Source organism: Vanessa atalanta, chromosome 5 (assembly GCF_905147765.1).
Source record: "Vanessa atalanta chromosome 5, ilVanAtal1.2, whole genome shotgun sequence".
Classification (NCBI taxonomy): Eukaryota; Metazoa; Arthropoda; class Insecta; order Lepidoptera; family Nymphalidae; genus Vanessa; species Vanessa atalanta.
In genome coordinates this window covers 6,558,175-6,802,827 of record NC_061875.1, presented here as the reverse complement: position 1 = coordinate 6,802,827, position 244,653 = coordinate 6,558,175, and the positions used below count along the sequence as shown (strand labels likewise).

Genomic DNA, 244,653 nt, shown 5'->3' with positions numbered 1-244,653 from the left:
CGGGTACACATGTGGCAGAGTTCAATATAAATTAGACACATGCAGGTTTCCTCACGATGTTTTCCTTCACCGACGACTACGAGATAAATTATAAACACAAATTAAGCACATGACAATTCAACGATGCTTGTGTGGCTAATCTTATCATCAGTTAAGATGCACGCGTGCTAAACTCTGGGCCACATCAGCCTAAATAAGTCTATAGTAATACAGCTATTAAAATATTTAAATAACTAAAATAGAATAATATATCAAATTAATATAACAATAAATTATTTTTTCGTGTAATAGGTAGTCGAACGGGTACAGGACATTGGCGCTGTAGAAAAGATTAACCATTCCGTGCATCGCCAGTGCGCCACTAACCCTGGGAATTAAGATGTTATGTCCCTAGTATCTATAGTTAGCCGGAATAAAACAATACTTTTAAAATATTGATGTTTGGCGGTAAAACATCTTATAATCATGTTCATCTGGATAGGTACGAGTGTACCGTGGACTTGCACAGAGCCCTGCCTTCAAGTACACATATAAAAATGTAAAGTTTATATATATTTGAGCTTTATCTATACTAATATTATAATTAATGTTAAAGTAACTCTGTCTGTCTGCCTGTCGCACGTAAAACACGACAACCAACCAAACGCGAGCGAAGCGGGCGCGAGCGACAACAACTTAGTTTTAAATATACACGTTTTAACGTCAACGTCGGCTTCTGAATGTTCAAACTACAATGGACAAACTGTGCGGTATGCACAATAGTAGGAGATAAAATCTTACTCATGGATTACAATAATGCGATTACAAACAAGTAATATCGATTAAATAAACACTAAAATTAAATTTCAAACAAACACATGGAGCTTATAATTTTCAATAATCAGCAACAATTTTCAATAAATATAAGCCAAAAAAAACTTCAATTAGTGTGTTTTTAGTGTAATTAACACGTAATTCATATTAAGAAGTTAAATAATACGTTTAAAAAAAATCCCATTTAAATTAACCGAGCTAACCCTTATCTTATTATGAAAAAGTTGCTTCTGACAGCAGAGTTTCATTTGGCACCGCGGTCACGAGCCCTCGACGACGATATCGACGGCGCGAGAAGTTCCAAGAGGTTGAATGTAGCTTGGCTATGTAGTAATCGCTTTTAAAGTTTTTAATATTATTAAAAGGTAAGTTTTTAATATTATTATGTACACATGCATTTTGATACTGCCTGGTTTTCTGTAGAATCCAAATACCAAACCAAACTTTGTATTCAACCAAGCCTCGCTAGTTAAATGAAGTACCCTACAATTTCTTCTTTCTTTATCATCTTTTCCTTTATTATCCACCAACTCGCATTTTGTTAATTTTATAATAATTCTAAATTATAGAAAATTATAATTTCATAAGATTTTTTATTAATGTTATCTCACCCAATAAAATAGTATTTATTACATATTATAATGGAATAGCCGGTTACTAAATAAAAGTGAATTATTGGTATACATTTTTATTCTTATCAAGCAATCTATTAGTTTGTTTTACAATTAGTAATTAATAAAGCCCGGATATGGAACATTTTGTAATGGAAATCGGTGTGGTTTATAAACGTAAGGAGAAGGAGCAGGAATTCCAGGCGGCATATTGGCAATCAAGCTATCTAAAAGGAAGGATTTTGGAATCTTCCATTTTATGATAACACTTTTCTCAAATTTTGAATATTTATCGTCATTCTCATCACCACTATCATCTTCGTCATATTCCTCTTGAATCTCTATCTCTTCGCTCTCTACCTCTTCATCGTCTACCTCTTCATCCTCTACTTCTTTAATCTCGACCTCTTCATCCTCTAGTTCTTTAGAAACATGGTTATGGACATTACTATACTCGTCAGTTTCTTGTTCGTCTATCCAATCCGAAGATTTACCTTTATCAACTCCTACATGGTTCACATACTCTTCTCTCTTTTCGTTAATATCATTTGAACTCGTAGAAGAATGATCGGTAATAGTTGGAAGCGCAAGAGTTGACGCAACCAAACAAAGTAAACCAAAGTACATTAAAGACATCTGAAAAAGAAAATTATATTAATTTTAAGCTAAAAGAAATATTTCTTGCATAAATTTCGTGACTTTTAAAATTCATAAAAATCATGTTTAGACATAAAATAATGTTAATAGTTCTACGTACCTTTCCTCGCATTTTGTGTAATTAATCTATTGAACAATATTCTGACTTATATATATTACCTTAATTATAAAACTAATTTTGTGATTGATTATTAATGGCTTAGGAGAAATTAACTTATGCAATTCAATTAAATTACAATTAAAATATCCATTATTTTCTGCATGTTATAAATATATTCCCTCAATAGATAAAAGAATCGTCAGTAGATATTATTATTATTATTATTTAATAATATGACAATATTTACTCACTTATGGAGATTTATAACAAGTAAAAATAAATAAAATGCATCTGCAAATCAAAAAGAGAAACTATTGTATCAGTAGCATACTGGTAATTGCTCAGCAATTCTATTGGTCTTGGTCATAAAAAAAAGCTCTCTTCCCAGCATTAAGCAAAAAGGGGGTATTTGTTATTTAGGGGTGTATGTTTTTTTACCATACTACGAAGTGTTTTACGTGATGTTATCATTTCAAACGACAAAAATTTTAGGAATACCTTACAAAAACTAGTAATTTTGTCTAAATCTCATTGTCATATTGGTATCTCATATAGTATTTTACAGTATGCCATACAGGAGATTTTAGAGTAGGGTTAGAGCAGGCAATGACCTCAATGCATTCAACACGTTGCCCTGGGACGCTATTAGGGACCGCTTATACACCATCGTGTGCCTCTCTACCTACAGGCGATTGTGGTGGCTACTTGCGCAACAACTACGTTTGGTACATGGAGCGAGACTGTAAGGAGATCCTTAGAGAGGTGAGCTATGGGGTCCCACAGGGATCTGTTTTGCGGCCTCTACCATAAAAAACTTGCCTACGACGCAGTCCAGTGCGTCACTCTCCCTAAAGGTGTCTGTGTTGTTTTTATGCAGACAACACATTAGTGGCATTTAACCTGCGCGGAAAGACAGTTCCTAGTCCGCTAGATTGGGAGACCTTGGGAGAGGATTGGATGATTGTGGACTTCTTCTGTTAAACCATCATGTTCCAGATGAAAATGGCGGACCGGGAACGGGAAAAGGCCGATCCCGATGGGTGGAGCCGCCGTAGGCAAATCTCAAAAAATCAAAAAATCAACCATTAAAGCAAACTAGACTTCTATGTGTATTGACAATGTATTTTGTCACTGTGAAATATAATATAGTCAATTATCAACAATCTAACCTCTGACTACTGTGGTCAAATTATTTCTGTGGAAGACAATAACTTATTTGGGTAAAATTATATGTAGGCCTAGAACATTTATAAAAGTGATTTGTATTAAGGATATTGTGAGGTCTAAAATATCAACATAGAATTAACAACACAGGATCCAGATAAATTGAATATCTCTTTCTTCAACTCAATATTAAATATAAAATTAAAGTTAGGCGATCGGGCTATTTCTTGCATTTGTAAGAATAGAAAATAGAAATTTATATATATTTATATATAAGCGAAATACCATTCACTGATTAATCGAGAAAAATCACAAATTATAACATCTACTAACTTGAAATTTGGCAGGTGGGTTCTTTATAGGGTGAAGACATCCGCTAAGAACAGATTACGAAACTCCACCCCTAATGTATCTTTAGAAATCAACCCCTTTTTGGAGTTAAATTTAATGCTCATGATCATCATCTCATCAATTTAAACAAGTCATGGGATAAAGCCTACCAAGACGCATTCTAAAGTTCTAAAGCATCTAAGTTATATCCGAATATAGAACTATGTAACTTTAGAGCTATCATCATTAAATATATATATATATATATAAAATTATTCGTGTACGTGCTGTTGAGTGATTTGGAACTCTTGTCGGGAGCCAATCCGGGTGCATCACTTAGGTATTTGTGCAATGCGAAATAGGCAATAAAATTTAATGTACATGTATAATTTCGTACCCATGCCGTTTAGAAATAATTTATTTATAAACTTATATGAAATGTATGTGTATTAGTTATTATAGTAGGTAGTCTTACTTTCTTATTTACAGTTACGATGTAACAAAACCCCGGTTTGAATCGATCCGTTCATCGGCATCCGTAGCCAATATTATAGATATTATTCGTAGATAGCATAAGACTACATTTATTTTAATATTTAAAAAAAGAAGAAGGAAAAAAAACATAAATAATTTATTTATTACACATACACATTTATTTTATTATGCAATAATTCATATTTTGCACTTTAGTCATGGAACCGAGTTATTGCTGTATTTCTTGTCAATGTTTTGCAGTAGACCCTATATACAAGATCACTTTTTCTATATACAAATATGAATTAAAAATAATTACTGTATAAATCTTGTGTAACATTTGTGATTTTGACTGATTTTCATTTCAAAATTTGTGAACAAAGGCCTGATACGCTATGTACAGAAGAATGAAAGGCCGGAAGGGCAACTGTTGTATGAATAATAATAATAATATCTAGTGATGAAACTTTTAGCCATTGAGGCAACATATTAATAGCGTATTGAAATAATTGATATTTTAATTATAATTTAATTGAATTGCATAAGTTAAATTCTTTTTATCCATTAATAATCAATCACAAAATTAGTTTTATAATTAAGGTAATATATATAAGTCAGAATATTGTTCAGTAGATTAATTACACAAAATGCGAGGAAAGGTACGTAGAACTATTAACATTATCAAATCTGTGTTCGACCATACATGATATCAATCATGATCTTGTTGAAATTAAGAACTGGGCTACATCCTTTGGGCTTCTTGTTAATCCCTTGAAGTCGAAGGCAATGGTAATAGGTACCAGACAGTTATGTAGCAAAATTAATTGGGACATTGTACCATCAATTGTCTATGATGGAACTCAAATTGCATATAGCGACCAAGCTACTAATCTGGGGTTAGTCATAGATTGCAATTTATCATGGAGAGCTCAGGTTAACGAAGTCAGTAAACGTGTCCATTTCTCTCTGCATTCTCTAAAACGTTTGCAGAATTTCCTTCCTTTTAAAACAAAAATATTACTTGCACAATCCCTTCTTCTTCCCATCCTGGACTACGCTGATATCTGCTATCTTGATGCGAATGAAGAGCTACTTGACAAACTAGATAGACTTCAAAATTTGTGCATTCGTTTCATTTACGGTCTGCGCAAATTTGATCACATTTCTCAATTTCGACGTCAGTTAAAGTGGCTTCCTATCCGACTTCGCCGGAGCTTGCACATATTATCGCTTCTTTTTAATATATTAAACCATGGTAGCCCTGATTACCTACATGAGCGTTTTCTGTTTTGTCCTGCTCGTGAAAGACCAGTACGCGCATGTGTGGCGTCGAAAACTCTTGAGGTACCATTTTTTAATACTACTTCCTATGGTAACTCGTTTTCCGTTGTTGCCGCTCGCCTATGGAACTCTCTTCCAGATAATATTTTCCATAATAATGTTACGATAAAATCTTTTAAAATCAGAGTTAAGCAACACTTTCTTGCCACTTAAGTTTAATTTATTTTATATGTATGTATATATATTTTTTTGTATCTATGTAAGTTGAATGTATATATATATTATAGATAATGGTATATATTAATGTATATATTTGTATTTAGTGTGTAATATATTCATTTATCGCTAAGTCTACTTGAATTCTATAATATAAAACTAATTGATATTGTACCTACACCATAAATATGTATTACAAATAATCTCCACTAAATTCAGGGTTTCTGGAAGAGATCTCTTGTTAGAGATAAGTTATCCCTTTGTACACAATTTTCATTTATATAATTTTCTGTATACTCTGTTGGTACATAAATAAATAAATAAATAAATTATTTTATGTCTAAACATGATTTTGATTAATTTTAATAGTCACGAAATTGATGCCAGACATATTTCTTTTAGCTTAAAATTAACATAATTTTCTTTTTCAGATGTCTTTAATGTACTTTGGTTTACTTTGTTTGGTTGCGTCAACTCTTGCGCTTCCAACTATTACCGATCCTTCTTCTACGAGTTCAAATGATATTAAGGAAAAGAGAGAAGAGTATGTGAACCATGTAGGAGTTGATAAAGGTATATCTTCGATCCCCGGCTCTGTTCATGTACAAACGCAAGACCAATCTTATGCAAAAAATACAGATACAGAGGATTCGAAGGACGAACAAGAAATTGACGAGTATAGTAACGACCATAACCATGTTTCTAAAGAACTAGAGGATGAAGAGGTCGAGATTGAAGAAGTAGAGGATGCGGATGAAGAGGTATACGATGAAGGGGTAGAGAGCGAAGAGGTAGAGATTCAAGAGGAATATGATGAAGAGGATAGTGGTGAAGAGAATGATGATAAATATTCAAAATTTGAGAAAAGTGTTATCATAAAATGGAAGATTCCAACATCATTCCTCTTAAATAGCTTGATTGCCAATATGCCGCCTGGAATTCGTGCTCCTTATCCTTACGTTTATCAACCATCCCGATTTCCATTACAAAATATGGTTCCATTTCATCCGGCCTATGTTAATTATCATTAATAAAACGAACTGACAATTATTTGACAGAAATAATTTTTTTTGACATATATTTTTGTCGTTTGTGCTTTGCACCCATTTCGCCCTTACGTTTCCGATCATTCCAATTGACATTTATATTCAATAATAACTTAAAAGTTGCATATCTGGACTTTATAAATTATTAAAGAAAACTAAAGAACCAAAATATACTTTATTCGAGTCTAAATAGACAAAAAAGTAATTTTGTATAAAGGGTCTACTGTAAAAACGACGAGAAATTCTGCAATAACTCATTTCCATGATTAAAGTGCAAGATATGTTTTATTACATATTAAAATGTGCTTTCAAATATTATTATCAACCATCCCAATTTCCAGAACAAAATGTACCATATCCGGCCTATGTTAATTATCATTTGTAAAACGAGCTGACAATTGCTTGGCAGTAATAAATTTTTTGTTTTAATTTCTTTCATATACTTTTGTCGTTTGTGCCTTGCACCTATTAATAAATATAATTTTTGAGCATAAGAGTTTTTGTGATAGACGTTAAGTTCGGCGTCAAGTTCTTTGTCAAAGTTTATTTATTATCTTTATATCAGATAGTCAAACTGTGCACATTCTTTATTTTTATTCAATTTACCACTACTACCAGACTGGCCAAATCTCTCTCCTCGCAGTTTGTATAAGGGTCATATATTGTTCAGGTATAGATCGGTGAGCTCTTCAAGAATTGTTAAACTTATTTTATGACCGACTTGTCATTATAGTTTTAATTTTGAGGATGCCCATTTATTAAAAACTAACGAGTTATACTCTTAATATTAATGTTACTGACAGCATGCAAATACTCGTACATGAAAAACATGTATTGGTTTTTCTGCTGACCGAAACAGTTGTCAGAATAAATTACTATTTCTAGGTTTTGTATATCATGTATAGATTCCGATTTATTTTCCAAATACAATTTAATATATAAGCCTATATCATTCGCTCCTCGAAATCCGTCAATTTCACTACAAACGAAACATATTTTTTTAATTTAATATATAACATCCACGGGCTCACAGTTGCCCGTGCCTTTTTTTACATTTTATTTTTATAAATTGTAGCGTTATTTTATATTTTTACTAAACATCAGCAGATCTTCGCTGGACTTCGAGCTTGCCGTCTTCTTGGAAGACGTGGCCCACACTGTCATTTTTCTTTTTTTTCAGTTTAAAATAATATATAAATAATATATGGTAATATATAATATATAAAAATACTGTATATAGTAGTTTTTTTTATCCTAATTACTGTAATCCAGCGGGCCCTGCTCCGTGCTCGATCAGAGAGAGCACAGCCTCGGCGACTCTGATGTCGCGTTTATGTATAGGTGTCTTAAGGCTGTGCTCTAGGATGGTCTTTTCTGAATCACCCGCCGCTGAGCCGATGAATCTGCCGATAGCGTCGCTACCATCGTCCGTGTAATAGACACAGGTGTTAGTGTGTCTAGTGATTGCCACAACTGCGTGAGGAACACTTTCGTGTATACAGAGCCTCACATTCTTCGACTGGACTATGATAACGTCGCCGTAGGTCCGTCCCTGAGATTCGTGGGTGGGTGAATCTCTCCATTTTGAGGGAGTGGACGATGGGGCTTGCAGAGTAGATGTTACGGTAGACCTAACGAATGGCGTATGCGACGTCCAGGGGGTTTCGGTGCGTACAGGATAACTCACGGGTGATGTTTGTTGTCAGGCTTGGTCGGCAGTACCTCATTTCGGACAGATTTTCTCTGTCGATATAAGGCAATTGGTTGATATATCTGATGAGGACCACCTCGCTAGCTCCGGACAGCTGTGCCGCCATTGCTATGGCTACGAAGTGGTTCATGCGGGCTTCGTCGATCGTAAGACGGTTACATTTCATGCTCTCGTTGAACCCGTTCACTAGCACGGATGCCATAGTTCGTAAACTTGATTTAGCTTTTTCGCCAAATCGGTGTGTAAGTTGTTCTTTCAGGTCTTTGCCGGCTTCGATTGTGGAGGTGACTACCACCTCTTTGTCCTCATCGAAATTCCTGACAATGTGAGTCGTCTTTCCGCATCCTGGTACCCCGTTTATCCACGATATCTGTGGCAGTTCCCAACCCACGAGAGGTGCGTCGACCCCCGGACTTTCTGAGATGGACTTTGCCATCGCGAGTATCCTGTCGTCTAGCATTACTCTCGTGCATCTGGCCACTATTACCACTTTGTCTCCTGTTGGTGTGAAGAACCTAGGGAATGCGTCTTTTCGCCCCTCATCTTCAACCAGGCCTTCAACTTCAGTGCGACGTCTTGTTCTTCGGAGATACCAGATCGCGGATTAAACACGTCACCGCCGTCACTGCAGGTCCAGGGCTCGGCCGTCTGTCTCGACGGCACTTCGGGGTCTGGGCCGTTCTCTGCGCCGCTATTTTCTACTGCAAGCGCTCAGATCCACTTAATTGGGACTCGATGGTGGCCGGCTTTGCAGTGGGGAATATCGTTGGGACCTCGGGTTTCAGGAAACCCCCCTGTCCTCATATGCGATAACCTCATGTTTTTTCGAAGCTAACAGGCAGCCAAAGTGGACAGCAATGTCACCTGTTTTAAAAGCCGACTCTCACGGCGTCCACGCTTATCGTACTTGGGTTCCCTCCGTGGTCCTACTCGCCCATCTTCGAGAGCATTCTGCACGCCATTACAAAGGAACTTCCTCTTCCCATTCGAAAAGTGCGACCACTTTGTTTCGTAGTCGCATCAGTCGACAGGTCAAAGCAACCGGCATTTGCGTTGTTAGCGCGTCGATGGTGGTCCGCTTGATGCTAACATTGGAAGTGCTCCCTTTAATGAGTAAGGCTATTCCAGGAGACACTGTCAAGCGATCTGAGCCCTCCGGGTAACAGAATCCAATGCCCACCCTCTCATTATCTCCACTGTACAGTATGCCCGGTGTACCACGTTCACCCATGTTTTGCAACAGCTCCGTGAACGCGGTGTATTGAGTGGGCTGGGTGGACGTGATGGGCTGGTCTCTCTTTACGAGCAATCCCCGTAGAGTATGTGGGTGAGCCTGTAGTTTTTGCCTAAGGGTGTTACCGGTGGTCCGGGTTTGGCTTTACTGGGAAATCGACATCAGGTTTGTATTTTGAGTTTTGTGTTGTGTGCTTTGTGGTGGAGTCTGTGCTGTTGAGGGTATTGTGTTTTGAATTTGTGGTTGTGGGAGGGTTAAGGATGGTGCAGCGGACGAATTATTTCTTTTTGCAGCTACTTGGGCGGCTTTTCTGGCGAATGCGAGAAACGGTGTTCTTGTATCCTCCTTCTCCATGATGGTTTGGAGAGAAGACTGGTCCAGTCTGTTTTGAATCTTGCTTTCCAGTTCCTGTCTTCCTAGGCCGAATCTTGGGCATTCTAGGATTATGTGGACGATTATTTCCTCGCATTCGGGGTCACAGACGCAAGAAAGGCTATCTTTGATTTTAAATCGGTGGAGGTAAGCCGCGAACCCCCCATGGCCGGTCAAAATTTGAGTGTCGGTTGGTGTTAGTACCGATGTTCTTACCAATTTTTTGGCCTTCTTTATGTCTGGTAAGAATAATTTAGTGACTGATCCGGTTTGTGAGGAGTTGTAGCGTAACTGCCACCGTTTGACAGTTTCCTCTCGTATCTGCCTCCTGACATGCGATATTGGGACTTTATCGTAGTCAGGAGCCGTCTTTTTTGTGAGAGCTGCTTTTTTGGCTAGCTCGTCCGCTCTCTTATTGACCGGCGTTCCTACTTGGGCTCGTAACCAGAAAAACCGCACAGTTCTTCCCTCCTCTTGGATTTCTCGTATGCACTCCTTCATCTCAAGGGCCAAAGGATGAGTTACCAATGAACACCTTAGTAGGTCAAGCGAGGATCTTGAGTCGCTCAAGATGTTAGTAGAGCGTTGCTTCGATTTCTTGACCATTTTGATTGCTCTGAAGAGTAAGAATACATTTCCGATTGGAAGACTGAATTGTGCGGTTCCAAACGAAACGTGGAGTATCTGGATTCTCTTCCTTGTACCCACCATGTGAGGTCAGCACCGACTTTCCCTTCTATCTTGCTGCCATCGGTGAAAATAAGGGGGCCGACTATATGGTGTTCTTCAAGGGTTTGTGAATCCAGGCTCTCTAGGCGAACATACTCAGTTGTTTCGAGTAACGATAGGTGGGGATTTTGCAGAGGAACCACCCTGCACTCTAGTTCACGTCCAGGTGGTAGGACATCCACGATGTAGCCTTTTTTTATCTTGATAGGGTGGCAGCCTCTCGAACGCGGAGGTCAAGGGGGAGTAGTCCTGCTAGTGCCGATGTGAGAGATACTGTCCTGTACGCCTTGCAAATCTTTAGAGCGAAGCCTCTTTGCAGCGAGTTTAACTTATTCCTTAGCGGCAACTTCTCTGCTGCGGCAGACCATACGCTAGCCGCGTTCAGGACGATAGGCTCTATAACCGCCACGTAGATGATTCTGATTATTTCTCCATTGAGACCCCATGTGACCTTTGCTGCACGTGCTAATTGTTTGTTAATTTCTGCCGCTTTTTTACAGGTAGCGGCCACATGTGCGTTAAAGGAGAGTTTGGAGTCTATTATGAGACCCAGCAGCTTGATCTCGGTTACTAGACTCAGCTGGGTGCCGGCCATATGGATCACTGGAGAGTCGAATTTGAGCTTCTTGGTGATAAGCATCGGACCAATACCAATCCTTGGTAAGGTAGTAAAAAATCTTATGGTGGGCAGGCTTCAATGGCGCCTACTCCCCACTTTGCACCCGAACCAGTACGGATTCATGCCCCAGCGAGGAACGGAAGACGCTCTCTACGACCTAATCGACTATATCCAAGAGGAAGTAAGATCAAAGAAATTAGTACTTCTGGTATCACTCGATATAGAGGGCGCTTTCGATAATGCATGGTGGCCAGCCCTTAAGAAACAGATGGTACGCAAACATTGCCCACGCAACTTGTATGCCTTGGTAGCATCCGATTTACAGGATCGGAGGATAAAAGTCAACTATGCCAGAGCGACCAGTGAGAAGGGAACCACTAAGGGATGTGTCCAAGGATCCATTGGTGGACTGACCTTCTGGAACCTCATCCTGGATTCGCTATTACAAAAAATGGCAACAATGGGGGTTCACTGCCAAGCCTACGCAGACGATGTAATCCTTGTTTTCTCCAACCACCGTACCAGCGGGTTGCAGACTACAGTTGAATCCACCTTAGCGGCCGTAGGAGTAGGGCGTCGAAAACAAGCTGAGCTTCGCAGCGCACAAGACCAACGCAAACGAAACATTTACAATGATCTCTTCCGCGATAACCAGCTGTGAAGTAGTTCACATTCAACTTGGACTTGTAACAGAATATAACATCAGTTTTGCACATAGGAAGAGACAAAACCAAAGTTAAAGAAATCAAAGTTAATTAAATATTTCATAATTCGGGAAAAGTCATAAAGTCATTAAACATAATGAAACATTTATTACAGACAATTTTATAACACATAATGTTTGTAATAATTTGAAAAGCGTCATAAAACAAACAGTGACACTTTTGGAATCGCATTATACAAACAATATTTAATTAATGGTAACAGACAACTGGCCTTAAACAAAAAATGTCGTTTTATTGTCTTATGTCAATCCTAAGATTCTCGAAGCATGAGAGTCGAAAGCTGACAGTAAACTTAAAATAACGGTTTAACACTCAAAATATATGTATTTTATAAACCACGACACGTTCTTATCCGTTTACTGTCGTTGTAGTAATAGACGGAGGAGAGGAGTTCGTTTAGTGTCGAACCGCAACTACTGCTTTTTTGATCAACGGCTGCGAATTAAGACACAAGAATCGAAGCAAAATGTAAATTCCGCTCTCAGCAACTAGATGGTGTTAAAATATAAATTTTCTTAAATTTAGTTTAGTGGCGGTATTGGAATAAGCGTGCGTTATACAAACTTTTAATTTAATACTATTTTATTTATTTTAGTGATACCATTGATGCTCACAGCATACCAGCATGGCAGAAAAAATGTGAAAATACAGGAACAAATATTAAATGCACAATGTATTTAAGGTATGTTACTTGGATAATGATTCATGCTGTGTTGCTTAAATAGCTTCGAAAATAAGCCATCATTTCTCGTAAAAAGTAAAGGATAAAAAATGGGTAATATGGGTTATGCTTAAGAGATATTATATACAATCGCGGACTTTTTTGATGACTTTTATAAGGTAAACAATACTGTAGTGCATTATTTTGATCCATCGTAAGGTTCAGCCAGCGTTTGCAATATAAGCGCAAAAAATGTATTTATTTACGACATCACTTTAGAGACCTCTAAAATTATTATCAGTGTTCGTCTACCTATATGCCTTGTTGTGCCTGTATTATAAATCACTCTCCCTAAAGGTGTCTGGGTTGTTTTTATACAGACAGCACGTTGGTGCCGGCAAATAATTCACTCTTGTACTAATAATAATATTTTAAAGGCACATTTTAATATGTAATAAAACATATCTTGCTCTTTAATCATGGAAATGAGTTATTGCAGAATTTCTCGTCGTTTTTACAGTACACCCTATATACAAAATTACTTTTTTGTCTATTTAGACTCGAATAAAGTATATTTTGGTTCTTTAGTTTTCTTTAATAATTTATAAAGTCCAGATATGCAACTTTTAAGTTATTATTGAATATTAATGTCAATTGGAATGATCGGAAACGTAAGGGCGAAATGGGTGCAAAGCACAAACGACAAAAATATATGTCAAAAAAATTTATTACTGTCAAATAATCGTCAGTTCGTTTTACTAATGATAATTAACATAGGCCGGATGAAATGGAACCATATTTTGTAATGGAAATCGGGATGGTTGATAAACGTAAGGAGAAGGAGCACCAATTTCAGGCGGCATATTGGCAATCAAGCTATTTAAGAGGAATGATGTTGGAATCTTCCATTTTATGATAACATTTTTCTCAAATTTTGAATATTTATCATCATTCTCTTCACCACTATCCTCTTCGTCATATTCCTCTTGAATCTCTACCTCTTCGCTCTCTACCCCTTCATCATATACCTCTTCATCCGCATCCTCTACTTCTTCAATCTCGACCTCTTCATCCTCTAGTTCTTTAGAAACATGGTTATGGTCGTTACTATACTCGTCAATTTCTTGTTCGTCCTTCGAATCCTCTGTATTTTTTGCATAAGATTGGTCTTGCGTTTGTACATGAACAGAGCCGGGGATCGAAGATATACCTTTATCAACTCCTACATGGTTCACATACTCTTCTCTCTTTTCCTTAATATCATTTGAACTCGTAGAAGAAGGATCGGTAATAGTTGGAAGCGCAAGAGTTGACGCAACCAAACAAAGTAAACCAAAGTACATTAAAGACATCTGAAAAAGAAAATTATATTAATTTTAAGCTAAAAGAAATATTTCTTGCATCAATTTCGTGACTTTTAAAATTCATCAAAATCATGTTTAGACATAAAATAATGTTAATAGTTCTACGTACCTTTCCTCGCATTTTGTGTAATTAATCTACTGAACAATATTCTGACTTATATATATTACCTTAATTATAAAACTAATTTTGTGATTGATTATTAATGGATAAAAAGAATTTAACTTATGCAATTCAATTAAATTATAATTAAAAGATTCATTATCTCAACATGCAATTAATATGTTGCCTCAATAGCTAATAGTATGATCATAAGATATTATTATTATTATTATTCAATTATATGACAATATTTACTCACTAATGGAGATTTACAACAACCCCAATTGCACCCTTGCATTATAATATTCTCATTACTTATTAGCTTCCATACACTGCACGCGGGCAGAGACGTAAAATATAAAATCGGCACTTACAAACAAAAACTACTGTTTTTGTAAGTACTTACAAACAAAAACCTTTGTTTTTGTTTGTAAGTACGTAAGTACGTAAGTAGTTTATATTAATAATATAAAATCAAATATCTCACAATACAAATTTATAATAAATTCGATTTCGTATTAAAAAATAACTCTTTTAGATTTCTTCTTTCTATATGCTCACATAACAGCTAGGAGCAGCTCTTGAAATGCATTTTAAAATCTTATCTAATTATAATGTATATGAGAACTGACAGCAAAACTATGTTATAATATATTTTTAAAATTTAAATATTTTATAGTTTTTAATTTAAATATTCGGACCTGCAATTATTTGTAGTCTGTTTATTTTGGAATTAAAGAGACGATAAACTATTAATAAAGCTATTAGAAAGGCCAATATAATTTACAAATAATGTGTTTAAAATTGAAAATTTTCGATATGTATATAAAAAGAAAATAATAAAATACGTAACAGAAGCTAAAGAGATAGCTATATCCTATTCGAATAGAAGATGGCCTCAAAACAAATAAACATCTTTGACATTGAATTGAGATATAATTGGTCGAGATCTTAAATAACATTTAGGTACATATCTTATGTTAAGATTTGTGAAAACAAAATTGCATTTTGAATGCCGCCAAAGTTGTTATGGGAACATTGTAAGCAAACTGAAAGTGGGTATAAGGTGAAATAGTTTTATATTAAAAATGTTAATCAAGAACTGATCGTAGCTTCTCATATAGCAGTAGCGATCACTAAATCGCACGTAACTTGTAAATTTAAGGTTTACTTGTATAATAGGCTATACATATAATTTGTTAACTACCTACCCTATTTACCACCGGTAAAACTTAACTTTAATATGTAGCACGTGGAACAATTTACCCTAACAATTCTTAAAGAAATAAAAAACGTAAAATGTTTGAACACTATTTATATTTTTGAACACAATATTTTGTAATGTCATCTTCAGACATATTATTACATATTTCTAGAAGTAAATGATAACGATATCGGTTTATCAGGCTTGTTAATCAATAGAGTCTGAACACCGAGGTCACCTCCCATCCACTCTATTTTAAATTCCCGGATCAACTGAAACAAACGAAACTAAGTTTAATTGAAATCTAAGCTAGTTAATACATTTATCACAAAAAATCTTCATAATCTAAAAATATATTTGAAAGAAAATAATATATATAAGTCTATTTTCTATTACCCGTATCAAACTAATGCTGACATTTTGTTCCGCAAGTCTCCGTGCTATGCACGACCGCGGTCCAAACCCAAAAGGGAGGCTAAGGAATGGGTGGATATTTTCAAAGTGGTCAGAGTTTCTAATCCAGCGCTCCGGCTTGAAACGCAAGGGATCACGAACGTATTGAGGTAAACGGGATGCCACCATGTTCTGCATCACAACTACCGTCTGGAAAATTAAAATCTTTTAAGTGCTTCATTTACGAAAAGTTACACATGTTAGAATCACAATAAATATATTATAAGTTTTAATTCTTTAAAAAAATGCCTTTACCTAAGTACTACCATTCCCACTAATAGCCAAAGACTTGATTTCAATTATATTGCAATCTCTGCTGCCTTTATTGTAGGTAAATATGTGATAAAGATTTCATCGCTATTTTACTTAAATAAAACCGATGATAATGTGGTTACCATTTCTTATTCATTAGTTATAACAAATAAAAATTATTGTTGTTAGCAACAAACTACACTCAACAGATTACCTACACAAAATAACGACAAAATGTTTTGATTAAGATCAATGTAGCTTCCTTACTTAACATTAAAAATTATGTAAGTATGTTTATTGATTTATCCTTCTTTTTGCTTATTTTTTCAACAACCCCCTTTTATACTGGATAATTTTACGGATGATAACCACTTTAGAAGCAAACTAATATCGAATATTTATTTTATCTTTGAATGAGTGAAAAAATAACTTATAATAAAGTATAAAAATAGACAACAGTTTTTATTCCTAAGACTTACATCCTTAGGGATTAAATATCCTTTTAAAATAATATCATCTTGTAACACTCGACCAACTCCAATTGCAACGGGGTTCAAACGTAGACTTTCTTTGACACAACTCCTAAGATACACAGCTTTCGATAGAATATCAGATGTAACTTCTGCATCCTTTTCAGGCATTAGAGAGAACAATTCCTCGAATAATTTATTTTGACTGTCTGGATTTCGTGCTAAATGATACAAAGCAAAACTAGTTGTATACGAAGTCTATAACAAAAAAAAAAAACATTTTTATTGGAAACTAAACATACCTAGTTTATTAGAAGAAAAATAATACCTCTACAAAAAATAGGAGGTTTTTGCGTTTTACTTGGGAAGTAATTTTATTTAAAGATCGTTAATAAGAACGATATGAAATGCGACCGTTTTAAAAATATAAATAAAGTCAAATGATTTGAAGAGAATAATTGCCTAATCAGTCTTCCAAAAGAGAATATAAATCAAACTTTTTTTTTATCGTAAACAACGAACGGACAAATTTAGGCATATATCTTTACAACATTTTATAACATTGTAGAAGTAATAACACATTATTATTGTTCTGTGTTTGAATATTAATATGCTTTTTATCATGACATGTATTATGTGTGTGCAGTGATGCAGCGAAAAATCTATAAGCCCAACGTGGGGCCACTAATAATTAAATTACTGCCTAGTAATCTTAATTGTTTAAATTGAATTATTAAAACGCTATTTGACGTGTCTAAATATATAAATGTCCAATTACCCATACAATCATATAAATTAATCAACAGACTTACAACGGTTTTTAAGTGTATCACATCAATACTAGTTAAACACTTTGACCTGTCTCTATTAATTATTATATCAATAAGTAATTTTAATTCCAGTGTTAAATTCATTGACTGGGATACATATTATTACTGCAGTGATAGATGTATTAATTTTTATATTTAAGGAAAAAGTTACCGTATCTATGGCTGCCATTAAAATATCCACCATAACTCCTGTTATATCCTTAAAATCAACGGTAGGTAGTTGAAGAAAAGAAGCCAACAGCGATTTGTCATCGTCATCCTTTTCTTTATCGTAAAAATGTGTTTTTTTTAACAATATGTCCATAGATATTCTGTTTGGACCAAAGATTTACATATTACATAAGTTTAAAATTTTATCATGTCAAGCTAAATAAACAAAAACATACTTTTCTAAGTACCCTTGAGACTCGGCGAGTTTTCTATACAATGGGGTTTTAAAATATCTCCACAATAATCCCTTATCGAGTTTCATGATACCGCTGTTAGAACCAAAGGCTGATTTAATAATTTTACTGCTTCGAGACTCTTGATCTTGTTCATTGGGGGAGAAACTGTCAAAACGCTCATTAAAAGCAATAACACCGATCACTGCAAAAAGATTTAGTCGTTTTTTTTTTAGCTAAGCCTTTCTAGGTTTAGGGATTATTTATATTATAATTTAAGAGAATATGTAACTGAACTGTAAGCCTACAATAATTATCACTTCCTCTTAAGCTTTAACGAAATAAGATTTCCTTTACTTTCCTTAAAAATAGTTAATTTTATACCTTCCAAGTTAAGGCGATTTAAATACGGCAAAAAATCTTCATTACAAGAAGTTCTACATTCCTTAACCCACTTCACGAATTTCCTCGCAATATTATCAACATCATAAACATACTGTTTAGCGTTTTGAGGACTAGAAAAATTCTTTTGAAATGAACTTCGGATTCGACCCCATTCTGAACCATTTCTGAAATATTATACGAAAGAAAATATTAATAATAAATGTATAAGTTTATTATTTGAGCAGAAATAGAAAAAAAATGTATAAAGTCATATAATGTTGTCTTAGATTTTCGCGATTATTACACATTGAAATAAAACTAGTTTTTAACGGATTTAATCGCGTATGTTAATTATTTTAACATCCCGACGTTTCGAGCACTTTGCAGTGTTCGTGGTCAGTCTGCCCGTGACCAGACTAGTTTTATTTCATATAATGTAGTATTATCTGTTAAACGTTTTAATAATGAGATATATATACGTGGAAAGAAGACCGCCCGTATTGTATATTTCTGGTTTGCTGAGCCGATAATGTAGCATAGCAACATGACTCCTGCGGGCTGGATATCGTTCCTTTTGGCGGAATACTGCTTCTATTACTTCAGGTTCGTAAACATGTAGCAATCTCACACCAGGAACTTCCTTGACCAAGCCTCCGTATCTACGCCAATTGAGTAATGCAACATTGTCTAATGCCTCCGCATCGTAGTCGCCTATAAAATTAACTGGAGTTTTAATAAATATATCTAATGAAAAAGAGCTGTCTTTGATTTTTGAATCAAATTTAGAATACCCAAAATCGTTTTAATTTCTAAACTTAACAAAAATAAACTACAAACAAAATAAAATAACAAATTCACATCGTTCAAAAACACCTACGTTTTATATTCATCGGCACAAAAGCACAATTTTATTCTTAACAATGTAAAGCATTTCCAATTCCACCAAAACAAAAAAATCAATTTCATTGTATAATCGCATGGAATAAGCTAGGAACATATTATATATATATATTTATTATTACTGTTTTCTATAGAGTAAACAATAAAATATATAAGTGTATGTTTGTATATTAATGTCTATTACTTCTAATTGTTTATAATATTATTATTGTAGAAGAAAAGAAAATGCTATATAATATAGTGTTGTTTAGCTTTTTGTTTTTAATTTTTTTCAGTAACCGTAACGGTACCGAAAAAATACGAGACGAGAAGAAAGAATTGTAATGTCGCTTTTACCTTATTGCACTTATTTGTAACTTGTTCTCCATAAATTTTATTATTTGGGTATACAGCTATAACTAAATTTAGTATTTAAATAAATGTGTTACCGTTTATATTACTTACCTAAGTAAGGCAAATACTTGTATAATGTGCCAATAACAGGGTAGCTTTTAGGACCTGGAATATCTTCAAAACACCATAAATGATTTTGATCTTTCTTGTAACTACTTTCCTCTCGGACAAAACTTAAGTAACGTTGAAATAAATTTACTCTTATAATTTTTTTTTCGTTTGTTAATGATTTTAACATTTTAATTTTAAGATTAATAAAAGACAAAATATTACGAAAAGCACACTCTTATCCTTCGAGTAGTTACACGTCACTGACGGGCTTCAAGTTACAAAATACCTTCGTAAACAAATCAGATGCACATATTAAAAAGTATTCACAAAAACGTGTATCGAACACTTGGGAAGTTCCAGGTATGAATTACGTATTAATATAGGCATTTTTTTTTCAGCGGATTACATTATGTATTCTACTTCTTACTTCGTCGAGTTGCGTAGTTTTTTTCTTCAAGTCGAGGTTTTTCTTGAATGCAGTGTAATAAAGTAAATTTGTGATGTATTTACCTATTTTAAATTGATTTCAGAGTATTTAAGTTTCAGCGCCCAGAAAAATCTAAAAGGCTAATAATTCATGCTTGAAACTAGAAAATTGTTTATAAAAAATAGTATTTAAAAAGTATAGGTATCTCTACAAAGAGAACAAATTTTTATGACCTTTACTTTGAAATTTGAATCAAAAATTACAATTGCTTTTAATAACTCAAGTTCATAGGTGCCCCTAAAAAAGTAAGATGTTCTAGTATTTTGAAATTGACTTTAAACATTTTTATGGGTTTGAGGAATTATATAAATGTTACATCTGTTGTATCTAATTTATTTATCATTATATAAATTTTATTATAAATTGACTTTAATTTTTAACAATTTAGTTGGTATCCTTGCTTCAATAACCTTATCAACAAGACTTTCACCCAATGGACTTTGAGCTTTTATATCTAAAGTCTTAAGATCAGTGACTATATCAATATTTCTCCACCACTTTTCCAAACCATTCCAAGCTATCATAACTCCATTATCAGTGCATAACTTTGGTGTGGGTCTAAAAATGGCATAATCTAACTCATGACATAACATTGTAAGAGATTTAAAGATATAATTATTGCATGCCACACCACCAGATACCACAAGTTGTTTCTTCTTATCTGGTATTAAATCATTTTTACTGCAAAATTCTATAGCTCTCTGAGTCCTATGAATTAAATGCCTAGAAATAGCCATTAATGTTGCCGCACATAAGTCATTTACTTCTGGAATTAATTTATCAGCATCAACATTGTGAACTTTTTCCTTTTTAAAAAGTTGATACAACACAGATGTTTTTAGTCCATTAAAGCTAAAATTACAATCTTTATATTCTGCTAATGGAAGTGGTAATTTAAATATGTGGGGATTTGTTGCTTTTGAAGCGGCCATTTCAATTGCTTGTCCACCACACATTTGTGAATATTCAGGTACATTACGTAATTTCATTCTTCTTGCAATTTTATCAAAGACCTCACCAGGAGCACTATCCATACTCTCTCCCAATAACAAGAATTTGTTCACATCTTGAGCAACAGCAAGTAAACAATGCCCACCTGATATAAGCAATGTTAAAAATGGAAATGAGACATCATATTCCTTTCGCACAACCAATGCATGTGCCTCCATGTGGTGAATTGGTATGATGGGCTTATTAAATTTTCTAGCCAAATGCTTTGCATATTTCATACCTATAGCAAGACTTAATGGAAGACCAGGTTGTAATGTCACGGCAATAGCGCTAATATCTGACATACTTATGTTAGCTGCCTGTAAAGTTTTATCCACGGTTGGTTCAATGTATTTCCTGTGTAGGTCTTGAGCAACATCAGGAATAATTCCACCATTGCGAAGATGCATTAAATTTTGAGATTGCAGAGTTTCCCCTAATACTTCACCACTATCACTTATAATAGCACAACCTGTATCATCACAGGATGTTTCTATTCCAAGGAGACATGAAAAATTTCGATTAGTTATTATTGAGTAATTGTTGATGTTAGATTTTGTTCTTCTAAATACTAAAGAAGTAAAACACTTATTCCTTAAAGTAATCATTTTTATTTAATAAAGGAGATACTAATATAGAAGAAAAAGTTATATTTCACTATAAATCATATTTTATTTTAATTATCGTGAAATAAATACAATAATTATGTAAAACACAAAACTGTCTACATAAGTAGAGGTTATTATAATATTAAAATATTGACAATGACAAGACAACTGACTGCCGGTTTCTATAAAATGAGATCATGAGATGCCGGCAACAAAAAAAGCACTATCTAAGTCAGTAATAATACTGTTTTTTTTTTAATTTATGTAATCTACTTTCAATACAGGTCTTACAATTTTAGAAGGTTTTCTCATAAATGACAAAAACCGCCCAATCGTTTGAGCCTACACAATGTTTATTCAGAAAAAAGTTTTAAATTGGGTAGAAATACACAATACTAGAAAATGACTATGGGATATAAAAGTAAGGAGAAATATCTTTGGTAACGAGAAAAACCTGAAAAATAGAAAACTCTCTTCTGAAGATAATTTTCAATTTTTCAGGTTTCAGGTGTGAAATTTAAGAAAAGCATAAGTTCACCCAATTATCTATTCATAGGTAGGTAGGTCTATTTGTCAATATAATTTTAATAGTGAGTTTTATCATAATTCATATTGGTTCTGGTTCTCCATACTTAAATTTATATTTCTTCTATGTGTCTTTTTCTATACCCATTCTACAAATTTTATCTGAAGTACAATATAAGCGTTGTTTGATTTCTGAATTTGATTCTCAAGTCAAAACTTTTGACATAATCGATTAAATCGACTACATAATTGTCAATGTCAGATATCAAAACTGATCTTGCGAAATTAAAATTATTCTTGAATGAATCTATGTATAATGGTGATAGTTAATTCGTACCTTAAATAACGTCACAAACATACACTTGCCAAATAATGCTTAGCAACGTAACGTCGCTACGGTCGGCTCAAGTTTAATTATATTGAGCTACATAACCATTAGAAGAAGATGGAAATTATAGAAAGAATTTACCACAACCTAAAACGACAAGTTACTGCCTTACCGGTAACATTTTCGAAGACGGTGGAGACAGTGAATAAATCAATAAACCAAGCGAGAGTACCGCCACTGACAAAAGAAAATGTATTATTTTATTATTTACCTATACAAGGTCTTGTTAGTTACACAACTTTATCAATAGGTGTAATGAACCCTCATCTCATGGTAAGGTATGTATGTATTAGACTAGTAGCAGATGCTAAACATAATGATCTTTTACACATGATAAACAATAAAGATTTAGTATGATGAAATAAACCATCGAATTACTTTTATTAGTTCTTTCCAAATTGTAACTGTTAACTTAAAATAATTATTCAAATATGATTTAAATGTTAAATTACTGAGCATATTAAAACTGTATACAATATTTCAGGTTATTTCCTCGGCGAGATATAACTGATGTTTTATTTCTCTCTGCTGGTGGTGGTGCAGGACTTTGGTTGTGGGCACGTCCGCACATTGCTGCAGCTGCCCCTGCAAGAAGGTTTTCATGGGCTTTCTTGGGAGGTTGTCTTTGGCCACTTGGTTCCATTTTCCTATGGGCTATTTTAAGAAGCTCAATTGGTCAAAAACCAGTTCTTGGTACAATTCTTGGTGTATCAACTGGGGCAATGCTTACAAATATTGCCTTAGACTACTTTAATTATGTTGAGCTTATGTTCTGTGGGGAAGTACGTCTGCCTGAAGACACTTACAGTCCTAACAGTGATGATGAAAAATATGACATTGATATCTAAATATAAAAACAAATTATGGCTCATGAAAAATGCAAGATTTAGTTGACTTACAGCAAAATTGGAGTTTCTACTAAATTATTCTTGATATAAGTATTACTTCGGATCTAAATTAAGTAAATGTACTGCTATTGTGAATGGTGTTTAAATATTTTTATGCTATATCAGCCCATAGAAACCTTATTGTTATCTAAAACAAATATAATAATGGAGAATGTTTGTGGGATGTATTGTTTTAGAATATTGTGATTTTGTGTATTTAACTGCTTTATTAAATTATTCCCTTTAATATTTTATTTTTCTTAAATTCCTCTATAACATTAGTTATCAAATATTTTTTTATCTTAGTAAAACTTTCAATCTATCTTAAATTATGTAAAGTTTAAAACCAGGATTTCTGAAAAATTTAAAATTTAGATATTATTTTTACTTACCTTAGTATTTGATTTGAGTATATGGAAAATACCTACCTAAAAATATTCTTTTTCTTATGACAACTTACACAACTAATTACTTACGTGTTTTAAATAGTGGAATAACATTTATTCTGTCCCTGCTTTTTCAAGATATATGAATATATATGTAATAGCAGAAAAGTAAATTTTTCGAGATATTCTATGTGTTTAGAAAAACGTTATTTGTTCCTACATTAATAACTCTTTTAAAGAACTTTGATGAAGAACAAAATATTAAAACAGAAATCTAAACAAAATCTCAAACATTCACACCGGGCACTTTGTAACCCCCATACTACTCAAACTCGGTTGTCCTATGCAAAACTTGAATCAATCTTAGTCATTATTTAATCTTTATTCATGGCGCATGTTTTTTGGTGGTTCACGTTCTTCTATTAAGGTTCATCCAATTTTTAAGTGGAAAACAAAAAATGAAGTAATTATCCTCATAAATGAATTGTATTTGAGATTTATCAGTAACATATGTAAATGGATAGAAACAAATATTAATGATATAAGTATCACAATATGCGTCCGACATCTTCGCCCATTCCCATACCATACATATTTGTCCACACCTCAAGAACAAGGGCATTAAGCAGCTCATCTTACTGCACATTTTTATGGTATAAGTAAACATGTTCTATATAAATCTAGCTAAAAAATAAATAACTACCCATTTGTAATACACATAAACAAACTATTTTTAAATATTCAAACAAAATTATGCTAAAAGATTCAAGAATTAAAATGTTACCAGAACTTAATCTATTAAAATTAAATAATTTCAATTGATTGGGTATGTCTATTTTACCAAATGAAAAAATGTACATTGATAAATTCAATTTATTTAAAAATCTGTAATGTGTGACAAAGTTGATTAAGTATACAAATCTTTAGTTATTTTGAGGTGGCTTCGACCACTCAACATTCAAAATTAAGTGATCATAACCATATCCATTCAAAGTTTGAATAGCTTTAGCAGCATCCGCTCGAAACTTGAAATGCACATAAGCAAATCCTTTACATTGGCCAGTACTCTGAAACAACAAATAATATGAAAAAAACATCTATTCAGATTGCCACTTTCTGTAAATAATTATGAATCAAGATAAAAAGTTAAAATTATTTTATATGTTTATTTTTCCAACCAATAGGAGGCAAAAGATGTTTTGAAATTATCTATTTATAAATATTTTCACTTCAAAAGGGACACTGGTTTTGGATACCATACAACATAATATGTTTCCATGTGCCCTTTATTTTCATTTAAAACAATAAAATGTTTACTTAAAAAAAAAGGAATTATATATAAGTGTAATTGAAGTATCTTTAAATTTACATTAAATTCCTAAGCCAGTAGTGACAAGAATTAATTATCGAAACTACTTTCTTGTCTAATAAAAATGAAAATACCTTCTCCTTAGCAAGGTACAACTTGTGTACTGGTCCAAATCCTTTAACCAGATCATCAAGATCGGCTTCAATTGCGAAGTTACTAAGGTTCGAGATACGGATGGCTGTCAAGTCATCACGCCTAGCACTCGGAGGCTCCCGACCGGTAACACGGACGGTACCATCTCGAGAGTTTGGTGCAACATATTTATTAGAGGAAGATGCCGCTTTCGCTTCTGTAAAATATAATAAAAGTTTTGAAGAATCTACAAATAGTAATTTAAAAAATGTCCCAATAAATACAATGTCTGTCAGAGCAGAGGGTTCTCCCACATGTTAATTCAGTAATTTGAATTAAGCTTATCAACAAGCACTCAAAAATTGAAATTGATGATATTTTATAAGACATATAATTCCAACAACTGTAGACATGGGCACCAAGAGTAGGGCTATCTCTTGCACTTCCTTGCCATAAAAGAAAGTAGACCAAATAGACCAAGAAATTAAGAAAAACTTTTTTTATTGAATATGTAACTCTTAACAAAAAAAAAACCAGAGGTTAAGTCTAGATTGTTCAATAACTGTTTCCTCCTTTAACCTTTACCTGGAATAAAATTGATGTACAGGCTGTTTGGCAATGTGTCTTCAAGTTGGAATGTCACATCATGTTTTATTTTTTATACCTACTTAAATAAAAATATGAATATACTGCTATTTAAGATTGTATTTAATTTGTTTAGAATATTACAAATATGAAATTGAAAATAATTTGTAGGCACTCATAACTGACAATAAATGAATCATAATCACAACAAATTATAACAAAGGTAAGTTAATTGGAGTCCATCTGTGTCAAATAAATATATGTACAGAGTCATAAAATTAAAAATAAGTGTATTCTTTTAAAACAAATTAAAAACACTTATTTTTAATACTGAATAAAAGCCAAGTTAACCAAGTAGGATTTTTTATAGTGATTATTCCTCTATACCAATAAATCTGGTTTGATCCAATTGTGACTACTATGGTCGCGATCTTCTTACTTATCATTTTAAATATAAAATTGTCATGATATATAACTCATTGTATTGAAAAAAATGAAAGTGATCAAATTTTACCTGCAGCTTTAGCAGCTTCGTTAGCTTTAGCTTGAGCAAGCTCTGTATGCTGGAATGGACAGCTTGTTGTCCAATGTTCACCATGACAAGTACGACATTTAACAAGTACTTTACTTGGTCTTGCCTAAAATGATGAAGATGTGAATAAATTCAATAACTAGACTATAAATATTTACAGGAAACATAACAAACAAAAAATATGGCCACTTTTTAGATTGTGTACTTTGAGGTCTGAGGTTCAAATGAAGTAAATGGCTTTTTCTGTCAAGAAATTCTTGGTCAACCAGATGAAGTTTGGAAATTGACAATGCTTTTCTTACACATTAGAAAACACATAAAGCTTTAATCCTGGACTTAAACTTATTCTTTGGAATAAAAAATGAATGTTTATTTGCACATTACAATATTTACTTGTACATTAAAATATTGGCTACTCTCTGTTAAGAATGACACATCAACCAAAATTGGCCAAGCAGATATTTTCTTCTAAAAATTAAACATTTTTAATAAAAAAATTATACCTTAAGAGCCTCCAGACCTCCTTCGTCTGGACGCTGTGCTTCTTCTTTGCTTGTAATAAATTGCATAAAAACATCTTCAGAAACATTTGTCGTAGCTGGATTGGGTCCTGGTTTGTCATTTGCTGAATCACCAAATTTATTCCAGGTTTTACGTTTGGCAATACTCTATTAAAAAATTCAAACATAAGAAATTTAAATAATTATATGATGTTTTGGAAAGAATAGATTGATGTTCTTTGATATCTCTTGAAATCTTTTTCTTCTTGATGCTTTTGAAAAATAAATACTCTTAATCACTAATCAATTCTTAAGCTACAAAAATTTTTAGCTCTTATCTGTTATACCTTTGTAATAATGATATTCTTTGACTTTAAATTTTACCTTAGAAACAACTCGCTTTTCAATCTTGTATGTGCGGACAATTTTTACTTTTTTATTGTCATTGTCATATTTATATTCAGTAACAATTTTTAAACCATTCTCAACTACTTCTGACGGTGGTGGCAGTGCTCCCTGATCAATCTCCACTTCATCAGCCCATGAGGACTGGATTTCATCAGCAACTGGCATCTTAAATAATTTGTAAAAAAGTTATTTTTACAGTTTAAAATATTAGCTGCAAGTAAGACTTGTACATTAGTAGCTGTATGGTACTTTTCAGTTAAAGGTATCATAAAAAATATTATTAAAGCATTTTTATCATGCCTAAGTGACCGGTTTTATGCCACAAGAAATCTTAGTAAATATGTGTGTGTGTGTATTGGATGTCCTGGTAAGCATTTTCAACTGTTTGTTTTGCACCTAAACTTTACTAAGAGGCCTTTTCAGAAAATTACTCAAGTACCAATATATTGTTAACCATTGATGGTAGTTAAAAAAAATCTCACAAATCTTTCTCAATAAAATGACAATTGCTATTTCGATCTGCCGTGACAGTCACTGACAACTTTTTAAAACCTCAGTGTGTAAAAATAATCATTTTATTGAAATACATAATTTAGTATTGTTTAAAAATATTTGCTTTAGTGCTATATTTTTAAATAAAAGGAATTCAGATGTATGAGCACGTATTTAGACAAAATAAATCGAGACACGTAAAGTAATTTCATATGTTTAATTTTACTTTAGTTTTCTGGCCATGGGATCATTACCAACGTCGACTTGTCAGAAAATAACCCTACTTTTATGTTTTATGGATAATATTGTAATATTTTAATGTGTAGTATGATTTAGAAATCAGTACTTACAGTTATTCAATTTTAAAAACTTGATGTAGGTTTATTACTTCTTATTATTTTAGTATAAGCGTGTTTTAGCTTATAAAGTACAGCTGTGCAAAAACACCTTACATTACAAATTACAAAGATTTTTTTAATGAAATACGTACGATAATAAAATGTCAAACATATACAGATAAAATATGAACACAGAATACATAAATAGCTTAAGGATAATATAGCCCGTAGGGTTCATATAATTTATAAAGACGTAGTAGTACTTTATTTAGCTATATTCTTATTGATTTTATCAAAAGAGACCTTATAAGGTAATATTTGAAATAGAAATCCTAGCACATGTAGTCATCATTGTTATTTTTTTTTAAAGTTAATAAGTACAATTAATACGTTACGCAAATGTACAAATTATTTCAATCGTTTAACAAAATAATATACGTATATTATATTATATTAAATAGATATATTATGTATATTTTTTGCCAATATATATAAGTTTTTAGTAGTATCATAGATAAATTATTTTTGCAATTGGCAGCACTCATGATCACTTTTTTTACTAATGACACTGTCAATTAACTCTTAAAATTTACCTAATCTGTGATTAAGTTTAGTTGTTAAATTGTATCTAGAATAACACGTTATAAACTTTTATCAATATCAGATTATATTATTTCCGCAGAGTTTTACATTCATAATCATATAACGTTTTAAACCAATTACCAGTAATCTTAATGTAACAGTTAAATAGTGCAACCATGATTGAAGTTTAATACTTCTGCTGATTGATTGTTGCTTAAAGCTGAGATTTGCAGTCATTCGTAGTCATTACCGTTTTGGTACGTATAATAATTCTATTAAAAATGAAACGTATTATTTCTTTTTTAAAGTTTTTATTATAATTGAATACATACAGTTACTTGTCTATATGCAAATCTATACCCATAAGACATCCCTCACAACGTAATGTTAAGTCAAGGTAAAGTAAAGTGTATAAGTTTGCGCAAAGTAGTCTAACCCATTTAAGTTAAACTTAATTGAATATTAGTATCATATCCCCGATTAATTTATTATTCTCATGATTAAAATGGTGTAATGATAACCAGTTAATGGTTATGTACTATTTGTGATAATAAATTACTTTGGGAGTACTTTTTTGTACCTACATATTTTCAATAATGTCATTTGATATTTGCAGCAGTGCTTATTATGTATGATAAAACAACAATCTAATGAGTTTTGATATATTGAAATATGATATTTATTAATGATAATGTATGTTATAGGAACTTTTCTAACATAATTTGTGTTTTGGTATTATTGTATTTAGCCATTTATTTGAACTATATTATTAGACTAATATAATTAATCTTTTACTGAAAAATCTAACCATCTGTAATAATCATTTATTAGTTATGATTTTTAAAACAAATTTTTATTTTCTGTAGGTTTAATAAAAGTTAACAATGCTACGATTTCTGAGCAGAAGAGGGAGATCTTCCAGTCAGACACGCAACAAACAAAATCAGAAAACTTCAAACAACAAAAACTTGATACAATGCAAGGTAATGTTACTTGACGAGACGGACTTATCTATTAATTTATCAAAAAAAGCTAGTGCAGGGGATCTGTATGAGCAGGTGTTTTATTCCCTAGATTTAATTGAAAAGGACTATTTTGGTTTACAATTTACTGATACGAATAATGTAAAGCATTGGTTGGATCCAACAAAAACTATAAAAAAGCAAGTAAAGATAGGTCCACCCTACACTTTGAGACTTAAAGTGAAATTTTATTCATCTGAACCTAATAACTTAAGAGAAGAGTTAACTAGGTATCAATTCTTTTTACAATTAAAAAGAGATATATTAGAGAGCAAACTTGAATGTCCACATTCAACAGCCGTAGAATTAGCAGCACTAGCTCTACAATCAGAATTAGGTGATTTTGATGAGCTAGTCCACACACCAGCAACTGTGTCTGAGTTTCGTTTTGTACCTAATCAAACTGAAGAAATGGAAATAGAAATTCTGGAGGAGTACAAAAAATACAAGGGTCTTACACCAGCTCAAGCAGAAGTAAACTATTTAAATAAGGCTAAGTGGCTTGAAATGTATGGTGTTGATATGCACATTGTGCTAGGCAAAGATGGGTGTGAGTATCACTTAGGATTAACACCTACAGGAATTCTTGTTTTCGAGGGACCACAAAAGATTGGGCTATTTTTCTGGCCCAAAATAAGTAAATTAGATTTTAAGAAAAAAAAGTTGACTTTAGTTGTAGTTGAAGACGACGATCAAGGACGAGAACAAGAACATACATTTGTATTTCGACTTCACAATGAAAAAGCTTGTAAACATCTTTGGAAATGTGCTGTGGAACATCACACATTCTTCCGCTTACGTGCTCCAGTGAAAGGTCCCTCTGCAAGGCAAAACTTCTTTAGAATGGGATCGAGATTCCAATACTCCGGAAAAACGGAGTATCAAACGACACAACAAAATCGCGCTCGTCGTACAGTTCAGTTTGAACGGCGGCCCAGCCAACGGTTTGCTCGAAGACAAAGTCACGTGTTGAGGGAACGTGAAAAGCAAAATACAACTGTTAAATCTGAAACTTCTGCGCAACCTGAACCCAGTACTTCAGGAGAAACTGCTGCAATTGAAAGCGGACAAGATACACTATCGAGGAAAAGTAGTGCAAAATCGCACAAATCCGTTTTGGTTGAAACTGATCTTAAGGCAAGTGAAATAGGAGAACCTTCGACTAAAAATCTTCTAAATGATGAAGAACCCGAAGAAATGACTATTTCGAAAGAGGATGCAATCAGCAACAAAGTTCTTTTTAAGATGGATAGTATTGAAGAAAAGAAAAGTAACTTAACCCAACTTGTTATTAATAAACCATCTTGCAATTGCTCACCCGTGGCCGAGTTTAATCCGCTCAATGATCTTTTAATGAGTTTAGTAAAAGAAAAACTAAACAACGACGATTCGAAGAATGAAGTGAAAAAGGACCAATTAGATTCAGCTGACAACGAAGTGCCAAACAATCAAAGTAAATGTTATTTACCTTCAACAAAGAATCTTCCTCCAGGACAGCTTAAATGCAATAATATTCTAAAGGCTCGCGAAAATGAAGTTAAGATCATTAACGAATCATCTAATATAAACCTATCGATACCCTCAACGCCATCACCGAAAATACTAAATGAAACGAATCCAAATAATTCACAATATGTTTCAATTGTTGTTGTTGAACCACCGCGTTCCCAAACTAAGCTGGCATCACCAAAACCAGTTGAACGAATGGAAGATGTAATTCCTAAATGTCAACCGATATCATCACTTTCGCCGTGGCTCGTCACATCGGAGCCAAGTTCTCCTTCTGGTATCGGAGAAAAGGAAATAACAATAATTCACCGTAAATCGGTTATAACGACTCAACTTTAAGAAACTTTCTAATTCAACCTATATCTATTACAGAGGTATTGTTTTAAAATTATGCTAATTATATTGTAGTTATAGCATTACTCATTCGTATCAAACGAACCATGACTATACAAAATTTAACATTATACTCCTGAATTTTCTTATAATTATATAACAGAACTGTTCAGCAGTTGATCAGCCTTAAATGCTTAGTCGTAAGTTTCAATATGTACCGTTAGAAAAGCGTGAGGTGCTCCGAAATTACTAAGTAATTTCAGGTGTCATTGATCGGATTGTGACAATATGTGCCTTATAAAATTTAATGCTTGAAAACTTTACAATTTAATTTCACTTTTAAGTTTCGAAAGAAACCAAAAGCGAGATGCTTCATTTTCCATGAACCAGTTATATGTTATACATTCAAATATATTTGTAACACGTTAGATAAATAAACTTAACTCATTCCGCTTGACAAACACATTGCCAATACATTCCATTCTACCTGATGAGTAATTCGTGTAAAAACGAATAAGACATATTTATTAGAGTAAGTATTGGTTAGGTATTATTTTAAACATTCAGATGCGTCATACACTATTATATATATTTTATTAATTTGACTAGTTGTCGCATGCGGCTTTTTTCGCATTTCGCGTAAGGGTTGATCGTCCGGTGTTAGGTATGAAAGTAACCTATGTCGTTCCTTCATACCAAATTTCATCAATTTCGGTCCAGTGGTTTGGCCGTGAAAGAGCAACAGACAGACAGAGTTATTTTCGCATTTATAATATAAGCGTAAATGAAAAAAAATAAGATTGTGAAATTGGTAATAACAGATACATTTAAAACGATGTTATACATTCTTTCGTTTTTCATAATATTAAAATTATTTAAATAAGTTGTTATGTTATATATTGTGGGTTTTTGAAATTTGTCATCTGCTTACTGCGGTACTTCACTTGCTTTGTCAATTTGTGTTGCTATATCACTTCGACTAAGACTTTGTAATATTTGTTACTTTAATAAATATTATTAAGACGTCATAGGAATGGACTAAGCACGCAAATATCTTAAATATATTCAAACATCAGTGCAATGCTACGAAGCATATAAACTGAGGATTGTTTACAGTCTACTTTAAAATATTAAGTGGTCGGAAAGGATTAACCAACTTATCGTTTATCCCGTGTGACTATCAATAGTATCAAAGCCCGGTCAAACCTTCGAAGTTTAGAAAGATGAAAATTTTAAAAGTTGGCTTATTTTGTAACGTAAGCGTAATTTCAGCTATCGTATTGAAATGAAATTTTGTGCGAAAATCTTTGTTGTAAAAAAAATATTTAATCCTTATTTTACCCGGAAGAAGTAGACTGGCAGATAGTAATCCAATTTGTATTCTAAAGATTGTCGTGTTTGGCCAACTAACGCAATGAGACCACGAGAAGTAGTTAAGGGTAAGAACACCCCAAGTGAAGTGTCGCCATTACACTGCTATGGCAATTCTCAGAGAGCAATTTAAATAGAATTTCATTAATACCAAATGTGAAAAAATATACAGTTCGGTATCGTAAAGTTCCGCTTAGAATAGTCACACGAATTATAAAAATGTTTTTTCTGCTTTTGATTGAGTAGAGGTTGATCGTTGATACAGCATTGTAACTGCTAAGGTGCTTTTTATTTTTACTTAATTTTAATCAAGCGGAGCACGACTTACATATATAATTTATAATATGTCTTATAACCTATGTTAATGTGCACCAAGTTTTGAATTTGAAAAGTTAAAAAAAAAATGTGAACAAATATTAACATTTTATTTTTTTTTCTTTTCAAATGCATTTTTAGTCGTTAATAAAAAGCAACCATAAAAACAGATAATTTAATGTACTTAATAGTACTTAATTAAATATCTTAGTAGACACTTCCAGAATGCTAAAATGCTTGAAACTGAAATATTATTGTCCAATTTTTTTTTGTTTGGTAGCTTTATTTTCCACTATTTTTTGCAGTAATCGTTGTACTTATTAAATATTATAATTATATTATAAGCTACTCTTAATGTCGAATATATTTCAATTACAATTTTACACAAAATAAATTACTCATAGTACAATATATTATTATAATTAAACAGTATTAAACAGATTCAAAATATGCCAAAAGGTGCCATAGATAAAATTATCAACAATTCGATTTATCATATAATACGTAATTATAAAGGTTTTGGTGACAATTAATTTTATTAATTGAATGTATTCTGAAGTCATGTTAGTACTTTAACTATTTTTAGGACGTTGAAGTTATATACCCTTAACGTACCTTTGACGATGAAGATGGAATTGAGACTGAAAACAAAAAGAAAATAAATAAATTAAGCGTTTCGTAACCTATTAGCAAAATATACTTTGTCAAGCAATTTTTAAAAAAATACGATTAAGACTTTAAACGCTTAAGCTTATTGAAGAATATTTATGTGTGGTGCTCATAAATTATAAATACATATCGCATTCCAACCGTCCAATATTTCATATTAGATTGTATAAGATTATTTTAAAGTATTTATCGTGATATTGTACTTAGTCTTAGGATTTCAATTGAAATTGGTTTACAAGAACGCCAATATTATATGTTGATAGACGTTTTTATTGATAATAATTAACGAAATTACATGTGCTCACTATACAATGGAAAATGCAAATAATTGAATTGATTCACAAGTCGGAATTGTTTATTATTGATATCTATTCTATTGAAATTTAATCTCGATTCTCGATTATATCTATGTTTAACAATTCGGTTTATTGTAAGTTCTATTTTAACGTGACAATAGCGAATACATTTAGAAATATTTTAAGGAATAATATATTATAATAGTCTTAATAAATATTAAGGCAACGATGTGTTGTCGTTGATTGTGCTCGACGTCTATGTACTTTATTTCTGTTTACGTTCTAATAGATGTTAAACATGTTAAGATATATTTATCTTCATATTATTTTTACTGTGACACTATTATCTTTTTAAGTTAAGTTACGCCTTTTTTCTTAAATTACTTTTTATTACAGCTAGAGAAATATATATATGACAAAACACGAAAAAATGTTTTATTCAATATAAACAAAGTCTTTAGCTTAAGTATGTAATTTAAGAAATTCGATTACCAGGGAAGAACAATTACTTATTATTATATAATGAATTATGTTATGTTATATGCATATTAGATATTAGAATTCTATGTATGGAATTGAAGAAAAAACAATATTTTTTTGTTTTTAATAACAAAAATCTATAATAAATAATAATATTTAGTAATTAAGATAAGTATTCGAAAATCGTACAGATTATAATAACGTTTGTTAAAAATATACTTACTCTTTTATGTGTGACGTCTATTTCAACAATTATAAAAAATAAACGTTACAATTATTGTCAATACATAATATCCTTTTATTGATGTGTTAAAAGTAATAAGTAGTGAACTGTCCACGGAAGAAATGTCCTCCGAGAAATCGTTATCTAATATACTACAACTATTCTCATATAAACGATATTTTATTAATAACTTGGATTCATATCATGGAGAATATGTTTTAAAAGAAATTTCTAAAGTATTGGAACAAAATGCGAACGCTTCGAATAAACATTCTTCTCAAGTTATGCTTGGTGAGGATGTCGAGTCCATAAGCCAAGCTCCTCCAGAAGAACCATACGAAATCATAGGTTATTAGGATAAACTAAACTATACACCTTATATACATATATAAACCTTAACTCAAGTTAAGCATAACGTTTCTGTAAACTATGGCTAATGCAATTTCATCTACCATTTTATCCTTTCAGAATATCATATAAACTAACTATGGTGTCAATACTTATATATTTTAATTTTTTCAATCTATTTAATGTCTTAAAAAGCAGTTTGAAACAACAACTAGAATTTTAATAGCCGTTGAACTTATCAAAATTTGATCCCAATTTATGGTAATGTTGCATATAACCGGCTTTTTCTTAGGAACCGTTACAGACCCCAAGGTCAAGTCTTTGGATAATGTCGCCCGTATAGTTTCTAAGGCAGAATGTCTGTCCCAAATGCTCGCTTGTGGAACGGTTATCTTTGATATAAGCTATGATAGAGACGAATTGAAGTTAGCTATGGATTATGTTAAATGTTAGTATAATAAACAATATTTACAATTTTTAGTAAATGGACCCCGGAAAGCCATGAGACTACCAGCCATTAAAATTTTATACGTCTTTCTTTCTTACCTATTTACGTTTTCGTGTAAAAAGTAATGATTATAGGTACTCTTCGATTTACCATTACTTAATAAAGTCATAAGAAATGATATACCTATTTTTTAATCATCTTTTTTTTTTTAAGTACAGTAAGTTCTGATGTAAAGAAAATTTAATACGTTTACAATGAACTCATTGGCTTTATAGTAGTTTTTATGAAAAACGAAAAAAAAAACTATAATGTTACAGTATTAAAAGATCTGTTAGATAAGCAAGCCCCACTTCGTTCGCCTGATTTAGACGATGACGAACCTCAAAGCGCATACAAAAAGCGTTACCTGATTCTGGTATCAACAGTAATGACATGGGCCGTTACTAAACCATTAGACCCGGTAAGTATTTTTTACTGGCGATTACAATTTTACATTGCATATTTTGTTTTGTGTAAAATGTTTTGTTAGAAAAATAGTAAAGGTAAAGTTATCATATGCATCATGCCATCTTACTTAAAGTAGATTAAAGAACTATTCTGAAAAAAATAAAGCACTAATTATTATTATTTATTTGAATATTTGTTTTAATTTAAATAAATTGTATAAAAAAGATATAAACCGGTATACATTAAAGAATGTTCGCGAAGCGCACCGGTTAATAAGATGAAATATTTCTTTGTCATAAACTCATAAGAATGCTTAAAATCCATCGGTGGATTAAATATTTTGTTTTTCTTTGCGACTAGCGAGCCAGTACAATTTTACACTAAGTATTTACTACGACTAGTCTTGAAATAATTAGTAGTAGGTATATAGCCAGAGGTTTCATAATCTAATATTTTTGATGAATGTCCATATAAAAGTAGATGATCAATTTTTTCCACCTGATGGTAAGTGGTGACCATCGCCCACAGACAATTGCGCTGTCAGAAATATTAACCATTCATTACAACGCCAGTCCGCCAACCTTGGGAACTAAGATGTTATGTCCCTTGTGCCTGTAGTTAAACTGGCTCACTCACCCTTCAAACCCGAACACAACAATTCTGAGTACTACTTTTTGGCGGTAAAGTATCTGTTGAGTGGGTGGTACCTACCCAATCCGGCTCACACAAAGCGCTACCACCGAGTGATCTTACTTTAAGAGTTTAAAAAAATAAATTAAAAGGTGATCGTTTTTACACGCAATGAGCTATAGAATATTATAAATGGGCTACTATTAAAATAAAGCAAGTAGGTATTTACTACATCCCTTGTTACGCATGCGATAAACGATAACTAAATTGCATTTAATTTAATTTGTTTCTGAAATAACTAGAGATGATAATATTTTATCGACTCGTCAGTTTTTATCTCGATATTACTAAAATATAGCAAGACCAATGAAATCCGCCCCTTTTTGTGCATTTTTATGGGATTTAAATTTACACTTAAATTATATAAGTTCCATTGTCCATCTTTTTTAATAGGTACCTACGATTATTACATTTGGGATAAATTAAAAATAAAAATACTTAAATCAGTACGTGACAATTAGTCCACTAAAGTCGCAAATATAATTAAGTATTTCTTTGTACTTAAAATATTATTCTTAAAAATTTTGAAATATCATTTTTGAAAGTATGAATATCGCGAGCAACATAGATGTGTATATATTTTAATTTTTATTAAATAATAGATATGTTTTAAAGGACACGCCAGACATGCCATTTATAGAGTCTGATTTTCGTAAAAGAAAACCACATCCAAATTATAAAATGCATTATGATTTGGAGAATGAGGTTATTGGCATTGCAAGAAAATACAAATCACATATCGGGTTAGTGATATTAATTTCATAGCTTACTTAAAAATGACTTATTGTTGTACTTGTGTCATAGTCTTTATGAAGGCATATTTTTGTTATTCATATATAATATATTGTAATAGTTTTTATTTTCTATCTACCTACCATAAAGAAAAAAAATATATGTAGGTACATATATTCGAAACATTTCCTATACTTGCCAATATATTTTTTGCATTTGTCTTTATTACATTCAAATTTAGGATATAAGTTAGTTTATCTGGTTAATAGACGTAGAAAAAAATGTTTGTATATTTAATATAAAAAACATATAAGCATTAATTGTGTGTAGTTGAGCAAGTAGCCAAAGCCGTGTAAGTTGTAACGCTTAACGAGTAATATTTTAAAGCGATTAAATTTTGTTAGAGCTATGGTCATCGCAACAGGAGTGACTTACGGTGGTCGAGAGGATGTATTGTTTTATTGGTTTCAAAAAGCTTGGGAATGCGAGCGTCTGCTGCCGATACTGGGCCGCGGTGGGAATGTTATTCCTCTTATAAATGTGAAGGATTTAGCGCAGTTAGTATAAATTAAATAAACCTCGTAATAAATTGCATACAAAATATTTACCAAACAATACTTTTAAAATCCAATATAATGTATCAAACAAATGAGTATAACATATTTTCAGGATTATTTACAATATAATATCGGATTTTCCGAAGAAACTTTATATTCTTGCTGTTGAACAAAACGTTACTAAACAAAGAGAGGTTGTTATGCGAATCTTTTTTAAAAATTTCATATATCTACCTAATTAAACATTATATAATTGAAAAAAAAAATATTTACAGATAATAAAGCCTTTGGGTAAAATTGTAGGCTCGGGAATGTTTAAGTGTATTCCTCCAGAAGATAGTTTCCTTATACCTGAAATTGACGTTAGTTATGATTTCTATAAATACTTACATTTATTATAAATACAAATATATCTCACATTCATTTTTTATTTTATTAAGATTGTTTACATCCTCAAAGACTTGTGTGCGTGCTTTGATTTGTCAAAGCTCTGAATTATTTGTATTCTAAATTAATATTTACATTATTACTTTCTTACAGCAAAGAATTTTCGATTCTATGACTTTAAATCTCAATATGGAGCCTACATTTATAGTTGAAACAATGGGATTGCAATGGACGTCAGAATTGTCTTTTGAAGAGAACGTTCCCATTCTTATGAAACAATTTAAAAGAGAAAGGGGCTTGAAAAGTTTTAAGGTGATAATTGAAATAAATGAATATTTTCAATTTCAAATTTGGTCGGTAACATCGGCTTACGCTAGCTTAAAATCGGGGAACAAAAAGGCACTTTATCCTCTACAAAATAAATGTAGCTGATATTTCCTATTATGTATTAAAATAGTATTTGATATTTCCAAAAGATGTAAATGGTCCAATCTTTTAATTTGTGTATATAATAATCTTGCAGGTGATAGTTCATGGACCGCCCATTGTTGGTAAAACTACCTTATCTAAGCTAATTTGTGAGGCTTATGGGCTTCTTTACGTGTCACCAGAAACTATTGCTGAAGATATATTAGATGATTTGGTTAGTTGTGTAACTTAACTATGGATAGTAATTTTGAACAAATTTGAAAGTAGAAGTAATTTTATAAAAAATATTAGACATGGCGCATTAAGCATTGGGAAGTCGGTGAGATGGCTGCTCTTGCTCAACTTAATGCAGAAGAAGTTGAGATTGGAGTTGGCGATGATGCCGACGAAGAGGGTGATGATACAGTTCAAGAAGTAGCTAAGCAAACACATGCCATATTGAGTTCAGGGCGAACTTTGAGCGATGATGAGATACTGACGTTAGTCGGATTCTTTTGTATCTTGTTTAAAAATAATTTGAGGCATTTGTTAAGTTATTGTTTTTAACATATAATACCTATTAACAAATACGCGAATTATTTATTAACAGCTAACTTATAGAAAAATGTCATAGATAATATATAAGACAATTTTTATTTTTCGTATAAATATGTAACATTACATTGGTGCGGTGCTTATATTGTAAGTTATCGTATGAGGCGGAAACTGTTCTAGCGCGTTAACCACATAGACAAACGTACTTTGTTTCAACGGTAGAATCGTGCCAACCCAGAGTGCTTTCAAGGCGGTAGCACTAAATTACTGAAAATATCTCTGAAAAGGACGGCATTTCCATTTAATTCATAACCAGTCGGAGAAGGCTAGTGGATAGGTTGCAATTTAAATAGCACAAGCACCATTGAGTTTCGATGGGCTTATCTTTGTTCAAAATAATCTCATCGGTGAAGGAAAACATCATGAACTATTTGATGTATTTCCAACAACCGTGAGGCAACGTGATGTAATAGATTTTAAATATTTATTTTATAAAGAAAACAGGCTATTCATCCTTGGTCTTGGTAATTTACGAGCAGTTGTTACTGGATTACCTAATGTTATATTTTTTATGTATAGATATCTACGTCAAAGGCTTATAAGTCACGAGGGCTTGAACAGAGGATGGGTGCTCGATGGTTTTCCAACTAATCTAACACAATGTTCCTTATGTAAGACAAAGTAATATTTTTGTAGGTATAATGTTGGATCGCTATTATTTCTAAAAATTAAACTAAATCAGGTTATAAAAGGTATCTAAGGTAATATAAGACAATTAAGCATTACCATTTTTTCTGTATTGTTAGTAAGGTACATGTGAAATATAATACAAAGGTTAGATTAATAATTTAGAATAACTTACGTAGGTATGGTAAAAAATATATTTTTAAAATAAACAACGATTTAAATTATAACATATGTGTTTAGTATTTGAAAAGGGGGATGAGCAAGATTCTGATGGAGATGAAGAAAATGTTGAGGATCCGTTTGATGAAGACGTTGATCTGTATAGCAATGTACTAAAAAAAATGTTACCAGGTTTGTTTTGTTCAATATAAATTGGCCAAAAGTAAAGTATCGTAGTTTATACAGTAAAATTAAATAAAAAAATCCAAGATTATAAGTTTACATCATTTCAGATGTTGTTGTATCCTTAGAAGCAACTGATGATTTTATATGTGAAAAAGCAATGCGTCAACCAGAAGATGATTCTCGTTTAGATGAAGAAGCTGTTCTAAAACATCTCAGTGAATTTAGAGCTGGGGACGCTCGCGATATAACTGTACTCAACTTTTTTGATGAGCTTGATATTCATCCTTTAGTAATACAGGTGAAAGAGCATGCCGATTATGGAATGAAGACTTCTTATACTGCAGTTGCGCTACGTATGGGCCGTCCGTGTCGTTACGGAAAACTTATGGGTAAAGCTATAAGTTATTATATATCGAAAAAAAACTATTATCAATGTAATGTAATAATTTTACAAACGTTTTATAGCACAAATCGAAGCGGCCGAGAAAAAAGAAAAGCGGGAAATGGAAAACCTTCGCGCTAAAGAAGAAAAAGCAATGAAAGATTTAGAAAAGAAAATGAAGGAAGAACTCGAGGAAAAAATGGAATATTGGGTTAAATACTTCATTTACTTTCTTAGACTGCAAAAACTTAAAATAATACTGACTGCTTAATTTTGTACTGATAATGAATGAATAAGGATTTTGATATGTATTTTTGTCCTAAGTCGGAATTGTACTCAATAATGCGCGAAGAAGAGGAGGCAGCTTTGGCGGCAGCGGGTGAACCGATGAGAAACTATCTCGTGAATAATATATTTCCGACACTTACAAGTGCGCTACTAGAAGTTGCCAAGCTGCGTCCAGATAATCCTATAGATTTTCTTGTATGTTTACTTTTTTATTACTTAAAATTTACAATAAATTAACGGTAAAGTTAAAGAAAACGGTATTTCTCGCACAGGCCGAATATCTGTTCAAGATGAATCCAACGGGTAAAATGCTAGAGCCAGGTTTCAATCTTCAAGCTGAAAAAATACTGGGGAAAATAAAAATACTTGATGATGCATTGAAAGACTTGGACATAAAAATAGAACCGTTACTACCACCCGAAGTAGATTTTGAATTTAACTCAAAGAAAAGTATTAATATTATGAGTGCTTTGTAATTGTTTACTAATGTAGTTAATTCGCTTTGATTTTATTTAGATGTATTATAATATTTTCTTAAACCTTTTTTATTTTTCTTCCAATACAAAATTTTATATTTTAGTATTATAAATGTTGTATGTAATAAACCTTAAATTTTAAACATGGATTCAGAGCTTTTTTATTAATTAAGTCCCATGTATGATACGACTATACATAGGTACACACTGAAATGGTTTCAGTGTGTACCTATGTATAGTCGTAACATATTTAAGGAATCAATAATTTCGATGCTATCTCAGCTTGCGTGATTTAGTATGGAAGGTCATCAATCGATCACTTATATTCAAACGTTACACATACCGTGTTGACTAAAAACAAAGACATGAAGATTTATCCTCAAAATATAGCTAAAAACGACCCGACGGACCTGAGAAATCGCAACAATTGGTTTTCAAAACCAATTCCTAAGACTAAATCATCAGACGATGGACCGTTGGCTTTACTGGCAGACAGTTTGCGTCATCAAACTACTGAATTCTTTAACAATTCAACTTTACATGGTGTAAGATATATCGCGGAAAAAGAACGTCCATTTTGTGAAAAGTTGGTGATGTTTAATAAGTTTTAATTAAATTCAATGTTAGCATTTGTTATTTTGTTTTATATAATTTATTTTTAATGACAGGTTCATGTGGTTTAGCTTTACTTCTATAGGAGCAGTCGCTACTTGTATCATTATCGTAAGTTTGTGGGAGAAGTTCCAAACCAATCCAACAATTACAGGTCAGTACATTTAAGTCCTACTGACATATTTTTCTAACACAACGCGTGCAACTAAAACAAGACGTTTCATCAGGATTAGATACAGATTTTCACAACTGGGATGTACCTTTCCCAGCTGTCACCATTTGCGATCTAAATCCAGTGGATGAACAATTAATGCAAGATTATATAGAGAGGTAAGTAATTATGTAGTAAAGTTTGAACAAATGCACGATTTGAACATAAGCAATAATGCTATTTTATTTAATCATATATCAAGCATTTGGGGTTCTGATCCTCCGGCTGGTGCTGAAAATATGTTGCGATGGTTGGCGACTTTAAATTATCGATCCATAGCTGAAAGAACCTCTGAATTTGTGACTTATCCAGAACTCGTTGGAAGGGGACCGAACGATGGTCCCGAGCCAGCTTTAAAACCCAAAGATGCGGTTTTCAATGTAGGTACTAATTTTAAACGCTATATTATATATATTTTAAGTAGTTGTTTAATGCTTTAATGAATCAATTTGCATATTATCTAATTGAGTGTGATTATGTAGTTAATTATATATTTTTTCAAGATTGTCAGACGCTGTGAAACTTTATTTTATGATTGCGAATGGAAAGGAGATTCTGAGGAATGTTGTGACTTGCTAGTGCCCGTGTTTACAGAGATGGGCTTTTGTTATGCGTATAATTCAAAACATGCAGAGAAGTCGTGGCCCTGGTAAAGATAAAAATTACATCATACTTATAAACAAATAATTTTAAGGGAATACAATTTAATTTATATTTTATTTCAGGCAAAGTCAAACGGAGCAATTTGCAGAGGCTTTCATTCACGAAACCGACGCAAAATGGTCATTTATGTTCAATTCATTTCGTAACGACACGACAATCGATGTACGTTTTAATTTGCTTTTACTAATCCAAATTATATAATTATAAAATTATTTATTACTGGAAAACTTCTCAAGTTCGTTTCGTATCAGTTTCTTTTTTTGGTTGAACTAGAGTAAATTTAGTACGTATTCTCTATTTTTGTGCAAGAAAAATTCAAAACACATTTCAACATTATAGATTTACATACACTCAACTGAAGAAATGGCTGGTTTGGAACAAATTGCTCAACATTCTTGGGATCGCCGTGTTGAGAAAGTCTCTTTTTCTGTTAAACATACATACACTACAGAGGACGCGAGGCAACTATCGATCCGCCAAAGACGCTGTATATTCGTTGATGAACAAATTTTAGAAACATCTAATATATATACATACTCGGCATGCATGCGACAATGCCGTATGCAGCAATGTCGGTCCTTATGCAAATGCGTCCCACATTTTTATCCTCGCATTAGTAAGTAAACAACTCCACATCCCATCCGGGTTTAATCATTACCCAATTGTACAAAACGCTAGATTAATTAATCACCGTCATCAACCAAGCGCCCTGGAGCAAGCAGTGTTGATCTCGAAAAATATTTTTTCAGAGAACTTATAGGAATATGTCAATTAAAAGTATTAGGATAGTTATTTTGCGGATAAGAAACTAATATACACTTCATAAAATTCACAGAGGGCTACAGACATTGCACAGTTAAGGAACTGGAATGTATTGCCAAATATGTTGCTCTTATCACTGACCTGACTCGTTGCTCTTGTGAACTAGGATGTTCTCATACAGTCTACGAAGTTGAAAAACTTACAGAAATTGAGTAAGATTCTTCTTTTATAAAGCCTCATAAAGGCAAGTGGCTTAATTTTAGAGTTTTGGTCTAATATCATTAAAATTATATATTTTTTTTTTAGTACGAGCAAAGGTCCAGTTGCTACTAATTCTTTAGAAACTGAATTCGTGTCTTGGCCAATGGTGAGGTACAAGCGTGAAGTACTTTTTGGATGGGTGGATCTTTTAGGTACCTATATAATAAATTAGCTACCAAGGTCCATGTGAAGAACTTATTAAACAATATTTCCTACCTATTACTATTTCTTATAAAAAGATAAAAACAATCTTATCACTGTCGTCTTAAAGTCAGATGATCTCTTCGTATACTTATACTAAAATATCTTACAGTATACCTGACGTTTTGATTTTTTTATGCAAAATTCCGTCAAACTAGTATGTATCTAATATCTCGATCAGTACTGATTTCAGGACAGCTTGTCTGAAAAGCACCCAGAACGACGTCTGTTTTCTCCGGCTACGTGGATACAAAACCTATACAAAGGCAAAAGTGAATCTGTCTGTCTGTCTGTTGCTCTTTCACAGCCAAACCACTGAATCAAATTTGTTGAAATTTGGTATGAAGCAAGCTTGAACTCTTAGGACATGCTAGCGAAAACTATAGGCTGACATTTATTTATAACTATTTTGAACAACGAAGGATTTTTCCAACTTGAATAAGTATTTTATTGAGTTGATATATTGGAGTGCATCCAATACGCTATTTAATATTTGGATTCCTTATAAAATTGACTTAGATTCCAAATAGGCTAAGAGTAAATATCTTGAATATTGTCTCAAACCAATACATATAATAGCTTCAAGACATCATATGAAATTATTTTACAGTGTCTTTCGGCGGTATAGCTGGCTTGTTCCTTGGCTTTTCTCTCCTGTCAGGGGTAGAGCTAATCTATTACTTCACATTGCGCGCATGTTGCGCTCTCGTTAGGGACAAGGACATGTTGAGACGCGAACGCGCCGAACGTCTCGCTAGACCCAAACCACCACATGATTTGAGTTTGGTGCCGTGGTAATTATATACATATATTTTTTTGGAGATATCAATCATTTATTTGATCACTAACAAAATACTAATACAGTTGTAATACTAAAACACGTGTATAGTTACTAAGTGGTACCTTAATATTAGATGATATCAAAATTAAATATTTTTTATTAATACTCATTTTACTTGGCGCTCTAAATTTTTCAAAATCACTAAGTAATAAGACACACATATTTTAATGCCATACAAGTCTTATTTAAATATAAATAATACTAATTAATGAAAAAACAATATATCAAATCCTACAATATGAAATGTAATTTTCAGGTGGAAACAAGCGCCAATCCCTGCCGGGAAGAAACCTATCAAACTGCGGGTTAAAGAAATCCAGCCACCGCAATATTCCCCACCGCCCATCTATACTGAATATTTACCGTAATTTAATAACTTTGGTAAATTACATATAATAGAAATGATTATTGCTAACGACATTTTCTTTTTCCATCGTAAATATTAAATAAAGTATACTTACGCTATAAATTTACCACCGCTTGTTGTATTAATAAAAGATTTTATTCGAATCATTACTTTTATTTAATATTTTGGTCACATCCATCTAAGTTGTCTTATTTATAGTAAACATCGAATCGAACTACATTACCATGACAAAGTCAACAAGTTCAAATATTCGAGAAGTATAAACGTACACAATAACAAAAGTCGAATATGATCACAATAATGCAGTTCAATAAATTATAATTAACAAGTTGTAAAAGAACTATTCTTTGCATCTTCAACGAATTGAGTTAGGTATCGTTTGCTTATGCCATAAAGGAAAATAAATGCTATTAAAAATCTAAGTACTATTTTAAGGAATAATGCATAGCCTTTAAATAATACTATAACTAGTTAATTTCAAAAGTAAATTAGGTTTTAAATATAACGAAATAAAATTAAAAAAAATAGTTGTTTTGCCTAACAAACAAATTAATTACGTTGTAGAACTGCAAGATTTTGGACGTTTTACAGGATGATTGTCATGGTTGAGATTTTGCTTACTTTTTATTTATTTGGCACAACTAAGATTTGTTGCGAAAAAAAAAAGTTTAAATTAAGTACGTATTCTATTGAATTGGGATATTGTAACACAGCCCTAAAACTTTTGTTACATGAAATATTTATAAAATATTTTTCTTAATGAATCCATAAAATTATGAAAGATTAAGTACAATAAATTATTTTTGAATCGCAAAATATCAATGAAACATAATATAATTTAAGTCACAAGTTATGTCTTACAGATTAAAATGTAGACTTAAGTATCACTAATCACTTACGGCCTACGTTAAAAATCTTGTTTGTTTGGTTAAATATGGATATATCTCTATGTCAGACATTTGAAAGAAGACACAGCATACTTTATCTAATTAACCCATAAATAACATTTATTGATAGAGCCGTTAGATTGTTACCAAATACATACAAAATAAGGCGTGTATAAAAAAATCCGAATTGATTTGCTATTAAAGTAATAATTATATTTATTGTTTACATAGCTTCAGAATGTATTTGCTGAAATTAGGTAACTTTTGAGGCCTGTTTGAAATAAGCAGTGTAATTAATTAAAAATAACTATAGTCGTGTAGAATAGTTCAAATACAAGAAAAAAAAATTTACTACATTATGTATATACACATTAATAACTGTGATTGAAGGTATGTTAAAAATAACATTGGTAGTAAAAAAGCCCAAAAATCATACAAAAAAAATTCATTAATCGAATATTAAAAAGCAATAATGCGAAAAAATATCCACATAACAAATAAATATTCAACAAAATTTAAAAAGGACTTCATTCATAAATGTAACAAATTAAATTTGCTAATAAAATAATAAACATAAGTAGTTATAAAAAACAATACTAGATAGGGTAACATGGCATATATATATACATATATTGATTTATAATGTAAGAACTTTGCAACTGATTTTAAATTTTTCAAATATATTTTGTTGACATATTAGAGGATGCTATCTGCACAATTTTTAAAATTAAACTTGCTATCTGTTTAAAAATGATGTCTTCTTGACCAGTTTTGGTTATAGCGGCCACTCCAGCGAATACTAGCTCGTAAAAACAGATAGCAATCTCAATTTTTACTAGTAGCACAAACAGCTCTTCTTGCTTTGCATGTATGAAAAACATTGACAAAGTCCAAACTGTTAATGAAAATTTATTAACAGAAAAACCCAATCGTCATGTGTTGAACCAACTCGGGATTTCATCCCAGGATCTGCAGCCTTATAAGCTAGCCACTAGACCAATGAGCCCGTTAAACCGCTCACATGAGAAAGAGATAGCAATGTTCTCTATTTTTAATTTGATGATTTATTTTAGTGTAGCAATATCTTTTCGTGCAATAGATTTTACACTATTATTATTAAGATTTATTTTGTGTAGTTTTAACCTCTATGTACATAAAGGTATGCTTCATTGAATACAATCGTTTTTGCAACTGTTTTTTTTTTTTATTTAATTCATGTTTTGTACTTAAATAGATAGAAATATAAGATGATGAGTGAGAAGAGAAACAACACAGCCTTAGATCATCTCACTCCAATTAAATTTAATTTCTATAAGATCACATAAATAAAATTATACTGATTACTTGTATTCAAAGGACAGAATTGTTTATCAGACAAATTTGTCTTTTAATATTTTTGGTATAATTTGAATAATTTATTTGAATAAAATACGCCTAAGTTGTTATGCTACAACTACTGTAATTACTATTTTATCTAATTTTACACTTTATTTCTAAAGATTAACCTTAAAAACATTATATTATCCAATGTAAATACCTCAAAAACTTTTATGCTATTGACATTAAAAAAAGCTTCAATGTTGTTCACAAGAACAAGTTTTCAAAAAAATAATCTTTAAAATTTCTAGACATTTCAATAGAAAGAGTGAAGATAAATAAACAACTTTGATCATAAATTTACAAGATATCATTGGTCGAAATCTGCAACGATCTTCATTATAAATAAATGGGACCTTTGAATGTCAGTGAAGTTGGTATCTGAACTTAAAAAATTAAAGTGGAGTAAGTAGTAAAGTGAAATAGTGTTGTATTATAATTTAAGATATATTAATTAATAACTGTTTATAGGGTACAATATAGCTGTTCTATTAGCAAATCACATTGAATATGTTAAGCTAAGGTTTGTTTCCTTCTGCCCATGGAATTTAGTGTCGTTTTCTTAATGTACTGCAGTTTTAACAAATAACATTGCTTTTTCATGCATGTAAAACTAACATAGATGTTACAAGGAACTGTGTTTGCCATATTTGTATATAATAGAAACATTAGACAAATTAAAACTAGGTTAGAATGTGGTTTGCCAATCATAATATGTAATATTATATTCACTCAAAATCAACTCAAAATCAACTAAAGATCAAAACAATTAAATAAACAAAGTTATAAATCTCAATCTTAAGTAGGAGTTTATTTTACTTCCAACATCATGTTTCATGGAAATTGGAAAGTGTTATTTTTTGTACAACTCACAAGTACAAAAGTAGACGAAACTACATTACACAAATAATTTTACATTATCATATAATTAATTTTAGTACCTATAGTTTCATAAATATTCATATTTGGGTAAGATATGATCAGTGGTAAGTATGAAAATGATACACTCGCTAAAACACCTCAAATACTATTCGCAGATACGCAGCGTAACCTATCTGTATATTATTCATTAAACATATGGAATTTTGAATCTATGCTATTATTATAAAGCTGCACAGTTTTTTTTGCTTGAATATTAAGTCTGTGAATTTGAATTAAAACATAATAATAGAAAGCTGTAATATAACATGGGAACAGAGCAGTAACCGTAAACGTCAACCGATCCGACAAACTGTGCTAGTATTTAGTTAATGAGATGCACTTAGTTACTTAGACATCGAGTGCACGAATGAGACACGTATAATCTAAATTGAACGCGGGTACGATCGCGGTCACATGTAAGTCTATATAAAATCCGTCGGCACTATTGCGTGTCCGCCGCCGCGTCACGGGCGCGCCGGGCCGTCAGCACGCGAGCGCGGGCGACGCGGGGGACGCGGGCGCCCACAGCGGGCACGCCGCCTCGCCCGCCGCCTCCTCCTTGTCGGAGCACCGACGGCGCAGCACGCGCAGCAGGGCGGAGAATCGATCTTGATCCGACAGAGTCGCCTGTGAATGTCAGAATTGATATATAATGACACATTTTATTTATTATGACTTACACTAACAGCAAATGAGCATGACAATATATAGAAAAATATTTTGAGCATAACTATTTTAACCCAATTTTTAGTAGCAAATGTAACAAATAAGTACACAATGGGAGCAGAATAATAAATTAAGAGAAAGATCCAATCCATAACCAACATATATCATCTCAGCACAAATATGGTCCACTATAAAGTCTTATAATATTTGATTTGTTTTCATTCTATTTATCTATCTAACTCTAAAGAAACATGTATTTTTTTATTGTGTAAGATGCTTTTGATAAATTCTCAGAAAACAAACCTCAGTGGCTATTGCTAGCAGAAGATGCAGAACTGGTACAATCAGCAAATAAACTCTAAATCTATAAGTTTCAGGATCTGACATGTTCACAGCCTCAACTTCCATGTAATCTGTCAGTGCTTTCCATGGACACAACAATAGCACTGTCACAAACACAGCCTGAGTCACTAATGTTATCACCAAGTAATCTGGAACAGGTGTTCATAAATTATAAATGTATTAATTTAATTGTTATTATTCAATTATTTTTTTTCTTATAATTAATATGAAGAGGAACTAATATGGTTTTTCATTTGTCATTGTTTAAAAATTAAAAAAAAATTTACTCACAATTGGTACAAAATGGTTGACGGAAAGGCCAACCTTTAGCATAAACACAGGCCATAATTAAGTACTGGAATGATGTAATAATGAATATAACTGTATTTTCCCAACACACCACTTGCTCTACATTTGCTCCACCTTCCACTGGTTTAAACCTTAAAACAAAATATAACAACATTGTAGTTATTTACTAATATAGAAGTTACTATATTGTTAAACAGATTATAGGATGCTTTATTAGTTATTCATAAAAATATTTTAATTGAAATTTAAGTAACGCCGAGCAAGGCGGGAGAGCATCAGTTAGCTATTTATCAATAACAATCTAAATGTTGGCATTATATAAATATTCCAACGGCCATTGGTTGTTCAACATGTGACCTAACCCCTGTCGCAAGCCATATCGGCAATCCCTATTTTTCGCCGGATAATCTGATTAGTGATATTATGACCTTGAATTTGTGGACTAGTCTCGCCCTACTGTCTACGTCAGGCAGTATTCCGTTTCATTACGATATAAGCGACATAGGGTCTTGACTAAGGTTTTAATTCAGCTTTAATTTTCTAATTTTGTCAATTAAAATAGGTACAAGAAAAAGTCCTTGTAGTACAAAAAATTAAAGCATAAAAGAAATCAAAATCATCGAAAACTTACCATTCCTGAGACTCCAGAAGATAAATAGCAGATAGTTGCATGATCAAAACAAGTAAAACTTGCATTATCAAGGGCAATATGCTTGTGATGGCTACAAGGGAAACTGGTGGTGACTGTTTGGTAAGTACAGGGCCAGGTCTCGCTCGTCCCAACGAGAGTGCCAGTAGAGTCGTAAGAACAAGATCAATGTACAGGAACTGATTGTTACCAAGAATAGAGTAGAACTAAAACGAAAATGTTTTACAATTAATTAACTGCTTTTGAAAAAAAATCTTTTATACATTTATATTAAATCATACATAACCAAAAGAATTAATTTCAATGGTAACATTGTTGTGCTTACAGGATATTAACTATTATAATAAAAAACTAATTATTGGTAATAAATATTAAACTCACATTATAGAGGATGAGTATGGAGAAGAACTGAATAAGCGAATAGAGAGCCATGTACTTGAAGATGGCAAAGGACGTACTGAGCGCACATCTTCCCTCCAAAGCTAGCAATTTTACGCATCGTATATTTTGTTCTTGAGATGTAAATGGTGCAGCCACTAAAAAGAAGTAAAAGTTTTTTAACATATTTTTTTTGTGGAAAAATTTAAGTATATAAAAAGTTTTGACTACTGACTGATCTAACAATATATCAATCATTATTTTTCACTTGCCCTGGTCCCATTTATTCAGTTCGAATGAATGAATAGAATTCGGCCCCACCGGAGTTTGAACCCAGGACCTCGAAATCGGCCTTAGGTATTGTATAAGAAGTAATTTGTAATGCTCTCCGTACTGTAAGACAAAGCTTATCGATAGTATTACCTGAGGCGTCGGCCTCCGACAGCGAGATGCCGACGTGCGCGGCTTTGAGCGCGCCGCAGTCGTTGGCGCCGTCGCCGCACATGCCCACCACCAGCCCCGCGCCCTGCAGCGCCGTCACCAGTTGCGTCTTCTGGTCCGGCCCAAAGCGACCGAAAATCATGCCTGGAATCAAAAGTATAATTCAATCATGTCTGTCGGTACGCAGCATGGCATAGAAGCTTATAATTTCGTCATACATTCATCCAAGCCGCGCAGATGCAATTAGACTTTAACAAATAAGTACAAACCCAGATCTTGTACGTTAAATTATCGGAATGTATTAGTGACAGCTCGAGCTTACAAATTGTGTTAGTGCGCGTAAGACGATTTGCATAAGAGACGAATAAAGAAGACGAAAAATAGCGATATGTGATAATTCAAAAGTCATCAGAATATGTAATTCTAGCTTATGCCCACGGTTTGTATATTGATACGTCTATCCCTCGCGAACCGATTTTCTGGGTGAAAGGTACCTTGCATGATATAATAATATTTCATATAATCAGGTAAGAAACTTTAGGGTAAGTAAATAAAAAAATATATCTAATAGAAGAAGATATTTAAAACTATAATATTACTATTGCTAATTATGTATCTTACATACTACTTTAAACTATTTGGTGCTATCAAAAAAGATTGTCCCGAATAAGATAAGAAGGTAATAAGACGTGAACACCACAGAAATCACTTCAAAACTGCACCGACACGAGTAGATATCGACACCCTCCGCAAAAGTCGTATCATGCTTTTTATGTCAAAATGCGATTTTGGTACTATAATATTTGGTATTATATAAATACTACACATCCGTGAAAACCATATTTTCATATTTTCTCTAAATACCGAGATTTTAAATCGCCAAGTCTTATCATATTTAAACTTCCTCGCATACAATCTATCTATTAGTTGATTCTATTAGAACGCGCGCAAGAGAACCATAGCTCAGTTCCAACATCGTACAATATAAACAGAACAAAATATTACTACGGTGTTTAAAAATCTAAAAATACAAGAAATTATCTTTTGACTTTTGTATTTTAATGTTTTGTGGAAAAATGAATATGTCCGAGTTGCTTTTTGCGTGATCGGTGTTTGTGGATTATACGTCATAAGTGGGAATGTACGATTATATGCGTGGTCTCATATTGTAAAGTAAAAGTAAAGACCTTATGTCATATTACTTAGTACGCGCTATGGCACGCAAACTTGCTCAATGCGCAGTCAGCTCACTCACACACTGATAGCTCGGGCACAGCGCGAGGGCAATAGTTTGTTAAAATACCGAATCTCAAATTTCTTGCAGCCCGCGTTTCGTCTTTAACTCCAGAAAAGTTGTTTATCAAAGTGCCAGATGATATTGAAATGACGGTTTTTGCCTATCTGACGCAACACCATGGTTTTAGGTCACGTGATATACAGACTAAAAATTACGACTTTAAATTTTAATATAATAAATTAATAATGCGCTTTTATGACTCGATATCAAAATATTTAAGTATATTTCTACATATATTTTAAATTTTATCTAATTTCATAATTTATTTTTCACTAGTGAAAATACCCTATTATACTACATAATAATAAGTGCCAATAATTAATAAAAAAAAATTGACAATCAAAATATTACTCTCAAAAATATAATAATTTGATAACAACCATCTAAAGTAAAACATATTTACGTCCACACTACTGTGAAATATTACTGCAGATAAAAACAGAACTTTAAACATAGCTTAAGATAATTCGCAATAAAATTAATTAGATTTTTTATGCATTAGTATAGTTTATATAAGGAAAAAGTAATGAAAATCTACCTACCTTTATTAACAATGGTGGGAATCATCTCCGGGTAATATGTACGCATGACAGCCCAAGTTTTGCCCTCCATTGCTATGACATATGCGTCCATTGCTAATTTAGGTGGACCACCTTCGCCTACCACCTGCAATCATAGAATATTCTTAATATTTTATTTTAAACTTCAAATACTATTATAATAAAAATTACCATTGTTATATCTATCAATAAATATGTATGAAATTTAATGTCCAAATACTAACTTCCATAATAAGTGCTGGTCTCTCATCATTATTTAGTTGTTGGGATGCAGTTATGAGCACCACTTTTTGATGAGGCTGAACCATTGAACAACCTCGAGCTACCGACATGGCAGTCATTATATTATCCCCTAAAATATAAGAATTTTTAACAACTGCTCTTCATACACCCATATTTTACATGCTCCATTGTGAATGCATTCCTTTTTAAATTAAAAGAAAGAGTTAACATAAATAGTGGATTCACAAAAAATAATGCAGTTAACTTAGAGAAGTTTTCTTTTTTTAAATTAATAATTTTTTTTAAATTTAATTCAGTATATTGTTCAGTTACTTACCGGTGACCATAACCTGTCTCATATTAGCATCATGTAATTCTTTTATAACTTGCGTTGTCTCCGGTTTCAGGCTATTTTGCATGACTAGAAAGCCTAAAAACATCATATCGCATTCTATTGTCTCTCGCTTTAGTCTTTGCGCGTCAACCCACTTCATCTTACGATCTAATTTCTTATAGGCGAGACCAATCACTCGGAAACCATTTGATGTATACTCGTTGAGAACGGTGCTAAAGTTATCTGGTAGTGAATCTGGATCACACATGCCTGCAACCTTGGAGTTTTATTTAAAGTTTTTTTTTAAATACCTAACACTAATTTTCAAATAAATTCATGTAGTATTTTTTTTATTTTTATAGTAGTAAGTTAATATTAATATATTATCATTCAAAAATGTTGGCCAACTTTATAGTGAAGATTTTTAATTACCTTTTCAGGAGCTCCTTTTACATAGTAAACCATTTGGGGCTGACCAAGAACTCGAGCAATAACTCCCATAGATTGCTGAGATGACGAAAAATGAAATCTTCGGAGTAATCCAATCTGAAATATTGCAAAATGTAATAGTTTAGTTTATTTAAAAAAAAAATTGTATAGTATCCCAAATTTAGTAGATTCTTCAAGCTATGTATTACAAATATTTAAAGAAGCATTATATAACATATGTAATATTATATTATAGCTATGAAGCCTTAAATAAACATACCTCATAAGGCATCTCCATTGTAAATGGGTCATAGTTGTCCAAGTTCTGAAGATCCTCATTATGAACAGTGGCAGGCTTTACTATAGCTGGGGTCAAGTTGTCATATCTGGTATTTTCAGGACCTGGCTCTTCCAAAACCTAAATTTTAAAAATAACAAATTAGTTATGGCTAAAAGAAAACAATATTTGTTATATTACACTCACTTGTCTAAACTTCTTAAATATATCCTAAATTGACAAATAACTAGGAAACTATAAATACCCATTGAGTGAATTCAAACATCTTCAAGTCCAGTGGATCTCCTTTCAATTGTCCTTGAATGCTTGTGAGAGAATGGCAAGATGCTAGGGCTTGAACAAGAGGACTTTTATTAGGTAGGTCAACAATTTCATTGCAACGGCGTCCAAATTTCTCAGTAGGGTTAAATGGTATGACTGCATAAAAGTCCAGCCCATCCTCTGTTAGAGTTCCCGTCTGAAATGTTAAATTAAAATTATTACTAAAATTTTATTATTAATTAATTTCATATTACAAGGGAAAAAAAAACAAAGGTAATTTACCTTGTCGAAGCACATGACTTGCAGTTTTCCGCACATGATTATACGCGGAGGTGACACGCAAAAGATTTTATTGCGCTTGAGGCGCTGCTGGCTGTAGACGATGCCTGCCGTCATAGCGGCGGGTAGCGCTGGAGGCACCACGATGGTGATTATATCCAGTGTTCGAAGCACAATCGTACCCAAGAGGCTCTGAAAAGTATGGGAACAAGAATACAATGAATTTATGTGTATACATTTTTTGAAGTGTAGAGAAGCAAGTAATGTTTAATTCTCTTCTTCTCGAAGTGTCAAATGTATAACAAAATAAATAACAGTACATTTTTCTATCAAAGGTAAAATCAATAATTTTAAAATGAGAACAATTCATTATTTGTAGTTTTTAACATAAATTCATACTAAAAATCCTATGTATATGAATAAATATATATGGCAAGAAATCGTAATAGTAACTTACGCCTCTTCGTACGTAAAGCCAAATCGAGTATCCCATTCCGATAGCGGCAATGCAGAACATAAATATGACGAACTTAACGGCGTCTTTATAAAATTGGAAATCAAACTTTTTTGGAAATAAAATACTTTTTATCAACTCTCCTTTGGCGGTGTAAAAGCCAGTGCGAACGACTTTCGCCAACACCTGAAACGAAGTTCACTTATAATTAACTAAATAAACTAACAAAACTCACATAAAATTAAAAGGTATAAATGTTTTAATAAATACCTGATTGTTTCCATAGAATCTTGTTTGAATAACGTGTGTGCCAGCAAACAGCGTATGCCTCTTGTGCGTATCAGTTGAATAAACTTCTTGTGAAATGCACGGGGGACCCTTCATGACAGGTACACTTTCACCTGTAAATATTATATAATTCACTAGCTGACTACATTTTTTTATTATATACTACTAATTTTATTTTATACTAGTGTCTCGAAGGTGAATAATTACAAAATGTGTTTGTTTATAAAAAAATGCCTTCCTAAATAGAACTTAACAGAGGCAAGTATTTTTAAGAAAAGTGCTTTCAAGAAAAAGCTCAGTAATATTACTATACTATAGAAGATCGTATGACAAAATAGTAGTACATATTGTATATAAAGAACATTCGAAGCTAAATTTTACTCGAAAAGTTCGTATAGTAAGCGACTATATAAAAATGCACTTGAAACGCTGAGACAGAACGCTAAATCTTCTGGATATAGCTTCGTTAATTTTTAAAGCGAAGTTTTTTCCAAGCAAAGTAATTTCTTCAGTTAAATTATATTTTCATGTAATCAGCGAATTGTTGGTCGAATATTTACGATTACCGCGCACGCGGCTATAAACATAAGAAGTAATAGTTGTATTAATAGTATAAATAGTATTTTTTAAGAATTTTGGTAAAAAAATTGTCTTTTATATTTTGTAATATGAACATAACATAAATGTAAAATTTAGCCGAACTTAAATTTAAAAACTTAGTAGAGCACGTGCGAAGACTGGTTCGAAAGTGTATGATGCATAACTCAACAATTAATTCTCCCAATAAAGGATACAAACGATTCATTGATGTAGTTTATGAAAGATTTACACAGCACAAGCCCTTAATTAACCTCAAAATTGTCCGCTATACAATCAATTGTCAGAGGCGATGTCCCACATCTACCATAAGACATGGAAGCTTTATTATATGATACACAGCTATCTTATAATTTGTTTTTATATTGATTTGAATCATACGGCAGTACAATAAATTCGAAAGTGAGTTTTTTTTGTTTGTTATTTTTTTTACGTTACTGCTACTCAACATATCAATACTTAAATTCTTTCTTAAGACACTAACACTAGTATCCGAATGAAAGTTATAGGATAATTCTAATATACTTTAAAAGCCATAATAAATGCAATTTTAAAACTTAAAATTTAATAAGATTATTCTGTCGACTCTTAACGTCCTAAATTCATCATGTTGAATAATTGTACTAGATGCCCTCATATAATATCTACTCTATTTGTTCATGGTAAATTTCCGCTGCAGAGTGAGTCACGCACACTGACTCACCGGTGAGCATGGACTCGTTGACGATGCAGGTGCCGGTGAGCAGCATGGCGTCGCACGGCATGACGCAGCCGTCGGGCGGCAGCACCAGCACGTCCCCGGGGACCAGCCGGCTCGCGTTCACCACGCACTCCTCGCGCCCCGTGCGCGTCGGCCGCAGCACCGTCACCGTGAACGTGCTGGTCGAGCCCGCCATTTTGTGCAGGTTTATACTCATCTGGAAACATTATTTCTATGATTCACCTCCACATATTTACATATCTATCTCGCAATGCTTAAGCTGAAAAATACTAATTAAAAATTATTGATGATTTGTCCAAGTTAGGATCACATAATTTAAGTAGAGATGACCTCATTATCAGCACTTAAACTTATTTTTCTTAAGAAAACTCTCAAAATGTCATATAAAATACAATAAAATAAAAGTTAATTTGCAGTTGAAAATAAAAAAGCTCCTAATTAAATTAATATTAAACAAATACTACACTTAAATACGTATTATTAAAATTTCTAAATTGAAATTTTGTATTAGAAATTGTAAGTTCATCACTAAATGATAAATTAATTTTCCTTTGTTTTGAATAATTTGAAACAATATATCTCTTAAGACATTTTCGTGTTATTGCGATAAATTAGGATCACTTTTTCCTTTTATTGTTGTCTTGTTGGTAAAACCTATGTAAATTCTTCATTTTATTTACCTGTTTAGTTTGATAAAGAGCCATCATACACGACGCTGCAGAAAGAAGGAAAACGCAAGTTGCATACTGGTAATATTCATCCAGTGACCATAGGATTATAGAGAAAACTTGAAATAAATAAAATGGATTGAATACTTCATTCACAAATATCGTCCAGTAACATTTTACTTCGACTTCCACTGAATTGCCTCCATATAATTTAATCCTATAAACAAAAAAAACATATTTGTAAAAAAAACTATTGGGAATATAAATAAAAAAAAGACATAGGAGCTACTAATGATTTAAATAAAAACATAAAACTTAACAAGTATCAATGAAATTGTGATCAAATTAACTTGGAGTTATAATAATATTAATCTTTTTGTATTGGCTGAAGCCAATCATAATTGGTTCAATTGAATTCATGTTATATTCGAGCATACGTAAATAACATAGTTGCTTACAATTAAATAATAAAATCAAGTATAAAATTACTTACAGTTCATTTTGTTGCCTTTTATTGATGCCACACATATTTTCCATTAACAGACTTATTGTTAGTTTTTCATTGAGTGCCAATACATTGATGAAGGTTCCATTATCATTAAGCCATATATAGCGGCTATGTTGGTAAATGAAGTAGCGTAGTCTATTTCCTCTATGACTGGAGAGGCTCAAATCTACTTCATTTACCTTTTCGATTTGGAAAGAATCTTCGCCATCCGTTACTAAAATATAAAAAAAAATATTGAATGTCTGCCCTATTAAAAGCACTATTAATTATTTTAGCTAAAATTGAAACACCACGTCATAAATTCTTACCACATAATTCATCAGCCGTTTTCAAACTGCATTTTATATATTTGAATCGATTTAATGTTGGATAATATGAAAATGCAAAATATGGTAGACCGCATAGTGACATGCAAACTGTATGAAATATAACTGCACGTATTTTTGAGTACTTGTAGCCGTAGATTTTAATAACTTGCTCATCGGCATTTGTTTCCAAGATTTGCCATTGGGCCTCCCCAATAACTTCATATTCATCTGTAATATAAAAGAACACGGTCTGTATACCTCACTGGGGATAACTGTTGGGTGTGGCAATAGCATATGTTTTTATGTTTGCCTTTTTTATATTTACCTCTCAAATATACTACAAATCTTAAACAAATTTGTTTAAGACAAATATTGGTTTTTTCAAATATTTCTACATAAAAACTTAGGTAAAGTTACTATAATTCGCATGTTGCTTAGTTATTTAAAGTTTAAATACAATCGACATAAAGAAATATTTATATTAGGACCTTGCTTACATTAAGTAATTTCATAGCTCATAACACTAATTCGACCTAAGTAATTTTGTTTTTTTTTTTTTATTTGTGGATACCCAATAAAAAAGAGATTTTCCTAATTAGAAAGAGAAATACTATATAAATTTACTTCTATTCTACTATAAATATGCAATTTTAGTTTCTATATAACTTATTTATGTATAAGATCATATTTTTAAAAGACTGGTGGTAAATATGGTATTTTTATAAAGGTTGTTGATACTCTATATGGATGGAATCCTTTTGATTCACATAATCTTTGAGTAATAAGAACTAAGAAAATAGATTGTCTGGTCTATTTTGACATAGAAATTAACATTCTAATGATATATCTAGAAAAGTTTTTTTAACAAATGTAAATAACAAATTTACAAACCTACCTGTGTTTTAAGTTATTATGAGTTTATATTATACTTCTAATTAATTACTCTAATAAGAGTTATAGTCAAAAACATATAATAAACATTTATGCAGAATGATTACCTTTTATGGGATTACGGGTATGGGAGAATGATCATTCGGATAAAACCAAAGTAATTATGAATATAAATTTTATGAAAATCAATACATATATTCTACATAGTGTTCACCAACATACCTTTTCCTTAAAATATTCAATTTATCCTTGAATCGAGAGGACCATTTTTTGAGTGACTAATAAGACAAAGGTGTAAATAAAATAATAACACATTTTCAATATTGGTATTAAAAAAGTCTTTTAAATTGGCAGATAATTTTACATGTGTTTCATTTGTTCATAAAAATCTCCTGCTTGGCGGTGAAGAAAAACATTTTGAGGAAAACTGAATGTGTCAGATGGAAATGTGCCATATGTATATCTACCAACCCACATTACAGCAATGTAAGCTATAATGCAATATAAGCTCCAAACCAGCTCTTCAAAAGGAGAGGAGGTATTGGACTAAAAGCTCAGCAGAAGAATATTTATGGGCTGTGACTTTCTCTATCCGTAAATTGTTATTGACAATTTTTTTTATTTTTATTTAACATATCATTCTATTTTAAAAGTGTATGTATTGTTTTTATAAGAATGAAACTGTTGAAAAGATTTCATCTGACCTCTCAAGTATAATGTTACGAAATAGATATCTAAAGCAATAATTCAAATCTGATAACAATTTAATCTTATCAGTAGACCATCATATTTCCTGAATGAATCAATATTACTGTGTATTCTATGATAATCATGTGTAATGGTTCAAATGCATGTAAAATAGTTAAAATTAAATATTATTAAATTTAATAAAAATTTTGGACTCTCAATATTTATTTGACCAAGCTAATCTTTACAACAATGTGACTAATTTTTATGGGTTTTTAAATGGATATAGAAGATTGTTATGTTATATTAGATTATTTTGATCGTTTTACAAATAGAAAATTATTAACCATATTTTTTTAGTCGATAAGCTTAATTTGCAACAGATTTAACTTAATATGTTAACATATGCATAATAGAATTATTATATGAAACCAATACTACAAAACAGTTAAAAACACAAACAAAAGCAGTACAAACTAGAAGGCATGGTGATCATTTTGATTGTTAATGGTTTAAAGGTGCAAACACAATATTATGCTATCATCACACACAATAAAGACATATACATGTTACAATGTTATTAGTAAATAATAATTGTAATGTATTTGTCTTTATCCCAACAGTATCCCCAGCAAAGTAAATGGTGAACTTATTTCTATTTATCTATTATAAATTAACACAAAATACATAAAAACAATATTTATAAAATTAATAATAATACACACATTTAAGAGCATGATAATGTAAATAAATATTTAAGTGCATTAATATTATATAAATATATAAGAAAAAAGTAAAACACATAAAACTAGCATTAACATAAATGATTTTAATATTATATATAACAGCAGATGATACAAGCTAATATATGTAAATGAAACAAATAAAGTTTTCTTCTGACTGTATAAGTATTAATATTTATGATGATAATATGAATATTAAAAATATGTAATATTCACAGAAGTTTATTTTCTAAAGACAAGACAAATATAATTGTATATATATTCCTTAGAGTAATATACCTCAATTTCAAACATTACATATAAAAATTTACAATAAATAAATCAATCAAAAAAATACTCATATTTTATCACAGATCTATATTGAATTTTTATTATAAATATTAGTTGGTAATAAAATATGATGTGTAAAACTAATAATATTTTACTAATCTATATATAATTTTCCTAGTTTTCAATTCATAATATTCTTTGTTTAGTTTTTATATTCCTGTATTTTTCATTAAGAATAGCATATTTCATAGAAAATATATTATTGGTAATGTTTAAAAATCTAAAAAACGAAGTTCAAATTAATTTTGCCTGAGCCTTGACTAAATCATTTTAACCCTTATGAACCGTAAAATTAAAAATAATCGACTTGAATTTAAGGCACTTACGTGGAAAGGTTGGTGAATGTACAAATTATATTATGATTTAAATACGATATCTATTAGTTTCTGATAGAAATTAGAAGGAAAGATTAAAAAATAAAGTAAATCATTGCAGTAAATAGTATTTTAAGAGAATTTGATCTATACTTACCATTTGCAACTAAAGTATTATTCATGTTCAGCATTCCCAATTATTCTATTACAACACGAAAAATTAAGGCATAATATTGAGATGTTATTAACTTTATTATTCTCGGATGCTACCTCATTTCAAGTAACATTTTATTTTATGGGATTCCATAAAATAAAATCGCGCCCTCACATCACACCATTTATGATTGAGAAGAAGCAAGTGCTGCCTTGTGCCTTGCTTGCTATTAAACAGTATTGCAAGCTAGAAAAATAGGCAAACCATGTAAATTCGGACTTATTTAAAGTTGATATTATTTAGGCATTTAAATTAAAAATAAATATTATCCAGTAAAATTGTAGCTCTAATTAATAAAAGATAATTATTTTACTTGATACTTGTTTGATATATAAATTTCAAGTGATATTTCAATTTGATTCAACATGCATATTAATTTTTTATACAGTTTTTAAGATTCTGCAACCAAGTAATGAAAATCAGTAGAGTCAAGGATGGTTATTGATATCAAAATGATAGCTTTAATGTGTTGGTTAATTTTTAGTATTGTAATAAAATGTTTCCGAACGTATCAAGAACAAAACTTACCAACCAAACAGGAGAAAAATCGGAAAAGCGGAAATTGCGCAAAGTGTTGGCTACACAGCAACCTTTTTAGACATTCTATGACGGCATTAATTTTCATGTAAAATATCGATTTTGGCGCCAATCTTATAAACCAAATAAGTATTAAAAAATATTGGATTAAAGTGTGCATTTAGTGAAAAAATTATTAATTATTGGAGATTAAAATCATATATACTTGTTTGAAATGCCTCAAGGCAGCTTATCGGCGGCAAAAAGTGAATATTTGGAAATAGGCGAATACAATTTTTCGTGGCCAGGAGAAAATGGAACATTTCACGACTTTGGTTCTATAAATTATACAATGCCGTCAGGTATAAAGAATATTGATATATCAACTATAAATACGTCAAGTATTTTTTAGATATAAAATTTCTATATTATTTATAAGATTTTGTTACGATCAAATTGTAATTCTCTTTAGGACCGTGGTATTGGCCTTGGTGTCCTTTATGGAGAGTGCCTCAGCATCCACTGTTTCAGGTGATTTGAGTTGAAGTAGATTTTAATTAAAAAAAAAACATTTTCGATAAGTAAACCAGGTTAAATTTCAATGCAGTTATCGAATATGCTGTTTGTTGCTGCTTATTGCGCCCCGAGCACCAAAAAAGGCCAACTTTGGATGCATACTATCTTGATTTTTGGTAAGCTTTAGGATTTTATCATTATTATAACGACTGATTGATAGCTCTTATCTTGTAAACATTGTTTTTTTTTTTATCACAAAAAATAAAATGTTTACTATAATTTATTTCTCATAATCTTAAAGTACAGTTTTATATTGAATAATTATTTTTTTACATTTTAATAAGATTTGTATTTGGATCTGAGTACTTCCGTCATTAACATCAATCTCCACTAGATTTTAGACTCAAACTAGGAGTTCTATTATTAACGATTGACAAGTTTTGTCATGTCTTAGATCCGTTAACCCAAGTAAAATAGTATATTAGTGTAATTAAATTAGTTAAAAATACCTAATTACTGTAATCTTGGCCGGCTCCTTTCGGTAGAATTTACCTTCTCAACAGTAGAACCTTTAGGTTAAAAATAGGACTATATTTGAATAAAATAGTATTTGGGTTTAATTTCAAAAATAAGACTATTTTGAATAATAATAAAAAAATAATTAAAAACCACTGACGGGCAATACAATGAAACTGATATAAAATTTGCCAATACAATATGGCTCATATTGTGCAATAAAGATGTGAAATTGAAAGTAAAATCATGTCATAATTGAATTTTTTAATGGTTGAATTATATTTTATTGTCAACTAGCCGAATTTCCGGTAGAACATCCCATCGGAAATATTATTTAGAACCCGTTATTTTAGATCGTTTATGTCGCACAATCTTTGTAACCCTGTTAATAAAAAAGTCATTGTCTGTTTGCATAAACTATAAGATTCCACGGATTACTGGATTTGGGGGTCAAAACGTTATTGATTTTCGGAAATTTACGACCAAAATGATCAAATGAGTTTATTAGTTTTCGTTCAAACATCACTAATTGGTGTATATTGTATGTGCTGTACTAAAGATAGTGACTGCGTGGTTAAGGAACATATATTAGTTAATTGGAGCAATTTTTAAGGCTTTAAGAAATGCAATCAACAATAACGAAACAACTAGAACTAAGAGGTTTTTAAAATTAAATGACCAATATTAGAACACTGATCTTAAAAAATGGTCTCTGAAGTTTGGAACAACGTTATATTTATTTAAGATTAGGTAATGCCGGTTTCAAAATATTAAATTCTCCTTTTTTTATTTGTTAAATGACAAACATCCATACCAATGTTCATCCTTTATTTAACCCTCATAGGTAACATTTTTTAAAAAACAATGTAATAATTAAATTTTACTTTAAATAGAAGCATAAACATCAGTTTGCGTCGATCTCCTAAAATGACGGACTTCCGTACATTTCTACACAAACTTTCATCCCTATAAAAAAAAAAAAAACAATACACTTATCTTTTCGATAAACATTTAAAATGTTTATCGAACAGTTTTTTAATGTTCATTTTAGTTATATAAATGTGGCGGAGTGGATATGGGTGGTCGTGATCACTTACCACCATGCCTAATTGACTTTTGTTCTATTATAAGGCAGAAATATATCTAAAAATGAATACAAGTATAAATATCAATTGCCTAGACACAGACTTGTCTATTAAAGCAATAATTATTTCTAAGCTTTTCAAAGGTGTGGTTCTAGTTAAACATGACCTAGGTCGCCCGTAACGCCAACAGCTAGTACATCCAGATATTTATAGCACACAATGAAGTGATGTATTGTGTTGGCGGCAGGCTTCATGCTATACTCTATATGGGCCTGGCATGTCATATGTTCACCGGACGCCTTCTCCTGGAACTTCGGCTTCGTATTCTTAAACCTAGCTCAAGTCGTTTACTTAGTATACGAAATGAGACCTGTCAAGTTTGATCCAGAACTCGAAGAAGTCTATCACACTCTTTTCGAACCTTTTAAGGTAAGATTTTTTTAATCCTTATTACAGTAATTAATCGTTAAAAGAAACCGTGTTAAATACTTTTATAAAATAAAGCGTTATAAATTTATATAGGCTTATATATCATTTAATATAATTAAATACGTTTATTTCTTTTCATAAATTACTACTTATTTTGAATCTAAAAAAAAAAAAATAAGTTTCTTATTATTAGTAAGTAAATTAATGACATATAAATTATTTTTTAATTATTTGTTCGTACAGAATACGTAGAATCACAAAGTTTAGGTAAATCATTAATGCCAATACTATTACGAAGCTAGCTCTAATCTTCTCTTCGCAAATCAGCTTTACTCTATATATTGTAGCTCAGTTATATTGAAAGTGCACTTTCACGGCTTTAATGAACATAAAGCAACGAGTCACTTAAGTGTTAAGGGCTTAAATGTTTTGTAAGGAAGCGGCTCTGTGTTTAACTAGTTCTTAATTTGAAGAAAATTTTAACAAAACTTTTGCATAAATATAAACTCAAAATTTAAAAACAATATTACCTTTCTGATAAATGTATTTAAAGTAATTACTAAGTATTATTTGATGTATTGTATTGTCTGCTATTCAGTTAAAATCTATTAAGAGAGATGGAATAAAAAGTTCGCGACCAAGTCTAAAGTAAAAAGATAATTACGTTAAAATTATTTCTCTCCTGATTACCTGCTTTCGAAATATTATAATCCAGTTTAAAAAAAAATAATCTTCAAGCATTACTTTGATTCACACCTGATCTTTCCTTTCGATTTAAAGAAAAAATGTTTTCGATGACAAGTTTATTTAGATTTCGATCATGAGAGTCATACGTTGCCAAAATTAGGGGGAAAATTGGATAACCAGAATACTCACTGCAATTCTCAACACCCGTTATGAATTTGAATCCACAGCAGTGTGAATGCAATTGATTGCTCTGGTGAAATAACATTTTCCTCTTCTGGAATAGAACATAATTAGTAATAGTTTCGCCTTCACTAAGGTTATGCCTTAAGATTCCCAAAACTGTAACTAGTAACTGTAATGAGAATTGCGTTATTAAATCATGATTTTCAAAGATTTGTATTTTTGTGGTATACACGCACTTAGGATATACGTCGTCGGCTAGTCGAGGTAGAAGTCATAAGAGTAGTTGACGTTGTACGTTTGTGCACTGCAAGCAATCTGGACTCTGCGTCGTCAAATACCATCGTATTTGACGTAGTTTGATCTCCTTCAGTGTCTGTGTTAATAACTTTCAACGAGTACTTAAAACCTCAAGAGCTTCGCCTATAAAAACCACAAAAAATAGAAATTTTACTTTTAACTTTAACAAAAAAAAATAGAGAAAATATTTTTACTAGAGACTGCGAACTTTTTAGCCACTCTCGTTATAAAACGTATTCCCAAGAGCTTAATACAGTCAATGTTTTTTTCAAACTTATATCGGCAGCATATATATAGTGATATTATGTAGGTATCGAGACTGCAGTTCAAGCGCATGGTATCTCCCGACTTCGCACACGTGATGTCTTTGCACGCCGGCGAGGCCTACGCGATGCAAAACCTTACCAAAACGGATCGACTCGGGCTCCTACTGTCTGGCAAGGTAAAATTTTTAAATTTATTTTTTAATGTATAAGAGATTTAAAAGTACGTGACGAGAATTACATTGCAATTTACTCTGGAGAGACGTACTGACAATATTAATGTACTTAATTATTCTTTATGTATATATATAAAAATATAATTATTTTTTAGTAGTGTTTGTTTACTTGGTGTGGGTTTTGTGCAAGCCCCTATGGTAGGCCTATAGGTTCATGGCATATATCTTAAATGAGAAAGTCTCTGGGCAGTGGTGACCACTAACCATGTCAAGGCCCATTTACCAGTCCGCCTACCTATATGAAGTAAAATAGATAATGTCCTTCAACGTTGCTGGATCAAATGTTTGGTTTTGAGCTGGGCCGCGAATGTTTGGACCCGTCAGGTGATGCAACGAGCAGGTTCCAGGTTTTATCTATTTATAAAAGTAAATATTTTACCCGAACTAAGTCTAGACGGGCAGCTATACAATTAAATATATACAATTTTAAAGTTCTGGCAAACTTAAATATCACTTCATATCTTAATAATATTATAAATACGAATGTTTGTGTGTTTGGTAGTTTGTTTAACATTTAAGCTCGACGGCAATATGGATTTAAAGGAAGTCATTTATGTAGAGGTGTCTAGACATGTAATTTATTCAATTATTTAATTAAAAACGTTATTCATTGCAAAAAAATAGTGAACCGAGGCGAGCCGAATATCGACCGAAGCAGACGTCTAACAGGGTAGACATGACATAAATTGAAAAACATGACCATTTTAAAACCTTTTAAAACTGTACTCTGTTTATGTGTAGAAACTAAAATTTATGCGAAACTTTGAGTTTCTTTTTGTGTTAAGTTAGTTTTGCAGTACCACATTTTTTATAGATAATTTCGTCCTCATTATTATTCGCAATGAATTAGTCTTTTAGCGCTCTCTTATTATATATATATATATTGAATATACATATAACAAATTTTAGAATATAGAATAATTATTAAACTTTACTTATTCGTATTATTACGTATTGGTAGGGCTTCGTGCAAGCCCGTCTGGGTAGGTACCACCCACTCACCCAATGTTCTACGGCCAATCAGCAATACTAAGTAATGTTATGGCTTGAAGGGTGAGTGAGCCAGTGCCATTGACAAAACATCTAAGTTACCAAGGTTGGCGGAGCATTGGCGATGTCAAGAATGATTAATATCTCTTACACGTCGTTGGGTAATTGTACCTATATTTATAAAAATGTCTTATCAGTGGTAGCTACTTTTTTAATAATGAGTGTATTATGATTGTTAGTAATATGTCAAACTATTAAAAAAATGTCAATTGTGTATGGGAACATATTAATTTGTGTGATTGGTTAGTATCTATAATATTCGACAGTACGCCAGAATGAACGAATAGGCTCCGTGCAAGAATTAATAGTTAAATAAACTAGCTTTTGGTGGTAGACTTTGGTAGATACCAACCACCTATCATATATTCTACTGTAAGCAGCAATACTTTGTATTGTTGTGTTCCGGTTTGACAGTGTAACTTCAAGCACACACATAATAACTTAGTTCCCAAGGTGGATGGCCTATTGTTGATGTAGGGAATGATTAAAATTGCTTACGGTGCCAATGTCTATATGTATTGGTGACCACTTACCATCAGGCCTACTTATTCCATAACAAAAGAAGATTAAAGACAAACGGTAATGCAGGTTTTAGACAGTATATTAAAGTATCTATCATACATTTGGTCTGGGGGCTACGTGACTATATTAAAGTCTATACTGTATGCGAATACTTATCAAAATACAGAAGATTATTTATACAGAGTGAACGTGGCAACTTTTCACTTTTACAATTTCCTTAAAAGGATACAAGTTGATCGTATTTATTTCGAGCTTCTAAGAAAAATTTGATGTAATATTAACGAGTCGGTCTGGCGTACTTGTTGATTAAGTATTTACGAGTGGACTTACCTCCATTACCGTATTTCATAGCTTATCTTGGAAGAATCACTTAAGTGGAACCACTATCCTCGTTTACAAATTATGCAAATTGCAAGTCTGTTTCATGGATCGTTACACAGCGGGGAAATTTAAAACAATTTTTGTGGGTGCACGTGCCAATGTTTGCTTTGAATACCTATTGCTATACGAGTGAGCCTAACGGCGGGAACGTGCTTCTGACTACACAGCTAAAACTATATACATGGACTGTATTTTATGAACTTTCAGTTGAATTCATTATGAGCACATGAAGTATTGCTATAGAATCTTGCTAATTAAGCATTAATGTAGATACCGACTTTTACATATATTCATGTAGTTTTCGGTTTTACGTTTGAAATATGTTTTTAAAGGGGTAAAAATATTACAGTCATACACAGTTGCTACACTCAACCCAATGAAGTTCTTACAAATGATAAATTTCAAAAGTTAATAAAAGGAAATTCTATTAAAATATTATTAATTTTGCAACACTTCAAATTTGGATACTTAGTACTAATTGACTTGTGATAGTGATTCAATTTATCTATACAGGGATATATTGTCTTCCTTGGAAAAGGACATCCATATAATGACTCCGTTCAATAAATAAATACTTATTTATTTTTAATTATTAATCACATAATTAATCAATTAATTGGTTTCTTATAATAAAATATTGTTTTATGGAAATAAAATGATGTCACTATTACAGTAAAAAAAGAATTGAAATTAAAAAAATATGTTTACATTATTTAGTACTTTTACTAACACAAATACTCAGATAAACAGAAACAAAAGTTTGTATAAAATTTCAATTTAAACAGTTGTCTGGTACTGTTTATTTTATTAAAACTGTTTAACTTGTTCAGTTCTAAGATTTGATCGACAAAATATGTAAAATTAAGTTACTACTGATAAAAAGAAAATCAATTTAAAAAAAAATAAATAACGATAACGTAAATATGTATATTGTGATAATGATAGGATTAATATTGAGAAAAGCGGTGAAGGAAAACATCGTGAGGAAACCTGCATGTGTCTAATCTCAACGAAATTCTGCCTCATGTGTAACCGCATCCCGCATTGGAGCAGCATGGTGGAATTTGCTCCAAACCTTCTCCTCAAAGGGAGTCCTTAGCCCAGCAGTGGGAAATTTACAGGCTGTTACTGTTGTAATAATTTTTTGTCTAGCCTCTCGATTTCACCCGCGTTAAACATTTCTGCTCCGCTCTGTGGCCCATACTTTGTTAATAAATATCCTATAAGCATCCTCAAAATTTGGGGTATAAATGTAATAAGGATTTTTACAATACATTTTACTAGAATTTCGAATGAGAGACGACTATCTTTACTGCATGCTCTTTTGGCTACTTCGATGATAATAATAATAAAACAATATTTAATATGAGTGTTATTTATTGTAAAGGTTAACGTTATGAGCGGACATCAATTTCTTCATCCCATACTGCCGTGTGAATTTCTCGATTCACCGGAATTCGAATCAAGTAGAGCTACGATTGATGAAAAATTTAAGGTGAGTTATTTTTTATTTGATTATTTTGTAAAAAAGCGGCCAAGTACAAGTCGGACTCGCCCATGAAGGGTTCCGTAGCAGCAAGTAACAAGGTTTATGTTTATGAAATTAAATGTTTTTTTTTTTTATATTTGAGTTGATTAAATGAAAGGTAAATTGCGGTTTTCGATTTATGACGTAATAAAAAAAATCTACTTACTAGATCTCGTTAAAATCAGTTTTTGGTCGAAGATTGTATGGTAATGTATATCACATATTTTTTTTTAGTTTTATCATTATCTTACTTTATAGGCTACAGGGGGGGACACATTTTACCACTTTGAAAGTGTCTCAAGCGCAAATTATTCAGCTTAGAAAAAAAATATATTAGAAACCTCATTATCATTTTTGAAGACCTATCCATAGATACCCCACACGTATTTCTATTTTAGTGTGAAAATCTTAATGCGGTTCACAGAATACATCTACTTACTAAGTTTCAAGAGTATAGTTTCGGAAAAAAAGTGGCTTTAGACATACGGACGGACAGACAGACAGACATGAGGAACCTATAAAGGTTCCGTTATTTGCCATTGGGCTACGGAACCGTAAAAATGTTTGCGTCAGACGACTTTAAAAAGTATATTTGGTAATTTAATACCAATTAGCCAGGTGGGGGCAATTATACTCAGTTATACTGATTTCGATGCGTTCCTGATTCTATTTCGGTCCCACTTCGATTGAACCGCAACTGAATCGTAGTGTAATTAGAATAGGTAAACAGCTTAAGGCAACGATTGCGCTTCGATTCAAATGCGATAAAATCGAAAATAGGGATGTTACACTTCACCTAAAAACTTTGGTACAATATATTTTTATTACTTGGAATAAAAGTTCGTGGCGTCATATCGAAATTATCGTTATTGAAATATTTATATTTAAAGTTACATAAAAAAATACTCGTCAATAATAAAAGTACTCGTACGTCGAAAAGGTAAAGGCAAATATTAAGTTCGCAAAATATCGATGACATCATTACACTGTTTATCCGTCAACACACTTTCAGTGTAGGCGTAACCTGTGGGGTAAAATCATAATCAATACCAATAATTTTACTGACGGAGAGTTTATCGTTTTCGTCTTTAATCTACGGAAATGTAATATGACGTCATCAACAAGTCGTTAAATAATGGAGCAATGAACATAGAATGCTATGAATTAAGTATTCGTAAAAGCCTCTTTTATATCTTTCAAGCCCTTTCAGTGAAATGTTACGCGAGTCGCTGTATAAAGGTCGTGGTATCTATATAGATCAATAGCTAGTTATTTATATCAAGCTAGTACTTAATTAGAGAATTAATATTTTTAAGCTTGACATTAATGATTTATTTGAATAGGTAGATGAAAAAACGAATACTGTTCAATGCTGTAGCGTAAACTAATTTAATTAACATCATTTGTACACACATTTTAAAAATTCAAATATAATCAATGATATTTCTATTATAATTGTTATGAGTCACAACACAATGATATGTGAATTCGTATATAACATAGTACGTACAGTAGAATATTATAGTGGGGTAGATATATGTAGTAGATAAAAGTAGATATACAACTACAAGTTCGCCAAAGTCGAGTTTTATCTCTAGAGACCTAAAATTTATTATTTTACTCCACGTAGACGAAGTTTGTCTTCAATGTACAAAGTGATGGTTTGACACATAAAGCTTAGTATTTATAACTCACTTAGGATGATGTGAACATAAAACGAAACGAGATTGTATTTTACTATCCATATAAGGTACTAATAGTACATATAAATGATTCAGATAATGAAATAGCTTTCGAATAATAAAAACCTATTTTAATAGAACGTTACGTCGAGCTATAAACATTTAAATAAAAGACGTCATAATAGTAAATCTCATTTCTATTTTCGTCGATAAAACGTGACTTTATAAATTTAAATTATAAAATTAATTGAGAATTTTATATTACTGTCATTCATTTTCTATGTAATAATTTGTGCAATATGCGTTTTACGAACATAGTAACAAGTACTTGATAGTAAATTTCGCGTACTGTAGGTACTTTACTCCGGTGACCTAATTGTCGTTTGATACGACTATATAAAGGATAAAGTGGCTACATAAAGAAACTAGGTTAAATATCGATGAACTCTAAACACTTTCGACTATAGCGAACACCCGTGACATTGTTTGTTTATCGCGAAATGCAAGTCCGAGCAATTTACTGGAAGCATTTATATAGCGATTATCGAATGCACAAAACATAACGTGAAAGAAACATCACCTTTCGTGTTACAAGTAATTTTACAGCCGAGCGGAAAATAATTTCATGTTTTCTAATTTAATAACGATAAAAAAAATAGTTTTAGTAAATCTGGAAGGTGCAATGAGAGTTCATCAGTTCATTTTTTGTGAAAAGTTTTGACACTGAAAATGAGTTTCGTTTCTGTTACGTATGGGTATATAGCATGCTTTACAGTTTATTAATTTGATTTGAATTCGTATCAATGCACGCTTCATTTCACAGGTTTCAATAGTGGCGGCGTCATCGTGCCGCTACGTATATTGGCAACGGAGCTCCTTAGAATATTTATTCGTGAAGGAGCCGTATCTCGCGTGCATAGTCACGACATTGATCGCTAGAGATATAACTACTAAACTCTACGCCATGAACAATAAGATAGTAACGGAAAGGGGATCGCATTTAGACATACGTCTGCCGAGTATATCGCATGCGTTGGCACGGAGTCCGAGGAAACTGCGGTCAGCCAACAAACCGCCGCCGCCCACGACGGTGCAGCCGGTCCCGCCGGAGAAGAGATCGAGTGAGTCACTTATTACCTTATTTCTATTAGGAGTGTGTTTAAGGTTTCAGGATTGAATCTGAAAGGCATAGTTGACATCAATACGGGTCAGATACCGTTGAGCTATTGGCGCTTCTTTGGGTTAGGAAATTACTGCGGTGCTATAAAGATATTTTACTTCTCGTTTTATTTATTGGTACTTAAAATTCAACGATACTGCACTATTAATACTCTCGAGTCGGGTATAACTTAATACGATGAACCAATATTTGATATGTATCTTTTACGATTTAACATTTTCTTTAATTTTTGTCGTAATTTTAATATGAAAGAAATTCTTAGTTGATGCCAAAACAGAATGATTAAGTGTTAGTGTGATTGTAAAAAGCGTAACTTTGGCTGATGGCCACGACGAAAATTTGCGTAAGTGCGATCTAAATTACGTTCTGTTAGGACAAAGTTTTGTGAAGCAAATCACTTAGCACGGCTACTGCTAATGATTAGGATATTTTTTAAGTTTTATTTAAAAGTTACATCGTATCAGTATTTTTTTATTATAAACGTTTATTGCCGCGCCTTGGACCGAAGATTGACGTGTGCCGTGACTGCAAACGGCGTGATACTCTCTTATACCGTCACGTCCCCTCTACGCCACCGCTTTGTGCCTCTGCCCTCATTACAATTATTACTCATTAGAACTTTTGCCTGGATAATTTTGAAATGTATTTTATTTTTATTTTAATGTAATATTGTATCTACTGTTGGTTGTCCTAATGAAAATAAAATTACGTTTTAATTTATTTTACTCCATACGTATTTATTGGTATTCTTAAATTATTATCGTTTTTTTAAATAGCCTCCAATTTAGATGTTTCATCTGTCAGACATCCTGTGAATTTTTTCATATCATATTAATAAAAGTTTTACTCGCTTAATAATTTCGTCTATGACAATAAAAATTCTTGTCCACTCCCTTATTCTTCTTTATCTGTATTTCTTATTATACACTTCATAAGAACTCCATAATGATCGTCGTAAGTACAACTATTGCGGATTCGTTTTGTTTTCAAACTCTGTACGTATATTTGATCATGTTTCCAAATTTCGAGGTCAGCTTAAGTTGTTTCTTATACGACTTTGATTGGATACACACATCCAAAATCTTCTCAGGGATGAGAAAGCAAATGAAATGATTTGACATAATATATTTTAGCTTGCAGCTCTCAATTTTTATAAATACGGATAATCGCCCGTGGCTTTGTTCGCTTTAGGGGTTGGTCGCGTCAGGTGTTGAGCACAAAAAAATAGCCTATGTCCTTATCCTATAATTATTGTTTTTTAATTCGGTTGAGTGGTTTGGCCGTGAAAGAGCAACAGATAGATAGACAGAGTGACGCATCGCAATAATGATATTAGTACAGAAATATAGATAACAATGTAAAAAAATATTATAACATTAAAAGTTACTTTCTTAGGAGGCTTGTATTAGGAAAAAACTTTTAGCAATAGTTTTATGATCAGAAACCGTTTGTTTACAGATTACTGGTCTAGAGACACGGAGAATACGGTGGCAAATCTCGCGAAACGCAACGGCGTGACTGCAACTTATCCTGAAGCAGACGAGGAATTAATCCCACTCGCAGCTCACGAAGCTCCCGCGGGCTCCTCAGACGACCTCTCGATCGCCGACAGTTGTCCGGATACCTCCTCCAAGTACCACAGCTGCGAGGCTGTTGAGACTGATGATGATCTCAGACACTGACATACGGAAAATAACGATGTATTAACGTCTCTTAAAGATTCTAGCACAAGAACCTCGTCCTGCGACAGCCTTTTTACGGTGGAAGATCGTTAGACCTTAGCAAAATTATTCTGTGATAAATTTTGACACGAAATCCTCGACCTAAAATGTTCATACAATGTTAAAAACCGATTATCGCACATCGCATACCTTTGATATTTAACTTTCGAGTTCTACGTCGAGATTAGAGTCTGTGCTTACAGAATGACTATATAGATAGTGGCTTATAATACAAAAGACTGAAATAAGTTACCTAAATAAATGTTGTGTTTATTTTATTAAATTATTTAAATCATATAATAATGGTGATGTATTTATTTTAGCTTTAAGTTTGTTAAAGATGATGTAGCAAATAAAGCATACGCGATTTCGTTGTTGTTTCATTACTATTAGATTCCTAAAATCTGATAGTCGTATAAAGCCATATTGAAGTTTGAAAATATCAGATTGTGTCCACTGGCGTAACCAGGATTTTGTTATCGGGCGGGTCTCGGTTTGAATAATATTACACTATACTAGCCTTTTATTATAATAGCTTTATTTTGGCGTATCCACCTATATCTCTACCTGGCTACGGCAATGATTAAGCCTTTTTTGGTTTGTCTGTTGCAAGAACTATCAATTCATAGACATCGTGTGGGCATATTTTCGTAGCGCTAGTTTCTATTACAATCATTTACGAAATAAGAAATAAAAGCAAAATAAAATAACAAAGCTAAAGGAATTAATATATAATTAAAGTAACTTGAATTTGATTTCTAAGTTGTATACATTATACGTGTAGTGAATCGGATCTAACTGACATGTTATCGTAGCGGCGAAGATTTATCGTGAACGTGAAGTCAGTAAGTTTAAAAAAAAGTAAAGTTTGTTTCACGAAATAAATTGCAAAAATAGTCAAGAGTAAAACTGTTACTGTTTTATTGTTATATTTGCATCTCCACAGACATGTGCCGCTTTTGCACATCTACTAAATTTTGAATTTGTATTTTAATTTTATATGCCTACATGTTTTGTACCAATTTCATTACAGTCATTGATAGCCCATTACTACTACATGTAGCCTCAAATCTCAATTGATTAATGGCTTTTAAAGATTCTGGTGACGTGAATATTAAAGTTACAATCATGATTGGGATATTGTCATTCTTACTACCATACTATCGAGTTAGCTGAAAGTTGAAATTTAATATTTGTTACCGAATTCAAAAATGTAAAACATATATTTCATGTTTATGTATAAGTAAGTAGCTCACAAAGTTATATGAATGGTTTATTTGCCGTCTATTGTAAAGAAAAATTACATAATGACCGGGCAGAAAGCCTATTCACTCAATTTCTATGCAAATTCCATGGCTATCCGTAAAGCCATTGTGAACGTGATTGAGAAACAAACAAACTTATAAAGTAGCTACATCTATATAACGCTAGTGTACCAACACTAGCGTTATATAGATGTGGAACTGTGGCCTCGGGCGCTACGGCTAAGTTATTACGAGTACACTTGTTTAATATTTGCCTTATGTTTATAACAAACAATTTATTGAATATAAATCTTCATATATTAGATTAAAAGAAAAGATATATATTGGTTCTGCGTTATGTATCAAAAAATGTTTTCGACTATCTAGATATATACTCGACTACATAGATTCAGTAACTTGGAGCAATATATAACAACAAGAGCCCAGAAATCGTTCAAAATGTCTTCGGTCAGCAAAAGGTATTATACAACTATTGAGTTCATGGTTGATAGCACACCTTGGGAATGAAACGATCGCCTCTTGACTATTTCTTAGTGATATTTAATGTATGTTGTTTACATATTACAAAACTCGCTGAGTTTCTTTCGCCGGTTCTTGTCGGATAAAGTTGTTTTCCGAATCGATGGAAGTATTTAATTTAGCAATGAATAAGTAAACCGCATCTTTATACCTTTATAGTGCATTTATTGTAATAAGTACTATTAGACTAAATGCACTATACATATATTCTTGAAATATATTTAAATATTTTTGCTTTGTTTATTACATTAGTGTTTTTTTATGATATTTTTATATCTATTACGTCATATCCACTTACTGCATACGAGACAGCAATATTTAATTAAGCTTGTAACAGCTTGTAAGTGTCCCACAATTAGAAAATGCCTTTTTACTCTAAGTTTTGTGACTTTAATATTAAACGGAAAGTGAACTCCGAAACCACTGAAAAATTCTTTAACCATTTGAAACTAACATTATTACAGATGTTTATAGGTATATATTATATATAATAATAAATAGCAATATAAATAATAGCTAAAATCATTATGACTTTCGTCTACTAAGTCGTGCACTTTAAAAGCTGTTATGGCGTACACTGTGTAAATACTTCTAGTAAATGCATTGCTAAGCTTATTCTCCTTAAAAGTTTAAAAAAAGTCGGCGATAGACTGTATCTTCCAAGGATAGCTTACAATATCCATTTTATTCTTTAAATAGTGAATTATTCTTTTTGTAATTACAACAGAGTTATTATTAATATTAAAAAAAAGATTATTATCTTAAGTATTTAATTTATCACATATTTGTTCTTTAATATATTAGGAGTTATCGTAAAATTAAAACTCACGCGGAACAAAAATAAATAATAATCGTGGGGCGGTAATCAGAGAGATGGCGAGGCATGCAACGCTTGGGCTCAGTTATGCGGAGGGGAGAGTGTCACGTGAGGGATGGCAGGGCAGATGTCGTTGAGGGTCGTGTTGCAAGATCCATTCTTTTCATGCATCAACATACAAAGAATACCATCATTATTTTCTTTATTTTTTAAAGCGAAGATATAATTGGATATAAAATTACATAACTTTATTTCATCTTCCAAAGTGGTATCTTTACATATAATAAAATCGTAACATGGAAGATATTTGAGAAGAAATATTATTGAAGAATAAGATAAGATATATGTATATATCTAAATATTTATTGAAAAAATATCTTCGAAACTTTGTAATCAAGTAGTTTGTACTTAATACTACAGTCTTTAAAATTGTATGACTAAAAGTTAATGCGAACACGTGCGTTTACTTTTAAGCGAGTCCAAAGTCCAGTTTCCAATGCATATTGCCAGCTTTATTATTGTCGCGTGTCGCGTTATTGTCAAAATCCAAAACAGTCTATACTTTAATCCCCGGCACTACGTGTAATATCATGTAATATACATTACGCAGTTAGATAAATACATCATAACTTATAATTTTACAAGATAAAATTATAAATTTAAAACGTTTGGTTGTTTGTGGTTTAATTTTAATCGATGGCGAAGTACTCAAATAAGTCACCTATCAAAACAAATCATAATCTGTCGGTCCATTTGGGAACTACAATGCCACGACAGACGCAAAGATACACAGATATGTCAACCATATAATAACACTATTTTTGAGCCTGAAAGTCCCGCGAACGGAGTCGCGGACACCAGCTAGTTAATAATAAAAGTAAAAAAAAACAGTCCTATTATATAAAGTTATCTACTAAAATATAATTTGTAAATTTCATTGTATTTTTCTAAACTGTATTTGAATGTCACACCAATTGTTGAACAGGTAATAGTTTATTTACTTCCTTACTACATACATACGAGCTACGTCTCAATTTACCTTAATTTTCAGCAAAAGTTAAAATTATTAGATTTGGTGTATATAAATATAATTCTAAGACTGCATTTGGAAATCGCTCCAATAGTTAAATATTTATTGTTGACACATATTACTTACGTAATAAGTTTGTTTTGTTTTTTGCAGTAAGTAAAAAATGCAATTGAAATGCAACTTTTATTTGTATGAATTTAATTTATAGTTTCGGGACTGCCATAGTATATATAGTAGGTTACGTATACATTTAGATTATTAGGCGAATGATTACGTACAAGGATTTAAATATACATATAGAGATGAAATCGTTATGTTACTCGTAAAAATATTCAAAGCTGGATTTTCACCCAAGCAAAGCCGCCAACAAAAATGAATTCACTTATAGATGCGTATACAAGTACAAACCCATGGTGAGTATAATGTTCTAAATAAATTAAATATACCTATATATTTGTCGCTATATCTGAAAAAGAACATGTAGTGCGAAAATAAATTGTTTTGTGAGAGCGAGGTTATTAAGCTACACATAGTCAGTAGAGTACGCTGCGTCAGCTCTCAGTCGGAGTATGAAACAAATCAATCAACCGGAACCGATTCAGTTATCGGCTCTCTATTCTATTAAGTACATAATACACGAATAAGGTTGCATAGTATTTATTTACTAATTTCAAGATCATATTCACAATTATATAAATAGTTATTTAAAAAAATCTTTAATAATAAATCAGGAGACGTTTATTTGGAAAATCTAATTGAAAAAAAACTGCTAATTCAGTATACTTAGACCTGTAATAGAAGATGCAGCGCTTTTCGGAGAAGGGTTTAGTGTATAATATTATTATATGAGTCGCGGTGCTTCGCAATTTCACCAGCTTTTTAATTTAAACTACTGTGGTACACTATGGTGATCACTTTTATATTATCACTTGTATAATAATATTATCAAAATATGAAATCTATGTTGTTGTTGATGTTTAAGATATCGAAGAGGTTTAAGATGAATTATACCGAAACAAGTTAAAGAACACCGTTTTTTAATTGTAGAGCAACCACAAACACCGAGGTGAGTCTTGTTTTTGTTTTTATGTCATAGGTTGGCAGACGAGCATATGGGCCATCCGATGGTAAGTGGTCTCCGCCCATAGACAATAGCGCTGTAAGAAATATGAACCATTTCCCAGATCTTCAACGCGCCACCAACCCTGGCAACCAAGATATTATGTTTCTTGTGCTGTAGTTACACTGGCTCACACGTCCTTCAAACCGGAACACAACAATACTGAGTACTGTTATTTGGCGGTAGAATATCTGATGAGTGGGAGGTACCTACCCAGACAGGCTTTAACAAAGCTCTACCACCAAGTGTCGAGTGAGAGTCAAATGAGCCCCACAGTAAATAGAAAGTGAGGAGTCTCAATGAACATCAGTTTCTTAACCATTTCGTTTAATAATATGTACCATGATGTATTGAAACCAGAGTTGCATAAATGTGCAAAATTTCAAATTAATGAATACTTTGCAAGTGCATCGATAATAATCATATTGGCGTCTTCATACATATATTCATTACATGTACCTATACAAAGACATTAGAACGGTGTTAATAAAACGATTTATGACGAGTGTATTTACAACTGTACTGTATGTGAGTATTATTTATAAGAAAACTTCTATAATTCATCATCTATTTTTTAAGTGTTTTAAAAATATATTAACATAATTTTATTAAGAATCAATCAATTCTAATTCGAAACAAAATCACTCACTTATATATACTAACGTATCTATTTCGATACGTTAGTATATTTATAAGTAAAGAACATCCTTATTTCCAGTCTCTAAATTAATTTAACTCGTAACCCAAAGATTATATCGCTAACATAATTTTACTGTTTTTGAAATAACATAATTTATGTAAACGAAATGCGTAACTGAATATCTGTTTCATTTCACATTCGTGTGTTCGTAATTTAAATTCATATCAAACCTGAATATTGATTTTTATATAATAGGGATGGAGTCTGAAATAAAAGAACTGTATACATTACATATTGTAAATAAGTAGTGACAATGAATATAGGTACTAACTAAATATACTAACATAGATTATTCTGTATATTTATAGCATATAATATAGCAATTTTTAAGTATTCAACTCATCATAAATATTAGTTTAAAAAGTATAAGTAATTCCTTATACAATACATTTCGTAATTACATTACGTTTTTACTAATAGTGTCTAAGATGTAACATTTCCTTTGCCTGTGACTGCAGTGGCTCCCACATGAATCTGAAACTAACCTGAACCTAGGAATGTTCGGACTAAGCTTTATTGCAAATATAACAAATATAGTACAAAAAAGTAAGTTCCATGCGGCTGTCTGGGGATATAAAAAAGTACTACATTTCATTTTTATGAAAAAAAATGGATCCTGTAAGTTATCAAAAAATGTTGTCTGCATAAGTGACGGTTAGTCAATTTACGATTATTTATAAATATTAATTATTGCTATAGATCATTTTAAATATACATTAGATATTAAATAGAAAAAAGCATTTGATTATAATTGCAAATTTGTGAGTTTGAAATCGATTTAATTAAACAAGTTAAGCGTGTGGTTTAAATTCGCCCATTGTATTTGGACAGAATTCTCTTTTTTTCGGTGTAAGAGAATTCCTCTTATAATATTTTAGGTTTCGTTCCACTCTTTGCAAATAACGACGTATTAAGCAATGATTCATGCTTTTTTTTATATTTTCGATTTATGATCAGTCATTTATCTAAGTTTAGTTAAATTTCACTCACAGCCCTGTTTAAAAGGTAATTTAACTTTCTTTTGTTTTCGAAGGTGATTTAAGTAAAGTAAACTTCATTAAAAGCGAGGCAAGAGAGTTTCTTTATAAAGATCGATTTAAGGTTTATAACCGAAGCGGCCTAGATCAAAGTTTGCCAATCATCAAAGTATTTTCGTTTCTGTTATGCAAAATTTCAGCTATTTTGTAATTAATGCTTCAATCAATTGGGATGCAATTTATTGTTATTTTCTTGAATAAATTAATACTAATTGCAATAATTGGATTGGTCGTTGATTGACACGTCTGCATTTTGTGTCAATTGACGTTTGTTAATTTTATTCAATAAGTATTTGCATTGGTCTCAAAAGAGTATTATGTCCAATTACAATAATAGAATAGATATTGTTATCCTCATTCAATACAATAACGCAAGTCCATTGAAATACTTCATATTAATCAGCTGAAAATTTAGAATTCGAATAGTATAACATTAGAAAATTAAGCTTAAATTAAGTCTCAGATTTATCAATAAAATCCAACGAATATAGAATAAACAACATTACCTTTGTGTTGAAAATTTACGTTTTCATTGCAAATTATATAAGTGACTTAAAAATTCAAAGACTGACATTTCAAAGGGTCGTTGCAATAGCCTAAGATAAGGATCGGATCAACCGCAACGAGCCGAGGTGGTCAAGGTTAGTCCAGACCGCACCGACAGCAACGAAGCTTTCTTATCCACACTCGCCATTCTTAAGCATTATGCGATTTAACGTTCTCAGCGTTATCAGATGGCCTGTAGCGTTAGTCACAAAAGCGGCTCTAAATAACGCTCAAGCTAATCGATAGCTCAGTTAGCTAGTAAACTGTAAAATCTTCTTTTGAATGTCGAGAAGTACTACTTGCTGTTATTATTTATTTGGTCGACGGTATAAAAGGAGCCATAAAGTTTTATTATGTCAGGTTAACTAACAGTTTTTTTTTTTAATTCATAATAATCAAGTTTTAACTACCTAGGCTTTTATTTCCATGTTCAAAAACGAATTTAGTATAGTAAAGTTAGACTTAACTATATATATATACTAGATTGTAGAATCATCGGTGTAAAAGGTTGACTGGATCTCGTTTAAAAATTAGTTGCAAGGTTGGTTCAGCGAATACTAACAGGTGAAGTTAACTAAAAACTTTTAAAAATAAATTGACTTACACACGGCTATTTATTTATATATTTTCTTAAATTTCACGTGTTATAAATAATCGTCCAAATAATCACTTCATTGGCTGGCCCTCTTGCAATTAGCATTACATATTCTCGTATATCAGATAATTATAAAATAAATTCATTACTTATAGTTTATAAGAACATTTTAATTTTTTTATTGGATATTTTAATACGTAATGAATTTGGCTTAAAATAATGAAGCAAACTTACAAAAAATCTCTACAGTATAATATACCTACGGTACTTAGTAACTTGAAATGGTCATAAAACACAAACGCTGATAAAGATTTGTATTTCTTAGTAAGGGTCAAATATACTAATGAATGCCAAATGTACAAGGTTCTATAGGCTAGAAGTATAAAGAGTAAACGTAATCAAGATATAAGATTAAAATTATGAAATGATCTCTTTGTAAATGCTACATTGTATATGAAAAAATAAACTTCAGAAATCTTAATAGGAATATGCCTAAATAATATTAGAAATATATGATCTTCCATTTTCGAGTAATTGAAGGTTTTAAGAAAAACTACACTGACACTTAAATAATTAGAGGGTTTTAATTGTCTATAGTGTCTGCTACTTTGTGTGGAGACGGTAAGGCTACGTCAGTACAAGGTTCCATCCAGAGCTGGAGCGCTGCCAGGCACTAATCGTCACGCAGTTATACATTCAATCGTAGAGGCCGGTACTTCAGGGCCTCATAAATGAAATAATACATGACAAAAGCTTAAATTTTGTCCATGCAAACCGCGTGTTCCAGTCGCATAAATATTAGCGACTCGGAAAATATGCTTTTTAGGCAAAAATAAAGACGTCGTTAATTTCATCGTTCAAACAATTTCTAAATAAACTTTTAAATGAAAACTCGAACAAATCACGACCATGTTTCGTGGAATCTAAAGTTGGTAAACTTGGAATTCTTTCCATTTGATCAGGTCAGTCTTCCAATTACCACACGTGTAGTGCTTATGTTTTAAAAGTACTGTATTTTTATTTTAATACTAATTACTGGAAGTTGGGGTATTAATTGATAAAATAAATTAATTTTATATCTCTACATCTACATATAAGTGAAACGTATATGGTTGGTTTTTGTCATCAGATTTTTATCACCACGTTCAATATTAATTTTCTATATGGATTTTTTAAGTAGGCTGTTCTGATTGGGTGGTTCCCACTCGGGTGAACTAGATTTTATCAGAAGTAATAAATAGTTTCATTACACGTAATTTGCACCTACCGGCTTCTACCATATGTTTGCATACTTTAAGCTATATATGTAGCTTATATCAAATAAGGTGTAATAAAGCTACTTATTACTAAAAAAACACTTTTTTTTCTTATATCTATTATATAAAATTATTATAGTTGATAATAAAAAAATGTGTGTGTTTTATGGTTATAAAAAGTACCTGTAGGTTTAATCAAGCAAGTAAAAGTTATGTGACGAAAGTCCGATTTTGGCATTTGTTCAATAAAATCAGGGAACTAGTACAAGTAGCTTAGCCAATAGATTTAAAATAGGCTAATACACTGAAAAGCACACACTTACTTCGAATCAAATGATATTACAAAATATACTAGGAGTCCAATCAATCAATGGCGAATTATCAATATCCTATCTCCGTACTCTCTAGTTCATGGGTCGCGTTCCTTTTTTTACACCTGTAAATTGAATATAAATTATAGCGTTTGACTATTTTAATTTTTATTATAGAAATTAAAAACGATTTGCTAAATTAACTTGGCAAAAAAATAAAAACATTTTACGGTATTATTTTTTAACATGTAACGTACAAAATACGTATGTTATTATTGGGTGAATTTATGTTGTACAATAATTTTATTGATAATATCTAAGTAGTAGCGAGATGTGAGTAAGGGCGCGGGGAAAGCGGAGAGTATGGGCTATACGGGAGGAGAGGGTCGCGCGTGCGTATGGCGGCCGCGCCCGTGTCGGCGAAGCGGCGTGTGGCGAAGCAGTCAGTAGTGCCGCGCGGCGCTGCGCTCCACCGCCTAACGCTACGCGCCGCATGCGTCTTCGCTCCGTGCCTCTCGAATTCTACTATGCGACTCGCGTGTTGCGCTTGCTCGTGTTGTGGTGCTTTATGATGGTACAGCATGAAAGTGCAAGATATGCGGACGTTCCGTGACCGACGCCCTGCTAGATTTGCCACCGCCACAAGTGGGCGGAGAGACGGGACGCTTTCTCGGCTGCTCAGGTGAGCGGCCTCTCGCATCTCACGTCGCTGGTTAAAGACGCTGCCATCTCGGGGTCGATAAAAAATGCCTTACAGATGGACATGACCTTTTACCGCCGATTAGGTATGGGTTGTGAAAGCTGCGTAGATTGCGTAGGTTGTGCTACGCAACATGATTATGGTATATAGCTAGTAGTCGTCGATTTAGCATTTGTTGTTTTACAAGGTAATACTTTCATGATGTAATAACTCATATTATACTAGTTGAATGAATTTGTTAGATACAGTTAAGTAAAATATGTTTTACGAGCAGGCATCCACAGAGTACCTTTTTCATTTTTGGTTTATCTAAATCAGATTTTATGATATTCATGGAATTATTAACAAATCTTTACCTATTTAAACATTATTGATAGATAACATCATTATTATCTCTTTTTTTAATATATTCTGAATAATTAAAATGTTAATGACTATAATCTTGCCGATTTCATGTATTATTAAGACAACTGTGCGATGGTTTTCTCTATTATTGAAAAGCTAGCTTTCATAACATTATTGATAACTAATATTTTTATTGACTGCCTAAAAATTAGGCATCGTAACATATAGAAACGATTGAACGAGCTATTTACGATTGAACAACTATATACGTTTGACAATCCTTTTAAAATAACTATAAATATAAACATTCATCAATAGTCTCAGCCACGAGGCACGCGACGAGGTTTTTTTAGTTTTACCTAATCGAAGTCAGCTAGTAAATAAGGTTCATTCTTAGTAAGGAAATAAGTCATGATATTGCGCGTTTTCACTTTTTCGTCACGCAATATTAAGAACACAATGTTATCTTCCAGTCGATAAGCTCGAGCTGTCGTCATCAATCTCATGTCGTACACTATAATATATTCTATACATGTATTTCTATCTTTCATTCTAGCTTAAAATATCTGTATGCACATAAAAGATATACTTAGTTTGATTTCTTGTTTCGATAAAAAAAATATCTCAAATAATAAATCAATTGAAACATGTAATATGTCTTTTAGTAAAGTGGTTTTGTAGAAACATTTTTATTTATGTAATATATATCGCTATGGAATTTAAATGTCTGACGTCTGAGATTCATGGAAAATTTATTTGCGGCTAGATTTTAAATTTATGCATCTTTCAGTGAGAATTATGTCATTCAACCTCTAACCTCCATTCCTGCTGCTAAATGTGAAGTAGATAGATATAAATGTAACATTTCGCATACGCGAATATAGATACAAAACACGTCGTATATGAAACTATTATGGTAGGTATATTAAATATAAATATGATAAGAATGACTTATATGTTCCATCTTTATTTAATTTCGTTCGTAATACAATATATAAATATGTTATTTTATCATCGCATTATAAATTCCAAAATGAGTATAATTCAAAAGTTAGTAAATAGTTACATTAACAGTATCGCCTTTTATGAATAAAGTACTTATATGTGAGTAATACTGCCTATATTCGAGTAAAAACTATTTTAACTTACACCAAAATAAATCTGGCAAACTACTATATAATTAATAGCTATATTAGAAACATATAATAATTATGTGAAACGTAGACTTCGTTATCTTAAAGGCGAAGAGATTTTTAGCAGCATTTAACTGAAAATACAAAAGATGCGTTATTAACGTGTCAGTAAATGTCATTGGACGAAAGCTAAAACATGCCAAAGTTTCAATGTAATAAGTATGCAACGGCTAGACCTTGGCAGATATTTTTTGAACGTTCTTAAGCGGAAATTCATACGAGGACTGTTTGCATAATACTTTGCTTACTTAATAAGATTCTGGTTGTTACTTGCAGTACAATATTTTTTACCGTTTAGAAATGCCCTGAATTTTTTGAACCGGGCAAATGTCACGGATGTGTTAATTCGTTTTGGATTTTCTTTAAAAATTTCGTCTGATATAAATTTATGAACGAGGAAATAAGAAAAGCTGTCGTAGGTAATAGCAGTGAATGTGATGGAGCGCATTATGATGATATGTAAGAAGATATTGGTGGCTGTCAGAGGCGCGGTCGCGACAATCTGTCGCCTAGTGGCAGTGCCAGCTATCTCATCCCGACTGAGTATGACTAAGCTGAAATAAATATGAATACCACTATTATTTAATGGAATTGTATGTATAGCGAATCGGGCTTAGTAAAATTGTAGTTTAAAGTTTTGTTAATATAACTTATTTATTTACCTTTGAGGAAGATAAATATACTTGCTATATACTTATTACGTGTGTAATAAAATATCTATTTAAACGTACAGTTATTATAAACATTAATATTAAAAGTACTGTGTATGTATAACAATTAATTAAATTAAATTATTTCGGCACAAAAAGTTAATTTAATAAATTTAAAAATAGAATCAATACATATCTTAACGGATACATATACTATGAGTTATTCATATATTATATATTGGTCAATTCTTGAGTTGAAATCGATTATAAAAGCTAAAATAGTCCATAGCGTAAGAAAATAAATTTAGTAGCGCGGGCACTGAAATAAAAATTTGTTTCAATAGGAATTTCCATCTGATAGGAACTCGTAGCTTGCGGGTGTTTTGTAGCGCTTGCTGGCATTGTATCGTGGCTAAAATTTATATGCTTAACTTCACTGTTCTATTTCTAATGAAAGCTCTATTTACGTTTTATTTAAATAATAATAAGATTTTTAAATATGGAGACTGGAACTTTTGATCTCTAAAGTTTTTACTTTGATTATATTATGGTAATTATATTGTTACATATATAAAAGTAAGAAAGTTAAAATCTAATTATATGCATATATAAATTCATTTCAATTTGACCTGTTGACAACATTATAATAATTTACGAAATAAAATGGTCATTTGAAATTTAAATTACACTGATTAAAATTTAAATTTTCTCTTTAAATAAAACATACCTTGCATTTTAATGCGAGAATTACATAACTATATTATTTGTTTATTTTATAGGAAAGTATTTTTTAAACACTCTTTTGTAATTTATTGTGTTTATGTTTTATCGCATTAAATTTATAATATTTTAAATTAATCTTCTAATTGTAAACGAATTACAATTTTCTTGAAACTCTAATGCAATTATATAACACTGGCCGTCGACTTAAACACGACAGCCTTATCGCAGCTCTAGTATCGACATAAATAGCCCGTCACGTCACTATCGTTGTATGTTGCAGTTCAAATATTATACTTACTTTAATTTTTTTGATGATATTTTATACCTATATTTCCATTTGTCCATTTTCCATCCATATAGAGTAACGAGAATAACTGTTTAATTGGACCTCTATTTAAAATACTGGATTACGATATATTATTTCATACTGCAATCTTTTTTTACTTTAAATGTATCGGTGGGTCAGTTGCTTGTTTATTGTTAAATTTGAGGTCTTGGGCTTACGTTACGTACAATTGAGTCAATAAAATACCAATGAAGATAAGATCAAGAAATTATCTGTAATAGTTACGAATTTAATAGTGAGTGTGTGCACTCTTGTGCTTTGGAAAACACTTCGTCCTACTCATGATTTCTCTAAGTCGCGTCAAATAACGGTCCCGTCGGATCTTAATCCGATGGGACCGTTATCTGACGATACACTTAAAAGAGTGAAGAAATATTTAGTTTGATCGTGTTTACGCATACACTCTATGAAAATAATATCTTCAGTGCTAAATTTATTAGGTGTCGTGGACAAATATTCGGTTATAAAATCCTTATGTTTATACTAACTTAATAAATACACGATTATATAGATTAAGCTTATTTAATTTGCTCTAGGAAAACCGACGGTAGACATGTTAGGCAACTTATGGTAAAAGTAAATTATATCTTACCTAACCAAGAAACTGCTACAACAATTTAGATAAAACTTATACCAGAAGATGCAGCAAACCTCGGAGAAACTTTTAGTTAGTAGTACGTACATGGCAGATAAAGTCTAACTACGCTTTTGCTTATATTATATAGTATATGATACATTTTTATTAATATTTTGGAAACATCATTTAAATAAAATTATATCTTATATATTTGGATTGTTTCGGGTCATAATTTATAGTTTAGTAATCTAAACAATACAATACAAAGACTTAGTTCATATAACTTACGATTAAAATAATAATAGAACTCTTAATATCATGAAAAATATTTTTTAAATTGTTCTAGAATATTACGCTCGCCATATAATGCTCATAAGATACAGTCGTGTTTAAGTTTCACACGTAATTATTTTAGCTTAGAAACGAATAATGATCTTAAAATTGTTTCAGCAAATATATTTTTACAGCACATTTATACTGTATCTAAATTTACATGTATGTATTTTTATAAGCATACAATTATTTAGGGTCGGGCTAGTGAAATTTATACAATGTTAATTCTATAATAAAGAGCACATACTATTTATAATGTCGTTAGTATATCCTCCATTTAATATATTTCTAAGAATAACTATTACTATTTCAGTTATTTATTATAATTTACTATTATTATTTTTTATATATTTTTTTAAAATGTACTTGGTACGTATCTTCATATGTATGTGTATGTGTTTTTTTTTAATTTGAATAGAGTTGTATGTTATTCTAATATTATATATTGATTGAATAGAATAAAAACAAATATTGTTATATGGAATATACAAATCAAATCAAAACATTCTTTATTGAAGTACGTTGATGAAAGCACTTTTGAATCGTCATGCTACATATTGAATTAAATGTAAAACAACCACCAGTTCGGAAAGTAGTACCGGGAATCACCAACCCAACAAGAAACTCAGTTCTTACTATATTTCACCATTTGAATAGCAAAGTTTATGGAAATCAAGAACAATTCAATTTATAAGTATATTGTATCCTGCCACGATATCAACAAATAGTCGTAGTCCAAGTTATTTTTTCAAACTTTTATTTCGTATCCCTTGTAATGTTTATTTTTTTTAATGTGGTGTACAATAAAAAGTATTTATATACATTTAGTGTACAATAAAAAGTATTTACAAACTAGTAGTAGTACTAGTAGGAATTATATTCATCAGATTTTCTACCGCCAAACAGTAATATGTAGTATTGTTAAGTTCCGGTTTTAAGGTTAACTGATATAGAGCAACTACAGGCACAAGGGACATAACAACTTAACTACAAAGGTTGGTGGCGCATTGACGATGTAAGGAATGGTTAATGTTTGTTTTTTATGGGCGGTGGTAACTATTTACTGTGGTGGTATTAGTTAATATTATTCCCTCAAAGGTCGATTCGCCGTCTGTGTTATGTTTTATACAACAATAGAAATATAATGTAAATAAATACACAATATTGTTAGAATTAGGTAAAGTAAATATAACACAAACATATATATCATTTGTATTCAAGTAACATAAATTATAAATAATGAATATTTTAGTAGCTTAAAATAATACAGACAGGGCCAAGTAACATAAATTATATAGTTAGTTATTTAATTACTCTACTTTATAAGATTGATAAATAATTTTATATCTATTTATGTGGTACACAGCATATCCGCAAGATTAAAGAAAAAACTGTTAAAATAATTTTCGCTAAAAGCTGTTACTTCATTTTATTTCGTGTCAGTCATTTCAGAGATTGAAACACATGATCAGAATATTAAAAGGAGGGAAATCAGATACTAATATTAATAATTTCAGCTAATAATATTAACATTATGAAACCTTTTCAGCGATTCTTTGCAAAGATAAAAAAAACGTCATTTAGTTTAATGAAACAAATAAACTATAAGGTGACCTAAGAAGCCAGTTGAGGTTGAAATCGATATCGATTCAAATAACACACAAAAAAATAAAAAATAAAATTATTGAGAAAATATTTGAAAGCGTTTTGCAAGAATTAAAATTGTCGGCATTAATTTAGTATGTGAAAAAATAAACAGAAAAATATGTACAGGGCTTACTTTATTCGTACCGTTAAGGTCTGAAAAATTTAATTTAGTGTAAACCGAATGAATCCCATTAGTGATTTTATTAACAAAAATACTACTTTACTATAGTATCTTTATTTACATAACAATTATTAACATTGAGTCCTTCAATATATACAAATAAGAATTAAAAATAGTTACTGATAAATCATGACCGCGTGGAATGGTAGCAACATTTCCCCGCCCAGTCGCAATTCCGATCCTCTGAGCATCCTCTGAACCAGCCCTCCCGTTTAAAATAATTAATATAAATTCTCCCTACTTTACTTGTTTCATACTCAATAAAAGCATTTTTTATAAAGGCGACTGATACTGATACTGACATACATGATAAGAATGATGTGTATTTAAAGTTTGAGTTCACTTGTCGTTTGAAACCATTTTCGTATTGCGCATTCATAAATGGTTCATTCATTCTTTAAAACGTTCTTGCACCGATTTTGTGAAGGTGTTCCGTATTTTTTAAAATTTTAATTGTAAAGTTGAGAACATTTTAAGTTGTCTTTTACAAGCAATTTTTTTTCCATTTAATAGTTATTAATGATTGTGATTGTTGGTTAATCGTACAATTTATTTTGAGTTCATATCTCTATATTCATATCTTTGAGAATATAAAAATAAAAAAGACACAAACATATGTACGTCGTGAAAACAATAAAGCTTAGGTAAGGAGATGGTAACTGCCAACAAATCTAATATTGCTTTCTGATAAAAACTTAAATTTACTTTGTAGTGGATGATTTAAAAGTTGATAAATGGGTAAAGTTTTACTGGAATTGTTATTTATTCACTTACCGTGGACTATTGGTGACTATCTCTATGGTACATTCGATAAGTCACAGTTTGCTACATCACCAAGAATTATTTTGTTTTAATATATATTATTATATAATATAAATTAAAAACTGAAATTGAATGTCAAAAATGGAACATATTTTCCTTTGATATTATAAACATACAGATGCTAAATTTATTTTATTCATAAAATATAAAACGATAAGCAATTTTTTAAGTCTGTTTCCCAACCATATGACTTTTCCATTTATCCAGTGGCTAAATGTCATCGCGACACCTCTATGGGCTATGGTGATATTTTTATTTTAAATATAAATGTTAGTCGTATTACTTTCGTGACTTGTAATCGGGCCACGGAGTAGACTTTCGTAATGCCAACTCTGATATACTGTTCACGGAAACAATGACAGTTGACAATCAAGGTTATTCGGTTGCAGTCAGCTATACAATAAATCGCATTTAATTTTCTTGCAAGGTGTCAAGTATTTAAATGTTAAATTAGATATCTTATGTCAATGCAAGGTTTATGAAATTCAATAGGAATTTTATATTATAGTATACGTAATAAAACGGATTCAAAAAACATACATAAACGCGATTATAAACAGCTAGTTAAAAATATAAAATAAAACTTTAATATGAGCGTATCGGTAACTATCAACCTCCAATATAAAATATATTTTTTTAAAAATTCCGTGGTTGACATTTTTATCGATACAATACGTTAATATTATATTTTAAATATTGTCTGTCTGAAAAACGAAGTAGCTATCATAAAATGATTACTCCCAGCGGATATATAATACTGATGTACCTACTTTTAAATTGGGGAGAAATAAATCTAGATAACTTGAAAGCTCCAGCTAATAATCTTGGTTTATATAATTATATATATTTTAGATGTTTATTTCGAGTAGTAAAAAGGTTTCAGATAATGAGTTATATATTGGGATATTTGTAAGAATGATTGCTTCAGAGTATCCTACATCCCCGTTGATAAAGTATATATATATATATATATCCCCGTAGATATAACAGCTCATAAGGTCATTTCATACAAAAATACACCGCTTTGCTTTATCAACGTGATATACATGTACGTTTTACTTTATCGAAATCGAGTTCAGATAATACATTGACTTGTGTAATGAAGCTAAGTGTAGCAAAAAAAATTGAAACATGAGTACGCGGCAATATCCTTAAAGTTGATTAGATAAAAGAAGTAATATTGTAATGGAAATAACAAATAGGTATGTGAAGTAATAAATTGTTGCAGCTAGGGTGGAGTCGCAAGTGGCACAAGCGAGTGGCAGGGTGTGGTGATGGAGTTGGTAATACTGAAAGCAAGAGCCCAGCTGAATCGTCTCGTGTCGGGTGAGCGGCGCGCGAGCGCGAGCAAGGACCGGGAGGCGCGCGCGGGCGGCGGCGGTGGCGCGCGGGCGGCGGTGCGCGAGCGCAGCATGGCGCCCGCCCCCCCCGCGCCGGCGACCGCCGCGCCCTGGCTCAACGCCACGCTAGCATACAACCTTTCGCGCATCAACTCAACCTTCGATACCGACTACGAGCTTCTTAACGCTAGTTCTACCGATGAACATGACAACCATTGGTTCTGCGCTAAATGGACCAGCGCTCAGCAAGATCTTTTTCAGGTGCCTTAAATATTCTTATGAATAAAAAGCAAAAATTAAGTAGAATTTATAATGTTAAACTTATTAGTCTTCATAAATCTTCTTAGCCGAGAACATCGGATAGATCATTTTATCTACCTATTTAAAAATAAACATGGTTAACAATGCCAATTTACATAAGTCTAATAATTACAATTTTCACTGAACGTAGGCCGCAAACCTCTGCTTCGCGATTGCATTCCTGGCGCCGAAAAGTTTCAAGCAGAGTATTTTAGTCCTGCGGGCGCTGGCCGCGGCAGGCGCGGTACTGATGGGCATGTGGGCGGGCGCCGAGGTGTGTGCACCCGACGTGCTAGCGTGGAGCCTCGCGCTCGTCCTCGTCAATTCTATACACACTGTTTTTTTAATTATAAGGTTGGTTCTTATCTTTGTATATTATAAATCTTGAATGGACTGAGGATTTAGATTTCTATCACACTATTTTTTTTTAATTAAATGATTAGTTTCATTCAACCAAAATATTATTAATCACGTTAGACTAAAACAAATATAGTTTAATGTATACATATATCGAATATAAATCAACTAGATAATAGATTTTTGATATTTTAGCTTATTAACTATAGTCATCTATATAGAAATATTAGATTAAAATTAGTTAATATGACTAGTGGTCTCTGATAGTTCTCTACAATGTGCTATGTTCTATTAGTATTAACACACTTCAAATAGAAACACAAATAGCAAAATATAGACATCAACTAAATAGCAATAATACTTAGTTTCGTGATTTTTTTTAAGCTACATTTCCTCAGGTTTCTTCCACCGGCGTTGTCATTAGAGCTGACTGATTTGTACCTGAAACTATTCAAGCCTCTGAAAGTGAATAAGAAGCACTTTCAGGAGCTAACTCGAGAAGCGAGGGTCGTGAAACTAGAGCCGGGTGAGGCGTACGCGGTCGAAGAAGTCACGCCGGCAGACGAACGATTGTCAATATTATTGAAGGGAAAGTACGTACTAGTTCATGGTTGCGAAAATCTACTCCGTGGTTTGATTTATATTGATGATAACAGATCAGTTGTTCGTTATGTAGGTACGTGTATCGATGAGTCGCAATACATAGAATATTCCGTAAAAACTAGGACTTAAATTGAATTAAAATGTTTAAAAAAAATTACAATAAGAAATAAATTACGATTGATTGAAATAATAATTAATTATCATTTTCTATTTACTATTAGACAAGGAAAAATAAAGTAAGTTGAATGTATCATATTAATTAAACTGAGATTAATATTTACAGCACATTTAGAGTAGATTTTAAATTTAGTAGTGTATAGTTAATATACGACAATATGTAGTAATAACATTTATAGTTTCTTTAATCGTAAACTGGCATCGTATAGTTTTGGGCTTGGTCAATGTCGGTAATGTTACGTAGGTGAGACCCGGCCATTAATTTCTCCTGCCTCACCATTATGAAATAACGTCATTACGTACTAAGTGGTCTGCCATCACTTTAGAAATGTATTCATGTAGGTATTTGAAACTTATCACGATACTGTAAATACTTTTCCACTTTTAAGTGCTATAAGTAAAAAAGAGGTTTGTTAAATCTGTATCGACATATCGGTTGTGATTTAAAAAGCATGTATGTTATAGTATTGATGACGAATAAAAATACTCGCCATTATAAGTGTTGTTCAACGTCGAAAGAGCTGGCGTTAGTGTTACCGTAGTATTATATAATACATAAAATTGAAAAGAATGATACGATCTATTATATACGATACAATTTTATAAAAAATAAAAAAATCTCGTAATAATGTTAAAAATGTTTTGAAGTATAAAGAACAATTATGTAAAGTTTGCGATGAGATGTAGCGCGCTGCATTTTGCTGCACGTTAGTTGTAATAGGCAAAGCAAGCAATTTCCTTCGCCCACGCAACTTGAGCCGCGGTCAGAATCCATTTCGCTGTAAGTTCGTTCTGCGCTGTCTTGAATCTTGATGCCCAATACTCACTCATGCTTGTCTGCTATATACTATTTTAATGTTCTGAGTATATTACATTTCTTACATAGGAATTATTGATTTAATGTATGCTTTCTCTAAATATAATATCATTATATTGATATAAGAACAGCTTAACTCTAGTCTAACCTAACCAAACAGTTAATAAATATACAGTAGAGAAATAAAGTAAAAAATTTATCGAAGTTATTTTTTTATACATACGATTATAGCGTTATAATAAAACTTATTTATATAACATTGATTATAAATCACACTAAAAGTCTTAAAATGTTAATCTATCTGTCCATGTGTAAGCTAATCATAAAAACGATTAAACAAGTTACGACTTGATACTTTCCAGAAATTATTTCATACTCCCAAATAACAGTTAGGAAAACAATATTGTTTAACTTATTAATGTATTCGAAAATAATTAAACAATCTTAATTAATTCATATGTATTATTTTATATTATAATAAAAATGTTTAATTTAAAGTCGTGTAATGACTTTTCCTATGGAAACAAAACTTTGAACGAAAGCTCTTATTCGACCAAATAATGAAATCGAATCTTTTACTGTACGTAGCAAGCGAGTCTACGTAATGTAAGCTAATTGCTACAAAAGCTACAAACATAGAATGATAATATTAACTGCGGTTTTACTATTTGAATGCTCATTAAAATAATTACGAATATAATGTTAGTGTTTTGATATAAATATGTATATTTTTTTATTTTATAAGGATGCGAGTGAGTTGCGATGAAACGCATCTTCATTATATACAGCCTTACCAGTTCGTCGACTCACCCGAGTGGGAAGCGAACCGTGAACAGTCTGACGACGTCTTCCAGGTAAGCAAAGGATTATTACGTTGCTTTTTTTTAATATCAAATAAAATATATGTAGTACTCTTCTAATTAAGGCTAGATAAAACGTTTTTTCTTTGCTTTTTGTATCAATTTAACGAGTATGGGGTTTATTGAAAAGATAACACCTAATTTAAAGGTTTTCCATAAATTATAGTGGAATATGTATTGATAAGATTTTTATTTATTTCACTAATTATCTTCAACAAAAGAGTTTTCGTATGTTGTTGTGCTATGTAAACTTAAAAAATATTCTTATCTTTTAAAAATGTTTACCTAATGTTTTCCCTATTACCTTGTGTGAATGTGATTAATATCATATTATTACCAAATAAACCATAAGTTTACATATCATTACTATAAATAAAGAAGTTTTATATACCTTTTTTATCAAGAGAGATCTTCACAATTACTGAATGGTGTAGATTACGTGAGTTTGAAAAACTATTCCATGATGATGGGAACGAAAACTTTACCGAAATATGATGCGGATTAATTTAAAATGACAAAATGAAACCGGATGATGATGATAATGATAATGAATGTGATCTATATATATATCAATGAGTTATTAAGTGCCAATTAGAGATAGTTGCTAACACGATTTTCATACAAACAGGATTACAACAGGATTAGGTTATCTAGCCTGTACTATAATCATTATTAAATTAGATAATACGTTAATTCTGTTACAAGCTATGTTTTTTTAAACATATTCATAATAAATCTTTAATTTTAACAATGAAATAAAAACACTAGATAAAATATATTAAAGTGTTTATAGTGAAGAGTGCCAGTATAAATATAAAAATTAACAAAGGTTTATGTTTCATATTATGTTCGAAAATAAGGTTGTAAGTTTAGAGTAAGTATGAAAAATTGTAATGCAACATAATAATAAAGGCATTAGCGTTTCACAGGGGAAATAATAACAAGCGTCATTGTGATTCTGCGTACGATTAACTTAAATAATTCAAGTAGAGATATGAATAATGGATGAAGGCTGAGACTGACGATTTGTCAAAATAAATAGTTGGAAATAACAAGTTGAGACGAATATCTATTTTATTACGTATATTTTCTTCTGATTTTATCCATAATCATACTTTTTTATTTTTCCTATTAATAAAGTCTTGATTAAAAACCAAATAAAACAAACCTTCAAATAGACAAAATGGAAATAAATTCAAAAACAGAAAACTGTTACTATTGCGGTATCTATTTAATAAAAAATATAGTCAATAATAAAACGTCTTTTAAAGAACAATGAATACAGTGAAAAGTAAATGTTAAATTACTACATTCGCTTTGCCAGTAAAAAAACTATGAAATTTCATTTCTACTCATACTTACATGTTTTTCTACAAGTATAACGTGTTATGGCGTAACTCAAATCACTGGCAGAAAAGATTGAAATAGTAGAAATTTAAATTTTTTACGTGTTTTAATTTTCATTATAAGTCAATTACCTACCAAATAATTATGAAATACCCCTTTATTGTTAGTTCGCCTTTGGCTATTCTACATTTGACTCATAATTTCAAATTTAGATCAATATCACGTAAAAACTAGTGTAAGTGATACCTATAAATGTTTTTTTTTCTTGGAAATCGCTGTTTATGCCATGGCATATTCAATTAAAAATTGTTTTTCGAGTATAAGTTCCATTACTATTTCGTCGTACAATTACCAGCAATTACTAGTACCTTTCTGTACTTTATTTTTGTTCCTATAAGAGTTTTGATAACTTTTAGGTACTCGTTAGCATATGTGCATTAACAATAACAGTCAATATTTCAAATAATTAAATATTATACGTAAAATTTTACGTATAATCTTTAAATCTATAATTTAATTAAATTGGTTATTAATATTTTCTATAACATATCGAAAAAATACAATATTTTAATTCGGAAGTAAGAGCCTGTTAATTACCCACTGCTAGGTGAACGTCTCTGTTCTTATTGAAAAAGTTTTAGAGGTTATTCTGCCAAACTGTTCCAATAGATGTTGGAGTTTTACTACGATGATTTCCAAATTATAGTCAATCTAATTGTTACAGTGGCGATTGCTCTCATATTGTATAAACAATATTAATCCAAATAACAAAAAAATTTTGGGGTATTTTTCTTAAGGGAGAAAGATTATGTATCGTGCAGGTGACTGTGGTCGCGGAGGAGGTATCCACGTGCGTGTGCTGGTCGCGCATGCGCCTCGAGCGCGTGCTGCGTCATCGCCCAGCCCTTAAGGTCGTACTCGACTGTCTCATAGGTTAGTCCACTTTTCGTCATCCTATATGCTCCTTCTTTCTTCTTAAGGTTTTATAAACCTATGTATATAATATTCTGTTATAACTTATATGACATCTTACATATTAAAAACAATTTAAAGATGCACGATAATAATTCTCAAATATTTTTGACTTTTGCGTAATGATAAATTTATTTTGAAGAAAGACCACGGGTATTAAATTATTCATAAAAAAATATTGACCACTAATGGGTATAAATTTCGCTTTTCATTAAGCCTGTGCTCAGTGGGGACTGAGAGACACGACACACGAGACAGTCTAAGTTTTTTCTTTTTTTTTGTATCTTTTAAGGCAAAGATATCACGCACAAACTGTATTCAGTCAGCGAAGGACTGGGTGCAGGAGTGGGTACTGAGGCCGAGGGTTTACCGCCACACCTTACACGTTCAGCCAGCGTCGATGCTGTCCATGAAGGAGCGCGCGGTCGCTTGCGAAGCCTTGCGTGGAGAGCAAGATCTACTTCTACAAAAGGTAATGGAATAAATAATTGTGTAAATAAGCTTAAATATATCCCCTAGAAGATTATTTACAAATTATGGAGAAAAATACGTTTGATTAAATAAATAAGAGCTCTATGTGTTTTATAAAAAAAACTCTACGAATAAAATATACGTTACAGGGTCTTCGTACTGGCAGCCGGTTGTTGCACGCCAATTTCTTCGACATTCACCATTTAGCCGTAGCGTGATTCCTCCACCTCGACTATTAACACAAGCGTCCTCGGCGAGTCTGCAGCCGCCCGTACGTCGCCGTAGCCCACCACGCCGCACCGCTTCGTTCCGACGTAGCCGCGAGGTTAAGTTCGCGGAGAGCCCTTCGGAGCCGGCCGTGTGACGCGGGCCGCGGCCCCAGCCCGAGCTGGTGCCGCTGGTCGCGCCCGCCTCTATCTCCCCCAGTTCACCCCACTTCCCCTGACCCGACCGTGAGCGAACGATACCACACACGACAGACTTTTAGCATCGATACATTTTACCTCTGTACGAGATCGCAAGACTCTGCGGAGGCTAGGTGCTGTTATATAGAAAAAAATGAGCTTCCCCATAAACTACGTGACAAGATTCGTTCGCTCAAATCGCGCTTTCAATGTGAAACACTTAGTGCTCACTAATCAGGGAGTGACCAGTGCAATGATGTGGATTAGTATCGGACTGTATACAGATTGTGCAAAAACAGTGTTTATAAAACTTAAAATGTAATTATTGTGTGAAAAGTAGACTATCTAGTTAGAAGTAAATGTATTTTATTGTATTCGTTTTACCGCTCATCTCCCTTGACGTTTGATTGCTTCGAGGTTATTCGTGATATATAATGAAAGATAATTTTGACTACGAAGCTGATTTTTCAAATTGATATGAACTCCAATTGTAAAAATGTTGAAATTATCTCGGCTAGAATTGTATGGTAATCACTCGGCTAGATATAACGAATAACATTTTAATATATTTTTATTCATATGTATAAATAATTATATTTTGTTGTTTTATGTTTATTTTTCTATAGGGAACGATAAACCATTACAAGAGATTCTTAAATTATAAATACACATCAATTTATTTTTACATTAGATTACATTTTTACCAGAAATTAGAATTGTTTTTAATCGAAATTATTATTACGTTTATTTAGTGAAGTCAAAATAGAGCTATTGTTATTAAGTCCATAAAAAAATATGTGACTATTTAGAGAGAGATTTTATAGTTATGTTGTACAGAATAAAAAGTACCTAAGTAAGTATTTTTTGTTAATCCAAAGGGCGCTTCCATTATTATGGTCTCAAAAAAATATTGCAAATATACACATAGCGAAGACAATTATATCAGTTGTAGGTTCAACTTTATAATTACTATGAGTCTTCTTAAACTTTTTTACATATTGAAAACTGTTTCAATATGAACAAACATTGTGATTATACTGATGATCACAATGCTTAATCCCATTTTTATAAGAATTGATCCGAATTTAATTGCAGAAAAATACTGTTTTTAAACATTTTAACAATATCCAACGCATATAAAATGTCCTTTGGATTCATTCGTACTATTATTTGTAGTATATGTGTAATAGTTAGTTAAAATATTAAAATAAAGCAGTGAGCGATAAAAGTAAATTTTCATAATCTACTGGGACTGAAATGCTCACTAATGAAGAAAATGAAATTATACATTTTTGTAAACTGTAGGCTTTTTTCAGTTAACTACATAAATCATTTTGAATGACAATGGCCACGTATTGATTATCAAACCATTACAAATCTACTAGAAGATGCTTCAATAAGCTTCTAGCGTGGAAAATAATGAACTTAGTCATGTATTATATTAGATGTTTAGTTACTTAAAAGTGATTTGAGAATAATGTTGCCTTGTAAGTTCATTACATAATTATTTCTTAGTAATTTGCTTTCATTTAGGGCTCAATCTGGCATTGTCGTTCAATAAACACTTAAAAGCTAAAAGTAATAAGTCATTTTTTTAATCTTATTTCATATTTAAAACATTAAAACAAACATCCTTCCATATTATAAACTTCCATTCGACGTTCTATACTTTAATATTTTTGATTTATAGTTTTGACGTACCGTTTACAACGAAAAAATGTATATTTTAATCTTGTAACTCTATGTTAACCTAATACTAATAGTAGGTAAAATAAATTAAAATCAGACTGAGCTGTTTTTAAAAGGGTTTAAATAAACAAAAACAGTCGCTAAATAAGTACTAAGTGTTGATTACGGACTTGTAATAATATTTTTCTGGGTGTTATATAGATAGACTCATTTCATAAAGATTCGTTTCTGTTCGCCCTAAAAAGATAAACGATCCGAGTCTTTATGGAAAAAAATTAAAAGTTTTATAGCTAATAAACGGAAAATTTATGAAACCTGAATATATAAAAGGTAAATCGTGTTAACTACGTGAGAATTCAACTAATAATAATAATGAAAAAAGCACTATTGAAACAATATTCAAGCTATTATCTGAAATGCACATTTCAATACGTATCTATATCACATTCATGGAACAGTCGAGTTCGTTTTAAATTTAAACAGTCGTGCTTTTAATAAATGTTCACTTTAAACATTGTTGTCACACTCGGTGGATTTCACGTTGTTAGTTCTTGTAATTAGATGTCACTTCACATCTAAATAATAATATATCACGTCAGTGTTTAGTTGTTGTTGTTGCTTCGTGACTGTACGGTGTCAGACTAGGTGAAAAAGTAGTGTTCATATTTATTCTGTATAAGCCTTGTCGAATAACGCTTCGACATTCAATATGTAAAACAGACACCGTATGATAAGGACATAACAAAGTTTTCGCTATAAACGTAGTCAACATCTAAGCGTCCTTAAAAGCTCGTTAGGTTCTGTCCTTATTTATCGGTGTCCTTTGCAAATACATATCGTTCTACGTCTTCTCTTATCTCGTTAGTTACTTGTCTAATAATGTATCAGAAACACTATATACGATGTACAATGCAGCCAACTTCATCGTTAGACCAGGATTGACATCGCTGTAATCTACTCGTAGATTATTAACTCTAGTTTAATTGTCAGTTCCACTGATGTTAAAACAAAATGAGAGAAGTGTTGTATTGTGATACAAACAAAGTTATTTATGCGTAAATTGTAAACGATGTTATTGGCTTCTAAATTATATAACGCTGAATTCGCAATGTTTTCAATGTTATATTCATTTATATTATTACAAAAACGTAGGCCTTGCTTTTATGGTGTATTAAATGACATTGGAAAAGGCTAGTGAAATTTTGATAACTTACACATCTAGAAATGAAAATAAAATTGATAAGATTTAAAATGCGAACCATTTACACGTTTTCTTTACAAATCGTAATGATATTTACAAAATCATCTAAAATTATACTTATCGGTTGAGTTTTTAAATTTTTCGTTGCCTAAATGAATGTGTTGCAATTATTAATTTAGGCTTTTGAATGAAAATAAGTATATGTTTAGGAAGATGTCAAAGTATAAATGACTGCTAATATTATTATATTTAATTTTAAATGTAATAAATTATATGATGATCTTATTCCATATAGACCCTCATGACGCGTCGCTGTGTATGCTAACTGTCGAACATTGTCTAATAAAGATCTTTAACTACAATTAGAATCACAAAAATGTTTAATATAATTAAGTTTAAGAAAATATTTATGTAAAGAGAAGATTTATATTTCAAAATCGCAAAATAATAAAATATTATTTAAAAAACGTCTTCCACTATTGTTGTCATATTCAATCTTATATATTACAGATGCGTTGTGATTAAAATTATATAATTGACTACTTCCAATGAAATTAAGATAATATGGCAGATTTTTTAGAGCTAAAATTATTATTTAAAATACAATTTAACATTTATTACACTACGAGTAAGAAAGATCCCGCTACTATGATGTTTAATCAAAAATTGTAACTCCATGAGAACAAACGAGTTTGTATTGTTTTAGAATAATCTAAAATAGCGTTTACGATCTTTCTTTTGAGTTATTTTATTTGTTCCTAGTAATCTTTTATTATTGTTATGTCATTAATGACATATGTATAAATATTTTATATATAATAGTAACACAATGCTTTCTTTAATTATGAAACCTTAGTATTCGTTGAATAAACATTTAGTCTTCCTTCAATCTATAATCTCATCCTAAACATCGAAATAGAATGCGTATTAATGAAAATGTTTTTCTTTATATTATTATCAACATTCGATTAGCATTATTTGTAACAAAATAATATTGAATTAGTTGTTTTTAAAAAAAATGAAAATGTAAAATTGTATATTCTTCATTACATAGTTAGATATGTGTTATAGACAGTTATGATGTGATAAATATCAGCGTATTCATAGACTACAGCGTAGCGGAGCAATGCGGGTGTTTAGGTCCATTGTTTTATTTCATACGTACTAGGTATACTCGTTACGTTTTCATAGTTAGCTAAAATGAAATTTATACGATAATAATTTAGTATCCGTGCTTACTGTTTTTATAATATTCTTTAATGCATGTTGATCTGCATCCGTATCTTGGTGCACCAGTACCGATACTGTCGTACATATTACCAAGAAGACAATGTTTACTATAGCAGATAATGGCAGAGCGCCTCTGTGATACACATTAGCACTAGAATAGAAGACGTCGTTTTAAATTATTGTGTACTAGCAAACTGAGGTTATTCTTACTATTATGGGTTGCCCCGCGTCTCGTGCATAACATTACCGTTATCAATTATATATTATTGTATTTATTCACTTTATTAACATGTTTATTATGTCTTTAATAAAAACAATTGCTTATTATGTATATTATTTCATCTTCCTATAATCCATTAAAATTTCATAGTTTAATTTTACGCAGCGTCATTGGCCTAGTGACTGAGTTGAGTACATTAAAAAAAAGAAAATAAAATTGTTAAAATTTGTGTTTAGAAATTAGTAATATGTACGTTTCCGTGCATAAGATATCAGGTAGGTGAAGTTGGATCTTCGCGACTCATTGGATTATGAGAAAAGAAATAGAGGTGCACAGATAAATATTATCTCCTTAGATGTCTCCATTTTTTAATAGTTTATGTGAGAAACAGGTGCTGGTAGTTGCGGTGCTTAAATCAAAATAAAAATACATTTTGAGTATCCTGCGTATTGTAAAGAATATATGTGTACAAATTATAAATATATTATACATAATAATTTATATTTGTATGCATATTTATATGCATTTGTTTAATATATACATAATGTAAATGAAATGCCTCACAAGTTGTTGTTAATGAATGGTAATCAGATGACAACAATAAACACAACTTGTTACACCATTACTAAAGTAATATAGAAGAAGCAGGTTGTAAATTAAATTATTACATATTACAATTATATTTATTTAAAATAATAAATAAATATAATTAAAACACAAATATTGTTACTAGTATTTTTTATTCGTGCCTATTTAAATTTCATTACGTTTATAATAGGTCCATATATTATGACGTATGTCATCCATAACACACAAGTGATAATATTTAAAACATTTTACATTTGATCCTTAACCTTCGTGACTACAAAGCGACTGACGTAGCAACGAAACACTCGACTTCAGTAAATAACAATTTACTGTTTAAAAATGGTAATCAATGCCCCGGCTTACTGATAATGTAGTCCGATAAAAGCAGTTGTGTTAATAAGACATGAACTGTGTTCGCGACATTTAAAAACAATTATAAAATTAAGGTTATGTTAACTAATTAATAAAATGGCATTCGCAACAAGAAAGTGGTTAGTGAATTGTAGGAATTTAAATAAATATAACAAACTCTTCTCTGTAACTCAAAGTGTAAGTGTATTCTAGTTTTTTTTTATCACTTTTATTTTAAATGTAAATTAATCGGTACTCATTTTATACCTTTATTAAAGTTACAAATATAACTATTATGTCGTTAAATAGTATTAGTTATTTTTATTTTCCTGTCTATATATAATAACACTTCATTTCAATTTCCAATGGGTATTTTGGGTCGATTTTATATATAAATTATTTTCCAGTTTTATAACCTTTTTCATAACATTATCTAAATAAAATTAAAGTAATTACCAAACAGATATTTGTATCTTTTTCATTGGATACATATCACACCTACCTGCAACTGACCATATTAAGTACATTTTTAATCGAATTAGGGAAATTTAATTAAAAAAATGTACATTAAACTAATACCCAAATTTGACGATTACATACATAAAATATAAGATAAGACAAAACTTGGCCAAATCTTATCAAACGCAAATGAAAACTATACCTTATCTGACACTGTGTTAATTACTTTATTTAATTCTTCTACAATGTGTAGTATTGAACATTTAATATTTTTCGTACAGATAAGATAAAATACATATTTACTGAACATATTACATAAAGTAAACTAGTATCTGAACACAGTATGAACTTTTTAGTAAATCGTTACGATTTGCTTTGATGTATGGACTGCAAATTGACTAAAAACGTCTAAAAGTATCCGTAAAATATGAATGTATATATTGATGTATAAAAGATGATTTTTTTTTGACATTTTTATGCATAGCTAATTCGTCAGAAATCAACTGATAACCAAAATAGTTATTATTAATAAAAGCCAGTAATTTAATTACATATTTAAGGCCAAAAATTACAAATAATTACTTAATACATTCCCATTTCTGCAATGGGAATATATTAAGTAATTACAGTTAAGAATATAAGAATGTATTAAGTAGGGTCCTGCCATCCTTCCAGAAATATCTGCCATCTTGCCTGGCTTTGGACCAGTGCTTTTCGTAACTCTTAACACCACTTTGGTCTGAGTCGACTTTCCTTTCAAAATTAATTCTTTGCTAATATTATCAGAGATTTATATTTTACAGCGCAGAATCTCACGATGCCAAAATTCAAGTGAGGTATTTTCGTTCCTGACCAAAGATTACAACCGACAATAAAAATTAATAATTTATTATTGATAAGATATTGTTTAGCTTAGACTCGTTAATAATTATGATTACATTTTCTTGAATAAACATTATTTCATCAGAAACATGTGAGATTTTTAGAATGACGTTTTAGCGATAACTGAAAGTAATTACAGACTGAAATATATATATATATATATATATATTTATATCTATGCAGGAAACTTGGTAAATATGAAAAATGTTATATAATTAAAAAGTAAGAACTTTCATTTTTAGTTACAATGTTATACTATTTAATTCCAGTATTTTCATATATCATCATTATAGTACCTACCGATATGAAAATACTGGAATTAAAAATATCCCAATCTAAATATACCTATGTATGTAAAAATATCTGGAGCAATATGCAAGTAAAAATAATAATTAATTCAGAAACATTAACAACCCAGCCTCTAATTTATTTTAAAGATTGTTAACCAATAGGCCTTTTTGAATTAGTTACATATTATATACATTGGGCAAGCCACTGAAGTCTTGTTTCTGTTAGGTAAATCTGTATTTTGTAACTTAATCAGCTTTTGCGATTAATAACACAAGTATTCATTTCAATTTATTACAGAGGTCATTTTAACTCAATTAGGTAAATTAATAATATTTGTACTTTAAGCACACCAAAAGATACACCATCCGGCTTATTAAAAAATATTGGAGGTTTCTCTCAAAAAATTCTTGGCAGCACCTCGGAGTTCAAGAAGTTATTGTTATACTAGCATACCTCTCTCCACTGCATTAATCTCTCTCTGTTCATGTGGAAGAAATAGGGCACTTCGGATACGCACACTATTTTGTACATCCTGCAGGATGAAAACATCCTGCTCAGGTTTTCCGTTGAGCTTGACAACTGTGACCGAAATTTGGGCAAGACAAATGGATTCTTAGCTAAATTTCTTAACAACGAAAAAAAGGGCACGTATCATCGTGCTACATAATAAACTACGCAACACCACTTAAACTGATTGTGATCAAAAGTATGATATGTTATTTTTAGAGGTCGTTGTCATCATGGAATTACATCAATAAAAAAAATATTACTAAGGAAGAAAAGCGATTGAAACCAAAATGGATACACACGACAAGCATTGTTAATAAAACAGTCTCCTTTAAACTATCTGATATCGGAGAAGGAATACGTGAAGTTGTAATAAAAGAATGGTAAGTTTTTTTTAATTTTAAAATACATTTATTCCACATATTTAAAAAAATGATTGATGAATATTTTTCTATTTAAAAAAGCGAAAAGTTAGAAGTAAGTATTTTATTTTCAACCAGTTCATTTTCAAGAATGTTAACGAATGTGTTTTAAACCTATATCACGAAGCCGTTTACTTTATTTTCTAATTAAGTTTCTCCCTTTCTTTATAATGAATGATAAATTTTAATTGTTAAAACGGTATTAATATCTTAATAAATTTGATTTCAGGTTTGTCAAAGTAGGAGATAAAGTACAGCAATTTGACAACATTTGTGAAGTTCAAAGTGATAAAGCAGCAGTCACTATAACCAGTAGATACGACGGAATCGTCACAAAACTTTACCATGAAGTTGACCAAACTGCATTAGTTGGACAACCTTTAGTCGACATTGAATTAGAAAACTCTGGAGAAGAAGGTAAACATCAAACAATTCAAAATAAAGACAATTTTTTAAAAGAGGCGTTACTTAAATATTTTATCTAATATTTTTTTGACTATATATTAATAACTTATATCGTTATAAAATTATGATAAATTAACTATATATCTGCTTTACCATTTTTTTACAGACGCAACGCCAGAAAGTAGTACGGGCAAACCATCGATAGATACCAAGACAGAAAATATGAATATTCAAAAAGTAAAAATATTAACGACCCCAGCCGTAAGAAGGATAGCGGCACAGTTTAAAGTAAGTATAAACAAAAAAATAAGCTACAATTTTAAAATATAAAGCTTTAATTTTAAAATATTTTCTAACCATAAATGTGTATATTTTTATCAAACTTTATATATACTTATTAGTTTACTATTTTAAGGTCGATCTAAGTACTGTGACTGCTACTGGAAGAAATGGAAGACTACTCAAAGAAGATCTTTTGTCTCATCTAAATATCAGCGCAGATAAATCTAATGACGTACCAAGTAGCGATTCATCAGAACAAGCGATTTCTATACCTGTAGCTGGAGTCAAAGCAAGAACTGAAATTGTAGTAGAAGATAAAATAGTGCCTGTTACTGGATTTACAAAAGCTATGGTGAAATCTATGAAAGAGTCTTTGGTATGTAATTATCATTTTTATATTAGATAATATTCTTAATGCATATTTTGATGTTTACACAATTATTTCAGAATATTCCACATTTAGTATTGAGTGACGAATATGATGTAACAAAATTAGTACAAGCAAGAGAAAGTCTGAAGAAACTCGCTCAAAAACGAGATGTTAAATTGTCCTATATGCCTATAATACTTAAAGGCGTATCTTTGGGTCTCTCGCGTTATCCAATATTAAACAGTAGCCTCGACAGCGCTTGTGAAAATCTCACCTATAAAGCTAGTCATAATATTGGTTTTGCTATGGACACACCTAACGGTTTAGTTGTGCCTGTAATTAAGGTAATTTTTTGGAACTAAATAATATGTCTTTACTTATAAAAATAATTTAATAAACTACTTTTTGATTATTATAATTACAGAATGTACAAAATAAGAGTATCATAGAAATTGCTGTAGAAATGAATTTGTTGCAAGAGAAAGGCTCAAAGGGCCAACTAGGATTAAACGACCTCAAAGGTGGAACTTTCACAATTTCTAATATAGGCACAGTAAGTTGAAATTTTATATTCGTTAATTTATTAAGTTATTCTTTTTATTACAACTCATTTATTATAATTTTTCTAGATCGGAGGAACATACGCAAAACCAATTATATTTTCACCTCAAGTATCAATTGGCGCTTTAGGAAAAATACAGGTAAATGAAAACTACAACATTCTTGACCTTTGGCAGTAATAAATATTTTGTTTGCCAACTTTGAATAACTAACAAGTTAAGAAAATTAAAAAAGGACTTTAAAAAAAATAACAATGATGGAACTCTTTTGTAACATTAAAATAAAAAACCCAGTACCTAAAATATGTAAATAGCTAAATTATTTTCTTTATAATTCAGGTACTACCGAGGTTTGACTCTGAAGGAAATGTGACGAAAGCTCACATTCTAACAGTGAGTTGGTCAGCAGACCATAGAGTCATTGATGGAGCTACTATAGCTAAGTTTTCAAGCCAATTAAAAGAATATCTCGAAGAACCTTACAAACTTATTTTAGATCTGTAGTATACTTATTAGATTATCTGTCACTACACTTTTGTTTAATTTTAAAAATAAAGCAATTTTTATACTGTATATCTTTTTAATTTTAGAAAATATTAATTCTTATAAACTTATAACATTTGAAGCGTAGGTACATAAATATTTTTTATCAGGAAGATTTATGTGAAATTTGATTTCGTACACACGCTTAGATGCATTATTTTATTTTATATAAATAGAATGGCTATCGTCGTAAAATTTCAAATCGGGTCACTTTAAAATAAGCTATTGTCCATTCCGGTATACTGTGTGGTGTGTACTCACGATGAAAACGGGCAAATATTTCAGCAAATAAAAGCGCTTCGATGCTATTAATTGGAGCCCATTTCAATGCTAAAAATGCCATATCTATGTCACAGAACCTTTTATCTGCAAATAGAATTAAATTGTAAATGGCATGAGTTATTTTGTTGGTTTGTGCTTTTTTGCACGGCAATGGAGCATTCGATCAAAATGCTTTTTTTACATAGATATGTCGTGTCATTATTTATTAAATACAAAATAACTGTTAATATTTTAAATTGTAGCATTCCACAGTCGTACAATACAATAACTCTATTTTGATTAGGAATTTTACCGAACAGAGTTTCTATCGACGTACCGATGTAGAGATAGATTTATTGTGTATAAAAACAAAATATGGTTTGTACATTAAAATCTACAAACAGTGATTGAAATTGGAATTGCTTTGCTCAAAGAAACATGCCTCGTTGTTAATAATATAGCAAATATTGATAAGATATCGTATTTTTAAACATTTATGTAATTAAAAAAATGATTAAAATATATCTATATCGACACGTTAATTACATAGCTCACGTTGTTCGAAATTCGAAAGTTGCTGATAAGATTAACAAAACGTAAAGCTTAACCCATTGTCAAGACATGGTTATATTTAAGGATTGAAGCTATACTTAGGATATGAACTTTTTTAAATATAATACAAATTGTGTATAACCAAGTGAGAGAGATCACAGATCTATAATAATCTACATTAATAGCCAGTAGCTAGCTTATATGTTATAGGTTGCCAGTATCTCCATTTCCGTAAATACTCCTTTTCATATCTCTAAGAGCATATAACTCCTACGCCTGACCTGTCTCCGATTGTGTGGAGTGATGTTAGTCCAATGGATTACGTACCTGTTCTCATTATAATAAAAACGCGGAAAATCTCGGGGAATGGAATATATACATCTCAAGTAAGTAACCCTTTATGGCAAAGTGGCATGTGACCACGACTATGCTATTGAACATCTACAACTACAGCTCTGAACATCAATATACCTATGTATTGTTATGAACTTACAAGAAAAAAATAATTTCATAGTTCGTTGATATAAATAAGAATTTCAAAGACCTTTTTTTCTAATTTCGTACTTTTCAAAACGCATTTTTTTTCCTGATTCGTTCAAGTTTTTAAACATTTTTGGTGTTGACCGTAGGTACGTGTTACGGGTAGTGCTAGCAGTGTTAGCAGTATGTAGCTATAATATGTAAAATAATGTATCACAATACTAATAATATAAACATACCGCCAATTTTTATGAAATAGACTTTCCGTGGCGATGATATTTGTATATCATCTCTCTTAAGAGCTATCAAAGATCGCTGTTTTTCACTCCAATTACGATCTAGTTCACGTACTAGACTTGATCGGGCAGCTTTTGTAAGCAATCCATTCAAATCGCCATACTGACCCTGGCTTATAACTTGCGTCACCCGAGATATCGCCTGAAATTATTAAACTATTGTCCTCATGTGTCACCACAAAAATAGCTTTTGAATCGTCATGTTGCAGTGTTGAAATAAATGTAAAGCTACCGCCTGTTCAGAAAGTAGATTGTATAGAGAGGAACCAGTAAGAAAATCTACTCCTAAATAGTTACTCCTTTCCACTATTTTAATTACAGAGTAATAAAGTACAATTCAATTCACATATCACATCACATCCTGCCTAGAAATAAACAAATACTAAGTCAACGTTTTATCAAGTTTTATCATTAATATAATCTTGTATTGAGTAATATTCCTTGTTATCAATGTTATTTTTGACATGAGCTTTAATTTTTTTAATTGACAAAGTTAAAAATAATCGTTTAATCTTATTATATAAACAAATACCGTGCCTCACAAAGGATACATATTGACTTTGCGAAGTCAGAAACTAAGTGTTATTAGTTTACTCGTACATTTCCTCAAGATCGATATTATTGTGAATGTATATAATAATGTTGTAAATATATTGTGAAGCAACTGTAAGCATACCCACATTATTAAAAATATCTCGAAGAGCTCTGAGATTATAAATCTTATAACATGGCACATGTTTTTGTATAAGTAAATCATTGTATGATTTTTTACATCTTATATAAATGTATAAAAATGGGTTTTGGTATAGCTTCTATCAGAAGATTTACGAGTACACTATCCATGTAGAACATCGAGTTCTAGTTGGTAGATACTACGGCAAAACAGCTTCTATACTGTTCTACTGATCGCCTACTCTGCCAGGTTTTACTAGTATTTTATAAAAAAAAACCTACGAAACTATAAAAAATACAGAATATATAAAATGATTTGCATTAGTCGGTTAAATTGTTTTTTTATAGTTAAAATCTGAACTTTGTGCAGGGGCTAACTTTCTCTTTAGCGGAGATTAAATCTATAGAATGATCAGGTTGAACAGAAAAAGGCACCATAACGCATAGTATGGCGATAAAGGAATTGTGAACGTCATCATGGATGAAATTAATCTTACCTGCCGAGTTCCAAATTTGAATTCTTTCTCTTGAAACTCGGGATCCCAAACACGTCTTAATACACAAAAATCTATTTTGATCATAACCCAAGTAAAGGGATTTTGTAATAAAATAAGTTTCGGTATACGTTTTTTTCGTTTCTTAGGTATGTCTTTATCATGGCGAAACAAAAAATTTCTAGAAAGATTTTTTAAAAAATCGCCTTGACGCTGTGAGTTGAGTAAAGACACATTTTTTAAATCTCTTCTCGGATCAAATGCACGAAAATTTCTAGTAAATTCTTCATGAATGGATGTAATGCTTCGTTTGCAAGTAATGTTACATGTCAAGATCTCTGGACTCCTTATGGGATAACGATAGTTTTCTACTCCTGCTAAAGTTGCGAAACGCGTTGCAATAGGCCAGCAGGCTCTAGCAAAGACCTTAGTACTGGCTAACATCTGCAATTTAAGATAAAAAAGAATAATCAAAGGCTCTGAAATTATCGCATTATATACTGCATTGTCGAAAATGTGTTTTCTTTTCAACTACTAGGTTTAACATAATATCGCTACCATAAGTCCATTGCAACGTTTTCGCTTTTTAAAAAAATGTTTTAAATATATTTATCACTTGTACAATTTTTCATCCTATTGTTATTACATGACACAAAAATTTGACAAATGTTATTTTACAAATGACATTTAAGGAAATTTCAGTGCATTAGGAATATGAAAATAAAAACGACAAGGTTTTATAATTTACGCCAGTTTTACGGTAAAAGTTACCAATGAATCATAAATACATAATAATTATAGTTACGTACAGACATTTAAAAATATTTTATGTCGGGTTGTTTAATGTTTTAATACTTAATTTCCTACTACATTCGAGCTTTATCTCTTTATAGAGATAAAGATTAACAAAAGGTGCGATTCAATGTTCTTTAAAATGTATGCCCCTTTTAAACTTAACAATAAGCTATTAACTATCAATATAAAAAGCCGGACAGAATTTTAGCGGTTTCGGACGAAGTTTATTAATCAAGACAGTGAGATTTAGGTATAGACAATACTACTTTTATCTAATTGTTATATTACTAACATAAACTCTTTGATTGGCTTTGGATTCTAACTATCCGTTACCATGCTCAATGACGTAGTTAAGAAATACACTATTCGTACATAGGATACGGATACAAAATTCTTGATTTGAAAAAATGACCTATGATATTGTTTTTGCATAAAGTAGGTAGGTGTAATAGAATAGTCTTCTCCAAAATTTAATGAATCCATAAATCGTAAATATGTATTTTTATATATTTAATAATGTAAATAAACCTGTTTGCTTTCATTTGCCGTTTCTGACATAACCCTCTTAATTAGCGCCGCTTCAGGAGAATACGCCCACAGTAGCATCTGCAAGTGTCGGCTCGTCTTTGTCGTCGAAGAGTTATGTATCGGAATACTGAATGTTAATAAAAAATAAATTTATCAATTCATCACCATTTATGTTTAAAGAATTCCTGACTGATAAAAAAAAATATTGCAACTAGTAGTTCTACTTTAATTTGAACAAAGCGTAAAAATTTCAGGCGCTGTTTGCCTTTCTTTACAAATTGATGATATTGCGGGAATATCGGTTAAGTTGGAAATTATTTAGAAATAATATATACTAATTTAATTTAAATTGTACACAATAAATATACACTATAAGTAAAATAAATGTTAGGCTCAAAGAAAGAAAACGCTCATTGAACGAAAAAAGAGGACACATCGCATTGTGGTTACTGGTAAACAATTACGCATAATTTGACTCTTATAAAAATGCCTATGACGCCTTTAAGCAAACACAGAACCACAGACCATATAGAGAAATTCGCAGTAAAGATAATCCATTTCTCGTTCTATAGGTGCTAAATAAGATTTTTATCAACAATTTCGAATCTCAATAAATGCTTCTTCTTTGCTTTGCGTGTGCTTTATTGAAGCAGGCGGTGGCTGTGCTTTGTCCGCGCCTACGGTTTTAGAAAATAAAAACGCTCTATATAGGGATATGATCAACAAGACTAAATTGTGTCGGGAGTTAACAGAATCGGATAATTGTCTGCATGTCGGGAGCATAAATCCATAATTTTTTGAAAACTGTTCTACACATTTTGTCAATGACAAGTTTCGTTCAAATTAATATATTCTACAATAACGGTAGAGTACCTTAACCTTAAATATATAATTGCTCTACTTTTGATCTGGCAAATAAAATTTGCACCCATTTTGCATCATATTCGCAATAACCTAGACATAATCCACGTCTATGCTAAAACACAGTTCAATAAGCTTTTTAGGCCTAAATTCACCGCGCTGACAAATTACAACTCGTCTGTTTTGATGTGGTTGTATCAACTAGAGCTCAGAGCGCGTCATGGGTTCTCTTCATTGCCACAACGCGTTGTGGTCGAATGACATGATAATGTTTTCGGTACAAATTTCGTTATGTGGGATTTCTGTATTTGATAAACAACTTCATGATTTTTATAAAAAATAAATTGGGATATGAATGTTACAGATACCTCAACGGGTTGTAAGCTGTTTTTGCTCTATGAGAGTATTCACTGTTTGAGTCTAGCATAAATAACTTTACTCAGCATCAGTTCAGATAAGCTATAGATAATAAATGTATACACGGATAGATTATAAATACTACTGTTATGATATGCCCGTCGTCAAGTACCTGGTCTATATATGTTTCAGATAATTCTAAAACTAAAAGATAAATTATGTCAATCACAAGATAATTTTGAAGTCTTTTTAATATAAAAAAACAGTTGAGAATATTAAATTTAATATAGATATTATTACGCTCGGCCGCTTTTCCATTATTGGCTGATGTTTTCCTGTAACAGGTAAAATCCATTTTTATTAACGGACACTCAACATAATATTATGTACTTTGCGTGATGTGTAACACTCTTTGACATATACCTACATACGATCCTAAAATAACAACTCTACTGTACAATAAGTACCAAGCTGTGCGTGAATAAAACAGTACATCGTTTTTGTTAGTCCGACTATACCAGGTATCTTTTAATACATTTTTAGGAGCAAATATTTTTGATATAATATTAAAATCTCATACGTATGTATGATGATTTTAAATACAAACATTTTCCGTATGTTTATGTAAATGCGCTTTTGTCAGAAACTTATTACACGGTTATTATATATTTTTATGGAAAGAGTTTATTGTATAAAATATTAAGATCGAGTAATTCCCCATGTGTAAGTTTAGGAATAGTGCGTGGACGATAATATTATTTTGATATAATCAAAGTGCTTAAGACTTAATTGCTGGATGAAGTTTGGCGTAAACAGTAAACGTTTAAACATTATAATTAGTACGATATATCATTCAACATGATAACACCATATTTAAAATCGATAAATATTTTCATTTTATCTACAACAAGAAGTATAAATATAAATCATCTGTAAAATCAATTTTATTATTCTTGCCATGATGTGTCGGTAAGTTTTGAAATTACAAGCGTTGTGTAATTAATTATCAGTTATATTTAATTTTATAACAGAGATTTACTGAGATCTATCCCTATTCTTATTTGTAGTGGTTTTGTAAAACATTTACTTACCTATACTTATTAATTGTATATTCAACCGCCATAAGTAGTACTTAGTATCGTTGTTTCGATTTAAAGGGTGAATGAGCCAGTGTAACTACAGGCACAATGGACATAACATCTTAGTCCCCGAGGATAGTGGCGCATTGGTTGGATATGAAATGGTTGTTATTTGGCTTGCAACAATGTCTATGGGCAATGGTGAGTACTATTGGTGACCCATTTGCCCGTCCGCTTTACTATGCCACAAATAAAGTATGTCCTATGTCTTGCAAATATATTTGCAACTATAAAAATATAATTATTAGCGCTAATGTAAGTTCAGATGTTATTATAAATATAAATTGCCTCAGTGATTGGTTGAAACCCTAAGATATATAAAAAATAATGCGCATATTATTATAACGATATTGTGACGATAAAAAATCTAAAGTACTAGTTTGAACTATTGGATGTGATATTAAGTCTTTATTAATGTGACCTTCGTCGTATTAAAACCTCTTATAAATTGCTGTTCAACCTTCAAAATAAATTGACGTGAGCGTTATATTTTACAGAATAATGTGGTCGGTGTTTCTGGGAGTGGTGGCGTTGGCCTCAGTGGTCAGCGCATGTACACCCAGTGTGACTACAGTGAGTGGGACACACGCTCCAGTTACTGTTTGCTCAGGAGCGTTAATCTTTGCTGATGACTTTGAAGAATTTGATCTTGAGAAGTGGCAACATGAGAACACGTTAGCCGGTGGTGGGGTAAGTTGATATGTAATATATTTTTAATTTTTATTCCTAGTAGCAAACAAAAGAATATCGTCTTGTTCGCGTAATAATGTAATTTAGTAATTATTGTCACATGTAAGCGAGTTCGTAAACACCAGTAAACACTATTGTCTAGAAGATAAATCTGTCATTATAAATAATGTAGCTGTTATCAACCCACTACGCTAAGTACTTTATAAGTCATAACTTCCATATTGTTCAAGAACCAGAACACATGAAAATACTTTTTATTTTAACTTTAAATCGTTCATTATTGTTAGAACTTCAAAGTCTTCACGACGGGTATCTATTAGGTAATTGAAGGAAACAACCATTCTAAAAACATTTGCAATGCGTTAATTTTCATTAAAAGAGGAAACCGAGTACCATTTTTTAAAATTTCAATATTTTCGGTGTGTGTTGGTTCTTTTTACAATGTGTATTTCGTAAAAACTGTTTTTATTTTAATTTCGAACATAAAGAACACATACTACTTATATGTCAAGATATAAGGCTTTATACTTTAGATAAATAACAACAAGTATATCATAATATCTACCATTTACATAAATACTATTGTTTTTTATTAGAATTGGGAATTCCAATACTACAGCAATAATCGGACTAACTCCTTCACTGACGACGGAAAGTTGTTCATTCGTCCATCGCTGACATCAGATCAGTTTGGTCAAGCGTTTCTAACGAGCGGTCGGCTTAATATTGAAGGGGGAGCGCCTGCTGATAGGTGAGTTTTTTATAACTAATGAAATTCGATTCTAAGTGAACGAATAATGTATTTGCTTGTAAAAACTATTTGCATTTTAATACGAAACCCGTCTCTCATTCTTCAATATATAATTCTATTACTCAAATGTATTTATGTATTACATTAATTTTAATATACTTAGTATATTATAACAACAATATGTGTTACTAATTTTCGAACATTAAGAGAGAAATCGTGAAAGAACAGATCCAATAATAGTCATATCAATATATTTGAAATGATTACAATCAGATCAAGAGCAATTTATTGTTTTCAAATCTTATCGAGAAATAATAGTTTTATCATTGTAATTAGGTACGTGAAATACGAATACATCTTTACTACGTCAAATTACAGAATATTAGTACGATTAAGTGCCTACTTAAAATGCAGATTCCATATTAATTATTGGAAGAAATATTTTCTGCAAGTCACATTGAATGTTTGCTTAAAAAAAACTGGAGTTATAAATATAATTAAAAAATCTTGTAAAGGCATATTTGTTGAAATACTACTTTTTTGTTGAACTTTTTTTTGTCAATATATACCTATATTATCTTGTTCATATGTTTTAAGAACTACTTACAACAAAAAACGATAAATATTAATCATAACAGTTAACGTATCTTTTTTTAACATGCACAATTATAATATCAATATTAAGTGTAAAGTGCAGCTTCGTAAGATTAAAATCTGTTGATTGATTATGTGACAAAAGGGCGTAACGAAAAACATTATATTTTATGCGTGATAAAACATTTTTAGTAATTAATGACATCACAAATTTTATTTTAGACGTACAAATAATAATATGTACGTAATTGTATAAATAAAACAAATTCGAAACAAAATCGAATTAGGGAATACTAATATCATTGTAAATATAATTAACTAAAAAGAGCAACTATGCGAGGTTCTTGCCGTTTCTTCTCGCTGGTGGTCGCTGCTCTCCGAAACGTTGAAATTTCAAATTGACGATTCTAAAGTGCTTTATTGTAAACTTTACTTAAATAAAATACATTTAATTTGATTAAATGACCCCATGGACAAATATTGCTTTTTATTATATTTGACTAATTTAACGTATTTTTTTAAGGTGTACTAATCCTCAGTGGTTCGGGTGTGAGCGTACAGGTTCACCTTTAAACATATTAAATCCCATCAAAAGCGCACGTATCCGTACTGTGAACTCCTTTAGCTTCCGCTATGGAAAGGTTGAAGTCCGTGCCAAAATGCCCGCAGGAGATTGGCTGTGGCCAGGTAACTATATCTCATACTTAAAGATATGTATCAGGTTCATTATTTATCTTTAAATATATATATGTATGAACATATTCTAACCTTAATTATTTATGCTTAATATTAAAGGTTCACTTATTGATTAGAAGAGTTCGTAAGAGGTTTTATATGCTTATACTTAGCTATACGGAAGGGCTTATAACTTGTAAAGAGCAGAAAGTAACTATAGGTAAATTTTTACAGCTATTTGGCTTATGCCTGCTTACAATGTTTATGGTACATGGCCATCCTCTGGCGAGATTGACCTAGTCGAATCTCGCGGGAACCGCAACATGTTACAAAACGGCGTACACATCGGAACACAAGAAGCCGGATCCACATTACACTACGGACCGTACCCAGACTTAAATGGCTGGGAACGCGCACATTGGTTGAGGAGAAATTCGAATGGATACGATCGCAACTTTCATCGTTACCAACTTGAATGGACTCCAGGTTATTATACTATTGTGAATTCATTAAATAAATATAACAATATATAAGTGTTAAGTTACTATTTTCAAATATAATGTAATGTTATTTCTAAAAAAGTTGATTATCCCTATTGGATTAATCTATAAAAATATTTTTATATACTACAGCGAGGATTATTTCAATTTATGGTAATTAAATATGTTCCTGTAACTTTTTTCTGCAGACTTCTTGAAGTTCAGCATTGACGATGTGGAACTCGGTCGAGTAACACCCGGAAGCGGCGGTTTCTGGGAATACGGTGGCTTCAACAGTAATCCCAACATACTCAATCCATGGCGATATGGAACCAAAATGGCGCCCTTTGATCAGAAGGTAAAAAACGCACTTCTTCTGTCATCAGATCACAAGTTTATAGTATATACGCGTATACGAGAAGTAAAAATTATTAACTATCTATTGATTGATTTTAACGATAAGTAATAAAGATTATTAACTTACAACAAAAAAAAACATTTGATAACGATTTTAAAGTACGATCTATCAAAACTCGTTAAGTGATTTCTTAGATAAATGTCCCTCGCAACCTTAATCGAAAAGATCAATTAATAATCGCAAAAATATGTTATATAGCGGTATTTTATATAGTTAGCAGGCTATGTGTTGAGTCTACTTTCAATTGTATTTAGTTAGTTAAGTTAAATAATATTTTCAGTTCTACATGATCATAAACGTGGCCGTGGGCGGTACCAATGGATTTTTCCCTGATGGGGTATCTAATCCAACACCCAAACCTTGGTCAAATAATTCACCAACGGTAAGTTATATTATCACATTTAATCTTATAGTCTCGTATATATCTTAATACTAAATATACGTATTAATAACTGTTAGTCTAACCGGCTACTAGATACTATCCCATGCCATAGACAATCACTACTTTTTAATTAATTCGACATTCCAGACAATCTGTTCATAGACCCTTTGTATATATAAAGTACAAAATACATTACACAAACTTACAAGATTGTGGTTAAAATATGCAATATATTTGGAAATCTGGTCGGCCGAGTTGCCATTCCTTCGGATTACTACGGTGAGGGATTAGGGAGAGTTTTGTATTACTACCCATCCCTGCGCAATTGTCAAGTCTCACATAAACACGGCCGCCGTTATTTAAAATTCCATGCAATTCTGGTAAACTTAGTTTAATAATAGAATAGTTGCTACAAGTAAGAATATTAATTTTATGTTTTATATCTAATAGGCTGCTACTGATTTCTGGAATGCACAAGCAGCATGGTTACCTACCTGGGGACTCAACCAGAACGAAGGCAAAGACGCATCTCTGCAAGTTGATTATGTACGCGTTTGGGCTTTGTAAATAACTAATGTTAGGTATAAATATATTTACGATGAAATTAAATACAACTTTTTTTTTTATTAACAACCTTTACAATACCTTAAGTATGGAATGACTTATTTTAAACAATTACAATGTGACAAGGACTTCGTAGCTTATTTAATAAACAATTTAAGGCTTATAACGAATACAAGATTAGGTGAAAATTGTTTTCAAATTTTGCTTAATAACGCGAATCTTCTTTTAATTATTTTTTGCCCAAGTGCCAACAACTATCAACCAATAAATCAGTTTCCGAGATAAACTAATAATCTAATTCCATTAGATTATATTTAGAACGATTTCGAGATTATTCATAATGTTAAATTTTATCATTTTCTCTACTAATATAATAATTAATAATTAATATATAAATGTTACACGTTTGTGCGTTCGGTTGTTACATAAGTAAGGCAAGGCGAGAATGGTACTGAAAATTTAAATGACGCCGAATGATGAACACTTTTGTAAAGTAAATAAGCGTGACCAGTCTAGCAACGAACCGACATCGATTAAATTAACGAAATTAAAATAAAACAGTACGTTAATTTCGTTTCGTAACAAGTGTATATAAATCAGGTTGATAAATTATATTTTTAATTTACAAAGAAAATTAAAGTTATTGTTCGTTATAAGCCTCATTTATGCGAAAGAAAAAATATATTTATATGTCGATATTTTCAACAACTTAATACTTACGCAATGTTAGTCAACGATAATTATTAAAATAGTTTTAGTAGGTATCCGTTTTTCGATGGGTGAGCCTCACGCGTGCGGGCGGCCCGAGGCCACGCCGACTCAGTCCATGTGGTAGAACCGCGGGCTGAGGTACTGCGGCGGGCGCGCGCCGGCCGCGGGCGACGCGCCCGCCAGCACGTGCGGCATGGGCCGCCGCTTGTCCGCGAGGGAGCCCGCGCGCGAGTAGTAGCGCCGCTCGATCACCTGCGCGCCCATAGTACGATATACGTGGCGGGCAACCAGCGCTTATAGACAAATGGCGCTGTAAGAAATTTATTCTACCCTACCCAGAAGTGCTGGCGCAAAGCCCGCCTTCAAAAGGAATGATTATGACTAATAACTAAAAAGTTGTAAAATTGTCTTTGTCTTATTTATAATTTGTCTTTGATTAAGTTAGGTTCTATATATAACAGCACGCTAGACGTACATCTAAGAGTAGGTTTTATGCCTGATACCTTGGTAATAATAAATGTGTTTATAGTTAACAAATAGTAATGCTTAAATACAAAAACTTATAACTTAATAGTGATAATAATTCAGCTATAAATATACGATTCTGCTCATACCACTAAGAAATCTAACATCAGATCATAATAAAAGGGTCATATATGCCTTAAAACTCAATATGCGTATTTATTATTGTAAGTGTAACCAGCACACTCAAACGTCACCATCTTACGTAATGTTAAAGAAATATTATTGTTATCAAAGTTATATATACATTTTTTACTTAAGACGTGATAGGTAGTGGTTAGAAGACGTGAATTATATGACCTAGTTTAAACGAGGCCAAGCTCTAAATTTTCATGTGCCTTTGGTATTGAAGCAGCATGGTGGGGTGAGCTCCAAATATTCTCCTCAAAAAAGAGGAGGCTTTAGCCCTTTTCATAACATTACTTTTTATTTTCTGGGTATATTCCTAACAAGCCCCATAGAGCTCTACGGTTAAATAGCCGAAACGTTTGTTAACGGCGCACTCGCTACATATATTTACACATGATAGACGCTACATATGATATACACAAGTTTTGACTCAAACCCTACTACTGATATTAAGAACCAAATGTAAACAAACAAAACTTGTGCGAGACTCGACTAGTCGGAGAATCGGATCAGAAACCTAACGTGTGCGGCCAGGCTTCATGAAATGTAATAACTGTATGTACTCACTTTATCAAAGAATCGCGTCAATTTCACCGAGTTGGTTGTACCGGGTGCGAGAGATCTGAAAAATATTATTTATTTATATGTAATTTTTGTGTATCAATTAAGGATATATTTTTTAATAAATACTCAAATGCTAATAATCATACCGTGCTTGATAACAATTCACAAATATTTCGTCGGCCCCGCATTGTTCTGCTATACTACTCGCTAATCTTCGATATTGATTTTTCCTTTGCTTCTCTTCGGCTAAGTCATATTTCGTGCCGATCACAAGAATTGGAATCTAAAAATGTAACTTAAAAGTAATCATTATAAATTTAACTGCACTCTTTATTAATGAAACGTAAAAGTAGTTAAGTTACTGAGCAATAATTGAGCCCTAATTATTATCCGGCTGGATTAAATAGGAGTTTGAAAACGTTCGAAAGTTTGATCAACTTATAAATATTGAAAATAAAAATAAAACTGAAAGTTGCTATTTTTAGAATATATATGGATAAATATATAATTATTTACCATGAGCAATAAATAGTGCCTTTAAAAATAAATACCGTTTACACTGCACAAGATCCGAACTCTAGTTTTCCAAAAGTTAAAGCATACACACTTGAGTAGATCCGAGGAACTGCTCTGGATCCACATCTACGTGTTGGTAATTCGGATTTGTACTATCTTGATTTAAAATTTCAGACAGCCACTTCTGGAGGTTTATTTGACTTTTTCTATTTGTCAAATCATGCACCAAAATAATTCCTAAAAAAAATACGTAAGCATTACATACTAGGCATATATTTTTATTTCATAATATAAGTATATACATTTTTACTACTTAGTATCTTCAAAAAATCACTCTTCTCTTCAAAAATTTTAATTTACATGAAACATTCTTCTTAGTTTTCCATCCAAATCTAAAAATTTATTATTAACTCACCATGTGTTGGTTGATAGAAAACGTTCCTAGTATTCCTGTGATTATTTGAACCCCCAACATCCCATAGTTCCACAAAAAATGTATTCTGGGCCTGTGTACCTTCTTTGTATCTATGCAATTTCACCTCAACTGAACAGCCCACTGTCCACCCCGGTGAAAGCAGTGGCTTATTGTGGGCAATTAGGTACGTTAAAGATGTTTTTCCGACGCCTTAAAATAAAAAAGTTTTATTTTTGACCAATTTTTTTTAATTAATTAAATTATGCTTTGCGGTGTTTGTCATATGAAAAAAAAATCAATTGTATATAAATTCAATTATATTACCTCATACCTTAATCAATGTTATTCCAACTCATTTAATTTCCAAGCACATTAATAATAAATAATTTTAGGAATATAAGGTAAATTTAATGTTGGTAGTATTAAAATAGTAAACCAAGATGGCCCAGTGGCTCGAACATATGCATTTTAAGCGATAGTGCGGGTTCAAACCCACGCTTAATTAATATCGGCGTTGAAGAAAAACATTGTGAGGGATTTTACATGTGTGTACAGTTTCAATGAAATGGATACACGTGGCACGTACGTATCCACCAGCACGCAATAGAAAAATGTGGTGAAATAAGCTCAAACTGAAACGGAGAAGAGGCTTTAGACCAAGGACATTCAAAAGCCGTTACTTTAGTTTTTCTTTAGGTACAAAAATAAATGTAGAACAATACCTTACAAAAATTTTGTATTCTGTTTTTTTTTTTTAATTATAATTTCAATATTTTATTCAAAATCAATAAATATTATCAATCATTTGATACGTTTAAAACTTTCTTTTGTATTTATGTATTTTTTTATTTAAATTCATAAATTGTAAATAGTTATAGTTGAACCTTTATGTGAAATTTATCTATAAATGTAACGTAATTAAACTTTCGCGCCAAAAATAATAAATTAAAATGTTGATGTTGTCTAACCTAAGACAAACTGTCATGGCACCAAATGACCGAACATGTTGGCAAATGTTAGTTTATATGTGATATTAAGTGATTATTGATTCCGGTATTAATGTAGAAGTAGGCAGAGTTAAAAGTTTAAATTAGTGACTTTAAATTACCAGAGTCCCCAAGGACGACGACCTTCACTTTCTCAATTGCAGCCATTCCCAGGTAAATACTTTAACAACAATCTACTGTATTTGGATTGCTTAAATTATTATGACATTTCTTTGCCGACACGCGTTGCCAACCTTGTCACAAAATTAGAATAAGGTTGCCATACTTTAACAAATAGAAACTCCATATTTGATTTTTAATTAATTTAATCTAATTTTATAATACACATATGTATTTAATTTAGATATTTAACAGTGAACAAATAAGACATTACTGGCTTATTGACCAATCGAACGATTTAAAAGAAAACTTACTAAAACGGAAGTCGCAATAATGTAACGGGTAACATTAATTATATATAGATACATAGGAATATCATATTTTTTGTTCTATGAGTTTCTCTGCTGTACGGTCTACTTTACGTGAAAATTTTGCTAAAATCAATAATAAATAATGCGTCCGCCATTGTGTACTATCAAGTTTTCAGTATTTTGTAAATATCTTTAAATTAAAATGCCACAATTTTATATTTTATACATCGAAACACTAACTACATTATAACAATGAAGGTGTATTGTAAAGTAATAATTGTGCTTCTTTCTATAAAATCTGTGCACCTTTATTGTGGTCCATACAATGGACAAATTTGCAAGCATTACTCAACTGGATTAGTGTGGTACAACCATACAGGAGGTCTTGAAAATGAAAAAATTACAAGCGGCCTTTGGAAAGAAATGATATCAGCCTTGAAAGAACCTTGCCGCAGTAAAGCAGAAAAACTTCTGTGTTCCTATGCATTTCCAAAGTGCATTGACAAAGACGGCGTAGGATATTTTGCATTACCATTATGTTATGAAGATTGTATGGCTGTTAAAATGCAATTTTGTTACAATGACTGGATTGTTATTGAAGAACAAAAACGTCGTGGCGTATTTTTTGAATCAAGAGGTCATTTTCGATTTCCAGAATGTGAAAATCTTCCAAAATTTTCTGGTAAAGGTTCACAAGTAACATGTAATAATGCTGGTATCACAGAAATGGATTATAGTCAGGTGACAACGACGTGCATTCAAGGTAATGGCCAATATTATCAAGGTACAATGAATGTCACTGAGACTGGTTTAGCTTGCCAAGCCTGGGAGTCACAGCATCCACATCAGCATACAAGACCACCTCTCGTTTTCCCAGAAGTTCAAAATGCTACAAATTATTGTAGAAATGCTGGTGGAGAAGAGCGTAAGCCTTGGTGTTACACTATGGACCCAAATGTGAGATGGGAACTTTGTGACATACCCATGTGTGCTAACTTTAGTGAGGAAATAGACAATACAAATGGATCAATTGTTATGGAAAATTATTTTACACCCACATTTGTGTTATTACTCTCTATTGGAGGCCTTGGATGTATATTAGGCATAGCATCAATTGCCCTTTTGTGCCACTACTTCTTGAAAAACCATTATTCTAAATGTACCATCTCAAGTCGTAGAAACTTACAAAATGTAGATATTGATTTAGATAAGCTTCCAAGTAACCTGGCTTATCATACAACTGGAGCACAACTCAATCCTAAGTTAGAAAAGTTAGAGTTTCCTAGGAATAACATAATTTATATTAAGGATTTAGGCCAAGGTGCATTTGGAAGAGTGTTCCAAGCCAAGGCTCCTGGTCTAATTCCTGAAGAAGAATTCACTTTGGTTGCTGTAAAAATGCTCAAAGATGAGGCCTCACATGACCTACAATTGGATTTTGAAAGAGAAGCTTGTTTGTTAGCTGATTTTGACCACCCAAATATTGTAAAATTATTGGGTGTTTGTGCTATAGGACGTCCTATGTGCTTATTATTTGAATTTATGGGTAAGGGTGACTTAAATGAATATTTAAGAGCATGCAGCACGGCACCAAATTTCCAACCAGCTGTAGAAAACAGAGAAGATATAAGACTTCTTGTGACTCCTCTTAGCCATTTGGACCTTCTTCATGTTGCCAGACAGATAGCGTCTGGGATGGTATACCTTTCTGATAGGAAATTTGTGCATCGTGACTTAGCTACTAGAAACTGTCTAATTAATGATGATATGGTTGTTAAAATTGCTGACTTTGGACTTTCACATAAAATTTACTTACAAGATTATTATAAAGGTGATGAGCATGATGCTATTCCTGTAAGATGGATGCCTTTAGAGAGTATATTATATAATAAGTATACCCTAGAATCAGATGTCTGGGCATATGGTGTATGTCTTTGGGAAATATTTTCCTTTGCCCTTCAACCATATTTTGGTATGACTCACGAAGAAGTTGTAAGATTTTTAAAAGATGGCAATGTTCTTGCTTGCCCAGACAACACACCAAGATGTGTATATGATTTGATGAAGCAATGCTGGAATCATCATCCAAGTGATCGTCCAAACTTTAGAGTTATATATCAAACCCTGGACAATATACAAATGGTACTTGAAAGGAGTAATTCTAATTGATAATTTAAATAATATTGATTTCCAACAAAACAAAACTGATCATTGTATATTAACAAAATGAAATAAATTGTTTGATCAATTAATATAATTCTGTAAAAAGTTGTCGTGCCACTTAGATTTAAAATATGTAAAAGCCACTTAAATTGTATTAGCTGTTTTGATTATTGTTGTGTGTGATAAGTGATGACTAATGTTTTGATTCAGTGAAATATGTTCAACACAAATTCAAGTACCGGTACTTTGGACTATTTGGTGATCACAGTAATTGTTGGAAACATGTATTATTACTAATAACACAGGAATTATTACTAATAATGCCCATCTGGACCACCTCTAGTGTAGCAATGTTGTTTTAAGATAGTAATTATAATTTGTAGATATTTTTCTATTGTGCAGTTTAATCATAACAAGACTGATTTTGTTTAATAATGTTCCTTTGTCATTTGGGTATGTGAACTGTTCGTGATTTTTATGTGTTTTATGGCAGGCTAATGAATATTTAATTTTATTTTTGTTATACATATTCCTTGAACATTATCAGAGATTTGTCATGATAAATTAATAAAAATTATGTTTAACTGAATGTCTGATAAATTGTACTGGCCAAAATTTATTCAGCAATGTATGTAAAGTGCCAATTTTGAAAGAATGATTTTAAACAGTAGCTAGTTTTAAACTTTGTTATGTTTAATTTGTAACTAAGTACATTTTCCATAGACATACCATGGTCATATTGGTAAATCTTATTATTGTTAGTAACTATTGTATTACTAGTAATTTTTGTATCAATTGAAATTTAAAAAATCATCAACTTAAAAAGCGACGATCACTAGAAAATCGGCTGCTTGATGATGCTTGTAAACTTGGGAAGTCTTCAAGTATAACCGAACATGTGTCAATACTCAATATATTGTGTATCTTGAATCACAAGCATTCTTCTCTTCCTACCATTTTCTTAGTATTTGTTCGATTACACTTGAGTCTTGAACGTTGCTGACGTAATACAATATATAAAATTACGTGGGGTTATACATAGAAAAAACATTATCCCCTTTAAAGTCTAATTCGCAATTTTAAATATTTTCTTAAGTTGTTTGATCATAATACTTCTTACTATAATGTGAATTGATATTTTTATAATATTTCTATCTTCTTTTTATATAGAAGTCGCCATGCTAAGCAAGAATTAATTAGTCATTTTCTAAAATCAAAATCATTTGAAAAAAAAATCACATGTAAATGACTTTGCATTAGCGGGGGCGTATTTATTTATTACTTATTCAGTTACATTTTAACTTACATATAATTATATAGATTTTTTAATATCCAATCAAGCCATCCATTAAATCAACGATAAAATCATGTGAAATAAAACACTGCCAGATACATTTTTGTATTATGTATATTATTTTTAAAAACATTTAATTTCTATGACATAGTATTTTGGAATTTTGTATTTTATGAAACATTATACATTTAATTTATTAAATTGTGTTAATCTTTGTCGTTAAGAGTAAATAATTCGATTTTTAAATACCTGTTTTTTAATTTTTGTAAACCTTTATTAATTCATTTACAAGAAAATGTATGGGCAAAAGATCCAACCACCTGATAGATGGGGGCTTGTTCAGTTTATTTTCGAAAATAAAAATTTGATTACTTGCTTACAATCTGTCGAATAAATTCGCCTATTATAGAATGGAATCCACAGGATCAAGCCACATACTACAAAAACTGTCTATATGTGGCTTTATTTTTATTTTGAGTGATTCTTATGCGATTTCGCGCCCCATGATATTTAAATAATAAGATTATACGATGATACGTTAAATTATACGACAATATTTAGACAAAAACACTGAATTCCGGTATATATATGTACTGGTAAAAATATCATGTCAAAATATTGATGAGGATATAAAAAAAAGAAACAATCATTTATAGCCATAGACAGATTACAATACCACCAGTTTGGACCAAACAATGTAGCCGTTCTTGTTTTGTACTGAATTAATAGCATGTTACCGCACGCGTATTCTTTTTCCGTGTTTTATTCAAATACCGTGGTAAATTTCTAAAACTACTCGTACAAAATCTTTATTAAAGATTTATAGGAGGTGATTACAAATGAAGTTATTATTTTGGCTTGTTTTATTTGTAATTTTTTTTTATAATAATCGGCTGTCGCGGCCTTTATCTTAGAGCCTTAAAGATAACGTTCAATGATATTTTTTACATTTTCATTTTTTTCCGCCTAAATTTTCCATTACACACAGTGACCGGTAGTGACGTGAGTGACACGGTAAGAAACAAAACACTGATGCGCCGCTAGCACAATATGTTAATAATAATATGTCCGTTAATGGTGTAAATATATGGCTTATTCAAATATTAATGTTTAGCATCTCTTCAATCACCCAAGCCTAAATATTTCGTTAGCGGTAAACATATATTTATATAAATTGGTATAAGAACGATGTTTCCAAGACCGGCAGTAAAAGCAGCATGACGAGTTAAGATCTGAACTTTGCAATGGGCATCTTGGTAGAAGTGTAGTTGAAATCTCTTTCGCTTTATCAAATTATTAAAACACAATAGATTATGTTATATTCAATATATTTTTTACATATTTTCAGTTATTATGACTGAGGAGCGACTCGTCACTGAGGTGCCGAGTAGCTTAAAGCAACTAGCTAGACTTGTGGTTAGAGGATTTTATACAATCGAAGATGCCCTTATTGTGGACATGTTGGTTCGAAATCCTTGTGAGTGGCAAATCATTTAATACTTAACTTTTTGTTATACACACTATTTGAACTTATTTATATTTTTTTCATTTTCAAGGTATGAAAGAAGATGATATTTGTGAACTCTTGAAATTTGAACGAAAAATGTTGAGAGCTAGAATAGCGACTCTAAAAAACGATAAGTTTATTCAAGTTCGATTAAAAATGGAAACCGGTAGGTATTCAATAATTAATTGCAAATTAAATCTTACCTTTTACATGTGATATGATACATGTTTAATTAGTGAATATTATTTCCAGGTTTGGATGGTAAAGCACAGAAAGTTAACTATTACTTTATAAACTACAAAACTTTTGTCAATGTTGTTAAATACAAACTGGATCTAATGCGCAAGCGGATGGAAACAGAGGAGCGAGACGCTACAAGTCGTGCTAGTTTTAAATGTCCATCCTGCGGCAAAACATTCACAGATCTTGAGGTATACGAAATTCTGTATAATTTAAAAAGTTTTAGGTTCACCTCATATCGGAGAATTATCTTATTATTTATATGTAGGTATCTATAAATCTTTTACACGTCTGTATTAACTAAAGTCCTTCTGAACGGTTGGATCAATAATGAAATATTTTTTCATTATATAACAGGCTGATCAGTTGTACGATATGATGACACAAGAGTTCCGATGTACATTCTGTAATCAAGTCGTCGAAGAAGACCAATCGGCCCTCCCCAAGAAAGATTCGAGATTGTTGCTGGCAAAATTCAATGAACAATTGGAAACTCTTTACATATTACTTAGGGAAGTCGAGGGAATCAAATTGGCGCCAGAAATATTGGAGCCGGAACCGGTGGACATAAACACAATAAGAGGGTTCGTTTACATCGTATTTATTATTATCGTATCCCGCTAAATCTATCTAATCATCATCTGGAATAATACCTATGTTCATTTACTGCTGCTTTATAAAAAAAAGCACCCGATTTTCGGCTTTTATTTTTAAACTGCTCCAGCTATTTTGTAGTATGGTCACTCAGGAACCAGGATCGAAAGTCTTTACTTATGTTTAATATTCCGGCTATTTATTGTTTCAAAATATCAACATAAACAAATTCACGATGATACCATGATGTCTAATACACACTAAGAATATAATAAAAATCATTCATATTAAAAAAAGGTTTTATGTCCTAAAATCTTAAACAAATATGTATATTATATAGGTAACTAAAAAGTTCACATTAGGTAAATTCAAAACGTCACTGATCGTTCTCTGTCAGGTTAACGTCGAAGCAGTTCGGGAACCGGCCGTCGGGCGAGCAGTGGTCGGGCGAGGCCACGCGCAACCAGGGGCTCGCGGTGGAGGAGACGCGCGTCGACGTCACCATCGGAGACGCGGACGCGGCCGCCGACCCCAGCACGCTGCGCAAGGAGCGCCCCGTTTGGATGGTGGAGAGCACCATCGTCACCAACGACCAGGCATGCCCATGTTGCGCCCCTATCGCCTTATTCGCGACCTGTTTGCTAAGACTACCAAACTTCGAGCGATGTTACTGTAGTGTAACCTGTTTCCTTATTCTCGTAGTCTGATGGGATAACAATCCGACACAACTGAAGTTCAGGATCATAACCTATGACTATATAGTGTGTATGCCACACTTTCAACTTTCAATTGAAGAAGAACTTATATTAACCTGGCTCGTTATTACTCGTGCCTTCGGCATTCCGCTGCATATGCTTATAATGTATACGAGGTGACCACTAGACTAGAGGCGAGGCGGTTAAAGCATTCTAGATAGAGAATTAATACTAATTTATTATTATTTATTTCCCTTTACCATTAAACTGGTAGGTAGATTCTAATTTGTTTGTTTTTTGTATGTGCGAATCACAAGACCGACTGGTCTAATTTGAGATAATTATTTTACGAATGCCCATTTATTAAGAAAGATTAAAAACCAAATATCATCACCGCAAATTCCCACAAGCGCGAACCGGTGAAACCGCGCTCGGAACAGCTTGAGAAAAAAATCGTGTAAATTGTAATTATATTTATATATTTCAGAGCGACAGCGTCCATTCAACAGACGCAGCATTGGAAAAAGCGGCCAGCAACGCAGCCAATACAAAAACCGCTGGAAAAGAGAAAAACGACGATATCATGTCGGTTCTTTTGGCGCACGAGAAACAAAACACGGGTAACTAATTTCATGGCATTTACAATTACATAGTATATTATTTATAATACGAATGCAAATTACCACTAGTTCACTATTTTGATAGCTGGTTTGAGCTTGTATTTCTTCTAAACGGCAAGTATTTCTATAGAAATAAAATAACAGAATATTTTATTAAAATGACGACACCGTCAACAAGATATATTAAAGACGTTTAGAGTACGTCGAAAACGAATTATTTTAAGTAAATACCTAAATATTTATTTTAATGTGTTCTTTTAAACTATAGGTAATGCTGCTACAAATCCCTTAAAAACAGAACAAGATAGCTCTGATTCGAGCGACAATGAATCTAAGGATCCTTACAAATTAAAGGATGAACTGGCTGCAGTAGGTGAGTAAAAATTAAATTAAAAAAATATATGTATTTAAAAATATAGAGGCTTTTGAATTTCAATGAATGTTTAATGTAAACAATAAAATGAAATTAAACTATCTGTTATTATCTTCAGCCGAGATGGAAAGCGATGACTCAGAATCAGAAGACAACGCGCCAACTGTAATGGTGAACGGAAAGCCGGTGCCTATCACGAGCATCGACGATGACGTCATCGCTAGGATGACGCCCTCCGAAAAGGAGACCTACATCCAAGTTTATCAAGAATATTACAGTCATATGTATGACTAGAATAAGTGTAGTTGAGAATAAAAATTATGTACCGAATATAGATTTTTAGTTTACCTCATTTTTAATGACCAAATTTTTCTAACTATTAATAATAATCATTTTCAATAGGTTAGGTAGTCAACTAACTGTTTATAATTATGCATAAATGAATAACCTAATAAACGTAATCACAAAACAAAAAAAAACGTTCGAGAAATACTTCACACAAACTAGGGAGAACACGCAAAATTATGGGTGGGTGGATTTTTTTTTATAACATTTAATAGGAAAATAAATTTATACATATAAAAATAAAAGTTCTCTTTAATAAATAGTCGAAAATATTTTTACGAACGTCTAATAACATTATTAAAAGTTAATTACAAATTTATTCTAGAAACTTGTAAATAACAAAGCTAAAATATGAAGAATGTTAATTAATACTGAACAATCAATATGTTTTCATTTGTGCTATTGTATTAAATAGTTACAATGTCTAGGTCTAAAACACTTAAATACGCTGTATAATACATACATTAATTTAATAAAAACTACATACTTGTTTTGCTATTCTTGTATGTCTATCTGTACAGTAATGTAAATACTAGAAGAACATATAACACAATTTGTAATGTACTTAATAAATTAATAAATATATTATTTATTCTATATTACACGACACAAATGTATTGAGATACAAAGAATAATACCTATTCTTAAATTCAATGGTGGTGTCTGCACTTGCATTAAATAATTCTTGTCTATGTACTTTTATATACATGTTGTACAATACAGGTAACCCAAAAAAATACTTTCATGGGTACAACTATTTGTAAATACATTGTTTTCAAAATCGCATGTGGTAAGTCAATTGCAATCAATGCATACCATACTGTATTTTTACGTTGTAGGTACTCAAAGAAAAAAAAAATGGGTTTTTTACGATAACATAGATAAATAACGTTGTATGATTAATATATACCTATTTTGGAAATTCCAAATAAAAAGATAATTTCGTATGTGAATCATCAAAATGAACATCAAAAGTTAATTTTCTCAATTATTCAAAAAAACACTGACATGTTTATAAATAATAACAGTCGAGACTGACAAATGTAGAATTTATACTAGATTTACAGTGTTAAAAATTCTTAAAGTTATAATTTTGCACACACAATAAACTTGATTTAATTTATGTCTTTACCCCACTTCTCCCAATATTCATCTGTTTGCATTTCCATAATCCTCGAAAGACATCGATCACAAGCAAACATTTCTTCTTCACCAGTAAATATTGCAGCCTTGGCATCGTCCTTTAAAGTTATAAATTATTATTATATAATACACATGAAATTCGGCAGACATGTTTCTCATTTTAACTATATTCAAAATGAATGCAACTATATTTAGCAGATATAACGAAGATCGAAGACCATTATAAAAATTAATACAATTCTACAAATGTGCACAACAAGACTAAAAGTAACGACAATAATCTATTAAAACGTAGTGTCTTACCGAGTCTTTCGTTATTTTTAGATCATCCATTAGTGCTCTATCAGCATCCCCATATTGATCCTTTACATCTTCCAGATTAAAAAGAACCTTTGGATCACAATCAGCAGCAATGACAACCTAAAATAAATTTAAATGTATTTCTTAAAAGAGTTACTCAGGATAATTGTCATTTAGAGAAAAATAACATAAGATTTACAATATACATTCTTATGTGTTTGTTACGAAATTGTTATTTATATGGTACTTACCCTAACTCTATTGTCATATAATGTATCGATAAGTGTTATAAATCTTCGTATTTGCGATCTATGTTTTACTATTGATAATTGAGGTAGTTCTCTTATAAACACTGTATGGAACGTTTTTGATATTATGAGGTAATCACTAGCACCAAGAGGCTAAAAAATATAAGGAATATTTAATTAAAATGTTATTAAATTTGGTAAACAATATTTTTTAATTATAAAACAACTTACTCTGTCACATAACTCTTCAAAGGTTGAATCCAGAATACGTCCGCATGTTTTTGCAAACTTGACATTTCTACCCAGTATATTGATCACTCTTACCCGCACAGTATCAGTCTCTTTTGATACTAGGAACTTAAATAAATTATCTACAGTATTGTTATCCTCCGTAAGTTCACTGTTACTGTAAAATATAAAATGTATGTAATGAATGAAAATCCTAATTGATCTGTTATTTGTATGCAATATATATTTTAATGAATAGTAAAATTAATTGTACTGAAACTTCTAATCATTTACCTGTAAGGGCTAATAATTTCTAATAAAAGATTCTATTGTTATTTTCTAGTTAAAACAACACTTTAAAAATTCAAATTTATGTAGAATTTGATATTTTTTTAAAATGAGTAATTCTTAACTTCTAATAAAAAAAATTTGTGTCTTGTTTCTTAACATCTTATAACTTGATACTCACATAAAATACTTGCCATACTTATTGCCAGTTCCCCTTATTCTATAATCAATACCAGAGTCTAGTTGTATAACATTACAATGCTCTTTAAGAATTGGTATAAATGGCAAGAAATTCGATCTCTGCAGTCCATTTTTATACAGATCATCAGGTTTCCTGTTACTAGTTGCTATAACAACACATCCATTATCAAACAGTTGAGTAAATAGTCGTTTTAAAATCATAGCATCTCCAATGTCTGTAACCTATAAATATTTATTATTCAAATCTTATGTTTATCTTTAATGTTTGTGAATAAAATAAAGTTGTGAAACAAAAAAAAACAGTTTACAAATTCAATTAATCAATATTTAATAAAAACTTGGTTACAATAAAATATAGACATACCTGAAATTCATCAAAACATATCAACCAAGACTCTTGAGTAATATCAGCAGCTACGGGTGGAATAGGATCAAATGGCTTAGATCCTTCATCTCTAAAAGAACTTGCTCCTTTGCCTGATTTGATTTTGAGTTCATGTATTCTTGCATGTATATTTAACATAAAAGAGTTAAAATGGACTCTTAGTTTTTCTTTTATCTGAAAAAGAGGACATGTTTTAATTATATTTGTATAAATATTTAATAACTAAATAGATCCAAATAAATTTTTCAAACATACAGGAACGGTTTCATAAAATAGATCCATTAACATTGTTTTTCCACCACCAACACTTCCATAAATATACAGCCCTTTTGGTGCAATTATTTTTTGGGGTTCTTTTTTTCTAAACATACTAAAAAAGGATTCCCCTATTTTTGGTTGTATAACAGGCCTGCGAAAAACTGATACTTCTTGAAATATTTCTTGTAAATGTTGCACTACCATTTCCTGATGAGAGTCTTTACTCAGGACACCATTATTTACTTTTTCTGAGTACAAACTCCATGGACCTTGATTTGCAAGTGGTTTTTCCTTAATATTAGAAGATATAAACCTTGCACAGTGATAACAATATCTCATAGTCCTTTTAGTTAAAGATGTCAAATGAAAAGAAGATTTTTTTGGAAACATTATCAAGAATTACCTATTCACAAATATTCATAAAATTATTACATAAGTACAATATATTTTGACAGGTTAATACAAATCGTCATCGTAATTATTGTTCTCTAATACTAATGATGGTCTTCAACAAGTTCAACTAATACTAATATTAAATAAGCTTAAATTACAATACAGCTGTTTTATATTATCGGATTATTCGAATGTGTCATTCGTGACAATTGACAACTTTTCAGTTGTCAAATTAACGTCAACCTCAATTTTATGACATAATAGCTTTAAGCGTCACAAATTAAAAATCCTCTAAAACGAATATTTATCACAATTATTTGAAATGATCGGAAGTTGAAATGTAGGTAACAAGAAAAAACCTACAAAATAATATGAACTATTGAACAATAAGTAAACAAAGTAAAAAAAAGAAATATTAATATAGAAATATTATTTATTTTTACTAACTAAACAAATAATTGTCAAGTAAAGTAAGAACTCTAGCTTCTCTACGTTGTCTTTAATTTTCTGAGAGAAGGGTAATTCGATGGCAAAAATAAATTATATTATGTTTATTTTAATTCTCTTCACAAATGAAGATGATGAATATTTTCGATAAAATAAATACCATTGATTACGATGAGTATTTTTCAAAGACAACACTTTTGGGCGCTACAGGTGGTTAAGAATCCAGATATATGTTGCCGACGTTTCCGCCAACACATTGGTGGCGACTTCGATATCCGATATCGAATCGAACATAATGAAAGACAGATATATATTTCATACATTTTACTTCCTCCGATATAGCATTAGCGTCCGGCATCTTTATCGGATCGAATAATGTGAAAAAGCTCTAAGGAAGCAGACAGAATGAAGTGAGTAGGCAAGAGTATGTGCAATGAAACTTGAAAAGCTCTTTTTCGCACAAACAAACATTCTTGTGAAAATGAAGCCCCGGATATAATCTATGAAACTTTATTTTTGGGATACTGATTAAAAATAAGTAGATACGTATTTAAGCGTTTCTGGATATTCTACTTCGAATGGGTGAAATAGGGGCTGCCATTTCGTATATAGCCGCCATTTTTTTTTGTGTATATATTCCGCCATTTTTTTAGTTAGAAACATGAAACTTTAATTTTGGGATACTGATTAGAAATGAGTAGATATATATTTAAGCGTTCCCGGATATTCTACCCGTAAGGGTTGAAATAGAGGTTAAAGTTTCCTATATAGGTTAGTCTTGAAGTCCATCATTTTTTAAGTTAGAAGATTGGCATACCTATAATGTCACTTGGGGATTTAAGACCTCCAAAATTATGCAACGGCATCAGACTAATAGGAACGGCCCTCCATCGTAATGTTATAAAGGCTACAGTTATCACTGGATGATGGATGGATGGGAAACCACTAATTCACGACTCACACTATTCCACGAATATCGTTGATACCCTAAGAATACCTTTCCTTTCCTTTCAAAATCGTACAGTTCGCGTCTGCTTCGCCATGACAATTATTAAAGCACAAGGTCAAATCTTTAAAATGGCTGGAGTAGACCTAAGAGAAACTATTTTTCGCAAGGAAAGTTCTAAATAGTCTGTTCGAGAATGAGCTTTAAGAGTAGTCTCGTGGATCTAGCCCTCGAAAGTTGAACCACAAAGGTGGTTTACAAAGAGGTTTTAAATAGTGTCCGACCGAAAGTTCGGTTTCGGTTTCGGCCGAGATTCGGCCAAAAATCAAGTTTCGGCGGCAGTTTCGGTTTCGGTAAAAGTTGCGGGCAATTTTGGAATTCGGAAGTTGTCATACACGCTCGCCTAACATCGTTTCTCGAAACCGAAACCGAAACTACGTTCGGGAGTTGCCGCGCTGTGCTCGGTCATAATAGGAGCTTGTGTTCGCAATGCATTTTGTTTGTTGTGAGTTGGGACTAGGATATTATAAAGAATCTTACTGAGGTACTAAAGTTTTTTTATGAAGCTACACTTGATCTGTCATATGATAACGCATGCATTTCCCTTGCAATTCCTTTGATATCACTATTAAAAAGGAAGCTGCAAACTAGAGACGAAAATGAAAGCGAAATAATGAGACACATGAAAAAACGGTTGCATGAATCAATGAATCAACGATTTGTATACGTCAAAGGACAGCCTGAACTAATAACTGCAATATTACTGGATCCAAGATTTAAAGGCACATATCTGAATTCTGATGAAGTTAACATTGCCACCTTAGAAATAGAAAACCAGTTGAGGATTTACACGGACGATGTTAGTTATACAATAAATGAAAACTGCCATTCTGAAGAATCACAGCCATCTTGATGATCTAGAATATCGTCTCCCGAAAAAGCGGAAGGGCTTTGGGACGCCCATGATAAATCTACTTGTAATTTAATAGGAACCTCTGGTGTGGAGAACAGTGATTGTTTATCCCAAATTAAGATAACTATTCAAGCATACTTGTCAGAACCTAGGTTATAGAGAAGTGCAGACATTTATTCTTACTGGAATTCTAGTCCATTTCTGCCTTTGAGGAAGGTAGCACTGAAATTCTTATCAGCTCCACCGACGAGTCGACGACAAATTTATTCAGACAGAAGGAATAATCTGTGAGGCGAAAATGTTGTTAAACTATTGTTTCATACCTATAATATAAGATTGTTTAACAATTGCTTAAATTGCTGTTATTGTTAATTAAAATTGCTGCTTAAATTATTAGAATCAAGTCAACGCGTTTTGAAATATTACGATTAGTGTATAATTTAGTAGTTTAGCTATAGTTATTTGTTGAAGTGTCATACAAAATGACAAATTAAGTTTAGAAGGAGTTAAAGATAAATGTGATTTATATTGTTTTATTTATTACTTAAATATTAAGTACCTACCTATAACTATTGAGATATTAGGTAACAACTAAAATAAGTATTGAAGTTATTATTTAACGCATTTTTAAATCTATGTGATTTTAAGAAAAAAATTAAAGAAGACTGATTATTATCAGTCTTCTTTATCATGTTTTCTCTGTTTTCCCTCTAAACATGATTCCTGTAAAAAAGTTTCGGTTTCGGTTTCGGCCGAAACTGAGACCGTTGCCGAAATTCGGTTTCGGTTTCGGTCGTAAAAACCAGTTTCGGTCGGACGCTAGTTTTAAATTAACGTAATACTTTAAATAAGTCGGTTAAATTATTTATAACCAATTTCCACGCGAGCAAAGCCGCGGACAACTCACAATCGGATGTAATTATACAACTTTTTTATTGTTGTTAATTGAACTTACTTATTTTTTTTGTCATTATAAACTTAATTTCACCGGAACATTCATCCCCAATAGAAAAATTCTATTGATTTGATTGATTTTGTAATGACTATTGTGATAATTCTATAAGAATTACTAGTTTTTATTTTTAATTTCGAGGACCCGGATCCTTCAGCTAACATTTCAATTAGAGTAATTTGCCGATTGCCTACATATCAATAAAATTCTGTACATTCTTAGTAAGTATATTGTCAGAAATCCTAAAGTATTTACTTTTATCTGCTCTATATACCAATAGTTTTATTCTAAGCTTTGTACTTTATTTCAATTAATACTAGGCAATTATTATAACTTATAATGTTATAATATTAAGTGAATGTTCCTAACTTTCCCATTATCAACGATGAGATTATTCCTTAAAATATACATATTTATGTCATAAATTTCAGTCGGTGTTTCTAATTAATAGAATAACTCTTTTAGGAAATGACTGTCTGAGTATGGTATCAGTTTATAAAATTTTACAATAATCATTTTAATCCTTCGAAGTATCATTTAGCTTTCTAATTTTATTAATCCAAACATAAAGATTTCAATATCAAAACATCTAATAAATTTAGTCTATTACCCATTTCTCTATTCAAATCTCATATTAATCTCCTATTCGTATAAGTCTCTATTTATAATGTCTAGAATTATACTGTACTATTACTATATTCAAGAATGTCTCCTGACCGAAGGTGATGACGATGTCCGATGAAATTATATGTACCCTCAGCGGAATTTCCAAATTATAAATTATTCTTAATTCTGATAACTGTAAAGTATAATTATATAAAATTTAGAAATCTTATCAAATAAAAAAATCAATGTATGGATTGAACTTAAAGTCATTCGCCAGATCAAATAAAATACAAAATTAATTATTTATGTTGCCTTTGTAAGCCGAATTATACAGTCAAAATTAATCTAGAGCTCGAATTCCATTTCGTACAACACACTATTTATTTAATAAAAATGAAAATAAAAGCTCAATTTTCCAAAGCTTTATTAGATGTAGTTTCAAGCGGTCCTATGTTATTTTACTCTCTGTTTATTATTTACATTCAAAATTAAAAAAATATATAGTGGACAATAAATTATGAACTAATATTATAGTCATATTTGTATTGTTATATTTATATGTCTCTAGCTGTTGTGGACCTTTTCTACTCATAACATCATTTATTTGCAACCGATTAATCTTCTACGGGTCTTCATTACCAAACGTGACACATACGACATGCTACATAAAAGAAATGGAAAAAATCCGTATAACATGTACCACAGTAAGAAATTTAATATGGATGAGGTTGTGAAAGTGAATGAGTTGATACGCAAATTACTCAGAAATGTCCATTTATATTATACGATAAAATAGGTTTGCCTACATTGTTTGAATTTATAGTGTGAAAAGATTTCAGCGAGTGACAATCCTCTACGATAAAAAATTAGATAAACAGAGCGCGACGCTCTCAGAAGCATGAAGGGGAAGGAATTAAATAAATACTGTTCTCCGGCCCAATATAATATATAAGTGAAAGCAGTAGACGTTTAATCATCAAAATATCCTTATGTTGCTTAAAAATACCATCGATGCCTTGGATAATTTTAATATTTAATAACGTTTACTTTTGGGTAAGGGAAGTAGCACCCACAGTATTGATGTGTTCCGATTTGAAGGGTTAGTGAGTTAGTGTAATTACTTCTACAGGTATTAGAGACAACATCTTAGTTCCCAGCATTAGTGGCGCGTCGGTGATGTAAGGGATTAATATTTCTTACAGTGCTTTAATGTCTATCGGCGATTGTGACCACTTCCCATCAGGTGGCCCATTTGCCAGTCTGAAAATCCATGAGGATATTTAATTACACAATATAGTTATGAAACCGTGTCGAATTAATTATATCGTTATGGTAGTTTATGAAACCATTTAAATTAAGTCACGAGGGCTACATTTTATAGTATAATATTCGACGGTTTTCTTGTGAATTTGTTTAAAAAATAATAATAGCAGTGTAATCTAAAACTGGAACAAAAACTTTTAATCTCGAATGTAGGGTCTATAGGGTCAAGTTTTATCGCTTATAATCTACGTAAGAACAATGGAAGACTATACTGTAACTAAAGGAATTGATCCTTACTTTAAATTTTATCTGCACATTCAAATCATTTTACAGTCATCATCTAAAAATCATATCATTTTACAGAGAATAATCTTTTAAGGTCTGTAACTTGTATGGCACCCAACAGTGGCATAAATACTAAAAAGACATGTTTTTAAAAGATGTTCCGGGTGTGTTGGTACGAGTAGTTTCGTCAAAAGAGGTGAAATAAACATTTAATTAACTTTACATATTCTTATTAATAAGAATTACTTGAAAGTTAAAACAATATATACCTTACGGGAGGTAGAGGTTCAAAATAGTATTTAGCAATTGGCGGAAGACACTTTCAGATCTCACTCTAACGTACTTAATAGTTTAGCAAAATCAGTATATAAGAATTGATGAAGAAATGAAAACTAGGGATTATCTAATTGATTTCAAAAAGAGCTACAACATATTATATACAATTTTAGCGTCAATTGCGACGTTAATGTTACAGGATGACCTGTAACGTTAATATTATGACGTGAAAAGAAAAAGAGGTTTTAAGCGGTTTTTTCAAATGGTGATCTTGTTAGCGTAGTTGACAGTTGAGAAAATTAAATGAGATAAGTAAAATAATCCATGATTTATTGTATTAGTAGCACTAAAGTTTTAATATTATTAGTAAGATTTCTCAAATAATTATATAATGTATTTTTATATTTAATTGATTGTGATAATAATTTATAAAAGTACCAAAATATCAAAATACCAATACTAACGGGAAGATGTTATCAAACAATGCACAATGGGTACCGCTACAACAATGCAACTTGCTTTATGAATATTAAAAATTAAAAATAAATAACACAAATATATTATAGTATTTAATAATATGTGAATAAGTCTAAGCGTTAGAACTAAAGTTTGTAGATGTCTGCTATCAACTGTGGGGGAAAAGCGTAATGCATTTTTCCAGCGAAAAAAAAAGGAAAGATTTTTAGACATTGCGTATGCTGAAGCTGCCCTTCAGAAAGCTTAAGCTTAAATTATCTATCAAGTGTATATAGAGTCGGAACACATTGTTCATATGAATTTATACTTTTATACACGTAGTAATGTATTATGTCGTGGATACATTAAATTGCTTAGTAGATCTAACAGCAAGCCAATTAAGTTATAGATCCCACCGTTCTCGGTTCAAACCTCGGGTCAGTCTAATAAAAAGTCGTTGGCTACTTCACACAAGATATATTGTTTTTACTGGTCTTCCACCTAAACTCTTTGCTTTGATTTTGTGAGTGAGGTACGCAGTTTTCTAGTCGCTCATTACTACTTGATTAAATAATTGATCACATATAATACTTGACGCAAAAATGTAGTATTAATAATGACAATTACGCAGACGGAGGTCTATCAAATTTGGCATAGTTAAAGTTTATATGGAAAATGAGGAGCGCAGAAAGCAAATATTTTTATTATATAAAGTATCAAACATATTTAGTTTCAGGCTTCCCCAGCGTCTGAGAGTGTGGGGCTATGCAGATACAGTTTTTCGGAATAAAAAGTAACCTAAGTACTACACTAAACTATAATACTGATCATGTTATTTTTAAATGGACTTATCAACAAATTTAATGCTCATGTTAAAAAAACCTTGATAACTAAAACATATTACTATTATATATACTTATAATATTATTAGATATATGAAAATTTAATTGTACTTTACTGACTCTGTAATTAAAATGTTGGAAAGTGAAAAGTGTCATGCCGGTTCTTCACAGTAGAATCTAATTTCCGAAGGAGTGTTAACTTTAAATTTAATTCAACACCGTATTATGACGATTCAAAATGCTTTTATGAGCCTACTTGATTGAAGAATATTTTAAATTTAATTTTAATCTATCTAATTCTGGTGTGATTGAGTAACAAACATCCATCCATCCAAACTTTCTTATTTATAGTATTAGTAGGACCCAATAAATACATGAAGTTTATAAAAAAAATTAATTCACAAACACGCGTTTGATGCATTAGTACGTCGTATGAGAATGACGATACAGCAATCTTTTTTTTTCGCTTTTATTTGTGCCAAGAGGGCACAGATTATTTCGCCTATGTCACGTGCGAAACAACAATCATGTCAAAGTATGTAAAAATCATGACTTTTTTTGACATTTTAATTTTTTTATTGTAATAATGACAAGGTATCGTTCAGATAAGCCTATTGATCCTATTTTTCAAACCAATGTATGTTATAAGTAAATGATAATCGAATTTTAGACCAATGAACCACGAGCCTATATACTTAAATAAAATTAATTACTCTCCTCGATGCCTTCTTAAACCATTCATCTGATTGTAATTCTATATATGTATCCTTATTATACCCAAGCAAAGCCGGTTAAGTACCCAGTTTCACTATAAAAATAAATCGAAAATTTCTAGTAAAAAATTAGCAAGAAATAACAACAGTGATCAACTAGGGATAGCAATTTAAATTATACTCATGTAGCGATATACTTAAATGTATAAAAAAAAACTCCTTGGTAAGCTACATTATATTAAAAGTAATTAAGACGTAAATACTGACTGAACTATGTATTTGAATATTATGTAATTATTAATAATTCATAATTAAGAGAAAACTATAATTACTACATAATTGGTGATATCAGATTACTTTGGACAAACAGTTAATGCTTTTTACGAAGGATAAAATTTACTTTAGGTCATATTGTGGTCATACCTATTTTAAGAGTTCGTCGATGACAATAACAAGCTGCATGACCAAAGGAAATGCAAATATGTGCACTTATCGTAAGTGACGATGAATAAATTTACTCTTATTGTTGAAAGAGATTTAAAAAAATGATTCCACTTTGCCATAATAATGAGAATATCTTGAGAAAGGAGGATGTGGTCAAATTGAAATCGTCGTCCTCGGTGCATTCATACGATAAGTGCATAATATATTGCAATCAGCAATCACGCATTATCGTGACATCCTCTTTTTATTTTTGTTCGACAGGGATGCGACGAGATAAAAGAGATAACAAACAAACACAGTTTACGAAAAAAACCATCAAGAGGCCTGTTTTTCTTACTTTGTTGTTGATCGAGCAGTTTATCGCATATGGGGAATTCCTGCTTATTAAATAGGGAGGAATATTCTTCATATGAATTGTAAAAAATATTATCAATATAGATATTAAACCTGATGATAATCAAAGAGCACTAAATACTATATAGCGTTTATAAAGTGCATTATGTTATTTTACCTATGTCTAGAAAAAATATTTTATTAGGAAATTCGTAAAAATCCTTAAAAAGTAACAGGAGATTCATAAAAAAAAATCATAAAACAGCCCTGAATGAAAGCAGAACCAACAGAAAGACATCGACCGACAGCCTTGCGTCTCCGTCCGCTTAATTTAAAAACCAATTCTTTTTTTTCTGTCTGACCCCCTGTCCTGTCTCCTGGAAATTCATCGCGACTGTTTTACAAACGTGCTATTTTCAAAAGATATAGCCCATTACAAGAGCCGTTAATCATAAATATGTAAGTGTAATTTACGAACGTGAACAACTGTTTGATGTGAGTATTCGTTGTCTTTAAAAGCATAAGAAATAAATGTGCGCACTGCAAGTTCTAGTCTTTATTCATTCAGTGAACCTTTAACGAGAGCAAAGAGCCAAATATAAATATATTAATTTTTACTCAAATTATATTCGTCAAATACGAACAATATATTTGATATATAAATATACATATAACTTATACATAATAAATACTTGAACGAGACGTTCACAAATTCGTATTGTTATATCATATAGATGCAATTAAACTGTTTTCAAAGTTTTAATCTAATGGATATCAGATATACATTAGATATATATTATATATCTAATGTATATTATGTTAAATATATACCATTTCGTATATATTTAAACAACCTAGCCTTAATTTTTTTATATAAGTAAATTAAGACAGGATTCAAATAAACATTTAAAATCTTAAAATATCTTTAGTTAAATACTAATCCTAAATGTAGAATTCATATTTATAATCTCATACATAAATCTACTGTAATTATACATTAGAGGTTTGTGTATTAATAAATACTACTAATTCAAATATGCTTAACGTGTCACAATAACTCATCACTGTTTACACACGTCTACCGCAAGAAATGAATACATCTTTACAATTCGTGGGTTATGTTGATTTATGAGATAATCGAAATAAACAATATTATTGTCAAAGTCAAGGTTACCTTCGGCGAACTGACCTACGGAACCTAAATTGCTCTTGAACTCGCTCGCACACTGGCCTCAATTGCGACCTGTCTAATGTCCCGGTTAACAACCTCTGCTACCAAGGTGCCTGATGCGGTTTGCACTGTCCACTGTATTTTAACCAATCAATATAAATAGAGCAATTTTTATTTAACTTATTCGTTTATGTTAGTTCGGCGTGTTTCAAATAATTAAGATTTATTAACGTAGATGGAAGAGACTATACAAACTACCAAAATACAAAAGTAAATAAAAGTAACCTCTATCATCTGAATATTTCTTGTTTGTCATTGTATAACTTTAAATCTAACTAATCTATGGGCTACGATTTACGGATCTAAAAGACATTTATTTCGAAAAAAGTGAATAGAAAATCATGAACACACTCAGCTTATTGTTTGCAACTACCAAGTTACACTCTTTGTTTTATTTATTACAGTTATAATTTTTTTCTATTATGATATAATCATATCACCAATTTAGCATTAAAACGGTACAGACCAAAGTTGAATGGATCTTTTATTATAGTTTGAGGGTGGTCGAGATATGCGGGTTCAGCTGCAATCGAGATTTGCATTCAAGCTTACACTCTATGGATATTCGCAACTCTCCTATAATGGCGGATGTTCTTTGCATAAGCTCTTAATATATCCGCCGCAATTGTTTAAGAATAAGTCTTTAATTTCAGAAATTAATTAATAATATAATTATAATAAATTAAATTAATACAAGAAAAAAACAATAATTTAAAACATGTAAATCAGTAAGCTACTTAAATTATCGAATAATCCTTTTCATTGTAAAATAAGAAGCATAATAAAAATAATTATATACTATGTACTACTTTATCTAGTATATTTTTGACTAATATTTTTTTCCTTTGTTATACAGCAAATTATATTAATTACGTAATGTCTTACTGATTATATTTTTATAAAAGTTTCATACATTATTTTCAAACGTTTAATACAAATAATAAATTTCTCTGTGATTTTAAATTTCTGGACTCCGCAAAAGCTCGAGACGGCTTGATTCCGAGCAATTAAGGTGACTGCGAGCAGCCAAAACAATCGATCGCTACAAATGGCCGACCGTCTCGTCGACACGCATTGCGCACACGCAAATGGGCACAAATTCACCGCTAAGAATTTTAGCCTCCATATATGTTTTAATCGCGATGAAAGTTATATAATTTTTTTTTTTATTACATATGGACGTATTATATTACTAATTGATTAAATAAAAACACCATAAAATAAATTTAGTTAACTGAAATTTTTGGACAAATTCTTATTAATTGATCTTTCCGGCTAGGCAAGTTAAAATTATTGTCTTTTCTTTACTAGAATATGCATGTATTATATATATATACATATAAATATTCCTTTTGAATCAATCTATTTATTGATGAAAACCGCATTAAAATCCGTTGCGTAGTTTAAAAGATCTTAGCGTCTCGTACAGAAGACGGGACTCGACTTTGTTAAATACTATGTAGAGATTGTTACAATATTAAATATTACACTAAAATCTCAAGTACAAACTACAAATCGACTTAATTCAAATTCAAGAGAGGATGTATTGGTTATTTTTATAATTATGCATTTTTTTTTTCATTTCCACATTTATAAACAAGACTATTATTGTTTAAAACGCGTACATTTCAAATAAATTGCAAAATAAAGGCGATGGTGTTCTGACACTAGTGTGTCTGTTTGATAAAAATAAAAATGTTGCGATAATTATATCGTGTAGATCTTGCTCACTTGAAAACCATTTCATGATACGCGCTAGCAAAAAAAAACCACAAGATCTATTAATATGCGCTACAGTGGTACTATGTCCTCGCTTTAAATGATAAGTAATTTGATAAACTTTACGCGCATTAAGTAATTTAGCGAATAATTTAGTTTCCTGGGTAAATGTCATTATACTAATAAAATGAACGAAATATGATTATCAAACAAGGAAAAGTATTATTTTTAAATGTATGCATATTTTATACATATTCACACAAGATTCTAGTTGTTAAACTGCAATTTATTTTATACTAATTGCTAATGTGCAGGATTCAATATTGCGATAACCTAAATGGCTATTATTGGAAAATAGAAATAGTAGTAAGTTATTATAATTAATCGTGTTGATGTCCTTTTCGGTTAGTTGCTATTTAACAGTAAACAATGGTTATGATTACAATGTAGGTATTTCGTTTTTATTGAATAACGACAACAGATCAAATAATGTATAAAGTGATGGAAATATATATATATATTCATACTTATATACATATAGTATAGATAAAAAATGTGTTCTTTAGGCGTTCTCAAAACATTCCTCCGATGGGACTATGGTGAGTTGTTTAGCGTACGTCCGAGAAGAAACTCGATTAAAAAAAAAATTGTTTGAAAGGTTGTTCTTCAATATAAGTATACCGTGTAAACTATGTGTACTGTGTGTATGTATACCGTGTACCCGAGTAAAGACGGGACAGATAGCTTGTTTATACACGTGTCGGTATTATACTATGATGAATCGTCTGTAGATGGTTATAGTCTTATTTTTTTATTAATTTAATATTTAATAGTATTTCTTCACCCTTTCTTTCGGGTTATTTAATGCCCAGAGAAGCGGGCGGGTAACAGCAAAATGTATTACAATATTTTTTTTATAAGACAAGACTATGCTTTTGTCTTAAGTCTTTTGTCAGTTATATCTTGTCTATATTTAGTTAATAATTATTGGTGAATGATATTCTTCTTTTACTTTTTGTAATATAACTAGTTGTTCGTTAATGCTTCTCACGAATAAAATGTAGGTATATATCCGTGATATTTTTATAAGGAACAACACACAAAACGAATATGATACGAAGAATCAAGCGCATATCTTCTTATTAATAAATACTTACAAAATAATGTTAAGACGGTTCCTTTTCCACATCACCTTTGAGGTAAGAACCAATGATGCGCTTTTTTTATAGAGGTATCCCCAGTAGGCCTATTCCTCTTAAAATATATATCAACAGAATAATGGCTGTTACTATAAAACATAGATGTGGTCAAAATTGAGATAGCGTACGTAGATTATTAGGTAATCTCTCAGAAATTGTGTCACCCAGTATAATGGAGGCGGTACGTTTGCAAGTCGATTACGAGTCGAGGGCAGTGTTCCTTGGCGGGCACGGACAGCAGACAGAGAGTCGTCACATAACGCCTACACGTTGACACCACTGTTCCGGCTCCGAACTTTAGACCAAGAATCCGATATTTATTTATTTAGACCAGAACATTTCTTAACACAATATTTATCGTCTTGTTACCGCTATTACTTGTGACTTTGTATACATTTTATCTTATCGCTTTTACTTAACCTCTAAAATATATATTTCTTTTTAGTGAACTTGTATAGTTAATTAAAATAATATATACTCATATATGTAATATAATCAATATACCATACTAATCACTTTTTCTTTCCTTATAATCATATATTTTTATTAAACCCGCTGAAAGGCTCGTGGTGGCGGCCACGAGTCTTATAGTTTGTTAAATAAAAATATAGACTATAAAATACAGTAATCTATAATACATATAATAGCACACAAAGAAAAACATTCATATTCACCCCACATTCGAATTATTTATTCAACTGATAAAATATTACTTTAAAGTTGCTGTGTCGTATATTGAACGTGCGAATTTATAACAAAAATTGTGTTATATTAAACTTTTTACGAGATAATAAGATGTGTATACTAAAAATCCTGTATTATTTACTTCTTAGGGAATATTGACAGACGAACGAAGAATGCGATATCTGCATTGAGTCTGTCATTCGGTACGGGTGACCTATCAAAAGAACTACAGTATCGACTTTGATAAGTATTCTAAAAATAATAATTAATATTTACTCTTGTATTCTGTTGATTTTGTATGCAACATTAAAATATCGTTTTACAAAGTGAAATTTTATACTCATATCAATACGTAACATTTTGAAGTATTTTGTGGGTGTACGAGTACTTTTATAGTTGTTACACGATATTTTATAATTCTTTAATTTAAATAATAAATTAATGTATATATCACACTATAATTAAAGTTATAAGTTTTCGTTATTATCGAAAATATTTACAAACAATTACGTTAAACAATTACCGACATCCATTCGAAAAACCTAATAAAAATTAATAAGAATGAAAATAACAATAATACAATTTGTTAAAAATTTTGTTTTTCATTGTGATAACGCGAATAAAATTCTTATTTTATTATCAGTCATGTTGAATTATATTCGTCCATGTCAAACGGAGTCGTTTCTTTTCGTTTGAATTAATTAATTTTAACGTATCCTAACTTTTTTGACTACCTTCGAATCTAATATTTCACGCTTAGTAGGATTTTATTGAAATTTCAGATATTAAAATTTTACCAAACGGTGGAAATCAGTTAAACTTGTTCTGTCTCATATAAATTATTATTCAACGGTTGTTTTAGGCGACCGCGATAAAATCTTTACGTAGAGACAATGGCAAAGCGCCTATGCTATGTCGGATTCAATACGATTTTTTTCTAATTAAAATTGGCGGTGCGTGATGCGATCACGGAGTGCCTTACTCACTTATAAGCTTCACACGTGCCTGTCAATGAACTTTGAAGACCATGTTAAGCGAATAGTTTTTCGCACGTGTACTCCGCGGTACTTCCTAAAATCTTAACTGACAATTACTGTAGATAACTCTACAGAGAGACACTTATCTTAATAATCTTCTGTCGTTTATGATATCGGTCACACAAGACACTGAACAAAAATATTCACAGAAAATAGTAATTATTCAATAAAATTTACTGTACCTAATATAATTATTACACTTATTGAAATTAACAGCTTATAAAGAGTTTTATGGAAATGTTATAAAATAGTATATGAGGGGCATCAAAAATGACTAATTTACCCATACAATTTAGGCTCGATCAGCATAGTAAATTTATAATAAGGTAGGCAATTACGAATTATTAGGTACTAACGGGCAAATACGAGAACATTATCGGTGCGAGCGAGGAAGTCATCCTGCTCGGTATGGGTGACAAAGGTGCGCGAGAGTGCTGGCGCATCAGCCTGCACGCCTGCCGGTGGCGGTCTTCTCTCGAACCGCTCCATGAGATCTGCTGGCACTCGCGGTAATTGTCGTCCAGTTGTATTTGGTGCCTGCGCGAAACCCAGCTTGGCAAGCAAGCTTTCTCGAATAACTCGCAAACTGTGCTCGCGCGCGTTCTCGTACGAACGACAGGAAGAGCAGACGACGTGCGTCGCCGGAGGTTCTTGTGGACATGCGAGGTCGGCGGCGACAGCCGCCAGCCACGCGGCGAACAGCAGCAGGCTCGCGGGCCTGGCCCGCGGCCCGCGCGACGCTCCCAGCGCACGCGTGGTGCGGCAGAGCGGGGAGGCGGCGCGGGCAGCTCGGCTGAGCGACGTAGCGTTGTGCGACCGCGGGCAGCGCGTGCGACACTGCGCGCGGAGTTGCTGCAGCCACGCCGCGCCCTCACCGGCCCGCACCGCGCCGCCCGCCCGCGTGTTCCAAGCGTGACTCATCACGCAACTGCCGCTGCCGCTCGAGCGTTGCGCTGCACGCTGCAAGCTCTCAAAACAAGAAAATGCGCCCAAGACTTTTCCCCGCCCGCCCCATGCCTCTATTTTATTCAGTACAGTTCTTATACGCGAGAAGTCCTTACTTAATTTTAATTTATAGCTTAATGTAATTTATTAGCACAAATACACAAATTGTTACATTAAATAGATAAAAATATCGAGTTTATGTAATCAAACGTTGGTAAATCTTGTTCTTTTTTCTTAAAGCTGAAAAATGTATGAACATGCAAGTTATATTTATTTTAAGAATAATTTTATTCTGGAAACTAGCATGTGAAGTAGTTCGTTTATATCAGAATTTATAAATATTTTGACGTTTCACTAAAGAAAAGATTTAGTGTTGTACGTTTATTCTCAAGAATGTTTCTCAATAACATACGAGTATGAATTTTATGGTGCAAATCGTCTATCTCTAACAAGCAAGGTGCAAAATTTTGCCACATGTCTAGCAACTTTATATATATTAGGTAGATCTATTTTAATTCCAAAATTGATATAAAAGTACCATAATCGTGGAAAAATAATAAAAATTATTTGTTAAAATTTTTCATGTTAATAAAAACAAAAAGGAAACGCAAATGATACAAGTAGCTATAGTTACCTACATTGATTATTACCATAGCCACTATAAGAAGCATTAAACACCATCAAAAACAGATTTAGCCAGTATTCAGCTGAAGGTTTGTAAGCCAAAAGTCAAAACGAATTATTATGAATGAACAATAGAATATGTGATAAGAAATGTTTTATTTATAACTGAATAATAAATAATCATTATAAAATTTATCATGATTGTCTCATTGAAAAAAAAAATACATTGCAGTTTCGGAATTTTTGAATTTTGGAAAATTTTACAATATAATGTAACCATAATCAAAACTTATATGTATCAATAATATAGTTTAGATTATAGTGCTATAATCAAATATTTTATACCAAACTAAATATCGAATTAAAATACTTAATACTTCTAATAATAAGTACTTCATTAAAATACCGATCCAAAAACCCGTGAATTTAATTCTACTCAAAAACTCCGATGCCCACAACCAGTTCGATTTAATTATATACAAGTAATTAAAGATAAATAATTGCGTAGTGAATTTTTACACTATTTAAATTGGCAGATGGAAGAAGGATTTTTGAATAGAGTAACTATGTATCTATTTGCACCGATTTTGATGAAACCTTCTTGGTTTTATTTGATTCCAGACTGACATGTAGCCCGCAGGAATTCCGGAGTTCTCGTAATAAACAAAATTTATTTCTAGTTTAGTTATAAGCAGATGCTTTTAAATGAATTAAATGTGTCATATAAAATATATTTTGCTGTTTTTTTCATGAAATCTTATAAAACAAGTTTTAGGTGTTTTGGCTAAAATTTGGGAAGAATAAAAGGTAACATTAATTACTATATTATTTTTATGTGGCTTCTACTCTATAAAATAACAAGAAATATATAAAATTAATTCTGATTATAATAATCATAAAATATATCACGGATACAGTTTTAATAGCGTAAGCATTGACGACTATTTTAAAGTACCTGAATCTTATCAATATGATTTAACGTTTATAGTCTATATAATTATATAACATAATATACTATATGTAATACTTGTAGAATCAGACTATAGTCAAAAATAAATTGTAATATAAAATCTTTTGTTAATAAGTACTATTACTAAACTGTACTACTAAAATTGATCGTTTTCTTAGAGCAGTGTTTTTTGACGATAGAACGATGACCTATTTTTTTTAAATAAATTTAAATTGTCGGATAATTTATCTGAGCATGTATATCTTTTTCATCCTGTACTCATAATCAATTTTTTAGCGATAGTTGTTCACGTACATAATATTTATATAGTTTAGTTATGTAAACAATAAAAAAATACAAAACACTAGTAATAATGTTCTATGATACCTATATGTAGGGTAATCATAGCAGAAAAGAGCGCCTAACTCTCACAAAAAAATGGTTACGATTTTTTTACCGACACTTTTTGGACCTTTCGACAACTTATTTAAAGTGAGAAATCGTTTCCAACATTTAGTGGAAGAAATCATGTGGAATGAATTACCTAGCTAATATCCAGTTTGCGTTGCAATGAATGAACTTTATTAAAATAATATAATTTATCTGCAAAGTAAGATAGTTCGATAAATTGACTAAAACCTTCAAGCAAGTGCTAACACTAACAATATTAATTTCAGCTTATTCCGATGAACGATGCGTGAATGTATGAACTCAATGAATGCATACAAAATGTGTATTAATTCTTAGGAATATGCCGAATAAGTTAATAAATGTAATAATTATTTATGGGATTATTTATATATTAATTATTTATGATACTTAGTATCTACGATAAGATTTTATACACCCGCGATGTTAACGGGTGTAACGTCCAAACGTTAGACATGATTTTAGTCTTGTCCATGGTCGTTCGGTCACACTAGTGGTAGTGTAACGCTGTATACCTTCGAATTGCATCCGAATGGTGTAAATTCGGCCTTATATGGAGTACTACTTTCACCTCTAGGCGGGAATTCCTCAGTATCAACTTCTTTCATTTGACCGTATCCATCAACACACAGTAGTTTGTATTACGTCGACCAATTCCTTTCCGACCTGCTTAAACATTTTACTTTGCGTAAAGATGTTGGACCACTCTGCATTCTATTTTTAAGGCATTTTCAGGCCTCACATAACCAATCTGTAGAACTAGCTTTCACCAGCAGTATTTCCGAACTGATAATACTTAGTAACCTTCAAGAAACGAGCATACACATTTTTAAAATCCTGCGTACCTGAAAGCCTCCCGATGTTGCAGAGGTCCATTGATAGTGGTAGTCGCATTCCATCAGGCTTCCAGCTGGTTTGCCATATTTTTATATGTACTATAAAAATAGTTCGAATTACGAATAAAATCTTAGGTTTTTGAAAAAATATTGTTCACATTCGCCACCTCCCACAGGTATGGCATTATCAGACTTCTATTTATGATCATACAGGGAACTGTTAAAAAGGTTCAGGGTGGTACAAATCGTTTGGCGAAAAAAAAATTACTCCTTTGCAGTGGTATGGCGGCCATTGGGAACTGTCGGAAAAGTATGGCAAGGTGATTTTCGTGAATGGCTATGGTTGAATTGTTTTATTTAAATTAATGTATTCGCGTCGGTATGGCGGGCTGTAAGTCACACCCGAGAAGTATGGCATTACGCTACCGCCTACTTCTTTTTTTTTCGACTATCTGAAAATACAAGCATTTTTGTGGAACAAATCGTTCGACACTCGTTATTTATCCGACGCGTTCGATTAACGCCCACTCGATTGGGCCGCCGGTGCGAGCGCTATGACCATCATTTTCCTTTTTGCCTTTACGTAATTAGACCCCTGAAGAATGGTGGATACTGGTACAAATGACCTAGTATTTTGTGTCATCATCTCCCGGTCTATAGTATTTGACTAAAATATATAATTTAGTTGTTGAGATACTTTGCTAAGGTCATCGACCTTTATACCGAGGCCTTTTAATTTAATAAAATTAATTTTAATGAGATTTAATCATTTGGGAAATCTGGAGTTTGACGTTGAGATTTGATTGGGCTCTTGCCAGTCTGTGATCATCTCTAGTTTTAATTACAGAAACGTCATTGAATATTTATGTCTTTGATTAGTTATATTATTGTTATGGACTGATCAGATAACTTTATTGTTATGAACTGATCAGATAACATAAAAATAATTAGTTTATTACAGTGTATTATGTAATAAGCTGTTTACTATTATCAATAACAGAATATTGATAATAATACAGATAAGAAAAAAGTTTTCATACACCACGTTGCGATACACGTACATAAGCTTTTTATCCTTGCAATAATATGGCATTTGGAACAGTCGATTAATTAAAAATTTGTGCAAAGCTTTACCATCATAACGACCTACAATGCTTACGCAAAATCTTACGCTAATATGAACTTTGGCTGGAGTTATCGTAAAGAAGTGTTCGGAAGAAACAGCATCTCTGTGCATTTTCACCTGTAGCAAATTATTCTCGAGAAATACTTGGAACTATACCCTGTTCAAGTTAGCTTGATCTTTTTTACAGGCGGGCTAGTGATGAGAAACAGAAAATATAACATAAGTATATAACAGCCGATGTAACAATGGAATGCTTAATTCAAATTAGAATTTAATATTTTTTTACTTATTTTTCTAAAAGAGTTATACCAGCTAAAGTGACCCCAACCAAAAGGAACTGTTCGTAACAATAACTTAACAATGATCTTTAATAAGAATTTTTGTAATCGATATTTGTAGCAGTTACTGCCTGTTTTTCGTGTCTACCAACCGACCGATGTAAAATTGTAAAAGCGTCTATTTTCAGTGTTTCTATTTAAATGTTACTTTGAAGCAATAATATATAATAGGAAAAGTCTTAATATTTTCGGATAACGCTTGAATGTTTAGAAACTTTTGTGACCATAAAAAATAGCCTGCTAGCATTGATCATGCCATGAGAATATTACATTAGGGATTAATGTTTGTATGGATTTTTGTGTAAATTTGTGTTTATGAAAATCCAACTTAAACAAACAAACAAAAAGTCATAACATATTAGAGAAGCAAAATGAGCGTATGACAGATCACCATACTTAAGAAAATTCGCAGGGTTTCGCCAAAACTGCGTGAACTTTTGACCTTTACATTAATTATTAACAATGTTTAATCTGATGTAGGCTTTTAACAATAATTTCTCGCCTTTTCTTTGGTTAAAATTGTAACTTAACAATTATTATTCGTCGAAAATTACGCACATGATTAGATGGTTTTGAAGATGTACAATATGTATTAGATTATATTGGCCATTGCGTATGTAAAGTATACGCATACATTCCATACGAATTAACTTTGATATTGATATGATATTTAATATGTACCAATTTCTTATAGTAAGAAATACGTATTAATTATGAAACATATTACACATTAGAAAATATGAGAGCCAGGATGAATTATATTTTGTTTAAACAGTAAACATTGGATCAAAGGAAAATAAAAAAAATGTAATATAAAATTATATAATGATTACAATTTATAATTAATGCGAAATATCTGTTACAATATGTTAAATATAATGAAAATGTAATTAGTAGTCAAGGAACTGGCTCAATGGCACTATATTTCGTTATTTTTTTTTAATATTTAGCAATGTTTTAGATATAATATGAATGAAAAAGGATTTTATCTACATTATATAGCAACTTTAAGAAAATCTTCCTCAAATAATAACTTTTTCTATTGTCTTTAAAATAATCGCGGCATCGTATACCTCATATAGACTAGCCTTATCGACGGAACAACTGATCATATTTCACTTTTACTTTATGATATCTAAAAAGAAACACCTAAAACTATATAATATAAATGCAGATGTCGAGAAGTCTAACTACAACAGAAGATAGGCTAAATGTTTATAGGAATACTGTAGTTTATCTTTGAGAACCTTAAATAAAATAAATCATAATTTAACAAATACATCTAAAGGAAAAGATAACTTAATCTATACATTATAATATTGAGACGATAACAAGTTATTAACAAATATGTATTGTAAATAAGTGACACCCTACACGTTTAAATCATTTATTTGTAATATCATAACATAAACTGTATATATTTTAGTTCAACAACGAATGAAGCAAGACAAATGCAAATATAAGATTCGCTAAATGTTTGAACACAGCGGTGTATTAACTACGAGTTGCATATAATATTGGAGTCATTTTTTGACTATAGGTGGGATACATCACTAGAATAGGCAGAGGTGAATTTAATTGTCATCAATTAAACTAATTTGATAGTCGCATAAATAAAATAGTTCAATAGTCGCTATCGCTTACATGTTAAGAAATTATATGTGAAATTTGTCTTATTTTTATGATCATTGTGTTCATTGGATATTCTTTATCAATATTGTAGCACACAATTTAGACGTTAAATATCTTCACGATAATTAGATACATAAAAAATCAAAAATTGTCAAGGGCTAGCACATTTTTAAAATTATTTCGATATAAACGAACACATTTCAATTAATACGGTAAAATAATTTTACAAATGTATATAAAAAAATACAAAAAACTTAGTAATGGGCAGTTGGGTTAGGTTCAAACATTGGCAGTGTTTCAAATGAACAGCGGTAATATATATTAATTTTACATATAAAAATAGGAAACTGGAGCGATACTTAGTGTATTGAGATTTTAATGTAGTCTATATTATTAGATTTTGTACAAAATTTTTCAAAACAAAATCCAAATCAACTTAAAGATGTGTTTAAAAATCTGTTCGTGATTTGGCATAAAAATAATATATAATTATTAGAAATTGATTACAAAAACATTTTCAGTTGTTAAATATTTTGTACACAATCTATTGAATTAGGGCAATAATTTCATACATATATACCAAAAAAAAAATGGTTCAATTCTAATCAATTTAAAATTGAACTAATTCTTAGTAAGTTAAATGGTGTATTTAACGTAAACTCGAAACAAATACATACAAGATATACGAAGAATATAAATGAAATTGATGACTACTAAGGCCCGTCGGCTAGGAGAATGCTTTTCTGGCGTTTATCATTAATTGGTCATGACTAGTGATAGAATACAGAAATTCATAGTTCAAATAACCATTTAAAAGTTGATATAACGACATTGACATAACTTATAAACATTATTTACCGGATGTTTAGTTAAACGCGAATTTTCTTTCATCATTGATTGGAAATTCGTAAGAAGCACACCCTAAACAATATTAACAGGTAAAACCAATAACTTTAAATTGTATTATTCGTTAGTAGGACAAATAAAGGATGATAATATTGTTATCGTGAGTTCTTCGACACTTCACAGTTACGTCGTCCATCCGATCAGGAACTTGTCACGCATTCTCTTAGCGATCGAACATTTAATTGACAATTTTTGTTATAGGCTTTGCATATCTACAGAATAGAGATAACATGAAAAATAATCACACAAACTTTATACAATAGAAAATCAATTATTAAACGAATACCTGCATCTACATTCCACACGTTTCTTTTTATAATAAATATACAGAACCTCTTAATTAAATATAAATAGGGGTGCTACATATGTATATATGTACTCCCAGGAACAAAATACTACTAGCTACACTTGCTTGTGTGTTAATTTGTAGAGCAAACAAATTTGTTTGTTCAATTTACATACAAATGAACGCACAAAAACTACGAACGCAACGTGTCAGGCAACTAAACTCCATTATTTAAAATAAAATATTACGAGCAGCTATTCACACATAGTTTATATCTAAAACACGAGGTAGTCATATGGGGAAGGGACATGTCACTAGAGGCCACTCCAATGGCAGTAGACAAATAAACAAATTTGACCTTGAATTGACATGCCGTCATTGGTCTAAAATAATGTATGGTATTCGTTATGGATTCGATGAATGTCGGTGGAGTTGTCATTGGAATTTTGGAAGGAAAGCTAAATTGGATATAAATAGTTAAGTGGAATAGTGTTGTATTATAAGTAAAGGGTTATATAGCATGGCTTTTAGCAAATCGAATATGTAAGTGTAATTATCGTTATCTATCTCCTTCTGACATTGGAATATGCTACATATATTAGTAACAAATTAATGATTACACTTTTTGCCTGGTCTGCCTGTCATGGTTGAGTGGAACAGCAAAATAATTACATTAAACCGATTTTTCGAAAGCTTCTAATACATTTTATAGTCTATTTTTAATTTTTTTTTAATTATGATATTTATGCTCGATACCCTATTTCTCAACTACGACGTGTCTTTTGAATAGGGATTCGTGAATATTCATATGTGGATCTAGACTATTATTATCCTACATCTATATAAGTATACTTCGAGAAATACAATAATAATTTTGGGAATGTTGATAATTTATGTTCATAATTTTAATGCTATTTGTTAATATATATGCTCAGTAATGGACTGTAATTATTTATCAATGCCGTGATTAAAAGTCGGAAGTTTATATACAAATGGTTTGTTCAATATTCTCTTAAAAGTATTAAGAATTATATTTCTGGCAATCATTAGTTATTTGGCAATATATTATTAAGTCTATTACAAATAAAGCAATATATCAGAATAATAACAAAGCTGAGATTCTGGCAAATAAATACATTTCAATATTTAAGAATTTCATATTTCTTACGAAAGTACCTCTCGGTTTATCATTTTATTTTATTCGATATATTCTTGTTTTTTATTTCACTCTTCTTCTGAATTTTCGGTGTTCAAATATTTATATATTGTAAATAATTCAGAATAAAGAATACGTTTTAAATGAATAATACTAACCCCACAAATTAACTTTCAAGATAAAGGCCTCACCGTGTTAAGCAACTTTGCGTAGTAAATTTAATTAATCATACAGTCAGCCACGAACCGAAAAATTAAGGTTCGATTTTCGATCCTTAATTTCTAAGAGATATGATTATTATTAATTATTAACAATAGAAACCTTACTCGTACAATCTCATAATAAATAATTCAACATTTTTACGACATTATATTGTTGCTGCTGACGATGATGACGATGATTTCCGTAAGAGAAATGATAAATAATGAATACTATTGCGTCATTTCGACAGTCGGTGGTAAACTAGAGGTTATATTGTTATGCCGCGAAAGTATAGCGGCTGGCTCATCGAAGAAGCAGTCGAAGTTCGTGTCTAGGAACAGTTCTTGTAGAATTCTACGCGAGTACAGCATGTACGTGTCCCTTGACAGAAGAGCGCACACGTCGGAGTACACGCAAGGGCTACGAAACACATCAGGGTGTCTTTGCTTGAGAGACAGCAACGCAGAACGTGCCTGAAAATATTTAAAAGCAAACAGTAAGTACCTACGTTCAGATCAATAAAATAAATATTTTTTTGTCTATATACTGTACGCATCAGACATAAACAATACATTTATAAAACTTGGCACTTTTGAAAGAGAGTCGGATAATCTATCCAATGAACGTAACTGACCTGCTTCAGGTGTATGGGGTTAGACATAAAGAGCACGTGGCGAAGCAGCTGCGCCTGCGGACTGCCCGCCTCGCTCGACACGCGCGCCTCGGCGTACGTCGGCTCTGTGGGCGCGGTCAGTATAAATACAGACTTATTGAAATGTGTCATTTGCATGTCTAAAAAACTGAAATATACTAATTATACAAACATAAGTCGATATTGGGCTATATCGAAATCAAGAAAATCTCAAAAAATAATAAAATCAAACGAGCCATAAGACTCTAAAAGTTTCAAAGATATAATAATACAATTACTTTACCAGTAACTACAAGTTGTGAATCATCGTAAAAATGTAAAGCACGGTACCGGCGAAGAAGGCCTCTCGGAGCTCGTGCGAGGAGGGCGGGCGCGTGCGCACGCAGGCGAGGCAGTGCGCCGCCGCGTGGCGCCACGCCGCGCCCGCGTCGCCGCCCTCCCGCGCCGCCGCGCGCTCGGCCGCGCTGCCCCCGGCCGGCGTCGCCGTGCGCGCGGCCGCACCTATCGGCGATGGCGGTGGAAGTATTATTATAGGTATCGAATATCTATCCGTCGCGACGTCAGGGTGATATTAACTGTTTACGCTGACTTCTTTTTAAATATAATATAAAATCACTATTTAATCAAGCCGTTTATGTCATTCGTAATATGTTGATAAAAAAAAATACATATTTTTAGTGGTTTTTGTTTATTCGAATATCTTTGACAATAATCCAAGTTATTGTAAAATAAATGAATAAAAGGTAATTTTATATGGAAAAAAGGCTTTCTATTGTTATTATAATGGGTTTCAATTATTATTATACATAAGATGTATAATTTTTAATCAATACTGTGTGGCAAGTTATCAAGTTATTATACTCTCGATTATTATTTTCACTTTAAAGAAAAATGTGATATAAATGGACTAGTCGTGCAGATATTCAGAATATCTTCAAAACATTCATACTAATAATATAACATTTCCGTGTATCATTGTCTTTAGCAGATCACATTGACATCATTCGTCATACCTCAATGAACATGCAAAGTAGAAACATAATATACATTGTCTTAGTCCGTCTAGAAACTATTACATTAAGAATATTCTTTGTTAAACGTCTTACTTTATTATATTGCGCGAATCCTTTACCTCTTTACAATAATAGTGTCATTCATATATTGATGGTAAATATAATATTCCAGCTGAAATCTATTGATGATGATTTAAATTTAAATCATAACAATACTCACTCTTATGAAAGCCAAAGTTATGGCTATCAGGCGTGCGTGATCGATTGTCCAAAGTCGTAAATTCTCCTAAATAAGACGTCACTCTATTTCCACATTGATCCTCGTCACCATCTGCTTCTTTTTCTTCGTTGTCGCTAGGTATAAAATCAACCATTATAAATATGCTAGGAAATAATATTGGTCTTAAGCATCTAGTTAAGTTATATAAAACAGCCCAAACATGCTTCGTCAAGTAAATATTTAGGTAGAGTCAGCATAAAACTACTACTACAAAAATGAGAACGGATCACGTCTCGCGTGAGACACGTTCATGGACACGACGAGGGTACTCACAAGGGGAAGAGGTCGAGCAGGTTGGCGGGCAGGCAGATGCCCATGTAGTAGAGCGCGCGCGCGGCGGGCGCGGGGCGGGGGGGCGCGCTGGGCGCCGCCGCGCGCGCCGCGCCCTCGCCCGCCCACAGCGGCTTCCAGTCGTACTCCAGCAGGCTGCGGGAGAAAGACTTGTGAGGAACTCGAGCGTCGATAGCGGTTTTAAATTCTGGGAAGCTGAGTTTTCATGTGCTTAATTTATGTAAATATATAATTCATGGCGTCACGTCAAATATAATGCAGGTCGGCGCGTTAAGAAAAAGCTCGTAATCCTTCCGTATGTCGAATTAAATTCTCAAAATGTGAATGTATTCAGCGACTCGCATTGGAGAGCGTATTGGTTAGTATGTATATATCATATCACTTTTAATAGTTTAAATAAGTAAACACCTCTTGGGTCAAAATTCGAACTGTTCCATAGTTTCAAGCTATACTTTCTTTATTAGTGTGAGGGTTTTTTTTATATATTTACACAAATAAATCGTTTCTTTAAATGGTACAAATTTTTATCTGTATTAACTTGAAACATATAAGTTTTTGGGGAGAATTTAGCAATATCATTGCACTGTTTGTGATACCAACGATACCTTAGTTTAGTCATCCTCTCACGAATAGACTTTGCTCTATCTCGGAGCGAGGAAAAAGGCTTCGCACGTTGATTGGAGTCGTAGGGCAACCAGCTCAAAACATCGACATCGCTGGAACTCATTGCATCACTTTCTGACACATGATGCGGCCTAATTAGTGATGAAAGTTCACTATGAATATTAATATTCATTAATTATTTTCATCAAATATTGAAGATAAAAATTACACAAAGAATAATAATTAATTATTATTGGTTTATACCTTATCTTATTTATATAAGTGATTTGACTTTATTGGTAAAAAAAAAATTATACAAATGTTTTTCCATAGCACATCACATAACAGCATTCTGTCTTAAATGGGGGATTACTCTGAACACGTTTAATGAAATGTGTATCATAAACGCAGTATTTTTAGTACAAAAGCATAAAAAAATATATATAAAACTATACCCATTGTTTTATCTTTACATGTTTTATTTTACTAAGACGAATATTAAACTTTAAGTCAATTACATTGATAATAATAATATGTAACATTAATGATATAACATTATATGATTAAGTATAATGTTAATGGCAAAAATCTAATAAAAAAAGTACCTTCTGTGTTTATTAAGAGTTTGCAGTGTGGCATATCCTCTCAGGTCCATCTGAGTAGGAGGTGAACTGGCAACTTCTGGTGTTGTAAAACCTGAAATCATCCATTAGTTAGAACAAATTTAAGGAGTCCGACGAGAAAATAACTTAAAGTTAATAAAAGCTTATAATCACGTACACCGAAAAATAAAAGGTTGTTAGTTTTTTAAAAGCTTGAAAAACATTTTTTTTTGTTGCAGGTAATTAATTATTTGCAGGTATTAAATTAATCCTATATTAATAAATAATAATTAGGATTCTCAATGTTAATTGCCGATTACTTCAGAGCTCCTTTGGTACGATGTGTTGGTACCGTAAGAACGTACCCATTACAAAAACGACATTCGACTTACAGTTATTTGCCAAAAAAAATATAGAAATTATATATGTGTATCGGTTGTGCTGACTCTTGTATTGTCCGCATTCCCTTTAAAAAATAAGGCCAGACAGAGAAAGCGTGTACCACGCCACTGTGTATAAACATGAGGCTCACTGGAGGTGGAGGTGCGGCGGCGCACGTCGGGCGGGCGCGCGCGCTGCGTGGCGCCGCCGCTGCGCGCGCCGTGCAGGCTGGACGAGCTGGGGATGGGGCTCAGCTTGGGCACGCGCTCGCTGCGGGCAGATCGCGTAGGCTTTAGTAGGTGTCCTATTTACTTATGTGATGATTACTAGATGCGTGTCAATTGCGAACAGGTTATCGTTACTGTTTCTTTTTATTATATAATGTGTATAGCGAAATAAAATTGACGTCGTGTATTTGAGAGTAATAATGGTGTAAATTGAAGTACAAGTTTTTAATTGTGAACCCTATAGTAAAGTGTCATAAAGTCAGAGTGCAATATATATCGATCGAGTTGTAGTCTGCGATGAATCCTATACTTACGGGATAACATACTTCCCGAGGAACGAATCGCAACTGCTCACTCCACTAGTACTCGATTCACTGGTGTGTCTCTCTCGGCCTTCATACGAGTGATCCAGTGAGTAATTCCTTGTATATTTATTTTCCATGTGCAATCTGTAAGGACCGCGTTCGTAACTCGAACAGTCTCTCAGAATATCTACAGTTCGAGACTCGGTTAGCGAACGTTCGTGTGAACTTGATCCTTGCGTTGGGAGTGTGTGCGACTTCCTCTTATCGGCATCGCGGCGCTCGAAAATATTTATTTTAGGATCTAGCACATCTTGGTCTTTGTCTTGCTCGGTAGATATCGACCCAATGGTTCGATTTAACTTCGTTATCTCGGAATGTAAACTTTCCGCAGTACTTTGATCGGTGTGATCGGAGTGTTCACTCAAATCGATGTCAAAAAATCGTCGGTCGGGCGAAGTGATAAAAGCGTGACCATTGTCCTGAAGATCCATCATCTGGACGAAGTTTTCATCCGGAATAACGGGGAATTGATCGTGTCTAGTATGTCTGACGCAGAACCAACCTACATTTGGGAAAAAAACATTCATGAATCAATATTTATTTTTGTTATCGAATGCAATTTTAAAGGAAATAAGCGTATTACCTAAATCAGCAAGCAGATTTGCGCCATCGTAGGTGCTACCAATTAGTGCGAGGACGTAGAAGGCGGTCGCTCGCACTGAGTACACGGGGCTGTATTTGGCCAGCCGCACGATGTGCACAGGAACCGCGTCTTCCAGAAATCCGTTACTCAAATTCATCAGTTGCTGCAAGCCCTGCGGTGTCACCGCCGTATTTCCGACTGCCCACAGAGACGCTTTCAGATCGACAATTTCCTGTTCGGTGACGCATTTCTTCTTCTGCAGAATCTATTAGGAAAAAAGAAAAAAGAAAGAATAAAAAAATCGATTCACTCGATGAAATTATCTCGAGCGGAAGGCGAGAGGATACGTATGTTAACTGTATGTTACAAATAAGGAACTAATTCTTGATTTCCAATGAATGGATTGTGATTGACGCACCCTGTAGTGGTGCGGCAGGCAGGCGGCCAGCAGCGCGCCGGCGGCGGGCGCCAGCGCCGCGAGCGCGGCCAGCGCGCCCAGCACGTGCGGCGGCGGGCGGGCCGTGCGGCGCGCCGCGCGCGGCCGGCGCCCCCCCTCCGACAGCGCCAGCGCCTCGTGCACGCCCGCCTCCACCAGCCGCACGTATCTGCTCGCAGTCGACACCGACTATTTATAATTTATTACAGTAGGCTCCTGGAATCCCTTGTACGTCGCCGTTTTACAAAATTTAACCGTGAAGCCCCCGCCGTTTTGGAATATAGATTCTATCGACGAGAAATCGTAGGAAACAAAGTAGCTACTCTTGAGTATGGATTATATAATAAATTAATTTCCAATCCAATTTTTATTAATCTCTGTAATCTAGTCTTAGCCTTTGTAGGTAAGCTTAAATCTTGTCGAGTACCAAATGTATAGTATGATAAATACCTATAATTGTATGACTTGTTCCAAAAATCGAGATGTTTTTTGACGAAAGCGATAGAATATGCGTCAGTATTTTGCGCGGCGGCGGCCACTTCGAGTCCCAGCCACAGGAGGTAGCCCCTGTCGCCTACAGCTGAGAAATCTAACGACGAAGGTTCGGCGGTTCTATCCAGCCGACAGTTCTGCCCCAGGGAATCCTTCATTGTCATTAATTTCTCGAAGAAGATCTGATTACAACAAAAAAAGCCATGGTATAGTTGCTCTTCCAGAAGTCAATTCAAAATTGTCTTTATACAAATAATGTTGATAAAACTTACTGGTACACTATAGGCTTCTTCTAAGATGGTCAGAGCGCATTTCACGACAGTTTTAGATTCGTCTTTGATTTGTCCGACTAACATTTGCAGAATCCAAGTATCCATATCTAGCCCGTTCGTATCTGTTTCATCTCTAGAAGTAAACTTCCATTGCTCCTGTACAATATTCTTTTTTAACTTCGATTTTTTTCTGACTAAATCTCTCGATTTTCGCGAGGCTCGTAGGAGTACATTTAGGAACTGTGTGGCGTACAATCTCGACGCTAATATATTGCATGTTAGCGTTTTGGCAAGAATATCTCTTGGACTCGAATCCAATGTGTAGTCTAAGCTCGATATCACTAATTTAACGTAACAACTATGATGAGTTTTTATTGACAATTCAAGGAGACTGAAAAAAGATATTAAAATAATAATATTTTTGTCATGATAAATAGAATTAATAAAGGAATATTTAAATACAAGGCATCACTAATACTGACTTTTCATAAAGCCTCGTCTTCTTAAAAAGTCTCAGTCCGGTATGAGAATGACACAGTTGTCCAATGAACAAAAAGTACATCTGACACATAGTGTTGCACATGTGTTGTGGACTGAAGAGGCACTCGTGAGCCTTACGACCAGTTTCAATCGCCTCAATCTGTCGACTGACGTCGTTAAATAGGTCTTCCAATAGTCTTTGTGAATCAGCCTAAAAATAATTTATTTCTGATTTAGATACATATTTTTGTCTATATTAAAAGTTTTAGGTAAAAACAATATAGCTTACATCATTGTGACACAGTAGCTTTCTAATTAATTGACAACCAGCGCGAGTGGCGGAATGTCCATTACCAATTGTGGATAGATCAGTATGAGAGTATTTATTCGAAGATGGTTTTAAATAGTTTATTATGCGACTGGCCCATGCTTTATGTCCACTATCACTCAAATTTAATAACGGCGTGCCGTCGGTTTCCTAAAAATATAATTTCGAATTATTAAAACGTCAAAACACATCGCATGACACGATCACAAACAATCCGATCCTTACCTTTAATATAGTTCGTATCACTTCCCAATTCCAGGTATTACCATCCTTGTTCTGCATCACGAACGAAGACCTGAGCAGGCTGTCACAGTCGCGCTCGAAGAGACTGAAGAATTTGGCCGACTTGGTGACCTTGCTGACGGCGGCCGTGGTGCGCGAGCTGACGCTCTTGCTCTTGACGAGCGCGCTCACGTTGCGCGCGGCCACGTCGGCGCGCGAGCCCACGCTGTGCCGCTGCTTAGGCTCCGTCTCCACGTCCGATTCGTTCTGATACTCGCCGTTTTCGTCGTGCGATGAGTCCCGGTTGCACTTCGGTTTGGCCATGTCGGCGTTGTCTCTCTCCTTCCGGCTCTTCGAGAAGTCTTCCACCTTGGTCCGGAAGGCGCCGCTGCAGTACTGCACGATGTGGTCGAGGAACAGGCTGTTGCTTGCGGGCCGCGCCTCGAGCGTGGCGTGCAGTCGGCACAGGGCGGCCACTGCCGCCAACGCCTGCGGCTTGCCGGCCGACGCCTGCGAGATAAGCGACGGTAGCGCCGGAGTTATGCTGCATATTTGAGGGGGTAGGAAGAGGTGTATCAAATGCAACAGTTGACCGAGGAGCACGGTCGCTCGGACCGATATGAATGTGTCGCTCGTCACTATCACTTCGGCCAATCCGTCTAGGAGACCAGCCTGAAAAAGAAATAATAGTATTTTAAAGCTAATCATATTTTAGTCATCATCATTACGAACTAAGGTATCGAAAGTAGGCTGACCTCTAAAAAGCATTGTAGTAACAGTGCGAGGTGATTTTCGATTATGTCAGGGCCGGTAGCACCGAGGTGCGGTAAAATGGCAGTACCTTCGGCTGCCACAAATCCTTCATTCAATCGCCAAGAATCCTATAAAAATAATTTTACCATTTTACAAAATAAAACAATATTTAGAAACAACAATCAATGAAAATCAATGAAAAAAAACTTACTTGAAAATCAGACGGGTCAACGGCATCCAATGCTACCGAAATTTCATCAGTCCAATCTGGTTGTGGCAGTCCAACTAATTCATATAGTAAATCCAATATTGCTTTCTAAAAAAAAACAATTTTTGTACTAAATAATTATTACTTCACGAGATCAAACTTTTTTTGTAACAAATATGAATGAAATGAAAAACTTTACGGATTATACAGTAAGAACCCACAAACGAAGCGACAGAACAGAACACGAGGTAAAGTTACTCACTCGGACCTCAAGCCGCGGCAGGTAGAGCGCGGCGACCAGAGCGCGCAGCCCGCCCGCGCTGCGCGGATGGCAGAAGTGCAGCAGGCCGGGCCAGCTGCGCAGCACGCATAGCAGCGCCAGTCGGCTGCACGTGAAACGCATCTCGCGCTCGTCTCTACGGTCACGCAAACTTATAATAAAATACAACAAATGGGTTTGTCATTAATGACTAGGATACATATTACATAATTATTTTTAAATATTGTAGTAAAAATAGGGAGGTACAACTAGATCGACTTTTAAGTTTAAATGAAACACATATAGTCTAAGAGCCAGTGTTCCGTAGATTAACAGCTATATATACAGGTATATATATATATGTATATATAGCTATTAATCTACGTAGTAGGAAATGGAATAAGTCTGCCATTAAATTTTTCTATATTTTTTCTTATATATTTTAAGATATTGATATGGCAGTCATGCTGCAATCACGTTTTAAAAGTAAATTTTTATGCCTTTCAACTCCTTGGCACGCTCAAAGGAACCCTCAATGGGAACGGTGAACCTCCATTTCTCAAGGGCAGGTGAAGCAGTATACCTGGTATTTATGTTGAGTTTGCTACTATACTGTAAGTCAGCGGAACACTGGCTCTCATTTAAGCAAACATTATCCATTACAGGCATTTACTTTTTTGACATAACAGTATGTATATCACAAATCATTCTAAATATTTTAATCTGTTTTATCTTAATTTTTATTTATCATGCTTTCTTTTTTCTTTTAGTTAGTTAGTTTAGTTTTTCTTTTTAAGTCACTAATCTAATTAACTATTAACCTCATACAACAAATCCAGTTTAATTTGATTAGTAGTTTTGCCTTGACCGTATGAAATAATGATAATAACACCTAAGTATTCACCTGCTGGTATCAGTTCCTGCTGGTTTATATTGAAAATCACAGTAGGGTGAATTGAGACATGTTAGATCGATTCTAGCAGCACTTCGTGACTTTGGATCATTGAGTGTATGCAAAAGTACACCACATAAAGCCTCTGCCATACGTGGTGTGGCACATTCTGCAAGTTGTCTTGTTACTGCAGTTACTCCTCCACATGATATAAACAGATCTGGATTTAAAACACCTGTAAAAACAAAATATCCTAAATGATTGACCTTTTTTACTAAACATATTAAAAATTCAAATCAAACTTGCAAAATTGCTTACAAACTAAATATATCATGTTGAATTATGCAATGGACCTACATATTTCAGCTAGAGTCGCAATAGCTGGTCTTGATAATCTGTTGCTACTTCCATCTCCAGCACTACCTGCTCGAGCAACAGCTGCTAGACAACGTAACAGACCTTGGTCTATGTATGCTGCACGGTAGCGCCTTTGGCCTTGTTCAATAGCACCAACGACAGCAATGACACGTCTCACTACTTTTAATGCTTGTGCTCGTTCCTCTTCATTGTGAAGCATTAAATCCATAGACCTTACCAAATAAATCATACAATAAATGACTCAGTATTCATTTTAATTCTCCAAAGCCATTAAAATAATATATTTATTTATTTCATTATATTGCTCTGTTCTCTTTTATTATTGTTATCACTAAAGTTCAACTTACTAGTTGTTAAAGGAAATATAACACAATATTACTACAATATGCAAACGGCAAACAATCCACAACCAAGAAAAAATATTTAAAATTGTCTCATCAAGCAGATAAAAATTATTTAATAATGTGTAAAAGTAATTATATGGAAAACAGTTAAAATAATATTCAAAATACCTGATAACTAGATATGGCAGTTTCAAAGTATTAAAGGTTGCAACATCACTTTCTGTTTTAATTAAATATCGTAATACTCTAAGTGCAGCAGCTCTTATGACCATAGATTCATCAACAAGACTTATTCGGATGCTGAAATAGAAATACAAAACATTAGTCAGCTGATATATTCTGTATTACACAACTTTTTGCTCACTATATAATTCACAAGATCCAAGTAGAATGTTTTCACTTACCATGTCATCAACTCATCAGAAGTAAATCCGAGTTTACTTCTGTCTTCCTTATTAAGTAAGGTGACTAATGCGTCTAGATAGGACCACCTATAACTGTCAGAACTACTTTTCTGTGTTAGCCTGCCCAGTCTAAAGTCTGAAGGCAAATTTTTGTTTGTGGGTGATGTATCATTGTGAAAAGATTTCTTTGAGTACAGACCTTGTATTATTTCTGTTATATTATCTTCAGGTGTTTTATTTTTAGTGTCTAACCTATACGTATTGCCACCATGTTTACCTGCAATATTATTGATTCTTCAAATAAATTATATACTTCACTGTTTTGTACTGTATACCAATTAAGGAAATATTTATCATTAGTATTTTAATACACTAGGTACGCCTATGCTATAAACAGAATGAAAACCAATAAAAAATATTTACCTTTTCTACGACTCAACCTATTTTCAAAAGTGGCCATTATAACATTTTTCTCGGCACAAGTTTAATATTTACGAAACGTAAATAAGTTGAGAATATTTAAAAGAACCATCTATATTTTCTAAATTCTATTATAAAGAATTGAGACTCAGATAAAAAATGCGTTTCTTATTCCTGTTATCATGAGACGCATTGTAAATTTGACACTAGTATTTATCAATAATCTGTGGTTGTCATCCTTCTGGTTGTCACAAATATTCTATTTAATTATTGAACGGCTCTGGATAAAAGTCTTTTTAACAATAATTTTATTTTTCGCACTCTATTTATTATTTTGCAGACATAATACACAACTATTTATTATTTTGCAGAACATTTCCTATAAACGATAAGGTATCTTCTCTTAAAAGGGATCTTTGATCTCTTTATATGAATATTTTATCCTCTGCAAATATAATTTATTTAACATTCAAAAAAACATAACATACGATATCCCAGGTAAAAAACCAAAATAATTATTAATTTAATTAAAGGCATTTAGCCTATATATTTCAGAACTTAACTAACATTTATATCGATAACCAATAGTATCGAATAATTATTATTGTTTTTTTTTAAGCCAATGGCTATGGTTTGAATATACAAATGCTGACTCGTAAATCGTAACATTACAACCCATTGAGTGTCTAACAATTGTCAAACGCTGTGAAACGTCAAACATCCCTAAAGACTTTCAGTAGAGTTGGGCTCAGAATAAAATATGTCGAAATCAAATATCTGTGTTGGGTTTTAATCGACATCAAATAGATTCACTGTGTGTCTCTGATAAAGTTACGGATTTTGTTCATCACTTTAACCTGAGAAGTTTTTATTTTCAAAATGATAGAACCTAACAGCATTAATTTGTCATCCTGTCGAATATGTTTATCGAACAAGAGACCCTTGTGTCCATTATTTAAATATAAGCTTTCTGGGAATTATGCAGAAATGCTTACAGCAATAGCAGACGTTAAGGTTAGCGTTTGTGTATATTTAATGCTCAGAGGTAGCAAATGTATTACCGGCATCACTATACTTCATGAAATTCTGCTAATACAAATTAGTATCGTGGTTTTTTTATGCTTTCATATAGAGAAAACTAAACTGTGATGTTGTTATATACCTGTATTGTTTTCGAATAAAATTTGACCACAATCACATGATTAAGGTTTTCTTAATAAGGTGCAAATTTTTAATTGTTAAATAAAATCCAAAATAACTAAAAAAAATATATTTGTACTAAAATATTGTAAATCTTCTAATTTATTGCTAAATAATTATCGGTTTGTTTTGAATTGAAAATAAACTAATAATATTTTATATCGTTAGGTTTCCTCAAATGATGGCTTACCTGAGAAAATATGCAACAAATGTTGTACATCTTTGGAAAAGGCTTTCCTTCTCAAAAACGTTGCAGAGAGGTAAGTGTTGGATTTATTGATATTGCATATAAATCATAATCAATAACTTTTAAGTAAAGTAAAATGAGCTAATCTATATTACAGTAAAATTTACTGTATTATATAAATATTTATTTCTATAAAATTTCAATGTATTGTGCATAAATGAATTTAATTTTATTAAAGGTCTGATCGTGAGTTAAGAAAACTTATTGCAAAAGCGAGTAGAAATGTGCCAACTAAAAAAATTGCATTTGATTCTTTTACTGATATTAAAAGTGAAATTGGACCTTTAACCATTAAAAATGAACCAAAATGGGAAATGGAAATAGATGTCCTCGATAACCCTAATGAAGTGGTGAAAGTTGAAACTATTGATGGTAAAGATATTGTTATAGCAGATACAGTTATAAGGAAAGTGGAGTCCGGAAATGGCTTTAATATATCTCGCGAAAATTCACAGACTTTCAATATTGATGTAAGTTTGTGTAAGGATTGTTGACTTTTTCATATATTTAATGTTTTTTTATTAAACTAATAAGATAAACCAAATACTAATAATGGTAAATAATTAAGATGTTTTATTATTTACATTATTTTTATATTTGTTGAATTATAAATTGGTTCTTAAATTATAATTTCTGAACAATTATAACTAAATTGAATACTTTTGAGAAATGATATTCAATGTTTAAGTTGCCTATTAAAATATATTAAGTTTAATTTAAAATTAATTAATAAACTATGATATGATTTTTTTATCATTAGCATACCTCTCTCCCATGTTATATTTGCTAAATCATTATAAATATATACTTATAATGTATAACTTTGTTGCACAATAATATTTTGTATATTTATAACCAAAGGCGGTACAATAAAATATTTTAACATAATATTAACTATTACTTTTATATATGTTTATTCTAGGCTGAATATTTAGATGATGACATATATCAAGATGATGATGATGATGATTATGTCCCGCCTTCAGAGAAGCCCAAGAGTAAATTTAAAAAGCCAAAGTTGTCAGAAATTAAGGTGTTTAAGGCTAAAAAACCAGTTGTAAAAAAAGTAAGGGTTGTTAGACAATTTAAACATGATCATGATGATTCTTCAGGTGGCGATGAAAAGAAATCTACTACTATTACTTGTTGTAAGTTTTTTGAATGGTATCTGATATTACTATTTACCTTTTTTTAAAACTATTTTAAATTAATAATTATACTATATATAAGTTGTCTGATAACATATACAACAGATGAAAAATATATATTTAATTTTATATCAATATATAGCTAATGGTAAATTAAATAATCCTTTTATTATTTTTGCATAGAGCCTTACTGATATATTGCCTTGTTTTTTACAGATCCAATAATGAAAAATGGTGCAAAAGGACCACCCATACTCTTGAAGAGACCAAAAGATGCTACATTATTAAAAATTCATCCAAATTACAAAGCCAGAACTTCAGGAAAGTCTGATAGTAGGATAATAAGACGAGATATTTCTATAAGAAGGGTGAAAAATACAAAGCCTATTTCAAAAGAAAGAGAAAAGCTTGTATGTCCAGTCTGTGGTATACTGACATATACTCTTGGCAATCATATAGCAACTCATGAAGGTATGTGAACTATAGTATTTTCTTTTTATTTAATAAATCAAATTAAATTTACATATTATGTAAACAAATATTTAAAAAAATAAGTTAAATTTATGCTTAACATATTTTTTTTAGAATAAATCTTTTTTTTTAAATCTAATTCTTTACACATGTTACTTTCACCTAAATTTTATATAATAATTGATTGCAATATAAGTAAATAAATACAGTTCTAAGGTTTTGTTATAGTTTTTATTGATATTTAATGGCAATTCTTTCAGAAAAAAAGAAGTACACTTGCTCTGATTGCCCACGATCCTTTGTACAAAAAAGTAATTTATTAGTTCACCTTAAACAGCATACTGGAATTAAAGACCATATTTGTGAAATTTGTGGTGCAGGGTTCTACACACAGAAATCACTAGTGAGGTAATTAAAACATATTTGATAAATAATCTATTATTTAATACATTTTATGGTAACAGTGATTTACTTCAGTTCAGACAATAATCTACTATATTGCTTTTTTTAGACATAACCTGATTCATAAAGGAGAGAGACCATTTCAATGCAATTTGTGTTCCAAAAAATTTATTGCAGTAAGTTTATGTGTTGTTATTTTTATTGTTAAGTAAAATATAATTACAAACTTGAATTAATATTAGTACAAAAATCATCATTACAATTCAAATGTTTAAATAAATATTCACACTTATGCAATGTAAATAAAATTTTCATTTATCAAGTCAGTACATTTTTAGATACCAAGTAATGTCTTCTATTGTATTGATTCCATTATGATCTGTATCTGTTATTAATAAGCTTGTATTTGTTTCTATTATATTGTAAAATATACTTATATTTCCAGCGTTGTGATCTGAACCGTCATCTTCGTATTCACGCTGGATACAAACCATTCAAGTGCGCGACCTGCACCATGTCTTTCAATGCGAAGCACCAACTGCAGAATCATGAGCGTATGCACACCGGCGAACGCCCTTACTCCTGCCAAGTGAGTCTGAGTACTAGTGATATTAAGAGGTCGTATGAGTTCATTAACCACACAAGATTGTTTTGTTTGCCATCATGGATTATTAAAGTGATGATTAGGTGCGTACTTGTGGCATGTGCGTAGTGTTGGCCTTTATCGCCATGGCTAAATATTGGTCATATAAAGAATTTCATAAACGAAACTAATGTCTGTCGAGAGCTTTTATAAGCTTTACGCATTCGCATATAGCCTATTCCAATGGAAGTAGGAAAAAAGATAAACAAATCCACTTGAATTTTACTTCCAAAACTCGGTTTAACCTATAAAAGTTTCGTCGTTTAAAACGACATTTTTTTTCGCAAATCCATAGTGAATATTATATATTGCGTCAATTTTCTGTCAAATATTTATCTGGCTTTTCTCCTCTTATGGTTGGAATAGAGTATATAGTATGTCTCTTTACATGCAGTCAAAGTCAAAGTCAAAAATCTTTATTCAATATAGAAGTGTTTGCACTTGCTTATTGATTGTCAAAAATCTACCACCGGTTCGGAATTTAGCACCTCGGACCTGAGAAGAACCGGCGAAAGAAACTCAGCGGGATATATATTTTTTTCATTTTTTTTAACCATTTTCCATGTAGGTACAATGATAAGTATATATTAGTTGTTTGAAACAGCCTGGAGGCGATCATTTCATTCCCAAGGTGTGCAGTCAACTAAAAAGTCATTAGTGTTGTAATATCCTTTAGCACACAAACGCTCTTTAACGACTCTTTTGAATTTTATAATTGAATAATTTTGAACGTTTTCTGGGATCCTGTTGTAAAAACGTATACATTGCCCCAAAAAAGAGTTACTAACCCTGTGTAATCGGGTACTTGGAGTAACAAGTTTATTCTTGTTCCTAGTGTTAATAGAATGTACGTCACAATTTCTGGGAAAATCATTTATGTTTTTGCGTACATACATAACATTATCAAAAACAAATTGAGAAGCGACAGTCATTATTTTAATTTCTTTAAATTTACCTCTTAACGAAACTTTTGGGACCAGGTTATAAATTGCACGAATAGCCCTCTTCTGCAGTACAAAAATAGTATTAATGTCAGCTGCATTACCCCAGAGTAGGATGCCATACGACATTATATTAAATTGAATTGTACATAAGTCATCTATAAATACTATAATACAAAGTTGCTTGTCTCTGTATCTCTGCTATCTTCTTTTAAACCATTCGACGAATTTTGATGCAGTTGACGAGTAAGGTTTTTATAATTTCTAAATTTAAGCTAATTATGCATTTATATAATGTACTAGACAATGGTAGGTCTTAAAAATGACTACGAAACATTCCACGATCGCAAGTGTTTTTCTTCTATGATTTTTGACCCACATACATACATTAATAATTATAGTGAGTTGACGATTTGCTAAATATTATTTGTTCACAGTTAGTATAATTTTGAAAAAATGTAGTAACTTCATTTATTTCATATCTTTTTTACAATTGTATACCATTTAAATGTTGCGATTGTTGAAATTGGTCATTTCCAGGTCTGCAGCGTGGCGTTCAGTTACAAGGTGAACCTGAACAACCACGTGTTCAAAGTCCACGGCATCAACCTGAAATTCAAGTCGATCCACACCGTGACCGACGAAGTGCTGAGACGGGAGATGGGCATGCTGAACGAGGCGCGCGAGGCCATCGCGCACATCATGCCGCAGCTCGGGGACGTGCCCACGCCGGCCGCGCACGAGACCGTGCACCACACGACGGACTACAGTGTGTAGCGTGACTAGTGTGCGTCGGCGTGTGTTGAATTGTTCTACTTAGTTCGTCGGTCGCGTGATATACCGACCCGTCGGCTGATCGGCGAGTTTTGTGAAAAAATATTGATGTGCCGAGAGGTGTCCTCGTTCGTCGTACATGAGAAGGATATCATATTTTTTTATTTAAATAAATATGTAGTCTACCAGAAAATTGTGACCTATATTTCTGTGATGTTGAAACTTCCATTTAAGAACTTGTTTTAATCCAATACTAAAAGTGTAGTTAAATATATTTTTATAGTTTAGCAATTTTATAAGAAAGAATTGAGCTGAAATTATGCGCAATCCTAAGTCAAAGACAAATGAATACGATTAACGTAAGAAGTTTCAATAATTTAATTGGTTATCAGTATGTATCCAATTGTTAAAGAGAAGCTGAGAAAATACTGAAATACTTAAAAATATATTTTAGGGCTTCTATAAAATAACTTAGGAAACAATAAATTCGTCAATATGATACTGCCTCCCATTATTATTATTCTTTGTATATAATTTTGACCATATTTCATACAACATGTACATAATTATTAGTTTAAGACGTTGAAAAGGTTGTGTTTTAAAATATGAGAAGTCAATTTTTTTTTCATTTTAAAACCTAAATATGGTTTACTTATGAAAGTTTTGATTAGTTATAAATATTTTTTAAAGTGAATAAACTGTTTAAATAAATGTTTTTATTATTTTTTACATAACAATGCATATTTAAATACTATTTTCAGCTCCCACATATATAACAAATTACTTCGTCTTAAACAAATGCAACAACATTCTACGTTAATTAATATAATAATCCTATTGTTTCTAACAAAACAAATTATGTAAAAACAAAAGGACCATGTTGTGCAGAAACGTACCAACCCAAAGAAGCACAAAAAATTGTTAAGATTTAAAAAAGAAAAACCATAATTATAGTGTTAATTTGTTTAGAATTGAAAATATATTTCATACCATATTTTTATTTTATAAAATTGTTTTTCTTAGTAGTTTACTTTTATTAGTGCTCCTGTGTGTTGGTACATTTCTGCACAAAACGGTTCAATTTATAGTCATTATAATTATAAATATAACTAAAAAGAGATCATTTTTAAGTCAATACATTTTTCATATTTGTTCAAAATCATATGGTAATTTTTTTTTATGACATGTTTTAATTTTAATTTACGCAAATTAAAATTTTTAATTGTTTTATTTTTTTAACTGTATAATCGTAATACTTATACATGATTCACATTCTGTATGATCTTTTAGAATGGGATCTTCCATAATCTAATCGTTAGAGATTGTCAATCGTTATTTTAGTCAGTGTAGTCTCTAACGCACATACATCCGACAGTTACGAGTTTTTTCACGGCGACCCATCTCTTCATGAGATCGTCGGGTAGTTCATCTTGAGATTCCTCGTCAGTATTTCGCTTTCTTTTTAATACAGTTATCTGTAAAAATCAATGCTATTTTCATTTTATTTTAACAATATATTTATAGGGCTTGAGGAAACAATAAGTTTATGAGGTAATTAATTAATTTTTACATGTGTTAAGTTTTTGTTTATTATGCATTATGATACAAAGTACTTCATAATGGAAATGATTATTTGTATAATATGTAAATTTTTGAAATCAATTTGAGAGTGAGTTGGGGAATACTAGCTTCAAAAATTTCATAGACATATAAATGCAATTATTTAAAATTTTTTAACAGCACCATATACAACTTTTCACAAATTAGTATAATTTTTAAATACTTACGTTATGAACACGTTTGTGGCAACCATAAGGTGAGGGGCATAGGCTTTTATTGCAGATTCTGGTTTCGATGGAGCGAGGAAAATAATCGTCACCCAAAATTATTGGTTTCTTCTAAAAATTATTAAACCGTTAAAATAACACATATTAATATATTTTGGTTTTAATTTAGGTACTTACGGTTTCCTCTTCACAACTACAAGGTATATCTTTTCCATCTCCCTGCTGAAATAAACATGTAATTTATTTATATTAAAACTATTTTTTTTTGAGCCGAGATGGCCCAGTGGTTAGAACGCGTGCATCTTAACCGATGATTTCGGGTTCAAACCCAGGCAGGCACCACTGAAATTTCATGTGCTTAATTTGTGTTTATAATTCATCTCGTGCTCGGCGGTGAAGGAAAACATCGTGAGGAAACCTGCATGTGTCTAATTTCAACGAAATTCAGCCACATGTGTATTCCGCCAACCCGCATTGGAGCAGCGTGGTGGAATATGCTCCAAACCTTCTCCTCAAAGGGAGAGGAGGCCTTTATCCCAGCAGTGGGACAATTACGGGCTGCTTATGTTTATGTATGTTATGTAAAACTATTTTCTATTTCACTTTTACCGGTTGTATCTAAATTTAAAATTATTAGTAATGCCAAAAACAATTTCATTCCGACTATAACAGTGAGGCTGAAGACGGAAGACAATCTATAGATTTTTTCTGCTCTTATGAATGTATCTAATGCAACGGTTGTCATGATTGTATGTCGCGCTATTATTTTATGAAGGAAATTATGCTTTTATAGTTGTCCATAATTTTCTGCCTAATTCGTTATCCGCCATTCTAAGTATATTATTTGTAAACCACAGAAGTGTTTTGTAACAAATTCGCAATATACTATTCTTAGACTATTTTATAAATGACAATATAGTTAACACAACTCGTGTATTTTTTACAAACCCGTACGAACTTTTGAACGAACCGCTAAAATTATCAGAAACTCCTCAAGTTCTTAGAAATGTTTGGTGTCATCCGCGCTATATTTGTTCTTTATTGTCAAGAAATATGTATCCAGTACAGTTTGTTTGTTTTATTATACAAAACAGTGTTTATTTATGAGTCAACGGCTAGGCCAAACATTAACCAAAGCGAAATTGAAAATTATAGTGATGTACCTAGATCTGTATTTGTTTCGTAGCTATTACAATCTCGATCAAAAATAAAGTTTAAGTTTTATACTTACACCATATTGCTCCCTTTTAATATTTCCTCTCCTGGTCCTTGTTTCGACGGAATTGTCTAATAAAATAATATCGTTTCTTATCATATTGGCGTAGTCTACTATAAATGCTGGTAATTCTTCAGTATTAGCATTAGGGTCGAAAGGCTCAGTGACATATGTTACTCCTAATTCAGCATCGTCCATGTCATTGTTTAAAGCTCTTTGTAGAACATAGTTTTGTCTCATACGGGTTCTCTGATTTTGAACCATAAACTCATCAATATTGGATGTCTTTTTGAAAGCATTAGTTGGAACTGATAGTTGTATAGTGATCAGAGCCGCGGCACATGTTTGAAACAGCAGAAGTGATAATCTTATCTGCAAATATTCGTTTAATTTTAAATCAACAAAACTATTATTTTTTTTGGGTTTTTAACGAAAACTACGAATTCACACTAATTGTTAAAACAAATATGAAAAAAAGTAATGAGAAACGGGTAAACCCTACCATGATTATAAATATCTTGGCTGCTGCTGTTACAGGAATGATCATAGATTTCATTTTCTCTACTTTATATACCATGATTTGATTGAAAGGTGTTTGAATAGGTCCATTAGTGTCGAATAACTTGATCGTAATTGATACTGGCATTTTAGTAAAGGTATTAAATGATACCATTTCATTGTCTCGATGTGCTATTGTTTCATGATATTGTTGGGTTTACTTAAGAGAGATTTTATCTTTCAAGTTTTTCTCGTGCTTATATCAGAATTTGCTATAGATATCTACATAAGTGCCTCTAACTGCGGGAACGTGCAGTTGTAGTCAGAAGACTACAAGTTACCAAATATATATAGAGTGTTTATGATATTTATTGTGAATACATGAGATATATATTTAACTTTTGTTTTATAAATCATCTATTTCAATAAATAAGGAGACGTTTTTGTTGTGTATCCTTACCGAAAAAACTACTAAGCCAATTTACATAAAACTTATAACAGAAGGCGCAGCGCGTTTCGGAGAAGGTTTTAAGCAAGTATGTATATGATACGTGGTTAAGCAGGACAATGTATGTCGATGGTTTTACTTGTAATAAATGTATAATATATTTACCTTTATTATACAATAATTAGACTAATCGACAATGCTGTAGCTTGATACGTGAGAGTTGCAAGTTCATGTGTGTTTCTAAGGGACTGTTGATAGAAAACATTACGTTGATAAATTATACTATTGGATAAAAATAGATAAGATAAATTTAATTCACACCGTACCGGGCACATCTGAAATCGTCATAACTATTGGTATTGAAAATGTAGAGTAATTTGTAAACTATTATATCATTGGAGGCTTGTACAACATTGTAGTGTTGTTTAGTGTCTATTTAAATAGATATCACAAATGAGATGAAATTAATTATTAACTTTTCCTGATCAGCTGTTCAACATTTGAGATATGGATTACCTATGAGGTTAAAAATGGATACAATTATTTCAATCAATTAAAAATATAATGTTGTCTTAGATTTTCGCGATTATTACACATTGAAATAAAACTAGTTTTTTAACGGATTTAATCGCGTATATTAATTATTTTTAACATCCCGACGTTTCGAGCACTTTGCAGTGTTCGTGGTCACGGGCAGACTAAGGTGACATTTGTCTGTTCGAATTAAAAAGAAAAATATTATTAACAACTACCGCCAACGATTTCTTAATTGGTATCTTGAGTAGCGTTCCGGTTGCACGCAGAAGGCACTAACTGTATCCTTAGGTCTTGCAGTCTGTTGGATTTGGGATTTTAAATTTTTAATAAGTGGATCCCAAGTGTTAGAAAGTCTCCAACCATCTTCTCTATTGAAGTTCGGATGTTTTTAAATTTCAATAGCCTCGCGTATCATTCTAGGAATGAATCTGTGTTCTCTAGCGAGGATCTGTGGTTTATCAAATCGAATAAAATGGTTAGGTTTATCCAGAGCATGTTCACAGACTGCAGACTTTGAAGAACGCCTATTTTTGACATCTCCTATATGTTCCTTGACCCTAGTACCGATACTTCTCTTTGTTTGACCTATGTAAGATAAACCACACTCACATTCGAGTTTATATTAAAAATATTTGATTTACAAATTATAATTTCATTCATTCATCATTTTTTTTTTAGCATTAGCAGCCCGTATATGTCCCACTGCTGGGATTAAGGCCTCCTCTCCTTTGAGGAGAAGGTTTGGAGCATAATCCACCACGCTGCTCCAATGCGGGTTGGCGGAATACACATGTGGCAGAATTTCGTTGAAATTAGACACATGCAGGTTTCCTCACGATGTTTTCCTTCACCGCCGAGCACGAGATGAATTGTAACACAAATTAAGCACATGAAATTTTAGTGGTGCCTGCCTAGGTTTGAACCCGAAATCATCGCTTAAGATGCACGCGTTCTAACCACTGGGCCATCTCGACTTATAATATTCATAGCGTACTTAATTATACAAATGGTTATGTTTTACTTGAATGGCTCTGTTTAGTGTATTGGTAGGTGCCTACTATCGAGACATGAAGTGAGCTCAAATCACATACATTTTTTTTTAATAAATTAAATTATATATATGAAATACTAGCGACCAACCCCGGCTTGTCACGGGTGCATTGCTGATACTTAATATACAACAAAATTACTTTATTTACAACGCTCACAGCTTTTTGTCATTAGACAATACAAACCGCTATCCATGCATTTAAATCATAAGCTTATATAGGTACAGACAGACAGTGGGAAGCGAATTTGTTTTATACTATGTTGTGATAAGACCAATAATGTTTCCTTATTTGTTGTTGAAATTTTCAATGAATAAGTAACTATAAATAAAATATTATATTCCCGGCTTAAATGAATATAACTTAACATAAATAATAAGTTTTATAATATGTAATAAGGAAAAATAAGTTAAAAAATATTTTTAAATAAGAATTTATGATCAAATATAATGAATCCAAATTAAAATAAACTGTTAATTGACGGAATCGCGATTGAAAGATAAGATCGATATAGAAAATTGTTTGTCTTCAACTCGTGGATAAATAAAAAAAATGGTTAAATTTAACATTTTATTAACAATAAACATAACATTCAAAATTTTATGTTTCATAAATTAACATCAACAACTATTTCTTTGCTTTGCATTACTTTGACGGCTTTTGCGAAAGCCAGTGCACCTTGCGGCCCTTGAAAATAGTCCAATGGTTCTCTTTCTGTTTTAATTCCATGCATACGTAAAATAAGATCTTTCATCAATATTTGCTCTTGCTTTAATACCTCTTCGTTCATTACATTTACTGGTCTGCGGTCCACGAGTACACCGTGTTTTTTTAGGCAGTGCCTGTTAAAGTCTCGCTTGTAACTATAAGGCTGCGAACAAAGCTGAATAAAAAAAGTATATAAATTATTATTTTTTAATTAATTTATTTATTTAGAAAAACACAATATGTAATATATATATGCGCTGTTTAACCTAGAACCACCAACATTTGTGTATGGATTTGAAAAAAAACTGTAATACAGTCAAATTACTGACTACAAGGGATATGACTTTTTAACTCCTCGTGATGCAATAATAATTCCAACAATCATTTATTTAACAGTGTCTACGAGCGAAGTAACCACTTACCACCAGGTAATCTGTCATTAATCTGTCATATGCCTATCCATGGTTGTAGTAGTTGAGGAAAGGGGCGGATACGTAAGACATTTTTCTATTTCATACCTGACATATAATAAAATTGGAGTGTGTATTTGTAATTAAAAAAAAAACTGCTTTTTACTAAATGTGTATATGTGTACACGGTACATTTACCAAAATAATGTTCCGGCTAATCTCTGGACTTTCACTAGCATATAACTGTTATATTTAGAATTATATACGAAATAATAATAAAGTCACGCTGCTATGTCCTAATACTGTCCAGTACCGCGCGCAACCCTTGCGCATGTCACCACTCCTTTACGTCGAGTGCGTCCTACCAACGACTTAATATCACTAAAGCTGCCTAATAGAGAACTCATAAGTTAAAGTAAAATCTGCGAACTAAACAATAGCACGAAGTCGCGGGCACAATTAGCACCTAATACACCTAGCGAAAAAATATTTTATTTTTTACCTGTTAAATGTTTCCAAAAAATAAAGTAAATGTTATCCATTGAAATCGATTTTTTAAAATTATTTTTATATATTTATCCTCCTTTTGCGTTAGTAAAAACCGTTTCCGTGTTTGATCACTATTTCGTGGTATCGGATTGCGGTGACATCGGTCTAAAAGTTTGAGGGTGCAGGATGTCTATCTTATTAGCCGAGAATTAATAGGACATACATATTTACCGCACACAAGAAATACGTGTTCTAGGTTTCGTAAGCCATTTTTCTTTAGGGTAAATAAATATTTAATAGATAATTATATTATTTAGCTGGGTGAATCAGGCCTTTTGAATGCTTTTTATTGTTTATGGTGATCATAAATACAGGGTTATTGGTAATTCGACGACTTCCCGTTAGGAGGTGATAGGGGTGACTAGTTGCAATAATTTTAACCCCCATATGTAGTAAGATTGTAGATAAGTTTAGTAATCTATGATAATGTCTAAAACTAGACAGTCTAACATTAAAAAAATTACAGTACATTGAAAAATTAATGTATTTATTTATCGAGGTTCCTATCCTACTTTCTTGTAACTCACCACTAGATGGAACTGCAGTTCATCAACTTATGTAGCTTTCAATCGATCGTAACAATACAGACAGTATGACGTATGTTGGATTTCGCTAGTATAGATAAAATAAACGATTTTGCGTACCTCACATTTGTAAGGTCTTTCTCCAGTATGTACGCGGTAGTGATGTTGGAACGCGTACTTTGTAGCGAAAGACATCTTGCACATTTCACAATTGAATCGTTTCGCAAAATTATGCACGAGCATGTGTCGGTGCAGACCACTTTTCTAAAATAAATACGAACATTAAATTTATTTTGTGTACTTAATTACAAAAATATTTAGTCCAGGTCTGATCATGAGATTATAATATCTAATTCGAAATATATTTCTCCTCCCACGATTTCACTGGGAGGGGGGCAGCTATTAGGTTTCCTATGTTCTTTTCTAGAACCCTGAAAACGTATATGCGATATTACATGCTGGTTGATTTCGTAGTTAAGACATCCAAGCTTAACGAACAAACATTTTTTTTCTCAAATGGTAATATAATAAAATGATTCATTAAATAAGATTACCATACCCATTTGAAGGTTTTTTCGCATATTTTACAGGTAAATTCTCTGACATCTGTATGAGCTACCATATGTCTGAAACAATGTAAGTTAAGAGATTCACACATACAAATACAGTTCCAAATTAAAAATATGTAAAAAAAGAAAAGTTGTTGTATTTATAACAGTTCATTTATAGCTCTTGTTTGAGGCCACAGTTCAGCTGATGCCTCTTTATGTGTATGTACGTAATGTTCATTTGTTCGATTGTCGTATCTTGAGGACAGATAATCGACCCGACGGACAACTCTAAACCAATTTAATTCCATGCAAATTATCTGTATATTGGTATGGTTCCACCCACTCAACATATAATCTACCACCAAGTAGCAATACTTTGTATTATAGTGTACCAGTTTTTAGAAAGAGGGTGTAATATCCGAATTTCATCCACACTACCTCGATGTCCGGATATCCACAACATCACGACTTTTAAGACATTTTCTCTAGCGGATTTTCTGAACCGATACGACTTTCTTTCAAGAAAAGAGCCTTTCCTTAGCCGGCACACACCTGTTCGCCCCCAGATATTACAGATGTCCCTGAGCGGTTGTAGTCAATCATCAGGTGCTCACCCGACTCCTGATAGTTTGCCACAAATGCCATAAAAAAAACTACAGTTTAGTCTCTTGTGAGTTGTGCCTAACAGGGAACATAACATCTCAGTTTTCAAGGTTGGTGGGCATGGGCGAATGGTCCGCCTACTTATGACATAAAAGGCCTACCTTGCTAATGCTCCCTTAAAACAAAAACTGGCAATGCAGAGGTCACATTTAAATTTTGGATCCATATAATGCGTCTTCATATGCGTCTCTAAGTTTTTTTTTGTGTAAAAGCTTCTGTTACAGTTGTTGCAGCTAAACTTCCTTTCAGCTAAAAAAAAGTAGTATCGTGTAATTCATATATTCAATCTCATTTAAAAATCAATAGCTATTAAAAAATGAAAACATTAAGTTTCTCTGCATAAATATAAGAAATCAACGAAAATTAATTGTTACTATAAATGTTACTACTATAAATGTTGCAAGACATATAATATTATAGATCTATTCATTTACGAAGAACAGATATTATCAAATTTGTATATTTCTTACACCGAGGGCGTCCCTAAAACTACGGAACACCGCACTCGAACCTGGGACCCGACATCGCGGAGCTATTTTACATGAATGCGTGCCTTCGTAAGTAAACAGATCTATATGATTTATTATTTTAAAATTTATAAAGAATTATTCATTTATTAAATAAAACGAGCCGAGATGGCCCATTGGCTAGAACGCGTGCATCTTAACCGATGATTTCAGATTCAAACCCAGGCAAGCGCAACTGAATTTCATGTGCTTAATTTGTGTTTATAATTCATCGCGTGCTCAGCGGTGAAGGAAAACATCGTGAGGAAAAATGCATGTGTCAAATGAAAAAATAAAATAAAAAAATGAATTATAGCTGTCAATTATAAAAATTAAAAATTTTAGGAAACAATTGTCATTTACCTGTATGTTGTAACATATGACTCCTTATAGCTTTAGTCTTTTTCCCACAGTATGGACAAATATCTTCTCTCAGTGTATGTGGTTGATCTTGGATTTTACTTCTTAGTTTGTTATTTTTTGGGATGTTAGTTTTTATTACTCTCAAATCTTTTTGATATACTGGTTTTATACAAATACTTTTTTTATCATTTTCTTAAATAAAAAATAAACACTGTATTATTATAAAAGCTGTGCCTCTATCAATAGATTATAATTATCATATCATAATGTCTGCTTTTTGATCCAGTGGCTACGCTATGAACTTGAAGAATCCAAGGTCCTGGATTCGAAATTATTTTTTAATTGGTCCAACCAATTTTTTTGTCAATAAATTCTCAATAATAATGCAAATTCTGTTAATTGGCAGTGTTGACACACCCATGTTTTAGGAGGCACTTAAAATTTCTTGTCCTACACCTGAACTCTTTGTGGTCATATCACATTTATAATCACATTGAATTATGAGACTGATAAAATTGAGCCCACTTTTGTTGTATACATACTAGTGCACAATAAAATTATAGTACACAAGTATGTATACAAAATAAGTAAGTATATACCATAGGTAGTTGGCTAGTCTCTCGTGACCTGAATGGTATAATATCATGTCAAACTTAATTATCGGAGAAGCTAACCTAGCCTTAAGTAAAGTTTTGTATAAACACACATTTTATAAAATAATAAGAGTTTAGTGAAAAATTTGAACCTTTATTTTTCCTCTTCTCTTTCTTCTTTAATTTATAATTATAGTCTTCATGCTCCAAACTTGTATCGTTTTCAGAAAATTCCATCTACAAATTAACAGAATATACAATTGGTGATGTTTCACTTTATAATGAAAAGTATGTTAAATTTAATTGCTATTTATCATTAATCCAGTTTTTAGAATTAATTCAAATTATGAAACAATATGATGATAATTTGGATGTTTTGGAAGGGGTTTCCAAATGTGTATTGATAATATTTTTATTGAAAAGAGGTTAATGATAAGTTGTCACCCCTGGTAATGTATATAACCACTATAAGAAATATTATTTACCAGTTACATTGCCACCTTGCCAACAACCTTGTGAACTAAGATGTTATGCAAGGGGCATCCCAAGGGGGCAAGGGGAGTCCCTTCAATATGTTTATTATATATATTTAATATGTTCATTATACTCACATATTCATTTTCATTATTTTCATATTTTACAGATTTTAGAAAATCGTCTACCGGTAGGGGTTTGTTTTCTTTATCTTTATTTAGTCTTTTTATTAAAGTATTGTTATAATAGATATGATCACTCTCATTTTTAATAATATTGCAATTTAAGTCACTATTCAAACATTTTTTATCAACTTCAAGTGTAAGCTTAACTTCATCTATAGTATTAAATTTAAACACTTTTCTAATTTTATTTAGCTTTAAATCAGACCTGAAATGAGATAAACATAATAAAAATAAGCTATGTTTTACTTACTACATGTGCACAATCATTTTAATGAATTTAAGTTTATCAATTTATATTATTTGAGTAATTTTAAAATATTCTCACAACTGTTTAGTTTTAGTACAATAAGACCAATGTATTAGTTATTAGTAACTTGAATTAGGAATATTAAAAAGCCCACCTTTCAATCAACAGTTTAAAATCATAGAAATCTTCAAGTTTTTTGCAGCATGAATGACATATCATATCAGTACAATCATTCGCAATCTAAAACATGTTAGATATATTTTGCAATTTATTTAAACTATCGCATAAATTTATATTTTAAAAAGTATGTAAATAAGTATAATAATATCCATGCCTTTACATTTGAGATAGATGCTATAATTGAAGCACAATTTAAACCTTTATCACTATCATTTAAAGGAAACAATATTTCTTTGTTCCCTAAGCATATTCTACAAATAGTCATTTGAGTAGAAAATTATTAAGGATTAAATAACGGTTAAATATTATACGCTTATTATTTACGCTAAAAACAAACAACTTTTTCTTTCAATATTTCGCTTTATATATATATTGGAAAAAGTGCACGATTAACAGTTACATTACATTGTTTTATAATTAAAAATTTAAATAACAATTGACAATTTGAAATTATTTATTGACAAACAATAAGGATGTTATTTATCGATATTATAAGTAATAATATTATTTTTAAAACAGCATTATCGAAACTTCAAATTAATCTTTAAAAATCGTATCCCACATTGTAAGACTAAGGTTTTTTTCTTGTGTTAAAGTTAAAAGTGACTCTTACTCAATTCATTTTTAAAAAATATGATATATATAATTTATATATGTAAGGCGTTCAGTGCCCGATCTTTTTTTCTGCATTTAACTTTGAAGTCTTTCAGAATATGAGAACAGAGAATTGAACTTGAACGTATAAATTTAGCGGTTATAAGCACCAAAAGTCCCGTTAACAAAATACTTACCACATCCCTTGTGTTATAAATAATTTTGATTCTCAATCGTTTATCCTCCGTATGACGTGTTCGCAGTACAATATTATTTATAAGGCTATACCAGAATTAAATCATTTTCATGATTCTTTCCTTAAATTTAATTGTATACTATTCGAATATTACTTTTCCATAACTATAATTAAATATATAATTGCACTATGTACAGTACTCGCAAGTGTGTTTATATCCTTAATAAATAAATAAATTATACTTGACGTGTTAAATTGAAAACTTTTAAGCACGGCAGTGTTGTACGTGCATGTATTTTGTTTGAAATATATTTTTTGAATACGTGACATCCTTGAGCCTTTGAATGAAACTACAGTTTTTATTGAAACAGTTTTTACGTACTCGTACTCTTAAAACACAGCAGGTACATAACTTCACTAGCATGTCCATCTCTAGATGTCTGATTGATAATGTCACTGTCAGTTTCAACCTTGATGTTTTTAAATTTCACCGTTCGCAATTCACGTTTGCTTTTACGTTTATTTGTTATTTTTAGATAGAATTTATCTTTTGGTGTTTGTAATTGTCATCATTTATTTGACTAAAATAATGAATATTCATATATATACTTATTAAAATCAAGCTCGGTATATTTTTTAGATATATGGTATCTATTAAAATTTCGTAGTTATTTTCCTAATAATGGAATTTCCGCCAATTATTGATAAGAATGACTCTTTAAAAGGGTGGACAAAAGAAGAAAAGTTTCAATTATTGCAGGCCTTGAAAGAACATGGATTACATAACATTAAAGAAATTATTAAATGTTTTGTAAACAAAAGTGAAGATGAAATCAAAGGAGCTATAGAATATTACAAGAATAAGGCACTCGTACATCCCAAAATGCAAGAAAAAAAATCAAAGAAATGTAATAATCTTCCAACAATACCTTTAGCTAGCTGGGCAAAATTCTTAATTGAATCTTATGGATTTGAAGATCTACAAACTGAGACAGCTACTGCTTTGCGGATAATAGCAGACTTTGAAGACAAACCACCAGCTGTCTGCACAAATAAGTTTGATTTCAAGAAAATATATCATATGCTTGCTGATGCTTTGGAAGGCAAGCCTATACCACATGACAAACTGACAATGGCTATGTTTGACAAATGTATAGTTGAAACAGCACTTACTAGTAAAGCGTTTATTAGAAGCACAGCATATAAACAGATCTTACAATCAATAAATATTTCCGAAAAAAATATGAATGTTTTAACAAAGCCAACTGAAGATAATGAATTGTCAATTTTAAGACATTTAGCTTCACAAAAAAACTACAATCCACTGAATATACCTGAAAACTATTTAAAATCATCCTCACATACATCATAAGAATTAATTTTTTTGGTAACAGAATCAGTTTGTTCATTGTCTTATGTTTAATTTTTACATATAAGATGAAAATTTAATAAAAAAATGTAATAGCATGTTACTTATGTGTGTATATATAATTAATAAATTATACAAGTTTTTTTTAAGATGAATTTAACCATTCAATAAATTTATTAAATAATCTTAGAGCTACTTTTACTACTTTATCCCAAAATCCAGATTCTTCTCCTGCCTCTTGTGATGAGGGTGTTGGGTATTCATCATCTTCAAGATCTTCGAGCTGTCGTTTTTCTCTTATTAAAGTAGTTGTCTTCAAAAGATAACCTGCAAGAAAAAAAAAAAAATTATTCAAAAAAAAAAAATGGGTTTTAGTTGGTATAAAATTTAAAAGCAATTAAATTATAATAAAAAGAGGATATAATTATGCAAGTATATTAAAAAAATATTAAAATGATTTATTTATTAGTGTATATTAAAAAAATCCAAAAACATCTAAATATACAAAAAATATTATTAACTAGACTATTGTTTTTGACATTAAAATTATGTAAATATGTTTTAATATTAAATTGTACTTACTTGGATTATCAACTGATGACTGAAAATATTGAGCTAAATTAGTAAACTGTATAAAATTTATAAAAACAATTTATAAAAAAATATTTGTTTATACCTGGTCTTGTAATGTAGAATCTATTAATAAAAATAACAAAGCCAGCGATACTGATAAATAAATTATATGATGTCGCATGGCGTTGGCTTCAATTACCACATTAGTAACTGCATGACTTTGAACTTGCGTTTTATACCAAGGCGTGGTAAAGGCTGGGTGTAGCGGAAAATCATGGCTTATAATCATTTATAGTACTTACATACAATAAATGAATACCGAATCGTTGCTTTTTGCTTGTTCTTTTGTTAAATTAGCTACGCCGGTTACTGACGATAACAACACGTTTAAGATAATTTATAAAGAGATGTTAGGTTAATCTCCTTATCTCAAAGGCGGTCCTTTCGCTAGGAAAGCCTATCTATCTATCTATTATCTAAGTTGGTATTATAATTTAATCCAGTCCTAACTGTTATCTATTTTTTTATATACTCTATATTCGCTAAGGATACTTGAGCATGTATAAAATATTTTATTTATTTAAACAAATATAATAAGCATTTTTTTTCACCTACTCATCAAACATTCTACCGCAGGTACCGCCTAACAGTAATATGTACTTGGTGTTGTTTTGTTCTGGTTTGTAGGGTGAGTGAGCCAGTGTAACTACAAGCACAAGGGACATAATATTGGTGATGTGAGAAATGAGTAATAATTTTTTACAGTACCATTGTCTATGGGTAGTAGTGTCCAATTACAGTCCCAGTTGCCATTCCGCCTGTTTAATTATGTTTTTTTTATATTTCTTATTTTAGCACTTTTATAAGCGACTGTATCAGATGCATGTAGCATGTTATAGTTGAAACGACCTTCGTTCCACACGATGGCACACATAGAATACTTGTATAGATCATTGTATCTGATATATAATAAGACTGCTATCAGTGGTGAATGGTTATACCTGTAAGCAGTATTTTTTTTAGCTTAATATGATCTTTAAATACTAAGCTGTATTTGTAAATAATCCATTGGTACTTATTTATTTCGATTCTGTTTGTTTAAATTATGTTTCTGTGATGTGTGTTTTATTTTATTAATTAAAAAGCAAACAAAATAGAAAGTAAATTGTTGTTTTATTGTTTTGAAATTTATTCACATACATTAAAAACATAGATTTTTTTTTAAAATAATTATTAAGTCTTATTTTAGTGTAATATGAAAAAATATATGCCTTTATTTGAAATAGATTACGTCTCATTGTATATTATAATAGAGTTGTCATTTTCAGTTTTTAATGGGCAGGGGGATATTAGCTTTACTATGGATATGTGTACATAATTTTCAGAACAAAAATTAATTATTTCTTATTTATATTTAAAAATCATCTTCACCGCTTGGCAAAGAATACTTTTAACTAAATGCTGCTTGAAGTGTTCTATTGCAGTTGCAGACATGATAGTTCACTTGTGTGATTATTATTTTTTTGATGCCCCAAATCCAGAGAAACCCATGATTTGAGCTAGTTCTGATTGAGCGGGACCATCTTCTGGATCTTCAGTTTCTTGAAGCTTGCGTTTCTTATCCCGACGCCGTTCACGACGAAGTTCCTTCAATCGTGCTTCTTCCTCTGCTGCTTCTTTAAGTCGTGTGTCAAGCTCATATTCATGTTTTTTCTCTTCTAGTTTACGTTTATTTGAAGCAAACCTTGCTTTTACCTGCCAATACATATTTTACTTAGGTATATAATATACTAACCATTTTGAATTTGATTATACAAATGAATATTTGGCAAACAAAATAAATCCCAGCCGTTTAATTGTGACTAAATTATAATAGTGTAGTTAATTAAAAAAATATTACATAAGTTAACAAATATAAAGTTATTAAGCATAAAATTTTGCTACATTGCCATATCATAATTTATATATATTGTCTGATTATTGTGTTTACCATTTTTGGTGTTTTGTTAGCCATTTAAAAAATATTTACCTGATCTAAGGAACTTCTCTCAATTTTCATGGACATGCCAAGATTTCTTTGATGTTTTTTTCCATTGATATGGTCCAAAAAGTTAATAGAGTCTTTGACAACACAATCACAAACATTGCAGTAATAGCCCCCTGATTGTGAAGTAGGTGTATTTTTCGTAATTACAACACTTTTACCTAATTTTGAATCTAAATCAACTTTATAATCACGTTGTTTCAATAGTTCCCTTTTGATTGGTGGAGCTGAAAAAATTATAATGTTCACAAACAAAATTAAAAAATTAAAATCAAAATATACTTTATTCAAGTAGGCTTTTACAAGCACTTTTGAATCGTCATTAAATAAACTATATTAAGTGAAGCTACCACCGGTTCGGAATGTAGATTCTACCGAGAAGAACCAGCAAGAAACTCAGTAGTTACTCTTATTCAACATTTAAAATTATTGACAATCATTATTAATCTATTCCAACCATTACAGGAGAAAAGCCATATAAACAACATTTCACAGCAAATAGACGCTATATCATTGGTCTAGAGCTTGAATAATCTATGATATTCACTATGGATTAGCAAAATAATTGCATTTTAAGCATTGATGATATTGTTATCGAAATTTTGGAATTACAATAAAAGTGGAAATAAGTAGTTAAGTATAATAGTGTTGTATTGACGACCTCCGTGGTCGAGTAGTGTGTACACCGGTTTTCATGGGTACGTCACTCCGAGGTCCCGGGTTCGATTCCCGGCCGAGTCGATGTAGAACGAATTCTATGTTGTCTTGGGTTTGGGTGTTTGTGGTACCGTCGTTACTTCTGATTTCCATAACACAAGTGCTTTAGCTACTTACATTGGGATCAGAGTAATGTATGTGATGTTGTCCAATATTTATTTATTTATTATTATTATTATTTATTATTATAAATAAAGCTATATTAAGCAGAATGGATGGAATATGTAAATCTAAGGTTTGTTTATCTTTTTTCTTACTTCCACTTGAATAGGCTTGGATCATATGAATTAGGATATGACAGAAAATCAGATCAGATATCTAATGGGACGAAGTGGATGTAATGAAGTAAATAACTTTTAAGGTTAGTTACATGACTTAGGATTTAACAGGATATTGTAGAGAATACATAGAGTATTCATATCTAAAAAGTGTAAAGGAAGAGTTGAATTCAGCTCAAAATATGGTAACAAGATCAAAATTACAGTGCTAGAAAATGCAACGAATACATTATTTCGTAGGTTCTCATGTTCAAGAGTATTTCTTCAGTGACATTATTATTTTTAAATAATTGCTTTGTCGTTATAGGAGTTTTATTTTAATTTGTGTAATAAGGTCTTAGTCTGTTGAGTTCTTAGTCAGTTCAGTAATTTAAAGATAACTAAGTTAACTTCAGATTGTCAAAATTTTCAGTTCTGATTAATGTTCTAAAGCTAAAATCAAATTTCTGTTTTCACATACCTTTTTTTTTAGATCTCTCTTCTTCTTCTATTTCCGCTTTTAATCTTTCGGCTGCAATTCTTTCGAATTCATCTTTATCCCACTTCCGTCGATGGTCGTCGGGTCGCAAACTCATGATGATCGTTTACGTTTCTGTAGTGAAAAGATGTAACTTAATAAAATAACATAAATTATGTTTACACCCTACTCAATATTAAAACATTAACTTAGATATCTGACATCTGACAGTGACGGTGTCACAATTTGTACTCTGTGCTCACAAATTATACTTGCAGCCATAGAGTATAGTCATGAACTACAATTGATCATCAGTATATTATAATCTGTATTGTATATGAGATAAATTATAAGGCGTTTGTTTAACTTTGTATCCGTAAATAGCAATAGAATTATTTCTAATTTTATAGATATAGATTTGTTAATGTACATAAAACAGCCAAAATGCAAAACTTCTCACTTACCAACACATTCACTAAATATCTATTTGCTGGCCTGTGAACCAGGGATGTTATGGATATGTTATTTCGAATCTGAATATGGATACGGATATCAAGATAATGATACGGATATATCGGATTGATTCAGATATGAAATTATTTCACGGTCACGGTCATGGTCACGGTCTTTAGATTATTTAAAAATTGTAAATGAAAATATTACAAGATATTAATTTGACTTTATTTGTAGACTTTTATTTAGTATAAGGAATAATCACAGAAAAAAGAACCAATAATTTTGAAATACAATTACTTAGTCTCTTTAAGTATAACACTGCAAAAACAAAATTATAATAAATATATTTTATTATCGGTTTCGGTTACGGTTGCGTATCTCCATAACATCCCTGCTACGATCAACAAAATTACTTAGCAAGTTATGATTTTTTTAAATTTCAATTTGATATTTATTATCTTTTTCATAAACCGATTTTATTGAACTATTTTATATTTCGAATTGAAACTTATATAAATAAAAAAGACGTTTTATGGAAAGTTGATCCTTAACAGATTTTCTAGTTGTACATACATAAAATATAGAATACGAAAATTAAAATATTGCGATCGTGAATATTTGTTTCTTTTGTGTAAGAAAAGCAGTTACTAAAATTGCCCTTTTAAAATGTAAATTTTCTATATTCACTGTATAAAAGCAGTTTTCCAGGTCGGCTTCTCTTTCGTACATAGGTACTTGAGAAATCGAGTTCGTACTGTTGATTTTATATTTTTCCGCTTTTATAAATGTTTCTAAAATGTTTGCAGTCGAAAAAAAGTATTATCCAACATATTTTAACAGTCTGTGATTTTCTGAATGTGTAATATGTAGTGTAGTATTGTATGTGTAGTAGTATATTTTTTTCATAACTGTTAGGTTTATTAATACTGCATAAACCTGGTTAAATGTGTACTTGTGAAAACAGTTAGGTATCCATTGATTTTTTTTAGTAGTTCACTTATTACAGCCATGTTATATTATATGTAGATTACTTATTAGTATTGTTATAACATATCTGGATTGCCGACAGATACAATAAATTTGAAAGTCGTTATCCATTCTTATACTCTGAGTAACCACCTCATTTTAAATATTTTTCATGTGTTCAGTTTCCGGTCGGTCTATGTTATGCTAAGTTCATTTACAAGGTTCAGTCAGTGGTAGGTGCTGCGAGTTGCGGGTAGGGTGTATGATACCTTAATTAATAGGATAGGTCCTATTAATTAGGATATTATTAGGATAAGAATATAGGAAACCTTAATTACTCCAATTTCAGTTAGCTCTTTGTGATCTTTCCTGTAAACAACCCCGGAAATCTTAGTTATAGCACATATATCTAAGCATACACATGCTTAGATCTTTAAAATTACACAACAGATTTTGATGCTGTTTTTTTTAATAGACATGGCGGTTCGTATTGTCTATTGTCTGAAAAACAGTAAACCTTGTAAGACATTCTGTAGTATATTTAGTATCATACCTGCATTAATATTTTTTTTAGTAGACTAGACTAAGAAACTTAGTACGAGCTACTAATACCGGTTCGCAAAACTGTCAGATAGATAAATAAAATTTCTCAAAAAATGAACGCTGAGGTCGATTGCGAAATGCGATTGTTTTATGTTTATTTTTCCCTTTTGTGACGCTTTACTTAGAAGTAATGTACTAAAAGACAATTTGAACAAAAGTTATTCGCGTATTTCATAGTCAGAGGAAGAAGGGTCTTTGTGGCCTCGGGATTTTACTGAGGCTTCGTTGGAATCTGCAATGATAACTAACTGCACGGCTCGAAACATATATTACTACAAACAAATCCCAGGTTTCAACGGATTTGGTTCACATAACAAATACGTATTTATTCCTACTTGTAAATGAAATCAGAAAATACCTCCTGGTTGAATTTGTAAAATTTACATTATTACTCGTTCCAGTGTTTTATTAAAATTGAGTTGCAAAACCTGCGAGTTCATTCCGGTAAGACATGAAGCATGTTCATATTCTTCTTTGCTCTTCTTTTGTTTCATAACCTTATAGGCTACTTTTATCTTAAAAAGTTGTTTACAATGTCCTTGTTTTATAGTTTTATATTTTTCGGAACGGGTCTCGCAACGGTGACGTATTAGTAACGCAAAAGTATAAAAACGCTACTCCCCAATTATCGTATATCGGCTATCAAAATAAGTCTTACTATTAAATCAAATTCAAAACTTTTATTCTTTATTCTTGCTCATTGATTTTAAACTTTAAAATTGAATATTTTCGCGCGTTTTCCGGGATTCTGTTGAAAAGCGTATACATTATCCCACAAAAGAGTTATAAAATCTGTGTAATAATATAAACATACAACTACTATTAAGTGGTTTTATGTCTGTCCATAGTGTTAACAGTATTACGTGATAATTCTGGACAAATATTTTATGTTTTTGCGTAGGTACTTTTATAATTAACATACAGTTGTTATATTAATTTTACATCTTTATGTATATTTTGGGTCTGGGTTCTAAATTGCACAAATTTCCCGGATTATTGTCAGATGCATTTTAATAAAATAGAAGGCCATAGGAAATTATATTGTAGAAATTACTAAAATACATAGGAGCCATACGTAGACTACGTCTGTCAATAATTCTAATTATTAATATTTCTAGTTCAAACCTGATTTATACGAGGGCCCCATTGAAGCTTTGAATCTATAGCTTAATGTAAATTAACTAAATGTAAATTATGTAGTTACATAAGATGTAGTATTAACGATACTGTTGTACATTATTTTGATATCATGTAGGGTTCAGCCAGCGTTTGGAATGTAAGCGCAAAAAAATGTGTTTTTTTACGATATCACATTAGAAACCTCTACAATATCAGTGTTTTGTCAACTTGTGTATTTTGTACATGTATTATGCATAAAGACCTTACTCTTGAATCACTCTAGTTTTGTACAAAAACTGAAAAATTACAATCTAATTCTTCAGATAAAACTGAACTGACAATTGAAAAATTGCTGATAAGGAATTCTCGTTTTAGTTTTCTTATCATTTTTATATTACAGATCAATTTGATATTTACGATCCGTAAAAATTTATGTGCCTATCCTATTACGCAATGGGTAATAAATCAGAATGTGTCATTCATTGGCCTGCTTAAAAAGGTTCAGATTTTATATAAAATGTTTCATTGAAAAATTATTATACAACAAAATTTGTACCAATCGTAAGCTAAGCTGCTACTATAATTTATGTAAAAAAATTATAAGGCTTTGTGCAAGCTCGTGTAGGTAGGTCGGTACAGCCCACTCGTCAGATATTCTACCGCCAAACAGCAATTATACGTAGGTATTATAGCATTCCGGTCTGAACGGTGAGTGTTCCAGTGTAATTGCAGGCATCAGTGACATAACATCTTGCTCCCAAGGTTAGCGGATGATGATATAAAAAAATATTAATATTTCTAACAGCACCAATTTCTAAAGGCGGTGGTGACTACTTACCATCAGGTGGCCCATTTGCCAGTTCTCATACTTTTTACTTAAATAAAAAAAAATAATGAATATAGCTGTATTTGCCTATATTTTATTGTTAATTTTATAATTCAGTAACTATGTCATAAAATCAGGCGTAGTCCCAGCTAAAGATATTGTGGGTCTTCGTATTTACTAAATTATATTTCATTGCACAAATAAATTATTAAAAATAATAAGTATATATATAAATTATAAATTAAATGGAAGTTTCGATTTTATCATTGGCAAACCCGTCACTTATATTTGATACATTTGGGGTTATCTTTGAATTAATATTTACAAGAGTTAAACCTGTCAGCTGTCAGCCTCTCTTCTAACATGCTCTCAGTAAAGTGCTTAGACGCCTTAACTGAGGAAATGCTCAATGTTGTAGCGTCTATTTTTGATTTAATTGTTTAGAAGATTGAAGCAGGAAGGTAATAAGTTACCAAATGTTCGTAAATTGACTATTTTAAAAAAGTTTGTTAATTTGACGTGTACGTCGGGGGGAGAGCGTTTGGTCACGACCACTATAACCCCTCTCGGATCACGTCTGGCAAGAGTAGAGATAAAGTACCTACCTACATATGTTGAGTTCTTTTTTCAAGTAAACAAGAGTCAGACATTCCTTACTCGGGTTCTGACTTGTTACGTAATGGAGTGTAACCGCGTTGTTCATTTATTTCTTTACATGAACATTTTCTGTTTTAAGAAGACTACTGCTTTTGAGGCGATATATTATATTGTGTTCTTGAGTAAATACATTTAGGCTCAGCCTTTCAGCTAATTTTAGCATAATGTAGAATTTAACAGTTTAGCAGAAGGGCTCTCTTAAATCTTTTATGTTTTATTTTAGTAAATTGTTGTTTAAATGTAATGACATTCATTGAGTAAATTATGACGCAACTAGAATTTAATTTGATGTAAGTTGAGTGTTAAAATAGCGTAGGCTTATACATAAATAAATGTTTATATCTAACGCATATGACAGTAGCACAAAGACTTTTTCCGATATGAACAAGTCAATATTGTACGAAACCGTGCTGCATAAATTGCTTTATGGACTGTTCTCTTCAATTTAAACTTTGTTTTGCTTCATATTGACATTTGAGGCTTTGGCCAGCCGAGATGAAGCCTGTTAAAGTTTTCAAGAAAGTGTATAAAGGCATATATTAAAGTTAGATTACATGTTTTAGAATGTTTAGTATCTATTAGTAGATATAAATTTGAATAACCTTTTTTTGGGAAGAACGTTAGTCTGCTTTCTATTGACACGACGATTGAACATAAAATTTTCCAGTTATTGTAGGTATCAGCTGTTTTTGAGATGTTATTCATAGCAAACGCAATGAATTAAAACCTTTTTATAAAATATTTTTTGTGTCCCAAATAATTTGATAGATTTATGTTACGCCGCGAAATCAACATTAATAACATTCATGTTTACATTCAGATTTCGAAAACATATGAAGTATGAATCTTCTTTTGCGCATGAAGTGTTTTTTTTTACAGTCAATAATAATATAAGAAACGTAAGCAAATTACGTTAAAGACCTTTTTTCACCAGAATAAATACCATATATTGTTAAATGGCTCTCTTATCCTTTGCTGCCAAGAGGATTCCTCGTTTTCTTTCTTCGTCCTTTTCTGTTTTAAAATTAAATTTAGCCCCGATTTCTTCAAGAGGTAGAAAAAACATTCACGCAGTCGTTAAGTTTTTTTTTATCGACTTATGATTACATTTCCATCATTTATTTTCTTCAGAATATGTGTATTTGCATATTAAATTTAATTTAATTTCAAAACTTCATTCAAGTGATATCTGTTGAAATTTTAATTCATTAATAAAAAAGTTAATTTTATATTCTATGACTATTTAATTGAAATGTACAATTGATTAGGTTTTATTGTATCCTGTTTTAGTACGCAATAAAGGACATTTTTTTCATAACGTGTTGGATGGTGCATGGAATCTGTGATTTTGTCGTGTTATGTATGAAAGTATCGTTATCAAAATCTTAAATAAAAAGTTTAGAACTCAAATTAAGATCTACGTACAATGAAGCTCAGTCTTTCATTTACATTAGTATAGATATATTTTTTATGACAAGCGGGTAATGCCTCAGGCAACAGAAGTTGAAGAATAAAATGAAAACAAATTATAAAAGTTGAAATTGCTTTAATAATATCAGTCCTCGGTTAACTTAACGTAACTCTTAACTTGCGTTAACTTAGCTTAAGTTGCGGAGATTATAAACTCTAGAAGTTGCATTTGATACTCAATCGCGTAAGAAATTGAAGCGGATACGATGAAGAAAAATAATTAAGATTAGAAATGGCGAGATAAACTTATGATTGTCTTTTGTTAATAAATAGATTGCGCCTTGTTTGGTCAATTAGTATTCAATGTTTCTTTTATTATCAAATTTCATACTGAGTTTAAATTACAGAGCGTGATCAATATTGAATTGTGAGTTAAATAATTTCAGGATCTTAATTACGGCGTTTGTACCCAAATTTAATTAATTGAGATTATGAATCTGTCAAACGAATTTGTGGTACTCAATATATAATACTAAGAACAATAGCACACTTATTGCTTGCGACTTATGACATTATCCTGTGACTTGACTGTATAGCGTAATGCATTTTTTTGTAAGGCAATGTATAACGTCATACACGAGAAACACATAAAAAAATGTGAACAAGAGTGTCTCTTTTTCGTGATTTTTTCTGAAATCTGAGTAATTTATTTTAGGAAATAGTTAGTTTTTAGTATGAACATTACAAAAAGTAGGAGTAATACAACATTTAATAAAATATCTTAGTGTTAAATATACATTGTTACTTTATATATTGCAGCCGTACCGGTGCCGGACCGCAATATTATGTATACATTTCAAAATCGGCCGGCAGCCGCACCGGCACCGTGTCTGAACCGCAAATTCCCGCATCGCATTACACAGTGCCGCACATTATAATAATTATCACTGAGATCTGTTTATAGAACAATAAAAAATAGTATTACACATTAAGTACAATCTAAATCTTAAAGGTTAGAAAAACTATCCATGTCATTTTATAAATTTTATATTAATTAATTATAACTGTATTATTTTTATTTTTATATATAAACAAAAGCAAAAACTGAATAATGAACGTAATGTATGCATCATCAAAGCACGAAGACAATAGAAGTAAACGCTTAATCAGAGGAATGTAAGTTATTGGGTCATTCTATGCTTTGGGATCGTATGTCTTGGGAAACGATTTGTTAAAAAGGCATTAACATTTCGATTAGAACATGAACTTTTGTTCTCTCATGTCAATTTTAATTGTAATTGAATGTTTTAAATTTATATATAGAAAAGATATATTTTTAAAAAAGTCTGTCTTGCACCCGTAAACTTGTCTCCGTATCAGATGTAATGATTCCTAAACATTGAATGGTGGAGTGAGATATGTTTGTTGAGTTAAGATATATGGAATACTTTTACAGCAATGCCAATGTGAGCCGCACGCGGTCCCTAAACGGTTTTTATTTGTATAAATATTATTTGTGTAAAGTTGAGGTTTGGCGCTGGTGCAATGTATGCCATACATATATATATATATATACGAACGATAACATAAAAATATTGACAATCTTTTAAGCAAGAAATATAGCGCCGACCATTTTAACTAAGATATCATGTCACTATTTACAGTTGCTTCATTATTTCTTAGAAGTTTTACTATAGGCGCTGTTATTCAAAGTTCCTAATGCTTCAACTGAAAAAATATAAATCTTTAAACATAGATGAATTAATATAAGTAAAAGTGCAGCGTTTAAAGTAGTAAGACATGTACCACTTTTTAAATGATGTATACTCAGATTTAATAATAAAAGGAAACTAAAGTAACAAATTTAACTCAAGACTTTATGTGAACCGCTTAGCTTAGCACTATGATTCAGTACAAACTTTAAGATAAAGTATTCTTGTAGTAATAAAGTGTACGAGCTTAGCGAGTAGTTACCAAATTTAGTTATATTATCTAAAACTACCTATTAATACAAAACAAATATAAAGTTTCATTGATATAATTAAAAATGCTAAAAATCAAAAGAAATGATATTGTAAAGCATTGATACATTATTATTGATGTCTTATAAAATGTATATTTTAAAAAGCATTTCGTTCAATTTTTTTTTTTTTTTATTTAATATTTTTATATTCTGTTCAGTTTTTATATATGGCCAGTGTCACTATACCGAATCCAATCTGAGCGATTGTATAAAGTTCATAAAACTTTTGTTCATAAAACGTCGTGAGATCATTGTTACGAAGGCGCAGAACTCATCAAATCATTTTGATACGAATTCTCATAATCTCACACACCATTACATCATTTTAAGATAAAATAAAAGTACTGAAACCTACTGACACCATAATTATATTATTAATAATATTCATGATACGAACGAAACAAGGACGATTGAAACAAATCTGACCCACGGGTTATAAACGATGTTTCGTTTCATTTTAAATTAAGTAATGAATTATTATTAATTCAATGATCAATTTAGAAAGTTCAAGATTTATTAGTTAAATAATTTAATTTAACATAGCACGTTATATAAGATGGACAATTTACGGTAATTAACTTCAAAGATTTATGTCGACATGCTCGGCCTGACTCTGATCGTATTAATATAATCCGGATAAAGATGGATCGATCTACGCCGTTGTTACTCTGAAAACAGTGTCGATATTGTAATTATTTTAAAGGTTTTTAAAGTAATGTGGGACGTTGTATATATTATTAATTCTATTGTTAAATTTATATTCAATATTAATTATCATTTTTTTAATTGAAATACAGAGTGTGTACTAAAAATTTCGGTCTGACACAGTAAGGACTTTTACCAAGTATTGTTTTGTCAGTGGTATTATGTCTTGTGTGGTAGCGATACGAACAATTCAACAAAAAACAATAAGAAACCTACAAAGCCTTCAGAAAATGGAAATTAATCAATTTAACGTAGTACGATCTCGCTCAGCTTCGATGCTCACAGACGTAAAACATTTGAAGTCTTTTGTTAAAAATCTACAGAAGTTCCGTTACTATCACGAATGACAATCATGATACAGAAGAGAAAATTTTTGGATATTTTTTTTACACGCTGACATTTTGATTAGAATAAATACGATATTAATCAAATGGTTTTTTTGTTTCGCAAGTAGGTTTAATAAAAATAGTAAGCTACTTTAAATCCAATATTACAACATTTTTAATGTTTATTAATATAAACTGATGCAAGCTATTTTCTTATCAATAAATTTTAAACGGATAAATAAGAAAAAAAATGAAGCGTTATATCCTTAGTATACCAACTTTACACAAACAGTCCTCATTTTCTCCAACACTTGTCAATAAAATACGAGAAATACCTTTTACGGTTCGTAAACTCAGTTGATCTTATATGAATTGACCTCGTCATCATTGTTTGACTTTTGTTGTACTTGTATATATTGTAGATATGGATGTGATGAATGCCTACTTTTTTATGACTTTTATTAGATTTTCTTTTAGAATACATAACCAGTTGCAGTTGTAACTTCTAAAATAAATTCAATATGAAAAACGAATAAATTATGTTTTGATTCTAAAATATGTTTAGTTTACGGTCAAGTTTCAGAATTAGAGTAAATTGCCATTGAATAAGCATAAGAAAATATTTATAACTTGCTTCCTTCTTAAAGATAAAAAAGCGGCCATGTGCGAGTCGGACTCGCCTATAAAGGGTTCCGTAGCAGCAAAAATTTTTATAAGCGAAATATATTTTTTTATGAAATATTACCAATACATATATTTTTATTTTTGAAAAAATAATGGTTCTCAGTGGTATATAAGGTTATGTTTATGAAATTATATGTTCTATAAGGGTTCCGTTTTTAGACATTAAGCTACGAAACCCTAAAAAGGATGACAGAATTCACACATAATAATTTATGACATAAAAAAACCGCTAGCAAAAGCTGTTGTGGATTTCTCGATATCAAGATGGTGTAAATGAAATTTGGAATTCTGACTTGATATCTGAAGGTAAAATTCAGCGGCCGGGATTAATCCAAACAATTTCCTGTGAAATATGCGGTAGAAGATGCAGAGTGATATAACATCTTTGCATATAATCAAAGAATCGAGCGGGTCGGAAAGGGCTTGATCAGCATTAATTCGAACCGCTCTACGTTGAATATGGTCAAATGAAAGCTGGTACTGGGGAGCTTTCGCTCAGAGGTGAGAGCAGTAGAGGCCCATGTGGGGCCGAATGCGCGCTTTGTAAATTTTAGGCGATATCGAAGGAACTACCAATATGGTTTTGTCTGAGATTTATATATTTCAAAATTATACAGGAGTAAACCAAAGAAACTAAAGGATCATTTACTTAATAATTTAGTTAAGTTAACTAAGGCTATAATTATTTGTAATAATTGAAGCGTAAGAAAACCACTTACTGTAGTAATTAGTATCGATGGCAAAATTATTTTCATACTTGCAAGTAAAAACTGGGTCTAATTTTAGTTAGTTAATATTTATTACTTATAATTTATAAAGGTTCTTTAAACGCAAAATATTGTACTCGTTATATAATAGCATTTTAGATCATAAAATTATGTTTCGTGGCTAATAAAATATGTCGCTTAGTAATACTTATTAAGTTAATCATTGAAATGTAAAATAAATAATGTCCCAAGACTAACGAATTTCATAAAAAAATACTTATTAAATTCTCAGGATGTAATATAAAGTTCAGATGTTGTTCGAATAAAAAAGATATAGTTTCTGTTTTTTCTAGCTCGAAGACAAAAAAAGAAATAAAAATCTCTTATATTTTTTTACAACATTTAGCAAAAAAATATATTATACGTTTGATGTTCATTTATTTTGATACAACTACTAAAATCTTGTTTTGTATAACATTTACTGTAATACAAAGATATTTAATAAAGGGACATCGCTGTGACATTTGAATAGCAGTAAAGCAAGGATGGAATTTAGTAAGAATTCCTCTACACACTACATAGGTATATTATGTTTTCAAGGGCTCACGAGATCATTGAATCGTTTTCTTATGGCTGTTTAAACAAATTAAAATAAAAACGACTAAAATATTTGCTAATCTATACATGTAATAAAATTTGAGTTTTTGTTAGTAATATTAAAATAACCGTTTTTTATTAAATACATATGTATGTAGATACGTTACATATACCAAAAAAAACATTATTTACAATTGTTGTTGATGTAATAAGGAGTACCTTAGGCTATTTTTTATTTAGAATTATATATAAAATAATAATAGTCACGCTGCAATGACCAAATGACTGTCCAGTACCACGCGCAGCCCTCGCGCCGCCGTCACATCGGGTTCCTCCCACCAAAGACTTAATATCAGAAAAGCTGCCTAATATAGAATTAGTAAGTTATAGTAAAATCTGCGAACTGAACTATAACTTTTTGGGTAAATTCAAATGCGCACGAAGTAGCGGGCACAGGTAGTGATTTATAAAAATAAAGTTTTCTTAATATTTTACAGCTAGGAATTTTGTATGTTTGAAGGTCCTAGTTAATGAAAGAATTTTTATAGTCATATTATACACTGTACGACCCTAGAAGGTAATAATGCCTTGCAAAGGCTTATTTTATTTATTATTATTGTTTAAATGAAGCACAGAAGCAGCATATAAGTGTGCTCAGTGCTCAATCACACTAAGCTTTTCCTCTGTGGTTGTGGTCGGGTTCATACTCGTATATCTTAATTTGCAAGTGCTCCACGATGTCCAACTGTCTACGCTGCTGCTTAAGTTGAATTCTAAATATAAAAGATACCTTGCATAATTCTTAGATACCTTATTATAATAAAATGCTATCTAATAAATTATGTTTACACTTTATTGGCGATGTAATAATATAAGAACTAGCATATAAGCTAAATCTAAATAATAAAATGAATGTATATTAGGTTAATAATCAGCATTGTGCGAAAAATTAAAGTAAGTAATAGCTCAAGGAGACATCATTGTCGTGGTTCGACCATAAACAATCTCACTTAATACATAAAAACAAAACATATATCTGTGTGTATATTTTCTCTCCCGTGTCGCAAAAATAACAAGGTTTGCAGCCTTCAGCGGTTTTCGATCAAAACTGATGTTAGTGGTGACGTTTTCATTTTTTCGTTGTATATTCCTGTTTACTTAGACAATTGACAAATATTCCATTCAACTTCTCGGATTGTATACTAAAACAAACTATTCATATTTTTGTATATTTTTATTCAAAAGAATATTAAGAAGTCAATTTTAAACTGTTTATTTATATTTTTAATTTTAAAATGTCTCATTAATTATTTTTTGTATTTTCTTATAAACTTTATCGACTAATGTTTTTATTAACAAAAGGTTTTTATTAACAAAAGGTTTCAAGTATATTGATAGGGAAGTTAAAATTTATTAGCTATATCTTATTATAAAAAAGAATATCCAAGAATAATCAACTTTGTAAAGTCGGAAACTTGTTGTTATTTATTTTTTTAATTAAAAAAGTAAAATCAATTCAAGTGAATCTATATTAATTTGAAATGAATATTTTGAATTTAAATTTGTGATAAAGTTTCTTACGTATTTAATATAAAATTATATGTATATATAATAAAAATAATTTATTAAAAACATAGTTTACACGGAAATATAATATTAATATAGATAATTCAAGTAAATGGTATTGGTCGCTCAAATGCAAAAAAGTATTAGTCTCTATGTAAAGAAAACAAGTGACGATCTCCCTAGTTTTGCACTTTCATTCTATCAAATTTAAATAGGATATCCATGAATATTAAATAAAAAAGATGTCGTGAAAATCGCTTTATAATCGTCGAAGATATCACGTACCACCGTTTGGAAAGTCAGCTAATAAAAAAAGAATTGAAAGTTACTGTAATGGTTCCCAGTTTTGGAAGTCCTTAACAAATTTGCACGTCTAATGTCCCCAGAGTTCAATTATGAGTTTTAAAGATTCGTGTTTTTCTGTCTATTTGTATATAACGATCTCACCCTCGCCTCGTTTATCTTAAGGACAAACTATGATATCGACTCAGAAATCATTTTATTGAACCATAATTGCTTAATAAACATATGCAGAGATTTTCACCAATATAATTGTAGATTTTTTTTATTAAAAATAACACTGCTGAATGTAGGTACTATTCATACAGCGGAGAGAAAAAAGATTTTCTAAAATTTCTAAAATTGTTTGAAGTATATATTCTAAAAGATTGCGTTGTCTTTGTTTAAAACGTTTATCGTTATTAATATGTTTCTTTTCTTAATATACCCATATAACCCATTAGAATTTACGACTCATCGATTGAAAATATGGAATAAATTACATACATTTTTTAACTTTTTTTTTTAACTTTATTTAATATTGTAATATATGTATGATTATTTAATTAAAACGACTCTATAATAAAAGTTCGGACCATTTATAAATTTAAAGCTCATTTTAAAAAGTATTCATAATAGAGGCTTATTACTCCGTACAATATTTTTAATGCCTTAGAGTGAGTACTCTTCAATTTTCTTTTTTTCTTTAATTGTTCATAATTGTTACATTTAAAGAATTTACTGTAGGTAACTTTTGAGTTTATTTCCAGTTTTTTAGTTAGAATCTATATTTGCTTAATGGTGGTAGTTCTACATTAAAAGTAATATGAACAAATCTCTCACCTTAATCCAATTCTATTATTTTTTTTAAACATTATTAAGTTATTTAATAATGTTTAAGAATAATTTTGTAAAAATAAGATGAACTGGACCACTTGCGATATTATTTTATTATAAAATATGTAAGTTTACTCTTATACTTTTTAAAAACTAGTATCGCGTTTAGCTAAAATAAATTTTTTGTAAACTGTAAATGCTTTTCTAGTTAAAGATAATCCCTGATAAGGATTCGGAGATTTTCTATCCAATTTTAATTTTGCAAAAACGAGAATGTAATCTTACATTGGTTTATCAAAATACAGATTTTTTAATGATATTATTATTTACTGTTCCAAGTTAACAAATTCTGTGCAAATTTAGACCATGTGTAATTCTTGTGATTTTTGCTCTTTTTTATAGTGACCAATAAAAATTGGTCGTTTAATCATTAAAACTGCTTATAATATATGATCAACCAGTATAGATTTTAAATAAACGTGTTAAGGCAGAAATCATTTAAAGGCTTGTGCAAGAATTTGTAAGGGATGTAAAACTTTGGCCTCGCCAATGTGTGTAGTTAATAAACTTTATGCTAGTTCTGTAAGAAAATTTACCTTTTTCTTAACGAGTGTCATAAATTTCTTTGCTGGAGATAGTTTCTAAATGTTTACATTGTATGAACATCTTTCTGGAATATAAATTCATAAAAGACCCTTTTCTATGTACTAATATTTGGATTTCAATTATAAAGCTAAACCCGAAATATTTATATATTAGTAAAACTGGCATAAAAGTACATCAAACGGTTTTGCGTAACATGATAATTAATTTAAACGTATCTGACTTAGTTGACTACTAAAAAGATACTTTTAGACATAGATATATACGTTTGCATTCAATTTAGTTTACACACGCATGTTGGTACCTAAGTATTCTCTATGGTATATAGGTTTTAAGATTAATTGACGATTGTGGACGGTTTTGGTTGTGGGTATTCCATTGCTTAACTCACTTTTTTTAGCATTAGCAGTATGTAAATATTCCCACTGCTGGGCTAAAGGCCTCCTCTCCCTTTGATGAGAAGGTTTGGAGCATATTCCACCACGCTGCTCCAATGCGGGTTGGCGGAATACACATGTGGCAGAATTTCGTTGAAATTAGACACATGCAGGTTTCCTCACGATGTTCCTTCACCGCCGAGCACGAGAAAAACACAAATTAAGCACATGAAAATTCAGTGGTTGCTGCCTGGGTTTCAACCCGAAATCATCGTTTAAGATGCACGCGTTCTAACCACTGGGCCATCTCGGCTTAACTCTCTACGTGAAGTTATATCGACTTGCTCAGTTATTAAGTTATCTAACACAATTTACTTGGTGGTAGGGTTTTATGCAAGCTCCTCTGGGTAGGTACCACATACTCATTATACATTCAACCGCTGAATAGAAATACTAAGTATTGTTGTGTTCCGGGTTGAAGGGTGTGTGAGCCAGTGCTCAAATGCTTGGTGGCGCATTATCGATTTAAGGAATGGTTAAAATTTCTTACGGCACCGATGTCTATGGGCCTACTAATATTATAAAAAATACTAGTAGTAAATGAGACTAGTGCGTGAAAACTCTTTAGCTTTATAATATTAGTATTAATAGAAAAGTAAGAATATTTTATTTCCATTAATAAGTATTATCAAAATTTGGAACTTAGAGCAGTATTTGCTGGTATATTTTTGACAATATAAAACAATACGTAAATGCTGTAACAAAACGAAGCGATAGACAAAAGCAAATTTACATGAAATAATGCATTACAGATAACGTGAATAGGTGCATCCCATAGGAAACATAAAAGTGTAAAACTTCACCTAAATTGAGAAGTCTATTGTAAGAAGAACAAACTGTGTTAAGCTGACACAGTACGAAACAGACTGTATAGTCTAAATTCAAATATTAAATAAAACTATGATAATAATGAAATTAATAATCATTTTGTTTGTACAGAGCTAAATATTATTTAATGATTATTAGTAATTAAAATATTAATCCAAAATGAAAATAGAAACTGGTAACATGATGTTATATTCGTAAATTAGTTGTCTATTATTATTATTAATATGTTATTGGTTTAATAAAAAGTTTTTTGACTGTAAAATATTAATTACTAAACTGGCTTATGCTATATTTTCTTTAAATATATAAAATATATTTATAAACAATTATCCGTTACGATTCGGAGTTACCTATTATATTTTGACTTGCCAGAAAGTTTAACGCAAGTGTCAACAAATGCTTTTCAAAGTTTACAACAACAACTCAATTGGATGAATATTTTAGGATTGCATGAGACACAAAGAAACAAATCTACTGTAGGTTTAAACATTAACTTTATGTTTTTAAGTAAAACGAAATATAAAATTCAATCAAGTAAAAACACACAACGTTTAATAATGATTCTCAGAATAGATACTTGGACACTTTACACGCTTGCTTCTCCTAATTCACAGACAGACAGACAGCGACTCTTAAGTTGTTAACACTATCAAAACCAAGAAGTATGTGAGCTCATCTTTATCATTAACTATCATTAACACGCTATATGTGATCTCATTTTGTGATTAACTAATTCATGATCGCTTTGCGAGCTATGGAACGTTTAAAAAGTACTGCTTGGAGTTTCTCTGAAGCATCGAAACAGAAATGGAGGGGATTTCACAAAAAACTAGCGTGACCACTATAGGCCAGAGAATTAGAGGTCAAGTTTACAGTGCTAATATTCGCGTCAGAACCGATAAACCAATGGGGTAGACGAGTTCATGAGTGACGACTGCGTCTAGAAAACACGAGAGATGACGTCAACAGCCTATGTTAGGCTAGTGGTTGACTTACGATAACTGGCAGGTGGCCCTTGGAGAATATAATCCAAGACGGGGGCTATAGCGTGCTCTGAGAGAGTACTATGTCCAACTATGGACAAACGCGGGCTAATAATGATGACGACGGTGTATAGATTTTAATATTTGGAGGCGTGTAATGTGTGTAAAGATTAAAATTTTTAATTTGGAAGTCTTTATTGATGCTCAATATTTCAAGACATAATTATATTTGTGTGTTAAATTTTTTAAAAAGACGAATTATGTTACTATTTGTAAGATTATGCATATGATAGATATGAACAAACGACCGTAGTAGTATGAATACTTTTAATATTTTTATACAAAATTTCTTGTAGCTAAATGTTTTATAAAATACTTATTGTATAAGTTATTGATTATGACGAAGCTGATAATAGAATATATTGATATTTTATATTATAGATATTAATTTAGAATTATAAATTTTAAGTATATTTATGTACAAATACTTACCCGGCCGTAGCTATACTCGAGTTGTTCTAAGCAAGCTGAAAGCGATATTGAAACAAATCTAATTTAAAACCGTTTTCGTTCGCTGTCATCGCCACTTGCTCTTTCGTTACCAAATAAATTATCTGCTTCCTAAATTAATATCCTTGTAAATCTCGCGCTATCAACGTTAGTTGAGCGTTTTATTACATTTTAAACTTTAAGTCGCCAAAGTTGATTTTACTTAGTAAAATTAAAAGGCTAAAATGTCGTTAATACTTTATATTTATAGTATAATGTATTATTTTTTATATCAATATTTTAATAAACCCATAATGTCAAGGTAAAATTATTGAACATTTTCATTTTCACCTTTCTGCTATACGAAAATGGAGTTATTTTCATCTAATTATAGGCTAAAAGTAATATTCTTAAATTAAGGTGCCGACATGATCAAGCACGAAAAAAATGATGGTACTCAGTTAGGCTGCTATACCATATATCATATGCGTATAATCTGTTGTGTCACAATGGATTAATTTCGACCAAATCAAAAATAGTGTTTCTTGAATTCCCAAAAAGAAAAATTGTATAAGATCATAATTGAGTTTTTGAAAAGTTGATTTAGTTTTATTTGCATTTTTATTGAAATTTCGTTGTATAATAATCTAACCTGGACTTTACAATGTTTTTCAATCAACCGTCTACAACAACATTCACACGAAGAAAGGTTTCGTACTCTTACAACACTGGAATAGAATACGAACAGATTAGAAAAAATAAAGTTTAAATCACTTACACCAAAACTGTATGCAAAATTTCAGTTCAGTCGGCTGAATGAATCTCGTTTAAAGTTCACATACTAACGCCCTTATGATCGATTATTTCTGTGCAAAACACGCTTTTAGTATTCATGTTCCACGTGGTATATGAGCTCGATTTTCTAAAGCAATTTTTTTTTGCCTATCTCTAAACAGAAATATGTAATTTATTCTGCCCCTGATTTAAATGCATCGAATAAGTGCCAATTTTCCAACGCTCAGCTATAAACGGAACTTCATATCGACAAGGACTTTAATATTAAATTTTCTGAGTGTTGTCGCATTTTGAGTAAAATTTTTGTAATGCAATGTTTTTAAAATTATAATATAGTAAGTTTAGACATTTAATGTAAAATAGATTAATAATATTAAAAAAAAATATATTTTTAATTTTTTTGTATAATATCGAAATACAATTAACAATTAAACATTATTATCACTTTGAATTGGTTTTTGCTTGATATTTGGCATTCGGAAAAATGAGAATGTAGTTTTTAAGATCGCTTAATTTTTTTTACTCGGCGGCATGGTGGAAACCCGAGGATGGTTTTAGTGGGTAGGGCAGGGCATTAGCACTAGCATGACCTGGCACGGGGCACTAGTTCCCGGTTGAGTCCCACATACCCGTCCCGGTCCCCCGACCGGGCGGCATGCGTAAATGCTTTTCCTCCTCGTTAAACAAAAAAAAAAAGGACAACCAATTTTGCCTGCAGTACAACTCAAACATATATTGACTATACATACTGAAGATCATATTCTTTGATATAGAAAAATATAATCTTTTTATAAACATAAAATAAGAAATCACTTTTGCTATACTTCAAGGACAGAATCATATTATTTTCAGTGTTTTATATGACTCGATTTCGAACTTTTAGCGTAAAAATGAAACAGGACATACATAAGAACAATAATATCTTTAATAATAATATACGAATTGTTTTTGTATGTCCATTCCAAGACTAGTTTGTATGAGCCAATTGCACATCTCCATTAAGTGTTGCTTATATAATATTCTTAATATTTAAATTAAAAAGCAAAGCTTTTAAAAAAGGGAGAATCCTTGAAGATTAAGATTAAGATAAGAATGATTATGAACAAAAACAGACCTAGACACGCGGTAGCGTGTCAGCCAAGTACAAGTAACAGAACTGGCGAGCTTAGCACCGTGTGTAATATTACACGAACCATTTGGAGCCACTTTTGACCTCCTCATAACTCAAAAACTATTCGACATAAACGTGTCAAAATTGGCTTATATATTGAGACTCGCGAGATACATATGAGTTCCAAATTTCATAAACGCATCTCAAACGGTTATTTAGATATTAAAGTCTAAAAATCGTGATTTTTATCACTGACTGACCTATGGATCAAAACTATAACCTACTTCTAGGTGACCTAGAAAGTTGAAATTTGGCATGCAGGTAGATAATTAGGCCAATACAAAGAAAAAAATCTGAAACTGGAATTTTTTATCATTTTATTATAATTTTTCATTTTATTGGGTCTATTAGGAACACTTATATATATATACTTAGTTCCTGTAATGTAATAATAACTATAAAAAAAAATTATATAAGAACCAGCAATCAAAATTTATGACAGCTGGTCTTAATGTGAATTTTAAGGTCTTCACGTGTCTTCTTATATGTTCATAAACACAAATTGTAGTTTGTGTTTATAATAACAAAATTATAAGAATTTGCGAAGGCTATAATATAATTCGTATATGAGAACTAGCCAAGTCAGACCTTAGGCCACAATATATTATCCTAAGTTATAAGAAGAAATGATATTTTATGTAGTTATAAATAAATTTCAGGAAGGACCATTGTACTTGGCACCCATTTAAATCTCACTTCTTTTGTCGTTGAAGTCAACAACCAAAGTATATATCATAATATTGGACTTGGCTCTCATTTTTACATTTATGTTTTTAATGGGATAATTTTTTATCCACACCGATCAACAGATTTCTAAATAGATTTATTTTTAAATCCATGGAAATAATAATTTAATGGCATATTTCGATCGAATATCTGAGGGCTTTAAAATATTAGTCAACAAGTAAAGTAAGCAAATGAGTTGGCTTTTTTACTAAGAATAGATCTATTTCTCAGGGACTTGCTGAAAACCGGAGAGAATACTAGTCATCCTAGTTTATCCATAGGTTTCGTGATTTATGAAAGGCACATAGGACATACTTCGCCCGCTTAAGTGCCACAAACGAAGTTGGATAGATGTACGCATGTTAAGGCACATTAATTTAATGTCATACAACATTAGGTGCGTCTCTTGGGACTATGCGTCGCTTTATAACTTTGTTTCATTACATAATGTTATATATATATCTCAATTTAACAATAAATTTCTTCTTAAGAGCCCAGCAGTGGAATATTATTGGAAGAGGTAATATACCTAATATGTAAGGAGTAAAGAGCCGAGATGGCCCAGTGATTAGAAGACGTGTCTCTTAACCGATGATTGCGGGTTCAAACCCAGATAAATACCTCTAATTTTCATGTGCTTAATTTGTGTTTTTAATTCAAGTCGTGCTCGGCGTTGAAGGAAAACATCGTGAGGAAATCTGCACGTGTCTAATTTCAATGAAATTAGTAGTAAATTAGAAAACTAACTCGCTATGGAGCAGCGTAGTGGAGTAGACTCCCAACCTTCTCCTCAAAAGGGAGAGGAGACCTCAGCAGAGAGACATTAACAGGCTGTTACTTGAAAATAATAATAACGAGTTGTAGGTTTGATTTCTTTATAAAATTTTAATTACTCTGTTGAATTATTTTTGTCGTTTTCATTCTATAATCGATATTTTTTTTGTTAGATAATATGTTTTGAATGTAAGCAAAAAGTCTTCATAATCAGTAAATTCTTAGAAATAGATGGTACTTTTTTTTCAATATTATGAACTATTTTTTATCCCTGTTTATTAAAAGGTTTAAAATATATTGAAAATAAGACGAAAAGTAAGTAACTTGAGTTCACCTCGAAATGTGGGATCATGATCAATTTTATTTAGTCCGAAAATTAAAGGACTACATAAGTTTTGTAGCCTCTCAAAGTTATTAAGGAGCTCTTTAGTAGCAGCAAGATAACAAGAATAAGCTTTAGAAATGGAAAAATGTTGTATTTAGAAAAGTAAGTAATGAATTAATTTTATTTAGTGAAAGAAAAATTAACCTTCTTGCTAATATCATATTATTTACTGTATGGTTGCAATTATTTATTGACTAATTTATATGTATCAGATTATTAGGTGCAACAGAACGAAAAGTATGTACGATTTAATGGATATAAATTGTACTGGTTATAGTAGAGATATTCATATCACTGAAGAGGTATTATAATTATTGATAGATTAGCATAAGAAGAAATAACCACTATAAGTGTTAGTAAATACTGAAGATAACCGAAGGGAAAGCAGACTGTTTTGAGAGATACTCGAAGTGTTGTGAGAACCCGATTGAGCAACCGTTTTTGGGTCGTGTTCACCCAATTGCGACGTTGAAGATATGATTCGAATCAGCTACGTACTGAGAAAGAAATATTAAAAGATTTAGTGTAGTACTGAAGTCGAATAAGACAATAACTAAAACTAGTTTTTTTAACGATTTTAATCGCGTATATTAATTATTTTATTTTAACATCCCGACGTTTCGAGCACTTTGCAGTGTTCGTGGTCACGGGCAGACTAAGGTGACATTTGTCTGTTCGAATTAAAAAGAAATATTATTTACAACTACCGCCAACGATTTCTTAATTGGTATCTTGAGTAGCGTTCCGGTTGCACGCAGAAGGCACTAACTGTATCTTTAGGTCTTGCAGTCTGTTGGATTTGGGATTTTAAATTTTTAATAAGTGGATCCCAAGTGTTAGAAAGTCTCCAACCATCTTCTCTATTGAAGTTCGGATGTTTTTGAATTTCAATAGCCTCGCGTATCATTCTAGGAATGAATCTGTGTTCTCTAGCGAGGATCTGTGGTTTATCAAATCGAATAAAATGGTTGGGTTTATCCAGAGCATGTTCACAGACTGCAGACTTTGAAGAACGCCTATTTTTGACATCTCCTATATGTTCCTTGACCCTAGTACCGATGCTTCTCTTTGTTTGACCTATGTAAGATAAACCACACTCACATTCGAGTTTATATACTCCCGCAGTTTGTAAAGGGATATTACTCTTGATAGGTCTCAAGAACTGGCTCACTTTCTTATGAGGCTTGTAAATGGTTTTAATCGAAGCTCGCTTCAAGATATTGCCAATCCTGTCTGTAACTCCCTTCACATATGGTAGAAATGCAGGTTGTCGCTCAACTGTGGGTGGCTTGATACGGCTTCTGCGATGCTGGCGAGGCACGGGCAGCTTGTTCTGGTGGAGTGCAAGCTTGACCTGAAGTAGCTCGTCCTCTAGGTGTTCAGCATCGCAGAGATGGTGGGCTCTCTGAAACAAAGATTTGCCAACGGTAGCTAACTGACTAGGGTGGTGGTGCGAGTCACCATTGAGGTATTTATTGGTGTGTGTGGGTTTCCTATAAACTGTGTGACTTAATGTATTGTCAGGATTCCTGATGATAAGGATGTCAAGAAAAGCTAAAGAATTATTTGCCTCTAATTCCATAACCCAACCATTTTATTCGATTTGATAAACCACAGATCCTCGCTAGAGAACACAGATTCATTCCTAGAATGATACGCGAGGCTATTGAAATTCAAAAACATCCGAACTTCAATAGAGAAGATGGTTGGAGACTTTCTAACACTTGGGATCCACTTATTAAAAATTTAAAATCCCAAATCCAACAGACTGCAAGACCTAAAGATACAGTTAGTGCCTTCTGCGTGCAACCGGAACGCTACTCAAGATACCAATTAAGAAATCGTTGGCGGTAGTTGTAAATAATATTTCTTTTTAATTCGAACAGACAAATGTCACCTTAGTCTGCCCGTGACCACGAACACTGCAAAGTGCTCGAAACGTCGGGATGTTAAAATAAAATAATTAATATACGCGATTAAATCCGTTAAAAAAAAACTAGTTTTATTTCAATGTGTAATAATCGCGAAAATCTAAGACAACATTAGACAATAACTATTTTGATTGATTTTACAACAAAACTTATATCCTTAAATTTATAAGCGCTATGCCTGCCGCACATATGGGTGTTATATAACTATTGACAATAATAATAATAATAAAACGATAATTGTATAGTTTTTTTAATTACACAACTTCCTATGAAATAAATCTTTAAGAAAGCTTAAACCGTTAGGAAGAAATTCTAAGAGATTTTTATCCGTCAACCCCATAATGAAGAGCTTGATTCAGTAAGCCCCTCAAACTTGACAAAAGCGGGGGAACTGCTTGGAAGAAGTTTGAAGCTGTGAACGTAAACCTTGAAAAGCTGTCTTTCCTCTTAAATTAATTGGATTACGTTCCTATACATATAATATAGATGACAAAATATTTTATTTATTTATTTGACACTCAACATATTACAGTCGGTGAAAGCAATATAGCATTATACCAAAATAAAGATAGTCTATAATATTAGATAATGTCTGCACAGACAGCGTAAGTAGACTATTTAGGAAGTATTAAAAATAATAAATACTGTTAATTAAAAAAATAATAAAAAATGGGTTAGTGGTTTAGAAAACAAAAAAAATACATAAATTATATTCTTAAGTATGTAGTAAAAGTTTCTTCCAAGCCTTTTTAAGCCTGAGCTATTTCAGGACTTTTGAAAATTTAGCACCTTATCTGAGGAAACGAAATAACGATTATCTTTTAAAGAATTATTAAAAAATTGTGTAATAACAATAAAATTATTGATCCTTTCAGAGACCTATCGATTAAGGTCACTATCATTTTGTATTATCCCAAATGAGGTGATAAATTTTCTCAGGTCTATTTATGTTCTCAAGAGGAAGTAAAGGAAGACAAATTAAAAGGAAAAAAAAGCTTGTATTAGTTAAAATTTTCCTATCTCCATTTTGCACATTATTTTGTATTTAGATTAAGTAAAACAGTAAGGTTTAATTAACATTTCATTTTATTTAGGTGTACATAAATACATTAGATAATAATCATTTAATATTACATATTTTTAATGAAAATTATATAATATATAATGTTATGAATTTCCTTGACAATTGATTAAGCAAGAATATGTTATAGCTGTCTAATCTCTAATTTATTGAGAGTTGCTTATAACGTCGAGGATTAGTTTAATTGAGTGCGTAACTGTTAATGCGTGTTATCATTTAATGATTGTTGTATTTCAAAATTATTATCCATATTATCCATATTAATATTATAAATGCGAATGTAACTCTGTCTGTCTCGCTTTTACGCCAAAACTACTGGGCTGATTTTAATGAAATTTGGTACACAAATAGTCTAGGGCCTGAGAAAGGACATCGGCTACTTTTTATTTGAAAAAAGGGCTATAAAGGGTTGAAAAGGGGAATGAAAGGTTGTAAGTAGTTAAAGGTTTGTTATTTTTAGAACTAGAAGCATAAAACTTATATGTACACTTATAAACTAACATATAATGACACCCACTAAGGAGCGAATTTTGGATATTCTACCGTTAAAGGGGTTAAACTTTTGTATGGAAGTCCATTATTTTTTAAGTTAGCAACATGAAACTTTATTTTTGGGATACTGATTAAAAGGAGTAGATACTTATTTAGGTGTTTCTGCATATTCTACCCCTACGGGGGTGAAATGAGGGTTGAAAGTTTGTATAAAATTCCGTCATTTTTTAAGATAGAAACATGAACTTTATTTTTGGGATACTGATAAAACTGATAAAAAATGAGTAGATATGTATTTAAGCGTTTCTAGATAATCTACCACTAAAGGGGTGAAAAAAGGGTTGAAAGATTTTATCGGAATCAGTCATTTTTTAAGTTAAAAACACGAAACTTTATTTTTATGATACTGATTAAAAACGAGTAAATAGGAATTTTAGTGTATTTTGATATTCTACCACTAAGTGGATGAAATAAGGGTTGAAAAATTTTATGGAAGTCCGTCATTTTTTGAGTTAAAAATATGAAACTTGGGCTACCGATTAAAAATGAGTTGATTCGCATTTAAGCGCTTTTGGATATTTTATGCCTAAGGAGAGAAATTGGGTAGACATTTCGTATATAGTATAGTCTAGAAGTCCGTCATTTTTGGAGTAAGAAGCATAAAATTTTATTTTTGTGCCACTGATTAAAAATGAGTTGATACGTATTTAAGCATTTTTGGATATTTTACGCCTAAGGAGGGAAATTGGGTTAACATTCCATATACAGGTTAGTCTGGAAGTCCGTCATTTTTGAAGTTAGAAACTAGTAATTTTATTTTTAGGAAACCGATTAAAAATTAGTTGATACTTATTTAAACGACTCTGGATATTCTACCCTAAGGGCTGTAATCCACACCAATGTGGTTCACAAAGAGGTCTTACATTAACGTAATATTTTAAGTTAATTTGTTAATATATTCATATTCTACGCGAGCGAAGCCGCGGGTAATAGCTAGTTGTTATAATATATGTGTATCAATTGTTATGTACCTAATAAAATTCTAGTTTATTCAGTATCAGGAAAAATATAATTAAAAAATGAAAAATAAAGCTGGTGATACTTTTTTACATTTACAGTAAGAAACTAACTTGTCTCTGTATAGTGTCATGATTAAAATCACGTTACGGTTGCAAATTCTAAATTCAAATTTTCAATACTTACCTCGTAATAGTCCAAGTAAACAAACCTCTTCGTATAAGAAAATACCTAGATTTTAAATGAATCGGCAGAAGTAATTCAGGTCAGCTCGGGGATTATGTTTTAAGAGTAGCAGCCCAATATAATCATAAAAATATTTGAAATTTCGATGGCTTAATATGGTACATATTTAAGAAGATATTTTCATAGATTTTGTTTTTTCGAATAAGTTTCTTGTAGCTATAAATTTTAAGTTTACATTTAATAATACTTACCAGAGAAGTTTGTTTCTTGTTTGTTTTAATAATAATAATAAACAATGTATTAATTACAAACAGTAAAATTGTAATTAATTTCATAATTTTCACATTTACCAAATTATGAGGTAACTATGAATAATGACCGGTTTTTATTAATATTTATCATTTTATTTCCATTTACAGTAATAAGTATAAAAAAAAATGTACGACAAAATACCAATGTGAACAGCTTACGTCATACTGTCCTTGTGGCGCGGCTGCGGTGCGGTTCGTATGCGGTTTTTATATAATATGTACATGAAGTTGCGGCTTGGAGCCGGTGCTGCTGCGGTGCTATGTACGCGAAGCCTAAGAAATATAAATTGATTTTCATTATGCCTACAATATAATGAAAATCATGGGGTCTCTTAGAAGATATGTATCTTTTGCCTGTAATAATACTGGCTCACTAATCTTTCGAACCGTAATCAAAATAGCGTCCTGATATATATACTTTTAATATTGAAAATCTTTTAATTATTTTTATATGAAGTTTATTATAATATCAGGTATTTATAATGCGTATTGAAAATTATAAATAATATATTCGTATTATATATGGCTAGCCTTGGATCAACAAACAATTATCTTTAGATATTAACGCTATTTTTTTAATAAAAACATATTCGTATATATTTAAAGGGATACTACTAAGGTATGCTAAATGCTACGGTGTTTGCGTATATTGATAATGTAGCGATCGATAATACCGAAGTGATTATACAGTTAGAATAATTATACAATATATACACCGCAAACACAAAATTAGTTTACAGAATGTAACACCTGCATGTGATTAATTAACGAAATATAATCAATTCAACGTCACTATTCTCTAAATTGCTTTGTGCTATATGGGCAGTAAATAATTTGTGATTTTTGGTGTAGAACAATTTTCGTATTGATTGTTATAATTAGAAGCATTTTAATGAAATGAGAAATAATTTGTGATAATTTCAAATGCAATGGTGCAATCATTTGCTTTCATCAACAAAATAAATCTCTTTTGTTATGAGCCCTCGTTTTCTAAAAATGTAAAAATATAACGTTATATCTCTTTTTGAAAGCAACATGCATTTATTTTGTTATTAAGTATTGTATTGATAAAGGCATAATGTGCTATCGATACATATTATGTTCATTTAGCATGTTAGTATAATTTTAATAAGTATGTATGTATCAAACCTCACAGATGGTCGGAATCTGTAGCAGCAATTACTGTGGAAATTGCTCGCCGCAAAATATTTTTTTCACGGTTGCCTCGTTTACATTTCGAATTCGAAAGCTTTGCTTACATAACTTGCTGTACGATATCTCTCAAAATGATTGATAGAAGTTCGTCATTACTGTAAGTGTAAATTTTAGGACTATTTGTGTGACCATTCATAATTTTATGTTTAGAAATTCTTATTTAGAAATAAGTTTAAATAATGTCAAGCTTACTTCAAAATAAATATCGTTGTACGTAATTCTAAGGGATAGATGTAGCGAGTGTGATATAATGTTGTTAAGGTTGGGAATGCAAATTATAGGTTTGTCGAACTTAATCTGCAATACAAAAAAAAGGAAAAAGGCGAATTAATATTATCTATAAATAGACTAAGCGTATCTGCGATACTTAAGATTTTCTTAATTTGACCATGGCAACTAATTTGTATCTTTACTTGTATACAAATTCTATATTTCTAAGAAAAAAAATCCACGTGCAAGATCAGGAATGAAATACAGCGAAATGCCATTGTTACTAAGATTCCATTGTCTGAAAGCTCGCACTTTTTCATGTAATGGTTATAATTCAGCCAGTAATACTTATGAGATGGGAAATTCTGCGAAATTGCTGTTGAAATAAGAAAGGAAAATCAAGTTCGATTATCTTGATTCAATTTAATGTAATTAAGTTCAGAAAATCTTAAGTGGGTATCAGCGGTATTGGATCTGATATATTAAAATAGAAAGATTTAAAATGTTTGCTCGTACTTTTTCATATCAAAGCCCAGTGAGAAGGAATTCCACTCTGAATTTGCGTTATTTAATAAAATTTGGAAATCGATCCTACTGAAATTGCTATAAGTAAAACATGAGCTCATGTTATGTATTGTTTCGATGTTAATATTATGAGTTTTTTAATTTTCCGTTATTTTCAATCGGAATTTCTTTCTACATGCCAATATTATTTAATTCCTTACATTGGTATTTATGTAATGTCCTATCGAATTTCTGCTACGACATTAATATGATCAGCCATGTTTATATATACATATTATAACAGCACTATACAGATTTTAAAACATTGCTTTAAGTCAACACACGATATTGACATAAAAATGTTATCTACGTTCAAAGGGGTTAACATGGAATTACATTTTTAAATTTGAATTTTCATCCCAAAAAGGCCTATTAACGCACATTCCATCAATGTCCTCCGGTTTTCAAGATGTGCCTGGGCGACTTTCCAGTGACACTTTTACGAAAGCCTCATGTTTAAAAAAAAGAAAAACTGGTGGCCCATTCAATAGGAAACTGTCTCAAGTGAAGTTTGCGGAATTAAATAACTAAGTGCAAGTACTAATCTTATCATAACAATTTTCACATGGTTAATTTTAACCAGCTCGGCGATAAAGAGAAATATAGTAAGATAAATTGCAGTTTAAAATGTATTCATTAAAATTTCATTTATATTGTGTATGCTCTTGAATATATAAGTTAGGTACTCAATAAGCTTTTAAAACCTATTCGATTATGCTGTCAGCGATACGACAAATCAGAAGAACGCTCCGGCGTCAAGACTGAAACGTGACGTTGATAAATGGCAAAAATCCATTTTTTAAATTACTCCCCCTCTCCTTTCATTTGTGTTAAAGATTTTTATTTTCTATTTTTTTATGGTACGATTCAGTTTATTTGAGAATGTATCATTTGTTGTACGGTTGTACGAACTCCTCTGTGTTCATACCACCTGATATAATATGACAGAATAAGGCTCCTTACATAAATTAGTACTTAGATAATTTAATTGCATTAAAAAGCAAAATTTTAGTGTTATTTCCGGCTTTCATTACGTTTACAGATAATTCTAAGTTAAAAACTTAAAACAGTTCTCATTATCATTCTCAAGTTCTCAAGTTACAAACAAAAAGGTTATTTTACGATAATAACATTTTAGGGACACTTTTCGGGACTTTGTTGAGTTTTAATGTATTGTCTTTTTAAACATTGGAAATTTAGTCTTGTTTACATTTTCTTTTGGTTGGGTTATCTTTATAAAACTAATTATGTAAGTATTATCATATATATAATGTTAAAGATTGTTTACGTATAATAAAATAAAATTACGAATAATTGCAAATTTTCATCAAGTAAAATAATATTATTAGAGTTAATTTATAAATCTTGTAATAACCTTCCTTTCTCCCTCTTACTTTATTCTTGATAGATAGATAGATAGGTACCAATTCGTGGTTGTAGTACAGCCAGGTTTAAGTATTATCAAAAATTATTTTTACTAAATATTTTGACGGTATAGTGTTTAATATACGTAATTAATAGTGCGTAATTAAAATATTTTGGTCGCATCAAATAGTTTATGAAAAATATATATGTAATTTAGTTTAATCTAGATTAAGCAAATGTCTCTGAAATTAATAAAAAATGTTGAGAGCATCTGGGACGAATATTTTATAAACACGAAAAGTATCGGTAACAAGTCCATAAAGTCAATGCATCTTTATAAGGAAAATATATTCTGTTCTATAATGAAATTCCGCAGACATACTTAACTTTGTCAATTTTACTTTTACTTACTTACTTTTTTTATTTTATTCACTCCTTACCAAACACAGATGACAAATAAGAGCGAAGTTAGTATTATATGAAATTTTATAGTTGATTATATGTAATTTTATTTGAGCCAAATTTTGAGTCAGTTTTCTAACTGCTCTTCTCGTTATATTATACACAACAATAAGTATATAATATAGTATATTATAAGTTCACTTAATATTTTGAACGCTACTTGCAAGAGTTGACTATAATGTATACGAACCTAAGGTATATATTTCACCAGTCAACATGATTAAATGTCATAGAATTTAATTTCACGGTGTTTATAATAAAAAAAAAAACAAATAAAAGGTAAAAATAAACTTATTTTCTACATTTTACCTATGTGTACTTGTGTTGTGTGTAGATAGTATTTTGTTTACATTAAGATGGAAAATGACAAAAATAAATTTGTGTTCAAAAGCATACCATACCACCAAATTTATAGCCTTATAAAAAGTAACGGCTTATCAGACATTATGCGATATCAAAAGGACAGTAGTAATTGTCTATATATATGCTTTTATGAAAGATTCACAAATTATGACGAATAAACGATGTCAAATTAATATTGTTCCGTTTCATTGTCTTTTGTTTTTACACAACTATTTCGTAGATGGTTAATAAGCAGTATGCGTGTTCAAATAGTGAGCGATAGCACTGAATGGCATTTTTAATTGCTGGGAATTATGAAATGGGTGCCTCACTTCTTGCTACTGTAACTGTAGTACAGTACAGTCATAATGGGATATTATGGAATCACTTAGCGGGCGGCGGGGTTGTTGAAATGACAAAATCTCTGGACTCTTCTATTATAATGATGACAGAAGCTTCTGGAACTTAGATGTTATGTACTAGTTGCTGTAATTGCACCGGCTCACTCGCCCTTTAAATATTTTGGTTTCTCCAAAAGAACAATATTTAGTATTGCTGTTTGGTGGTAGAATATATGATGAGTAGGTACCCTTTAAGTTTGTAGTTCATCTTATGATCGGCTGTGAAGAAAAGCATCGTGATGAAACCTAAATATTTCGGACGACTTCTCTTATGTATATCCATAAACGTGCAGTGGAGAAGTATGGCAGATTAACCTCTAAACTCTTCCCTAAAGATAGAGTCTAGCAAGAAAAAACTCATTGCTTATTACTGTGTGGTCCGTATTATTCTTTTATGTCATTCTCTTATTTAATTTAATCTTTGAATTAATATTTTATCTAAAGCAAATAATGTCATTGTTAAAGTTTTTATCACAAACGTCGTTTTTCTTTTCATATAATAAGTCCTTTGAACTTTCCTATCCAAGGACTTAAGGAAGTATAATAAACTGGTAAAACGGATTTGTTAGAGAGATTCAGGAAATGAAATTTCGCGGGCGTAATGCTCAGAAGCTTCAGATGTTTTACTATCTTTATATAAAAATCTTGCAAAATTAAAGTAGAGACTATTGTTTATTTCTAAGCTCTGTTGCAAATAAGCCTTTATACACTTTCACATGGTAATAGTACTATAAAGTTTTATTTGCTTTAGACTTGCTCTTATTCATATTAGAGGCTGGTAAGGTGTTATGTAGAGATGAGGAAATAAAAGAGCGATGGAAGATTTATTTTGAAAAGCTTATGAATGAAGAGAATGACTGGAATGGTATTCTCCAAGAGGCACAAGTAAATAAGGGATTAGTAAGAGAAATAAGCATGGATGAGATAATGACAGCAGTCAAAAGTATGAAAAATGGGAAGGCTTTGGGTCCAGATGACATACCAGTTGAAGTATGGAAGGTGTTAAAGACTGACGGATGTATGTGGTTGACTTTGTTCTTCAATAAGTTGTTGCATGAAGAAACCATCCCTCAAGAATGGTGCAGTAGTTCGCTAGTGCCCATCTTCAAAAATTAAGGGGATATACAGGATTGCAACAACTATAGAGGGATAAAGCTCATGTCACATACAATGAAAATATGGGAGAAGGTAATAGAGAGAAGATTGCGAGAAGAGAGTGAAATTGCCCAAAATCAGTTTGGGTTTATGTCAGGTCGAGGGACAATGGACGCTATTTTTGCTCTCCGCCAATTGTGCGAGAAGTACAGACGTGCTCACAAGAACCTGCACATGGTATTCATTGATCTCGAGAAAGCCTATGATAGCCTATGATAGGGTGCCTCGTGAAGTGTTATGGTGGGCATTGAAAGAGAAAGGTTTGCCTGGGAAGTATGTGGAGTTAGTCCGTGCTATGTACAAGGGATCCTGTACCTACGTCCGATCGTCTGCCGGCAACACCGACCAGTTCAGTGTGGCTGTAGGGTTGCACCAAGGGTCGGCTCTAAGTCCTTACCTCTTCCTGCTGATTATGGACGCTCTAACGGCGAACATACAGGAGGAGGCACCCTGGTGCATGCTTTTTGCAGACGACATTGTATTGGTTGGTGAAGATGGACCTGAGATCCAGAACAGATTGGAAGATTGGCAACAGAAACTGGAGAATGTTGGCTTGAAAATCAGTAGAACGAAGACTGAATACATGTTCTGCGATTTCGACGGTCTCTCCGGTCCTGAAGCCATAGCGCTTGATGGCGTAGCCCTTCCAGTCTGCTCCGACTTCCGGTATCTCGGTTCACTCATTCAAGGCGATGGCAAAATAGATCGAACGGTAAAGCACAGGATTAACACAGGGTGGATGAAATGGCGGCAGGTTACGGGAACAATTTGTGACCCCCGTATTCCCCTTAGACTTAAGGGGAAGATCTATAAGACCATGATCAGACCTGCTATTCTATATGGATCAGAGTGTTGGGCTATAAAAAGGATGACTGAAAGACAATTACATGTGGCGGAGATGAGAATGCTGAGAGCAATGTGTGGTGTTACGCGAATGGATAGAGTAAGGAATGAGTACATAAGAGGAAGTTTGAAAGTGGCACCGGTAACCGAGAAGCTATCTGGAAACCGGCTGTCTTGGTGTGGGCATGTTATGCGGAGGAATGAGGACCATGTTGTGAGAAAGGTTTTGAGTATGGATGTGGATGGATATAGAGGTAGGGGACGACCCAAGAAACGATGGATGGATTGTGTGAAAGACGATATGGTTAGAAAGAATGTTACTTGTGAGATGACGTCTGACAGAGAAGTATGGAAGAAGAAGACATGCTGCGCCGACCCCAAGTAAAATTGGGATAAGGGCAGGAGGATGATGGATTGCTCTTATTCATATTGCTGGTGCTCAACTAATCGCTTCTACTAATCTGTTTTTTTCAGTAGCAATATTGGAGAAAGATCTTTAAGAAAGACTTTTATTGCCTCAAGAATTGCTAACAAAAAGTTCAATACTAGGAATAGTCAAAAATATTCATCCTATTACGACAAATCCAAGGAATGCCAACATAGACGATAATTACAGTCCTGAGTATCACTATTGTTTTCGTATTGTGCCCTCTTTTATCTATTCTCTAATACATATCCTCTGACTTATTAAAATTAAATTAAAATGTTTCAACGATTTCCTTCAACTTTAAATTATACGAGTCTGACTGTTCTTAAATAATTAACAGAAGCCTAAAAACCGATTTACATATGTCTGCCTTAGGAGATAAAATTTTTAAAAACCTTTCTCAATGATCACCTACGTTTCATAAGAATTTCCTGTGTAAAATTTCATCCCGTTCGAATCACCGGCTTAGGCTCAGTCAGTCATTTTAAAATTCTATTAAGTAGATTTTTTTTGGCTCCGTTACATTCTTGCTGTAACAACAAAACAATTATTTGAATACAGCGTACACATTTTTTAATACTCGTTTGCATATTTGCACTACACTACAGTCGTAAATTCCGTCAAAGATCCTTGACTCTTGAGAATACGGATTAGAAGTCGTTTTTGGTCAGCTTTAACATGTTCTTTAGTCTTTAGATAACAGTCTTTGCCCTCTGATTAAAAGGGTGGTTGCATCATCATAAATTGTTTCCCGAGTCGAGTTATTACAACGACAGCTTAGGAAAAGCTACCGTGAAACTGTTTTTGTAGGTATCGGTACTACTATCCTACCTGTGTTTCATGTTTGGTTAGAGTGCGAGACCTATACCATACCCTTAATATGGCTATCCCTATCCTCGGATATGTACTAGATACAAAGTGTTACGTTGTAGCTTGGGTATACAGATACACAAGCATATTCACTGGCGTTCATTTTCAGCTTCTGTTCTAAGCCCTGTCATACAAGTCCAGTATGAACTCATCATACTTTTTATATTTATTAACGTATTACCAACGTTATTGTGCTTCTCTTGTTTTAATATATAACATCACCATGAATATCTATATACAAAAAGTTGTTAGAATTCCTCAAGGCTTTATGTCAGCTTTTAGCTTTATTTTAATGTTATGCTCGTATTGTTAATAATCAATATGATCACCAAGATAAGCATACGAAAATTCTGCACAGAAAGAGATAAACTATTAATAGTAAGAATTTAAAGAAAACTTTTTATTTCCTCTGTGTATAAGGAATCACAGACCATTTTCCATTATAAATAGAAATAATAAACTTTTTGACTTAACAGAAATAGTACTCATTTCATAAGTTATATGATCATGTAAAGAATAACTAATTGTAAGGAAAAATACCCAAAAGTTTTTTTTAGATAAACATTACAGACTTATATATCTTAATATTTAAAGGCTATGCATCGTTGTATCGTAAATTATTCTCCCAAGACAGTTATAATATGTTAAAACATAAATTTAAATAAAAGTTCTTCTAGGTTTCATAAAAGGTAAAAGAAGTGCGCTGCTAGAGTTTGCCAATTTAACCAAAGTCACTTAGAGACACATTGGTTTTTTCTTAGTAAAAGTATACATTTATCTTCGCCCGCATCCATTACGTTAATGAGTATACAAATAGTTTCAGAACGACTAATGTTTTTGGCAAAACTTTATCAGTAATAGACTCCAAAATGTTATTATATAAAACCATTGAATTAAGTATAAATGTATATAAGATGAGATTGCCATGATATTTGATGCGACATCCTAAACTATTTTCTGAATCTTATTTATTTACTTTATACATTCATATTTTTATATGCGTTTTTCAGTAAATTTTCATCTAATGTTAGGCCCAGATATTTTTCGGAGTAAGGTTTATGAGTTCCATTTTTACTAACCGTGAGAGGCGGTGAAGGAAAACATCGTGAGGAAACCTGCATGTGTCTAATTTCAACGAAATTCTGCCACATCTGTATCCACCAACCTGCATTGGAGCAGCGTGGTGGAATATGCTCCAAACCTTCTCCTCAACAAGGTGAGGAGAACTTAGCCCAGCAGTGGGAAGTTTACAGGCTGTTAATGTAAAAAATAAAATAAAATAAGATATTGTTTTTATTTTTCGCTGTAAAAATCACGTATAATTTAATTGATATATTAATTTAATTATTTAAAAAAAAATATTCACAGAGTTTACTGAGACGTAATAAGCCTCTGTTTTTTTAAACTGACCGTGGTCTACCGTTCAGAGAATTTTTGATTGTGTTTATTTTAGATGTGGTTGCGTGTTTTTTTTTTAGGCAACATCACAATTTCGGGAACATTTTAATTACGTTTTGTGGATCTGTTGAAATGATCACATGCTTTTTTTTTAAATATTTTTTACTCAAATGATTGTATATGCATTATATTTCGAAATTTATACTTGCGTGTGAAACACGTTCTAATACATGTTAATGGCAGTATCCTTTTCTTTATCATCACCTCTTGAAATACCGCAACGGCAATGATCTATAAATTATCCAGTGGCAATGACACTTCATGCAACGATTTGCCTAAAGTCACGATTTATACATAGGAACATATCTGACTAATTTATCGATTCTAAAAATATGCTAATATTATTGGAATAACATCTCTTTAGATACTTTTAAGAATAATTAATTGTAACAAATGAGACTAAATTTTCAATTGACCTTCATTTTGGTGTCATCTATTTTTTTATATCAGATGGATTCGTTTTAAGAAAACGTTATACCAACAAAGATAACAAAAAGTCAAAGTCAACTAATGTCGTAGTACAGCAGTCTCAATGCAGACTACCAGAATGTTAGTCGATCAACACCGTCATGTCTCATGAAATAGAGGTAACCCTTCGCACTAAAACATCACGATACACATCACAATACAAAAACGTCATCATTTTTGGATTCTTCTTATTTCTAACAATATATTATAATATAAAATCCATCTTAATAGAAAATATATTTAACAAGCCGTTAAGATTTATTAGTTGCATAGCATAGTGGACTAGACTGAAGAGCCAATTACTCAAAGTAACTGTTAACATAATCTGAAGCCTTTCTCTCTTAATTTGAAGATCGGTTACAACTCTTGTTTGAACATTTCTACCATATAAATCTTTCTTTACGTGTCTAATTGAAATAATTTTATAAACTAAATGATATGACAACACAAGGTGAGCTTTATTTTTCCGTATAATCAGAACAGACAATATGTTTTGTGCTGACTTAATTTACATTTTAAATGCCGCATATTGTTAACAGACCGCCGCAATTTTTCTCCTCTTTACTGTTTTCTTTTATTTTCCCCGGTTCCCATTCAAATTATAAACATTATTAGTATTATGAGCTAGAAGAATCCCGTTGCTTTTATTATACTCAGAAGACGGTTTTACTCTCGTGCTTCATTGTGAGTTTTTTTTAAGATTAATTGGGCCACCTGATTGTACTCGTAAGTGCTCACCGCCCAAACCCCCGCCCGCCCGTAAATGATGGCGATGGAAGAAATATCGCCAATGCGTCATCAACTAAGATGTTCTTTCGGTTGTGCCTGTTTGCCTTGTGAATACTGTTGTTTGTTTTTATCTGATGAGATAGACGGGCTTGCACAAAGCCCGACCACCAGGTAAAGTAAGCTATTTATTATATAACATATTAATATATATATATATATATATATATGTATTTATAATTATATAAGATTAATTATAAATACAAATAATATAAAAACTCAGTGCTTCTGGGTCGGATTCGGATGAGAACTCTTTTGTTAAAATCCATGAATATCCACTATATAATATATACTATATAACAACAAATATAAATCAGGCCAGCAAAGAAGTATAAATTAAAACACAGTTAATTATTTAAAAGCGACTAAGCGCCGGTCGTGTGGTTAAATGCATGTTTGTCAATTGTATTACGAAATTAGATTATTTTATTGATTTCTCCATTAATAAAGATTGCGATTGTGAGTATAATATAACGGTTTTTATCCGACTTCAGAAAAAGGAAGGATATTATAAACTCGGATGTAATTTTTTTATATTTGTCGATAAAAACATTTTTTGTTTGTTTGGTGGGTATACTTGTCGTATATTTGAAGTCGGTTATTGTTCGTTAACATTTACATTATGAATATTACCGCTATTCTATTTTTTAAAGCACTTTAAAATTAATACATATCTGTTATGATTGAGCCCATATGATTAATAGCCCAGGATTCAGATCTCGTAACAAAGTGTGTGACACGTTAAATTTCATCAGAATATTTTATTTGCTTATTATAAGTCAAGGGACATATATAAATAAATAAATAAATATTGGACAACATCACATACATTAATCTAATCCCAATGTAAGTAGCTAATGCACTTGTGTTATGGAAAATCAGAAGTAACGACGGTACTACAAACACCCAGACCCAAGACAACATAGAAAACTAATGAACTCTTTCTACATCGAACCCTGCTGGGTTATTGTTCCTCGGAGTGGCGTACCCATGTAAACCGGGGTATACACTATTCGACTACGGAGGTCGTCAATATCTATAGTGCACCATTTGCTTGTGCGTAAACACAAATGCACTCTATATATCACAGCAATCCGACGTGACCGGAAAGAATTCTTGATGTAGTAAAATAATGAATATTTGAGAATAAAGTATAGAAACAGCTTGAAAAAAGAAAAAAAATGGTATGATATGATTTTCTATTAGTAATTTATGTGAATATAGTCGATTCACGTATATAACTAATTTAAAATGTGATGGAATATTTACATATAAACTTTAATTAGTAAAGAACGTTTTATTATAGTTTTACGGAAATATCGTGATAGTTTAGAAACAAAACTAATTATAGTTGTTTCTAATAGTCTAAAATCGAATATAATGTATTGTAATGAGACCGCAGCTCTGTTTTATTGGGTCGTCACCGTCGTCACAGCAAACAGGATGCACAGCTATGTGCTAATGCGCTCGAATAATGCAATTAAATACAACACATCCTCGTTGCACTTAACATTGCTCCAAATAACACTTCAAACTGATGGCTCCACTAGCGTAAATGTGTTTGTGAACTCGAAGTTTGCTCTTTTAATACTCAGTTTATTATGTTTTGTAACTATGACGTTGCAAGTGCCAGCAAACGGATTACAAACTCGATGCAAGCCAAGATAGGCTGAGGATCACCACAGTGTAATTAAACTTTAAGGTGAAATTCAATTACGTCATTTTTGTATTACCTTAGCTTAAATAAAATTAATAAAACATTAATGTTTTAATTTTAAAAATATACTTTTAAAGGCTTTCAAAACCGCCTTAAATTTTGTATATTTTTATCTGAAGTCAAGAATTATATTGTATATATTTTTTTGTTTATTGCCTGATATCACACTATCGAGTCCAACACATTTCATATTAGTGTTTAAGTGTAAACTTAAACAAGTATAGTCTTACGTTTGATTAATTTTTGCGTGAAACTCGAATTAATAGACTTTTAGTTTTAGAACGAGATTCGAGATAAGAAATATAGTCTATTACATTGATAAATCGCTAGTTGGTTGCGTAACTAGATCGTAGATCTCGTATTATTTCAATGCTGGTTTTTAAATAGTTTTCTTATTATTTACTGTCCAAGATTTATGTCAGCTTTATTGATACATGTGTATATGTCATAAAGATATATATATATATTTTAAAAATAAATAAATATACAAAACATTCCCTGTAATTGTTTATATAAAGTACTAATCTTGTAATACTTGCCAGGTTGCCAATTATAATTATATATGTCATCTAATTGGTATTCCTTTCCTTTACTACTGGATATTTCCGGTTCAAAAAATGATATTTTCCACCAAACTGGACTAATCTGTCAGTCCCCGAGGGATTTTCTTGTTAGTGACACGATACGAGACGACTTACTTTAGTTGCTTCACTAATCAACGATACGTGCAGAGTATAGTATTATTAATACAAAAATATAGACGTAATGTAAAATTATATTTATCTATAAACTATAGTAGGTAGGTAGGTATATTATCAAAATTGTCAATCTGATTGTAAGTAGGTATCACCCATAGATATTATAAGAACGATAAACCACCTTTTACATAGCGAATGGGCTATATATTTTTGTTTCCGATTTCGCAAAGTCAAAACATCGTGGGGCACAATAGTTTTTTTTTGCATGTGATAGGTAGGGCAAATACCTGATGTTAAATGCTCACCACCGCTCATAGATATTGGCGCTGTTAGAAATATTAACCATCACTGACTTCGCGAATGCGCTACCAACCTTGAGAACTAAGATGTTATGTCTTTTGTGCCTATAGTTACATTGGCTCACTCACTCTTCAAACCGGAACACAACAATACTAAGTATTGCTGCTTAGCGGCAGAATATCAGATGAGAGAAATGAAAAAAAAAAATGTAGTCCTAAATCATGAAGTATCGTCTTGACATCACTCATCTTCAAAACCGGAACACAACAACAATAACTATTTGTTTGGCGGTAGAATATCTAATGACTTGTCGGTACATACCTAGATAGGATTTTACTAAAAAATAATGAATATTATTTTCAACTTACATATAGTTAAGACCAAATAAACAATTTTCAACTGCCTAGGGATGACGCATACGTAACATTAAATAATAAATTTAATGAGAACCTATAAGGGTGAAATATGTTGGCCTTGGATGTAAGTGATAGCTTATATTTCAAGTAACTACGAACATTCTAGTTTGAAACCTTTGTTTCAATGTCAAACACACAGATTTAGTGTAACAGTGCTCACAAAAGCACGTGATATGATATGAATCAAGTTGACAATCTCCGATTGTATATATGTCTTTGGTGTTTGTTCTCAATAATTGATACGTCATCGACATCGTTGGAATCAAATTCATGCTGATAAGTAGTTGTGGAATCAGAATAACATGATATTATGATCGTGATATCGTTGTAGTAAACGTGATCATAATGAATATTTTGTTAAATTCTGATTTCAACGTCGGTTGCGTTTACATTAAAAAAATATATATAATTTGTTTAAACAGATTATATTTATATAAAAAAAGATTATCGCATAATATAATGTTTTGTTTCATTTTACATCATTACATATTAGTATGTACTAATTAAAAATCTATCTTACCCTAACATAAAAATATATATTATTTACTTAAAAGCAAAAGTTACTACACTAAACTAAATTTTATCACACCTGATGATACAAAGCTTTTAAGAAAAATGATTTTTCAGAGAGTCACACATCTTTCGTAAGGATTACGTCGCTTAGGGCAGATTTTTTGAAAGTCTGTTCTTTATGTACCGCTTAAAGAATAAAATGCAACGTCTGTGTATGTGCGTTGCCTGTTATTCAGTTATTAAAGCAATTGTGAAAGTACGTTTAAAACATTTTTACACGACATAAGCCTTATTAGAGCATGCTTTAATGTTACTTTGTTATTACAACAATTTACAAATATAAAAATTATTTTATATTTGTAAATTGTTTTGAGGATAATTAACTACTTTTAATTAAGTAGTTTTTACTAGCTTTGCTGTTACTTTATGTACTTTACAATAAATTGTAAGGTGTTACCAACGAATTATTTATATTTTGTTTAATAATAATTAACATACATAATTATGTCAAACCCTTTTTACTCAACAGCTTAAATAACAGTAATGAATATATTTTAAAGATATATTGTCATTCGTAACCGGTATATTTCCGATCAATTACCAAATTAATCAAAATTATTACTAGTCTTCAAAATAAGAATCATAAGTTAAAAATAAGATCTCTGTTATCTGGTACAACGTTAAGTTTTAGGCAGTCTGCACCGATTTTTTTGCTACTTTTTTATGATAACGGCATACAACGGAATTTTACAAATATTTAGTAAAATTCTGTCAAAAAACAGGTAAGATAAGATTTAGTAAGGTAAGAAAGTAATTTTAAGAAAACAACTTCTAGCATGAGAGGACAAATTTAATAAGAAAGTATATTTTGTAATTTATTTGCGTGCTCTTAAAAAGACGAAATTAAATATGAAATAGTTTAGCCAAATAAGTGCATTATAAAAAAACTTTTTCAACTAAATTTTTTTTACGTAAAAACTTTTCAAAAGCGTTTGCTTAGTTTGTTTAAATAATCTTCAATTTGAGGCGAGAAACTTCACAGAAACATCTGCTGTAGACACAGATATCAAGTCTTATGTGCTTACTGAGTTATCTCGTGTGTTTGAGATAGTTGGCGGTTAGTTATAATATCATAAGTAAACTTGAATTGTTAAACATATTAATTACACTTTTGGTCAAGTTAATAAAAACAAGAAATATATTTTATAAAAATATAGCTTTTATACGTATTTTTGAATTATCAAGCGTTACCTCCGTTGGTCAATATGAAATGTATCGAGAAAAACTTTACTTTTACTTTTTTTTTAATACAGATCTGCAATGCTGTCTTACAATTAGATCAATTGTATACAATTACTATAAACAATTATTTATATTTTAGCCATATTTTTTTTTATTAAATACCTATCTATTTTGTAATAATAAATTAGAGACCTCCGTAGAACCAGATTAAGTAAAGAAATTGATTATAAATACGTATACTTAAAAAACTAATCATTAATTATTTTATTATTTCTATAAATATTTTGAAAAAAAGACCTTTTTCATTTTATTTTTTACTAAATTTGCGAAGAAAACATTGTAAGGTATAAGACATCCCAGGGAAAATTTACAATACTGTTGTGTGAAATAAATGTTGTTACGGCTTGTGAAATATAAAGTTACTGGACCTTTTTCTTGTTACATTATTCCTTTCGGAACTATTCACTGGCTCGTTAAGGTAATGGCCCTTACCACAGATACATAAATATGTGCCACTAACATAAAACCAAGTTCTCTTAAATTAGAACAACGGCCGGTTGTAAAAATAAGCGGTAAGAGGACTAGTGAACATTTTTCTTTGACAAACAAAGAACAGACGTCATAACACGGAAACAGGCACGAACCAAAACGTGTCACAGTGGAGAGCTTTGTATCATAACATATGATATTTGCTATAACCTCATTTTCTTGTACAAATATTCTAATCCCGACTAATATTATATGTAAATGCAGAATTGAGCTTGTTTATTTGGTTGTTACGCTTTCACGGTTTAACTACTCCCCGATTATCATGAAGTTTTGCTTACACGCTGTCAGGGGTACAGAAGAAGACATAGGGTACCAGACGCCTCCTCCTCCCCGTTATAAACAGGTACAGCCGCGGGTGGAATTCTGATCGAAAATATATCGACACGCCTACACTCTCGATAAGACAAAAGAATAGTATTTAATTTGAATTGTCCCTAAGTTTTTGTTTTATGTTCTTTGTAATTTTATTCGTGTTTCGAGTGTTGTTGATTTAACAAACTCCAGTTACATAGTATAAAATTCTGTGTTTCCAGTTTAAGCTCAACTCGCCGCACATAAATCAATACCAATCTAACGAACTAACAACATGAATGTCTAACTGACCGTGTTTGCCGCTTACAAAGTATTTTCCTTTTACAGTTTTCTTTGTATTTATACAAAAAAACTTTTTTTTGCCTTAGGGTCTGTTGTATCCGACAATTTATATTTTGATATCAAAAGAAACTTTCGCTATGGTTAACAAGGGATTGCTCCCCAAGGTCTAAGTTTAGTTTTGTATCTGATAACTAAGGTTAATAAGATTACATATTTAAAAGTAGTTTATGATTTCAATATTGAATATTAAAAGTGATCAAAATATAATTAAATATCATAATTCATATTTTTATATACAGTTAGTTGATTCCCGCTACTTCATTAGGCACGATAATTTATTTTTCCGTAAACCCTATAATTTATATATTATTTGTTCTTATCCAGATCCAAGATTACATCTTTGTAAAATTTTATTACGATTGGTTCAGCGATTTATTCGTAATCACGTTAAAACCAGACAGATAGAGTTACATAGCAAATAAGTAACACCCTGTGAATATACCACTGTTGGCGTAAGGCCTCTTCTTTTAAGGTGAAGGTTTTTCGAGCTTATTTCATCACTTTATTTCAATGCGGGTTGGTCGATACACGGTTGGTAGAATATCATCTGAAATATTTAGTTTTTTCAACATTGTATAACTAGCAATCGTGCAATGGTAATGTATGTACATATTTAATAAATAAGTAAGTAGCTGGAACCTTGTAAGTAAATATTTAAATTAAGTGTAAATTTTTCTTTAAGTGATCAATGTAATTTTCTTTGAGAAATAAAGTATCTTTAAACTAAAATTAAGTGCATTAAAATTCAATGTTTCCCGTCCGCAATGCCCTTTTGAAACCGTAACCTTTGGTTAAGACTCAAGCAACTGGGCCATTTAGATTTTGTTTGTAAGATAAATGAAAGGGATTTAATGTTCTTTATAATCGTATCGATTATAGGAGCATATTTTATACAATTTTATTTAATAATTTAATAACTTCCTAAATACAAGGTACAAATGTACATAGTGTTATAAAATCGTTTATAAAAAAAATTATACTAAGCATAATGATATTTCCAATTTCACTTTCATGTTTTGTATTTTCTCTTGTTGTCATTGATTTGTCAAAGCAGTCGTGCGGAATGCGGCCTCAGCAATCAGAAGTGATATTTCTTTTTCATGTTCTTCTGCTCTGCGCCTGCTCGCTATAATTGGAGCGAATGAAATTTATAGTGCCTTGTGAGTAATGATAGTAACCAAACAAATCGTAATGTATTTTGTCGTTACGAAATATATATGTCGGAGACATACATATATGATATAAAATCATAATCACCCACTATTCGCTTCTCATGTTTTCTAGCAATAATAGAGCTTTATAATGTAGTAAAATAATATATTTTATATATCCAACCTCGAATATAAAGCGATATATTTCTTTAAAAGGAAAGACGACCTCCGTGGTCGAGTAGTGTGTACACCGGTTTTTATGGGTACATCACTCCGAGGTCCCGGGTTTGTTTCCCGGCCGAGTCGATGTAGAAAAAGTTCATTAGTTTTCTATGTTGTCTTGGGTCTTGGTGTATGTGGTGCCGTCGTTACTTCTGATTTTCCATAACACAAGTACTTTAGCTACTTACATTGGGATCAGAGTAAAGCATGTGATGTTGTCCAATATTTATTTATTTATTATTAATTGGTAAAATTCGGATTTTAATGTCCTCCGCCTGTAAGTATTGCCACTGTAATACATTTAAGATGTCACCATGGTATAATCGACAAAGATTATATCAATAAAATGTTTTCCCTTGTGGCTTTAAGCATAAATAACAAATATTACGTGCTGTCAGTGATGCGATAATATATTATTTATGGAGAACCAATTAACTTTTGTCGGTAATCTGTAGTATTGAGTATACAAAATATTTGCTTCTCAGAAATTAGGGCGATCGTACAATTAATAAAAAGGGAAACTAGTAAGTTATGTTATTCTATTACATAGTTTGAACCTTTTGTGGGACAACATTATTTATGTAATGAGGATTTTTGGAATTAAAATCTGAACACAAATATTTTAGTTACTAGAAAATATTTTAAATATTTTAGTTTAGAAATGTAACGATTCATGCCTAATCGAATAAAAAAAACATAATTAAATTAATTGTAACTAACAATTGGTAGAAAAAAAGTCTTAATATTTTTTTTCACCAGTTCTGCTCAGTTCTGACGTATTCCGTTCCAAATAGGTTCTAGATATACAATAAAGCAATATAAAAAATGAAACTTAATAACATATTAAATACTTTTTATGAATAAAAATGAACGTTTTCGTCCCTACGTCATTCATTCAATTTTGATAAAACTTTGACGAGAAAAAAAGCAAAATACACATATTTTTTTTTAATTATTCCTTCAAATATAGACCTTTTTTGTAGATCCTTATTCAATCTTCGCTAAGCAGTAATGGGTATTTAATATTTTGACTTTGAATATATGGATGTTGACGTTATTATACACAGATTGGTATACATTTATACAATTTAATTTGTCAAAGTATAATTTAATTATTAACAACAATGTACGTTAGTGTAGTTGTTGCTTAATTAATTTAGTTCTCGTTGTAATATTGTATTTACCGCGTGTATATGGCATGTGGTCACATTTAGCTGCTTGTTATTATCTTAGTTTACTTTTCGATAAATGTGTGAACAATATTAAACATTTATATAAGTACCCGTTATTTGAAACTTAACATATTTCTCTTCATTTATTTTGCTACGTATTTTCTCAAAATAATGTCGTTTTATTGTAACTTTTGTAATAGACATTTCTTTGGTTCAAAGAATCTTTATTTTATGGTGGTAAAGTATGGCAACTGTCGTGAAGAACATTAGCTTAACGAGCTTGCGCATAGTTCTGAAAGGGATAATGTAGCATGAAAAAGGCCCATTCACTTTCCACAGTCACAGGTCGTAAAACAATCGTTTTAACTCATATTTAGTAGTTTTCGTACACATTGTTGAACTGGTTGACTATTTTTTTTTTATAAAAATGTATGCAATGTTATTTCAACATCGTAACATGAAGATTCAAAAGTGTTTTTATGAGCCTACTTGAATAAAGAATATTTTGATTTGATTTTCATTTATATAATTTCTAAAATATGTGTTCAGTGAAATTTAAAGACCTAATTAAATGGCCAATTTATTAATTTATTTAAAAGGCTTTTTTAATAAATGTAAATTTTATCGATTTTAAAAACTTATTACAATCGTTAATCTTATTACAATTTTCGGGAATGATTTTTAGAAACCAAGTGCTTCATTTAACTTTTTTTATCAAAAGTTATAAAGTAAAACGAGTAGTAAAATCTTGTAAACCTCTGCTAGATTAAGGTCCCCTCTTTTATTCAGGAGAAGCTTGGAGAACCACGCTTTGCAATTCCAATTTAGGATACATAAGTTCTTAAATTTACGCCGATGTGTTTGATATGATATCTGTCTATTATTTTATAATTTGAGATATTTGCAGATAAACAGACTGAAGGACCGACACACATTTTAATTGAGTTTTCGGATGTATGTTTATAAACAGACTTGAAATTTACAGTTACAAGTGTTGTTGTATTATTATGTCAACCGGAATACTTAAGAATTATAAGCAAAAACTGGTGGAAAAGCCGCGCTGACATTTTGTCATTTCAATGGGAAAACCAATGCCATACGTTAGTCAGTACAGTACACATGTTACTAAATTCATTAGTAAATGGCAACACACACCGTTTGCTTTGAATGCGAATTCATTTATCGTCATTGGGAATAATATGATATGACATGGGATTAGCATATTATGAGAATATTATATTCTATGGACAATGAAATGGCCTCGATAAAATACGTGACAAACGCCAGTGAGTTTTCATGGGATTAATTTGTTTTTATAATTCATCGCGTGTTCGGCGGCGAAGGAAAACATCGTTGAAAAACGTGCATGTGTCGGCGACCATAGAAGGAGCGTTGTGCGATGAGTACAAACTTGGTCATCTGAAACTTTATTGGCTGCAGAGTAAAATATTGTTACGTACTTATGTTATAAGTTTCTTATAGATGACATTATATCGAAAAGATGTACTTACAAGAACCTTGTATTTTTTCCAAAGTAAATCTCTTTGTACGAATGGATTCTTCAATTATTCCATTAGAAAGCGTGAATTCAATTTAGTTACTTTAAGGAAAATGTACACTCAAAGAATAAATCTAATAATTTTAATGCAGTAATGTAATCGGTAAGGAATGTAATCCTTATTAATTCAGTGAAAGTTAAAAGGTAAACAAAGAAGAACGGTTTATGTTAATGTTAAAAATAGAACCATTATAATATTATGTTTTAAAGTAATGTAAGTAAAAATATTTTAAGTAAATGAAAAAGGAACTGGCACTAAACTCTAAATAAAACTAATTATGAGTTAGCGTCAAAAAAACAATAAACAAAATTAGTTAAAAATAATCTTACATAAAAATGTAGATATACATGTCGATTTGAGGCCTTTTTTATTTTCGTCGATCAAGAAATATGACGAATTTACTTGATAAATTTTAGTGTTATTATTTTTGTTACTTTTACAATGTAACTAAAATGCTTTTGCTAAAGGAGCTCGATTCGCATGGCTTCTAAGAAAAGTAATTTACTTCTTTCTCGTCATGAAAAATTGGGCCCAACGAGCACCCACTTAAATTGTTGTAGGAGACAACAGTAGTAAGTATTGTGTTTCGTGAGGACCGTCTACGTAGTATTGCGCTTCTTTGTCTAGGAAACAAAAAGCCTCACAATTCTGCACAACCACGCGACTCGCAATATCTTCATGAGTCTGCGCGATAGGATAATGGAGTGTTTTAACGCTTTCAAGTGGTTTCAGAACATTCATATTTTCGTCCTAAGTCCTTGCTCCAGTTTCGGGATTTCGTGCTATTTCTGTTTTCTTTTCAAAAAAATAAAAAATGTCTACTTTTGTTCATATATATATATATATTAATTATATGTAAAATATACCTAATAGGGTTATATTATATGTATGTTAGTATATTTGTTTAATAAAAACATTGATACTGTTTCATCGATTACCATCAAAATGATATTTCATGGATAACATTTTTATATTATCTTCTGTGTTGTAACGCTCAAGTTGATATACAAAAAGATATATATATATATATATATATATATATATATATATATATATATAAAATACTTGTCATGGTCGCGTACATCAGGTCTTGCTTGTAAATATATATAAATAAAACGCTTTTTTATAAGCCGTATTGTACTAGTAAATATAAATGTACTCAGACATCCATTTGTTTAACAGTTTTTAAGCTTGGCATTTTAAACTTACGTTATAAATACGTGGAAGTAAATGCATTTAATTTCACTGCACAAAAACTTTCAATTTAGTTATATTGACAAAATAAAAGGATTTAGAAAACTACATACTAGACTCAAGCTTTTTCTTAAACTCATATAAAAATAAGTCAACGTAATGACGCCAAGAATTCACATCTGCTAAGTCACACAAAATACAAAATTTAAACATTTGACATATGACTATTCTAAAAACAAAGTCAGTGTTTATTATAAATGTAATGATTGATGATATACAATGATATTACAACTTTTTCGTTTTTTTTCTTAAAAAAACCAACAGTCAAACGGCGGAGATGTTTATTTTTTCTTAGGTCTAAAAATAATTGTAATCACTTTTAAAAGATTATAAGAAGAAATTATGTAAACTGCTTATTAATTTAAGTTTAATAGTTTTTTCAAAAATAGGCACTTCAGCTCATTATTTGGTATTGGGGATGTTATTTGGTAATGAATAAAATAAAAATTATAAATGTTTTAAAAACGTTGTAAATATAAACAGTTTTAGTAATCAAATGTAAAAAAATAGTAAAACAAAAAAAAAAAAACTTTTTGCAAGCTTTATCTCTATTTCAGACGTGTGTAATTCAGAGCTCGGTTTCATAATTTTCTTTATTTGAGCTTAAATATAATGAAGACTTCCTACAATAGTGTAAAGCGGAATAATTATACTTTTACAATGAATTTCGTTTATTAAACAGAAGCGCAGAGTCACATTTGTGGAGAGCTTTGTTAATTCTCTCGTAAGTAGAAAAAAATCAGTTAGTCACATGGTGAGGATGGCGAGCGGAAAAAGAATATTTAAATCATTGGAGACTTTCTTTTGTGCGTCTACGGTCTTCATATAATTTTAAAGGCAATATGTATTTTATTTTATATTTATTTTATAGAGGCAAATTTTGTATGATTTGCTTATTAACACGTTTTTGTTTTCCTATTGTTTATTTACGTGTTCGCCACAAATTTTTCGATAGATTTTTGTACTACGCTGAGTGTTAAAAAAGTAATGTTAGGGCCCTAGAAGGCCTAATAGTTAGAACGCGTGCATCTTAACTGATGATTGCCTGTTCAAAGCCAGACAAGGACTACTAAATTTTCAAGTGCTTAATTTGTATTTATAATTCATCTCATGTTTGGTGGTGAAGGAAAAAATCGTGAGGAAGCATGCACATGCGTATCCGCCAAACTGCATAGAATCAGCTCCGTGGAGTAAGCTTCAAAGCTTCTCCTTAACGGAAGAGGAGGCTGAGGCTTTACCTCAGCAGTGGGAGATTTACAGGCTGTTATTTCTCATTTAAGTCCTCAGAACGGTATATGACCGATTTTTAATATGTTGTTCCTAAAATACTAAGCTGTGACAAGGAAGTACAAGAGAAGGCACCCTGGTGTACGTTATATGTTGATAACATAATTCTCATCTATTAATATGTGCTTGACATCCACCTCCAACAAAAACTTGCAGCAGAACTGGAAATATAACCGTAAAAATCAGCAAGAACAAAAATAAAAACACGTTTTGTGTATTTTAGGTTTTTCAAATTTGGTCTTCCAAGTATTTGATTTATTTTGGTTTCGTTAGTCACTCTACTACTATTATTATTGTCTTTAGGTACATCGAAAAACTACTACAGAATGAGTAAGTAGAATTAAATCAGGCTGACGAAAATGGCAATATATGAAAGGGATTATTTCTATCTTAAAGTAAAGAGAAAAATTTAGAAAGTTATTTTTATATTTCTTGTCATGTTGGGCTTTTAAGGTAAAGATGTAAAAGTGAGTGCATCTTACCTTGATAATAATGTTAAGATGGTTATTAAGAGTATATATGTAACCTTCGAAATGAGTATATGTCCTTATTTACTAGAGATCCCATTACATAAATGCTAAAAGAAGTAAATAAAAAAAAAATATCGTGTTGGGAAAATGTAATGCAGAAGAATACATTTTTACAAGAATTTTATTATAGTGGTTATATGGCAATAGAAAACTCCATAAAAAGATTATTTAAAAGTTTAAATAAATCGAATAACGCTACGAGGTTTTCTTTTATCGACTGAACAGATACATACCTCTTGAGAAAGACTAAAGTAAAGTCTAAAGTCTCTTTCTGATAAAGAATCAATATTAGTATTAATTATTCTGATATGGGAAAAAAAGACAATATTGAAAACGAAAAACAATAACTTCAGTAGATATTGTTTATAACAAGGACTATTACTATATTACTAAAAAATAGTAAAAAAGTCAAACCGACAGTGATCGTTTCGCATACGCCACTAACAAGGCACTTAATGTAGTCGCCTAGTAATAATTTTCTTTTTTAATAAGTTTTGATAGGAAAAGGATGTATTGAATATTTATATAAAATATACATTGATACTAATTATTTGATGTATATCAATAGACACACTGCGCGTCACTCGCGTCGAGTCAATTCAGACACACGAGAGTCATGGGCGAAAGTAGACATGTTCCAGTGGGAACTGTCATCCACGTGTCGAACCCGTAAGGCTAGGTTAAAGTAGCCATATACTACACAGGCATATAGATGCCATCGTATAATTTTGTTTAGATATTTTGGGGATTTTGAAATTTTTTATATGCTATGCTATGCTATGCTATGTTACAATCCGAGTTCAAAAAAAGCAAACAAACGAAACATAACTTTGCATACTATTACTATGATTACAATAGACATACATATATCACATGTATCTAAAAACATAAGGCCTCATTCGTTCTGAAATAGTAAAAAAAGCTATATTCATATATATATTAAAATTATATGACGGTAAAAGTTGTGTTGCTTTGTAAACAGAAAAGTATCATTATTCTTGGTGTTACGAGCATATAACATGATTCA

At 31.5% G+C, this 244,653-nt stretch overlaps 25 protein-coding genes across 34 annotated transcripts; 12 read left to right on the top strand and 13 right to left on the bottom strand.

Moving 5' to 3' along the window:
- Positions 1 to 10,934: 10,934 nt before the first annotated feature.
- LOC125064341 lies at positions 10,935 to 11,378 on the bottom strand. Its single transcript, XM_047671330.1, has one exon. The coding sequence runs from the start codon at positions 11,376 to 11,378 to the stop codon at positions 10,935 to 10,937; it is 444 nt and encodes a 147-aa protein (XP_047527286.1).
- Positions 11,379 to 15,517: 4,139 nt separating this feature from the next.
- On the bottom strand, positions 15,518 to 20,225 carry LOC125064273 (cytochrome P450 302a1, mitochondrial). 3 transcript variants are annotated; one of them, XM_047671227.1, is made up of 9 exons: positions 20,188 to 20,225; positions 19,528 to 20,086; positions 18,663 to 18,894; positions 18,184 to 18,368; positions 17,803 to 18,004; positions 17,568 to 17,727; positions 16,596 to 16,844; positions 15,808 to 16,014; positions 15,518 to 15,683 (listed from the first exon to the last, which is right to left on the bottom strand). In XM_047671227.1, exons 2-9 carry the CDS (start codon positions 19,712 to 19,714, stop codon positions 15,570 to 15,572), a joined length of 1,536 nt encoding a protein of 511 aa, XP_047527183.1. In that variant the 5' UTR covers positions 19,715 to 20,086; positions 20,188 to 20,225; the 3' UTR covers positions 15,518 to 15,569. The 3 variants fall into 3 exon arrangements, with proteins under 3 accessions (XP_047527183.1, XP_047527186.1, XP_047527184.1); XM_047671230.1 differs by having other exon boundaries at positions 17,815 to 18,004; XM_047671228.1 differs by lacking the exon at positions 20,188 to 20,225 and having other exon boundaries at positions 19,528 to 20,185.
- Positions 20,226 to 20,318: 93 nt separating this feature from the next.
- LOC125064274 (probable tRNA N6-adenosine threonylcarbamoyltransferase, mitochondrial) lies at positions 20,319 to 21,744 on the bottom strand. Its single transcript, XM_047671231.1, has one exon. The coding sequence runs from the start codon at positions 21,610 to 21,612 to the stop codon at positions 20,371 to 20,373; it is 1,242 nt and encodes a 413-aa protein (XP_047527187.1). The 5' UTR covers positions 21,613 to 21,744; the 3' UTR covers positions 20,319 to 20,370.
- A 636-nt stretch (positions 21,745 to 22,380) lies between these two features.
- LOC125064102 lies at positions 22,381 to 23,659 on the top strand. The gene is made up of 2 exons (XM_047670894.1): positions 22,381 to 22,803; positions 23,010 to 23,659. Exons 1-2 carry the CDS (start codon positions 22,583 to 22,585, stop codon positions 23,371 to 23,373), a joined length of 585 nt encoding a protein of 194 aa, XP_047526850.1. The 5' UTR covers positions 22,381 to 22,582; the 3' UTR covers positions 23,374 to 23,659.
- Positions 23,660 to 24,655: 996 nt separating this feature from the next.
- On the bottom strand, positions 24,656 to 28,251 carry LOC125064077 (eukaryotic translation initiation factor 3 subunit G-like). Its single transcript, XM_047670858.1, has 6 exons — positions 28,107 to 28,251; positions 27,241 to 27,429; positions 26,860 to 27,024; positions 26,339 to 26,462; positions 25,242 to 25,456; positions 24,656 to 24,865 (listed from the first exon to the last, which is right to left on the bottom strand). Exons 2-6 carry the CDS (start codon positions 27,427 to 27,429, stop codon positions 24,722 to 24,724), a joined length of 837 nt encoding a protein of 278 aa, XP_047526814.1. The 5' UTR covers positions 28,107 to 28,251; the 3' UTR covers positions 24,656 to 24,721.
- A 477-nt stretch (positions 28,252 to 28,728) lies between these two features.
- On the top strand, positions 28,729 to 32,235 carry LOC125064192 (band 4.1-like protein 5). 2 transcript variants are annotated; one of them, XM_047671117.1, is made up of 2 exons: positions 28,729 to 28,933; positions 29,543 to 32,235. In XM_047671117.1, exon 2 carries the CDS (start codon positions 29,561 to 29,563, stop codon positions 31,544 to 31,546), a length of 1,986 nt encoding a protein of 661 aa, XP_047527073.1. In that variant the 5' UTR covers positions 28,729 to 28,933; positions 29,543 to 29,560; the 3' UTR covers positions 31,547 to 32,235. The 2 variants fall into 2 exon arrangements, with proteins under 2 accessions (XP_047527073.1, XP_047527075.1); XM_047671119.1 differs by lacking the exon at positions 28,729 to 28,933 and adding an exon at positions 29,349 to 29,369.
- A 2,776-nt stretch (positions 32,236 to 35,011) lies between these two features.
- LOC125064187 (adenylate kinase 7-like) lies at positions 35,012 to 41,714 on the top strand. Its single transcript, XM_047671112.1, has 16 exons — positions 35,012 to 35,242; positions 35,535 to 35,690; positions 36,008 to 36,150; positions 37,443 to 37,570; positions 37,964 to 38,116; positions 38,229 to 38,310; positions 38,392 to 38,478; positions 38,657 to 38,815; positions 39,027 to 39,146; positions 39,224 to 39,411; positions 40,046 to 40,137; positions 40,394 to 40,504; positions 40,606 to 40,887; positions 40,964 to 41,091; positions 41,205 to 41,363; positions 41,441 to 41,714. The coding sequence occupies exons 1-16, from the start codon at positions 35,017 to 35,019 to the stop codon at positions 41,642 to 41,644; spliced, it is 2,418 nt and encodes an 805-aa protein (XP_047527068.1). The 5' UTR covers positions 35,012 to 35,016; the 3' UTR covers positions 41,645 to 41,714.
- A 295-nt stretch (positions 41,715 to 42,009) lies between these two features.
- LOC125064340 (sodium channel protein Nach-like) lies at positions 42,010 to 45,665 on the top strand. Its single transcript, XM_047671329.1, has 11 exons — positions 42,010 to 42,230; positions 42,313 to 42,410; positions 42,484 to 42,586; positions 42,670 to 42,847; positions 42,971 to 43,116; positions 43,193 to 43,292; positions 43,470 to 43,746; positions 43,966 to 44,104; positions 44,199 to 44,305; positions 44,965 to 45,148; positions 45,452 to 45,665. Exons 1-11 carry the CDS (start codon positions 42,010 to 42,012, stop codon positions 45,561 to 45,563), a joined length of 1,665 nt encoding a protein of 554 aa, XP_047527285.1. The 3' UTR covers positions 45,564 to 45,665.
- A 1,377-nt stretch (positions 45,666 to 47,042) lies between these two features.
- LOC125064109 (polyamine-transporting ATPase 13A3-like) lies at positions 47,043 to 62,058 on the bottom strand. 2 transcript variants are annotated; one of them, XM_047670906.1, is made up of 20 exons: positions 61,879 to 62,058; positions 58,757 to 58,984; positions 58,434 to 58,662; positions 57,953 to 58,157; positions 57,255 to 57,468; positions 55,937 to 56,067; positions 55,670 to 55,852; positions 55,216 to 55,404; positions 54,917 to 55,129; positions 54,655 to 54,792; positions 54,378 to 54,491; positions 53,949 to 54,222; positions 53,614 to 53,741; positions 53,372 to 53,495; positions 51,515 to 51,676; positions 51,095 to 51,249; positions 50,696 to 50,919; positions 50,047 to 50,195; positions 49,717 to 49,904; positions 47,043 to 49,374 (listed from the first exon to the last, which is right to left on the bottom strand). In XM_047670906.1, exons 1-20 carry the CDS (start codon positions 61,910 to 61,912, stop codon positions 49,231 to 49,233), a joined length of 3,426 nt encoding a protein of 1,141 aa, XP_047526862.1. In that variant the 5' UTR covers positions 61,913 to 62,058; the 3' UTR covers positions 47,043 to 49,230. The 2 variants fall into 2 exon arrangements, with proteins under 2 accessions (XP_047526862.1, XP_047526863.1); XM_047670907.1 differs by having other exon boundaries at positions 58,757 to 58,972.
- Positions 62,059 to 62,652: 594 nt separating this feature from the next.
- LOC125064191 (popeye domain-containing protein 3-like) lies at positions 62,653 to 74,974 on the top strand. The gene is made up of 8 exons (XM_047671116.1): positions 62,653 to 62,813; positions 62,924 to 62,982; positions 63,059 to 63,143; positions 64,816 to 64,997; positions 66,475 to 66,606; positions 70,004 to 70,111; positions 72,650 to 72,947; positions 74,465 to 74,974. Exons 1-8 carry the CDS (start codon positions 62,687 to 62,689, stop codon positions 74,686 to 74,688), a joined length of 1,215 nt encoding a protein of 404 aa, XP_047527072.1. The 5' UTR covers positions 62,653 to 62,686; the 3' UTR covers positions 74,689 to 74,974.
- Positions 74,975 to 84,362: 9,388 nt separating this feature from the next.
- LOC125064158 (blood vessel epicardial substance-like) lies at positions 84,363 to 99,621 on the top strand. Of its 4 annotated transcripts, none has more exons than XM_047671004.1 (8): positions 84,363 to 84,605; positions 92,673 to 93,041; positions 93,232 to 93,434; positions 93,836 to 94,030; positions 95,780 to 95,888; positions 98,063 to 98,174; positions 98,506 to 98,685; positions 98,834 to 99,621. In XM_047671004.1, the coding sequence occupies exons 2-8, from the start codon at positions 92,715 to 92,717 to the stop codon at positions 99,046 to 99,048; spliced, it is 1,341 nt and encodes a 446-aa protein (XP_047526960.1). In that variant the 5' UTR covers positions 84,363 to 84,605; positions 92,673 to 92,714; the 3' UTR covers positions 99,049 to 99,621. The 4 variants fall into 4 exon arrangements, with proteins under 4 accessions (XP_047526960.1, XP_047526957.1, XP_047526958.1 ...); XM_047671001.1 differs by having other exon boundaries at positions 92,669 to 93,041; XM_047671002.1 differs by having other exon boundaries at positions 84,363 to 84,708; positions 92,669 to 93,041.
- A 4,732-nt stretch (positions 99,622 to 104,353) lies between these two features.
- LOC125064026 (lipoamide acyltransferase component of branched-chain alpha-keto acid dehydrogenase complex, mitochondrial) lies at positions 104,354 to 109,116 on the top strand. The gene is made up of 9 exons (XM_047670798.1): positions 104,354 to 104,565; positions 106,726 to 106,889; positions 107,158 to 107,345; positions 107,500 to 107,621; positions 107,749 to 107,991; positions 108,063 to 108,329; positions 108,410 to 108,538; positions 108,615 to 108,686; positions 108,885 to 109,116. Exons 1-9 carry the CDS (start codon positions 104,485 to 104,487, stop codon positions 109,047 to 109,049), a joined length of 1,431 nt encoding a protein of 476 aa, XP_047526754.1. The 5' UTR covers positions 104,354 to 104,484; the 3' UTR covers positions 109,050 to 109,116.
- Positions 109,117 to 109,177: 61 nt separating this feature from the next.
- Positions 109,178 to 112,467, bottom strand: LOC125064365 (m-AAA protease-interacting protein 1, mitochondrial-like). The gene is made up of 4 exons (XM_047671352.1): positions 112,402 to 112,467; positions 111,847 to 112,287; positions 110,621 to 110,819; positions 109,178 to 109,454 (listed from the first exon to the last, which is right to left on the bottom strand). The coding sequence occupies exons 1-4, from the start codon at positions 112,402 to 112,404 to the stop codon at positions 109,270 to 109,272; spliced, it is 828 nt and encodes a 275-aa protein (XP_047527308.1). The 5' UTR covers positions 112,405 to 112,467; the 3' UTR covers positions 109,178 to 109,269.
- A 2,219-nt stretch (positions 112,468 to 114,686) lies between these two features.
- LOC125064364 (beta-1,3-glucan-binding protein-like) lies at positions 114,687 to 120,126 on the top strand. The gene is made up of 8 exons (XM_047671351.1): positions 114,687 to 114,728; positions 116,021 to 116,213; positions 116,810 to 116,964; positions 118,082 to 118,245; positions 118,468 to 118,719; positions 118,922 to 119,070; positions 119,411 to 119,512; positions 119,963 to 120,126. The coding sequence occupies exons 1-8, from the start codon at positions 114,712 to 114,714 to the stop codon at positions 120,077 to 120,079; spliced, it is 1,149 nt and encodes a 382-aa protein (XP_047527307.1). The 5' UTR covers positions 114,687 to 114,711; the 3' UTR covers positions 120,080 to 120,126.
- Positions 120,127 to 120,876: 750 nt separating this feature from the next.
- LOC125064366 (rab-like protein 3) lies at positions 120,877 to 124,174 on the bottom strand. The gene is made up of 6 exons (XM_047671353.1): positions 124,042 to 124,174; positions 122,934 to 123,143; positions 122,610 to 122,755; positions 122,149 to 122,285; positions 122,006 to 122,060; positions 120,877 to 121,039 (listed from the first exon to the last, which is right to left on the bottom strand). Exons 1-6 carry the CDS (start codon positions 124,085 to 124,087, stop codon positions 120,896 to 120,898), a joined length of 738 nt encoding a protein of 245 aa, XP_047527309.1. The 5' UTR covers positions 124,088 to 124,174; the 3' UTR covers positions 120,877 to 120,895.
- Positions 123,901 to 132,166, top strand: LOC125064363 (general transcription factor IIE subunit 1). The gene is made up of 9 exons (XM_047671350.1): positions 123,901 to 124,093; positions 129,156 to 129,284; positions 129,364 to 129,480; positions 129,567 to 129,745; positions 129,912 to 130,138; positions 130,546 to 130,744; positions 131,331 to 131,463; positions 131,732 to 131,836; positions 131,955 to 132,166. The coding sequence occupies exons 2-9, from the start codon at positions 129,161 to 129,163 to the stop codon at positions 132,128 to 132,130; spliced, it is 1,260 nt and encodes a 419-aa protein (XP_047527306.1). The 5' UTR covers positions 123,901 to 124,093; positions 129,156 to 129,160; the 3' UTR covers positions 132,131 to 132,166.
- On the top strand, positions 124,411 to 128,041 carry LOC125064362 (tyrosine-protein kinase transmembrane receptor Ror2). Its single transcript, XM_047671349.1, has one exon. It carries the CDS (start codon positions 124,603 to 124,605, stop codon positions 126,517 to 126,519), a length of 1,917 nt encoding a protein of 638 aa, XP_047527305.1. The 5' UTR covers positions 124,411 to 124,602; the 3' UTR covers positions 126,520 to 128,041.
- Positions 132,167 to 132,551: 385 nt separating the features above from the next.
- Positions 132,552 to 135,809, bottom strand: LOC125064011 (putative ATPase N2B). Its single transcript, XM_047670774.1, has 7 exons — positions 135,230 to 135,809; positions 134,954 to 135,148; positions 134,570 to 134,811; positions 134,104 to 134,278; positions 133,876 to 134,025; positions 133,628 to 133,744; positions 132,552 to 133,422 (listed from the first exon to the last, which is right to left on the bottom strand). The coding sequence occupies exons 1-7, from the start codon at positions 135,620 to 135,622 to the stop codon at positions 133,297 to 133,299; spliced, it is 1,398 nt and encodes a 465-aa protein (XP_047526730.1). The 5' UTR covers positions 135,623 to 135,809; the 3' UTR covers positions 132,552 to 133,296.
- A 20,264-nt stretch (positions 135,810 to 156,073) lies between these two features.
- Positions 156,074 to 170,463, bottom strand: LOC125064029 (rapamycin-insensitive companion of mTOR). Its single transcript, XM_047670802.1, has 24 exons — positions 170,288 to 170,463; positions 169,865 to 170,141; positions 169,629 to 169,760; positions 169,096 to 169,328; positions 168,751 to 168,973; positions 167,850 to 168,003; positions 167,591 to 167,695; positions 167,382 to 167,507; positions 166,630 to 167,298; positions 166,366 to 166,554; positions 166,079 to 166,287; positions 165,597 to 165,987; positions 165,283 to 165,506; positions 164,815 to 165,001; positions 164,397 to 164,661; positions 163,763 to 164,315; positions 163,373 to 163,491; positions 162,844 to 162,934; positions 162,241 to 162,390; positions 161,618 to 161,770; positions 161,285 to 161,418; positions 160,382 to 160,552; positions 160,034 to 160,137; positions 156,074 to 159,872 (listed from the first exon to the last, which is right to left on the bottom strand). Exons 1-24 carry the CDS (start codon positions 170,322 to 170,324, stop codon positions 159,630 to 159,632), a joined length of 5,139 nt encoding a protein of 1,712 aa, XP_047526758.1. The 5' UTR covers positions 170,325 to 170,463; the 3' UTR covers positions 156,074 to 159,629.
- Positions 170,464 to 170,985: 522 nt separating this feature from the next.
- On the top strand, positions 170,986 to 176,791 carry LOC125064086 (zinc finger protein 287-like). Its single transcript, XM_047670873.1, has 9 exons — positions 170,986 to 171,298; positions 171,653 to 171,744; positions 171,910 to 172,201; positions 172,654 to 172,879; positions 173,096 to 173,350; positions 173,611 to 173,758; positions 173,862 to 173,928; positions 174,198 to 174,341; positions 175,877 to 176,791. The coding sequence occupies exons 1-9, from the start codon at positions 171,164 to 171,166 to the stop codon at positions 176,111 to 176,113; spliced, it is 1,596 nt and encodes a 531-aa protein (XP_047526829.1). The 5' UTR covers positions 170,986 to 171,163; the 3' UTR covers positions 176,114 to 176,791.
- Positions 176,792 to 177,447: 656 nt separating this feature from the next.
- LOC125064339 (prothoracicotropic hormone-like) lies at positions 177,448 to 179,644 on the bottom strand. Its single transcript, XM_047671328.1, has 5 exons — positions 179,616 to 179,644; positions 179,129 to 179,485; positions 178,075 to 178,119; positions 177,898 to 178,008; positions 177,448 to 177,585 (listed from the first exon to the last, which is right to left on the bottom strand). The coding sequence occupies exons 1-5, from the start codon at positions 179,616 to 179,618 to the stop codon at positions 177,448 to 177,450; spliced, it is 654 nt and encodes a 217-aa protein (XP_047527284.1). The 5' UTR covers positions 179,619 to 179,644.
- Positions 179,645 to 182,219: 2,575 nt separating this feature from the next.
- Positions 182,220 to 188,948, bottom strand: LOC125064278 (zinc finger protein 510-like). 3 transcript variants are annotated; one of them, XM_047671238.1, is made up of 9 exons: positions 188,390 to 188,948; positions 187,573 to 187,658; positions 187,124 to 187,376; positions 186,665 to 186,749; positions 185,920 to 186,111; positions 185,152 to 185,299; positions 184,396 to 184,462; positions 183,957 to 184,100; positions 182,220 to 182,528 (listed from the first exon to the last, which is right to left on the bottom strand). In XM_047671238.1, exons 2-9 carry the CDS (start codon positions 187,635 to 187,637, stop codon positions 182,253 to 182,255), a joined length of 1,230 nt encoding a protein of 409 aa, XP_047527194.1. In that variant the 5' UTR covers positions 187,638 to 187,658; positions 188,390 to 188,948; the 3' UTR covers positions 182,220 to 182,252. The 3 variants fall into 3 exon arrangements, with proteins under 3 accessions (XP_047527194.1, XP_047527192.1, XP_047527193.1); XM_047671236.1 differs by lacking the exon at positions 188,390 to 188,948 and adding an exon at positions 187,753 to 187,988; XM_047671237.1 differs by lacking the exon at positions 188,390 to 188,948 and adding an exon at positions 187,759 to 187,988.
- LOC125064280 lies at positions 188,857 to 189,850 on the top strand. Its single transcript, XM_047671239.1, has one exon. It carries the CDS (start codon positions 189,071 to 189,073, stop codon positions 189,758 to 189,760), a length of 690 nt encoding a protein of 229 aa, XP_047527195.1. The 5' UTR covers positions 188,857 to 189,070; the 3' UTR covers positions 189,761 to 189,850.
- On the bottom strand, positions 189,702 to 190,634 carry LOC125064281. The gene is made up of 3 exons (XM_047671240.1): positions 190,434 to 190,634; positions 190,340 to 190,358; positions 189,702 to 190,084 (listed from the first exon to the last, which is right to left on the bottom strand). The coding sequence occupies exons 1-3, from the start codon at positions 190,617 to 190,619 to the stop codon at positions 189,903 to 189,905; spliced, it is 387 nt and encodes a 128-aa protein (XP_047527196.1). The 5' UTR covers positions 190,620 to 190,634; the 3' UTR covers positions 189,702 to 189,902.
- A 917-nt stretch (positions 190,635 to 191,551) lies between these two features.
- LOC125064128 (zinc finger matrin-type protein 2) lies at positions 191,552 to 194,059 on the bottom strand. The gene is made up of 3 exons (XM_047670940.1): positions 193,830 to 194,059; positions 192,360 to 192,601; positions 191,552 to 192,085 (listed from the first exon to the last, which is right to left on the bottom strand). Exons 1-3 carry the CDS (start codon positions 193,942 to 193,944, stop codon positions 191,846 to 191,848), a joined length of 597 nt encoding a protein of 198 aa, XP_047526896.1. The 5' UTR covers positions 193,945 to 194,059; the 3' UTR covers positions 191,552 to 191,845.
- Positions 194,060 to 244,653: the final 50,594 nt, after the last annotated feature.

Excerpts from the sequence above, each read along its gene's own strand:
- LOC125064341 (XM_047671330.1), bottom strand. The coding sequence starts at position 11,378 with ATGCTTATCACCAAGAAGCTCAAATTCGACTCTCCAGTGATCCATATG.
- LOC125064273 (XM_047671227.1), bottom strand. The coding sequence starts at position 19,714 with ATGTTAAAATCATTAACAAACGAAAAAAAAATTATAAGAGTAAATTTA. Across the intron at positions 18,895-19,527 it reads CAAGTATTTGCCTTACTTAG|GCGACTACGATGCGGAGGCA; the intron begins GTAAGTAATATA and ends TTAATTTTATAG. Across the intron at positions 15,684-15,807 it reads TCAGCATTAGTTTGATACGG|TTGATCCGGGAATTTAAAAT; the intron begins GTAATAGAAAAT and ends CGTTTGTTTCAG.
- LOC125064274 (XM_047671231.1), bottom strand. The coding sequence starts at position 21,612 with ATGATTACTTTAAGGAATAAGTGTTTTACTTCTTTAGTATTTAGAAGA.
- LOC125064102 (XM_047670894.1), top strand. The coding sequence starts at position 22,583 with ATGGAAATTATAGAAAGAATTTACCACAACCTAAAACGACAAGTTACT. Across the intron at positions 22,804-23,009 it reads AACCCTCATCTCATGGTAAG|GTTATTTCCTCGGCGAGATA; the intron begins GTATGTATGTAT and ends ACAATATTTCAG.
- LOC125064077 (XM_047670858.1), bottom strand. The coding sequence starts at position 27,429 with ATGCCAGTTGCTGATGAAATCCAGTCCTCATGGGCTGATGAAGTGGAG. Across the intron at positions 25,457-26,338 it reads CGAAGCTGCTAAAGCTGCAG|AAGCGAAAGCGGCATCTTCC; the intron begins GTAAAATTTGAT and ends TATATTTTACAG. Across the intron at positions 24,866-25,241 it reads TGTACCTTGCTAAGGAGAAG|AGTACTGGCCAATGTAAAGG; the intron begins GTATTTTCATTT and ends TTGTTGTTTCAG.
- LOC125064192 (XM_047671117.1), top strand. The coding sequence starts at position 29,561 with ATGCTACGATTTCTGAGCAGAAGAGGGAGATCTTCCAGTCAGACACGC.
- LOC125064187 (XM_047671112.1), top strand. The coding sequence starts at position 35,017 with ATGTCCTCCGAGAAATCGTTATCTAATATACTACAACTATTCTCATAT. Across the intron at positions 39,147-39,223 it reads AAGATATATTAGATGATTTG|ACATGGCGCATTAAGCATTG; the intron begins GTTAGTTGTGTA and ends AAAAAATATTAG. Across the intron at positions 41,092-41,204 it reads AGGAAAAAATGGAATATTGG|TCGGAATTGTACTCAATAAT; the intron begins GTTAAATACTTC and ends TTTTGTCCTAAG.
- LOC125064340 (XM_047671329.1), top strand. The coding sequence starts at position 42,010 with ATGAAGATTTATCCTCAAAATATAGCTAAAAACGACCCGACGGACCTG. Across the intron at positions 43,117-43,192 it reads GCAGAGAAGTCGTGGCCCTG|GCAAAGTCAAACGGAGCAAT; the intron begins GTAAAGATAAAA and ends ATTTTATTTCAG. Across the intron at positions 44,306-44,964 it reads TGGATGGGTGGATCTTTTAG|TGTCTTTCGGCGGTATAGCT; the intron begins GTACCTATATAA and ends ATTATTTTACAG.
- LOC125064109 (XM_047670906.1), bottom strand. The coding sequence starts at position 61,912 with ATGCTGAACATGAATAATACTTTAGTTGCAAATG. Across the intron at positions 58,985-61,878 it reads TAATACTTTAGTTGCAAATG|ATGAATATGAAGTTATTGGG; the intron begins GTAAGTATAGAT and ends TTTATATTACAG. Across the intron at positions 49,905-50,046 it reads TCAACCATTTTGTACCAATT|ATTACTTGGTGATAACATTA; the intron begins GTGAGTAAATTT and ends CACCTGTTCCAG.
- LOC125064191 (XM_047671116.1), top strand. The coding sequence starts at position 62,687 with ATGCCTCAAGGCAGCTTATCGGCGGCAAAAAGTGAATATTTGGAAATA. Across the intron at positions 64,998-66,474 it reads CTCTTTTCGAACCTTTTAAG|GTATCGAGACTGCAGTTCAA; the intron begins GTAAGATTTTTT and ends GATATTATGTAG. Across the intron at positions 72,948-74,464 it reads CCCGCCGGAGAAGAGATCGA|ATTACTGGTCTAGAGACACG; the intron begins GTGAGTCACTTA and ends GTTTGTTTACAG.
- LOC125064158 (XM_047671004.1), top strand. The coding sequence starts at position 92,715 with ATGGAGTTGGTAATACTGAAAGCAAGAGCCCAGCTGAATCGTCTCGTG. Across the intron at positions 93,042-93,231 it reads CTCAGCAAGATCTTTTTCAG|GCCGCAAACCTCTGCTTCGC; the intron begins GTGCCTTAAATA and ends CACTGAACGTAG. Across the intron at positions 98,175-98,505 it reads CGTACTCGACTGTCTCATAG|GCAAAGATATCACGCACAAA; the intron begins GTTAGTCCACTT and ends GTATCTTTTAAG.
- LOC125064026 (XM_047670798.1), top strand. The coding sequence starts at position 104,485 with ATGGCATTCGCAACAAGAAAGTGGTTAGTGAATTGTAGGAATTTAAAT. Across the intron at positions 106,890-107,157 it reads GAAGTTGTAATAAAAGAATG|GTTTGTCAAAGTAGGAGATA; the intron begins GTAAGTTTTTTT and ends ATTTGATTTCAG. Across the intron at positions 107,346-107,499 it reads AGAAAACTCTGGAGAAGAAG|ACGCAACGCCAGAAAGTAGT; the intron begins GTAAACATCAAA and ends ATTTTTTTACAG.
- LOC125064365 (XM_047671352.1), bottom strand. Across the intron at positions 110,820-111,846 it reads TCAAATTTGGAACTCGGCAG|GCGATATCTCGGGTGACGCA; the intron begins GTAAGATTAATT and ends TAATAATTTCAG. Across the intron at positions 109,455-110,620 it reads CTATTTCATAAAAATTGGCG|ATAAAAGGTTCTGTGACATA; the intron begins GTATGTTTATAT and ends TTCTATTTGCAG.
- LOC125064364 (XM_047671351.1), top strand. Across the intron at positions 116,214-116,809 it reads ACACGTTAGCCGGTGGTGGG|AATTGGGAATTCCAATACTA; the intron begins GTAAGTTGATAT and ends GTTTTTTATTAG. Across the intron at positions 118,246-118,467 it reads AGGAGATTGGCTGTGGCCAG|CTATTTGGCTTATGCCTGCT; the intron begins GTAACTATATCT and ends AAATTTTTACAG.
- LOC125064366 (XM_047671353.1), bottom strand. The coding sequence starts at position 124,087 with ATGGCTGCAATTGAGAAAGTGAAGGTCGTCGTCCTTGGGGACTCTG. Across the intron at positions 123,144-124,041 it reads CGTCGTCCTTGGGGACTCTG|GCGTCGGAAAAACATCTTTA; the intron begins GTAATTTAAAGT and ends TTTTATTTTAAG. Across the intron at positions 121,040-122,005 it reads TGACGCGATTCTTTGATAAA|GTGATCGAGCGGCGCTACTA; the intron begins GTGAGTACATAC and ends ATGGGCGCGCAG.
- LOC125064362 (XM_047671349.1), top strand. The coding sequence starts at position 124,603 with ATGAAGGTGTATTGTAAAGTAATAATTGTGCTTCTTTCTATAAAATCT.
- LOC125064363 (XM_047671350.1), top strand. The coding sequence starts at position 129,161 with ATGACTGAGGAGCGACTCGTCACTGAGGTGCCGAGTAGCTTAAAGCAA. Across the intron at positions 129,481-129,566 it reads TCGATTAAAAATGGAAACCG|GTTTGGATGGTAAAGCACAG; the intron begins GTAGGTATTCAA and ends TATTATTTCCAG. Across the intron at positions 130,745-131,330 it reads CCATCGTCACCAACGACCAG|AGCGACAGCGTCCATTCAAC; the intron begins GCATGCCCATGT and ends TATATATTTCAG.
- LOC125064011 (XM_047670774.1), bottom strand. The coding sequence starts at position 135,622 with ATGTTTCCAAAAAAATCTTCTTTTCATTTGACATCTTTAACTAAAAGG. Across the intron at positions 135,149-135,229 it reads TATTTTATGAAACCGTTCCT|ATAAAAGAAAAACTAAGAGT; the intron begins GTATGTTTGAAA and ends CCTCTTTTTCAG. Across the intron at positions 134,812-134,953 it reads TATGTTTTGATGAATTTCAG|GTTACAGACATTGGAGATGC; the intron begins GTATGTCTATAT and ends AAATATTTATAG.
- LOC125064029 (XM_047670802.1), bottom strand. The coding sequence starts at position 170,324 with ATGGCCACTTTTGAAAATAGGTTGAGTCGTAGAAAAG. Across the intron at positions 167,508-167,590 it reads TTGACCCGTCTGATTTTCAA|GATTCTTGGCGATTGAATGA; the intron begins GTAAGTTTTTTT and ends TTATTTTTATAG. Across the intron at positions 165,002-165,282 it reads AACAAGTCATACAATTATAG|ATACGTGCGGCTGGTGGAGG; the intron begins GTATTTATCATA and ends GACTGCGAGCAG.
- LOC125064086 (XM_047670873.1), top strand. The coding sequence starts at position 171,164 with ATGATAGAACCTAACAGCATTAATTTGTCATCCTGTCGAATATGTTTA. Across the intron at positions 171,299-171,652 it reads CAGCAATAGCAGACGTTAAG|GTTTCCTCAAATGATGGCTT; the intron begins GTTAGCGTTTGT and ends TTATATCGTTAG. Across the intron at positions 173,929-174,197 it reads GTTCCAAAAAATTTATTGCA|CGTTGTGATCTGAACCGTCA; the intron begins GTAAGTTTATGT and ends TTATATTTCCAG.
- LOC125064339 (XM_047671328.1), bottom strand. Across the intron at positions 178,120-179,128 it reads TTAAAAGGGAGCAATATGGT|CAGGGAGATGGAAAAGATAT; the intron begins GTAAGTATAAAA and ends TGTTTATTTCAG. Across the intron at positions 178,009-178,074 it reads GTAGTTGTGAAGAGGAAACC|AAGAAACCAATAATTTTGGG; the intron begins GTAAGTACCTAA and ends AATAATTTTTAG.
- LOC125064278 (XM_047671236.1), bottom strand. The coding sequence starts at position 187,863 with ATGACTATTTGTAGAATATGCTTAGGGAACAAAGAAATATTGTTTCCT. Across the intron at positions 186,112-186,664 it reads AGAGAAGAGGAAAAATAAAG|AAAATGATAAAAAAAGTATT; the intron begins GTTCAAATTTTT and ends TTTTTATTTAAG. Across the intron at positions 182,529-183,956 it reads AAAGACCTTACAAATGTGAG|CTTTGTTCGCAGCCTTATAG; the intron begins GTACGCAAAATC and ends TTTTTTATTCAG.
- LOC125064280 (XM_047671239.1), top strand. The coding sequence starts at position 189,071 with ATGGAATTTCCGCCAATTATTGATAAGAATGACTCTTTAAAAGGGTGG.
- LOC125064281 (XM_047671240.1), bottom strand. The coding sequence starts at position 190,619 with ATGATTATAAGCCATGATTTTCCGCTACACCCAGCCTTTACCACGCCT.
- LOC125064128 (XM_047670940.1), bottom strand. The coding sequence starts at position 193,944 with ATGAGTTTGCGACCCGACGACCATCGACGGAAGTGGGATAAAGATGAA. Across the intron at positions 192,602-193,829 it reads AGAGAGATCTAAAAAAAAAG|CTCCACCAATCAAAAGGGAA; the intron begins GTATGTGAAAAC and ends TAATTTTTTCAG. Across the intron at positions 192,086-192,359 it reads AGAGAAGTTCCTTAGATCAG|GTAAAAGCAAGGTTTGCTTC; the intron begins GTAAATATTTTT and ends ATGTATTGGCAG.